This window comes from Scyliorhinus torazame, chromosome 13 (genome assembly GCF_047496885.1).
Source record: "Scyliorhinus torazame isolate Kashiwa2021f chromosome 13, sScyTor2.1, whole genome shotgun sequence".
Taxonomy (NCBI): domain Eukaryota; kingdom Metazoa; phylum Chordata; class Chondrichthyes; order Carcharhiniformes; family Scyliorhinidae; genus Scyliorhinus; species Scyliorhinus torazame.
This window is the reverse complement of record NC_092719.1, coordinates 73,453,006-73,741,363: the sequence shown is the minus strand read 5'-3', so window position 1 is coordinate 73,741,363 and position 288,358 is coordinate 73,453,006. Positions and strand designations below refer to the sequence as shown.

The window sequence follows — 288,358 nt, the reverse complement described above, 5'->3', positions numbered from 1 at the left end:
CCAGGATATTGATATCCCTCTGGACCAGGTGTAGACCATCCCGTTTGTAGAGGTCTCACCAACCCCAGAATGAGCCCCAATTTTCCAGAAATCTGAAACCCTCCCTCCTGCACCATCCCTGTAGTCACGTGTTCAACCCCTCTCTCTCCCTATTCCTCGTCTTGCTATCACGTGGTATGGTTAATAACTCTGTTTGTCCTAGATCTAAGTTTCCACCCTTGCTCCCTGAATTCCTGCCTTACATCCCTTTCCCTTTTCCTACCTATGTCGTTGGTACCTATGTGGACCACGACTTGGGGCTGCTCCCCCTCCCCCTTAAGGGTCCCGAAAACACGATCCGAGACATCGCGCACCCTGGCACCTGGAAGGCAACACACCAACCGCGAGTCTCGCTCGTTCTCACAGAATCTCCTAACTATCCCCCTAACTATGGAGTCTCCAATGACTAATGCTCAACTCCTCTCCCCCCTTCCCTTCTGAGCAACAGGGACAGACTCTATGCCAGAGACCTGTACCCCATGGCTTACCCCTGGTAAGTCCCCCCCCCCCCCAACAGTATTCAAAACGGTATACTTGTTACTAAGGGGAACGACCACAGGGGATCCCCGTACTGACTGCTTCCTCCCAGCCCCTCTCACCGTCACCCATCTAACTTGATTCTTCGGAGTAACTACATCCCTGAAGCTTTTATCTATGACCATCTATCTAAGGCACTATGGAGTACAATCAATGCTTCTTCATTCCCCTCTGGATGTGTGACTCCTTCCTCCTGCGGGAAAGGGCGAAGGAAAGCAACACAAAACTGTCCAGAAAAATAGGGCAATGTGCCCGATGGAGCAAATGGTGGGAATACATACGGATCAAACATTATTTTGCCGCCACTTCTGTGTTTCTTTTCGGTTACATATCAAAATATCTTGCATGGGCGAGCACCCCTTGCTCACAAACTTTACTTCCATGATAATCTTCGGTTGCACTTCACTGATAAATTGCCAGGTCAACTTCTCCCATTCAATTTTGCTATGTCAACTGTCACACCTTATTTACAGGCCTTGGAGTATTTTCTTTGGAAGCTCTGTCCCAATACCTTCACCATCTGGTATATGAGAAAAAGGATGTCAAACTACAAAGGGACAAGGCTTCAATAAAACCAGGAAACATTGGAAATACTCAGCAGATTAGACATTTCAGGTCAATGGCTCTTTCAGTACTGGGAGTGCTTAGGGTGATAGCAGTGTTTAAGTAAGGCGGGGAAAGGCTAGGTAGGGAAGGAAAGAACAAATGGAAATGTCTGTGGTAAGGTGGCAGGAAATAAAAATTAAAACACAAAAGATGCACGCTTAATGCCTCCCATTCCTATCTCTTTTTGCCTTATACTTTCATTCCTTTTTTCATTTAATTTCTCCTGCTCTTCAGATAGAACCATAGAATTCCGACAATGCAGAAGGAGGCCATTCAGCCCATCAAGTGTGCACCGACCCTCTGAAAGAGAACCCACTCCTCCGCACTATGCCCCTAACCCCATAACCTCACCCAACCTGCACATCTTTGGTCACTGAGGTGATATTCAGTATGGCCAATTCACCTAACCTGCACATCTTTGAACTGTGGGAGGAAAGTGCAGCACCCAGAAGAAACCCATGCACCCAAAGTTTCTATTTGTTTTCTACTCCCCTGCTATCCTATGTTTCTTTAAAACTGTTACATCTCAGCATCCATTCAAGGTCACTGATCTGAAATGTTACCTGAGATCTTACAGGTTCCCAGATGGCGGGCTAGGAGGTGGGGTTGCTGGTAAAATGCCAGTCCGCTGTGTCAGACCAGAAACAGAAATAGTACCCGCTGCAATCTCAATGCCGGGTCCTTTTCCCGGTAATGGGAATGCCAGCAGCTCGGCTGCCTGCTAACCAGAAGTGTGCAATTACTGGCGTTCGCATAGACCCCGACCCCATCTCTCCCCTCCCCCGCCCCTCCCTGCAATGTAGGGAGACAACCACGCTTTGTGGATAAGGCCTCCCTTTAACGATACTTGATGATTCACTAACCCTAACCCATCCCAGGCTGTTTCCCCACCTAACCCTGACATTGAAACAATTCTTACCTGCCCTTCAAAGGTGCCTCAACATGGAGCCGTCCTCTCCCCTTCCCTGCGACTTCAGCAGCAGCCAACTCTCTGGGTGGGTTGCCAAGTTTAAAAAATATATATATTTTTATTTTCCTCCTTTTTCACATTTTCTCCCACATTTACACCCATCAACAATAAACAATAATCAGCAAAATATGTCAATCCCAATAATAACAACGATCCCATCCGCCCTCCAACCCCCAAACATCGGCCCGCATGTTTACATAAACAAATGACAAAAAGGAATCAGGGATTACCCAGAGTCACCCTTAATCTACACAGCCCCCCCCCCCCCCCCCCAACTAATGTTCGATGTTATCCAGTTCTTGAAAATGCATAATAAATAGTGCCCATGACTTGTAGAACCCCTCTGAGCTTCCCCTCAGTTCGAACGTAACCTTCTCAAGGGTCAAGTATTCCAACAGGTCCCCCCGCCACGCCAGGGCACTGGGTGGAGAGGCTGCTCTCCATCCCAGCATGATCCGCCTTCGGGCGATCAACGAGGCGAAGGCTATGATATCTGCCTCCACACCTGTTTCCAACCCTGGCTGGTCCGACACCCCGAATATGGCCTCCTGGGGACCCGGGTCCAGTTTCACACGCACCACCTTGGAAATTACCCTAAACACCTCCTTCCAGTATTTCCCTAGCTTTGGACAGGACCAAAACATATGAACGTGATTAGTGCCCCCCCCCCCTTCCCCTGCAACGCTCACACACATCCTCTACTCCTTCAAAAAATCGGCTCATCCTCGCCCTCGTGAGGTGCGCTCTATAATCCACCTTCAGCTGTATCAACCCCAACCTCGCACATGAGGTGGAGCCGTTCACTCTCCGAAGCACCTCACACCAGACCCCCTCTTCTATAACCTCTCCCAGCTCTTCCTCCCACTTTGCTTTGATCCCTTCCAGTGGTGCCTTATCCTCTTCCAAAATAGCTCCGTACACCGCTGACACTGCCCCCTTCTCCAGTCCCCTTGTCGTCAACACCTCCTCCAGCAATGTGGAGGCCGGTTCCTCTGGGGAACTCTGTATCTCCTTCCTGCCAAAATCCCGAACCTGCATGTGCCTAAACACTTCCCCCTGCTCTAGCTCATACTTCGCTTCCAGCTCCCTCAATCCTGCAAACCGACCCCGAAGAAACAAATCCTTTAGCGTCTTAATCCCCTTCTCTTCCCATTTCCGAAAACTTCCATCCCACCTCCCTGGTTCAAATCTGTGGTTCCCCCGAATCGGCATTTCCCTTGACCCTAAACCCAACCTGAAGTGTTGGCGAAACTGCCTCCAAATTTTCAATGAAGCTATTATTACCGGACTCCCTGAATATTTCCCCGGAGCTATCGGGAGCGGCGCTGTTGCTAGTGCCTTCAGCCCCGAACCCCTGCACAAACTCTCCTCCATTCTGACCCACTGAGAATCAACCCCTCTGACCCAGCTCCGCACCTTCTCCACATTCGCCGCCCAGTAGTAGTACAACAGGTTCGGGAGACCCAAACCCCCTGCCTGCTTTCCCCTCTGTAGCAGCACCTTTCTCACTCTGGCCACCTTCCCTCCCCATATGAATGAGGTAATCCTTCCCTCAATCTCCCTGAAAAAAGACTTTGGCAGGAAAATCGGTAGGCATTGAAAAATAAACAGGAATCGCGGCAACACTTTTCATTTTAACTGCCTGTATCCGACCTGCCAGTGACAGAGGAAGGCCGTCCCACCTTGCCAGATCGGCTTTCACTCTCCCCACCAAACTAGTGATGTTGTACCTGCGAAGCCTCCCCACTCCCGGGCAACTTGCACCCCCAGATACCTAAAATGAGTCTCTGCTCTACGGAATGGCAGCCCCCCCTCCCCTGCCCCCACCCCCAGCTGAGACACCACAAAATACTCACTCTTGTCCAGGTTCAGCTTGTACCCCGAGAAAGACCCAAATACCCGCAGTAGCTCCAATATTCCTCCTATCGACACACTCGGTTCCGACACATACAGCAACAAGTCATCGGCATATAAGGACACCCTATGCTCTATTCCCCCCCGCACTATTCTTTTCCATGCTCCCGAACTTCTCAATGCGATGGCCAACGGCTCAATCGCAAGTGCAAACAGCAGAGGGGACATAGGACATCCCTGCCTCGTCCCACGGTGGAGAGAAAAGTATCTCGAACTGATATTGTTTGTGCGGACACTCGCGTTCAGCTCCTTATATAATAGCTTTACCCAGTTCACAAACCTTGGTCCAATGCCAAACCGCTCCAGCACTGCCATCAGGTACCCCCAGTCTACCCGATCAAAGGCCTTCTCGGCTTCCAATGCCACAACTACCTCTGTTTCCTTCCCTTCCGCCGGTGCCATAACAACGTTCAAAACCCTCCTAATGTTCGAAAACAGCTGCCTCCCTTTCACAAACCCTGTCTGATCCTCCCCTATCACCTTCGGGTGGCACTCCTCAAGCCTACACGCCAGTACCTTCGCCAACACTTTTGCGTCCACATTCAGAAGTGATATGGGCCGATACGACCCACACTCCGTCAGATCCTTATCTTTTTTTCGCAACAGTGAAATCGATGCCTGTCCCAAGGTTTGCGGCAACACCCCCTTCCCTAGCGCCTCCTCAATCATCCCCACCATCAGGAGTGCCAACCTATCCTTAAATTTTTTATAATATTCCACCGGAAACCCATCCGGCCCTGCCACCTTCCCCGACTGCATCCTCCCAATCGCATCCTTTATCTCCTGCTCCACTATTGCTCCTTCTAATGTAGCCCTGTCCCCCTCCCCTAGCCTCGGGTACTCCAACCCATCTAGAAATTTCTGCATCTCACGGTCTCCCCCGAGTGGCTCTGACTTGTACAACCTCTCATAAAACTCCTCAAAAACCTTGTTAATCAGCACTGGAGCCACCACCAACTTCCCTGCCCTATCCTTCACCTGAAGAATTTCCCTTGCTGCTGCCTCCCTCCGGAGCTGACCTGCTAACATGCCTTATCTCCATGTTCATAAACTGCATCCCTTGCTCGTCTCAGTTGACTCACCGCCTTCCTGGTGGACAGTCGGTTGACGCTCGCCTGTAGTTCCTTCCTCTTTTCCAGCTTCGCCGGGTCCCCATCCTCTGCATACCTCCTATCTACCTCCAACATCTCACCTATTACCCTCTGCCACTCCAACCTCTCCTCTTTGTCCACCCTGGCCTTAAACAAAATTACCTCACCCCTCACCACCACCTTTAGAGTCTCCCAGACGACTGCCTTCGACACCTCACCCGTACAATTGAAACCTACATATTCCTTAATTACCTTTTCAATTTTCTCACAGAACACGGGGCAGCATGGTAGCATTGTGGATAGCACAATTGCTTCACAGCTCCTGGGTCCCAGGTTCGATTCCGGCTTGGGTCACTGTCTGCGGAGTCTGCACATTCTCCTCGTGTGTGCGTGGGTTTCCTCCGGGTGCTCCGGTTTCCTCCCACAGTCCAAAGATGTGCAGGTTAGGTGGATTGGCCATGCTAAATTGCCCTTAGTGTCCAAAATTGCCCTTACTGTTGGGTGAGGTTACTGAGTTATGGGGATAGGGTGGAAGCGTGGCCCTTGGGTAGGGTGCTCTTTCCAAGAGCCGGTGCAGACTCGATGGGCCAAATGACCTCCTTCTGCACTGTAAATTCTATGATAAATTCTATGATAACACTTGGTTCCCCAAAAGCCCCACATCCAGTTTCCACCCTGGTCTCTGCTCTGCCCCCTTCTCCAGCACCATAGCCACCCAATGTTGAGCGTGATCTGACACTGCAATTGCAGAGTATTCCGACCCCTTGACTCCAGCCAGCAAAGCCTTCCCCACACAAAAACATCGATCCGCGAGTATACCTTATTGACCGCTGAGAAAAACGAGTACTCCCGTTCCCTTGGGTGCAGGAACCACCAAGGGTCCACCCCTCCCATTTCCACCATTAGCCCAGCCAGCGCCTTCGCCCCACCTGATGGGACCAGCGAGCGTGGCCGTGATCTGTCCAACCTGGGCTCCTGCAGCAAGTTCCAGTCCCCCCCCACAATCAGCTCATGCGTGTCCAAGTCGGGAATAGCCCCAAACACCTACCTCGCGAATCCCACATCATTCACAATTGGGACCGTATACACTTAACAGCGCCACTAATCTCCCCTCCAGCGCCCCTGCCACAATCACATATCTACCCCCCTGATCTGCCACCACCTTCTCCACCTGGAAGTGTACCCTTTTGCTGACCAACACCGCTACCCCTCGATCACTTCCATCAAATCCGGAGTGAAACACTTAGCTAACCCAGCCCTTTTTCAGTCTCACCTGGTCCTTCACCCTCAAGTGAGTCTCCTGCAGCATTGCTAGATCGGCTTTCAAATTTTTAAGATGTGCAAGCACCCGTGACCTCTTGACCAGACCTCCTAACCCTCTCACGTTCCACGTGACTATCCTTACTGGGGGTCTCTCACCCCCCCCCCCCCCCTCCCCTCCCACCACCACCTTCCTTATCCACCATCATACCACCGGGCACTGCCCCATAAGCCTGACCCACTCCTGTCCATTGTTAACATCGAACCCCTGCCCCCCCCCTCCCAAGAATCCCCCCCTACAAAACATCCCCCAACATCCATCCCTCCACCCTCTCTTGCTCGCCTCGTAGGCCCATTGAAGCCTGCTATCCAGGCTCCAACGTCCGCAGCCCTCCTCTCACCTCACCCCCGTTCACCAACTGACTTTAGTAGCTAGCGCAGGTCACTCGCCCCGCCAAGACCTCTCGCCCCCTTCCACCCAGTCCCAGAGAAAGAAACTCCCAAACAAACTCAACAATCCAACCCCTACAATTCACTAATATAACATTTAACTGTCGCAATACAGAACACCATTAACTTGAACTCTGTAACAATGCAAAGAGAAGTAAATTTCAATACAAATCAGTAAAAAGAAAGTTGTAACATTTGTACATTTTCCAGCCGCTCAAACACAGTCCACAGTCTCTCTTCCAGTTCCGCTCTTCATGTCTGTCCCAAGCCTTCTGTCCTCACGAACGCCTCAGCCACCTCCGCTGTCTCAAAATAAAAGTCATTGGCGTTATATGTTACTCTCAACTTCGCCGGGTACACCGCACCAAATCGCACCCCCTTCTTGTACAAAGCCGCCTTCACTCGCCCAAATGCCGCTAGTCTTTTTGCCAACTCCACCGTCAGGTCCTGGTAGATCCGAACCGCAGTACCATCTCACAGCACCTCACGCTCCTGCTTCGCCCAGCTTAATGCCTTCTCCTTCATGCAAAACTTATGGAAGCAGATAATTACTGCCCTTGGCAGCTCGTTCACTTTGGGCTTCGGCCTTAATGACCGATGAGCTCGGTCTAGCTCGTACACCAACTTCTTAGCGAAGTATTGCGTTGGCCTTGGGCCCTCTGTCCCTTCGGGCAAGCCCACAATTCTCAAATTGTGCCGTCTTGAGCGGTTTTCCAAGTCTTCCAGTTTTGCTCGGAGCCCTCTGTTAACCTCCACCACCCTCCGCAGCTCGTCCCCCATCAAGGTGACCTGGTCGCTATGTCGTGTCACGACCTCCTCCACTTCCTTCATCTTCTCACCCTGCTCTCTCACCTCGGCCGATGCCTTTGCCACCTCCACCCTCATCAGGCCGATTGCCTCCTCCACCAATGACCTCAACACGACCGTCGTCTCTTTCCTCAAGGCCTCCATGTGCCTCACAAACTGTTTTTCCAGCTCCACCACCATCACCTCGGTCATCTTCTCCACCGTACGTAGTGCGGCCCCGCCTTGCAGTTCGGCTTCCGCCATCCTGTCAACACTTTTGCTTGTCTTCTCCTTCGGCGGCGAACCCGCGTTTCCTCCTTTCTTCGACGCTGCTCTTCGCACCCTTTAGCGGCTTATTGTTTTTTATCATCTTTCTTTTCTCCTCTCTTCCCCTTCACCCTCCTGTCCTTCATCAATCTGACATTCGTTTTTTGAAAAAAAAAAATGGGAGAGAAAAATACCTTTCACCAAACTTCCTTAAACCTTCTTTCTTTCCCCTCTGCATTCACCCAGAGCTTCCCTGGGACCAGGCTTCAACCTTCTTTCTTCTTCCTAGGTAGGAGCCATCCGACGTGGAGCACCCTCCTTACATAGTGCCCTGGCCTCGGGCCTGCCGCCTTGGCCTCCTCGTAGTTCCGCCCCTGCTGCTCTAACCTGCCGCGCCGGGCCCAGCGCCTCAGCCCCCGCCGCCCGACACCTACACGGGGTTCTTCGCAGGTTTTTAAACCGGCCCCGCTGGCTGCTCGTGTCGGGCCCCAAGGCCGACGATAGTCGGGGAGTGCGTGAGGACTCAGGGATTTCCCCGAAATCGCCGCGAATCGCGGCCACCGGCGGGAGCTCTTTCTGGGTTGCCTAGTTGATTGGAGCCTCTGATTGTGCCGGCAGCTTGGTGAGGCATGCTGCCCTCCTTCATTGGCAGCCATTGGCAAAATGCCCTCTGCGCTCCTGCCATTCGCCTAATTGGGCTCTGGACTTGCAATTGGTCGCAGGGGTAGGACCCACCACATGCTGGTGAAATTTTGACCATTAACCCTGTTTCGCTTTCCACAGCTGCTGCCAGATTGCTGAGTATTTCTGGCATTTTCTGTTTCTATTTCAGATTACCAGCATCCACAGCACTTTGCTCCAGTATTGAAGTCATGCTGCAATTGTGCAGATTCTCTTGAAGAGGGCTGCGATCCACTTGGCGCATTGTACCTTAGAAACCACAGACTGACTTTGGATGAGGTGCAACGCAGAATGATATCATCTGCTTCACAGATTTAATTAGGATAGGCTGTGTAGACACAATTTGTATTCTCTAGATTTCATCAGGTTGAGAGGTGAACTAATTGAGGTCTTAAAAACGATAGATACAGATAAATAATATTGGGGGAATGCAGAGTAAGAGGGTTTAATGTTAACAATTAGACCCAGGCCATTTGGAAACGAAATCTGAAACCACTTGTCACACCAAGAGTGAGAGCTCTCTCTCTCTCCCCAAAAGCCACGGATGCTGAGTCAATTGAAAGTTTATAGATTGAGATTGACAGATTTTGTTATGTAGGGGCACCAAAGGGATACGGAGAAAGGCAAATCAATGAAGTTGGGTGACCATGAATGGAAGAACAGGCTGAAGGGACTAATGACCTACTGCTGTTGCAATGGGGATGGATACGGTGCAGAATACTTGAAGTAGTTCAGCGACCAGCTTTGTTAACATCCAAAATAGCATGAAGAGGTTCATTGTTCTCGGTACTCGGGGTTAAGATTAATTAATTCAGTAAAGGGATAGAGGGCTTTGGATGAGTAGGTCTCTGAATTGAAGTGCCATTTACAATACTGTCTCAGCCTCTCTTGCTGTCATAAATGGCTCATTCTTTCCGAAGCAAACTATTTAATCCCTGTATCATCTGTTGAGGATTTGGATGTATTCCAGCTGCATGAAAGATGAGCACCCTTCCTGATGTCAGTGTTCTGTATTTGACTTCAATGTGAAGCCTCCTGCTTCCTCTTATCTTACAGATTTCCCAATCTGAAAGCAATGGAGGCAGCGCGATGAAATCGAATCTTTGAGTCAGTCCATAATTGTCTTGAAGAAGTCATGTCCGCAATTGTTCAATTGGCCAACTAGCATTGAAACAGAGTTTCTAGCAGAGAAACAAAGTTAACCTTTCACCAGAAAGTCTTTGACCTGAAAGGTTAATACGGCTTTCTCTTGCCACAGACTTGCTGAGTATTTCCGTTGTTGTTTCAGATCCCAGCATCCACAGCATCTTCTTGTTTCTGAGCCATCGTGTGAGATCTGACTGAAGTTCAGCTCGCTCACGTAACCGGAATACACATAATCAATTTATGGCAAAGGTGTTATTCAGCAGGAGGAAGATGAACTCAGCATCACAGGTCAAGCCCTTCAGGTTGACACCTGCCATTGATTAAAATGAAAGGATCCATATCTCGAAGTTGGAACAGAGGGTTACATCCAGGGTTCTGTAATAGGCAGGAAAAACTACATAGGGGGTCTAATTGTATAACTCAATCTTAAGTCTGTTTGAAACATGGATGAACTGACTAGCCTTCCAGGATAGTGCATCAATGTATGTCTGTATTCTGCATAACACAAACTAAATTATTCCATTGCTGCCGGAATGTCCTGATGTGATAAAAAAATGTATAGTCATTGATTAGGGCAGCACGGTAGCATTGTGGATAGCACAATTGCTTCACAGCTCCAGGGTCCCAGGTTCGATTCCGGCTTGGGTCACTGTCTGTGCGGAGTCTGCACATCCTCCCCGTGTGTGCGTGGGTTTCCTCCGGGTGCTCCGGTTTCCTCCCACAGTCCAAAGATGTGCAGGTTAGGTGGATTGGCCATTCTAAATTGCCCTCAGTGTTGGGTGGGGTTACTGGGTTATGGGGATAGGGTGGAGGTGTGGATCTTGGGTAGGGCGCTCTTTCCAAGAGCCGGTGCAGACTCGATGGGCTGAATGACCTCCTTCTGCACTGTAAATTCTATGAAATAACCTCACAAGAACTTAAGGGGTTACTAAAAATGTCTTCAGATTAAACTGTGAAATTAAAATTCAGGTATGAGTTCCATCCAGAATGTTTTCTTCACTGTGTACAAATACAAGCAGCCACATTGCCCTCTGAATGAAAGCTCATACTTGAATGGCAGTGAGCACAGTACGAAGTCTTACAACACCAGGTTAAAATCCAACAGGTTTGTTTCGATGTCACTAGCTTTCGGAGCGCTGTTCCTTCCTCAGGTGAATGAAGAGGTCTGTTCCAGAAACACATATATAGACAAATTCAAAGATGCCCAACAATGCTAGGAATGCGAGCATTAGCAGGTGATTAAATCTTTACAGATCCAGAGATGGGGTAACCCCAGTTTAAAGAGGTGTGAATTGTCTCAAGCTAGGACAGTGTGGTAGTGGCATGGTAGCACAGTGGTTAGCACTGTTGCTTCACAGCGCCAGATGTCCGGTTTGGTCACTGTCTGTTTGGAGTCTGCACGTTACCCCCCGTGTATGCATGGGTTTCCTCCGGGTGCTTCGGTTTCCTCCCATAAGTTCTGAAAGATGTGCTTGTTAGGTGAATTGGGCATTCTGAATTCTCCCTCAGTGTACCCGAACAGGCACCAGAATGTGGCGACTAGGGAATTTTCACAGTAACTTCATTGCAGTGTTAATGTAAAATTACTTGTGACACTAATAAAGGTTATTATATTATTTTTATTACAAAAGCTTTATCATAGAAACATAGAATTTATAATGCAGAAGGAGGCCGTTTGGCTCACTGCACTGACCCTTGGGAAGAGCACCCTACCTAAGCCCACACCTCCACCCTATCCCATAACCCAGTAACCCCAGCTAACCTTTTTCTGTGCCTGGCCTAGTTTTTTAGGCTGTTGGCCATTTTGTCACAATGGGATGTTCGAAGTATCTTCCACCATAAAGACTATTGAAAATATCTGTTTCACTCCTATGCCATTTCCTTGTTCCCCATAACTATCTCCCCTTCTGAGTTTTCCCAATATTCTCTGTTTTTGTTTGTGAGCTTTATGCACATGATGTGGAGAGGAGGTGAGTGTTTGGAAAAGGAGAAAATGCAAGGCCAAACAACCAGAAAATATGCAAAGGAAGACCCAAGATAAAATGGATGGATAATATCAGCGCCTGGACTGGCCTCTCTATGGAAGGGGCAATAAGGGCAATGGAGAATAGAAATCAATGGAGAAAGATTGTTCACAGTGCGCTAAACTGCAGAATGAGGATGGATGAAAGACAGACAGATGGACAGACAGACAGATAGACAGCTTTACACAATGGGCTATCAAGTGCTGTGGATATGGAACAAGCAAATTGCTGAGGCCTAGGCCAGTTGGCATTCCATGGATCCTCATCTGAACCTGTTTAGTGAGCTTCTAGCATGGTGCCCTCAATTATTTCATTTTTAACTCAACCTCATTCACTTTTGCCCCTTTCAAATTCTTTTGCTGGACCCGAGTGATGTCATAACAAAAATGAAAAATTATATTGTGAGGAAATATCACCTGGTAATTTTTGATAGATTAAAAAAAATAAATGCAGTTTCATAAACATTCAAATTCTGGCCTACCGACTACGTCATGACTTGCATATCACACGCATTTGATCAAACACTAAAGTTAATTGGCATTTCATGTTTCTTGCAATTTAAACATAATGGTCATCTGGTAAATACCCAAACAGTTAAATATAGAAACCTGAAGAGGAGTAAGACAGAATAATTCCACGCCTTGTGATTGATTGTAATATTAATTATTCTTGTTATATTAAACAGTTGAAAATATAAACACATTATTATCATCACTTTGGTTTGTTAATTGAAGCAATTATTACAAAGTAGTGTACTGCTGCAAATAGTGCATCATATAGACCAATCCTCACGCTCACTGTTCTCCACCCCCTCTCTTTGTGGCTAATTAGGGGGTTTCAGAGTTATATTGGTTATATTAAAATATATTTCTAAATTTAGCATTTGCATTTCTTTTGGCAACTTCTCTTGTGATTTAGTTACAAAAAAAGTTCAGACATCAGCAAGATGGCAAGTCAATAGAGTCAATAGGCCACATTCAGAAAACACCAGCCTTTGCATATTCATCACAATTCTTGTTGCACCTACTTGTGTTGAAAAGAAAATATATAACATGTAGACATACGCATTTCGCGTCACTCACAGTGGGTGCAATGATGTTAACACAATTTGCCTGCCAGATCGGTTGCATGGTAAATTCCTACCAGTTTGCTTCAAGCTTTGATTTAAATAATAATCCCATTTAAAGGCAGGTAGCCCCGTTGAGTGCATTGTAATGAGGTCTGGTGAGCTTTTCTTCTATTTCTTCATGGGATGTGGGCAACACTGTACATGCCAGCATTTATTGCCCTTCCTAATTGTCCTCGAGAAGGTGATGGTGACTTACTTTCGTGAATCATTGTAGTCTCTATTGTGTGGGTACGCTCCCTATCGTACTGTTAAACAGCAAGTCCTAAGATTTCAACCAAGAGGCGATGAAGCAATAGCAATCTAGATTCACAAGTCAGGATGGCGGGTAACTTGGACAGGACCTTGTGGACAGTGATGCTCCCATGCCCCATGCAGTCCTAGTTCTTCCAGGTGGCCGAGGTTGCGAGTTTGGAAGGTGCTGTTGGAGATCTTTGTTCTTGGTATTGCAGCCATGGTCCACCGATGGTGGAGGGATTGAATGTTTGAAATGGTGGATGGGGTGCCAATCAATTGGATGCTTTGTCATGGATAGTACTGAGCTTCCTGAGTGTTGTTTGTGGCCATTTAAAATGGCTGCCCACAAGGAATGATGGGAAATGTGGTCAGGCCTGGGACATAGACAAGCTACAGCTTGCGTATTTGTAAACGACAGCTCAGACTTACGCAAGAATTCACACCTGTTGAAGGCCACTCAAAGGTCTTCCAAGGACAATGGGCTCCAGATAGAAACTAACAATAAGTGGCAGACTCGGGGGCACCTGTTTGCCTTATTTGGGAGGGCCTATGTGCCCTGGACACTAATGGCCGTGGCCGACCTAGCGCCGCCCAACCATCAGGGTGCCCACCCCTAATTGGCCAGGATTGATTAGGGTGATCAAAACCCTATCGATCCATTGGATCCTCACCTGGGACCGCACAAAAGGGCGCAAAAGATCTGAGGAGAAGAAAAACTGCGCAACCAGCATTCACTATCTTGGGCCGGTCCTGCACTTGACCACCGACCGCAGCAAGTTCAAGGACCCGCGACATCTAATGGAAGACAACCATCGAACACAGACAACCCACGCGACCTTCAGCCGACACACGTGAGGAAACAGATAAGGCCATATCTACCCTGCACCAACCCGGTCATTTGGAAGTTAAGTCAAGGTCGTTTAAATTGATAGACATAATCTTACTGTGCATGAACGCGTGATTTCTTAAAGTATATAACTAACCCTGTGTCCAATAAATAAACTGTGATTGAACTGAAATACTTGTGTGATCATTTGTCCAATACATGGGGTACGCTCACACAATGTGGTTATAAAGAAAGAACAACATGTTGGAATTGCGCTCATCCAATCAATTTAGGAGTTTTATGAATGCAAGGTTTTAAAAGATGGTTTCAAACTGTCTCTTTTATTTAAAAATAAGGCAGAATATCCTGGAATGGAGGATGGTAATCATGCTGCAATCAGTCCAGAGATAGGTCCATGTGATTCAATTGCCATGGGGACGGACATCCAAGTTGAAACTCAAAAACTCAAGCGCTAGTTTTCACACCTTGACAGATACGAGTGACAGATTCCACAGCAGGACATGCAAGTTAGAGTGAGGGAGACCCAGGGTGCCTCTCCATTTATGTGGTCACTGCAGCCTCAAAAATCCAAGTGTTGGGGTGTTTTTCTGACACATAGCGTGGAGCCTGGAGATGGAATGACAATGACTTTGACAATGACTTTGGTAAAGACAAATGGCCAGTCATGCTGTGCAGGGGTCGGGGTCCAAACTCAACTATGCCCCTGTGGTAAACCACTATTGCACCTATATTAGGTGATGTAAGGTAAGACCTGTACTACAGGTTCGCCGGTAGTCCCTGCCTGTTGGCTTTGCCCAGTGGGCGGAGTATAAATATGCATGTCCTCCATTCAGCAGCCATTTTGCCAGCTGCTGTGGGAGGCCACACATCTTAGAGCAATAAAACCTCAGTTGTATCCAACTCTTGTCTTTGTTTAATTGATCGTGCCTCAATTTATTGCTCTAAGATTTTCCAAAAGATGGACCTCCGTATCAAGCCAGATCGCCTGCAGCTGGATCCGCAATCAAGCGACGCCAAAAAGGACTTTAATCACTGGCTAGCTTGCTTTGAGGCGTACATCAACTCAGCGACCACCCCTGTTCCGGAGGCTCAGAAGATACAGATCCTGTATTCAAGGTTGAGCTCCAACGTGTTTCCGCTGATCCATGACGCCCCGAACTATGCCAACGCCATGGCGCTTCTCAAAGAAAACTACGCACCGAAGACAAACACGCTCTTCGCTAGGCACGTACTCGGCACTCGCTCTCAACGCCCTGGTGAGTCCATAGAAGACTTCTGATGGGCTCTAATCCCACTCGTCCAGGACTGTGACTGTCAGGCCATTACAGCCACTGAACATTCGAACCTCCTTATGCGGGATGCGTTCGCTACGGGGATTCGGTCAGACCTCATACGCCAAAGTTTGTTAGAAGGGGCCACGCTTGATCTAGCTGAGACAAAGAAGCTAGCGCTCTCTATGACGGTCACCTCGCGCAAGATGTCACCCTTCTTCCTTCCTCGCTGCCTGCAATTAAAAACGCAGCCCCCTACCCCTTACCCCACTCTCTGGGCTCACGGATCCCTCTCCGTCCTAATAAACTGGAACTTATCTGCTTATGGCAGCCACTGTCTTCTGCGTGCTCATTCTTGTAGTCCTGGCAACGGCCACTCCTGAGCTCTGGTGCTGCTGGGAGTGCCAGAGCTGCCAGCCAATCAGATTGAGGGACTTGCTCTCATTGACAACAGGAAGTCCCACTCTTACCATGTTTACTAGTGTGTTATGGTTGAGGGGCAGGCTTCTTCTGGGGTATCAGCTGCTGGCTGACTTTCCTTCCTGGATGTTAAGCTTGAATAGTGTGTTGTTCACCGGTGTTCAAATGCCAGTGAAATTTAATTCTTTCCAAAGGAATAATGACATTAGATCACCTCCATTAAAGTAAACATAAGAACATAAGAACTAGGAACAGGAGTAGGCCATCTGGCCCCTCGAGCCTGCTCCGCCATTCAATGAGATCATGGCTGATCTTTTGTGGACTCAGCTCCACTTTCCGGCCCGAACACCATAACCCTTAATCCCTTTATTCTTCAAAAAACTATCTATCTTTATCTTAAAAACATTTAATGAAGGAGCCTTTACTGCTTCACTGGGCAAGGAATTCCATAGATTCACAACCCTTTGGGTGAAGAAGTTCCTCCTAAACTCAGTCCTAAATCTACTTCCCCTTATTTTGAGGCCATGCCCCCTAGTTCTGCTTTCACCCACCAGTGGAAACAACCTGCCCGCATCTATCCTATCTATTCCCTTCATAATTTTATATGTTTCTATAAGATCCCTCCTCATCCTTCTAAATTCCAATGAGTACAGTCCCAGTCTACTCAACCTCTCCTCGTAATCCAACCCCTTCAGCTCTGGGATTAACTTAGTGAATCTCCTCTGCACACCCTCCAGTGCCAGTACATCCTTTCTCAAGTAAGGGGACCAAAACTGAACACAATACTCCAGATGTGGCCTCACTAACACCTTATACAATTGCAGCATAACCTCCCCAGTCTTAAACTCCATCCCTCTAGCAATGAAGGACAAAATTCCATTTGCCTTCTTAATCACCTGTTGCACCTGTAACCCAACTTTTTGCGACTCATGCACTAGCACACCCAGGTCTCTCTGCACAGCAGCATGTTTTAATATTTTATCATTTAAATAATAATCCCTTTTGCTGTTATTCCTACCAAAATGGATAACTTCACATTTGTCAACATTGTATTCCATCTGCCAGACCCTAGCCCATTCACTTAGCCTATCCATATCCCTCTGCAGACTTCCAGTATCCTCTGCACTTTTTGCTTTACCACTTATCTTAGTGCCGTCTGCAAACTTGGACACGTTGCCCTTGGTCCCCAACTCCAAATCATCTATGTAAATTGTGAACAGTTGTGGGCCCAACACTGATCCCCAAAGGACACCACTAGCTACTGATTGCCAACCAGAGAAACACCCATTAATCCGCACTATTTGCTTTCTATTAATTAACCAATCCTCTATCCATGCTACTACTTTCCCCTTAATACATGCATCTTTATCTTCTGAAGCAACCTTTTGTGTGGCACCTTGTCAAAGTCTTTCTGGAAATCCAGATATACCACATCCATTGGCTCCCCGTTATCTACCGCACTGGTAATGTCCTCAAAAAATTCCACTAAATTAGTTAGGCACGACCTGCCCTTTATGAACCCATGTTGCGTCTGCCCAATGGGACAATTTGCATCCAGATGCCTCGCTATTTCTTCCTTGATGATAGATTCCAGCATCTTCCCTACTACAGAAGTTAAGCTCACTGGCCCATAATTACCCGCTTTCTGCCTACCTCATTTTTTAAACAGTGGTGTCACGTTTGCTAATTTCCAATCTGCCGGGACCACCCCAGCGTCTAGTGAATTTTGGTAAATTATCACTAGTACATTTGCAATTTCCCTAGCCATCTCTTTTAGCACTCTGGGATGCATTCCATCAGGTCCAGGAGACTTGTCTACCATTAGCCCCATTAGCTTGCCCATCACTAACTCCTTGGTGATAACAATCCTCTCAAGGTCCTCACCTATCATAGCCTCATTTCCATCAGTCACTGGCATGTTATTTGTGTCTTCCACTGTGAAGACCGACCCAAAAATCCTGTTCAGTTGCTCAGCCATTTCCTCATCTCCCATTATCAAATCTCCCTTCTCATCCTCTAAAGGACCAATATTTACCTTAGCCACTCTTTTTGTTTTATATACTTGGAGAAACATTTACTATCTGTTTTTATATTCTGAGCAAGTTTACTCTCATAATCTATCTTACTCTTCTTTAAAGCTTATTTAGTAGCTTTCTGTTGCCCCCTAAAGATTTCCCAGTCCTCTAGTCTCCCACTAATCTTTGCCACTTTGTATGCTTTTTCCTTCAATTTGATACTCTCCCTTATTTCCTTAGATATCCACGGTCGATTTTCCCTCTTTCTACCGTCCTTCCTTTTTGTTGGTATAAACCTTTGCTGAGCACTGTGAAAAATCGCTTGGAAGGTTCTCCACTGTACCTCAACTATTTCACCATAAAGTGAAAGGTCCTGCTCCTCCATGCCAATCCACAATATGCCTACGTGTCACATCAGGATGGGCGACACGACACAGTCGACCTTCAGGATTTGGCACCTACAGGTGCCCCAGCGACCATCACCACCACCCCTGACCCTACACCGTCTTCCCCCACTTCTACCCACCACCCTCAAGAACTAACACCTGCAGGCCCATCGGCGACCATTACCACCACCCCTGCCCATACACCGCCCCCCCCCCCCCTTCCCTTCACTGACTCAACAACTGGGCGAAGAAGGGGACAACACTCTCCCGGACGCGCAGGTCTCGACACCGGTGCCCACACCACAGCCGGGGCTGAGGCGATCACGGCGGAAGGTCAAGGCCCCCGACAGACTTGGTCTTTAAGCCCATTTCAACCCCGCTGGACTCTTTTTTAACAGGGGGTGAATGTGGTAAACCACTGTATTGCATTGTATTGTATTGTTACATGCCTGGGCTTGCCCATGTGGTAAACCACTGTATTGCATTGTATTGTATTGTTACATGCCTGGGCTTGTCCCTGCTGGCTCCGCCTGTGGCTCCTCCCCTCGGGCTCATGTATAAAGGTGGCTGGTCTCCGCCTCTGATCCAGTTCGGGATCAGACGCCAGGAGTCTTTCTGTTTAGTGTATTAAAGCCTCAGTTACGTTCACCACTCATCCTGTGTTCATTGATGGCATATCACAAATATTGCCAAGGCCTCGGGGAGGATTCAGAAGAGCCTATCGCTGACATGGGTGGCGGCAGCCATCAGTATCCCTGTTGCCAGGGACATGTGGTGGGGGTAGAGGCTCCCCACATCACAGGCTCGGGGCAACTCACTTCTGGGGACGGGGTGCAATGAGGACAACAACATATCGGGGGTAGTGGTTGGGGGTGGGTTTGGGGGGGGACAAGTGGAGGGTGAAGCTGAAGTACAACTCAGGGTCACCATTTAGGCTGTTGGATTTCAATGGGCATCAAAATACTCAACCTACTAACATTTATTCTCTCTTCCCCGTTACAGAAAATGAATTTAGGATTACAGCCAGCAATGCTTGCTATCTGTCTGGCTGCAGCTGCTGTTGTGGAAGCAAGGAGGCTGGAGGAGCAGGGCCAGTTCAGGGAGCACCCTGCACAAGAAGAGCCTGTCTCAGAAGAGCAGGGGCCAGTTGGTGAGGAACCAATAGGCCAGGGAGGAGTTGCAAAGGAGGCACAGCATGAAGGCTGGCGGAGTTTGTCCTTCGAGAAGCTGCGAGACCGCATGTGCTGCCAAGAGTTCAGCTAACCAGGGAGACTATGCGGTGCCTATGCCAGATGGAGTCGCCCTGAATCTTTATGTCTCTGGGTCTTTCCGGGGGCCGAGCGGGGACCTGTCTATGATCTCACAGACATCTGCAAACAAACACATCCATACTGTGACAAATACTCTATGCGCCTCGACAGTGGACTATGTAAACTTCAATCTGGACCACGCCCACCAGGATGCCCAGGCAGCAGGATTTGCCACCATCGATAGCATGTCCCAGGTCCAGCTGGTGGTCAATGGCACGCATGTCCTCCTACGAGCATCGGCTCATCAGCGAATGCCCTTCATCAATCGGAAAGGGTTCCACTTCCTGAATGTGCAGTTGGTATGTGGCACCCCAGCTGTGCTTCATGCACATCTGTGCCCGAAACCCAGGCAATGTGTACGACATTTGTGTCCTAGTGCACTCTGAGGTTCCCGGCACCTTCGAGGCACTACCTCGGGCGAAGAGTTGGCTCTTGGGCGACAAGGGCTACCCGCTGAGTTCTTGGCCTGTATTGAGGCCCCAGACTGATTTGGAGACCCATTATAACGCCTTCCATGTAGCATCCAGGAGCATCATTGAGCGGTGCATCATTACCCTCAAGGTACGTTTCTGATGCCTGAGCCGCTCCGGTGAGGCTCTCCAATATAGCCCCAGGAGGGTGTCTAACATCGTGCTGGCCTGCTGCGCCCTGCACAACAAAATGCAGCATAGGGGAGACAAACAGGAGGAGGAAGGAGAACGCTTAGCCTCATCTGCTGATGAGGATGTCCAGGAAGAACCAGACGTGGAGCCCGGGCTGCAGGGCAGGCCGTACAATGTGTACCCCAGAGCTGCCACACAAGGGACAACTTCATCACATCCCAATTTGCCTATTAAGAGGCCTGGCCATTGTCAGCTCTGCCACCTTGTCCCACCCCTTGTTACCGCCCTCCCCAACTAATGGTGCCCCCATTCCCATAGCTGCTCACAACCTTCCCAGTCCTTACTCCCTTCATTCCATCTTCCCTGTCCCTCCTCCCTTCACTCCACCTTCCCTGTCCCTCCTCCCTTTACTCCACCCCTGTCCCGCCTCCCTTCACTCCACCTTCCCTGCCCCTCCTCCCTTCACTCCATCTTCCCTGTCCCTCCTCCCTTCACCCCACCTTCCCTGTCCCTCCTCCCTTCACTCCATCTTCCCTGCCCCTCCTCCCTTCACTCCAGCTTCCCTGTCCCTCCTCCCTTCACTCCACCTTCCCTGCCCCTCCTCCCTTCACTCCATCTTCCCTGTCCCTCCTCCCTTCACCCCACCTTCCCTGTCCCTCCTCCCTTCACTCCATCTTCCCTGCCCCTCCTCCCTTCACTCCAGCTTCCCTGTCCCTCCTCCCTTCACTCCACATTCCCTGTTCCTCCTCCTTTCAATCCACCTTCCCTGTCCCTCCTCCCTTTACTCCGCCATCCCTGCCCCTCCTCCCTTCACTCCACCTTCCCTGCCCCTCCTCCCTTCACTCCACCCCTGTCCCTCCTCCCTTCACTCCACCTTTCCTGTCCCTCCTCCCTTCACTCCACCTTCCCTGTCCCTCCTCCCTTTACTCCACCTTCCCTGCCCATCCTCCCTTCACTCCATCTTCCCTGTCCCTCCTGCCTTCACTCCACCCCTGTCCCTCCTCCCTTCACTCCGCCTTCCCTGTCCCTCCTCCCTTCACTCCATCTTCCCTGCCCCTCCTCCCTTCACTCCAGCCCTGTCCCTCCTCCTTTAGTCCTCCTTCCCTGTCCCTCCTCCCTTCACACCACATTCCCTGTCCCACCTCCCTTCACTCCGTCTCAGTGTATCTCCTCCCTTCACTCCACCTTCTCTTCCCTCCTCCCTTCACTTCACTGCTGTTCTTTGTGTTTCTGGCCCTTGGGCCTGGCCAGGCAGACCCTCGCAAAATGCCCCTTCTCCCTGCAGTCGCTGCAAATGGTGGAGCGGGCTGGGCAGCGTGGACGTGGGTGCTGGCCATGCCCACAGAAATAGCATGGTGTGCCCCCGGTCTGGGCGGGTCGCCGCGCGGCGCAGGCCCATAACATGGCCGAGTCTGGGGAAGTCTGAGGGGGCCTCGCAGGGTCCGCGGGGTACATGCCTAAATTATGTCGGGCCACTTCCAGCAAGGTGGCGAGCGTTAGCGTGTCCTGGAGGTCTTTTGCCCCGTTTTCGAGTAGTCGCTGCCGGATGTAGGTCGAGCGGATGCCGGACACGAAAGCGTCACTGATGTGCAGGTTCATATGGATTTCGCCCGTCACATCCTGATGATTACAGTTCCTGGCGAGCGCGCTGAGTTTTTCTATGAATTCGTCCAGCGTTTCCCCCGAGCGCTGTGGGCAGGTAGAGAGAAGATGCCGGGCATGTACTCGTTGATGGGTTTGACAAACCGCTCGCGTAGTATCCCGACCGTCTCTTCGTAGGTAGTCGCCTTTTCAGGAATAAAAGAATGACTAGGGTAAGAGTAGAGCCAGTCAAGGACAGTAGTGGGAAGTTGTGCGTGGAGTCCGAGGAGAGAGGAGAGGTGCTAAATAAATATTTTTCATCAGTATTCACACAGGAAAAAGACAATGTTGTCGAGGAGAATACTGAGATTCAGGCTACTAGACTAGAAGGGCTTGAGGTTCATAAGGAGGAGGTGTTAGCAATTCTGGAAAGTGTGAAAATAGGTAAGTACCCTGGGCCGGATGGGATTTATCCTAGGATTCTCTGGGAAGCTAGGGAGGAGATTGCTGAACCTTTGGCTTTGATCTTTAAGTCATCTTTGTCTACAGGAATAGTGCCAGAAGACTGGAGGATAGCAAATGTTGTCCCCTTGTTCAAGAAGGGGAGTAGAGACAACCCCGGTAACTATAGACCAGTGAGCCTTACTTCTATTGTGGGCAAAATCTTGGAAAGGTTTATAAGAGATGGGATGTATAATCATCTGCAAAGGAATCATTTGATTAGAGATAGTCAACACAGTTTTGTGAAGGGTAGGTCGTGCCTCACAAACCTTATTGAGTTCTTTGAGAAGGTGACCAAACAGTTGGATGAGGGTAAAGCAGTTGATGCGGTGTCTATGGATTTCAGTAAAGCATTTGATAAGGTTCCCCATGGTAGGCTACTGCAGAAAATACAGAGGCATGGGATTCAGGGTGGGATTTAGCAGTTTGGTTCAGAAATTGGTCAGCTGGAAGAAGACAAAGGGTGGTGGTTGATGGGAAATTTTCAGCCTGGAGTCCAGTTACTAATGGTGTACCACAAGGATCTGTTTTGGGGCCACTGCTGTTTGTCATTTTTATAAATGACCTGGAGGAGGGCGTAGAAGGATGGGTGAGTAAATTTGCAGATGACACTAACGTCGGTGGAGTTGTGGACAGTGGGAAAGGATGTTACAAGTTACAGAGGGACATAGATAAGCTGCAGCGTTGGGCTGAGAGGTGGCAAATGGAGTTTAATGCAGAAAAGTGTGAGGTGATTCATTTTGGAAGGAATAACAGGAAGACTGAGTACTGGGCTAATGGTACGATTCTTGGCAGTGTGGATGAGCAGAGAGTATATCCACCTTCACCTCTGCGCACCCCTGCTGCTCGGACTGGATTTCCAGTGCAGCCACTGAAGCCTGACACTGAAGTTCTGCGGACCCTTGCCCCCCTCACTGTATGCAGCCTTGCGACACTGAAAGTCGCACCCCCCCCTCTCTATTCGCAAACCTCACTCCCGACTGTAAGCCCGTCGCCACCAGGAGCCGGCGGTACAGTGTCCAAGACTTGACTTTTATCAAGTCAGAGGTCCAGCGTTTACTGGGAGAGGGGGTCATCGAGGCTAGCAACAGCCCCTGGAGAGCACAAGTGGTGGTAGTACGGTCCGGAGGAAAGAAACGGATGGTCGTGGATTATAGCCAGACCATAAACCGCTTCACGCAGCTTGATGCGTACCCCCTTCCTCGCATAGCAGAAATGGTAAATCGGATCGCCCAATGCCGGGTATTTTCCACGGTCGATCTCAAATCTGCCTACCACCAGCTCCCTATCTGACCGAAAGACCACCCCTATACTGCCTTCGAAGCAGCCGGCTGGCTCTTCCACTTCCTCAGGGTCCCCTTCGGCATAGCAAATGGGGTCTTCGTCTTCCAGAGGGCGATGGACCAAATGGTGGACCAGTACGGTTTGCGGGCTACATACCCAACGTCACCATCTGCGGCCATGATCAGCAGGACCATGACGCGTACCTCGAAAAGTTCCTCCAGACCGCCCGAGCCCTCAACCTGACCTATAACAAGGAAAAATGCGTTTTCCACACAACCCGGCTAGCCATCCTCGGCTATGTCGTGGAAAACGGGGTCCTAGGACTCGACCCTGACCGCATGCACCCCCTTAAGGACCTGCCCCTCCCCCGTAGCCTCAAGGCCCTCAAACAATGCTTGGGGCTTTTCTCCTATTACGCCCAGTGGGTCCCCAAATATGCAGACAAAGCCTGCCCATTCATAAAGACCACAATATTTCCCCTGTCGGCTGAGGTCCGATCGGCCTTCAACTGCATCAAGGCCAACATCATCAAGGCCGCTATGCACGCGGTGGACGAAACCATGCCTTGCCAGGTAGAGAGCGATGCGTCAGACATCACCCTGGCTGCTACCCTCAACCAGGCAGGCAGCAGTGGCGGACCTACATTTTTGGGGCCCTGAAGCTTGAACTGTTATGGGGGCCTCTTCGCAACCAGCAATGAGGTCTGGGTAACCACTGTTATCTTCTTCAATGGGGTTGTTCCACGACAGATCACCACAAATTTAAAAAATATTTTACCACTACATCTCAGATTTTGATCAAAATTGCTGTACTGGATTATCTCACATGTCAAAGTCACTGGTGTGAATAGAAATTTCCTTTGCCTTATAGTTTTTGAGTTATGGGGGGATGAAGATTAGGGAAATGTTATATACATGCATGATGCATCATAGAATGATGAAATAAAACATAGAAAAGACCACAGTCAATATAATATTTTATTTTAGACACCTATGAGAATACATACTACATGAAGCACATTTTACAAAATACTCTTTTTCTGTTTTTTCGAACAACATATTCATGTATTTTGTCATATGAGAGCTTCCTTGCAACGTCATTTTCTAGAGACAATATGCATAAAGAATTTAAGCGCTCTTCGGTCATGGTAGACCGAAATTTGTTCTTTTTAAAGGACAGCTTTGAAAAATTCCTTTCTGCTTCACAGCTCGTGATAGGCATTGTCAAGTACAGCTTAAGCGCAGTAGTAATATTGGGGAACACTTCAATTAGCTGTTGCTCACAAATGAACTGAAGAACTTCTGTGCATTGCATTTTAGATGGCGTGTTTTCTTCTGTGTTCTGAGATTTCCTAAGGTGCAAATATTCTTTGAACTGATAATACTCGTTTACTAATTTGTGGTCAATATCATCTTTGTAATACGATATTATAAGTTTAATACTATCCTCATCAATTTCAGAATTGTTCACCAATTCTGAGAGGAACTTGAACCTTTTCGCAATCTGATCATATGGGTCAATCCTCTTGCGTAACTGGATTATCAAGCTGTCATCGAGTTGATATAGAACTTCTATCCTAAATTTGTCAGCTCCTCTCAAAGAACATAGAACATAGAACATAGAAAATACAGCACAGAACAGGCCCTTCGGCCCACGATGTTGTGCCGAACCTTTGTCCTAGATTAATCATAGATTATCATTGAATTTACAGTGCAGAAGGAGGCCATTCGGCCCTTTGAGTCTGCACCGGCTCTTGGAAAGAGCACCCTACCCAAACTCAACACCTTCACCCAACACCAAGGGCAATTTGGACATTAAGGGCAATTTATCATTGGCCAATTCACCTAACCTGCACATCTTTGGATTGTGGGAGGAAACCGGAGCACCCGGAGGAAACCCACGCAGACACGGGGAGGACGTGCAGACTCCGCACAGTCAGTGACCCAAGCCGGAATCGAACCTGGGACCCTGGAGCTGTGAAGCAATTGTGCTATCCACAATGCTACCGTGCTGCCCTTGAGAACAAATAAATCTACACTATATCATTTAACCGTAATCCATGTACCTATCCAATAGCTGCTTGAAGGTCCCTAATGTTTCCGACTCAACTACTTCCACAGGCAGTGCATTCCATGCCCCCACTACTCTCTGGGTAAAGAACCTACCTCTGATATCCCTCCTATATCTTCCACCTTTCACCTTAAATTTATGTCCCCTTGTAATGGTTTGTTCCACCCGGGGAAAAAGTCTCTGACTGTCTACTCTATCTATTCCCCTGATCATCTTATAAACCTCTATCAAGTCGCCCCTCATCCTTCTCCGTTCTAATGAGAAAAGGCCTAGCACCCTCAACCTTTCCTCGTAAGACCTACTCTCCATTCCAGGCAACATCCTGGTAAATCTTCTTTGCACCTTTTCCAAAGCTTCCACATCCTTCCTAAAAGAAGCAATACCACTTGTTCCATCTGAAAATTTCCTTGTAACAATGTGTTTGGAAGCATCAGAATAACTTGAGGTGATATCTTCACACAAACCTTTTGCTTCTGATTCACACAATTTTATCATTTGAACACTTTTCATAATAAACACCTGCAATTTAACACAATTTCACCCTTTTATTACTTTTTCATAAATACTTGCAATATAGTATTAGCCTAGGCTCTGCGGTCGTAGCCTACCTTCCGTTCACCTCTTCATAAAAACAATAGGCTTAGGCTAATCTTTTCTTAAAAAAATATTTTATTGAAAATTTTTGGTCAACCAACACAGTACATTGTGCATCCTTTACACAATATTATAACAACACAAATAACAATGACCTATTTTATAAACAGAAAATGAATAAATAATAAATAACAAAAATGAAAACTAACCCTAATTGGCAACTGCCTTATCACAAGTAACACTCTCCAAAAATATAATTTAACAGTCCAATATATAATTATCTGTAGCAACGACCGATACATATTATACAGTATATATTAACAACCCTGAGAGTCCTTCTGGTTCCTCCTCTCCCCCCCCCCCCCCCCCCGCCCTCCCGCGCCCCCCCCCCCCCCCCGCCCGATCCTGGGCTGCTGCTGCTGCCTTCTTTTTTCCATTCCATCTATCTTTCTGCGAGGTATTCGACGAACGGTTGCCACCGCCTGGTGAACCCTTGAGCCGACCCCCTTTAGAACGAACTTAATCCGCTCTAGCTTTATAAACCCTGCCATGTCATTTATCCAGGTCTCCACCCCCGGGGGCTTGGCTTCTTTCCACATTAGCAATATCCTGCGCCGGGCTACTAGGGACGCAAAGGCCAAAACATCGGCCTCTCTCGCCTCCTGCACTCCCGGCTCTTGTGCAACCCCAAATATAGCCAACCCCCAGCTTGGTTCGACCCGGACCCCCACTACTTTTGAAAGCACCTTTGTCACCCCCATCCAAAACCCCTGTAGTGCCGGGCATGACCAAAACATATGGGTATGATTCGCTGGGCTTCTCGAGCACCTCGCACACCTATCCTCCACCCCAAAAAATTTACTGAGCCGTGCTCCAGTCATATGCGCCCTGTGTAATACCTTAAACTGAATCAGGCTTAGCCTGGCACACGAGGACGACGAGTTTACCCTGCTTAGGGCATCTGCCCACAGCCCCTCCTCGATCTCCTCCCCCTGCTCTTCTTCCCATTTCCCTTTTAGTTCATCTACCATAGTCTCCCCTTCCTCCCACATTTCCCTATATATATCTGACACCTTACCATCCCCCACCCATGTCTTTGAGATCACTCTGTCCTGCACCTCTTGTGTCGGGAGCTGCGGGAATTCCCTCACCTGTTGCCTCGCAAAAGCCCTCAGTTGCATATACCTGAATGCATTCCCTTGGGGCAACCCATATTTCTCGGTCAGCGCTCCCAGACTCGCGAACTTCCCATCCACAAACAGATCTTTCAGTTGCGTTATTCCTGCTCTTTGCCACATTCCATATCCCCCATCCATTCCCCCCGGGGCAAACCTATGGTTGTTTCTTATCGGGGACCCCCCCAAGGCTCCAGTCTTTCCCCTATGCCGTCTCCACTGTCCCCAAATCTTCAGTGTAGCCACCACCACCGGGCTTGTGGTGTAGTTCCTCGGTGAGAACGGCAATGGGGCTGTCACCATAGCCTGTAGGCTAGTCCCCCTACAGGACGCCCTCTCTAATCTCTTCCACGCCGCTCCCTCCTCCTCTCCCATCCACTTACTCACCATTGAAATATTAGTGGCCCAATAATACTCACTTAGGCTCGGTAGTGCCAGCCCCCCCCTATCCCTGCTACGCTGTAAGAATCCCTTCCTCACTCTCGGGGTCTTCCCAGCCCACACAAAACCCATGATGCTCTTTTCAATCCTTTTAAAAAACCTTCGTGATCACCACCGGGAGGCACTGAAACACAAAGAGGAATCTCGGGAGGACCACCATCTTAACCGCCTGCACCCTCCCTGCCAGTTACAGGGATACCATATCCCATCTCTTGAAATCCTCCTCCATTTGTTCCACCAACCGCGTTAAATTTAACCTATGCAATGTGCCCCAATTCTTGGCTATCTGGATCCCCAGGTAACGAAAGTCCCTTGTTACCTTCCTCAACGGTAGGTCCTCTATTTCTCTACTCTGCTCCCCTGGATGCACCACAAACAACTCACTCTTCCCCATGTTCAATTTATATCCTGAAAAATCCCCAAACTCCCCAAGTATCCGCATTATTTCTGGCATCCCCTCCGCCGGGTCTGCCACATATAGTAACAAATCGTCTGCATACAAAGATACCCGGTGTTCTTCTCCTCCTCTAAGTACTCCCCTCCACTTCTTGGAACCCCTCAACGCTATCGCCAGGGGCTCAATCGCCAGTGCAAACAATAATGGGGACAGAGGGCATCCCTGCCTTGTCCCTCTATGGAGCCGAAAATATGCAGATCCCCGTCCATTCGTGACCACGCTCGCCATCGGGGCCCTATACAACAGCTGCACCCATCTAACATACCCCTCTCCAAAACCAAATCTCCTCAACACCTCCCACAAATAATCCCACTCCACTCTATCAAATGCTTTCTCGGCATCCATCGCCACTACTATCTCCGTTTCCCCCTCTGGTGGGGGCATCATCATTACCCCTAACAGCCTCCGTATATTCGTGTTCAGCTGTCTCCCCTTCACAAACCCAGTTTGGTCCTCGTGGACCACCCCCTGGACACATTCCTCTATTCTCATTGCCATTACCTTGGCCAGGATCTTGGCATCTACATTTAGGAGGGAAATAGGTCTATAGGACCCGCATTGTAGCGGGTCCTTTTCCTTCTTTAAGAGATGCAATATCGTTGCTTCAGACATAGTCGGGGGCAGTTGTCCCCTTTCCTTTGCCTCATTAAAGGTCCTCGTCAATATCGGGGCGAGCAAGTCCACATATTTTCTATAGAATTCAACTGGGAATCCATCCGGTCCCGGGGCCTTTCCCGCCTGCATGCTCCTAATTCCTTTCACCACTTCTTCTACCTCGATCTGTGCTCCCAGTCCCACCCTTTCCTGCTCTTCCACCTTGGGAAATTCCAGCCGATCCAAAAAGCCCATCATTCTCTCCCTCCCATCCGGGGGTTGAGCTTCATATAATTTTTTATAAAATGTCTTGAACACTCCATTCACTCTCTCCGCTCCCCGCTCCATCTCTCCTTCCTCATCCCTCACTCCCCCTATTTCCCTCGCTGCTCCCCTTTTCCTCAATTGGTGTGCCAGCAACCTGCTCGCCTTCTCCCCATATTCGTACTGTACACCCTGTGCCTTCCTCCATTGTGCCTCTGCAGTGCCCGTAGTCAGCAAGTCAAATTCTACATGTAGCCTTTGCCTTTCCCTGTACAGTCCCCTCCTCCGGTGCTTCCGCATATTGTCTGTCCACCCTCAAAAGTTCTTGCAGCAACCGCTCCCGTTCCTTACTCTCCTGCTTCCCTTTATGTGCCCTTATTGATATCAGCTCCCCTCTAACCACCGCCTTCAGCGCCTCCCAGACCACTCCCACCTGGACCTCCCCATTATCATTGAGTTCCAAGTACTTTTCAATGCACCCCCTCACCCTTAGACACCCCCCCTCATCTGCCATTAGTCCCATGTCCATTCTCCAGGGTGGGCGCCCTCCTGTTTCCTCCCCTATCGCCAAGTCTACCCAGTGTGGAGCGTGATCCGAAATGGCTATAGCCGTATACTCCGTTCCCCTCACCTTCGGGATCAACGCCCTTCCCAGCACAAAAAAGTCTATTCGCGAGTAGACTTTATGGACATAGGAGAAAAACGAGAACTCCTTACTCCTAGGTCTGCTAAATCTCCACGGGTCTACACCTCCCATCTGCTCCATAAAATCTTTAAGTACCTTGGCTGCTGCCGGCCTCCTTCCAGTCCTGGACTTCGACCTATCCAGCCCTGGTTCCAACACCGTATTAAAATCTCCCCCCATTATCAGCTTTCCCATCTCTAGGTCCGGAATGCGTCCTAGCATCCGCCTCATAAAATTGGCATCATCCCAGTTCGGGGCATATACGTTTACCAAAACCACCGTCTCCCCCTGTAGTTTGCCACTCACCATCACGTATCTGCCCCCGTTATCCGCCACTATAGTCTTTGCCTCGAACATTACCCGCTTCCCCACTAATATAGCCACCCCCCTGTTTTTCGCATCTAGCCCCGAATGGAACACCTGCCCCACCCATCCTTTGCGTAGCCTAACCTGGTCTATCAGTTTCAGGTGCGTTTCCTGTAACATAACCACATCTGCCTTAAGTTTCTTAAGGTGTGCGAGTACCCGTGCCCTCTTTATTGGCCCGTTCAGCCCTCTCACGTTCCACGTGATCAGCCGGGTTGGGGGGCTTCCTACCCCCCCCTTGTCGATTAGCCATCCCCTTTTTCCAGCTCCTCACCCGGTTCCCACGCAGCTGTATCTCCCCCAGGCGGTGCCCCCCCGCCCATCCCCTCCCATACCAGCTCCCCCCTCTCCCCAGCAGCAGCAACCCAGTAATTCCCCCCTCCCACCCCCCCCCCCCCCCGCTAGATCCCCCGCTAGCGTAATTACTCCCCCCATGTTGCTCCCAGAAGTCAGCAAACTCTGGCCGACCTCGGCTTCCCCCCGTGACCTCGGCTCGCACCGTGCGACGCCCCCTCCTTCCTGCTTCTCTATTCCCGCCATGATTATCATAGCGCGGGAACCAAGCCCGCGCTTCTCCCTTGGCCCCGCCCCCAATGGCCAACGCCTCATCTCCTCCACCTTCCCTCCTCCCCCCATCACCACCTGTGGAAGAGAGAAAAGTTACCACATCGCAGGATTAGTACATAAAACTCCTCTTTCCCCCCTTTTTAACCCCCCTCTTCGCCCCCCACATTCGCCCCACCACTTTGTTCAAACGTTCTTTTTTAATAACCCGCTCATTCCAGTTTTTCTTCCACAATAAAAGTCCACGCTTCATCCGCCATCTCAAAGTAGTGGTGCCTCCCTCGATATGTGACCCACAGTCTTGCCGGTTGCAGCATTCCTAATTTTATCTTCTTTTTATGAAGCACCGCCTTGGCCCGATTAAAGCTCGCCCTCCTTCTCGCCACCTCCGCACTCCAGTCTTGATAAACGCGGATCACCGCGTTCTCCCATTTACTGCTCCGAGTTTTCTTTGCCCATCTAAGGACCATTTCTCTATCCTTAAAACGGAGGAATCTCACCACTATGGCTCTGGGAATTTCTCCTGCTCGGTCCTCGCGCCATCACTCGGTATGCTCCCTCCACCTCCAACGGACCCGCCGGGGCATCCGCTCCCATTAACGAGTGCAGCATCGTGCTCACATATGCCCCGACGTCCGCTCCCTCCGCACCTTCAGGAAGACCAAGAATCCTCAGGTTGTTCCTCCTTGCGTTGTTCTCCAGTGCCTCCAACCTTTCCACACATCGTTTCTGATGTGCATCATGCATCTCCGTCTTCACCACCAGGCCCTGTATGTCGTCCTCATTCTCGGCTGACTTTGCCTTCACGACCCGAAGCTCCCGCTCCTGGGTCTTTTGTTCCTCCTTTAGCCCTTCGATCGCCTGTAGTATCGGGGCCAACAGCTCTTTCTTCATTTCCTTTTTGAGCTCTTCCACACAGCATTTCAAGAACTCTTGTTGTTCAGGGCCCCATGTTAAACTGCCACCTTCCGACGCCATCTTGGTTTTTGCTTGCCTTCCTTGCCGCTGTTCTAAAGGATCCACTGCAATCCGGCCACTTTCTCCTCCTTTTTTCATCCGTATCCAGGGGGGATTCCCTTCTGGTTTACCGCACAGTGTTTTTAGCCGTCAAAATTGCCGTTGGGGCTCCTATCAAGAGCCCAAAAGTCCGTTTCACCGGGAGCTGCCGAAACGTGCGACTCAGCTGGTCATCGCCGCACCCGGAAGTCGGTTTAGGCTAATCTAACACTATTTCACCTTTATTACTTACCTTACTTTTCTAAATATAACATTTATTTTTGAGTAGGGGTAATTAAAATATTGTATCCTTATGAACACTTTATTGAAATAAATTCTTGTCCAGATCGCTATCACGAGTGCTATCACGTTGAAAATTCACGTTAGCATTGTGATTGCCTTTTCAACGGCTTCCCTTTTTTGTTACGACACGTCATCTACTGTTTGTATTTCTGTCAGAAATGTTAATAGTGTTTTAAATTATTTATAATTATTTTCTATTAAATATATTTAGAATGAAACATCCTTAATTTGAACGTCTTTTCGTTTACGGCTAGCCTACATGATACTTGTATTATTTATTTTGTATTGAATTACACTATATTATTAATATTATTATTTTTTAAAAAACCCTTCTCATAGAGTAGACCCAAAATGTTTAAGCAATGTGGACTAAAGTCGCTTCTGGGGCCCCTCCGGGATTAGGGGCCCTGAAGCTTAAGCTTCATTAGTTTCATAGTAGATTCACCCCTGGCAGGTGTTCTTCTCCTGGACCCTCAACATCGCCGAGATTCGGCACTCTGCAGTCGAGAAGGAGGCACAAGCCATTGTGGAGGCTGTGTGGCACTGGAGGCACTACCTAGCCGGTAGGAGGTTCACCCTCGTCACCGACCAATGGTTGGTAGCCTTCGTGTTTGATAACGCACAACGGGGCGAAATAAAAAACGATAAAATTTTGAGGTGGAGGATCGAACTCTCCAACTACACGTACGATATCAAGTATCGTCCAGGGGAGCTCAACGAGCCCCCAGATGCACGTGCGCCAACGCGCAGGAGGACCGCCTGCAAGACATCCACAGTGACCTCTGTCACCCGTGGGTTAACCAGCTCATCCACTTTATCAAGTCCCGCAACCTACCTTACTCAACCGAGGAGGTCAAGGCGATGACCAGGGCTTGCCAGATCTGCGCGAAGTGCAAACCGCACTTCTATCGGCCAGACAAGGCTTGTCTCGTGAAGGCCTCGGGGCCCTTTGAACGATGAAGTGTGGACTTCAAGGGCCCCTTCCCGTCCACCAACCGCAATGCCTACTTCCTCACCGTCATCGACGAGTTCTTCCGCTTCCAAATTCGCCGCCCCCTGTACCGACATGACCTCAGCTGCCATGATAAAGGCACTGCACAGCATCTTCACCCTGTTTGGTTTCCCCGCTTACATCCACAGCGACCGGGGTACATCATTCATGAGCGATGAACTGCGTCAGTATCTGCTCAGCGAAAGCATCGTCTCGAGCAGAACGACCAGTTATAATCCGCGGGGAAACGGGCAGGTGGAGAGGGAGAACGCAACAGTTTGGAAGGCTGTCCTTCTGGCCCTACGGTCGAGAAGTCTCCCAACCACCCGCTGGCAGGAGGTCCTACCCGATGCCCTACACTCCATTAGGTCGCTCCTCTGCATGGCCACGAATGAGACCCTTCACAACCGTTTGTTTGTCTTCTTAGGAAGTCCACCTCCGGGGACTCGCTTCCACCTTGGCTGACGGCTCCGGGACCTGTTCATCTCCGGAGCCATAAAACGGACCCTCTGGTCGAGAGGGTCCGATTACTACATGTGAACCCCCGATACGAGTACCCCGACGGCAGGCAAGATACAGTTTCCCTCCGGGATCTGGCACCCGCTGGTTCCCCCACTACAGAGGCCCTCTCCCTCACGGCTCCCCTGCGGGAACCGGCACCCACTACTCCCCCCCCCCCCCCAGTCCAACTCGCCGTCGGTGGACACCGACTGTGCACGCCCCCTAGCGCCCCTCCCCCTCTACACCCCCACCGCCGGCGCCGGCACCGCTACCCCCAGCCCCAGCTATTTCCCCTGCGCCCCGATCCCCTACCCCGACCTGGACCAAGGCTCCGACCACCGTGCTCCCGGACGTACCCTCAACTAAGACGCCCGTGTCCGCCGCACCACCGCCCGAGCTGAGGATGTCGATGAGGATGATCAGGCCGCTGAAACTAATGGACTTGTGATCCCACTTCACCCCCCGCCAGACTTTGTTTTTTTAAACAGGGGGTGAATGTGATGAACGGTTATTGTATTACGGTACCCTTATCATCATGTAAGATGATGTCACCTTTAAGACCGGGCATGGAACCCTGGGGGACTCCGCCTCCGGCTCCACCCACCTGGGAGTCGTATATAAGGGCCGCCTTGCAGGCGGCACCCAGTAAGCACCCGTCTCGGCACCACGCTAGTTTTTAGCTTATTAAAACCTTCTTTACCTTTTTACTCTCTAGCGTCGTTTATGAGGGTACAACATGAGATTACGTACATAGCGAGTTGTGGTGATCCAGAATACACTGTCTGAAAGCTGAGACAAGTAGAATCAATTCGTAACACTAAAAAAAAATTAGATAATGTTTGAAGAGGAAAGAGCAGGATGGGGAGATTGATTGAATAACACTACCGATGAGATAGCACAGGCACAAAGGCCAAATGTCCCACTGCTATGTAGCATCATTCCATTATTCTATTCAATAAAACAACAAAGCCAGTCGCTGACTGGCCAGCTACGAATTTTCAACCTTTTATATTTTTATTTCAGACTTTTTGTGCTTGAGGATTTAAAACAAATTATTTTTCTCTCCCAAATGCTCACAGAACGGTGCACATGTAATATTTTAAAATTTTATTTCTGACAGGCATTCAGCTCAGTACGAGATGATGTATAAATGTCTTGAAGTTATCCCACCTTTTCATTTTGACCTTTTCTCTGAAGGTAATGTGCTTTTGTTTCTGTTTTACAGTAGTGTCGGTGAGCTATTGTAAGTTAAGTACTCCTCGTTGCATCTCATCAGTTGTTAGTCACTATTTCTTTTCCATTTCCAAAGATAATTATTTTACAAGATCTGTAGGAAGAAGTAATCCAGGAAACACAGTGCCTGTCAAAAAACCAACAACTGGATTTTGGTTGTATGGATTTGATAATTCTCAAGCTGTGCTAGTCAAGGAGAGCCCGCCCGGAAAGCAGAATCAAAAATGGTTTAGTTTCAACCCTTGGTTGAGGAAAGGTAGATACAAGCAACAGTCCAAGTCCCAGCCTGGACTATTTTGGAACTCCGACTCCTACCTAGGCCAGGTTTTATCCTGTGGAATTAAGGAGCCCACTGACAGGCCTTCGCCCCTCAGCGGGGGAGCTCGTACTCCACGAGGCTCATGGGGAGAATAACCGAGAATAACCCATCTCCGTGGGCCTTATGGAGGTTATAACACAAGCCAACATTATTTTTAATGAGCTGTGATCGGGTGGCATGCCTCAGTAAATTTTGGCCTTGTATTAGGTTCTGCAGACCAATACAGTGTAGTCAAGAAGCGGCAATTCAGTACCCTGTGCAATTTTATTATTCGATTCACCAAACAAAATACATTTAGTCAAAATTTGTCAGTTAGTGCCATATCTCCAAACTGGAACTCTGCCGCAATCCGAAACATTTGGTTCATAAACCGCAACCCCCTTTACCTGCTTCCTTAGTTAGTCATATCTGTGTCCACTGATTTTGAAGTAAGGATGACTGCCACTACTCTCTGCATGGTCCTGAGCCCCATGACATCAGGCATGGAGGTCCACCTTGGGCGGGATTCTCTGATCCTGAGGCTAATTGTTGACACCGTCGTAAATGCCGTTGCGTTTCATGACAGAATCAACATGCCCTCAGGAGCAGCGATGCTGACCCCTACAGGGGGCCAGCACAGCACTGGAGCGACCCACGCCGCTCCAGCTGCCGATGCTGGCATCAGATGGGCACCGCTGGTCTGCGCATGCACAGTGGCTCCCTTCTCCGCGCCGGCCCCGACGCAACATGGCGTAGGGCTACAGGGGCCGGCGCGGAATAAAAGAGGCCCTCAGCCCGAGATGCCGGCCTGCCGATCAGTAGGCCCCGATCGCAGGCCAGGCCACAGCAGAGCCCCCCCGTGGTCAGACCCGCCGATTCTCCGGCCCGGCCTGGGCTGAGAGAATCCTGCTCCTCATCACAAAGGATGGCATGTTTAATGACCAGGAAGCCAGCGGTTGGGAGAACCTAAATTTTAATAAAGGTAACATAAAGTCTGCCCAGCGAACTATTTACAATTCACAGTCTCATTGGGATAATCAACACGCCAGTCCCTGTCCAGGCCAGCTTTTATACTCATTCTTATGAGCACCAGTTGGGTGGGCCTCCGCCCACTAGCTGGACAGTTCATATTCCATGAGCCCCATAAGGAGATCAATTACTTGTTTTCCCACAGGCTTAGTGGGGGTTATCACAGCGTGAAAGTACTGACAATATTTCAGAAGTAAATGAATCCAATTCTCTGAGGTAACAGCACGGTAGCATTGTGGATAGCACAATTGCTTCACAGCTCCAGGGTCCCAGGTTTGATTCCGGCTTGGGTCACTATTTGTGCAGAGTCTGCACATCCTCCCCATGTGTGCGGGGGTTTCCTCCCACAGTCCAAAGATGTGCAGGTTAGGTAGATTGGCCATGCTAAAATTGCCCTTAGTGTCCAAAATTGCCCTTAAGTTTTGGGTGGGGTTACTGGGTTGTGTGGATAGGGTGGAGGTGTGGACCTTGGGTGGGGTGCTCTTTCCAAGAGCGGGTGCAGACTCGATGGGCCGAATGGCCTCCTTCTGCACTGTAAATTCTATGAAATAAAGTTAGTGACATATAAAGAAAGTTAGTGACTTATAATCTTAGTGACATATAAAAGTTAGTGACATATAAAGAAAGTTAGTGACATATAAAGTTAGTGACATATAAAGAAAGAAAATGCTGGAAAAGCTCAGCTGGTCTGGCAGTATCTGTGGAGATAGAAACTGGAGTTGACTCTTTTTCATAAAGTTACTCGCGACCTGGCTTTGTGAAGGACTATAATAGCTGGGCAAAAAGAATAAGATGCAGGAAAGGGTGACCAAATGTCAGGCACGATGATTCCCAATTGAGACGCCCATTAGTGGTAGGTTAAAGCCTCTACTGTTTTGTGCATGTTCCATGTTGTTTTATTTGAGGCTGAAATGTATAGATTATTCCTTGGTGATGGAAGCAGTGATATAAAACTCGTTGTGCTCTGACATGACCAACAAATGGGTCTGGAACACATTTCTGGTTTTCACATTTTCCATCATTAAAGTGAAGAATCCATCAATCGCACAGTCACTCAATATTCTGTCCTTGCTAACCTTTAAGATAACTCACTATGTTACAACCAACATATCAAAGTAAAGCCCTTGAATTAAGCATGTGCATAAATTTACCACATTGCTTGTTTTTTTCAAGCTGCAGTTCATATATACTAACTTAGTGATATATTTAGGCACATTTAAAGCACTTAGAATGATTTTCTTCCAGTTGGTAATAACCATGTGCTGCTTTGAAATTGGTTGGAGGACAGCAGGACTGTGACTAATCGAGGTTTTTTAAAAGTACAAATACCACGTACAATTATCACTAAATGTGTCACAAACATCAGATGGATGTGAGAAATTCGATTATATCATTCAATAAAGAGCAGAATTTTTACCTGATGCTTTGATTAAATATCAAACCATACAAAGAAAAAATTATGAATCAATCAAACATTGCTGTTTGTGGAATTTTTCTGATGATGCAAATATAAATAACAAGTTGGTACATTTGGAATTAATTCATTGCGGCTGAAGTGTTTTTGCAGAAGATGACAGCAACATTTTCATCAGGAGAAGGCCTTTAGGGGTAGTATCCCCATTTACCCTTTATGCTCCATCCCCTTACATAGAAAGCTACATATCTCACTCCTGAAAGTTCCAGTTGTACCCCGTGTGGGTTTTGAAAAGTAACCCGTTGATTGACCCATCTAGCTTTCTGTAGACATGTGACTATGCCATGAGGCTGCCTCTAGAGGCAGCCATCATAAGCTCAGTCCAATGAAGACCTTTCACTGAATACACTCTGAAGAAGACGGCTGTTCTTATGCATGAAGTAACCTTCACATCCACAGCCTTTTGCCACCAACCTATGTGTGAAATAATGATTCCAATTTCACTCTGGAACAGCCTCGCACTAATTTCAGGCTCAAATCTCTGATCAGAGTTTGACCCCTGTGTTCGGCACTCTGATAGATAACTACCCACTTACCTGCGTACATTGAGAAAGTTTCAACTTTTGATCCATGATGCAGAACCCTCCCAGCAAAGGAATCTTTGCAGAGAACAGCTAAGACAATCAGTGGTCTAATATTTCCTGGGGAACTCTGCGAGTAAGGAAGATGGAACTGTCCAAAGTCTCCAACTCCAACTCAGAGTTGGAGACTGTTCCAGAGGGTCCCAGGGAGCAGGGGAATTGCACAAGGGGACTTACGTGGGATCCAGAAGCGCATCCTGGGCCATAAATCTGTTCACTGCTGAACCGGAGACTGGGGGATATGGGCCTTCGAGTTATGCCCTGCTGTTCATGATTGCCCTATATTTTGAGCTAGGTTCTTACTTACGTAATCAAATTATTTTCACAAAGTACATACACCTAATAGTTCTATCATTGGGCTGGTAATCCATTTAGGGCTGGAGACACAAGTTTAAATACCATCATGACACCTGGAGACTTTCTAAGAATTATAGAATTAGGGTGACACAGTGGCACAGTGGTTAGCACTGCTCCCTCTTGGTGTCCAAAGATGTGCAGGTTAGGTGGGGTTACGGGGTTATGCAAATAGGGTGGGGGAGTGGGCCTAGGCCGGGTGCTCTTTCTGAGGGTCTGTGTAGACACAATGGTCTGAATGGCCTCCTTCTGCACAGTAGGGATTCTATGGGTTCTTCTACGGATTGCAGCTGAGAAAGAGTCCATTTGACCCACCGTGTGCAGGCCAACATTTTGCGAGCACAACTCAGCTAGTCTACTTCCCCACTTTTTCCCTGTCACTCTGCAAGTAGATAATGATCCAATTCCCCTTTGAAAGCCACAACCTGCCTCCTCCACACTCTCAGACTCTCAGATCATGCATTGTGTGTGTGTGTGTGTGTGAGACCCAGAGTCATGTTCTGGGGACCCGGGTTCGAATCTCACCATTGCAGATGGTGAAACTTGAATTCGATAAAAATCTGGAATCAAAAGTCGAAATGGTGACCGTGAAACCATTGCCGATTGTCGTAAACACCCATCTGGTTCACTGATGTCCTTTAGGGAAGAAAATCTCCTTACCTGGCCTGGCCTATATGTGACCCCAGACCCAGAGCAATGTGGTTGATTCTAAAATGCCTCCTCAGGGTTGCATAATAAATGCTGGCCCAGCCTGCGACGTCCACAGCCCATGAACGAATAAAAAAAAAGCTGGTAACTATTCACTGCGTAAACAATGTTCCCCCCAATCGCTGCTCATTCACCGTAAACCGGTGTCCTTTGGTTCTCTACCCTTTTGCAAATGGGAACAGTTTCACTTTATCTACTCTGTCAAGGTCCCTTATTATTTTGAACATCTCTATTGAATCTCCCCTGAAACTTACCTTCTCCAAGGAAAAAAGCCCTGGCTTCTCCGATCTGGCTATGCAAGGGGACCAGGGTTATGGGAAGAAGGCAGAAGAATGGGGATGAAAAACATATCAGCCATGCTCGAATGATGGGGCAGACCCAATGGGCCGAATGGCCTAATTCTGCTCCTATGTCTCATGCTCTTAAAACTGAAGTCCCTCATCCAATCTTTTCTGCACCCTCTCTATGCCTTCACATCGTTCCTAAAGTGGGGTGCCCAGAACTGGGCACAATACTCCTGCACGTCGTTTACAATTGCACCTTTTATTTTGTGTTGCCTCACTTCATTCTTCTGATGAAAATGTATCACTTCCCACTTCATTAAGTTTCATCTGCTCCATGTCTGTCCATTCCACCAACCTGCCTATGTCCTTTTGAACTTTAACGCCATCCTCATCACAGTGCAGAACATTTGCGAGTTTTGTGTCATCCGCAAATTTTGAAATGATGTCCTGTACACCAAAGTCTAGGCCATTGTTGTAGATCGAGAAAAGCTGTGTTCCTGGGAAACCCTATGGTATACTTCAGTCTAATAAACAACTGTTCACCACTGCTATCTGTTTCTTGACATTCAGCCAACTTGGTATCCATGCAGCCACTTTCCCTTTCACTCCACGAGATTTAATTTTATTGACCAACCTGTTAAATGACAAATTATCATAAGCCTTTCATAAGTCCGTGTAAATCGCATTCACTGCATTAACCCTCTGTTACCTTGTGAAAAAACACAAGCAAGTTAGTTAAATAAAACGTGCTCTTTCCTTAATCAAGCCACATTTTTCAAAGTGACTGTTAATTTTGTCCCAGATTATCATCACTAAAAGATTTCCGACCACCAGGGTAAAACTGACAGGCCTGTAGTTGCTTTATTGAACGAGGATTCACAGTTCTCCAGTTCTCTGGCAGCACCCCGGTATCTAAGGAGGGTTGGAAGAACATGACCAGTGCCCTTCAATTTTCACCCTCAGATGAATCTCATTTGGTCCTGGTGACATATCAATTTTAAGTACAGTCCCCTCATTAAATGCCTCACCGTTATCAATTTCTAGCCCATTTAGTGTCTCAACTACTTCCTCCTCCTCTATGACTTTGGCAGCAGGGAGGCACTGTGGCACAGTGGTTAGCACTGCTACTTCACAGCACCAGGGACCCGGGTTCAATTCCGGCCTTGGGTGACTGTGTGAAGTTTGTACATCCTCCCCGTGTGTGCGTGGGTTTCCTCCGGGTGCTCTGGTTTCCTCCCACAGTCCAAAGATGTGCAGGTTAGGTGGATAGGCCATTCTAAATTGCTCCTCAGTGGAGTTAAAGGGATAGAGTTGAGATGGGGTGCTTTTTCAGAGGTTGTCTGCAGACTCGATGGGCCAAATGGCCTCCTTCTGCACTGTAGGGATTGTATGATCATCTTCCTGGCTAAAGACAGTTGAAAGTATTTATTTAGCAGGTGGGCAACACGGTAGCACAAGTAACTGTCACTGTGGCTTCACAGCGCCAGGGTCCCAGGTTCGATTCCCCGCTGGGGTCACTGTCTGTGAGGAGTCTGCACATTCTCCCCGTGTCTGCGTGGGTTTCCTCCGGGTGCTCTGGTTTCCTCCCACAGTCCAAAGGCGTGCAGGTTAGGTGGATTGGCCATGCTAAATTGCCCTTAGTGTCCAAAAAGGTTAGGAGGGGTTATTGGGTTACGGGGATAGGGTGGAAGTGAAGACTTCAGTGGGTCGGTGCAGACTCGATGGGCAGAATGGCCTCCTTCTGCACTGTATGTTCTATGTTCTATGTTCTAGCACCTCAGCAATGCCCCCTGCTTTCATATGTAAATTCCTTTATGATCTTTAATTGCCCCCACTCCCTCTTTTACCAGCATTTTACAATTTATATGCATTCGGAAGACTTTTAGTTTCCCTTTTATGTTGTAACGGAGCTCAGACTTCACACGCTATATTTTTATATTGAGACTTATACACATATATATCTCCTCATAATTAATGGCTAAAATTTGAAAACTGTGCAATGACCTTTTAAAAATGGTTGAAGCTATGTCTGTGACCCAAAAGGGGCTACTTGGCAGGATTGAAAAAATTGGCACTTTGTTATTTCTGATGAGATCCTAACCACGTGGGCTGCAGAGACCAAGTTCAAAGGGAACTATAAAACTACACTCTGCTTTTGATAACCCATGCTGGCCTTCCAGAGCCTGCTGGACTGCCAGGACAACGAGCCCTGCAATCTTCCTTTCATAGAACATAGAACATAGAACAATACAGCGCAGTACAGGCCCTTTGGCCCACGATGTTGCACCGAAACAAAAGCCATCTAACCTACACTATGCCATTATCATCCATATGATTATCCAATAAACTTTTAAATGCCCTCAATGTTGGCGAGTTCACTACTGTAGCAGGTAGGGCATTCCACGGCCTCACTACTCTTTGCGTAAAGAACCTACCTCTGACCTCTGTCCTATATCTATTACCCCTCAGTTTAAAGTTATGTCCCCTCGTGCCAGCCATATCCATCCGCGGGAGAAGGCTCTCACTGTCCACCCTATCCAACCCCCTGATCATTTTGTATGCCTCTATTAAGTCTCCTCTTAACCTTCTTCTCTCCAACAAAAACAACCTCAAGTCCATCAGCCTTTCCTCATAAGATTTTCCCTCCATACCAGGCAACATCCTGGTAAATCTCCTCTGCACCCGCTCCAAAGCCTCCACGTCCTTCCTATAATGCGGTGACCAGAACTGTACGCAATACTCCAAATGCGGCCGTACCAGGGTTCTGTACAGCTGCAACATGACCTCCCGACTCCGGAACTCAATCCCTCTACCAATAAAGGCCAACACTCCATAGGCCTTCTTCACAACCCTATCAACCTGGGTGGCAACTTTCAGGGATCTATGTACATGGACACCTAGATCCCTCTGCTCATCCACACTTTCAAGAACTTTACCATTAGCCAAATATTCCGCATTCCTGTTATTCCTTCCAAAGTGAATTACCTCACACTTCTCTACATTAAACTCCATGGTTAGAACATTAACAACCCAAGGAGTCTAGGTGAAGGAATATACGCCCATTGTCAAAGTCAAAGTGGAGAGGAGTGTGACATGTGACATGACCCCCCCCCCCCCCCCCCCAGCTTGTAGAACCCACTTTATTTCCTTGTGAAACTACAAAGTTCAGTCTGCCATCTTTCCCATCTACCAAGCAACAGAGCAGAAAAGGGACTGTGTCCAGGTTTGAATTGTTGACCCCGATCCACACTGTTTTTGTTGGAATTTCTGAACATCTGTGTCATCGCCTACAAGGCTAATTCATCTTTTAATGTCTATCTCATTGTGGAAGTCATCTCTACTGGAAAAGTGAATCCTCTGGCATCAGTTTTCAACTTGCCAACCTCTGTGAAGGAATACACTATTGGACCCTGGACGCACGTGAAAAGGTGATCCTTTTTCTCTGTGGCCTTTGCCCTGCAAACCTTTCTTTCTCTCGCCCCCTCCTTCATTGTATGAGTGAAGAGGAGGCCATGTTGTAACCCTCCTCTTGCATTTGAATGTGCGCAAATAAACTAACCCTCTAAGTTTATGCTATTTAGAGTTTGATGTGGGGTTATTAATAAAGACTGGATCACACCAAAACTGAGGGTTTGTAAAATACCAATAAAAGGGGAGATAAAAATCAAAACATCTTTCTGTTTACTGTTTGGTGAGAGGAGAAATCAGAGCTGTTTACATTAAGCACCTCCTTTCCGTAACAATGTTCACTCACGGACTTCCGGTTGCGGCAATGCGGAGCTAAGTCGCACGTTCAGCAACTCCCAACAGAAACGGACTTTTGGGCTCTTTTTAGGGCCCCCAGCGGCATTTGTTCGACGGTTCCCAGTGTAGGAAGGTGATAGTAACATTTTCCCGGCACTGTATGGATTGAACCAGGAGTGGAGCGGTGAAAAAAGTAGTTTTGGAGGAGCGAAAAGTGCGAGGGAGGAAAACCAAGATGGCGGCAGGTGGAGACCAGGCAGCGTGGGCGCAGTGGTCGCAGGAACAGCAGGAGTTTCTCCAGCGCTGCTTCATGGAATTGAAGGCAGAGCTGTTGGAGCCGATGAAGGTTTCGATAGACAAGCTGCTCGAGACCCAGAAGGCCCAAGGGGCGGCGATCCGGGAGGTGCGGCAAAAGACCTCGGAGAACGACAACAAGATCTTGGGCCTGGCGGTGAAGGTAGAGGCGCATGAGGCGATGCATAAGAAATGGCAGGAAAAGTTCGAGGGCATGGAGAACCGGTCGAGGAGGAAGAACCTGCGGATTCTGGGTCTCCCCGAGGGAATGGAGGGGTCGGATGTTGGGGCATACGTGGTCACGATGTTGAACACGTTGATGGGCGCGGGGATCTTCCCGGGGCCCCTGGAGCTGGAGGGGGCCCAACGAGTCCTGGCGAGGAGGCCCAAGCCCAACGAGCCGCCGCGGGCGGACAGGTAGTGTGTCTTTAGGTGGGCAAAGGAGGAGCGGGGCAGCAGGTGGGAGAATGCAGAGGTCCGTATATACCAGGACTGGAGCGCGGAGGTGGCCAAGAGGAGGACCGGGTACAATCAGGCTAAGGCGGCTCTGCATCGGAAAGGGGTGAAATTTGGAATGTTGCAGCTGGCGCGACTGTGGGTCACTTTCAAGGACCGCCACCACTACTTCGAGACACCGGAGGGGGCGTGGACCTTTATCCAGGCCGAAAAGTTGGACTCGGATTGAGGGTCGGTTGCGAGGGGATGTCGAGAGGGGATTGATGTGATTGTTGTGTTTTGGGGGGGGGGATGTTCTGTTCTGTTTGTTACTGTTTTCTTTTTGGGTGCTGGATGGGGTAGGGTGAAATGGTTCGTAGTGGCGGTTTGGTGAGAGTGTGGGCGTCGGTGGTTGGAGGAGGGGGCCCCATTGGGGGGGAGGGGAGAGGGGAGGCCCGAGGTGGGGGAGCTGGGATCAGGCTGCGAAAGGGAGCTGCGCCTGAGGGGGTGGGGCCGGCTTGGTGGAAAGCGTGGGTTTTTCTCCCGCGCTCGGGAAGGAAGGGGGCGGGGTCAGGGGGAGGGGTGGTGCTGGAGAGGAGTGCCCGCTGATGGACAGGAGGGGAGGAGAGATTCTCACACTAGGGGGGTCGATGGAGTGGCGGGAGCGGCCGGGGTCAGCAGGAGTCAGCTGACTTACGGGAGTGCTATGGGGGGAGCAACGCAGCTAGGGGGGGACCTAGCTTGGGGTGGGGGGGGGAACTGGGTTGCTGCTGCATTGGCCAAAGGGGAGCTGGAGCCTGAAGAGAGAGTTGGGGCGGGGGTCTGCCGCTGGGCGGAACGGGGAGTGCGGGAGGCGCGGGCACGCGGCTGGCCTAGAAAAGGAGATGGCTAATCGGCAGTGGGGGGGGGGTGGGTGGCGCGGGCAGCCCCCTAATCTGGGTGATAACTTGGAATGTGAGAGGCCTTAACGGGCCGGTCAAGAGGGTCCGTGTGTTCGTGCACCTGAAGGGACTGAAGGCAGATGTGGTCATGCTCCAGGAGACGCATTTGAGGGTAGCAGACCAGGTTAGGCTGAGAAAGGGTGGGTAGGGCAGGTTTTCCACATGGGGTTGGATGCAAAGAATCGAGGGGTGACGATTTTGGTGGGGAAGCGGGTGTCGTTTGAGACGCTGAGCATCATGGCAGACAATGGAGGTAGGTTCGTGATGGTGAGCGGTCAGCTGCAGGGGGTGCGGGTGGCTTTGGTGAATGTGTATGCCCCGAATTGGGACGATGCCGGATTTATGCGGCGCATGTTGGGCCGGATTCTGGACCAGGAGGCAGGGAGCTTGATAATGGGGGGGGGGGGGGGGGCCCTGCCCCCGACGATGTCCAGGGCGCTGATCTCGCTGACCTTGAAGCGGGTCAAGGACCCATTACAGTGTGGGTCGTATAGGCCAATCTCGCTCTTCAACGTGGATGCGAAGCTGTTAGCGAAGATGTTGGCTACCAGAATTGAGGACTGTGTCCCGTGGGTGATCCACGAGGACCAGGCAGGTTTCGTGATGGGAAGGCAGCTAAACACCAATGTGCGGAGGCTCCTAAATGTAATCATGATGCCTGCAGTGGAGGGGGAAGTGGAGATAGTGGAGGCTATGGATGCGGAGAAGGCCTTCGATAGGGTGGAGTGGGGGTACCTGTGGGAATTGTTGAGGAGGTTCGGGGAGGGGTTTGTTAGTTGGGTTAGGTTACTGTACGAAGCCCCGGTGGCGAGTATGGCCACAAATCGGAGGAGGTCGGAATACGTTCGGCTGTACCGGGGGACGAGGCACGGGTGCCCCCTATTCCCACTGCTATTTGCGTTGGCAATTGAACCTTTGGCGATGGCTTTGAGGGAGTCCAGGAACTGGAGGTGGCTGGTGCGATGGGGGGAGGAACACCGGGTATCGCTGTATGCAGACGACCTGTTATGTGGCGGACCCGGTGGGGGGGATGCCAGAGGTGATGCAGATCCTCAGGGAGTTTGGAGACTTTTCCGGGTATAAGCTCAACATGGGGAAGAGTGAGCTATTCGTGATACACCCAGGGGACCAGGGAAGGGGGACAGACGGGCTTCCACTGAAGAGGGCGGAAGGGAGTTTTCGGTACCTAGGGTTCCAGGTGGCCAGGAGCTGGGGGGCCCTACACGAGCTCAACTTGACGAGGCTGGTGGAGCAGATGGAGGAGGAGTTTAAAAGGTGGGATATGCTGCCGCTCTCCCTAGCGGTAGGGTACAGTCGGTGAAGATGACAGTGCTCCCGAGGTTCCTTTTTATATTCCAGTGCCTCCCCATCCTGATCCCTATGGCCTTTTTTAAGCGGGTCAGCAGGAGCATCATGGGGTTTGTATGGGCGAAAAAGACCCCGAGGGTGAGAAGGGTGTTTCTGGAACGGAGCAGGGACAGAGGAGGGCTAGCCTTGCCTAATCTGTGTGGGTACTACTGGGCTGCCAATGTGGCGATAATACGCAAGTGGGTAATGGAGGGGGAGGGGGCTGTGTGTGAAGAGGCTGGAGATGGTGTCCTGTGTGGGCACAAGCCTGAAAGCGCTGGTGACGGCATCGCTGCCGCTCCCGCCGACAAGGTACACCACAAGTCCAGTGGTGGCGGCGACCCTCAAAATTTGGGGGCAGTGGAGACGTCACAGGGGGGGAGGCAGAGGGTTCGGTGTGGTCCCCGATCCGAGAGAACCATCGGTTTGTCCCGGGGAGAATGGATGGGGGATTCCTGAGCTGGCACAGGGCAGGTATTAGAAGGATGGGGGACCTGTTTATAGATGGGACGTTTGCGAGCCTTGGGGCGTTGGAGGAAAAATTTGGGCTCTCCCCTGGAAATGCCTTCAGGTGCATGCAGGTAAGGGCATTTGTAAGACGGCAGGTGAGGGAATTTCAGCTGCTTCCAGCACGTAGGATCCAGGATAGGGTGCTCTCGGGGGTGTGGGTTGGAGAAGGCAAGGTCTCGCCGATCTACCAGGAGATGCAGGAGGAGGAGGAGGCCTTGGTGGAGGAGCTGAAAGGTAAATGGGAGGAGGAGCTGGGGGAGGAGATAGACGAGGGTACGTGGGCGGACGCCCTGGGTAGGGTAAATTCTTCCTCCTCTTGCGCCAGGCTTAGCCTGATACAATTTAAGGTTCTGCACAGGGCGCACATGACCATCAAGGCTGAGTCCATTTTTTGGAGTGGAGGACAGGTGTGTGAGGTGTTCGGGGAGCCCTGCAAATCACGCCCACATGTTCTGGGCATGCCCAGCGCTGGATGGGTTCTGGAGAGGCGTTGCGAGAACGGTGTCTAAGGTGGTAAACACCCGGGTTAAGCCGAGTTGGGGGCTCGCCTTATTTGGGGTATCGAACGAGCTGGGAGTGCAGGAGGCGAAAGAGGCCGGTATTCTGGCCTTTGCGTCCCTGGTAGTCTGGCGGAGGATTCTGCTACAGTGGAAGGATGCGAGGCCCCCGAGCGTGGAAGCCAGTATCAGCGACATGGCAGGGTTCATTAAACTGGAGAGGGTAAAATTTGTGTAAAGAGGATCTGTGTAAGGGTTCTTCAGGCGGTGGCAACCGTTCCTAGACTTTCTAGCGGAGCGTTAGAAGGTGGTCAGCAGCAGCAGCAACCCGGGGGGGGGGGGAGGGGGGGTACTTTGTCTTTACTACTGTGTTTATTATCGTTTAACGGGGGGCTTGTATATTGGGGGAATAGGTGACATAGCTTTAAGATGTTTATTTATGTGTTCTTTGCTTTTTCTTATTTCTGTTATATTTAATAAACAATGTTCACTCACATTTTCTTCTCCTCCCCGCTTTTCATTTCTCCAATTTATTTTGTCACTTTCCCTGGAAGGGAGTGTGTTGGTAATGTTATTGGCCTACTGAAACAAAGGTCCAGACTAATATTCTGGAGGCATTAGTTCAAGTCCCATTAGAGCAGCTGAGGATGTTTAAATTCAACCAATTAATAAATCTGGAGTAAAATGCTATTCTCATTAATAATGCTTATGTACCTGTTAGATTGTTGTAAAAATCTGGTTCACTAAAGCCCCACAGGGCAAGAAATCTGCCATCCTGATGTTGTCTGGCCTTCCAGATTGGCCATTAACTGCGCTCTGAAATGGCCTAGCATGCCACTCAGTTGCTTCAAACCACTGCAGAAAATTTGATGAAGAATAAAACCGGGCGTGCGACCCAGCATCAACCTAGGCACTGGAAACAACAAAGGCGTACCTGCGCAGTCGACCCTGAAAACTCCTCCTCACTAACATCTGGTAGCTTGTGCTGAAATTGGGCGAGCTGTCCCACAGACTAACGAAGCAACATCCTCTCATGGGCATTAAAGGTTTCTTCAACAGTACCCTCCAAATCCGTGACCTCTACCACCTACTCAAGGGCAGCAGGATACCACCATCTGCACTATTCTCATTTGCGACTGTATCACCGCTCCCACACCGCCATCTTATCAGATCACCCCTCAATCTTCTATGTTCAAAAGAACACAAGCCAAGTTTTATGCAATTGGTCTTCACAATTTAATGCATTTTGTAACTTGAGGAAGCCAATGGTTGTGGAACAAGGAGTTATTGAACCATGTACAATACTCTGCCCATGACAGTAACTCTCTCCCAATCTAGCGCTTGTTGGGACAACCAAAATCTCTGCTTGGGCCGACTTTCATGTGTAATGAGCTCCAGCTGGGTGGCCTCCATCACCTACCTGAGAAGCTCATACTCCCTCCACAAGTCCCACAGGGAGATTGACTCTGGTTTCCCCATGGGTCAACGTGGGGGTTATGACAATGCGCAAATCAGGCTATCATGTTTCTGAGAGATACAATGAATCACAACATAATTGCATGTTTTTTTAAAATTTTGTGATAAATGAAACTATTCCTGATAAAAAATAAAAGTTCTCACATGGATGTTGTGATCAGGAAACACAATCAGCAACTGAACAACCATTGGTACAAATGGTTTAACACGTTTCTATGCTATCCTTGAAAAGTTTGCATTTGTAGAACATGATCCGACACTGAAATGAATCACTCATAGATCTTCCCCTGACCGTTCAGCCTGGATCTGAAGGCAAGTTTCTGTTCTAATGATACTTTAACACTAGATGCTTTGATTTCCTGCCAGATTCAATGAGCAGCGGTCATTGTGTTGACTATTGGTCTTTGTTGTTGTCCGTGATATTTTCTCGTAATGATTCTACAGAACTGCTGGTGACTTAGCCAGAACTAGGATTTATTAATGTACACATGGTAAGGTAACGATCAGATACAGACCAAGTTATCATAGAGTTACATTAGACTCTCCTTGAACTACCCTTTTACGTGACTGTCCTCATGTACACCTTCCAACCTTCTGGCGATAGCGGGATGTCACCTGACTTATATCTGACACCATCTGCTGGTGGGCGGTCACATTGTTGAGTACATGGCCACCTGCTGGTGGGAGGTCACACTGCTGAGTACATGTAATATTATCTACAGGCATATCACCACAGTCTTGAGATACAAACTTTGTTGCCCTAAATGTGGATAGAGTTGCGTATTACTGCTCCTCTGGCAAGTGTGTCTTTGGAATTATTGATGCCCCTGGTGTTGCTAAACCACCCTTCTCCTGGACTGTTTTAGAGCTATAGGTTCCAAAGTTTCTAATCAATGGAACAAGAGTGAGCACCAGTTCCATTCCTGAACTGAAAGGTTATTTCTTGCCTCTTCAGGTGGAAAATTGATAGCCATGAAGCAAACACAGAAATCGAGGGAAATGGAACAAAGGCAGCTAAATGTAGTTGAGGTATCATAGAATCACAGAATCACAGAAAATACAGTCCATAACAGGCCCTTCGGCCCATCGAGTCTGCACCGACATATGAAAAACGCCTGTCCTGCCTACTGAATCCCATTTTCCAGCACTTGGCCCATAGTCTTGAATGTTATGACGTGCCAAGTGCTCATCCAAGTACTTTTTAAAGGATATGAGGCAATCCGCCTCCACCACCCTCCACGGAGTGCATTCCAGACCATCACCACCAGCTGTGTAAAAACATTTTTCCTCACATCCCCCCTAAACTGCCACCCCCCCCCAAATTAATGTGGGTTCCCTCGTGACTGACCCTTCAACTAAGGGGAACTGCTGGTCCATTCTGACCATACCCCTCATAATCTTGTACACCTCAATCATGTCACCCCTCAGCTTCTCTGCTCCAGTGAAAACAATCCAAGCCTATCGGACCTCTCTTCATAACTTAAGTTTTCCATCCCAGGCAACATCCTGGTGAATCTCCTCTGCACCCCCTACAGTGCAATCACATCTTTCCTCACCAAACTTCTATACACATCCAACATGGCCGACCTGCTTTTGTAATCTATGCCTCACTTGAAAAAGGCAAGTGTCCCATATGCCTTTTTCACTACCCTATTAACCTGCCCTCCCGCCTTCAGAGATCGATGGACAAATACGCCAAGGTCCCTTTGTTCTTTGCAACTTTCCAGTGTCATGCCATTCATTGAATACTTCTTTGTCAAATGTCTCATTCCAAAGTTTATCACCATACACATTTCAGGGTTAAATTCCATCTGCCACTTGTCTGCCCATTAGACCATCCCGCCTATATCTCCCTGTAACCCAAGACACTCAACCTCACTGTTAACCACCCGGCCAATCTTTGTGCCATCCAGAAACTTACTGATCTTACCACCCACATAGTCATTTATGTTGTTTATATAAATGATGAATAATAGGGGAACAAGCACATATCCCTTGGTATGCCACTGGATAATAGCTTCCAGTCACTAAAGCAGCCGTCTGTCAACACCCTCTGTCACCTCCAGCTAAGCCAATTTTGAATCCACCTTATCAAATTACCCTATATCCCATATGCATTTGACTTCTTTATAAGTCTTCCATGTGGGACCTTGCCAAGGCTTTGCTGAAATCCATATAAATCACATCAACTACATTATCCTCATCTGCACACCTGGTTACCTCAAAAAATTTAATCAAGTTTGTACGACATGCCCTCCCTCTGACAAAGCCATGCTGATTATTTTTGATCAAACTTTGTCTCTCCAAGTGGAGGTAGATTCTCTCTTTCAGAATTTTCTCCAATAGTTTCCCTACCGCTAACATGAGACTCACTATTCTGTAGTTCCCCGGCTTATCTCGACAACCCTTTTTAAATAGTGGAACCACATTAGGTGTTTTGCAGTTCTGGCACCTTCCCCATGGCCAAAGAGGAATTAAAAGTTTGGGTCAGAGCCCCTGCAATCTCCTCCCTCACCTCCCACAGCAGTCTAGAGTTGTCCACCACTGGGGTTGTCCACTTCTGAGCTTGCCAACACCTCCAATATCTTGTCACTCCTTATGCCAATTTGCTCAAGAACCTCACAGTCTCTCTCCCTGAGTTTCATAGCTACATCCTCATTCTCTTGGGTGAAGACAGATGTGAAGTATTTGTTCAACACCCTACCAATGTCCTTTGGTTCCACCCATAGATTGTCCTGTCGATCCCTAATGGGCCCTACTCTTTCCCTGGTTATCGTCTTCCCATTGATATATTTATAGAATATCTTGGGATTTTCCATACTTTTTCCAGCTGGAGCTTTCTCATATTCCCTCTTTGCTCTCCTATTGCTTTCTTAAGCTCCATCCTGCACTTTCTGTACTCCACTAATGCCTCCATTGATTTTCTCCCCTTGTACTTGCTAAAAGCCTCTCTTTAGTGTCCAAAATTGCCCTTAGTGTTGGGTGGGGTTACTGGGTTATGGGGATAGGGTGGAGGTGTGGGCTTGGGTAGGGTGCTCTTTCAAAGAGCCGGTGCAGCCTTGATGGGCCGAATGGCCTCCTTCTGCACTGTAAATTCTATGAATGCTGGAAATTTACGCCATCAGGACTGTCGTGACCAGAGAGGGAGAGTGAGAATAAGTGATAATGGTCAGGATTTCCACCCATCCCCAGAGATGTGTTTTCTGGTGGAGACATTGCCTTCCAATGGGATGTTCTGGTCCCGTTGATGTCTGAGGCATTTTGCGTGGCTCGCCCGTGGCGCTGCTGGGTACCTGCAGCGGGGGACTGGCTTTGACGGGACCTGAGGATCCCACAGATGGGGAGGGCCATAAAATCTCTCCCAAAGAGTATGGACAAGTGTACCTTGCTGATGATAATCATCCCTCTGAAACTCGAAGGTGAGAGCTGTTGGGACTCCTGATCTACCCTGTGTAATGTTCTTTGATTGTGCTGATGTTGAATCTTGATGTGGTAGTGTTAACAAAGAACATTAGACTTTGTTTTACAACAAAACTATTTATTACTAACACTACTCTAAAGGAATACTATGATGTCTAAGATTAATACAGTTGGAAATACTGGTCTAACACTAACTTACACTAAGATACCACAGAGCTACTCTAATATGTGACTGTTACAAACTCCTTATTAACAACTTCTGTCGGAACACATGGTGCGTTTGGGCCACATGCCTGCATACTCACACCACCTGCTGGTCGGATGCTAGAACTACAACAATAAAACATATAACTTATATTCACACACAGATTTTTTTTTTCTTTTCTTTTTAAATTCCGAGTACCCAATTCATTTTTTTCCAATTAAGGGGCAATTTAGCATGGCCAATCCACCTATCCTGCACATCTTTGGGTTGTGGGGGCGAAACTCACGCAAGCATAGGGAGAATGTGCAAACTCCACACGGACAGTGACCCAGAGCCGGGATCGAACCTGGGACCTCAGCACCGTGAGGCATCACTGCGCATATTCACACACAGATGATGATAATCTACTCATATTATATACAGATGTAGTCTACTTATCATCACACCCTGCATGAATAAAGAACAGCGTGTTGTGGAACTGTGCAGCTACATGGTGTGCACATTTGTGAAGAGAATGATACAGCTGTTTGTGAATGCATCAAACGTATATTTGCTGTATCAACTATTTAAAGTGAAATTTACCTTTTCATTTGAAGTATAATTTGTCTGTTAATTCATGTTTAAGTTGTCTTGGTTCGGATTCATATTAAAGTAAAATCTTGTTGGTACTTTCTTAATTTGAAGATCCTTCAGTAATCTTAGTTATTTTTTGGTTCATGGTTCCCCCACAGGAATCAGGACAGCTTTGAGTTTGCACATAGTTCATCTTCCACAAAATAGTTCTTCTGTTAAAAACCTTCTTTTCCCAACCTGCAAACCATCCTTCATGAGTCTATTATTTTCAAATTATCTGAAGTTCTGACACAGTAATTATGTCTACTTCTGTGCATTTTACCAGGAAATGCATACTCATGCACCGAAAAGAGCAGTTTCACAGAAATTCTTGGCTTTTTGATAAAATTCTGCTTTGCTAAGCCTTGGTGCTCGAGGTGCTCAGGCATTTAATCGGACAATTGTTGGCCAGCTGCAAGTTCCATCTTGTCTCACCCTGTGACTTTGCTCCATGCTCAGTGGAGTGTCCTCTATTGTAGTAGTGGGAACTCACCCACTTCTGATTGCAAATGGTTGCTTTTCAGAACATGGCAGGCATATCAGTGTCAAACACACAGACATTGTATCACAAGGGCCCATACACCAGGAACAGGATGTCCTTGAGTACAAAAATTCAAGTAGGTTTCAGAGGCGGAAATGGGTTCTGCACGATTTTATTAAACTAAGCAATTTCCACACAAGCAAGTACTATATCGAATGAAACATCCAACAAGAAATTCCTGAATACCAAGGATCACCTTTCTTTCAAGCTCCTCACCACTGGGTTTCCAGCCGCCTTTTGCACACTTTGCATTCTTATGGTGAAAACTAGTCTTTTCATTAAATTAAATGTCATTACATATTCCTGTTTCTCGCAAATATTAGCATTCCATCTTTGCTGAACCCTTTCGAAATTAATTCTAAGGACCTGCGTTAGGATTGCCAACCCCTGCCTGCCCGCTATCCAACCCTGACCCCAAGATTGCCCTGCAATTGAAGATTAACCTTCAGTGCACTATGGGCGGCATGGTGGCACAGTGGTTAGCACTGCTGCCTCATGGCGTCAAGAACCCGGGTTCAATCCTGGCCCTCAGTCACTGACCATGTGGAGTTTGCACATTCTCCCCGTGTTTGCGTGAGTCTCACCTCCACACCCCAAAGATGTGCAGGGTAGGTGGATTGGCCATGCTAAATTGCCCTTAATTGGAAAAAGCTCTAAAAAATTTTTTTTAAACCTTCAGTACACTGGCCGCAAGTAACCAAGGCTAAAGATCATAGGAGCATTAAATAAAATTGTGTTAATTTCTAATCAAATTTCTTTGAACACGACAGCTTGCATTTTTCTAGTAACTGTTAATACAGTGGAATGTCGCAAGGTGCTTCACAAAGCATTTTCAAACAAACACTGTCACTGAGCCACATAAGGAGTCATTGGTAATTTACTTTAAGGGGCAGAAAGGTAGAGAGGGTGGAGATACAACTGTAGCGCACAAGGACTCCGTGAGACGAAGAGAGTGAAGTCGATGAGGCTTTATTAAGCGTGTCTGTTCCCCCGCAGCTCGATAGTAGAATGGCCTGCGGGGGAGGACTCTGGCTTCTTATACTCCGCCTTCAGGGCGGAGCTAGAGGTCAATGGCCAACCAGGACCCGGGATCTGTCAGCCAATGACATTAGGGCTTCCAGTCCCACATGACCCCTAATACATACTACCACATTCACCCCTTGTCAAAAATGAAGCCGGCGGGGTGATGCTTCGTATGGTGGTAAGGGTTTACAGGGCTGGTCCTGGGAGGAAAAAACATTCACATGGCAATACAGTATTGTACAATTTTGTCCTGTTTCAACAATTTACAGAAGGTATCGGGAGAAAAGCAAAATGTTCTTGTGAAAAGTCCATATATTGATTTAGATCGACGCCACGAGTCGGTCGGGCGGTCTGGTCATCCGTGTCGATCGCCTCGGCCCCGGTGGTGGTGGTGCTTGTACCGGTGTTGTCGTCTCCGGGAGCCTTACGGTTTCCGCTTGGGCTTTATTCTTGGTCGGGCCTGAGGGGAGGGGAACCGATCCTCCTGGGAAGGGGGCGGTCGCGGGGTGCGGCGGTGGCAGGAAGGGGAGGGTTGGGTGAATGGTGTCGGGGGGTGTGTGTGTTGCCGGCGGGCGCCAGATCCCGCAGGGAGACCGTGTCCTGTCGGCCGTCGGGGTACTCCACGTAAGCGTACTGCGGGTTCGCGTGGAGGAGGTGAACCCTTTCGACCAACGGGTCCGCCTTATGTGCCCGCACATGCTTTCGGAGCAAGATGGGTCCTGGGGCCGCCAGCCAGGTCGGCAGCGACGTTCCAGAGGAGGACCTCCTAGGGAAGACAAGGAGACGCTCATGAGGCGTTTGATTAGTGCTCGTACATAATAGCGACCGGATGGAGTGGAGAGCGTCCGGGAGGACCTCCTGCCACATTGAAACTGGGAGGTCCCTGGACCGTAGGGCCAGTAGGACGGTCTTCCAGACCGTGCCGTTCTCCCTCTCTACTTGCCCGTTCCCCCGGGGGTTGTAGCTGGTCGTCCTGCTCGAGGCTATGCCCTTGCTGAGCAGGAACTGGCGCAGCTCGTCACTCATGAAAGAGGACCCCCTGTCGCTGTGGACGTATGCGGGGCAACCGAACAGTGTGAAGATGGTGTTCAGGGCTTTAATGACTGTGACCGCGGTCATGTCAGAGCAGGGAATGGCGAATGGGAAGCGGGAGTATTCGTCCACCACATTAAGAAAGTATGTGTTGCGGTCGGTGGAGGGGAGGGGCCCTTTGAAATCGAGACTAAGGCGTTCAAAGGGACGGGAAGCCTTAATCAGGTGCGCACCATCCGGCCTGAAAAAATGCGGTTTGCATTCTGCGCAGATGTGGCAGTCCCTTATGACTGTACGGACCTCTTCTAAAGAGTATGGGAGGTTGTGGGACTTGATAAAGTGGAAAAACCGAGTGACCCCCGGGTGGCAGAGGTCCTCGTGGAGGGTTTGGAGGCGGTTAATTTGTGCGTTGGCACATGTGCCGCGGGATAGGGCATCGGACGGCTCGTTCAGCTTTCCGGGACGATACAAAATCTCGTAGTTGAAGGTGGAGAGCTCGATCCTCCACCTTAAGATCTTGTCGTTTTTGATTTTGCCCTGCAGTGCATTATCGAACATGAAGGCTACCGACCGTTGGTCAGTGAGGAGGGTGAATCTCCTGCCGGCCAGGTAATGCCTCCAATGTCGCACAGCTTCCACTATGGCTTGGGCTTTCTTTTCCACTGAGGAGTGGCGGATTTCTGAGGCGTGGAGGGTCCGGGAGAAAAAGGCCACGGGTCTGCCCGCTTGGTTAAGGGTGGCCGCTAGAGCGACGTCTGAGGCGTCGCTCTCGACCTGGAAGGGGAGGGACTCGTCGGTGGCGCGCATCGTGGCCTTTGCGATATCCGCATTGATGCGGCTGAAGGCCTGGCACGCCTCTGTCGACAGAGGGAAGGTCGTGGTTTGTATTAGGGGGCGGGCCTTGTCTGCGTACTGGGGGACCCACTGGGCGTAGTATGAAAAAAACCCCAGGCAGCGTTTCAGGGCTTTGGAGCAGTGAGGGAGCGGAAATTCCATGAGGGCGCGCATACGTTCGGGGTCGGGGCCTATTATCCCATTGCGCACTACGTAGCCCAGAATGGCTAGCCGATTGGTGCTAAAAACGCACTTGTCCTCGTTGTACGTGAGGTTCAAGGCTTTGGCGGTCTGGAGGAATTTTTGGAGGTTGGCGTCGTGGTCCTGCTGGTCGTGGCCGCAGATGGTTACATTGTCGGGATACGGGACCGTGGCCCGCAACCCATGTTGATCAACCATTCGGTCCATCTCCCGTTGGAAGACCGAGACCCCGTTTGTGACGCCAAATGGGACCCTTAGGAAATGGTATAATCGCCCGTCTGCCTCGAAGGCTGTGTACTTGCGGTCACTTGGGCGGATGGGGAGCTGATGGTAGGCGGACTTGAGGTCCACGGTGGAGAAGACTTTATGTTGGGCAATCCGATTGACCATGTCGGATATGCAGGGGAGAGGGTACGCGTCTAGTTGTGTGTACCTGTTGATGGTCTGGCTATAGTCTATGACCATCCTTTGTTTCTCCCCTGTCTTCACTACTACCACCTGCGCTCTCCAGGGACTATTGCTGGCCTGGATTATGCCTTCCTTTCGTAGCCGCTGGACTTCGGACTGAATGAAGGTCCGGTCCTGGGCGCTGTACCGTCTGCTCCTAGTGGCGACGGGTTTGCAATCCAGGGTGAGGTTCACAAACAAGGACGGGGGTTGCACCTTGAGGGTTGCGAGGCCGCAGATAGTGAGTGGGGGTATTGGGCCGCCGAATTTAAACGTAAGGCTCTGTAGATTGCATTGGAAATCTAATCCCAGTAAGGTGGGGGCGCAGAGTTGGGGAAGGACGTTTAGTTTGTAGTTTTTGAACTCCCTCCCCTGCACCGTTAGGGTAACTATGCAGAATCCTTGTATCTGTACGGAGTGGGATCCTGCAGCTAGGGAAATCTTTTGTGCGCTGGGATAGGTGGTCAAGGAACAGCGTCTTACCGTGTCGGGGTGGATAAAGCTCTCCGTGCTCCCGGAGTCGACTAGGCATGGTGTCTCGTGGCCGTTTATTAGCACCGTTGTCGTCGTCGTCTGGAGTGTCCGGGGCCGAGCTTGACTGAACGTAATTGAAGCGAGACGTGGTTGTAGTAGCGGAGTGGGGTCCGTTGTTGCCGTCCAAGATGGTGTCGGGGATGAACAAAATGGCCGCCCCATACATCGCACATGGCTGGGGGGTCACAAGATAGCGGCGGGGGTGGACAAAATGGCCGCCCCCACGCGTCGTAGAGGTTTGGGGTGGTCCAAGATGGCGGCGCCCTTCCTCCCCTCGTGGTGGCCGGGACCCAAAATGGCGGCGTCTGCAGGTCGCACATGGGGCGCTGGGGGGGTTGGGGAGCATTAGGACCGCGTGGGGCTCCCTTATCTCCGGGGACAGCGGTGGTCGGGACCCAAGTTGGTAGCGCCGGCGGGTCAGACGTGGGGCGCGGGGGGGGGTTAGGGGGGCGTTAGAAACGCCCAGAACTCCCTCTTCTCCGTGGGGAGTGGTGGTCGGGACCCAAAATGGTAGCGCCGGCGGGTCATACATGGGGTGCTGGGGGGGGGGGTTGGGGAGCGTAAGCGGCGTGCAGGGCTCCCTGCTCTCCCGGGACCGCGGTGGTCGGGATCCAGAGCGGCTGCGCCTGCGGGTCGTACATGATGCGCTGGGGGGGTTGGGGAGCGTAAACGGCTTGCAGGGCTCCCTGTTCTCCCGGGACAGCGGCGACCTCGCGGGACCGGCACACAACCGCGTAATGGCCCTTTTTTCCGCAGCTCTTGCAGATCGCTGCGCGGGCCGGGCAGCGCTGTCGGGGGTGTTTCGCCTGGCCGCAGAAATAGCAGCGGGCGCCCCCGGTGCGACTTGGCATTTGGACCGCGCAAGCCTGTGGGGTGTCCGGGGGGGGGGGGTGGGTTTGTCGCGACGGGTACGTACGGAGCCCAATGGGCTGCCGCGCGGTCGGGGCCGTAGGTGCGGGTATTACGCGTGGCCACGTCTAGGGAGGCTGCTAGGGCCCGGGCCTCTGAGAGTCCTAGCGACTCTCTTTCTAGAAGTCTTTGGCGGATTTGGGAGGAATTCATACCTGCCACAAAAGCATCGCGCATTAACATGTCCGTGTGTTCATTTGCGTTCACCGAAGGGCAGCTGCAGGCTCGTCCCAAAATCAGCAGCGCGGCGTAGAATTCGTCCATCGATTCTCCGGGACTTTGCCGTCGCGAGCTGGTAGCGGGCGTAGATTTGGTTAACTGGGCGGACATAGAGACTTTTCAGTGCTGCGAACGCCGTCTGGAAATTCTCCGAGTCTTCGATGAGGGAGAAGATCTCCGTGCTTACCCTCGAGTGCAGGACCTGTAGTTTTTGGTCTTCTGTGACCCGGCCGGTGGCCGTTCTGAGGTAGGCCTCGAAACAAGTCTGCCAGTGCTTGAAGGCTGCTGCCACGTTCACTGCGTGGGGGCTGATCCTCAGGCATTCCGGAATGATCCTGAGCTCCAGAGTCCTTTTTAGGCACGCTTAATAAATTGTAGCGCACAAAGACTCCGTGAGACGAATAGAGTGAAGTCGATGAGGCTTTATTAAGCGTGTCTGTTCCCCTGCAGCTCGATAGTAGAATGGCCTGCGGGGGAGGACTCCGGCTTCTTATACTCCGCCTTCAGGGCAGAGCTAGAGGTCAACGGCCAACCAGGACCCGGGATCTGTCAGCCAATGACATTAGGGCTTCCAGTCCCACATGACCCCGAATACATACTACCACACAAACATACAAATTAATTAGGAGCAGGGATAGGCCATTCAGCCCCTCGAACACATGTTGCCATTCAATAGGTTCATGGTTGATTTGGTTGTGACCACAACTCCACTTTCTGTGCACCCCCGGCAACCTTTGACTCACTTGTTAGTCAAGAATATATACACCACTGCCTTAAAATTATTAATTGACCTGGCCTCCACTGCTCCCTGGTGAAGAGAGTTTTACAGATTCAGGGCCCTCTGAGAGAAAAAAGTTTCTTCCCATCTCGAGCTTAAATGTGGGACCATTTATTTTTAAACTGTGTCCCCTAGTTCTAATCTCTCCCACGGGATACATCCTGTCAACATTCACTCTGTCAAATTCCCTCGGCATCTGACATGTTTCAATAAGATCACCTCTCATCCTTCTGAACTCCAATAGATGCAGACCTAGCCTATCCAAAATGTCCTTGCAAGATAACCAGTGAATTCTAAAGCTTAGGGCTAAGCAGCTGAAGGCAGGACAACCAAGGGTGAGGAAACTTAGACTGAGGATGTGCAATAGATGGATTTGAAAGCAAGGATGAGAATTCCAAAATTGAGACATTTCTGGGGTTTTTTTAGAAACAATGGGCGGGATTCTCCGACCCCCCGCCGGGCCGGAGAATCGACGGGGGCTGGCGTGAATCCCGCCCCCACTGTGTCCCGAAGTGTCCGCCACCACAGATTTGGCGGGGGCGGGAATCGCGCTGCGCAGGTCGGCGGGCCCAACCCCGCCGATTCTCCAGCCCGCGATGGGCCGAAGTCCCGCTGCTGGAATGCCTGTCCCGCCAGCATGGATTAAACCACCTTTTGAACGGCAGGACAAGGCAGTGCGGGCAGGCTCCGTGGTCCTGGGGTGGGGGGGGGGGGGGGGGGGGGGCGCGGGGTGATCTGGCCCCGGGGGGTGCCTCCACAGTGGCCTGGCCCGCGATCGGGGCCCACCGATCCGTGGCCGGGCCTGTGCCGTGGGGGCACTCTTTTTCTTCCGCCTTCGCCATGGTCTCCACTATGGCAGAGGCAGAAGAGACCCCCTCCCCTGCGCCTGCGCGGGGATGACGTCAGCAGCCGCTGACGCTCCCGCGCATGCGCCGACCCGTGACCACTCCACCGTGGCCTAGCCCCTCAAGGTGAGGGCTTGGCCCTTAAAGGTGCGGAGACTGTCGCACCTTTGGGGCGGCCCGACGCCGGAGTGGTTCCCGCCACTCCATTACGCCGTAACCCCCGCCCCGCCGGGTAGAGGAGAGTCCTGCCCAATATCTGTCAGCGAGCAGGTGGGGAGGTGATGGAGGAGTGGGACTTGGAGCAAATTAGGATACAGGAAGAAGAGTTTTGGATGTGCTTTGTTTAATGATGAAAATGTTGGAGACGGGAATAAAATTGTTTTACTAACAATTGGAAAAAATGAATTGGGTATTCTAAAATGTATTTTAAAAAAAGGATTGCCTCAAAATGGAGGTGCAGGCAAAGGTCTCCCTTTTCGGAAAGGTGAGAAAGTAAAATGTCAGGCCTCAGGGTGGAAAGATGGCCACTGCAGAAAAATACCTGCTGTTGTCTCTGGACCTATCTGTGCATTACAGCCCCCTAGTGCTGCCAATTAATTCAGCCACCCACAGCACACAGAACCCCTAGGAAGAGACCACATCTGTAGTGTTGCTAGGCCCCCAACACGGTGCAGGGGGGAGGGGGATGCGGTGCAATGTTTGGGGGCCAGTGTGGGGAGAGCTGTTCCAATGATGTTTCCTGTTGCTTTTCCAGCCCCTCCACCTCCAAACTCACCTCCACGGGACCAGCACATTTCACCCAACATATCTGCTCCCTTCCAAACTGGCGTGGCAAGGTTGTGTGCCCAGATGACAGATCAATAGTGGGGGCTTCGGGGCGGGTGGCTTGGGGCAGATAGCATTAACCCTCCAGGAATTAATCCAGTCAGATTTCTGAATATTAATAACATCAAAGGACATGGGAATACTGGGGAAAAAACAGTTTGCCTGGCAAGGTTCAGGCTCAATCCTGTCTATTGTATTCTTAAGTTTTGTCTGTTGGCATTAGCATCCAGTTGTCCCTCGTCTAAGATTAATCTCACTGTCATAGGAAACATAGGAACATAGGATAAGGAGTAGGCCATTCAACCCATCGATCCTGCTCTGCCACTCAAACAGATCATGGCTGATCATCTACCCCTGCACCATTTTCCCCATATCCTTTGATGTTATTAATATTCAGAAATCTATTGATTTCTGTTTTGAACATGTTGAATGACTGAGTTTCCACAGCCATTTGGGATAGAAAAATCCAAAGACTAAGGGTGGTATTTTCCACACTGAGACTGGAAACTCCCACCCAAGGTCAATGGACCTTTAAATGGTCCATCAAATTGTCCGTCCCGCTTGTAACGATTCCCATGGCCGGCGGGAATGGAAAATTTACCCCAAGGATCATAGAGTCCCTACAGTGCATAAGGAGGCCATTCGGCCCTTTGAGTCTGCACTGACCCTCTGAAAGACCACCCTACCCAGGCCTGTAACCCCTCCTAACCTTTTGGACACTAAGGGGCAATTTTATCATGGCCAATCCACCTAACCTGCAAATCTTTGGATCTTGGGAGGAATCTGGAGTACCCGGAGGTAACCCACACAGACACAGGGAGAACGTGCAAACTCCACACAGACAGTCAGCCAAGGCTGCAATCGAACCTGGGTCCCTGGAGCTGTGAGGCTGCAGCGCTAACCACTGTGCCACCCTGCCGCCTAAGTATGATAATAGTCATTATAGATAGGAAGTAACTAACCCACTGTGCCTTTAGTATTAGTGCTCTTTGCGCTGTTTAATTAGGGATTCAAACCAGCTCATTCCAGTTCTGTAGCCCCTCACATGACCTGCTTAGGGTTGACTTTCTGCTGACCTGAGGAAAGCTTCTTCGACTTCCTAGATTCCGTACCCATGGCAGTAATTGGTCCTTTAAAACGCTGTGGTTGTATGATTCAAATTCCATTGAAGCTAAGCCTCCTCCTTAAACATAATTAACTTTGGTTAGTACTCATAGCTACATTCATGCCAATTAATTTAATTCTGTTTTGCATTTAGTGTGCTCAGGCAGTCTGTTCTATGTCTACAGCAATTTAGTTGGTGTTGCTCTTGCTTTATCTTTCCATTCACTGTTGTCTCCGATATATGATGCCCATACATTAAGATGTTAACCTGTTATGTTACACACCATCATACAAGATTGAGACTTATGGAATTATTGCACAATCTGCCCTCTTGCATATCGGGCCTATTTATTAACAAACATTTTGTACTGTTTATTTTAAACGAAGACATAAAACAAAAATCTGAAGAACATGTCAATTGCACAGCACAAATTCGACCCTTGTTATCCTATTGGTCTGGGCTGAGTTGAGGAGTAAAGACAGCCAATCAGAAAGTGCCTTAATTAACTAATTCTGTCAGTTAAGTGTGTCGGCCAACCAGAGGGTGCGTTAGTCCAGTATGCCAGCCTATCAAAAGGCTTGTTAAACCAGTTTGCCACAGCCAATCAGAGGGTGTGTTAATCCAGTATGCCAGCCAGTCAGAGGATGTGCAACTTCCCTGTGCCAACCAAACAGGGGGCACATTCATCAAGTGTGCCAGCTGGTCAGGGCATGGGCTAATCCAGTGTGCCAGCCAGTCAGAGTGTGCGTGTTCACTCACTGTACCAGTCAGGCAGACGGTTTGCCAATGCACTATGGCGGCAAGTTACCAAATATAGCTTTATAGATACTAATTTCAAGTCAGAACTTTGCAGAACAGCTGAAACATTTCCTCATAAACGACTCTTCAGAATAATTGTATCGAGTAAATGTTACACATTAACACACTCAATGCAGAGCCTGGCGCAGCAGGACTGTTTAACTAAAGACCACACTGGCTATCATTAATAGGGATCACTTATTGGGAGTGCTATGTTGTAAATATGACCCTTTAAGTAAAAGAGATATGCATTTCTCAAGCCTTTTCTGTCTCTGTATGCTCCCTTTGTTTCATGAGTAACATCACTGATCATGACCTACGGTATTCATCGAAAGGTCACAAACAGTACGAGTATTATCTTGATTCATAATTGCCATTTCTGTATATTCATTGTCCAATGATTTTTTATCTTTTAACAGAAAACGTTTCTTCACTTGCAGGTAAAAAGGAATAAACAGAGCAAAACAGATTACTCCAATTCCTGCAGCCACTCCGAAGTAGATATACCTGCAAATATATGGAAGGACGTGAGAGAGAATTAAAAAATAATACGCCATTCGATTGTTCATCTACTTATTTGCGGCTTTAAATAAATCAATTTGACTTTTTAAATTGAGGCATGGTAGCACTATCCTATACAAATAACAAACTGAGGTTGATTAGTACTCCCACATGGGATTATGGCTTCACGAGAAGCAGGCTCCTTTGGGAGTAACAGCGGAGATCCTTGTACCTGTCCACTTACGGACCAGAGTTTATCTGAATTTGGTGGGAAAGAGGTTAAAAGAGATGGCTAACTGCCTTCTTGAACGTTTGCAGTCCCTGTGGTCTGGGTACACCCACAGTGTTGTTAAGGGCGGCACGGTAGCACAGTGGTGAACACTGTTGCTTCACAGTGCCAGGGACCGGGGTTCGATTCCCTGCTTCGGTCACTGTCTGTGCAGAGTCTGCACGTTCTCCCCGTGTCTGAGTGGGTTTCCTCCGGGTAATCCGGTTTCCTCCCGCCAGTCCCAAAAGACTTGTTTGTTAGGTGGATTGGACATTCTGAATTCTCCCTCAGTGTACCCGAACAGGCGCCGGAGTGTGTCGACTGGGGGATTTTCACAGTAACTTCATTGCAGTGTTAATTTAAGCCTACTTGTGACACTAATAAAGATTGTTGGGAGAGAATTCCAAAATTTTGAATCCGTGACAGTGAAGGAATGGTGACATATTTCCAAGTCAAATGTTGGTGTTCCCAGATATCTGCTGCCCCTGTACTTCCAGGTGCTGTATGTTGCAGGTTTGGAAGGTTGTGTCGAAGGAACTTTGTCAAGTTACTGTAGTGTATCCTGTAGATGATCCACACGGTGTGGCGGTGGTGAAGGGAGTGAACAGTTAAGGAGGTGGATGGGATCTCAAACAAGTGGGCTGCTTTGACCTCTGTGGTGTTGAGCTTCTTGTGTGCAGTTGGTGTTGCACTCATCCAGGCAAGTGGATTGTATTCCGTAACTTCTGATTTGTGCCTTGTAGATGGTACACAGGCTTGTGGAAGTCAGGAGATGAGTTACTTGCTGCAGAATTCCCAGCCATTTGTAGCTATGTCATTTATATGGCTGTTTTAATAGTTTCTGCTCAATGGTAGCAGCCAGGAGATCGATGTTGAGGGATTTAGTGATGGTAAGGCCATTGAATGTCAAGGGAAGTTGGTAAGATTCTCTCTTATTGGAGATGCTCATTGCCTGGCAGCTGTGTGACGCGAATGTTAAAATTATACAGTTCAAAGGCCACCATTTAGGTCCAGAAGGGATTGTCTCCACAAGGTAAAAGCATCAGAAAGCTCAGAGACAGGGATCACAGTCAAGTTACATCAGTAACCTGGGATATAAGCAAGCTAATGGGAAAATGCATGTAAATTTTATGAGCTCTATGTGCCATGGAGACACCATGAAGACAAAAGCTTTGACACCCCACACTAGCATATGTTTTAAACATCCGACTGTCATTATGGAAACTTTAGCAACCGTACCCATAAAATCCACCTCACAATGGAACTCTAGTGCCAGACGTGGAGTGGGTATTTCATTCCTCTCCCCCCTACCTTCCCCCATTATCCCCCCCACTCCCACTGCACCCCCCTCCCGCCCCCCTTACCACTGCAACATTCTGCTCATTTTATGAGACTGAAAACTTATTTTAAGAGAAAAGTACCTCAGCTTCAGGGAGGGTTTTGATGTGGAAACACTCACACCTGTCAGGCCCGCTTATACTGTTCCGGAATCAGGTTCACTCACCTGGCTGGCAATCTCTGATTTTATACCAGGTTCCACTGAGACTGAGGAAGTGGTTATTCCCAGTTTAGCGAATCCCAAGCCACCCAGGTTTGTGCCACTGGACATGCAAGGAGTGGATGGAAACTCTGTCCCTACCAAGCCGATGTCTTTAGCTCCACCTAATTCTATCTGGATATAGGGATGGAGCCTTTTCATCTCTGCACAGAGCATTGGCTGAGGCATGCAGCTCACCAGCTCCACAATCAGCATTTCTGTAAAATGAAATGGAGGTATTGCCCATGCCAACAAGCTGGCGAGGCAGAGCGGGGCGTTTCGGGAAAAAGTGGGCAACATCGAAAATCCCGAAACAGAGGAGCCCTTTAAAAAGGGTGCCTCGATCTTGAATTTAAAAAAGGACCTCCCACCCCAATCACACAGAGATCGCCCTACAAGCACATGGGCAACCCCCCCACAGACACAGAGTACCCCCTCTACCTCCATGGATAAGGTGAACCCATGAAGAAGCTCCACAGGAGGTGTTTCCTGGCACTGCCCCCTTGGCACTTCAACTTGGCAGTGTCCCCTGGCACTGCCAGGCAGGGCATGGTATGGGGCAGCATCAGAGTGTGATGAAACCTTCAGGAATCCATTTAATCACATTAGCAACCGTAACCGCCGTGAATGTGACTATTGTAGAAGTTTGACAATATCGTGGCATGGCTAATAGGTTCAGTTCAAATGGACTTAAGGCAATGGCTCACCACCAGCTTCCCGCGGGCAATTAGGGATGGGTAATAAATGCTGGCCTTGCCAGCGATGTCTACATCTAGTGAAAGAAAGAATTTAAAAAAGGACCAGCACAATGATTGGCTGCTGTGTCACACTAGGCCTCACAGTCTTTTGGAAATAACAACAAACCTGAACGCATCTGTGTCATACATCCTGCAGGCTCCTCGCCCCCCACATCTGTTGGTTCCCCATTTCAGACAGGTTGTGTCTATCAAAGCTCCAAAGTAAATAGGAGCCGGAATTCCAGCTGGAACAGAAGGAATAGGAGTGTTTTAGAAATATCATTTGGAACAATAGTAACAACAGGCTGATTCCTGGGATGGCGGGATTGCCATATGAGGAGACTAAGTCGGATAGGATTATATTCATTGGAGTTTAGAAGAGTGAGAGGGGATCTCATAGAAACGTACTGTAGCCATCTCAGATGGCCACCTGCAAAGGACCATGGGAATTATGGCCAACCCAGGACTCAGACACACTCAGAGCTTGTGTGTGTATTTGCAACCCAGATAGCTAGACGTGATCAAAATCCCCGCTCGTTTGCATTCTAATGGCCCATTTCCCCAGAACAAAAGGACTGTACTCAGGTAACCGGCGCCACTTCCTTTGCTAAGAAAGCCCAAACAGCCAAGGTCAATGACCGCTCAGGACACGCCCAGCCATCAAGGCACCCGCCCCTTTATTGGCCAAAATCGAAGGCAGTGATCGAAGCCTGTCGAATTATTGGGTCCAAAGCTAAAGATCGCCCCAAAGAGCGCGAAATCCCAGATGGATAAAAAGAGACACAGCCATGTGTTCGGTCTCTCTTGGCCCCGGCCTACGCCTAAAACCAAGTGTAGCATTACGACCAGAAGACAAGTACAAGACCAATGATCGCTACCAGACAGATGAGCCCAGAAGAAACAAAGCCACTTTGTCTGGCAGCCGAACTAGAAGACCTGGCCGATCCTGAAAAAACAGAGCTTCTCCTCACCATCGCCGGTACCAGAGCAGAAGAAATCTTTAAAAAATTTAAGTTCTCCAAGGGGCAAAACAGGAGCGACTTCCAGGCAGTCCTGGACAAATTCGGCAAATACTGTGAGGAAAGCACACTCCAACCAGCAAGGAAAGGTAAGAGAAGCGCCAGTACTCACCTCGAGGCCGAAATCCCAGAGCAGAGAACGATTTTGCGCGACGCCGCGCATGCGCAATCACGAAAATGGCCATCAGTAAAGGAACCACGATCTGCGCATGTGCAAATGCCTCCTACGTGCTACGCCACACGCGTCATGACCTCAGAGGCCCCGGACCACGCCCATTTAAAGGGAAAACGTCCCAAATCAAAGAAAAAATATTTTAAAGCTGTAAAACAACCTTCCTTCACCTGGAATGACAGCACAATGCCTCAAATTGAACCAGGAAATGAAATAAACCTCCGAAGAACCCTGCATCAAGCAGTTACCTATGCCCAAACCGAGTCCGATTCCGACTTCCCGCAGACCAGTGACACCGAGGACCCGAGGGAGCCTTTTCGAATCGCTGTTATAACAAAGAACAGGCTGTCCCCGAATCAAAACCACCAGCCGCTGTCGGTGCACAGCATTGATCCAGACGACGAGTGGTCTGCCACCCTGACGGTCAACCAGAATTCGTCGCCCACCTCAGAAACTTGACTCATGAGTTTTACTCATGAGGTTGGGCTCTTTGATCTGTTCTGTTATCCTGTTTCATCGTTCCAGTAGTTTGTATATAATGTTCATTTCGTTGTTGGTGTGACACCCTATTTCTCTGCACCAGGCACCTTCCCGTGTAAATAGATTAGCCTCATGTACACAGTCATGTAAATAACACGACACACATAGCCAGGCACATTCACTACACAATATTTATTGTCACGCAGGCACATGTTCTTTATATAAAAGGGGGTTGTCATAATATACGCCAGTATATTATGGTGCAGACACACACACACACACACTGATGGACATGCAGTGGGACCAATCAGCACACACAACACCGCAGCCAATCACCAGTGAGAGCACACGCACTATAAAGACAGGGGACAGGAGAGTTCCTGCTCATTCTAGTAGCAGCCAGCTCGGAGCACAGAGCTCACAGCCTGCAACACAGACATTCACCATGTGCTGAGTGCATCACCTGGTTAGGGCTAGGCAAGGGTCAACAGTTACAGCTGGTATTGCATTTACCCACAGTTCAAGTATGTTAACATAGTTAACCTTATAATAAAATAAGTTGCACCACTTCAAGTGTTGGTGACCAATTTGTGATCCAGAACACCCAACACATCAATAGGAATCTGCGTTTATTAAACCAACTTAATCTAATGTTTTCCCTTGTTCACTATGCCCCCTTTCCAACCATGGACTTCAATAGTTTATAATTCATCACAGGGACAACTTAATTTTGTGTACAGAATAGCTAGTGCCCTAGGTTTGGGAATATTATGCACACCCGTATCTAAAGCATTATTTTCTGAGGCTTATAGAGGGCCGGATTCTCCGGTCGGCGACGCCAAAATTGCGTTTGGCAATCAGCCGGAGAATCACAGTTCCCGACCAAATTGGGGGCGGCGACGCCTTTGTGATGCTCCGCCCCCTCCAAAGCCGAGTACGCTGCGTGACGTATCGACGGCCTCAGGACATTGCCTGAGGCTCGCCCCCCGATGCTCTGCCCCCGACCGTCGGAGTTCTCGACGGCGTGGGTCTCTCATGGTCCTATCCGTCTGGAACTCAGCGGGGCGGCTGCGGACTCAATCCAGTGGTGCCACAGTCGGGGGAGGGCCGATCCGCGGGGAGGGGGAATTTTATCGGGGCATTGTTTGGAGGGTGGTCCGGAGCGCATGGGCCAGCCAAAGGGGGGGGGCACTGTATTGCGAGACGGGACAACACGCGGCACGACGCAGCTGCTGCAGGCCTCCGCCGTGCACATGCGTGGCCACGGATCTGGCAATTCCCTGGGCTGTATCGGCAGCTAGAGCTGGGTGCTCTAAGTTGCCGACATGTTAGCCCCCAGCAAAACGGAGGATCGGTGGCCATTTAACGCCAATTTTCCCGGCGTAAAACGCCACCGTTCCCATGCCGGCGTGGGGACATAGCCTCAAAATCAGAGAATCCAGCTCTAAGTCTTTCATAATAATCAGTAAACGCCTTAAATACATGAGTACTTCTTCTGTTCATTATTTCTAGTGGAAATGGAGAAAGAAAATCAAAACAATTATCTCCAAAAGTAACAGTGGAAATCTTCATAAATGTATTTACGTACAATCACTACAGTGCAGAAGGAGGCCATTAAGCTCACTGAGTCTGCACTGACCCTCAGAAAGGATACCCTACCTAGGGTCAGACCCCCACCTCTCCCCTTAACTCAGTAACTCCACCTAACCTAACATCTAGGACACTAAGGGACAATTAATTATGGCCAATCCACCGAACCTGCACACCTTAGGACTGTGGGAGAAAACCAGAGCACCCGGAGGAAACGCATGCATATATGGGGAGAAAGTGCAAACGCCACACCGACCGTCACCCAAGGCCGGAATTGAACCTGGGTCCCTGAAACTGTGAGGCAGCAGTGCTAACCATTGCGCCACCGTGCCCCCCCCCCCATGTTACTTTCCTTTTTAGCTGTACTTATAGCTGCACATGGTGTGAAATTGTTCAGGCCTGATTTTAACCTCGGGAACCAGATGTGAAAGAGTTGGGCTCTGGTTGGTTGTCTGATTTACATAACAGCACCAACTTATATTTATATATAATAAAATGTTCTGAGGCAGTTCACAAAATAAAAACAAAATATGACGCTGAGCCACGTAACGAACTAATAGGTCAGATGACCATAAGCTTGGTCAAAGATGTAGGTTTTATGGAACGTCTTCAAAGAGGAAAGTGAGGTGAAGATACGGAGAGGTTTAAGAAACATATTTCAGAGGTTAGAGCTGAGGCAACTGAAGACACGGCAACAAGCAATTGGAATTGGTGATGTGGAAGAGGCCAGTATTGAAGGGGTGCTGGGACCTCACAGGGCAATGGATCTGGAGAAGAGTACAGAGATGCTGGGCAGGATGAGGGACCTGAAAACAAGGATGATAATTAATAAAAAAACAACAGGAGCCATGTAGGCCTGTGAGCTCAAGGGTGAGTTTTGGATGACCTCAAGTCGAGAGAGAGTAGAACGTGAGAGACCACACAGGAGTGCATTGGAATAGTCAAGTTCAGGGATATTGCAGGCACGAATGAGGGTGTCAGCAGCAGGTGAGCTGAGACGGAGACAAAGTTGGGTGATGTGACAGAGATTAAGCACATGACTGACTTCAAACAGAGTGGAAAATCAGCCAGGGTATAAACCGAGCGACCCAGCCCAAAGCACCCCGTTCTTGCTGGCTGGATTAGATCACAATTGGGAGCAGTTGCTGAAAGAAACATATTTTCAAAATACAGTTCACCAGACAAAACTCACCAAACATTCTTATAATCAAACTGTATATGCCGATAGCCAGTGGTTTCAGTTCTGGATCAACAGACCTGATGGAAGCAACAGAACAATTCAATCAGTGTAAAGACAATGAATTACTGCCCAAACATTCCAGCAATGCTGCTTAGTTTAATATTTTGATTGGGTAGGTGAGATAACATGGGGAGGAGGCTTGTGTGCAGTGTAAGCACTGTCATAGATCTGTTGGGCTGAATGGCCTGTATCTGTGCAATTGTATGTCTTTCTGGCTGTCTCCCACTCACAAGCGTTACTATTACATTTAGAGCTATTATGGTTATCGTATGACTTCAGCACAAAAGCAACTCCCCAAACCAAAGGATTTGGTAACAACTTAACAAGGGTTTTGGCCTATAACTCTCTCCTTTATCCTCAGGATTGCTCTTTTGACACCTGTTTTAGTTCTCTTGCCTGCAGGGGATCATACCATTAGCATAAACGTTTTCTAATTATTTTGGAAACTTGTATTAATTTGTAATTAGCAATAACTGGCATTAGGCATAACCCAGTAGCAGGGTTCTTGTCTCGGAGTCTGAAGGTTGCAAGCATAAAATCCAGACTGGACCTTCAGTGCAGAATTGAGTGAGCACTGCACTGTAAGGTGTGCTAGATTTTGAATTGCATATCAAATTATTGTCTCTCCTGCCCTCTCCGATGGGTATAAATGGTCAAATGGTCTTGACACTCTTCGAAGGAGAGTAGGTGGGGTGTGTGTGGGGTGGGGGGGTTTCTCCCGGGTGTCCTGACAATATATACCCCTTAAACAGCACCTAAAAAGCAGATGACCTGGTTGCTTATCGCACACAGACTGCTGTGTGTACTACATTACAGCAGTGACCACACTCCAAGTGTGCTTCACAGTTGTAAAGCACAATGGGAGGCCTCGAGACTATAGAATATAGAAATGCAAGCCCTTTTTCATCATTACGCAGTAGTAATTTTCAGTGCTTAGAGTTTGGGGAATTCAGACCAAACAGCTTTCCTTATTAGGTGCTCCATGAAGATACAATTTATTTTCTAAAGGTGTTCTGGAAAACAGGCAGAATGAAAGTTAAGTTTCTGTACCATTATTTTTTAGAACTACATACCTACTGGTCCGTTTTTCTGCAACACACACACACGAACATACATACACACATGGACATACATGCACACACACAGCACACATAACCAGGCAGACACACATGGACATGCACACATATGCACATGTTTACACATGCATGCACATGCACCCACACATGAACATGTGCACATACATGCATGCAAACACACATACACACATCCACACACACATGCACAAACACACACACACATGCGGGGAGACATGGCACAGTGGTATTGTTATACCTGCGTGGGTTTCCTCCGGGTGCTCTGGTTTCCTCCCACAGTCCAAAGACATGCAGGTTAGGTGGATTGGCCATGATAAATTGCCCTTCGTGACCAAAAAAGTTAGGAAGGGTTATTGGGTTACGGGGATAGGGTGGAAGTGAGGGCTTAAGTGAGTCGGTGCAGACTCGCTGGGCCGAATGGCATCCTTCTGCACTGTATGTTCTATGTTCCATTGTCACTGGACTAATAATCCAGAAACCCAAGGTAATGCTCTGGACCCGGGTTCGAATCCCACCATGGCAGATGGTGAAATTTGAATTCAATAAAAATCTGGAATTAAAAGTCTAATGATGGCCATGAAACCATTGTCGATTGTCGTAAAAATCCAGCTGGTTCGCTAATGTCCTTTAGGGAAGGAGATCGGTCATATTGACCTGGTCTGGCCTATATGTGACTCCAGACCCACAGCAATGTGGTCGATTCTTAAATGCCCTCAGGGATGGGCACTAAATGCTGACCCAGCCAGCGACGCCCACATCCCATGAGCAAATAAAGAAAAACAAACACGCACACATGCACACATACATACACATTTTCAATTACCGATGCTGAGTGAGCATGGTTAATATGTTAATATACGCAATCTGTGAATTCTTCCCTGTAATTACTCATAACACCCGGAGTCAGGTTCCTGTAAATACCATACTTCAAGGTTCTTAAATCATGCCACACCGGCCAATTATCATAATTACAAAGCAGCATTTTTCTAAATTAGTTTTGGTGCTGTGCAATACTTAATCATTTCGAGTGTTTAACTCAGGTAAATGGCAAAACATTAGTCATTCAATTAATATAATTACAATTATATCATAAATGAACCCACATGCAATTAAATCAACTTTACGTAAACATTGTTGGCTGAACAGTTTTTAACTCTATAAATTATATAATTACAACAATAACAATTTATATGACCAAAACATAATTCCTTTATTTGGCTAAGGATCCATATCCCAACTGATGGATTTATTTGCAAGTAATTACGAATGCAATGTCACTCAAAATACTAAATGGGCATATTGGCACTTTGATTAATTAGAGACATCAGAATATAGATGGGTGATAATGGATGTTATTTAGCAGAAGGAGCTGACGCAATGTCCCAGTAGACTTCAGAATAAAACACAATATTACCCCAGCAATTCTCAATCAATGCAAAAAACCCCAAGAGGTAGAGGCAATAGGCAGTTAACCATTGTTTACCTTATAAACTCATGTAAACGGCGAATGTTTGAGACTATTTTGAAGGCAATAAGGGATCAACTTTTACATGGGTCTGGATTCTCCGTTTCAGCGACTAAGTGAGGAGCATGTGTAGTCTTTTACGCCCCAAAAATCGGCATGAAACCATCACGGACTCCGGGACCGGTGAGGGGTTAGTACCGGCACCGAGAGAAACTCCCGCCTCTCGTGCCATAAACAGCCGGAGAATGGCGAGGTCACGGGCCGCGTATGCGCACGGCTGACGACCTGCAGCGGTCGTGCCGTACAACGTGGTGTGGACTGTGCACGGACCCAACCCGCCATTCGCGCCCCCACAGCCCACCCACTGGCTACCCCCTGGCCACCCCCCACCAGTCCACTCAGCCCTCGCTGAAGCCCCCCAGCCAGCAGCACAGATCCCTCCAATTCCCAGCTTGTCTGTGCGGAGTCTGCACGTTCTCCCTGTGTCTGCGTGGGCTTCCTGCAGGTGCTCCGGTTTCGTCCTACAAGTCCTGAAAGACGTGCTGCTAGGTGAATTGGACATTCTGAATTCTCCCTCTGTGTACTCAGGCGCCGGAATGTGTGACTAGGGGCTTTTCTCAGTAACTTCATTGCAGTGTTAATGTAAGCCTACTTGTCACAATTAAGATTATTTTAAAAAAGCATAAAAATGGTATAATTTGGGTTTATCTTTAAGACATGAATTCAACAAGTAATAGTGAAATTTTAAGGGCACGATTCAGCCAAATAATTTCAAAGTTTCATTTTGGACGGGTTTGGTGTGGTGTTTAAATCGGCCGCAGTGGTGAGATCGTGGAACTTAGTTCCCAAAATGAGTCCCCATGTGAATCTCACCATACCTGGCTCCCCCGCCGTCTGATACATGGACTGGCTTCTCGGCGCCGGGGTTGAGAGGCAGGGCACCCTGCTCCCCAGAAGGAGTCGGAGAACCAGCAGCAGGGTCAGCAATGCCACCAGGGAGGCAGTGGCAGCTGCAGTGACTCCGGGCAGCATGACCAGGAGAACCATCGTCCAATGTCGCAAGAAGACAAATGACCTCCAACAAACTGCAAGGGTAAGTTGCTACCTCTCTGGAGTCCAATCCAGCTGCCCCTCCATCACAAGGTGAGCCCCAGCGCCCTATGGGCACCAGTTGGGAGGAGGGAGTGCTGTAGGCTGACCCAGAGCCCCCCTACAGGGAGACAACGCCAGGGGCGAGGATGACCGCCTCTCTGGTACTCCGGGTATGCCAGGCCCTCTCCACCCCCACTTGTCCTCCATCCTCCAGCTGGTCCCAAGGGTCCTCCCCAGGCTCATCCTCCAGCTCTTCCTGGTCCGGCTGTTCCTCTTCCTCCTTAGGTGGCTGCATGTTCCACCACCTCCAGCAGGTCGTACTGCTGCTATGCCAGGTTGTGGAGGGCACAGCAGACCACCAAAAGTGGGCAATCCTCCAGGGGTATGCTGCAGTGCATCACCAGAGTGGTCAAGGCATCGGAACCGCATTTTGAGCAGTCCGATGCACCACTGAACGATAGCCTGTGTGACCACATGGGTCTCATTGGATCATTGTATCGGGTCTCCGCATCGGTCACTGGCCTCCGTACTGGCGTCATCAGCCAGGACCTAAGTGGGTACCATTTATCCCCGCTTTAACCCCCAAGAACCAACCGTTGTCCCTCAGGAATCTCTGACTGCCCCAGGATGTAGCTGTCGTGCACATTTCCTTTGAAACGTGCACACACATGCATTATTTTTATGTGGTGGTCACACACAAGCTGGATGGTCAGGGAGTGGACCCCTTCCTGCCAATGAAGGATGGTCCCGGACCGCATGATGCATGCAAGGCGACATGCATGCCATATATTACCCCTGGATCTGGCACATCTCGCCGATGTCGGAGAATCCTGCTGCCCGGGCATCCTGTGCTTAGCCCAGGTCAAGGTTTATGCAGTCGGCTGCCCAGCTAAACAGGGCACTTCATGGATGCACTTGTGGGCTGTAGGTTGGGAAATGCCAAACAAATCCCCGCTCAAGCCCTGGAATGATCCCGAGACGTAGAGGTTCAGGGCTGCAGTGACCATGACGGCGACAGGAGCAGGTATCCTCCTCCTCCACGTGGTGCCAAGTCCACAAGGACAGGGCACAGGTGCTGCACTGCCCCTTTGTTGAGGCAAAGCCTCCTGCGTGACATGCTGTCTGTCATCTGTTCGAAAGGCCAGTGACGCCTGTACATCCTGCCCGATTTCCAAGATAGCTACTCATCTCCTCAGATCCCCATAGCAGCTACTGAGCCAGCTTCACATTTTTAAATAGGTGTATTAAACAATGCCTGTGTGACCACTTGCTGGGGAGGTGGTTAGATCATGGGATGCCATTCGTTAGGGGGTCCTTCCCATTAATCTGCTGGAGATTGGTCTTAATTGGTGATTATTGGTTTCTCACCAAGCTGCGATGGGATCCTGATCTCGGCAACTGGAGCAGGCCGGTTAGATCGGAAACCGATTGGCACCCAGCGTCGTTCACAATTTTGGCCACCCATGCTATCTAACTGGACCTCTCGTTCTCTCGTCCGACACGACGAGGCCATTAGATTGTGCCTCCCATGACATTATTTTAGAGAAAAACAAGGGGCTGGATTCTCCGTGGCCCGACACGTGATCGGCGATCGGATGGAGAATGCATTCCGATGCCGGAATCGGGGTTGGCGCCGGTTGGACACCGGTCCACCATGCTCTGCCCCCTCCAAAACAGCGCAACATGACACGCGCCGCGCAAAGTTTCAACACCGTTGGCGCATCGTCAGCTGGCCCACCTGCGATGCTCTGCCTCCTATGGGCCGAGTTCCCGACTGCGCAGGCCATATGTGGTCCTGAGTGTGCGGGAACCTGGCATGCCGGCTGCGGACAGTGTCCAGCGCTGCCACACTCAGCTGGAATCCGTGCCACTGGCTGGGGGGGGGGGGGGGTTCTGTTCGGGCTGGGGGGACTGGTGGGGGGTGGCCAGGGGTTGGGCTGTGGGGTTGTGGTTGGCAGGTTGGTTTTGCGCACGGCCACGCGCCATGTTTTGCGACATGACCGGCGCAGGTCATCAGCCGCGCGCATGAGCTCTCCGGCCGTTTTGGCACAATCCACTCAACGCCGGTGCTAACCCCTCACCGGTACCAGAAGCAGTGAGGGTTTTGTGATGATATTTTTGGTCGTGAAAGTCCACTCATGCCCCACTGGTTTCAACCATCTCCCAAACGGAGACTCCAACCCAAGGTTTCCCGTCGATGTCCTGGCCGATATTAATTGTTCAACCAATATCACTGAAAATCAGTTTATTTGAACATTGGATCATTGCTATTTTTGGGATCTTGCTGTATGTAAAATGTTTGTCGTGTTTCTTACATTAATTCAGTGATTTCAAAAGTACTTAAGTGGCTATAAAGCCCTTGGGGACACCCTGCGTTCATGGAAGGAGGTACATAAATACATAAATTCTTTATGGCTCTATTTATTCCAATTCCAGCCATTGATTCAATAAAACAATTTTACCTCATGAGTAGCTCAAACTCAGCCATGGCTCCAAAAGAAAAGGCGAAAGATTCGAACACTGTTACTACCAAGTAATATGGAAAGACTTTGTTGCAGTCCTCCGTTCTTGAGCATTGTCCCAGAATCGCAGAAGAATTGACAGCCATTGAATGGGAAATACAGCTGCAGTTGTGGAATTCCTGTGTAAAAAAGGCTCAAAGTCATAATTTTACTGGGAGAAAACATGGTCGGGAAATGTAAGGGTGATGGGTGAATGTGATTTTTAGCAGTTAAGTTATGGCGAGCAAAGTTTTAGATGATCACAGATTGTTGTAGGATGCAAGGTCAGAGGCAGCCCAAGATAGCACTAGATCAGTGGGCGGTGGCATGGTGGCATAATGGTTAGCACTGCTGCCTCACAGCTCCAGGCACCCGGGTTCAATTCCGGCCTCGGGTGACTGTCTGTGTGGAGTTTGCACTTTGTCCCCGTGTCTGCGTGGGTTTCCTCCGGGTACTCCGGTTTCCTCCCACGGTCCAAAGATGTGCAGGTTAGGTGGATCGGCCATGCTAAATTGCCCCTTTGCTTCCAAAAGGTTTAGGTGGGGTTACTGGGTTATGAGGATAGGGTGGAGGCGTAGGCATAGGGTGCTCGTTCCAGGGCAGATTCGATGGGCCAAATGGCTTTCTTCTGCACTGTAGGCATTCTACGAATTCTATAAATAGAACATTATTGATCAATGGATAGGATCAGGGAGAAATCTTTCCACTTTCTAGAGCTTGCTTGGCACAGAGGAATACAGTTGTGCCTGTTGGAAGCCAAATATGTCTGCCTCAGGATATTTTATTTTCATTTATGGCAACATCCAGCCTAGGCCAGCACTGCCCTTGAACTGAGTAGCTTTCTATTTCAGGAGGCAGTTAAGAGTCAATAGTGAACAGAGACATTAGTGAACCAGATGGATTTCTACGACAATCGACCTCAATAGACTTTTAATTCCAGATTTTTATTGAACTCGATTTTCACCAAATGCCAGGGTGGAATTTGAACCCGTATACCCAAAGCATTACCCTGGGTTAAGGATTACAAGTCCAGTGACAATACCACTATGCCATTGCTTCCCCTCATGACAGGAGTTCCTCAGGGCAGCTTCATGGGCCCAATTATCTTCAGCTGCTTCAATGACTTCCCCTCCATCGTAAGGCCAGTAATAAGGCTGCACAGTGTTCAGTTGCATTTGCAATTCCTCAGATAATCATGCAATCCATGCCCATATGCAGCAAGACTTGGGCAACATCCAGGCTTGGATTAAAAAGTCGCAAGTAACATATCCACCATCAAGTGAGGAGAAATACCCTGAACAAAAAAGAGAGGCTAGCCATCTTCTCTCCACATTCCATAATATTCCATTGAGCCCCTCTGGAGATTAACTTCCTGGGCATCAGCATTGACCAGGAATACAACTGGACTAGCCACATCAATGCTGTGCATACTAAAGTAGGTCAGACACTGGGTATTCCATGGATGGTGGCTTCCCTTATGACAAGTCAAAGGCTCTACACCACCACAAGGCCTAACTGTGATGAAATGCTTGCTAGTGCTTCAAAGATATTTTAATTACATATTTTTGGTGTTCTATTGTCATCATATTCCTGCATAAATTCAGATACAGAATGATTTTAAGAAACAATTCAGGAAACCGTGCATGTACCTTCTTGGGGCAGCACGGTAGCATTGTGGATAGCACAATTGCTTCACAGCTCCAGGGTCCCAGGTTCGATTCCGGCTTGGGTCACCGTTTGTGCGGAGTCTGCACATCCTCCCCGTGTGTGCGTGGGTTTCCTCCGGGTGCTCTGGTTTCCTCCCACAGTCCAAAGATGTGCAGGTTAGGTGGATTGGCCATGATAAATTGTCCTTAGTGTGCAAAATTGCCCTTAGTGTTGGGTGGGGTTACTGGGTTATGGGGATAGGGTGGAGGTGTTGACCTTGGGTAGGGTGCTCTTTCCAAGAGCTGGTGCAGACTCGATGGGCCGAATGGCCTCCTTCTGCACTGTAAATTCTATGATAATCTATGGATAGCCAACTCCCTCCTTGGATATCCATATATATCAGTATAGGACCATTAACAACAACCTCATTGTTTACTGTGGCACTTTTCTTCATTTAGGGAGGCTCCTGCATCCATCTTTCCGTAATAGGGGCAGCACGGTAGCCTTGTGGATAGCACAATTGCTTCACAGCTCCAGGGTCCCAGGTTCGATTCCGGCTTGGGTCACTGTCTGTGCGGAGTCTGCACATCCTCCCCGTGTGTGCGTGGGTTTCCTCCGGGTGCTCAGGTTTCCTCCCACAGTCCAAAGATGTGCAGGTTAGGTGGATTGGCCATGATAAATTGCCCTTAGTGTGCAAAATTGCCCTTAGTGTTGGGTGGGGTTACTGGGTTATGGGGCTAGGGTGGTGGTGTTGACCTTGGGTAGGGTTCTCTTTCCAAGAGCCGGTGCAGACTCGATGGGCCGAATGGCCTCCTTCTGCACTGTAAATTCTATGTAAAAATCTATGTAAAATAAGTGGATGGTCAACACCATGTTTGCTGTTTGTCGAATCATCGCTCCATTTCTGTCAGATGTGTTTTGGTAATTGGTTGCTGTTCATTCCTGAGGAAAGGGTTACATCACTGCTCCATAGAGTCCACTATAATCCACCAGGCCTATCGGTGAGTCAGGTTTCATGAGACTTGTTTACATTGTTTTACTAAATATTATATGGACAATACTTGCTGCAGAACCTTCCGGGCACAGCTTGGACTGAGCAGTTCAATCATAGAATCCCTACAGTGCAGAAGGAGGCCATTTGGGCCATCGAGTCTGCACCAACCCTTCAAAAGTGCACTCTAACTAGGCCCCACTCACCCGCCCTATCCCACAACCCCACCTAACCTGCACATCTTTGGACACTAAGGGGGAATTTTACATAGTCAATCCTCCTAACCTGCGTATCTTTGGACTGTGGGAGGAAACCGGAGCTCCCGGAGGAAACTCACGCAGACACAGGGAGAAAGTGCAAACTCCACATAGACAAAGCCAGAATTGAACCCTAGTCCCTGCAGTTGTGAGGCAGCAGTGCTAACCACTGTGCCACTCAGTTATCTACAAACCCTTCAAAACCCTACCTAAACGCTTCAGATAATGAACACAGTCATCTTGACCTCAAAGGATGAATTTATACAGGTTATATACCCATTTGGATTATCTGGCCAATTGTTCAATTGAAGCAGATACAATCTGAATACAGAACCTCACTGAATGAATTGCTTGCACATTCTTGCAAGTGTGAAAAAAATATTTCATTTAATCCATGCCCTCACATTAAATGGAACATCATTCCTCAGTGCTTATTTCAACTCTTATCTCAGTAAAGCCAAGAATGAACTTTTCTTTGATCAGCAACATGACATTTGCTTTTATGTTCTTCCAGATGTTGAGGTTGAGGTTGAGGCCTTGTAGGTTTGTGCCATGGTGGACAACCCTGTGTAAATCATCGCCTGGTGCAGTTCAGGAGCCCCACTCTGTTGCGGCATCACTACAAAGGAAGAGAGTGGGCTGAGAAGGCGCATAATTCATTGTTCTTCACTGAACCTTCTTCCCGGCCAGCTGAGCTTTTTATTTTTGTTCACCTATTCCAATGCCCGTCCAAACAGTCAGCCTCCAGAGGTCACGGCCATCGGTGATTTGTCAGTATAAATGTCCAGCATCTCCATATCCCACTTTCAGGTATCCTTGTAGCAAAGGTATTAGTGCCCAGAAGGCTGTGATCCAGCAGCCAGTTCTATGTGCAGAAGGTCTCTGGATATGGGGGCGTCATCAACTACTACCTTTTTTAGAATACATCAAAAATAAATGGAAGACCTGAAGTGATTACACTTCACTTCATTCTTGAAAACCTAAATATTTTCACATCGACCTTCACAAGGAATTTCCATTATGTCGCAATTCAGTTCTGGGAATGAACACAAAGTTATCCGGGCGGATGGGATAAAGTGTTTTCTTACCATCTTTACCCCTGTTCCACTCGACGATTTGCAACCAGCAAGACAAGGAGAAACATAAGTCATCCCATTTCCAGCACAGATAGGTTCCCACTCTGTCCTCGAGCACAGGCAGTCAACGTTACATTGGGAGAATAAATTGTGCTCCTCGTATGTGGTCTCTGTTACTCTGAAATACAGCAGCAGAAGAAGTATGCTAAATGTGCGAGTGTGTTTAACAGTTGATCTAAATTTGATGAGGAGAAAAATACATCAACTGGATGTGTGAGAACTGACGACAAATAGCCGAGTTCCAAATCTTAGATCGGGGCAGAAGGAGACTATTCACATCCTTGAGCCAGTAGAGCCATTTGACTGGATCATAGCCGATCTGCGTCTTAACTCCATTTCCCAACCTTGGTTTTGTCCACCTTAATAACCTCACCTAATGAAACCTCATCAATCTCAGTTTTGAAATTTCCAACTCACCCAGCCGCAACAGCAGCTGGGGGTGAGAGAGTCTCAGATTTCCACATCAATTATGTGAATAACAAACAATGACAAGAATCTGCATTTATATAGCACCTTTGATGTAACAAATCACTCCATCATGAAAAGCCAGTGCAGAAACCATCGCCCTAATGGCCTCTTTCTGTGCCATAACAATTCTGTGATTCTGTGGCAATGATTCACAATAGCATTGTCAAAACTTGACACTGAGCCAAATAATGTGATATTAGGGTAGATGATCAAAAGCTTGGTAAAAGAATTAGGTGTTTAAGGAGTGTCTTAAGGTACGAAGAAGAGGTGAAGAGGGAGAAAAGTTTAGAGAGGGAATTCAAGAGTTTAGGGCCTCAGTAACAGAAGTTGTGGTGCAGTGGGTAGCCCCCCTGCCCAGAGCCAGAGGCTTTGTGTACCATTCCAGCAGTGGGATTTTCCAGCTCTTCCCACTGGTGGGGTTTTCCAGTCCTACCCAAGGCGAACTCCCACAATGGGTTCCCCAGTGGCGGGGCAGGCAAGCCATACAAACGCCATAGATCTCAGCGGGACTAGAAGATCCCTCTGGTGGCGAATGGCGAGCTGCTTCCGCCTTCGGAAAACACGTCACAGCGGGGGCCAGAAAATCCCGACCCAGGACTTGATGGCCAAGGAAGGCCCATTCATAAGGTGACCAAACCTGTAAGCCAACCTGTAGACCCTTCAAATACACCTATGGCAAATGGCAAGAGCAGGAGAGACTCCTGGTCAGCTATGCTTGATGCGGAGTCGCACCCCACAAGCTATAGCCTCTGGCTTCAGGCTAGCGGCTGGTTGCATGAAATCTAATGTACGGAAAATAGACGTAAACATCTGCTTTTTCAGCACATGCATCTCTCAATGCGCAAAGTGTTCTCATCTATTGCAACAGAGAAACAATGGGTAACTGGGACATGGCACGAGTAAGGATATAGGCAGTAATTATTGGATAACCCCAAAGATTTGAATGGTGGAAGATTGGCTGCCTAACAGGAATGTGGGGCCTAGGCGAGGCAGCCAGAGCTGCAGTGTGGGGCCTAATCGAGGCAGCCTGAGCTGCAGTGTGGGACCTAGGCGAGACAGCTGGAGCTGCAGTGTGGGGCCTAGGTGAGGCAGCTGCAGCTGCAGTGCGGGGCCTAATCGAGGCAGCTGGAGCTGCAGGGCGGGGCCTAATCGAGGCACCCGGAGCTGTGGTGCAGGGCCTAGGCAAGGCAGCTGCAGCTGCTGTGCGGGGCCTAATCGAGGCAGCCAGAGCTGGGGTATGGTGCCCAATCGAGGCAGCCAGAGCTGCAGTGGGGGCCAATCTAGAGCTGCGGTGTGGGGTGAAATCAAGGCAGCTGGAGCTGAGGTGCGGTGCCCAATCGAGGCAGCCGGAGCTGCTGTGCAGGGCCTAATCGAGGCAGCCGGAGCTGCGATGCAGGGCCTAATCGAGGTAGCCGGAGCTGCGGTGCAGGGCCTAATCGAGGCAGCTGCAGCTGCTGTGTGGGGCCTAATCGAGGCAGCCGGAGCTGTGGTGCAGGGCCTAATCGAGGCAGCTGCAGCTGCTGTGTGGGGCCTAATCGAGGCAGCCAGAGCTGCGGTGTGAGGCCTAGGTGAGGCAGCTGGAGCTGGGGTGGGGGGCCTAATCGAGGCAGCTGCAGCTGCTGTGTGGGGCCTAATCGAGGCAGCCAGAGCTGCGGTGTGAGGCCTAGGTGAGGCAGCCGGAGCTGGGGTGGGGGGCCTATGTGAGGCCGCTGCAGCTGCAGTGTGGGGCCTAATCGAGGCAGCTGGAGCTGCAGTGTGGGGCCTAGGCGAGGCAGCCGGAACTGCGGTGTGGGGCCTAGGCGAGGCAGCCGGAGCTGCAGTGTGGGTCCTAGGCGAGGCACCTGGAGCTGCAGTGTGGGGCCTAGGCGAGGCAGCCGGAGCTGCGGTGTGGGGCCTAGGCGAGGCAGCCGGAGCTGCGGTGTGGGGCCTAGTTCAGGCACGTGGAGCTGTGGTATGGGGCCTAATCGAGGCAGCTGGAGCTGCAGTGTGAGGGCCTAGGCGAGGCAGCTGGAGCTGTGGTGCAGGGCCTAATCGAGGCAGCCGGAGCTGCAGTGTGGGCCTAGATGAGGCAGTCGGAGCTGCAGTGTGGGCCTGGGTGAGGCACCTGGAGCTGTGGTGCGGGGTCTAGGCGAGGCACCTGGAGCTGTGGTGCGGGGCCTAGGCGAGGCAGTCGGAGCTGTGGTGCGGGGCCTAGGCGAGGCAGTCGGAGCTGTGGTGCGGGGCCGAGGTGAGGCAGCCGGAGCTGTGGTGCGGGGCCTAGGCGAGGCAGCCGGAGCTGTGGTGCGGGGCCTAGGCGAGGCAGCCGGAGCTGAGGTGCGGGGCCTAGGCGAGGCAGTCGGAGCTGTGGTGCAGGGCCGAGGTGAGGCAGCTGGAGCTGTGGTGCGGGACCGAGGTGAGGCAGCCGGAGCTGTGGTGCGGGGCCGAGGCGAGGCAGCCGGAGCTGTGGTGTGGGGCCTAGGCGAGGCAGCCGGAGCTGCGGTGTGGGGCCTAGTTCAGGCACGTGGAGCTGTGGTATGGGGCCTAGGCGAGGCAGCCGGAGCTGTGGTGCGGGGCCGAGGTGAGGCAGCCGGAGGTGTGGTGCGGGGCCTAGGCGAGGCAGCCGGAGCTGTGGTGCGGGGCCTAGGCGAGGCAGCCGGAGCTGTGGTGCGGGGCCGAGGTGAGGCAGCCGGAGCTGTGGTGCGGGGTTTAGGTGAGGCAGCTGGAGTGGCAGAGCGGGGGCCCGGGTAAGGAAATCGTACCAGTGGTGCGGAGTCTGGGTGAGCCTGCCAGAGCGGTGATGCAGGGTCCAGCTGATTAATACATAGGGAAGCAATCTAATTGTAGGTTCATAAATAATGGCTAGTACATGTTCTTAATGCTCCTGCACCTCCAGGTTTCCCACTACACCACTGGATGGGATTTTAAACAGAGTTTTATATGCCTGTAGCATAACTTTCACCTCAGTAAGTGCCAATCCCCAAAGGTCAACTTTCCTTTAGCCTTTTAACTTATTATTTATGTCTGTCCACCAGCTTTTCATGATTTAGTGAGTTGGATCCTTGTATTAGCCTGCACCTTCACAATTCCAACTTGCCACCAATTAGAAAACACTCTGACCTTCTTTCTTTGTTCCAAAAGAATCAAACACTTCCCATCTTGAATCTCCAATTGCCACAATCTTTGACGCTCACACAATTATTCAACTCCCCTTTCTAACTTTCTGCTCCCTTCTCCAAAGTTTACTGCGCTGCTTCACTCGGTTCCATCAGCAAACTTAGCCATACATTTCTCTATGCCTTCATCTATGTTATTTAGAAATGTAGTGGAATGCTTCACCATAATTATTCAATCTGATATTGAAGAATGTAATTGTAGCACATGTTTAAATGTCACAGTGGGTGGACCATCAACCTATTGACGAACTGAAGGTGATGCAGATCATAAAGCTTATGTTGCCCTGCTGCTTGCAAAGAAATTGAATAACATTAGTCATGACATGAAATATGATTGTAAGATAGAAATCAAATTAGGCATCTGCATATATACTGTTCTGACAATACCTTGCACCACATATCAATACCTGCAATTTTCACTAATTTGTTCTTTCCACAGCTCTGGCTATTCCAATGCTTTCCGAGCCAGTCTCCCATCTCCCACCCTCCATAGATTTAATCTCACCTGAAATTCTGCAGCCCAGACCCCAACTCACACCAAGACCCTTTCTCCCACTTCCATCCCTCCATCCCTGCCACCCGTGGTTGTTGACCGACACTGGCTACCATAAGGTCAATTGCTTGTCGTTAAAATTCTTACTCTTGTGTTCAGATTGCTCTGTGCCACCCAACAACGCACCAACGCCCCCCCCCCCCCCCCCCCCCCGCCCCACCCCGTGCCGGCCACAACCATTGCTCCTCCCTGTTGCTGCAACCTCTTTCAAACCAACAAATCTCAGTGAAGTCTGCAGTCCTTCCACTCCGAACTCTTTCCCATCCCGACTGCCTTCTCGCTGGGTGGCTTTGTCTCCAGCCACGCAGGCCTTAAGTTCTGGACATCCCTTCTTAAGTCTCTTTGGGCGTGATTCTCTGTTTCAGAAACAAAGTAAGTGTTGACGCCGGGACTGAATCAGTGGAACTTCTACGACAACTAAATTGGCGCCGGTCCTGGAGCAATTCCTGATGCGTTAATGGACCAGCACCGGCACCACGTGGAATCCGGTCAATTCAAATGAAAAACGGTGTCCGATTCGCTGAGGTCGGGGTTGCCACTCGCGAGGCTGACAAGCTGCAGCCACATATTAGCACTCCACTCCCCACACACACTCATCCCAGCCAACAAGGTGGCAGCACGGAGAGCGTCACCCCGGTTTGCGGACGCAGGGCTTGAGCTCCTGTTGGACGCTGAGGAGGAGAGGCGGGCTATCCTATTCCCCGGGGTGGGAAGGAGGCTGCCAACCGCCGCCATACACAGGGTGTGGGCTCAGATAGCAGAGGCTCTGAGGCCGTGGGCCCCACTGCCACAACCGGACGTCAGTGCAGGAAGAAGCTGCACAGCCTCCTCAGGGCAGCCAGGGTGAGTAACGAGCACTGTCTCCCTGACAGCAACCAAAGCCCCACACATCCTGTAACCCCCACGGAGGCCGACCAAACTCCACCCGTCGGCAGTGTGCCCGCTCCCTACCCTGCACCACATATCAGTACCCATACCGTCCGCCATGGACGGGTTCCTTGTTCACAAAGGCCATCAGCTGCCCAACCCCCCTGCTGCCTACCACTGAGCACCCCCCCCCCCCCCCCCCCCCCGACCATCCCCGGGAGAAGGCAGCGATTAACGGTAGAGGGAGAGAGAGAGAAGGCAGGAGGGGGACTGCCGGAACTGTGGCTCCTCACCGCCGGGGACCAGCAGGCACTGGACCTGATTGGTGGGCCCAAAGAGGGAGAACAGTCACCGAGGCAGAGCCCCCGATGCGTTGGGGTGTTCCTGTGGCACACGTGGCACGTTCCCCACGCCACCCCACCCCCTGACCACCCCCACACACCTGCACTACCCACACACCACATCTCCACCTCACCACCCCCTCACCACCCCCTCACCATACCACCTGCCCTCTCCCTCCACCCCTTCACCACTTCACCTCCCCCCTCACCACCCCCTGACCACCCCCACACCATGCCCACACACCTGCACTACCCACACACCAAACCTCCCCCTCACCACCCCCTCACCACCTCCTCACCACCCCCTCACCACCTCCTCATCATCCCCTCACCACCTCCTCACCACCCCCTCACCACCTCCTCATCATCCCCTCACCCCCTCCTCACCACCTCCTCACCACCCCCTCACCACCCCCTCACCATCCCCTCACCACCTCCTCACCATCCCACCTGCCCTCTCCCTCCACCCCTTCACCACTTCACCTCCCCCTCACCACCCCCGCAGCACCCCACACCTGTTACCATACCCGGCACCACATAACTGTCGCTGCCAGCAGGGGTATAGGTGCCTGGCCCAACGGCGTCCTGTTGCCATGTGTCTATCTGTGCCCGTAGTTCATCTGCCGTGTTTGTAATACTCCTTGCATTGAAGTATAAACAGTTCAACACTGTCAATTTCTTTTGCTGGACATATTTTAACCTTTGTTTCTTTTCTTTTTCCACTTTGCTGATTACATCGCTAACTAGCGTTCTACCTCCTGTTCCATGACCTGAATCTGACCCATCTAAACCTACCCTTGAATTCCCATCCCCCTGCCATACTACTTTAAAACCTCCCCAACAGAACTAGAAAAAGCCCTGGTAAGGATATTGGTCTCAGCACTGCCTGGGAGGAACCCATCCAGCTTGGACAGGTCCCATCTTCCCCAGGACAGGTCTCAATGCCTCAAGAATCTAAATCTCTCCCTGGTACATAAATTCTCCAGCTACGCATTCATCTGATCTATCCTCTTATTCCTGCTCCCACTGGAAGTAATCCTGAGATTATTACATTTGATGACCTGCATTTTAATTTATCTCCTAATTTCTTATAGTTAGCTTGTAGATCCACATCCCACGACCGCTGGTTCTTCACCCTCCCTCTCCAGAATTCCCTGCAGCTGCTCAGTGACATCCCTGACCCTGGCATGAGGGAGACAACATACCATCAACGATTCAAGTCTGCAGCCACAGAAGTGCCTGTATGTACCTGTTATAACCTGCCTACTTACCATTGGCTGGGGACTAATGACTATCCCACAATCCTGTGGGAGTATGAGCTTCCCCAATGAGGGGGGCAGAGAAACCACTAGTAAACTCCGAGTATAAATAAGCTGGCCAGTTCAGGAACCAGGAGGAAGGAGTATGTAGCAAGGGAAGTTACTGCTACTGTTATGTATATATGTTATAGTAAATAAATGTTATGACTTTGTATCCTTAAAACTCGTGCTGGATTCTTCGTGGCCCTTACAAAAGTACCCTTTATTATTGAATCCCTGGGCAGCACGGTGGCGCAGTGGGTTAGCCCTGTTGCCTCATGGCCCCGAGGTCCCAGGTTCGATCCCGGCTCTGGGTCACTGTCCGTGTGGAGTTTGCACATTCTCCCTGTGTTTGCGTGGGTTTCACCCCCACAACCCAAAGATGTGCAGGCTAGGTGGATTGGCCACACTAAATTGCCCCTTAATTGGAAAAAATTGATTGGGTACTCTAAATTTTTAATTTTTTTGAAGTGATTGAATCCCCTATCACCATAGCCCTGCCGCTCACTTTCCTTCCCTTCTGTGCAGCAGAGCCACATACGGTGCCATGAACTTGGCTCCTGCTCCTTTCCCCTGAGACACCATCCCCCGTAACATTATCAAAAGCGGTACATCTGTTTGAGAGGGGGTTGATCACAGGGGACTCCTAAATGTCCTTCCTGAGCCTTTTACTTTGTCTGGTGGTCACCCATTCCCTTTCTTCTGTGTAGGCCTCACCTGTGGTGTGACCACCTTGCTAAACTAGCTATTCACGATGTCCTCAGCATCACCTGCAGCTCCAGCTCTGAAATGGGGTTAGCCATTGGCCACAGCTGGGTACACCTCCTACTCCATATCCTAAGACTGTGATACCTTGCTCTATGCCCTGCCCCCACCCCCCAGCCAGAGGACACAACATACCAGCAGCTAATCTGACCAGCCCTCACAGAATTTTATATGTTTCAATTAGATCCCCTCTCATTCTTCCAAACTCCAGTGAATACTGGCCTAGTCAACCAAATCTCTCCTCATACGACAATCCTGCCATCCCAGGAATCAGTCTGGTGAACCTTCGTTGCACTCTCTCTATGGCAAGTCCCTCTTTTCTTCGGTGAGGAGACCAAAGCTGCTCCGGGTATGGTCTCATCTAGGCCCTGTACAGCTGCACTATGACTCAAGTCATGTTGCAATGTCGGCCAACATATCATTTGCCTTCTGAACTGCTTGCCAATATATTACCCCCAACCCCATGTGCTTTAAGTTTGCACACTAACTTCTTATGCGGGACTTATCAAAGCTTTCTGAATCTACAAAAGTACCACCACATCCATTGGATCACCCTCATCTATTTCACATTATATCCTCAAAAAACTGCAGTAGGTTTGTCAAACATTATTTTCCTTTCATAATCCATGTTAAATTTGTCTAGTGCCATTGATTTTTAAGTGTCCTATTATCACATGCTTTATAATAGACTCGAGTATTTTCCCGACTACTGATGTTGCACTAAATGGTCTGTAATTCCCTGTTTTCTCCCTCCCCCCTCTTTTAAATAACCAAATTACATTTGCCACCCTTCAATCTGCTGGGAATGTTTCAGAACATTCAGAATTTTGGAAGATGACAACAAACGCATCCATTATTTCCATGGCCATATCCCTGGGATGTAAATTATCAGGTGCTGGGGATTTATCAGCACTCAGTTCATTAATTTATCTAGCTTTTTTTTTAGTAATATTAATTTCCTTCTACATCTCCTTCTCACTAGACCTTTGGTTCCTTAGCATTCCTCTGTAAAGACAGCACTAAAGTAGTTGTTTAATTGCTCTGCCATTTCCTTGTTCTCTATTATATATTCTCCCATTTAAGTCTGTAAGGGACCTACATTTATCTTCACTAATCTTTTTCTTTTAACATACTTGCAGAAGGTTTTTCAGTCTGCTTTTGTGTTACTTGCAAGTTTACTCTCATATCTCTATTTTTCCCCTCTTAATCAATCTCTCGATCCTCCTTTGCTGAATTCTGAACTGCTTCCAATCCTCAGGCTTACTGAATATTATGTGACTCTGTTTTGGATCTAAAACTATCCTTTATTTATTTTGCTAGCCATAGTTGGGCGGCTTTTCTTGTGTTTTTGCAGCAGAATGGGATGGATAACTGTTGCATTGCCTACAATTGTTACATAAATATTAACCATTGCCTATCCACTGACCAGTTCCTTAGCATGGTTGCAATTGTCACATCTCACAGCTTGCACACAGGAAAATGACTTAAGCACACTGCACCACATTCACTGACATTCTCTCTTGCAGGAAAGGTGATGCACAACTGGAGGCAGCATAGATGTGCGATAGAGAGCATTCTATCCAGCTGCATCACAGCCTGGTATGGCAACTGCTTGGTCCAAGATCCATAGGATGGGAATAGAGGGATACGGACCCTGGAAGTGTAGAAGATTTTAGTTTTGACGGGCAGCATGGTCGGTGCAGGCCTGGAGGGCTGAAGGGCTTGTTCCTGTGCTGTACTTGTCTTTGTTCTTTTCTTTGTAAGAAACTACAGAGTGTGGTGAACTCAGCTCAACGCACCACACAAGCTTGCCACCCCCACATTGATTCTGTATGCACCTCCCGCTGCCTCAGGAAGGCAGACAGCATTATCAGTGACCCCCCTCCCACAGGCATTGCCTTCCTCCAGACCCTTCCATCAGGCAGAAGGTACAGAAGTCTGAAGACCCGCACATCCAGACATAGGAACAGCTTCTTCCCCACAGCTGCAAGACTCCTCAACGACTCCCTCGGACTGATCTGTTCCCTGTAAGGACACTATTCACGCTGCCCTATGCTGCTCTTGCTCATGTATTTGCTTTGTTTGGCCCCTTGTTCCGCACTGTAACCAATCACTGTTTGTCGATGTACCATTTGTCAATATTCTCTGTTGATTATTCTTTTTGTCTACTATGTACATACTGTGTACGTTTCCTTGGCCGCAGAAAATGCTTTTCACTGTATTTCGGTACATGTGACAATAAATCAAGTCAAAAATCAGCAGGCACTAAGCGAAGAGGGAGAGGCACGGCTTCATATCCCAACTCCCATAGCGGAGATTGATGCTAGCTGGCACCGGACATCCACTGCTGAGACCAAGACCAGTGGTGGGTCAAAAACCATTGAAGATGATGGTACGTTCAAACCTAATCCTCTTTCTCACTTCCCAATCAGCACTTATCCCACACATTGTTCTGATTTACAAGCTGCAGATAATGTAAGCATGCACCTCTTACTTACGCCCTACACAGTCTTACCCAGTTCTGAAGAAGAGTTATATTGGACTTTTTTTTCATTCATGGGATGTGTGTGTCACTGTTTAGTCCAGCATTTATTGCCAATCCCTAATTACACTTTGTTTTTGTTTTTTTTAATTTTTAAAAAATAAATTTAGAGTACCCAATTCATTTTTTTCCAATTAAGGGGCAATTTAGTGTGGCCAATCCACCTACCCTGCCCATGCAAACAGGGGAGAATGTGCAAACTCCATGTGGAGGGTGACCTCGGGCCGGGATCAAATCTGGCGCCGTGAGAACATAGAACGATACAGCGCAGTACAGGCCCTTCGGCCCACGATGTTGCACCGAAACAAAAGCCATCTAACCTACACTATGCCATTATCATCCATATGCTTATCCAATAAACTTTTAAATGCCCTCAATGTTGGTATAGAACAACAAGAGACAGCGGTGCTAACCACTGTGCCACCGTGCCGCCCCTAATTACTCTTTAGAAGGTAGTGGTGAGCTGCCTTTGTGAACCTCTGCAGGCCATGTGGTGTAGGTACACCCACTGTGCTGTCAGGAAGGGAGTCTCAGGATTTTGACCCAGTGACAGTGAAGGAACAGTGATATAGTTCCACGTCAGGCTGGTAGGTGGCTCAGAGAGGAACCTCCAGGTGGTGGTGTTCCCATGCATCTGTTGCCTTTGTCATTCTAGATGGTAGTGATCTTGGGTTTGGAAGGCATTGTCTAGGGAGTCTTGGTGATTTCTGCAGCGCATCTTGTGTGTGGTACACACGGCTGCTATTGCGCACCTGTGGTCGAGGGAGCAAATGTTTGTGCAAGGGGTGCCAATCAAGTGGGCTGTTTTGTCCTGGATGGTGGCGACCTTCTTTTGTATTGTTGGAGCCACACTCCTCCAGGCAAGTGGAGAGTATTTCTTCGCACTCCTGACTTGTGCCTTGCCGATTTTGGGACAGGCTTTTGGGAAACAAGAGGTGAGTTACTAGCCGAAGGATTCCTAGTGTCTGACCTGCTCTTGTTGGCACATTATATATGGCTCTTCCAGTTCAGTTTCAGGTCAATGATAAGCTCCAGGATGTTGATAGTGGGGATTTCAGTGATGGTAATGCCAATGAATGGCAAGGGGTGATAGTCAGATTCTCTCTTGTTGGAGATTATCATTGCCTGACACTTGTGTGGTACAAATGTTACTTGCCACTTGTTAGCCTAAGCCTGGATATTGTCCAGACCATGTTGCATTAGGATATGGTCTGCTTCAGTCTCTGATGAGTTGTGAATGGTGCTGAACATTGTGCAGTCATCTGCGAAAATCCCCACTTCTGACCTTATGATGAAAGGGAGTCGTTAATGAAGCAGCTGAAGATAGTTGGGTTGGGACACTACCCTGAGGAACTCGAAACGTTCTCTCTCCTGCAGATGCTGCCAAACCTGTTGAGGTTTTCCAGCATTTTCTGCTTTTCTTTTCAAATCTCCAGCACCCGCAGTATTTTGATTTAAATCTAACCCTTTGAGCCTTTCTCCTTTCAGATGGTGAGGCAGAGGAGGAATAGCAGGATGACAGCGAGGAAGCAGAGGCATTGGTACTGAATGTCACACTCACAGCCTCCAGATCAGACCCTAACACTACAGAATAGTACAGAGGTAGCATCAGCACATGGAGTGATGCTGGGCATGAATGGTCCACGAGATAATGCAAGTGCCACCTTGAACAGGTCAAGGCATATAGTAATTCTGCTGCAGTAGGCATCATTGGTTGTAAATCACTTTGGAATACCCTACATTCAGGTAAGGCATTATGTAAATACAAGACTTTATTTTCTTAAAACAAGCAACTATGAACTCTTTCTGTTTCATTCAGCCTCGCTGGTGGCCTGCAATGTCGGCCTTCGCCCATCACCATGGTTAGAGGTTAATTTAAATAAATAATGCTGCAGGTGAGCGCTGAACAGGAGGTGCACACGTGTGTGCACATATACACATGGCGACTGTCTTGCCACTATGTTCCGGGAACTATACCTACCCCGTGTAGGAGGCAGTTAAACCTGCCACTGGGGTCCTTTGGCAGCCCATTGCGAGATACGAGATGAGGAACATCCATGAAACAACAGCGGTACCGATGCAGAACTTTGCAGCTCCAATCAATTTTATCTTGAACTTCTTCATCACAAATCCTCCACAGAAAATCCCAATTGCCACAGGAGGAACGTTGACAACTCCTGGAAAAAGATGCCCGTGTTAACACCATATTACGCTGGTCATCATACCTTTTCACGTAGCTATGCATCCTTATACTCGTCCTTGAAAATTTGGTTTCTCACAGCCCAATCCAGTGCCTAACATCAGTAACTGAGATGTTCAGAAGGAATGGAAGAAAATGACTGAGGACAGGGGGTGGGGGAGGTGGGGGGTGGGGGGTGGAGGGAGGGGGGGGTTGCTTGTGGTGAGGGTAGGGTGGTCCTTATTTAATGCACTGGCTTGCCCATCATTTTCCACCAATAAAGTGTATAGGTGTAAAATTGGGGGTGAACGAGTGCAGAAGTTGATGCTCAAAATTGCCGTTGATTTTATCAAATGACAACAGAACATTCAATAAAGGGTAGCTCCTTTATATATTGTATTGGCATTAATTTAATTCTGGCTGTCCTTGTGTTTAGGTTGCTTACTTTCTATGTTCTGAACATTAACACTCGAAAAGTGATCAGATCCAACATTATTCCACTCACACTTCAACAACAAGTGGGTTTCCCGACCACGTGGTGCTGCCCCACAACCCCATTGACCAGCCACCATAACGGAGAATCGCGCCAGCGGGTTGAGGCAGAAAAGTGGCGCGGCGGGATGTAGAATCCAGCCCAATATGTCTGTTTACTGTCTATTCACCCAGTAATTGTGTTCTGATTGGAGTGTAATGCACAGTTCTGGTTCCCATATTACTGAAAGAACAGAGGCACTGCAGAGGGTGCAAAGCTGATTTGCAAGGATGACATTAAAACTGAGAGATTATACATCTCAAGAAGTTTATTCACGGCAGCACAATAGTGCAGTGAGTGGTTAGCACTGTTGCCACACAGTGCAAGGGATCCGGGTTCGATTCTGACCTCGGTGACTGCCTGTGTGGAGTTTGCACATTCTCCCATGTCTGCCTGGGTTTCCTCCAAGGGCTCTGGTTTCCACCCACACTCCAAAGATGTGCATGCTAGGTGGATTGGCCATGCTAAATTGCTCCTTGGTGCGCAAAAGTTAGAAGGGTTCACAGAGATAGGGCAGGGGATTGGGCCTAGGTCAGGTCTTGAGTTTCGGAGCCATGAGGTCATGTTGCAGCTGTACAAAACTCTGGTGCGGCCGCATTTGGAGTATTGCGTGCCAATTCTGGTCGCCGCATTATAGGAAGGATGTGGAAGCATTACATAGGGTGCAGAGGAGATTTACCAGAATGTTGCCTGGTATGGAGAAAAGATCTTATGAGGAAAGGCTGAGGGACTTGAGGCTGTTTTCGTTGGAGAGAAGAAGGTTAAGAGGTGACTTAATTGAGGCATACAAGATGATCAGAGGATTGGATAGGGTGGACAGTGAGAGCCTTTTTCCTCGGATGGTGATGTCTAGCACGAGGGGACATAGCTTTAAATCGAGGGGTGATAGATATAAGACAGATGTCAGAGGTAGGTTCTTTACTCAGAGTAGTAAGGGCGTTGAATGCCCTGCCTGCAACAGTAATGGACTCGGCAACACTAAGGGCATTCAAATGGACATTGGATAGACATATGGACGATAAGGGAATAGTGTAGATGGACTTTAGAGTGGTTTCACAGGTCGGCGCAACATCAAAGGCCGTAGGGCCTGTACTGCGCTGTAATGTTCTATGTTCTTTCAAAGGAATAGTGCAGACTCAATGGGCCAAATGGCCTCCCTCTACACTGTAGGATTCGAAAGGGTGAACTAGGAGCCCCTTACTCGAGGAGAAATAGGTCTAAGTGTGACCTAATAGAGGCCTTTAATATTTTAAAAGCAGGCTAGGCATAGAGAAGATGTTTTTACCTGTGGAGGAAAACAAACCATGCAGCCATAAATTACAGATAATCACCTGTAGATCCAACAGGAAATACAGGATAAATGTATTTACCAGAAAAATGGGTAAAATTTGGAGCTCACTCCTAGAAGGAGTAGTTGAGCAAACAAGCTAAGCAAACATTTGAGGGAGAAAGCTGTAGAAGGAGTTGTTAATGGGGCTAGATGTAGAGGGGGCTCATGTGGGGCCTTTCTCACCTCTCCTTTGAGAGTCATCAGGAATACACTTATGATTATCCCAAAACAGGTCTCCCAAGGGAATATATCTCATCTGGTGCATAGAAGGACCCCTGCTTTGATGTATTTGAGAAATTCAGGGTGGTTTAAAAAAAAAATTCAGAGTGCCCAATTCATTTTTTCCAATTAAAGGGCAATTCAACATGGTCAATCCACCTACCATGCACAAGTTTGGGTTGTGGGGGCGAACCCCACGCAAACACGGGGAGAATGTGCAAACTCCACACGAACAGGGACCCAGAGCCGGGATCGAACCTGGGACCTCGGCGCCGTGAGACTGCAGTGCTAACCACTGTGCCACCGTGCTGCACATTCAGGATGGGGTTCGTTGAGATTGCTCCGATTGTACATTTATCTTCCAATGGTTACATGAGTTGTGGCCTTGTGCTTGAGTACATGCATTGGAAGCACGACAGTGAACAGGTTGTGATTCAAGTGGATGATAGAAATCCTACTGGCCCTGAGCATAAGGTTGGGCATCAAATTTCCCTGTCAACCCAACCCTACTACAGTCTATGTCACATAGGTAAAGAATAGGCTCTGCAACAGAGATGGTGTGGTATTCATCATTTAGATACCCCACTTCTCAGTGATCATTCAGAGCATTGTGCTGCAATTAACAATTTCTCCTATACCGGCAAACACTACAATTTGGGAGGACAAAAACGGCAGATGTATGGGAACACCACCACCTCCAGGTTCCACCCCAAGTCACACACCATCCTGACTTGGAACTATATCAACGTACCTTCACCGTTGCTCATTCAGTGGAGCCTTTGGACAACCTCACCTGTTTACATGCTCCCCAACTTCGTGATGCTAAGATGAAGCAAGATTGCCTCCACAAGCCTTAATCCACAACTGCAGCATTTGTAGCATTTGGAACCTTGTACGTTCCCAACACGGATCAGGCATATGCTTGCAGCACACTTCAATGCTAATGAGGTGGGTCATGGAGGTCTGAATGTGGCCTGCCTTGAAGCAAATCATCAAGGTCTAAAACCTGAAATGCCCACTTCCTCCACAGTACATATTGGGATCATTGACGTTCTTTGTTGTCTTATCAATAAACTAGCAGCTCTGTAAGACATGGAGTATTAGGAAGTAGATTGAAAGAACTGTGGAGAAGCAAAGAGCGATGGCCCTAAAATTTCATATCCATTTGCCATCTCTGGTCGGAATTTGGCAGAACACTGAGAATTTTGGAGGAACTACATAAATTTGTTAATTTGAGACTCCCCAGTCTTTGTCAAAGGATGTGCTGGGGCCACAGTTGGAGATGAGGGGGAAATCTGCATGAAATTTCAGGTGTCAATTTCCCATGTTTCTGTCGTAAACCCCCAAAAAATTATAGAACTCCAATCATTGTGTCAATAAGTTCAAAACTCTGAAGGTATTTTAGTGCCAGTACATATTGCAAAGAATGTACAGAAACATCAAACCCACCTTGTCCATGCCAGTGTTCATGCTCCAAGTTTAGTTTCAAAAGGAATGTGTCTTCTGAACAGGGATAAAGCAAATAAAAATACAAGGGCCAGGAAATTCAGCTCTGCGTGACAACTTGCCCCTAAATGGCATAATGGCTTCTGCAGCATGAATTCTCTCCATCATTCTCTGCACCATCTCTGGGCAGCACGGTAGCATTGTGGATAGCACAATTGCTTCACAGTTCCAGGGTCCCAGGTTCGATTCTGGCTTGGGTCACTGTCTGTGCGGAGTCTGCACATCCTCCCCGTGTGTGCGTGGGTTTCCTCCGGGTGCTCCGGCATCCTCCCACAGTCCAAAGATGTGCAGGTTAGGTGGATTGGCCATGATAAATTGCCCTTAATGTCCAAAATTGCCTTTAGTGTTGGGTGGGGTTACTGGGTTATGGGGATAGGGTGGAGGTATTGACCTTGGGTAGGGTGCTCTTTCCAAGAGCCGGTGCAGACTCAATGGGCCGAATGGCCTCCTTCTGCACTGTAAATTCTATGAAATTCACACTTCTCAAGCTAGCCACACCACATGCCATTTTAATGAGAGCATTAACGCACATGCAGGAAGTGCGCACTCAAAGTATATAGGGAATACAGATCATGACTTCAATCGGCTTCCATAACTCTGGACCAGAAGCTCTTGTTTTAAGTCTAATTTCAGGATGTGCTGAAGAAATTGGTCCTGGCATCAAGGGTTCTACACCAATTGCTTGCTTCTAGACATGAGTGCAATAGTTTACATTCCCTCGGCCTTCTGGATGATCAAGAAAATAATGAATAGTGACACAAAGTAGGCTAGGCTGCTGGAAGAGGGAGGAGGAGGAGGGGGCAGGTGGTAAAAGGTTGTCAGCAGGAGGCCATTGTGGTGAACCACTGTAATAGGAGATGTAAGGTAGGGCCTGCACTACAGGTTCGCCGGTAGCTCCTGCCGGCTGGCTCTGCCCACGGAGGACTGTATAAATATGCATGACCTCCAGTGCCCTGGCATTTCACCAGCTGCAGCAGGAGGCCACGCATCTAACTGTAATAAAGCCACAGTTGTACCCAACTTTCGACTTTGTGCAATTGATCGTGCATCAATTTATTACAGACAGATTTTCCACAGAATGGATATCCGAATTAAGCCCGATCGCCTGCAGCTGGATCCGCACTCGCCCGATGCCAGGAAAGACTGGCTAGCATGTTTTGAGGCCTACATCAACGCGGCGGACCCCGTGCCAACGAAGGCTCAGAAGATAAACGTCCTGTACTCCAGACTGAGCTCCAGCGTGTTCCCGTTGATCCAAGACGCCACGAATTACACAAAAGCAATGGAACTCCTTAAGGAACACTACGCGCAGAAGGCGAACACGCTCTTCGCCAGGCATGTACTCGCCACCCGCTCGCAACTACCTGGTGAGTCCATCAAAGACTTCTGGCGGGCCCTAGTTCCACTCGTCCGGGACTGGGACTGTCAGGCCGTTACGGCCGCCGAACACACGAATCTCATGCGCGATGCCTTCGTGATGGGGATTGCGTCGGACCGCATCCAAGAACGATTGCTGGAAAGGGCTACGCTCGAACTGGCGGAGACGTAAATCTTGGTGCTCTCCATGATGGTCGCATCCTGCAACGTACAATCGTACCCATCCCGCCACGCTGCCCACCTTTCTACTCCTTCCTACCCCTCCTGGACCCCGCCGACGACCTCCTCAGCCGGGGCCCTGCCTTCCCAATACGCCCGCGCCGCACGCCGATCCATGCACCCCGGGGGTCCCCACTGCTACTTCTGCGGTCAGCAGAAGCATCCCCGCCAACACTGCCTGGCCCGCACTGCAGTTTGTAAAGCCTGCAGTAAAAAGGGTCACTTCGTGGCTGTGTGCCAGGCCCACACAGCCGCTGCGATCGCGCCCGCTATCGCCCCCTCCCCCACACCAGATGCACAATGGGAACCGCGATCTTCTCCTCCCAGGTCCATGTGCGACCAATGGGCGCCGCCATCTTGTCCCCCTTCGGCCACGTGTGTCCCATGGGCGCCGCCATCTTGTCCCGACTCCGCAATGTGCGCACCATGGGCGCCGCCATCTTGTCCCCCACAGGGTCTCCGGACATCCCGACATCGGAACCGCACACGCTCGCCACCCAAAGCATCTGATGGCTACCCGCAGCTCACTTTGATGACGCTGGACCAATCTCGTCCGCACAACCTGGCCACCGTGTCGACGACGGTTAAAATCAACGGCCACGCGACCTCGTGCCTGCTGGACTCCGGGAGCACCGAAAGCTTTGTTCACCCAAATACAGTAAGGCGCTGCTCCCTCGCGATCCACCCTGCCAATCAAAGGGTCTCCCCAGCCTCTGTATCCCACTCCGTCCCGATCCGAGGCTTTTCTACGGTCCAGGGCATAGAATTTAGTAACTTCCGCCTCTATGTCCTTCCTAATCTCTGCGCTGGACTCCTGTTGGGCCTGGACTTCCAGTGCAACCTCCAGAGCCTCACCCTCAAACTCGGCGGGCCCTTACCCTCCTTACCGTTTGCGGCCTCGCGACCTTCAAGGTCGATCCCCCCTCCTTTTTTGCCAATCCAACTGCGGATTGCAAGCCCGTTGCCACTAGAAGCAGACGGTACTGCACCCAGGACAAGACCTTCATCAGGTCCGAAGTCCAGCGGCTGCTTAAGGAGGGTATTATCGAGGCCAGCAACAGCCCCTGGAGAGCCCAAGTGGTAGTGGTTAAAACTGGGGAGAAACACAGGATGGTCGTGGACTACAGCCAGACCATCAATCGGTACACGCAGCTCGACGCGTAACCCTCCCACGCATATCTGATATGGTCAATCAGATTGCGCAGTACCGGGTCTTCTCAACAATTGACCTGAAATCCGCCTACCACCAGCTCCCCATCCGGAAGTCGGACCGGCCATTCACTGCCTTCGAGGCGGACGGTCGCCTCTACCACTTCCTTAGGGTCCCTTTCGGTGTCACAAATGGGGTCTCGGTCTTCCAAAGGGAAATGGACCGAATGGTCGACCAGTACGGTTTGCGGGCCACCTTTCCGTACTTAGATAATGTCACCATCTGTGGCCATGACCAGCAGGGTCACGATGCCAACCTCGATAAATTCCTCCGCACTGCCACTCTTCTCAACCTGACCTACAACAAAGAGAAGTGTGAGTTCAGCACGACCCGGTTAGCCATCTCGGCTGTACAGTCCAAAACGGCCTTCTCGGGCCCGACCCGACCCGACCGACCGACCTCATAGAACTCCCCCTCCCCCACTGCCCCAAAGCCCTCAAACGCTGCCTGCGGTTCTTTTCCTACTACACTCAGTGGGTCCCAAACTATGTGGACAAGGCCCGCCCACTCATTCAATCCACCCAATTCCCCCTTGCGGCCGAGGCACAACATGCTTTTGCCCCCATCAGAGCAGACATCGCCAAGGCCGGGATGCGCGCAGTGGACGAGTCACTGCCTTTCCAAGTAGAAAGCGACGCTTCAGACGTCGCCCTTGTCGCCACTCTAAACCAGGCAGGCAGACCCGTGGCATTCTTTTCCCACACCCTTCATGCCTCTGAAATTCGACACTCATCTATCGAAAAAGCTATTGTTGAAGCTGTGCGGCATTGGAGGCATTACCTGGCCGGTAAGAGATTCACTCTCCTTACGGACCAACGGTCGGTAGCCTTCATGTTCAATAACACACAGCGGGGCAAGATCAAAAATGATAAAATCTTGCGGTGGAGATCTGGAATTATAGGTATTACGGTACCTGGCAGGCTAAAGCACCATTGGTGGAAACTGTATACTTTCTATTGGTAGAATGTATGATAGTTCCACCCTGATAGGCGTGGTATAAGAACCCGTGCCGCCCCAGCAGCCTTCATTCTGTACCTGAGCTGTTGGGGGAAACATCTAGCTTATTAAAGCCTTCAGTTGGACTACAATCTCGCTTTAGTGGTCATTGATCGTGCATCAATTTAATAAGCTAGTTTTTTTAAGATGAAAGGATGGAGCTCCGAATCAAGCCAGAGTTGTCTGCAACTTAGCCCCCACGCGTCGAACTCAGTGGCAATCTTTAAGCACTGGCTGGCGTGCTTGAAAGGGTATCTCGAGACGGCTGAAAACGCACCCACGGGAGAGCAGAAACTCAAGGGTGAGCCCGGAGATTTACACCCTTATCGAGGAAGCGGAAGACTTCGATGCAGCAATAGAGCTGCTAAAAGGACACTATATTTGCCCGGTAAACCAGGTCTACGCCCGGCACCTGCTTGCAACAAGGCGACAAACCCCTCAGGAATCGCAGGAGGAATTCTATCGTGCACTCGTGGTGTTGGGCAGAAACTGCGGCTGCCCGCAAGTTTCGGCGAGCGAGCACACGGAACTCGCAGTCCAGGATGCTTTTGTGGCAGGTATGCTATCTTCACAAATCCGCCAGCGTCTATTAGAAAAGGTCACCCTGGGTCTCAGGGAGGCACGGGCCCTTGCAGGCTCCTTGGACGTGGCCTCTAGGAACGCCCACGCCTACGTTCCCGACCGCGCGGCAGCCCCCTGGGCAGCGTGGAACCCCTCTGCGGCCAACCCCGAGACTTCCCCCATTCCCCCACAGGCCTGCGCTGCAAGGCAGCCTGGCAACCCCCAGGGGCCCCGCTGCTACTTTTGCGGGCAGGCCAAGCACCCCCGCCAGCGCTGCCCAGCCCACGCATCCACCTGCAAGGGATACGGCAAAAAGGGCCATTTCATGTAGGTATGCCAGGCCCGGGCGGTTGCCGCGGTCTCCGGTGGCGAATGCGGACCGCAACCACTAACTTCTCCACGGGCCTCGTGCGGCCAGCGGTCGCCGCCATCTTCATATCCCAGGGCCACGTGTGGACCCCGGGCGCCGCCATCGTGTTCCGCGGACGCCACGTTGGAGGGATGGGCGCTGCCATTTTGACCACCCCCAGCCATGTGCGACCAATGGGAGACGCCATCTTGGATGAACCCCAAGGACACCAGCTTGGCTGACCACGCACTTCCCGAAGAGAACTCTCAACTGCTGCGACTAGCCTCGGTGACTCTGGATCAGTCTCGGCCTCAAACACTCTCAACTGCTACGACGACCGTATTCATCAACGGGCACGAGATGTCCTGCCTAATCGCCTCTGGGAGCATGGAGAGCTTCATGAATCCTGAGACGGTAAGGCGATGTTCTCTCCTCATCCACCCCATTAATCAAAAAATATCCCTGGCTTCTGGTTCACACTCAGTGGAGATAAAGGGGTTTTGTGTAGCAAACCTCACAGTCCAGGGAAGGGAGTTCAAAAATTTCCGTCTCGACGTCCTTCCCCACCTCTGCGTGGCTTCACTCCTGCGTTTAGACTTCCAGTGTAACTTCAAAGCCTGACCTTCCAATTCGGCGGCCCTATAACCCCCTTACTGTCTGCAGCCTTGCGACCCTTAAGGTTCAAAGGCTACTGAGGGAAGGGGTCATTGAAGCCAGTAACAGCCCCTTGCGAGCTCAAGTAATGGTGGTAAAGACCGGGGAGAAGCATAGGATGGTCATTGACTACAGTCAGACCATCAATAGGTTTACGCAGCTGGACGCGTACCCTCTCCCCCGCATATCCGACCTGGTAAACAGGATCGCGCATTATAAGGTCTTCTCCACGGTGGACCTCAAGTCCGCCTACCACCAGCTCCCCATCCGTACTAGTGACCGCAAATACACTGCCTTCGAGGCAGGTGGGCGGCTCTATCACTTCTTAAGGGTTCCCTTCGGTGTCACTAACAGGGTCTCGACTTCCAGCGTGAGATGGACCGCATGGTTGACCGGTACGGTTTACGGGCAACATTCCCGTATCTCGATAATGTCACCATCTGCGGCCATGACCAGCAGGACCACGACACCAACCTCTGAAAATTTCTCCAGACCACTAAAATCCTTAACCTTACATACGACAAGGATAAATGCGTGGTTAGCACCAACCGTCTAGCTATCCTCGGCTACGTAGTACGAAATGGAGTTATAGGCCCCGACCCTGAATGCATGCGCCCCCTTACGGAGTTCCCCCTCCCTCACTGCTCCAAGGCCCTGAAACGTTGCCTCGGGTTTTTTAGCTACTACACCCAGTGGGTCCCCAACTACGCGGGCAAGGCCCGTCCCCTGATCCAATCCACAGCTTTTCCCCTGTCGATAGAGGCCCGCCAGGCCTTCAGCCACAGCAAAGCAGACATTGCAAAGGCCACGAGGCACGCCATCGACGTATCCCTCCCCTTCCAAGTCGAGAGCGATGCGTCCGATGTAGCTCTGGCGGCCACCCTCAATCAAACGGGCAGACACGTGGCCTTCTTCTCTTGCACCCTCCATGCTTCCGAAATCCGCCACTCCTCAGTCGAAAAGGAGGCCCAGGCCATAGTAGAAGCTGTGCGACATGGGAGGCATTACCTGGCCGGCAGGAGATTCGCTCTCCTCACTGACCAACGGTCGGTTGCTTTCATGTTTGATAATGCACAGCGGGGCAAGATAAAAAACGACAAGATCTTGCGGTGGAGGGTCGAACTCCCCACATACAACTACGAGGTCTTGTATCGTCCCAGGAAGATAAATGAGCCTTCTGACGCCCTGTCCCGCGGCACATGTGCCACCGCACAAGTGGACCACCTCCGAGCCCGCCACAAGGACCTCTGCCACCCGGGGGTCACTCGCTTTTTCCATTTTGTCAAGACCCGCAACCTGCCCTACTCCATCGAGGAGGTCAGGACAGCCACCAGGGACTGCCAAATATGCGCGGAGTGCAAACCGCACTTCTACCGACCAGAGAAAGCGCACCTGATAAAGGCTTCCCGTACCTTTGAACGCCTCAGCAAGGACTTCAAAGGCCCCCTCCCCTCCACTGATCGCAACACGTACTACCTGAATGTGATTGATGAGTACTCCCGGTTCCCATTCGCTATCCCCAGCCCCGACATGACCGCAACAACCGTCATCAAGGCCCTCCATAGCATCGTTGCACTGTTTGGGTTCCCTGCTTACATACACAGAGATAGGGGGTCCTCCTTTATGAGCAACGAACTGCGTCAATTCCTGCTCAGCTAGGGCATCGCCTCGAGCAGGACGACTAGTTACATCCCCCGGGGTAACGGACTGGTAGAGAGGGAGAACGGAACGGTCTGGAAGACCATCCCACTGGCCCTACAGTCCAGGAACCTCCCATTCTCCCGCTGGCAAGAATTCCTCCCGGATGCCCTCCACTCCATCCGGTCACTGCTTTGTACGACCACCAATCAGACACCTCATAAATGTCTCCTTGTCTTCCCCAGGAAGTCCTCCTCTGGGACCTCGCTCCCGACCTGGCTGGCAGCTCCCGGACCCATCCTGCTCCGAAAACATGTGCGGGCGCACAAGTCGGACCCGTTGGTCGAGAGGGTCTATCTGCTCCATGCTAACCCCCAGTACGCCTACGTGGCGTACCCCGACGGCCGACAAGATACGGTCTCCCTACGGGACCTGGCGCTCGCCGGAGCCCCACGCACATTCCAGCCACCAGTCCCACCCCCCCCTCCACTACAGCACCTTACAGGAGGATTGGTCCTTCCACCGGCCCCGTCTAGGCCCCCCCACACACCGACACCCCCCCGCAGGTGCTCCTTCCCCAGGTCAACCGTTTTCCCCACCAGCGCCGTCTAGGGGTGCCGAAGCTGCCATGGAGATCAAAGACACGCTCCCGGAGTCACAGACGCCCGAGCCTCCACCGGAGTCATCACCGAAGCTCCGACGATCACAGAGGACGACCAGGGCCCCCGATCGACTGATTGCTTCATTTTAATTGTAATCGGTAAATATAAACCATCAAATGTACATAGCTTTCAGAATTGTAATTAGTTACTAAACACTGTACGGAGGTATTACGGTACCTCCATAACTAATTATACCACGTTGCTATGCTTTGTAGTTTCAGGCCACCACCCCCGCCGGACACTTTTTTAACAGGGGGTGAATGTGGTATTATAGGTATTACGGTACCTGACAGGCCAAAGCACCATTGGTGGAAACTGTATGTTTCTATTGGTAGAATGTATGATAGCTCCGCCCTGGGAGGCGGGGTATAAGAACCCGTGCCGTCCCAGCAACCTTCATTCTGTACCTGAGCTGCTGTGGGAAACATCGAGCTTATTAAAGCCTTCAGATGGACTACAACCTCGCTTTAGTGGTCATTGATCGTGCATCAGGAGAATCGAGCTCTCCACCTATAATTACGAGATCTTGTATCGCCCCGATAAACTCAACGAGCCCCCAGACGCCCTCTCCCGACGTACATGTGCCAGCGCACAAGTAGACCAACTCCGGACCCTACACGACAGCCTTCGTCACCCGGGAGTCACTCGATTGTACCATCTGGTCAAAGCTCGCAATCTGCCCTACTCCGTCGAGGAAGTAAGGACAGTCACCAGGGACTGCCAGATCTGTGCAGAGTGCAAGCCGCACTTCTACCGGCCAGACCGTGCACACCTGGTGAAGGCTTCCCGCCCCTTTGGACGCCTCAGCGTGGATTTCAAAGGGCCCCTCCCCTCCACCGACCGTAACACGTACATTCTCAGTGTGGTCGATGAGTACTCCAGATTCCCCTTCGCCATCCCATACCCCGATATGACATCTGCCACCGTCATCAAGGCCCTCAGCACCATCTTCGCTCTGTTCGGTTTCCCCGCCTACATCCACAGTGACAGGGGATCCTCATTCATGAGCGATGAGTTGCGTCAGTTCCTGCTCAGCAGGGGTATAGGCTTCAGCACGACGACCAGCTACAACCCCCGGGGAAACGGGCAAGTAGAACGGGAGAATGGGACGGTTTGGAGGGCTGTCCAGCTGGCCCTACGGTCCAGGAACCTCCCATCCTCTCGCTGGCAGGAGGTCCTCCCTTACACTCTACACTCCATCCAGTCACTATTGTGCACCGCCACTAATAACACACCCCATGAACGTGTTTTTACCTTCCCCAGGAAGTCCACATCCGGGGTGTCGCTCCTGACTTGGCTCGCTGCTCCAGGACCGGTCCTTCTCCGTAGGCGCGTCCGACTCCACAAGGTGGATCCCTTGGTGGACAGGGTTCACCTGCTCCACGCCAACCCTCAATATGCCTACGTTGAGTTCCCCGACGGCCGCCAAGATACTGTCTCACTCAGGGACCTGGCACCGTCAGGTTCCACCCTAACTCATCCCCCCCACCAATGCGCCCTCCCCCCCACCTCCCACCGCGCCGCCAATATTGACCCCACCAGACCACCCCCCCTCCCCTTTTCCGCACAAGAGGACGAAGAGGAATTCTGCACACTCCCGGAGTTCCCCGATGACTGGCCAGCATCAGCACCGCCACCACCGCCATCACCGCCATCGGTGCCACCTCCACCACCGCCCGCACCGACTTCGCCGCCACCGTTACGCCGCTCCCAACGAAGCACCAAAGCACCGGACCGGCTGAACCTTTGACGGACTCCGGACCATCAACATGGACTTTTCTTTCCCTACCACTGTACATAATTGCACTAATTGTTTCACGTCACCCCCTCCGGACTCATTTTTAATAGTGGGTGAATGTAACGAACCACTGTAATAGGAGATGTAAGGTAGGACCTGCACTACAGGTTCGCCGGTAGCTCCTGCCAGCTGGCTCTGCCCACGGAAAACTGTATAAATATGCATGACCTCCAGTGCCCTGCCATTTCGCCAGCTGCAGCAGGAGGCCACGCATCTGACTGTAATAAAGCCACAGTTGTACCCAACTTTAGTCTTTGTGCAATTGATCGTGCATCAATCATATCGACCCAGGGTGTTCAGGGAAAAATTCTCCTGCTTGACCTCAGTAAAGGGCAGTCCGGCCTTGCTAAGAAGGTCCTCACTGAAACCTGCTGCAAGCTTAACTGCTGCCTCAAAGCAGGGCGAGGTTAGCATTACTAGTGGCTCTGAAGGAAACCATGGGCACGACTTGTTACATGTCCATTTCCTTCCAGGCTCCAACAGGCTATATTTGCAACATCTCCCAATTTGCTATCTGTTGTCATGTAAGGGAGGCTTCTGTATCCTAAAAGAATTAATTGCCATAGGAAAGTAGGCAAAGTGCACATGCAGTTTTGTGAGGGAACCAAATTTCCCCATGTTGCTGGGTGCCATTGACTGCATGTATGCTGAATGCTTGGGATGCATTCCTGAGCTGTACCTCAACCAAAAAGGATTCTATTCCCTCATCATGGTGTGCGTAGGTCAATATCCTCGCATCAATAATGATGCCTTCATTATATGCCAGTTCTCTGCGCCCTCTGCATTTGAGCCACTGTAGCGGCTGGATACAGGATGAAAAGGACTATCAGTTGATGAGTTGAATCATGACTCAGGCATGCAACTCTGTGAGCAGAAGTCATATTATAAGAGGCAAGCTCACATAAGGATTGTGATTGAGCAGACCATCGGAGTTCCGGAACATTGCTTCTGTGGCCTGGATCACTTTGGAGGAACCCTGCAGTACTCTGTATAGAGCATGTTAAGATTTCTGCACTTCTGCTCAATACATTGGAACTCCACTCTCATGAGGCACAGCCCTTGCCACCAGCTACATGGTGCCCTGCTGAGGAGGAGGAAGAATAGGAGCAAGAGCTTAAGGAAAAGGAAGTGGAGAACGAGGAGGAAAAAGAGAGCAGGCAACCTGGCCACCCTGTCTATGGTTTATTAATCCAACTGTGGTCCCAGTGTATGTGGCCCCGATTCATCAATAGCCCCACATTGTACCTTCCTTCTCTTACTGACCATCACTGTGCCCTCTTGGCCACATTGCAAAAATAAAACTACCACAAAATAAGCTTTCCCAACCAAATTGATGAATCGAAGAGTGCCGTAATGCATACAAATGTCAACAATAATCCTTATGCATTCCCTTCGTACCTGTCATTCTTGTGACTCTGCCTGCTCTCGTGCTCCTATGAAATGCCACCCCACTGATTGAAGCATTACTGGTAGAAGGCTGCTGATGTTTGGCGGAGAAGGCTGCAGATGGCCTTGCAAGACAATCTTGAACAGCTCTGGTCTTAGAAGGGCCGGCAGCTTTGGACTACACCATCTTGGTATGGGCAGCAGATGTCTGGGCTGGCTGGCAGACAACAGCAAGGGCACTGGTGGAGGGGCAGTGGGAGGAAGGTGAATGTTGTTATCCTGAAAGAGGATCAAGAGGTTTATGCTCGATGGAGCCACTACCCTAGAGTGGTGCCTCAGCTATCATGGTAATCTGCAGGAGGGCAGATTAATGCACTGCTCGGCCATCCTGTGAGCACTGTCGACCATTGTATCTGAGGCTACAATGGCAGTTTACTGAGCTTACGTGACTTCTTTTTGAACTTCCATTGCAGCACCAAGACATTGAGTGGCTGTTGCTTTTTTGCTGTGGAAACTGAGAGATCAACGATCAGTCTGTGCATTACTGTTGAGTACACAAGTGTGCTAATATAATTGGCCTCTAGGATGGACACCAAGATTTGCATTAAACCATGTATAAGGTTAGCGCCAGACTCCTCTGTGTTACTTGACAGTGACACTGCCACCAACTCAACTCGCATCAGTGCAGCAGCAGAGAAGGATGGAGCTCATTCGCTGCACTGTTGTGCCATCATTCAGTGTTTTTCTTGCTCATACTCTCTTCCACAATCTGTTCCAGTACAAGGCAGGATGATTCACCCTTTTAAGAAGTACAGGCTGGCCCTAAATAGTGGAGGCCAACTTGAAATGGTGTTGGCGTTGCACTACTATGGACAACGCCTTGCTGAGACAAGCAGCTATACAGCAGTGTGTTTAGCACAGCTATCTTGCAAAATAGAACACAACATTGGAACCGATAGTGTGCAGGCTAATTTGGCATTGCTATACACGAGTCCTTTTTTGGACCCTGTCTAATTTTGCAGCTAAAGATATTTTCCCCTACCTCCTTGATGATTCTACACTTGTTTTTTTTACCAGACATCAGACACAGACCCAGGAAAGGATGCACAGTCACTGCAGAGACAAAATCCAACTCATTCAAACATGTTATAGGCATCATCGCGCATCAACATTCCATTTCACTCCCCACACATCATGGAACAACTTAAACAGAAGTTGGCCTGGGGAGATTAAATAGCTAAGATATACCCACAGAATACTACATAGTAGATAATATGTGGAGGGAGGATGGCAGCCAGTTTACACAGAGCAAAGTCACACAAATAGCAATGGGATACACAACCAGATAAAAGGTAAATGTTGGACAGAGGCTCTGTCCTTTGCTCACGTGACTGAAAGCTTTCAAACTCCAAAGATCAAAGTTTAGACGGATGCAAACTCACCAACCATTCCATTAAAAAAAATATATATATTTTTATTGCAGTATTTGCAAAATTTTATAACGAAAACAGAAAAAGAACAATCAGTGTTAAACATTAATAGTGCAAAAATAGATAATTCCCCGAACGGCTCTGTCTTCGCAGACCATCGAGAATAACAAAAAACAAACAAATATAACACCTACCCCCCGCCCCTCGGAAAGCTGCTACTGCGGACATTTTAAATGAAATTTCCCCAAGAAAGTCGACGAACGGCTGCCACCTCCGAGAGAACCCCAATATTGACCTTCTTAAGGCAAACTTTATTTTCTCAAGACTGAGAAACCCAACCATGTCACTAACCCAGGCCTCTACACTCGGGGCCTTCGAGTCCCTCCACATTAACAAGAGCTCCGGGCTACCAGGGAGGCAAAGGCCAAGACGTCGGCCTCTTTCACTCCCTGAACTCCCGGGTCCTTTGACACCCCAAACATCGCCACCTCTGGACTCGGCACCACCCGCGTACCTAGCACCTTGGACATTGCCCTGGCAAACCCTGCCAGAACCCTTCAAGCTTCGGGCATGCCCAAAACATATGGGCATGGTTTGGTGGGCTCTCCGCGCACCTCGCATATCTGTCTTCCACCCCAAAAAACTTGCTCATCCTCGCCGCCGTCATGTGTGCCCGGTGCACCACTTTAAACTGTATTAGACTGAGCCTGGCACATGATGAGGAGGAATTGATCCTACTTAGGGTTTCCACCCACAGTCCCGTCTCTAACACCCCTCCTAACTCCTCCCCCTACTTGCCTTTAAGCTCCTCCACCGGGGTTTCCTCCGCCTCCAACAGCTCCTGGTAGATATCCGACACCTTCCCCTCCCCCACCCAGGTACCGGACACTACTCTATCTTGTATCCCCCGTGGCAGCAGCAGTGGGAAGGCCACCGCCTGCTTCCTCAGGAAGGCCCGCACTTGTAAATACCTAAAGCTGTTCCCTGGCGGCAATTTAAATTTGTCCCCCAGCGCCTGCAGGCTGGGAAAGCTCCCATCTATAAACAGGTCACCCATCCTTCTAATACCCGCCTCTGCCAGCTCTGGAACCCGCCATCCATCCTATCCGGCAGGAACCTGTGGTTATTACATAACGGGGTCCAGACCGACGCGCCTTCCACCCTCTTATGTCTCCTCCACTGCCCCCAGATCTTCAGTGTTGCCACCACCACCGGACTTGTGGAGTAACAGGCCGGCGAGAATGGCAGAGGTGCCGTTACCAGCGCTCCCAAACTGGCGCCTTTGCATGACGCCGCCTCCAACCGCTCCCATGCCTCCCCCTCCCCCAATACCCACTTCCTGATCATGGCAATGTTGGCCGCCCAGTAGTAGTTGCAAAAGTTCGGCAGCGCCAACCCACCCTTCCCCCGACTGCGTGCCAGCAGCGCTCTCTTCACTCGCGGGGTCTTGTTTGCCCACACAAATCCCGAGGTGATCTTATTAAACCGCTTAAAAAAGGCCTTAGGATGAAGATGGGAAGGCACTGGAATACAAATAAGCACCTCGGGAGGACCGTCATTTTCAAGGTCTGTACCCTCCCCGCCAGTGACAGCGGGAGCATGTCCCATCTTTTAAAGTCCCCCTTTATTTGTTCCACCAGCCGGGTCAGATTAAACTTATGCAACAAATCCCACTTCGGGCCACCTGTATACCCAGGTAACAAAAGTTCTTCTCTACCCTCCTCAGCGGCAGCTCCCTCAGTCTCTTCACCTGTCCTTTAGCCTGCATCACAAACAGCTCGCTCTTCCCTACATTCAATTTATACCCCGAGAAACTACCAAATTCCCTTAAGATCCGCATGACCTCCCCCATCCCCACTAGTGGGTCTGAGATATACAGGAGGCGATCATCCGCGTAGAGCGAGACCCGATGTTCCACCCACCCGGACCAGTTCCTTGAGACTCTCAACGCTATGGCCAGTGGCTCAATGGCTAGAGCAAATAATAACGGGGAAAGAGGACACCCTTGCCTTGTCCCCCGGTGCAATTTAAAATACTCCGACCTAAGCCAGTTCGTGCGCACGCTTGCCACAGGCGCACGCTTGCCACAGCAATTGTACCCACCGGATAAAGCCCTCACCAAACCCAAACCTATCCAGCACTTCCCACAGGTACTCCCACTCCACCCGATCGAAAGCTTTCTCTGCATCCATCACTGCCACAACCTCTGTTTCCTCCCCTTCCGAGGGCATCATAACAATATTTAAAAGCCTCCGCACATTAGCATTAGCATTAAGTTGCCTGCCCTTAACAAATCCAGTCTGGTCTTCCCCTATCACCCCCGGGACCTAATTCTCTATCCTAATGGCCAAGATCTTTGCCAATAACTTGGCATCCACATTTAGCAACGAGATTGGCCTGTAAGACCCACACTGTCCAGGCTCCTTCCCTTGTTTAAGAATGAGTGAGATCGAGACCTGCGACATTGTAGGGGGGAGGATTCCCTTCTCTCTCGCTTCATTAAAGGTCCTCAACAGCAGTGGGCTCAACGCCTCTGAAAATTCTTTAAAAAATTCCACGGGAAAGCCATCCGGCCCCGGAGCTTTGCCCAACTGCATGCCCTCCAGCCCCTTAATAATTTCTTCTATCTCGATCGGTGCCCCCAGCCACTCCACAAGACCCTCCTCCACCCTCGGGAACCTCAACTGGTCTAGAAATTGCCTCATCCCTTCCGTACCCGCCGGGGGTTCCGACCCATATAGTTTGCTGTAGAATTCCTTAAAAACTTCATTCACCCTCTCCGGGTCTGAGACCAAGTTGCCCCCCTTATTCTTTACTCCCCCAATCTCCCTGGCCGCCTGCCTCTTCCTAAGCTGGTGCGCCAGCATCCTGCTCGCCTTCTCCCCATATTGATACACCGCACCACTAGCCTTCCTCAACTGTTCTACCGCTTTCCCTGTGGTCAACAATTCAAACTTAGCCTGAAGCTTGTGCTGCTCCCTCAGGAGGAGCAGCACAAGCCTCCCGCATCAGGGGCCTCTGCATATTTCCTATCCACCCAGAGTATCTTCTCCACCAATCTCTCCCTCTCCACCCTTTCCCTCTTTTCTCTATGAGACCGGATCGATATAAGTTCCCCTCTAATAACCGCCTTCAGGGCTTCCCAGATCGTCGCTGCCGATACCTCTCCCATGTCTTTTGTCTGCAAATAGTTCTGGATACTTATATTCACCAGCCCGCAAACCACCTCGTCCGCTAACAACCCCACGTCCAGTCTCCACAACGGGCGCTGTCCTCTGTCCTCCCCAAGCCGTAAATCTACCCAGTGCGGGGCATGGTCCGAAACTGTAATCGCCGAATATTCCGTCCCCGTCACCTTTGGGATCAATGCCCTGCCCAGAACACAAAAATAAATACGGGAAAAGACTTTGTGGATGTGGGAGAAGAAGGAAAACTCCTTTACTCTCGGCCGTCTAAACCCCTTGGGGTCTATGCCCCCCATCTGTTCCATAAAGCCCTTCAGCTCCTTTGCCGCCACCGGCCTCTTCCCTAAGCCTGGATTTTGAGCGCTCCAATTCAGGTTCAATGACCGTATTAAAGTCCCCTCCCATGATCAAGTTGTGTGACTCAAGGTCGGGGATTTTGCCTACCACACGCCTCATAAAATCCACATCGCCCCAGTTTGGTGCGTAGACATTCACGAGTACCACTTGGACCCCCTCCAGCTTCCCACCCACCATGATATACCTACCCCCTTTATCAGCCACTATTCTCCCAGCCTCAAATGCCACTCGCTTGCTGATCAGAATAACTACCCCCCTGGTCTTCGAGTCCAGCCCTGAGTGGAACACCTGACCTACCCAACCCTTCCTTAATCTCATCTGGTCTGTGACCTTCAGATGTGTCTCCTGGAGCATTGCCACATCTGCCTTTAGTCCCTACAAATGCGCGAACACGCATGCTCTCTTCACTGGCCCATTCAGACCTCTCACGTTCCAAGTGATCAGCCTGGACGGGGGGCTACCACCCCCTTCCCCTGCCGACTAGCCATTACCCTTTCTTAGCCAGCCCCGAGCCCGCACCCCCGCATCCCCGGGTACCCCCTCAAGCAGCCGCCGCCCACGACCTTCCTTTTATTCCCTGAAGAAAATTTCTCCCTTGCCCGCAAAGCAGCCAACCCCCCCCCCCCCACCCCCTCGCCCCCAAAGACCAGAAACCTAATCCCCCAAATCAAACACCAACTCAACACTAAGTCACCCCCCACCACGCTTCCGAGAGTCAGCTGATCCATGCTGACCCCGATAGCCCCCGCTCCTGGCGCCAGTCAGACTCTCACCAACCATTCGAAACATACAGACCTCATCCCTTTTTATGCCGAAGAGTTTACCACGGAATATATTTCACCTCCAGAAAGAAAATTCTTCACTAATTAAAGTTTCTGCTGAAGGATCACTCAACAGTACAGGTGCAAGGTAGCAGCACCCTGCTGCAGGTGTGCATGGCTGATCATTTGACATCAGAGGGCAATCTTTTATCGATTGCCTAACAGCTTCTGTAGAACTGACGTATTCCAGCCCTCTTGAGATGATAACAACGCCAGCATTTTGTTTTAACTCTCTGATTGCACTGTTGTGAGTCATACTCAATAGTTTGACTTGATAGTTTTGTAAAGAATGTGAATAAGGTCTTACTCATCAATGGGCAAGTACCACAATATCATGACTCTCGACTCCTGGCATGGAGTCCTGTGCAACAGGAGACAGATCAGAGAGTAGATGGGGGGTTCATTATTAGCTGCAGTTCAGTTTAGTCTCTGAATCGACAGGATCTGAGTTCAATGCCCACTCCAGCGTATGATTTAGGCTGCCATTTCAGCGAGGTACAGAAGGCAGTATTGCAATATTGGAGGTGCCAGATTTTTGACTGATATCTTAAGCTGAGGCCCCTTCTGCTGTATTGAGAAAATGTAGAAGTTCCATGGTAAAGTAACCATAGTCCTGCTAAAATCCAGGACCATAGGCTGCTTTCCTCTTTGAGGGGGAGAGCTGACTGCTGGTGATTTAACCAGAGGATCACCACACCTCAGGCGAGGAGCAAGGTTGAGAAGACAGGGCCTTCATGAATAACCTCAGTCGGTACGGGAATTGAACCCGCGCTGTTGGCCTTGTTCTGCATCACAAACGAGCTGTCCGGCCAACTGAGCTAAACCAGCCCCCGGTTCCATGGTACTATTTCGAAGCAGAGATTGGTTTCTCTCTGGTGCCATGGCCAATATTTATCCTCAATCAAAGCAGGTTATTGAGTCACGTTCATATTACTGTTCATGGGACCCCGCTATGCACACATTGCTACATGTTACAACAGTACAATCTTCCATCCAGGTTTACCGCCAGGATTTCCCGGTGCTGCTGAGAGTGAATGGAGTTTTGGCTGGAATGTCAAATTCTTTGTTCTCGATCGCAATGGGGATGAGACCAGAGATGTGACAAGAGTACGTCAATTACACCCTTTGAGGCATTAGGAGGAAAGATATGAGATAATTCCTTCCATCCTTCCTCCCCTCCCTTTCTCATCTTCTGCCTGTTGAAGATCTCAAGCAATAGTGTCACAAATCAGAGTCTCTGACACCCTTTAACCACAAGGCCTCCATAGATCCTCATGAATTTAAAGTAATTACATTTTTCTCCCAAATGAATTTCTTTCTTTTGATTCGTTCATGGGATGTAGGCGTCGCTGGCTAGGCCAACATTGATTGACCTGCCCTCAGCCACATTGTTGTGGATCTGGAGGCCAGATCAGGTAAGGATTGCAGATTTCCTTCCCTGAAGGACATCCGTGAACAAGATGGCCTCTTACGACAATCGTTTCATGGTAATTTTTTAAAAATTGAATTCTTATTTCACCATCTGCCTTGGCAGGATTCGAACGTACATCCGCAGAGCATGATTCTGGGTCTGAGGATTACTAGTCAAGCACAATATCATTATGCCACTGCCTCCCATGTGCTAATTGGTATTATCAAATGCCAAACTTCCGAGCAGATGACGCTCAAAAGAACCAAATAAATAAATCAATAAATATAAAGTACAAACCTACTAAAAGATTGGCTCTTGATGCTGTCTGGCCATACTGCTGCTCAATAAATTTGGGTTTGAATGTTAGTAATCCGATCATACTGTTTACTTGTAAGGTACTCTGCACTAGAAGCAGAAAATAGATTGGGTTGCAAATCAGGTTTTTCACAGACGGCAAGAAATCTGAAAAATAAAAAAAAAGTTCAACACTTTCAGATAAAAATTGTAATTTTAAAAATGTTTTGCAGCTGCCATGGAAACATAGGAACATAGGAGCAGCAGTAGGCCACTCAGCCCATCGAGCTTGTTTGGCCAGTCAATAGGGCTGCATGGTAGCATAATGGTTAGCACAGTTTCTTCACAGCTCCTGGGTCCCAGGTTCGATTCCTGGCTTGGGTCACTGTCTATGCGGAATCTGCACTTTCTCCCTGTGTCTGCGTGGGTTTCCTCTGGGGGCTCTGGTTTCCTCCCACAGTCCAAAGATGTGCAGATTAGATGGATTGGCCATGCTAGGTTGCCCTTTGTGTCCAAAAAGGTTGGGTGGGGTTACTGGGTTACGGGGATAGAGTGATGGTGTGGGCTTGGATAGGGTGCTCTTTCCAAGGACTGGTGCAGACGTGATGGGCTGGCTGGTCTCCTTCTGCACTGTAAATTCTATGAAATATGATCATAGCTGATCATCCGCTTCAATGTCATTTCCCACACTATCCCAATATCCTTTTGTGTCATTGGTATTTTGAAATCTACCTTCTTTTGAATATTAGAAGTTGGGTGATAAAACAAATCAAGGACTTTAAACAGCATCTAGATAAGGTATAGATTATTGCCAATTTAACTGTTATTGCTTTTCATTACTACCTAAGCAAACCTATGTTGACATCTAAGAAAAAACAAAGGTTTTTTTGTCTTTTGAAGTAAGTGGCTGATGGACTGCTGCAAGTTTGAACAATAATGCAAGTGTTGCCCTCTATTTTATCCATAATTTAATATAATTTAAAATAGGAGCAAGGCTATTGAGTTGGATGATGAGCCATAATCATAATGAATGGTGGAGCAGGCTCAAAGGGCTGAATGGCCTCCTCATGCTCCCATTTTCTATGTTTCTATAGATAGGAAACACCATTTATACAGAAGATCTAAGGAAGACAACTGCGACGGGTTAAAGAATAGAAACAGCTAGAATAACTTTCCCTAGCTCTGCACGCAGATACATGTCCAGCAAGAAGTCGAGGAAGAACGAGAAAGGGTCATACAGACAATGTCAACAGTGGCTTTTCATGGACTTCTGGTGGCAGCCATGGTGTGAGTAGTTGCACACAGGGCAGCTCCTGCTTGAAGGCATAGGAAAGAGCTCTTTTCCCCCCAAATTGGGTGTAACTTTGACGAAAAAGTATAACCAAAGGTCGGAGAACAGGTTCCCCCGGAAGTGGCATGTCCGCTGGTTACCAAACCCGGCAGAAGAAGGTGAAGGCCCCAGATGGAATAGTTGATGGCTTTCCTCAAGGAAGAGTTCCGCCGGCAGAGGAAGGAGATGCAGGAGGATCGATCGAAGGCCATCGAAGGGGCTGTGGCACCCCTGAAAGGTTCGATGGAAAGGGTGGAAAATGTCTGGAGGCTAAAGGGTCGCAGATCTGAGAGATTGGGAGGGTGATCTCTGAACACAGAGATAGCGTGGTGGTACTGGAGGCGGAGGTGGGGTTCTTAGAAGACCTTTGCAAGATGTTGAGAGTGAAGGTGGAGGAGCAGAGGTCGAAAAGGCAGATAGTGGGTCTGCCTGAAGGAGTGGAAGGTGTTAGTGTCACGAGGTATGTTTTGAGAATGTTGGTGGGGCTGGTGGTGGATGGGGTGCTGGTACAAGGCCCCTGAGGTGGACAGAGCGCACAGGTCTCTGAGGCAAAAGCCAAGGGCTGGGGAGCCGCCACAGTGATAGTGAGACTCCACAGGTTTGTGGAGAAAGAGAAGATCTAGCAGTGCGTCATGGAGAAGCGCAACTGCAAATGGAAGGGGAACAGGTCCGAGTATACCAGGACATTGGAGTTGAACTGGCAAAATGGCGTGCAGAGTTCAATAGGGCTAAGGGGGTGTTATATCGACGGCAGATCAGGTTTGGGGCGCTTTACCTGGCAAAACTATGGGTGACTTAAAAAGGCTGGGAATATTATTTTGAGACCCCAGAAGCAGCCAATGACTTTATTAAGGACAAACTGGGGGGGAACTGAATAATTTTGGGAGACAGAAGTGCTGGCATTCTGGAGTAATGGAGAATACGGGTAGAGTGGAGGTTGGAGGGAGAGTTTTTTTTTTCTTTTCCTCTGATGTGGAGGGTTTTTTTTCTTATCTCTGATTGGGTGACAAAGGATACCGGGGGTAGCGGCCTGGCTGGGGGACTTATATGACTTTCCTCGGCTGGAAAAGATCAAGTACAAGTTAAAGGGTTCAGCGGAGGGCTTTGAGACAAGGTGGGGGATATTTGTGGCCGTGTTTGAGGAGCTGTTTGTCGCAGGGAGGGGTTGGGGGGAATAGGGGAGGGGGAAGGGGGGTGGAAAAGGGAGAAATTTGTCCAAACTGTATAGCTGTGTGTTGGGGAGTTTGCTCCACGAATTGTTTATGTTTCGTAACATTTTATACAAGTTTGGAATAAAGTACATTTAAAAAAACCAGTGGCTTTTCAAAGCAACGAATTGAAATGACTGAGGTGACCAGACCAGTCCTGAAAGAACAACAATGGAACAAATTCATTCAGTCTGTCATCACAGCTGAGCTGATGAACGAGAATTTATTAGTAACGTTAATGGCGGTGATAATAAGAAAAAGAAACAGAAAGATAATAACGGATTAGTGCTCCTGTGACTCTGTTCCTCCACATTTTCTAAAAAATATAAAAGTTAGGCAGCGGAATTCTCCATCGGTGGGATCCTCTGGTCCTCTGGCTGCGCACACATTGATTTCCTGACGGTGGAGGAGGAGGCCACAATGGGAAATCCCATTGGCCAGCTGCTGGAATGGAGAATCCTGCTGCCAGCGAGGGCGCACCATGCTGGAGAACACAGCTGGCGGACCGGAGAATCCCACCCATGGTCTTTTGAGCCAGGGTTCCATTCTGGGATCATCCCATCTAGTTATAATATCAACTGGGATCGTAACAAACGTGATAGCCTCAGCATTCTGGGATCATCCCATCTAGTTATAATATCAACTGGGATCGTAACAAACGTGATAGCCTCAGCCCTAAAAATAGCATATCATCTATAATATATTTTTAAAAAGCTTGCATGTAACTTGCATTGCTTTTAACATCACATTTTGCACCACATTTAAACAGTCCTGCTTATGAAACCATATCTGAGCCTTTGTTTTTCTTCACAGTGAGCAAAGCCAAGAGCGGTCTGTTAGGTAGTAGAAAGAAAATGTGAAATAGCATTTACAGAGCCCCTTCTTGCATCGTAACCTGGCCACAAAGTTCTTGACAGTCAACGGGCTACTTTTGAAGAGTAGTCACTGTTCATATGTATTGTCGAACAACAGCGATTAGACTTCAATGGTAGGAATTAACATTAATATCTTACAATATTAGCCAGAGACGTTCACCAGCCTATCTGTTCAAAAATACACATCAGAGACATATCACTTGAGCAAGTATGAAATGCTGTAGTTTTCTTTCATTGATAGATTGCGACTTGCCTTTTGCCAGTGCTGAAAACTTGGATGACTGATGTGATGTATGAACTGACCCCCCGTGGTCTCCCTCTCTGGACCTTTTAGTTGTCGTGCTTGATATTCTCTTTCCTCCTCCCTCTACAGGCATACTTTTCGGAAAAAAGAATATTGGTATTGCAGCAAGAATGGATATCACACCGGCTAGTAAAACGCCAAGCCACCAGGCACCGACCCATCGGGTATCCTTTGGAGTAATTGTCAGACTGTCTGGGAGAACAAATACACGTTTATTGTGAAATTCGGCAGAGTCACAGAAAGCGATAATGTTCCTTCCTTGTTCAGGTGCCAGTTTCAATGAAAGAGTAAACTTATTCAACGTGACTTTCCTCCCACAGACATTTCTGCTGCCCACTATACTGCACAGTTTTGAATCGCAAATACGTATTTTTATTTTCCGGACACCAGCAGGTTTTAGCCTGGCTGGCCTTTGGGTTATTTGTCTGGACCCATAAGAATCATGCCAAATTGTCTAAGATTATTGGTGTAGCTTTGCTTCTTTTGAATATTACATCAATATCTGTCATTTTGAATATGCACTAAATGAATGCTAATAGAATCATTTTGCTGTCACTTGTGTTATTTCGCTATGTCTGACAGCAGCACCAAACACTTTCTGTGGCAATGTTAAATACTTCAAACCAGCCACACATTTCCATTGGTAAAAAGAGTTCTATGTTCAGATACAGTCCATAGTTTTTATTTGCGTGGAGGGGAGTAATTTATAACTTCTTTCAATAAATTCTAACAATCATACTGCAAACAAGAATTTCACATAGTTGGCGCGCGCCAACTAAGATGTCTTGTGAGTTCACATCAAGTTATTTTTTTTATCATCTCTGTTATAATTTCCCTGTAATGGATAACCACATGGCATCACTAAAAGGGAAGTGTGTCATGTGATCCAGTCTCATTTTCGCTTTGGCCTGTGAACAGAACACAGCACACACAGCTCTGATGTCTTCAAGCTTTCTATATCCTCTCATGTGCATAGTTTAATTAAATGCACCCACAGTATGGCTACACAATCTCTTTTGAGTGTTTTGTGCCTTTAAATCATGATAAAAACACAACAATCTCCATTTGATTTTTAAAAAAAATTCCTTTGTTCTTGTTCTTCAGCCTCCACTGATGTTTAGACAGGGAGATGCTTGAACTTGGCGCACTGGAGAATGTGCCCCCCACCCCCCCCACCAACCCTCTCCTGGTGACTGAGTTCCTTCATTTTTACCTTGCTCCATGTCAATTTGGCCTCTGCCCAATGTTTCATTGAATGGCACAGTTGAGATGGGAGATTGGTAGGGGAACCAAAGCTGATGACTTCCCCTTAACATCCAGTGGCACAGTGCAATGCAAAATGATGGCCAGTTATTCCAAAAAGTCAGCTCTGAGGATATATTTGGTTGAAGTATGTTATTTCAGAAGAAAATCCAAATAGAACCCTGTCCATACCAGGAATTTGACCCAGGCACCCATAAGAGTAGCTGCTGGAAATCATGCAATCCTATTCAGTTAAATGGTGGAAAGAAAGACCAAGAGAAGCAAAGAGGAGATGAAGAGATGTCTTTTTAAACTCAAGGAGTTGTAATCTGAAGTATGCTGCATGGAAGGATGGTGGAAGGATGGTGGAAGCAGATCCAAGTGGAACTTTCAAAAGACAATCAGATATCTCGGAAAGATTTCTAAGGTGATGGGGAAAGGGAAGGGCTCCTTCAAAAGATGATGAGTAAAATTTATAAAAAGGTGAGCGGCAATTCCGCCCTCCCTCCCTCCCCCCCCAACCCCCCATCCCCCACCCCCCTGACTTGTGTCTTGTAGGTGTTGGATAGGCTTTGGAAAGTCAAGAGGTGAGTGACTCTTTGCAGGATTCCTCGCCTCTGACCTGCTCTTGTCGCCACAGTACTTATACAGCTAGTCCAGTTCAGTTTCTGGTCAATGGTAACCCCTCGGAAGTTGATAGTAGTGGATTCAATGATGGTAATGTCATTGCACGTCAAGGGGCGATCGTTTGATTCTCTCTTATTGGAGATGGTCTTTGCCTGGCACTTGTGTGACGTGAATGTTTGTAGCATAAAATTTTGTGACTGTCCAAACGGTGTGTACCTCCCCTTTAACAGCTAGAAAGAGTGTATGGGAGCAGGTAAGCATATTAAAAAAGTTTGGTCGCCATGGAAAACTCCCAAGATATCATTCATCTGCATTTACCTGTACAGAGAAATGGGCTATGCCTGTCACAGAGTTCCCCTTCAATTTTGACCAGCTCTGCTGAGAATATATGAAAATCGCTTAACATGTCAGCATACATGCCAGCTACAACCAATGTGAGGCAATCTTTCTAGATGCTTTGGAGACCTGGAAACATGGTTAGAGTTCCAGATGTGGTATTGTGTGCACAAAGCTCTGAGAAGTTCAGAGAGCAAAATAAAAGGAAAACCTAGGTACAAAAAAATGTAAACACAGTTGTGTATTTTCATGGCCCTTAATGGGCTCACTTGGTAAACTTTCGCCTCTCAGGCAGGAGGTTGTGTGTTAAAGTCCCACTCCAGGTCTTGAGCACACAACTCCATAGCCAATGCTCCTGTGCTGTGCTACTGGGAGTGCTGACTTTTGGATGAGCTATTAAAATGAAGCCCCATCTTTTCACCCAGGTGGATGCCAAAGATTCTATGGCTCTATTTTGAAGAACAGGCGAGGCTTTCCTAGTTCCCCAGCCAATGTTTCGCCCGCAGTCAACATAAGGCAGGTGAACTGGTAATGCTCACATTACTGCTTATGAGATGTTGCTGTGTACAAATTGGCTGCTGTGCTTCCTACGTTACAGTGGGGCCTTTAATTCAAAGAGTACCTTGTTAGCTCAAAATTAAGTTGGAACTTTCTGAGGTTGTGAAAGTTGCTGAATGAACTTTTCACTCATTTTAAGCTAGATTCAATGCATAATCAATCTGTCAGAACTCTAGCATTGGTGCAAGAACATTGCCGCACAGATGCCTTATCCAGTCATAAAGTTTTGTTTTCCTTGTATTGGTTTGGCAATTGGTTAAGACTTTTTCACCCAGCTGTTTTTGGTGGCTGCAATTTCAAATGATCACACACAATTTAAAACAGAAACGTTTGATCTCACTATATATGAGCATGCTCCCACTTTAATTACTCCTTCCAAACCTATCCTCGTATCTATCTGGCGCCTTATCATTTGCGAATGCATCAAGATTCCATAGAATCGGACATCCGGTGGCGGCTATGAGGGAGTAAGTCGCACATTTGGTGGCTCCCGCTCGGGTCGGACTTTTGGACCATTTCCCCCGATTTTTTACCGGACTTGATTTGAAAAATTGATGACAGAGGCAATTGTGAACTGAATTCCCACATCGGTGCATGGAGAGAAGGATTAGAAGTGCTTGGAAAGGCAGAAAGACAGAGAAGGCTTGGGCTGAAGCTGCAGGGGCAGAAAGCATGGCGGAGGACCGGACCTCTGACTTGTCGACCCAGCGGTCAATGGAGCAGTTGATGCAAGTTATCCAGGAGGGCTTTGCCAAACAGAAGCAGGACTGCTAGGACCCGATTAAAGAGGCAATTTCACGGCTGGAACTTAGATTGGATGCCCAAGATAGGGCAATCCAGAAAGTAGAGAAGGCGCTGGCTGACCAGGAGGGACATCAAACAGCGGTGAAGTTGGAGGTGGGGATGTTAAGAGACCAGCAGAAAAGGCTCCTGGAGAAGGTGGAGGACCAAGAGAACAGGTCCCACCAGCAGAGCCTGAGGATCGTTGGGCTCCCGGAGGGATCCGAAGGAGCGGATGCCGGGGCACATATAGCGGCCATGTTTGAGAAGCTGCTGGGGGATGGGGCACGCCCCCGACCCTTGGAGGTGGACAGGGCTCACAGAGCGCTTGCGAGGAAGCTCCAAGGGCAATGGTGGTGAGATTCCACAGATATCTGGATAAGGAGCGTGTTTTACAGTGGGCCAAGCAGACACGGAGCTGCAACTGGGACAATGGTATCCTACGGATCTATCAAGACCTGAGTGCGGAGGTGGCCAGGAGAAGAGCGGGATTCAATCAGATCAGGTCGACCCTTTTCAAGAAAAAGGTGAAGTTCGGGCTGTTGTACCCGGCCCGCCTCTGGGTCACATACGAGGAACAACATTTCTATTTCGAGTCGCCAGAGGAAGCGCTGGGCTTCGTGAAAAGGACTAGTGTTGGACTGAGAACTTTGAACTTTGAATTTGGCTGAATTTGCAAAGAAAAAGTTTCTTGTTTCTTGGTTTTTTTTCAGACATTATTTGTAATGCCTGCTGTATGGATCTGGGACCAGCTGCAGAGCTGAGTGAGGTAAAAGTTTGTATTTGCACTGTTGGGGGATGGAGGTGTGTTTGTTCAGATGCAGGATCTTTTACTTGACCTTTTCCTTTGTTTGAGTTCAGCTAGGGTTTTTGTTTTCATCTCTGCCGGGCAATTGGGTTGGGATTGTTTTTCATTTGAATATGTATGAATGAGCGGGGTGGGGGAGGGGGGGAAGGGACAATAGGTGGGAGATTGTCTGGCACCAGGGGCGAGGGCCACCAAGTCAGCTGGGCGGGCTAGCTTACGGAAGCATAGTGGGGGGTGTACAGATGTTAGGCTTATCAAAGGGGTTGATTTATTTCGTGCTGTTACTAGGGGGGGAGGGGGGGGAAAATGTTCTGCTGACGAGGGAGGGACTAATGCTGAGGGACAGAGAGGAGGTCAGGGGCGGAGGCTGCCTGGGGGCCGGCCGGTGGAGGCGCGGGCCGCAGACTAGTGACTGGCCCAAGAGAGGGGATGGCTGATCGGCAAAGCGCCCCCCCCCCCCCCCCCCCCCGTTGAGCTCCCCAACTAGACTGATCACCTGGAATGTAAGAGGGCTCAATGGGTCGGTCAAGAGGGCATGCGTGTTAGCGCATCTGAGGTGACTGAAGGCGGACGTGGTAATGCTGCAGGAGACGCACCTTAGAGTAGCTGATCAAATTAGGTTAAGGAAAGGTTGGGTCAGACAGGCTTTCCACTCGGGACTAGACTCAAAGACCAGAGGGGTCGCGATCCTGATTAACAAGCGAGTGGTGTTTGAGGCGGGTAGAATAGTTTCAAATGGGGGAGGCCGGTACATTATGGCCAGTGGGAAATTGGAGGGGGTGCAGGTGGTATTAGTAAATGTATACGTGCCAAACTGGGACGATGTGGAGTTTATAAAGAGGATGATAGATACTATTAGCTTGGAGATGGATACTATTAGCTTGCAGGGAATCAAAGCCCCGAAGTCGGAGACCTGGCTATCGGATATGGCTAGCTTCCTCTGTCTGGAGAAAAACAAGTTCGTCTTGAAAGGGTCACTGTTAGGGTTCGCCTGGAGGTGGCAACCGTTCGTCGACTTCTTTGCAGAAAATTAATCATCAGCAGAAGGGGGGGGGGGGGTTAGTTTAGTTTAGAGTAGGGGGTTAATAAAGGTGGGACCTACAAGAGAGGTAGCAGGCTTTTTTTTGCACTATGTTTATAGACTTATGTATATTGTTTGTTTTGTCGTTCTTGTAAAACCAAAAAATACCTCAGTAAAATGGTTTATTAAAAAAACATTCCATAGAATCCCAAAAGTGCAGAAGGAGGCCATTTGGCCCATCGAGTCTGCGTCGACACTCTGAAAGAGCACCCTACCTAGCCCACTCCTCTGCTCTATCCCCATAACCAAGTAACGTCATCTATTTTTGTACACTGAGGAACAATTTTACCATGGCCAATCCTCCTAACCTGCACATCTTTGGATTTGTGGGAGGAAACCGGAGCACCCAGATGAAACCCACGCTGTTACGGGGAGAAAGTGTAAACTCCACACAGACAGTCACCGAAGGCTGGAATTGAATGGGGGACCCTGGCGTTGTGAGGTAGCAGTGCTAACCACTGTGCCGCCATGCCGCCAATGCTTCTCCTTAAATGTAGAAAGTTGTCTTTCTTTTAGACTTGGAAGCCGAGGCGTTTCGCTTTGGATGGCCATTCAGCTGACAAAAGTAAGAAAAATTTCACAGTCCTTACCTGAGCTAACAGATCCAATATCCACAAACAGCCTGGCACAAAATGATCCCAGTACAAAGCCAAATATTGGTCCCAACAGCCCAAATGTGTACATACATCCTAAAATGCAATGGGATTTTTCAGTCAGCAGCAATCAATGAACTACAACTCCTTATTCTTAAATGTACGGTTTGCGTCAACTCATTTGGAAAATCCATAATTACCCAGATAGAAGGCAAAGTTTTCTTGCTTGGCGTGATCGTCGAGATAAGAGACACCCAAAGGTACGACTGGTGTCTCCCCAATTCCACGCAAGACATTTCCAAGGAATATAAATATCCACAGAGAAGATTCGCCTGTATTTTCACAGCCTGAGCAACAAACAAGTCAAATGTAAAAAATCCGCAATGTAGAATAACACCAAAAACTATTAAAAACCTAGCAGAATTTTACTTGCCCAGCTTAGGTATTGGTGTTGACATGTCCATGGATCCTGACATTTGCTTATCATAAGCTTCTATTGAGCACAAGGACACATTTGACGTAGAGTTGTACAAAGGTTTAATTGCTGATTCATATTCATAGCTGCGAAAATATTGACAGTTTTCTTAATGGTGATATATCACAGAGTAACATCCTTAATATTTCCTTCATGGAATCTAGAGTAATTATGAAAGCTTGGTTTTAGAAACTCACTGTCCCATGATGAAATGGGGCAAAGCTATTATGAACGTTCCAGTGGCCATGAGTATCATACCAGTTGCAATTATTTTTGGTCTATGAAACTTTGCTCCAAAGTAACTCACAAAGGCAATCACCAACAGGTTCCCTTTAGCCAAAAAACAACAAATGCAAACGTTAATCACAACTGATTATGACGCTGAAGTAAGACTGTTATGTTTCTGGATTTAACACTTACCAATTTCAAAGCTCCCATCAATGATGCCAATTAATGAACTTGGTATATCAAAGCGTCTCTCGATCTGTGTGATTGCACTCTTCAAATAGCTCCCAGATAATGCTTCCGCAAAGAAAGCAAAGGACAAGGCTGCTAGAAATAACTTTGAAAATAAAACACATTTATAAATGGATGTCGGCGGGAGGGGGGGGGGGGGGGGGGGCGCGCGCTGGGGGGGGGGGTGCTGGGGGGGGGGGGGGCAACACCAGGAAGTGGTCATTGATTCACACACATAAATACATTACCATTATCATATTGTCCAAAACAATTAATTTCTTTCATGCATATATGACATGCATGATTTGAGGATATTCCATTGCTCATAGAATCATAGAAGTTTACAGCATGGAAACAGGCCCTTCGGCCCAACCAGTCCATGCCGCCCAGTTTTTACCATTAAGCTAGTCCCAGTTGCCCACACTTGCCCGCTCTGTCTGGTTCAGCTAAAATAAATGACATGCTGAATCACTCAACACTTAAGCTAGAGAATTTGCTAAAGTATGCCCGCAAACACACCAAGAATTGCCAGCACATGCTCATATCGGTGAGTGACTCTTTTAATGTAGGACATCGGTCAACAGGCAGACAGGGGGATCATTGGTGCAGTGACTAATGCCCCAATACGAGGAGAGAAGGTAACAATCAGTAACAGAAAACGTTTGCATTTATTTAATATCTTCAAGAAACTGCCGCCAGACAGTGGAGGAAGTGAATGGACAAGGAGCTTTAGGAGGGTTGACCTAAGATAAGCTCACTGTAGAGGACATTGAGATCAATGATGCGGAGAGAGCAAGAAGTGCTGAAGAAACCAAGCAGTTTTTTACGGCTGTTCTCATGCTCTGTCGGAAAACTATTTGGACACCTTTTGTTAAGGAAGTGAATCAAAGGATATGGAGGCAGGTTGAGGGACGGACCGTTCATGATCGAATTGCTGGCTCAAGGGGCTGATGGCATTAATCCTGTTCCTATGGTCCCTCTCGTCCTCCACTTGAACCAGCTTTATTAGTTGCAATGCCAGTTATCATGCAACACAGCAGCATTTCTTTTCAACCATCTCGTACGGTAATGAACCTTCGTCAGGATGGCCCAAGTGCATGAAGTACCTGCCCACCACTTGGAAGGAATCAGTATAATTGACTGGCACAAGATTCATGAAATATGGCCTCATTGGATGTGTGAATTTTAAATATCTTAAATCAGTCCAGGTATCATCTTCATGTAGCACTGCAGCACTGCTGTATGGTATCTAGCAATACAATAGGTGATCCCAAGGCAACCACACATGTTGGTGGGAACGCCACAGCCTTTGAGATTCACTGTTGATACTGGTAGGTTTATCCTCTGGTCATAGAATTTATAGTGCAGAAGGAGGCCATTTGGCCCATCGAGTCTGCACCAGCCCTTGGAAAGAGCACCCTACCTAAGCCCACACCCCCACCCTATCCCCATAACTCAGCAATCCCACCCAACCTTTTTTGGACACTAAGGGTAATTTAGCAGTACCAATCCACCTAATCTGCACATCTTTGGACTGTGGAAGGAAACCGGAGTACCCGGAGGAAACCCACGCAGACATGGGGAGAACGTGCAGACTCTGCACAGACAGTGACCCAAGCCGGAATCGAACCTGGGACCCTGGAGCTGTGAAGCAACTGCCATAAGGCTTTGTGAAGCGAAAAGCATCTGTGATGATATGTAGACTATCAACTGTATACAATATGAGTAGTTCATCACCATCTGCATGTGAATTATAAGTTACATGTTTTACTGTTGTAGTTCTAGCATCCGACCAGCAGGTGGTGTGAGTATGCAGGCACGGGACCCGGATGCACCGTGTGTTCCGTTAGAAGGTGTTTGCAAGGAGTTGATAGCAGTCGCATATTAGAGTAGCTCTGCAGTATCTCAGTGTAAATTAGCGTTGGACATTTATTTCGAACTGTATTCACCTTAGACATTTTAGTTATTTGTTACTGTAGTGTTAGTAATAAATAACTTTGTTTATAAAACAAAGTCTAATGTTCTTCGTTCACACGGCAATATTGAGATTCCACATCAGCCCATTCAAAGAACATTGCAGTATCCATCTCTCTAATGGCCTGCCAGTTAGAATAGAAACCGGAGTGTAATCATTACCTGATCTCTCACAGGAAACACACGTCTGACTGAAGACTAGAGCTCATCATTCAGGGGATGGCACAAGTTGCCTCAGATAGCCAGGACTACCAATGTTGTTTTCTTCTCTGCCATCTCTTTGTCCCATCCCTTCTCCCATCCCACCAACCGTGGGCAGTACAAGAAGAAATCGTTGCTGGTGTAATTAATAGGGATATCACTTGCAATCGATAAATGTTGCGCCGCGTTTGGGACAGATTTCTATGGCAACGACTTTGAGCCTGAAAGCATCTGAATTTAATGTTCTTGCTGCTGCAGGTTCTGCAGGAAGGTTGCCTACTGCTCTGAAGTGTTATATGTGTTCACCCTGGATACTTCTGCTCCCTTTCCTGTAAGGTGCTGCCGTAAGCCCTTTTCTGTCCTTCCCAATTGCCCCTCCGCCCCCCAGTCGGCCAGCTGCCTTCTAAGTACCACCTTTTGCACAGGCAACTTATGGGCCACATTGTAACGATGATCTGATCCAAATTAAATCCATTCCACAGCCATACAAACAACGCTCCAAATGAAAAGCCCGTCCCATTGACTCCAATTCAGGTCAGGAGCACCAGCGTCATCTAAGAATGTGTTTGTAAACTCCAACCAAACAACCAACGGGCAGGTTGTTTCCACTGGTGGGTAAAAGCAGAACTAGGGGGCATAGCCTCAAAATAAGGGGAAATAGATTTAGGACTGAGTTTAGGAAGAACTTCTTCACCCAAAGGGTTGTGAATCTATGGAATTCCTTGCCCAGTGAAGCAGTAGAGGCTCCTTCATTCAATGTTTTTAAGATAAAGATAGATAGTTTTTTGAAGAATAAAGGGATTAAGGGTTATGGTGTTCGGGCCGGAAAGTGGAGCTGAGTCCACAAAAGATCAGCCATGATCTCATTGAATGGTGGAGCAGGCTCGAGGGGCCAGATGGCCTACTCCTGCTCCTAGTTCTTATGTTCGGATGTTCTTATGTTTTTGCTCTAAATGCCTTTATGTACTTGTGCGTACAATACATATTTCACTTCAATTCAATGTAGCAAGAAGTTATTTTAACCCAGTTAGAGGTACATGTGTAAAGTTGGTTGAGCAGAGAATGTCCATTTAACTTATTGAGGCCTACGCAGTTGGTGGGAAAGTGTCACAGTATTTGGTGATCGCAGATCAAGATCTTCCTTCAGCTGTACTTTCAGCTTCAGGAACATTCAAGGTGAAGAACAACTGAAATTCAAAACAGATTTACAGATCCTATGGATTTGATATTCCATTCACTGCACAGCAGCAACCAACTCAAGAGGATGTTTAAGTAGATAGGTCAAACTGTACATAACAAAGCAAAGAAAGTTATGTTTAAATCGTGTGATCCTCCAGCCAAGCCAAAATTAATTATGGTATCCATCTTAGGCTAATGAGATGCAAGGGGCATTTTCAAATACTGGGGACAATTCAGAAAAGAGTCAGAAGGCTGATCCCTACCTTCAAAAAAATTTGGGGTTTTGATAGACTTAACATCCAACAAGTGCAACTACCATTCTTTAAGTATGAGGAAAGCCTGAATAAACTTGAGCCTCATGTCTTAAAGACATGAGACTTTTTAAAAAATCCATTCATGCGATGTTGGTCTTGCTGGCTGGTCCAGCATTTATTATCCACCCCTAATTGCCCTTGAACTGAGTGACTTGCTAGGCCATTTCAGAGGGCATTTAAGAGTCAACCACATTGCTGTGGGTCTGGAGCCACATGTAGGCCAGACCAGGTAAGGATGGCAGATTTCATTCCCGAAAGGACATTAGTGAACCAGATGGGTCTTTTACGACATGTTCATTGTTAGACTTTTGATTACAGATTTATATCTGCCCTGGTGGGGATCAAACCCAGGTCCCCAAAACATTATCCTGGGTCTCTGGATTACTGGTCCAGTGACAATATCACTATCTACCGCCTTCCCTTATAAAGTCATCTTATAGGGTAGCACGGTGGTGCAAGTGGTCAGCACGGTTGCCTCACGGCGCCAAGGTCCGTGACCTCCTGGCTCTGGGTCACTGTCCGTGTGGAGTTTGCACATTCTCCCCATGTTTGCATGGGTCTTGCCCCCACAACCCGAAAGATGTGCAGGACAGGTGGATTTGCCATGCTAAATTGCCCCTTAATTGGAAAAAATTAATTGGATACTCTAAATTTATTTTAATAAAGAAAGTCATCTTATAAAAGACAGAAAGTGCTATGCAAAAGATAATTCCAGAATATTACTTCAGCTAAAAAGTTAATTTAGAACAATGGTGGCACAGTGGTTAGCACTGGTGCCGAACAGCGCCAGGGATCCGGGTTTGATTCCGGCCTTGGATGACTGTGTGAAGTTTGAACACTCTCCCCATGTCTGTATGGGTTTGCTCTGGGTGCTCCGCTTTCCTCCCACAGTCCAAAGATGTGCAGGTTAGGTGGATTGGCCATGATCAATGTGTGGGGCAATGGGGATAGGGCAGGGGAGTGGGCTTCGGTACAGTGCACTTTTGGAGGGTCCGTGCAGTCTCGATGGGCCAAATGGCCTCCTTCTGCACTGTAGGAATTCTATGAATGGGACTCAGATTCAAATGAGTAGAAGACAAATTTAGGACTGATTGCTCTCCACACAGAGAGTGATCAACACCTGTATTTGAGGGACAACCAGTGGAATGTCATAATGGAAAGACGTCAGGCCGTTCCTGGATGGCTGAATAAAGGGAGGTCTCATTCCCATTTACCCTGTGATCTTTTGAAGCTGAAACACAAAGCAAAATATATCTTGCCTATTGGACAGCACTGGTGACATGGTTATTACTAGATTAACGTCTGATTACCTTTAAGTTATTAAAACAAGATTGTCTTCCCTCCATCGCCGGAGTTTCAGGCTGATGGGGCTCACTCTGCATCAGTGATGGCTCATTATGACATGATTCATTCTCTATCGCTGAAGTTTCAGGATGATGTGGCTTGTCCTTCAATGGTGAAGTCTCGGATTGAGGCAATGTATTCTCCATGAACGAAGGTTCTGGGTGGAGTGGCACGCTCTCCTCCATCAGCGGATTCTGTGTTCTCCACCTGAGAACGTTTGGACGATGTGTAGGCTTCTACGATGTCCACAAAGTTTCAGTTTGATCTGAAGTGACCAGAGATTCTGTCTGCACGTTTTCTAATCTCTGCAATGAAAAACTCTCGGCAACGCAACTAAAATGATAGAAAACACTGCATCATGGCCGGGGTGGATACGGCGTGGGGGGTGTACAGTAGGATATTTTCAAAGAGGAGATAAATTGGGCCTCCTACCTCAGGTCAATACGTGTGGTCCTTCGCGAGAGAATGGTGATATCTGACTACAAAGCAGAAAGCTGATGAACCTCTGTGGAGACTTTGCTTTTTTTTTCATCATTACTGATTAACGAACAACAAACAATGAGTCCAGTATTTGCTTCCTTAGGATTACATTCATTCTTGGATTGAATCCCAAAAATACAGAGTCGCAACATGAAATCAGAAAAAGAGAAATATAACTGTAAATGCTGGAAGTCTGAAACACGCCAGAACACATTTGAAATGCAAAGCATCTGGGGAGAATAAATAAGGCTAGTTATTGTTTCAACACATAACTTTTAGCAGAGTCGATACGCAGAAAGCCTCTCCTCTTTCTTCTCCTTATGGGCATTGATGGACCCCACTGTATATTTCTAGCATATTTTGTTTCTCTTCTGGAAGAAAATGCTGATTGCCTATTCGCGCCTGAAGCTATCGCCTTTGTTTAGACACAGAAGTGTTGCATTTTATGAATGTATGCTATTGTCCTTGGCTTCTGAGAACGTCTCTCAGCAAACAAAGGGTTGAGTTGCTGCTTTGGTTTGCAATGGTGGAATTGTACCCAAAATACGCTTGAAATTGCACTGGTTGGGTTAGGCTTCAAGCTTCCAACTAAAATTAATTTTCCATAAACTCAAACGTTGATCTTTCTATGAACTACTGAAATCAGGCAGTAGGATATTAGGTAATCATTCTTTTCCCCAGGTTAAATCCTCAGATTAAATCACCACTAGTCAGCTTTCCTGCTGAAAGGGGAAAGCAGTCTATGGTCATCTGGGGCTATGGTGACCTTTACTTTACTCCCAGCATAAAGGGTCACCTTGCTTGGAGCGTATTTTGAGAAGTCACGCTAAACTTACTGAAATTGACTCTATGCAAAGCAATCACTCAGTCTGTGGTTACTCACGCCAATGTACAGAGACTGTTAATATGCCTTGGGCAAGTGCGCAGTCAATTCCGGCCTCACTGGTCCCGGAGTCACAACACAAGTGAATTAACCAACAATTCTTACAACAAAACCAAAGTCTTTGTCCCTTGGTTGCTCAATAATTATAGTCACCAGGTTTGTAAGTTTAAACACAATTACTGTTTATTTATAACAAAAACTATAATGAACTATGCAGAAAATACAACCATTAACTCATTTCTAACTGCTCGGTAACCTGCACCTCCCCCCCCCACCCCACGCTCTACACGCTCTAAAATTCATCAATTAAAGGAAAAATATTTATGTTTTTTATCACACCTTCCTTTGCTGCAAGCTTGCAGGTTAAAGTTTTTGTTTGCCCGCTGGAATGAATTTCACTAGGTTCTCTGTAGTTTAGCAATATAGCACTCAGCATTTCTGGAGAGAGAAGGCACTCACAGGCTTTCTGGAGAAATACAGCACTCACAGCAGGATTTCTGGAGAGAGAGAGAGAGAGAGCATTCACAGGATTTCTGAAGAGGGATTGCACTCACAGACTTTCTGGAGAGAGTTAGCTGGAGCTTTCCTCTGTGCTGCCCGAATCAAAACTGAAACTTTGGACTCTGAAAAGCATATCAGTGAGGTAAGACCCAATCACCATCTATTACACCCAATGGACAGCCTTTTGGGCCACTTCAATCAATTGTCCCCAGTCAATCAATCAAATCGAGTCCCAACCCATCTCTTGCACTGGTGCCTAAAAGGCTGCAGCTCCAGTTTATACCAGCAAGTGATCTCTCCTTAAACTTCTGGATTCTTCTGCTTGAATTAAAGACGCAGGCTGGTTAAAAGACATATCCATTAATCGTCCATGGATCAAAATAAGAATGGCAAAATAAAAGAAAGGGGAAGTAAGGGGAATCAATAGGAAGGAGCCTTGCAAGACTATATTATGAAAGCGAACACAGTACACCAATTGCAAGAAGTGCAAATAAACTGATGTTTCACCTGGAAGGAGAGGCCCTGGGTGGTGAGAAAGGATGTGGTGCAAGGGCAAGGGAGATGCTGCATTTCCTGCACTTGTATGGAAAGGTGCCATGGAAAAGTAGAGAGGGGGTTTGCGGGAACTGGTGTGGTGTTGGGGCAGATTAAGAAGTTGACAAGGGTACCAGGGAGGGAATGGTGCCTTGGGAATTCTGAAAGGGGAGAGGATGGGAAGATGTGTTTGATGATGACATCAGGGCAGAAGCCTTGGAAATGGCAAGGGATGGCCCATTGATTACAGACGTTGGTGTCCTGGAAGGTGACGATGCGAGGAGCCCTGTCATCGTTCTGAGGGGAAGGGAAAGAGTTGGAAGAGAAGAGTGCAAAGTGGGACATGGTTGGAGCCCTGTCATCCACGGTGGTGGAGAGCCCTTGACTAAAGGAAAGGAAAGTGTATTGGGAGCCCTGATATTGAGACAACATTAACAGATATGATGAAGATGGAGAAACTGTAAGAATGGAAGAGTGCTTACAGGAAGCGGGGTGGAGTAAGTGTTGTCATGTGGATGTCAGTGGGCTTACAGTGGATGTTGCTGTTCTGCAATGATTTCAGAAAGCACCTCTTCACACAAAGCATAGTGGAACTCCACCAAGAAGCAGTTGAGGTTGGCTTAATTGAAGACATTAAAACCTAGATTGTTAGAGTTTTGTTAAACAAGGCCACCGAAGGTTAAGGAACCCAGGCAAATGGATGGAATTGAGATATGTTCAGTCATGAACTAAGCAAATGTTGAAGCAGATTCAAGGGGAGGATTTGCCAGCTCCTGTTCCAATGTCCTAAGTTGTGATGTTCCTACAACCCCTCAGTCTAGATGTCAACAGTTTACCTTTTTTTTTAACCTTGCAGTCTTACTTTCTTTTCCTATCAATGTAGCAACAAAATGTATGTAACCAATTCCTCCCCCACAAGTTGTTACTGTACCGGACCAGATCCCAAATTATATTATGAAAACGGACAAGACCCCAACAATTTATCAATCTGTAAAACTGTGAGGAAAGGATACCTTTCTCCTCTGACAAATATGGAGCGTTTATGTCAAAGCAAACTTTAGTATTAACACAGGATTAAACACATTAACATCACAGAAAAATGTTTTTCAATTGACAGTTAAACAATTCTTAAATTAAAAGGCAACCCTTTTGCTACAGACTTATACCTCTACCTCCTCTACCTCCAATTATGCAAAGCCCATTTGGGGTCAAAGGTCATCACTAAATAACGTTAGCAAACACAGGGATACTTACTGTTCTCTTGTGAAGAGTTTTCTTGGAATGGTAGCTTGGAGAAAGAGAGACCCTTTCAGCAACAGCCTGTAGATCTTTCTGTCTTTGTCAGACTACAAAGTCCTACAGCATTTGGCAAAACTGTCGCTCAACTTAGTAACTCCTAACAGACTGTTAAACCGATACCAACCTGCAAAAATATAGACAGACTTGGCTCCTCCCATTAATTGTATCATCTTTATCCCATTCAGATCCCATGACCTGCTTACCCAAGTCCAAGCACAATGGGCGTGATCTAACCAAATGGGAACAGAGTCCATAGCTCGTAATCCCGAAAAACACAACGGTATCGAACGCGATTCCAGTTAGATATGAGGCCTCTGCAGGGAATGCATGGCTGAGGCCACACTTAGCCCCGCTCGCAGGAACTCCTCAGTGCAGAGATCGATCGGGAAGCCATTTTTAAATGGCGGCCAAATCTCTCAAGCCCCCCAACACGACCCCCAAACCACTCCAATTCCCCAACTCACTTATAAGGGGGTCCTCAGGCTTCCCCGCACCTCGCCTCACATGCACATGGAATTCCTAGGCCCAATCCCCATCAGTAAAAAAAGCCAATGCTACCTGGTCACCTTGGCACTGCCATGCTGGCACCCAGGTGGCACTGCCAGGGTGCCAGGTTATAGACAGTACACACCTCCATTCTGGTGCCCCCATCTTGGAGAGAGTCGATATTTAAGGTGGTACATGGAGGGCTGATCAAGTCACCTACTTTGTCCTGAATGGCGGCCAAGCTTTTTGAGTGCTATTATTGACGCACTCATACAGGCAAAAATATCATCAAACACCTGACTTGTGGCTTGTAGTGGTAAGTGAGGCTTTATGGAGTCAGAAGATAAGCCATTCCCTGACGAATTTCCAATCTCGGGCTTGCTCTTGTAGCCACGGATGTTAAACTCAGCTGGCAAGTTTTCTACAAATTGTCTCCTGTGTATTTCACAAAGAAAGATGACAATGTGGCGAGAGTTCACACTCCTGGTTCCGGCATATGACAGTATTAACAAACTTTATTAACCTCCTCAAATGTCAATAAAAGAAAGAAATAAAGGTGATGGCCCTCAGTATACAACTGACTCTTGGGAATTTGTCCTTTTCTTCTTGCACCACTGTAGCCAATTATGAAATTGCTCACAAACTCTATTGGCTTCAAAATGATGGCTGTCTTCATGGCTGCGTTGTCGGCTTTACCTGCTGTAAAGTCCCACGCAAGCGGCCACTCGGAAGCAATGACTGTAAGAAAACTCCAATTTATTAAACATACTATATTACACCTCCAACTCCCCAAAGGGTCTCCCGTGCCAGGCCCACACTTGGGCCGGGGTATTTATGCCCCAGCAGTCTCTGGTTTAAGGGGTGGCTCCCTTATCGATCTCATCGAGGGAGATCGTACTCAGGTGAGGCCACAGGGACTCTGAGGTTGCAGATCCCTTGGCCTCCGGTCAGCTTATAACACTGGATAATTTTTAACCACTCTGTGGTGGATTTTCCATGCCACCCCCTTCCACGGCAGAAGTGGCCCTCCTTTGGCCGGTGCAGGGATCTTCTGAGCTTGCTGGTGGGAGTGGGCAGAAAATCCTGGCCTCTGAAAAACAAGTCCTGGAGGCGGGTAACATATATCATGCTGAATGAGCCCACACCACTAGCAAACTTGGCTGCTGACAGATCGGACCAGGTTTATAAACAGTGCTCTGATGTAAAAAGAATAAAAATGAAAAAAGGAACACCCTACGTACACAGAACCCCCACCCCAAACCTGGAATCCTCTCCCTCACAGACCACCTGTCACCCCATCGCTCCATGTACACAATACCCCCCGCCTCCCAAGGAACCCCACCCCCATGGTCACAGGTCACCCCTCCAGGGAATGGCTTCCATCCCAACAGAAGATGCCCCCGGCAGTGCCCCCAGCACTGTCCCTTGGCAGTGCCAGGAAACAGTGTTGGGGAAGTGCCAGGGGGCACTGTGGGGTATTGTCCAAGCATGACCCTCTCTCGTCTGGGGGCTGCAGTAACCTGTGGGTTCTGTTTTCCAGGTCTCCATTAATCAAGTAACGTTGTAAACCCTGCTGATGTGACATCACTGCTGGCAGGGGTGGGGAGCGTTATTCCCTATGTGGGGATTAATACAGTGGTGAAGCGCACTAAGTGGATGCTAATATATTGTAATGTAGCTCGTCATAGCAGGAACCTGTTTAAGTCATTAGCGGGAGGCGGGGACAATCTCAATGGGAAACACCGGCAGCGTAAAAGCTGGTTTGAGATTCCTGTTGGTTTCTCCGCTCCATCTGGCCTTGCTGCACACTGCCAATGGGGTGCGGGGGGGGGGGGGGTTCCCGGGGGAGGGGGGGGGGGTCCCCTCCAATATGTCCAGGTTGCAGGTCCTGGAGGGGGGTTTAGGTCCCAATTCTGTTAATTCCATTTTCTGAGAATCGAGGCTCAGACCGGCTATTGGCTAACTGAATGGCACAGTATATCTGGGGGGCTGAATGGTCTACTCATGCTTTTCAAGTTCCCAGGACAAAAATGGCCCACCTTTGTCACAATCACATTTGGCCCATGTTCTAAAGTCCAAAGCGTTGTGTTTTATGCCTCGGAGATACGCAGAGATGACACCAGTTTTGAATAGGAACTTTCTTTACAAAGCTTTTAAAGTGACTGCTAACATACTTGCAGATTCTTGCTTTCAATTTCATTTCACCACAGCCACACCCAGGCTTGACTAACACCCAGGGCAGAGAAGAGTCAATAAATGCACATAATTAAATACAGAACAGTTGAACAATTGAATAGTACAAAAAGTACTGTTCGAGTTCATCTGCCGGATAAATGCAATGTTGAAGAAATTTCCTGGTGTATGTGTTTGTGTGTGTCTGTAACTTTCCCTGAACTTGACTGTACAATAGATTGAAACTGGGGTGCGTTTTACTCTCATTTTCCCACTTCCCTTCCTGTAACTATGGGGCGGGATTCTCCGCCGGTGGGATGCTCCATTTTGCCGGCGCCCAGGGGTTTTCCGATGGCGTGGGGCGACCCCACAATGGGAAACCCCATTAACCGGCTGGCGTAACGGAGAATCCCGCCGGCGGGTCGGCCCAGAAATGTGGCGCAGCGGGGCGGAGAATCCAGCCCATGGTGTTTAGCTGGGGGAAAGGTTCCACAGACACCAGCAAGCCTCACCCAAACATGTACTCCCCCTTCATGACCTGCACCCATAAAGCCTGGTGGCATATCGACCATGGTGTGCATCACCTGCATCATCCAATTCAGCACAAATACATACACACACGTTTCTTAATTTAATTTGTTGTCACAGAGCGAATCTCCAAACCATTCAGCTTCGGTACGAACTGTAATAACCTCAAACAATGAGGAGCTTGGTTGGAAATTTTCTCATCATGCAGTAGCGACAATGTATGCTGAATATTCTTGGAGAACATGATACTTTCCTGGAAAATAAAATCAACATTGTTTAACTTTTATCTGAGGGTGTTGCTTTCATGTTTCATGTTGATCTGTGAACTCACATAGCAGCTGATTGCTCTCTGCCAATAATCTCCTGATGTTTTTGTGAGCTGGCCATGAATGAGCCTCTGAAACAAATGTTTCTGATTATAATCTGAACCAGAAAGAAAAATAACATTACCTCCTGGTAAATTCGCCACAGTAAAAATCCTAGGGGTTACAATTGACAAGAAACTGAGCAGGTCAGGGGCTTGGAATTCTGAGGTGATTAACTCACGTTCTGATTCCCCCAAAGCCTGTCCACCATCTACAAGGCAAAGGTTAGGAGTGAGATGGGATACTCTCCACTTGCCTGGATGAGTGCGGCTCCAACAACACTCAAGAAACTGGACACTATCCAGGACAAAGCAGCTCGCTTTATTGGCACCCTATCCAACGCTTTCAACATTCACTCCCTCCACCACCGACGCACAGTAGCAGCCAGTGTGTATCATCTATAAGACGCACTGCAGCAACTCACTAAGGCTTCTTCTTCCCAACTTGAGACCCCTACCACCTAGAAGGAAAGAGGCACCAGGCACTTGGGAACAGTACAGCCTGCAAGTTCCCCTCCAAGCCACATATCATCCTGAATTGGGAATATATCACTGCTCCTTCAATGTTGCTGGGTTAAAATTCTGAAACTTCCCACCAATCGGCACTGTGGATGTACCTGCACCACGTGGACTGCAGCGGTTGAAGAAAGCAACTCAATACCACCTTCTCTATGGCAATTAGGGATGCGGTCCAGCCAGCAATGCCTATATTCTTGGACGGATAAACAAAAAGTGATAGAAGAGGCAATTATCTTTGGTGAGTCAAAGCTGACAACGTATTTTTAAATCAGACTGCCAGTGCGAGGATCAAGCATCTGCAACATTGGACGTGATTTAATGCCGCATTATGCTTACATGAGAGCATGATGACGCCGTTAAATCACGGGAGAGGCCAAAACTGTGAACCACGCCAAGCGACGATCTGTTTGCAATCTAACCGACCCACTCCCATTGGCGAAATCAGGATCCCATCTTAGCATGGCGATAAACCAATAATCACCACTCAAACCCAATCTCCATACAATTAACGGGTGCAGCCCTCTGTCTAATGGCCTCTCGTGATCTAACAGCCTCCCCAACAAGTGGTCATCCGGGTGCCGATTAGTACACCTTTTTAACAATGTGAAGCTGGTAGAAGGACAGCTATGGGAACCGAGGAGGTGAGTAACCAGCAGGTCGCACTGTGGTTAGCACTATGGCTTCACAGCGGCAGGATTCCAGGTTCAATTCCCGGCTTGGCTCACTGCCTGTCCGGAGTCTGCACGTTCTCCTCTTGTGTGCATGGATTCCCTCCGGGTACTCTGGTTTCCTCTGTCATGGGAATGTCCCTTGAAGAAATGAGTATTTATCAAATAGCAATAATGACATTGTGTGGGTGGAGCTGGGCTGTTGTTCTGTCTTTTACTTTTGTTTTGAGCTGGGAGCTGTTTGTGGCTCTGTGTGTTTTACCATCGGTTTTAGAGAGTTCGGAACTGCATTCAGACAAAGAACGTTTATTTTGGTCTCTCTCTCTATGTTAAAAGGTGTCCAGATCACTTGATAATTTAAAAGTGATATGTGTTTTCCATAAAGAATTCAAACCTACTGGTTTGTGGGAAAAAGGGTCTTCGTGTTTATGGATGTTGTTACTTGAGTAAAAGCAGTAAAAGGAAGTTATTGAGGGGTATATTCTTCTCGAGAACTGTAGCTGTGTGGGGGAATGTATGTTTGTGGTTGATTAAAATGCTTATTGTGTGTGTTTAGAAAATGTTAACTGAGTTTGTAGAATAAACTTCATTTTTGATTTAAAATGCTTAAGGCCTCTGATGCATAACACCTGAAGAATAGTTCCTTGTGCTTCTCATAACCAAAATCTAGAAAAAGTTGTAGGTCACGTGAACTCCATGATATACTTTGGTGTTCTCTAAACACTGGCCCATACCACCTCCCACAAGTCCCAAAAGACGTGCTGTTAGGTAATTTGGACATTCTGAATTCTCCCTCAGTGTACCCGAACAGGTGCCGGAATGTGGCGACTAGGGGCTTTTCTCAGTAACTTCATTGCAGTGTTACTGTAAGCCTACTTTTGACAATAAAGATTATTATTATAACCCTGGAGTGATGTTCCTTTGGTGGGAATTGAGTGGGGAGGTTTGGGGGAGAGAGCAGGATGTCGAATGGGGGCAGGGGGAGGGGGAAGGCAGAGGGATGGGGGAAGGGGCGGGAATGGGTGGGGGTTGGGCGAGGGATTGGATGGAATGGAACCTCTTCCTGTTGACATCAGGCACTCCCTGATAGCCCGGTGCGCGCAAGGTGACATAGCCTTCTCTTACCCTCGGCACCTGGGGGATCCGGTCAATCGCAGACAATGCTGCTGCCGGGCACCTTGTTGGGCCTGTTCCATGTCAAATCTATGTAGTTTTCTGCACGGGCAAACGGGGCATCCGTGACTTCATTTGTGGGCTGTAGCTTGTGAGATGCCACATACGATCCCGCTCGAGCCCTGGAATGATCCTGAGGCGTAGAACTCCAGGGCTGCCGTGACCTTGCCGGCCACCGGGAGCGGGTATCCCCGTTCTCCACTTGGTGCCAAGTGCACAAGGGCATGGCACAGGTGCCGCCCTGTCCCGTTGTTGAGGCGGAGCCTTCTGCAGTGTCCATCATCTATTCGAAAGACCAGCGATGCCTGTACACATTGGGCCATCATGGGCCTCCCCCTCTGGGTCTCTCCCCGCATGGTGGCTGCCAGGTCCTCAGGATGTGGGGCGGGGCAGGGCCCTGAACATGGGCCACCACCTCAAGCCTCTGTCGATGCTGCTGCCTCCTCTGGGGTCTGGCCGCCTGGCCTCCTAGCACCACTAGGGCAAGATATTGCCATCCCGTGAAATATCTGTAAGGAATTGGTGAGGGTGTGAGACTGACAACCAGCAGTGTCTTCCACCCTGGGACCCTCCAGTTCACCTCTTTGTCCTCCCCAAAAACCCCCCTCCCCACATCCCACATGCCCTGCCCACACACCACTGGGCGCAGTGGGGGCCCCTGCTCACCGAACATTGGGGGACTTAGCCCCCCACCTTCATCTGAACCAGACTCCCCCACTTGCCAGTTAAAATTTCTGTCCATCGAATCCAAAAGCAAGGATGTTATACTGAACCTTTATAACGTGCCCGTAAGACCCCAGCCTGGAGTAGTGTTTACTCTGATCACTACATTTCAGCTAAGGCCTCACAAAGGGTGCTGAGGAGATTTATCGCAACTGTATCAAGGATGAGAAACTTTGGCAATGTTGAAAGATTGTAGAGGTTGGGGTTGTTATTCTCCGAGTAGAGAATGTTTAGGTGGGTTTTGATAAAGGTGTTCAAAATCATGAAAGGTTTGGGTAGATAAATGAGAAGAAGCTGTTTTTGTAACACAAGAGTTGGTAACAAGAGTACATAGATTTAAGGTAATTGGTATAAGTGCTGGGGTATTCTCCCTGTGGGTCTCACCCCCACAACCCAAAAAATGTGTAGGTTAGGTGGATTGGCTGCGCTAAATTGTCACTTAATTGGAAAGAAAAATAATTGGGTTTATAAATTTATAAATTTTTTAAAAAGTGGCAGGGTGCCCAGGTGCAGGGTGGCAATGCCAAGAGTCAGAGCCTGGAGGGGGGGGGGGGGTTACATGCCACTGAAAGGAGGGATGAGGCGGGTATGAATGGTGTGGAAGGGGAGATGGTGCAGGTATGAGGGGGGCTCGGGAAGGATGGAAGGGGTTAAGGGTGAGGGTCCTGAAAGGGGGGCAAAGGAACCATGGTAAGGTCTGAAAAGGGGGGTCCTCAGCAACCCCATAGCAGAGTGTCCTGACTTGGGGGGTGGGGGGGGGGGGAGCACTAGTGCCCATGTATGTGGGGGGTGACATTGCCCGTGGGTGGAGGGTGCGGAGGACCCTCAAGCTCACTTAGAGATCACGGCACCTTTTCAAAATGGTGGCCTGATCTCTGAGGAGCAGAGCTGACCAGCGAGTTCAGCTCCCCAGGGATGGAAAAAATTCTAAGTGCGGGCTAGCCCGGAGGGAAACTCCCCAGGACCCGGAAAAAGTGACTAAGTGTGGTTAGATAGTGATGGGGAACTCGCCGGCAGAGCCAGGGAGAAACTCCCAGCCAAACCCACCTGAAATGACATTTAGAAACCTTTCTGTTAGATCATGCCCCTTATTTACATCCTCCCTGTCATGGCCTGAAAGAACTTTGTAAGTTTCATTAATATGAGCGATGAAATCAATCCTGGCCCTGTTGAAAGCAGAGATTAGGGACTGGTTTCTTTGTTCCTGAGATTAAGTGTTAACACCGGGGCAGGTTTTGTGGACTTCCATGACAGCAAAACTGGCACTGGACCCGGACCGATTCAGTGATTGTCAAGAGGCTAGCACCGGAGCTACATGGAACACAATCTGATTCCAATCAGAAACGGTACCAGATTCGCTGGATTCGCTGTGGTATTATCATAATAGTAGGAACTGTAGGGGTTAATGAAATGTCTAGATCAGCCACCAGAGGGAGCTAGAGTTACAAGTATATAAGACATTGATGCTAAACCTTGTGGGGAGAGAAGTGAAGGAGTTAGGTAGAGCACAGACTGAAGGAAAGATAGTATGAGGAAGAGCAGATCATAGTTTATTATAGTGTAGAGATTAGTTGTAGGTGAGTGTAGATTATATGTTAATTATGAGCTGTGTATTATTTAAGAATACGTGTCGTATCCAAATTTATAGCTTTGTTCAAGTTAAAGATATTTTGTGGTCTTTGTGAACACTATGCCAACCATCCAAAATTTAGCAACACAAAGAACACCACATTCACGATTGACACTCAGGAGGCTGACCAGCTGCAGCCGCATAGACACACTTCACTCCCCACACACACACACAGACCATCCAACAAGATGGCAGCAAGTCACGTGGCCCCACATTTTGTGGATGCCAAGCTGGAGAGTCACCTGGACACCGTGGAGGACAGGCAGGCCACCCTGTGCCCCGGCCCGGGAAAGAGGCTGCCAGCTGCCGCCGTTCGCCATGCCTGTGCGCAGGTGGCAAAGGCAGTCGGCGTCACCAGTAACATCGTTTGGACTGGTTGGCAGTGCAGGAAAAAACTGCATGTCCTCTATCGATGGGACGGCCAGGGTGAGTAGGCAGCGCTGTGTCCCTGGAACCAACCCCCGTCCCACACACCCCTAACCCCACCCCTCCTCACCAGAGGGTGGACAAACCCCCACCGTGCACCACATGCCGGCACTGATACTGGTCGCCATGTCCGGGTGTCCTGGGGCCCTGGACGTGGTTGCCAGCTTTGGGGAATGGGAAGTCGCTGGGGTGAGATTGGCCACCGGCGAGCAAGTGATACCCCGCTTTGTTGCGGTTCTCCGTGATACGTGTGTCAACCCTGCCTCAACACCACCCCCACCCTCACCGCACCCTCACCCCACCACCCTCACCCCCACCTTCACATCCACCCTCATCCCCGTACCACCCTCACCACACCATTTCCCCTACACCACCCTCACCCCCACACCACCCTCACCCCTACCCTCACTCCCACACCACCCTCACCCCACCACCCTCACCCCTACCCTCACCCTCACACCACCCTCACCACCATGCTAACCTCATCCGGACCCTCACCCCAACACCACCCTCATCCCTACACGATCCTCACCACACCCCCCCCCCACACTCACCCCGGTTGGGCACCTTAGTGAAGAGGCTCCTGGGACACTCTCTGGTGCGCACAGCACAGCTGCTCTGGTACAGCAGATGGAGGTAAGAACTCCCGAGGAGGGCAGGCCGACCCCAGGGACTAGCTGCCGTCCAGACGTGTTTAGGGTTTCTGGAACTGACAGTCCCATCTGTAGAGGAGATGCAGTCTCAGAGCCAGGGACTACATGAGGGGTTGTCACGAGCATCCAGCATCTGCACCAGATGTGCCATCCAGGTCAACACCACACAGGAGGTGCCTTGGGGTCGACGGTTTCGGCCATGGATCAGCATGACCAAGGCCTGGGGCATTCTGTACAGGCGGGGGCCGAAGCCCAGGACAGGGCTGCCATCTCACAAGCAGCTATGTGCCAGAGCCACGTGGACATGGCAGCAGCGCTCCTCAGCATGGCCCAGTCACAGCAGATCATGGCTGAGAACATCGACGGCATTGCCCAGGCGCTGGCTGACGTAGCACAGACGCAGTGTGAGGTTGCCCAGTCCCAGAGAGAGATGGCGCAGTTACTGGCTGATGTGGCACAGACCCAGAAGGTGGTGGTACAGTCGCAGCATGATGTGGTACAGTCCCAGACAGAAATGGTCTACTCCCTGTGCTCCATGGCCGCGATCATGCAGACTCTGGTCGAGATCAGAGCGGGCATCCAGGACTGGCAACACCAGGAGGTGGAGGTGCCTCAGCGGATTGCTCTGCTCGCACCTCTGTCCCATGGAGTAGCCCTGAGCCATCGGGCATTCCGAAGGAGGAGGAGGTGATGGGGCCCATGCCAGTGACTCCCGCAAGGGAGGTGCTGGAATACCGCACCACCTCAGACTCACCCCCTCCCCCCCTTCTGCTCCTGGCGCCTCTGGTGGGCAGAACAGGGTAGCACCACGCACTCTGGGACACCCAAGCAGCAACTGGGCACATCCAGGCCCGGTCACGCCAGAAGACATCTCCCTCCACTCCTGATGTACCATTTGGGGATCCACCTAGACGGAGTATTAGGCCCCGTAAGGCCAGAAAGTTAGACGGCAGTTAAGTTGGCATGGTGGCTATGGCACATATATGTATATATTTGTTCACATTTAACACCTGTTCAAACTGTTACAACTTGCCTCGGTGCTCTGTCAGATGGGTGTGAGGGGTGGGCAGGTCTGGGCTGACCGGAGAGGGGGTGGTGGGGATGGGGAATGGGTGAACATTGTGGGTAGGCTGGGCTCCTCCCCCCTCCACAACCATCCCCACCTCCGCCACCCAGGGATCCAATGGGACCGTGTGACGGAATGGCCAGCTCACCTGCAGGGATCACCCAGGTGGACGGTGGGAAGTGCTACCGTGGGCAGGGTCAGACATTGTCAAACACAATGCGGAGCACCAGAGCACATTGCAGATTGGGTTGTCGTCATCCTCCATCCCATGGACCAGACCAGCTGCTACACCCCCATAGTGTGGCAGGTATGTATCATGGAGGAGTTGCAACGGGGGGGGGGGGGGGGGCGGTTGCATGGGGTGGTGGTGGTGGCTGGGGGCGGGGGGGGGAGGGGGAAAGGGGGGGGATGCGGTGTCCGTGCCCTTGGCCTGTCCCTCGCCTCCCCCCAGTCGATGAACCTGGAGGTGACCAGAGCGTCCCGTGCACATTGGCACTGGCACACATGTCCTGCAGCTTCCCATGCCTGCTTGGGCCCCATACCCTGCCCATCCTCTCCCTCCCCACATCCTCCTCTTCAGAGGAGATCTGACATCCTCCTCCTCCAGCATTCCGGATCTCTACTGCGTGATGTTGTGGAGGATGCAGCAGGCCACCACGATGCAGACGATGCTCTGAGCCTCGTACTGGCGGGCCCCTCCAGGGCAGTCCAGGCTCCTGAACCACATCTTCAGGATGCCAAAGCACCGCTCGATCACACTCCTGATCGCTGCATGTGCATCGTTGTAGCGGGTCTCCGTGTTGGTCTGTGGCGTTCGGATAGGTGTCATCAGCCACGACCACTGTGGACAACCCTTGTCGCCCAGGAGCAAACCCCCAGCCAGGGGGGACATCTTGAAGAGGCTGGGAATCATTGAGTGTGCCAGGATGAAGGCGTCGTGCACACTACCTGGGTATCGGACACAAACGTGTATGATGCACAGCTGATGGTTGCACAGCTGATGGTTACACACCAGCTGCACATTCATCGAGTGGAACACCTTTCAGTTTGTGTAGAGTGGCCTGTCATCTGCAGGTGTTCTTGGGCATCGTGCAGCCCATCGATCACCCCATGGACCCGAGCCATGTCGGCGATGGCAGTGATCCCCGCTGCCCGAGCATTCTGCTGGGCTCAGTCCACATTGAAATGGATGTATTGAGCCGACTGGGCATATAGGGGCTCCGTGATGGCGCGGATGTATCTGTGCATCGAGCTCAGTGAGATCCCGGACAGGTCCCCACTTGGCGTCTAGAAAGACCCTGTGGCGTAAAAGTTCAGAGCGACCATCACCTTGACAGCCACCAGAAGCGAATGTCCTCTCACATTCCATTGCGATGCCAGGTGTGCCATGATCTGACAGATATGCCGCACTTGTCCCCCTGCTCAGCTGGAGTCTTCGACAGCATGCCCAGTCCGGCAGGTCCTCGAATGACAGGTGCTGCCTGTACACAGGAGGCCTCCTCTTACTCGGCCTGTTGGGCGGCTGGCTCTCCATCCTCAGCAGCTGCTTCCTGTTCCGCTGCTGCAGCTCCCTCCTCCCCGGCAGCTCCAGCTCGTACAGCCGCATGGAATCCCCCAGGGCTGCGGCAACTAGCAGGAAGGCCACCAGAGCTGATTTTATTTCAATAACCATTGTCTGCAGGGGATGAAACGGCGACATGTCAACTTGACATGCATCCCCATGCCCAACAAGGTCCAACTGGCTACATGGTGCCCTTTGTTTGCACTGCCGACCCTGCCACCACATGTCCCCAACAACCTGTCCCCACACCCCTGGTCCCGTCGGTGCCTGGCACGGTGGGGGCCTCTGGCTCTGGTACCATCCCTGCTGCCAGGGGTACCATCAGTTGGCACACCCTGGCCAGCCATACATCCACGGCCCCCATCCGGCGCCTCCCCTGTAGGGCTACAGTGGGCGTTGTCCTTGGGTGGGCTGCCTGATGCCCCACCAGTGGTGGTGGCCAGTTAGGGGGGAGGGGATGGTGGAGGATGGGGTGCCAGGGGTTGGTGATGGAGGCTAGGCTGCCTGGATAATAGGGTGGGGCACCCATACGGCAGGTGTCAAGTTGCAGAACCAAGGCAAAGGTGGGTGGTCAGTGGGGCGCACAGCAAGATGGCTGCCTTGCAGGTCGCAGCAATGGCGGCCCATGCCTGGGCTCTGCCCCAGTCACGTGGGGGGTCACCCTGACCACATGGCCCGTTGCCCTGTCACCCCTCTCTCCCACACACCTGGCATTTCCCCCCCCCCCCCCCCACCCCAGCCAGCCCGGCCAGTGTCTGGCCCAGCAGCCCACATTCGCACCTCTCCGTGTCCTACCTCCTCTCTCTCCTTCATCAGCCGTTTCACGGTATTTAAAAGCACAAGTGAACCTCGCCATCGGGAATTTGCCCTAGTGGACAGAGGAGGCGGAGAATCACGGAGGCTCCGGAGAATACCGGGTCAATCCCGCTAGTGATATGCCAAGGGTGTTTGCTGTATGTGAGTTCTGGAATGCATTGTTGCCGCTGTTGAGGTGGTGAAGAATTGCGATTTGGTGTGAAAACGGCGGCCGGCACAATTTCAGCATCAGAACCGATTCTTTGCCCAATCGCATTTCCCGATTCCGGTATCGGCCGATGGAGAATCCCGCCCACGGGCTTTTGTCAATAGGGAGAAGTAAAGGCAGACATGGGCATGTGGGGAAATAGAAACATATTGCCCAACTCGTCAAGGGAGCGCTGAAATGAGCCAGTATTGTTTTAATTTGTATATATTGACAAACACATCTTGGCAATTTGCTCGTCCAGTTTGGCTTGTGCTAGTAACAGCATGTTGTTCATTTAACCTTTGTGCAGAAAGTGAATGATCAGTTACATAACAAAAGAACAAACTGCAGCAGAGATAACGGAGATAGCAAATTGCACAATGCTCATGATTTGTGTATTCACTTTGATTTGGTGAACTTTTGCATAGTGAACGTTTTCTATCCTGATTGTACAGGTTCCCTGCCACTGCATACCCCTGCTCACCCTCTACCACTATACTGCAAACGTGGAGTAGGATGACTATATAGCCAAGCTCAGAGCTGAAGAAGGTGCAGAAAACCCATTAAGGCCGTGCTGATATGCATCGCTGTAAATACACAAGGGGTTAATGTAAATACACTACGACTAAGTAAATACCAGAGACGTCATGACATGCAGACATACAGCTAATGAACACATAGAATAGGACACGACCAATGGGCAGCCAAGACACCCAGAGGTGACACTACCACAAGGGGGCATTACACGATCCATATTTAAGGACAGGGCACACATGCTCTGTCTCTTTCCACGGGCGACACTTAGAGAGTAGGACAGGGACAGATCCGAACCATCACACCCATCCCGTGGCTTAGAGCAGACTGGTTAGTTAGACTGAGTTACTATAGCAAGATTAGCAGGAGAGTCGAACTCATAGAGAACTGTGCTAATGGTTCAATAAATCACATTGAACTTACCTCAAAGTCTGGAGTATCTTTTGGTCAAAGCTGCATCGAGTTGCAGCCTGTGTTATCCCAGAGTACATAACACAACAAAGGCCACTGCCCACTGCCATTTGCACAGGGCTACATGCTGTTTCAAAGTTGCTCCAAGCTATGCTGACATGGACCATCAGCAAATGAATTGTGAGCAAATTCCGCTTAATGGGATCTCTGAATTATTCCCTGTTCCCTCCTGCAACTCTTCTTCATGAGGTTCTGAACAGGATTCTCCTTTAGCCAATGCTAAAATCGGGCTAGGCGCCAGTTTGACGCCAAATCGGGATGCTCCGACACCCCGAAAATGGCGTAAATATTTTGCTTGCCACGCGGCGTTCAAGTACAGTCGGCATATCATAGGCGGGCCTGAAACGCTATTCTCCTGGGCTTCCGAGATTCACCAAGTCCAATGGGCCGAGTTCCCGATGGTGTGGTTCACTTGTGGTTTCAAAAATTGTTAACCTAGCGGCATAGCTGCTGACCGAGAGAGGTAGGACACGGAGTGGAATGCTTGCGGACTGCCGGCCCGGACACCGGTCGTGTTGTCTGGGATGGGGGGCCCCCTGCCAGGGCCGGGGAAGTGGGGGGGGGGGGGGGACAGGCTGAGGAGTCGAGCTACTCCCCCACAGGACTGGGGCAGTGCCCATGCACCGACTGCCATTACGGCGCCCATCTTTCTGCGCGCCCACTGACCACCCTCCTCGGCCCCTGGTTCTACACAGTGACACCGACTGTTTGGGTGCGCCCACCCCCGCACCCCCTCCCCCTGCCACTGCGTGCCCCCCTCCTCCCCAAACACCTGCCCAACAGGCCGCCACCCACCGGGGGACCACCCAGGGCCACATCCAAGGTTTCTCCTAGTGAGGGCAGTGCCAGCCAACTGAACCCCTGGCAGCAGGGACAGCAGGACTGGGGGCACCGACAATGCCAGATACCGACGGGGCAGGCTTGCGGGGGTGCGGGAGGGACATGCGTAGGTGGAGCCTGTACTGCCAACTGGGGCCACTGTGTAGACCATCAAACCTGGCTGGGCATGGGAGTATGCGTCATGCTAACATGTTGGCCTTTCACCCCATGCAGACAATGGCATTTGCCATTCAACCAATGGTGGCCGCCGTGGTGATGGTCGCCGTGGTGATGGTCGCAGCTCTGTGAGATGCCCTGCGGCCATGTGAGCGAAAGCCGCTCGGAGAGGAAGGGGGAAGCTGCAGCAGAGGAATGGGCTGCAGAGGACCGGACTGCAGAGGGGCAGTTGGCAGCCACACAGGCTAGAGGGCCGGCCGCCCAACAGGTCAAGGAGGTGGAGGTGCCAAGAGGCACCACATGAGGCCTCATGTGTACTGGCGGCGCCAGTCATTCGAGGGCCTGCTGGTCCGGGCATGCTGTCAGAGATTCCGGATGAGCAGAGAGGCAGTGCGACACATCTGCCAGATGATGGCACACCGAGCACTGTGGGGGTATGGGTGAGGACACCCGCTCCCAGTGAACATCAAGGTGACGGTCGCCCTAAACTTCTACGCAACGGGGTCCTTCCAGTTGCCGAGTGGGGCCCTGTCCAGGATCTCGCAGACCTCAACGCACAGGTGCATCCGCGCAGTCACGGAGGCCCGATATGCCCAGGCAGAGCAATACATCCATTTCGATGTGGATTGAGCCCATCAGGATGCCCGAGCTGCGGGGTTCGTCGCCATTGCAGGGATGCCTCGGGTCCAGGGTTTCGATAGACGGGATGCATGTCACCCTACGGGCACCTGCGGTTAACAAGACGCTCGACACACACTGAAAGAGGTTCCACTCAATTAACATCCAGCTGGTCTGTGACCATCAGCTGAACATTGTGCACCTTTACGCCCGATACCCGGGCAGTGTGCACGATTCCTTCATCCTGGCACACTCGGTGATCTTTGACATGTTCATGGGGCACCCCCCACCCCCCGGCTGAGGGATTGGCTCCTGGGCGATAGGGGTTACCCACTGCGGCTGATGACACCGATCCGGAGGCCACAGCCAGACGCGGACACTGTAGCCACCTAAATTGGCCAACTCCCGATTTAAAATGGCAAACGGCAAAGGCTGATGGGAAATTCAGCAAACACAGGCGGAAACCAGTAGGTGCAGGTTTGCTGTGTCTTTAACTCTGCAAAAGCCCAGACAGCATCGATACCAGCGACCATCAGCATAACAATGTAGCAGCCATCTACATACTGATGAGCAATCCCCGGGAACAATGGCAACATTTGGGACACTCAAAACTAAGCCAGAATCCCTGGCGCCAGCAGGAGCCAACACAAAAGTGGGAACCGCTCCAGTATTGGGGAAATCGAACCAAGCGATTGGAACAAAGTCCAATCACCTAGAACCAGGTACAGGGTCCGCCCCGAAAGGCGGGAAGCCCCTGGGGACTTTAAGAGTTAAGCCCCAAGTTCAAATCCCTCTCTTCGTCCTGCCCGGGTCACCCAGCAACGCGAACCAACCTTGACCGTGACCGGTGCAGTGACCACCGAAAGAAGTAAGTCTCAAGTCAACGCTCGCTACGAGATAGGCGCTCCTAGCTACCAATCCGTACCAACTTTGAATCCCTCAGTTTCAGAACCCGAACGAAAGGCCATTTGTTCCTCTGACCTGGTGGGCCAGTCCGAAGTTAAGTATAAGCCTGTTAGTTGTAGAAGTAGCTTAGACGTAGAATTTGTGCATGAGTAGCGATTACTGTGTATAATAAATGTGCTTTGATTTGAATCTTACTAATCGGTGTATTGAGTTGTTGATCATTACTTGGACTGAACCTCGTGGCGGTATCATAAAGATACCTGGCGACTCGAGAGCAAAGGTTATAAAACAGAGCAATTGAACCAACCGGAAAGTTAGCAACAACACCCGCTACAACGACGCCCATACAGCGACTAGGAGTGTGATCAAGCGGTGCTTCGGCGTCCTAAACGTGCGCTTCTGGAGGGTGATGCTGAGAGGTTCGCCCGCATCGTGGCGGCCTGCTGCAAAGTCCACCACATCATGCTGCAGAGGGGCGATGTGCTGGAGGAGGAGGATGAGGAGGAATGGCAGGTGTTAGCCCTTTAGCAGTTGTTGAATCGGTCCAGGTGTGGCACCTGTTTTGCAATCATGGAAGTCCACAAATCCTGCCCCGGCGTCAAAACTTAGGACTTGATTCTCCGATTTTCCTGCTATGTTGGACAATCCGTGGCATTTTACGTCAAAAAAATCGGCGGCACCCCAGCACCGATCCTCCGATCGGTGAAGGGCTAGCAGCCACGCCACATAAAACGCCCAGCCTCCATGACAAAAACGGCCAGAGAAGTGCCGGGTCCGTGGTCTCTGCCGTCCAACATGGTGCTGGCCGTGCGTGGACCATACCTGCCAGACCGTGCCTCCCTGGACACCCCTGGCCACCCCCTGGCCACCCCCACCAGTCCCCCCAGCCCTTGCAGAAGCCCTCCCCCGGACCAGCAGCACGGCTCCTGACTGACTGTAGCGGTGCTGGACACAGTCTTCAACCGCCACCCCGGGTTCCCGACCTCTGAGACCGTGAGTCAGTTGCGCAGTCGGGAACTCAGTCCATCGGGGGTGGAGCATCGTGGCAGGGCCTTCAGGTGACGTCCTGAAGACGTCCCAACAGTGTGCGACGCGCTCCTCGATGATGCTGCTTTGGGGAGGGCGGAGCTTGCAAAATCAGTGGTCTCCTCCGACTCCATCGTAAAAAGGGATTCTCCACCTGAATGCCGATTACGAAATCAGCGTCAGGGAACGGAGAATCACGCCCTCTGTCTCAGAAACAGAGAATCCCACTGATGATGTATTGCTTGATTGCTTGGGTATGTTAGAGACACAGGAGAGCCCACTAGCAAGTCATCCAGATAATGTAGCATTAGAGGCACTTTCTGGTGGAGAAAGCAATCTGGAGAGAATTCAGTTGCAGTTCGAGCATGAGAAGGAACTTTTAAAAATAGAATTAGAGTTCCAACTTAAAGGTGCGGGAAATTAAAGGAGAGCTGCCAAGAGCTAGAGGGCAGGCTAACCCCAGAACAGAACACAGGGTGAATATGCTAAGGTTTATACAGGCCCTTCCAAAATTTGAGGAAAAGGACACAGAGGCATTCTTCATGACATTTGAACAAATAGCAACCCAAATGAAGTAGCCAAAGGAAAAGTGGACATTACCCATGCAAAGTAAATTGACGGAACAGGCATAGAAAGTTTTTGCTTCTTGATCAGAGCGGGTGTCTCAGGATTATGACAAATTAAAAAAGCTTCTTCTAAGTGGAATTAGTTCCAGAGGCATACAGAAAGAGTTTTGGAATTTAAGGAAACAGCTGCGACAGACTTATGTTGAGTTTGAAAGGGTTAAGCAGAACAATTTTAATAGGTGGATACAAGCATTGGGAATTGAAACTACCTACGGGACTCCGAGAGAAATCATTGTCTTGGCAGAATTTAACAATTCACTATGTTCTGTGATAATGGATTCTCCATTCCGCCGCACCCGTTTTCACAGGTGCAGCGCACCTCCACCGGCAGTGGGATCCTCTGTCCTGGCAGCTGGCCTATGGGGTTTCCCATTGTAGGCACCCCCATGCCGCCGGGAAATTCACGGGAGTGAGTGCGCTGCCGCCGAAGTGGAGGATCCCGCCGATGGAGAATCCAGCTGCAAAGGTTTATGACTGGCAGGCAAGCACAATAATGGCTGATGATTATGAGGTGCCCAATAAATGTAATCCTTTGTCCCTCACCACCCCCCTTAATATTTAGAGGGATAGTGTTATGGGCCAGGATTTAGAAACTCCAAATAGTATTATGAAGTTCATCTGACCTATAACGTTTATGTTGAATTTGGCTAGGATGAGTACAAAAGCCTTCTCTGCAGGTGTGATTCATTAGACTTCCTAGACATTTTAGTCCAAACAAGGTTTATTCTAAGAATGTAGTTAACATACATATACAAAAACACAGCAAGAATTGTATCAATTACAAACATAAAGACACCACACAGCTACAGTAATCTATGCATAACACTTAATGAATTCCCCCTTAACTGTTCCAATTCAATAACAACATCCAATTAAACCAAAAAACCCTTTTCAAGGGCGTGGCCAGGACACTGTATTCTCACTTGAATGGGACTGGCCTTTTTCCTGAAATTCTGATCCAGTTCCAAACAGCAGATTCAAACTCCTTCTGGAAAACAACTATATCTTTAAAGTTAAAAGGAAGTTAATCACAACCAATGTGCTTTTAAATGGAACAACTTTTAAGATGAAAACAGAGAAAGACAGTGTGATGAACGGTTACTGCCTTATCATCATGTAAGGTGATGTCCCCTTTAAGACCGGGTTTGGAACCCTGGGGACTCCGCCTCTGGCTCTGCCCATCTGGGAGCCATACATAAAGGGCTGCCTCATGGTCTGTATAGCAGTCAGCTCTCGTCTCTAGCTGTAGCATAGTTATTAGTCTAATAAAGCCTTCTTTACAGTTTAATCTCTAAGCGTCATTATTGAGGGTACCTCAATTTATTAGACTAAACTAGATTCAGGATGGACACAGGCCTAAAACCAGAGAAGCTCAATCTGGAAGCACGAACGCCGGAGGCAAAGGAAATTTTTTAATACTGGCTGCGGTGCTTCGAGGCCTACCTGGACTCCGCAGAGACTCCCATCCTGGGGCCACGCAAGCTGCGTCTACTCCACGCCCGGGTGAGTCACAGAATCTCCGCCACGCTCGAAAAGGCGACGACTTATGATGCGGCGATTGAGTTGCTCCGCAAGCGGTTTGTCAAACCCGTCAATGAGGTGCACGCCCGGCATCTGCTCTCTACCTGCCGGCAGCACCCGGGGGAATCGCTCGACGAGTTTGTTGAAAAACTCACCGCGCTTGCCAGGGACTGTGACCATCAGGATGTGACAGGGGATGTCCAGATGAACCTGCACATCAGGGATGCTTTCGTGTCCGGCATCTGCTCGACCTACATCCGGCAGCGGCTGCTCGAAAACGGGGCAAAAGACCTCCAGGAGACGCTAACGCTCGCCTCCTTGCTGGAGGTGGCCCGATATAACTTGGGTACGTACCCCGTGGACTCTGCCAGCCCCCCCCGGACTTCCTCAGACTCACCCGTATTACAGGCCTGCGCCACGCGGCGACCCGCTCACCATGGGGGCACACCTTGCTACTTCTGCGGGCAGGACCAGCACCCACGCCCACGCTGCCCAGCCCGCTCCGCGATCTGCAGCGACTGCGGGAAGAAAGGGCACTTTGCGAGGGTCTGCCTGGCCAGACCCAGGGGCCAGAAAAACAAAGAACAGCCAGCCCGAAAATCAGGCTCTCAGGCCCGCAGGCCTCGCAATGCTGCTGCGCACCGACCCGACACGCCCTCTTCTGACGCGTCATCAGCCTCGTGCGAATCATGGGAGCGGCCATCTTGTCGGCGGCCATCTTCTCGACCTGACACGCGCAGCCAGCGGCGGCAGCTATTTTAATAGTCCGATTCGGCTGACGCCTCCGACTACCCGTGACTGGGTGCGATCACCCTCGATCAAAACACCTGCAGAACTCCATGATGCAGGTCCAGGTCAACGGGCACGACAATGCATGCCTCTTCGACTCCGGGAGCACGGAGAGCTTTATCCACCCTGAAACGGTAAGGCGCTGCTCCCTACTCACCCATCCCGCATCCCAAACCATAGCCCTCGCATCTGGGTCCCACTCGATACAAATCACGGGGTACTGTATTGCGGATCTCTCGATCCAGGGTGCCAAATACACCCGTTTCAAATTTTATATCCTCCCTCACCTCTGTGCCCCCCTGCTGCTCGGACTGGATTTCCAGTGCAGCCACCGAAGCCTGACACTGAAGTTCGGTGGACCCTTGCCCCCCCTCACGGTGTGCTGCCTTGCGACACTGAAAGTCGCACCCCCCTCGCTATTCGCTAACCTCACTCCTGACTGTAAGCCCGTCGCCACCAGGAGCCGGCGCTACGGTGCCCAAGATATGGCTTTTATCAAGTCAGAGGTCCAGCGTTTACTGGGAGAGGGGGTCATCGAGGCTAGCAACAGCCCTTGGAGAGCGCAAGTGGTGGTAGTCCGGTCTGGGGAGAAGAAACGGATGGTCGTGGATTATAGCCAGACCATAAACCGATTCACGCAGCTTGATGCGTACCCCCTTCCTCGCATCGCGGAAATGGTAAATCAGATCGCCCAATATCGAGTCTTTTCCACGGTCGACCTCAAATCCGCCTACCACCAGCTCCCCATCCGACCAAAAGACCGCCCCTATACTGCCTTTGAAGCAGCCGGCCGGCTCTTCCACTTCCTCAGGGTCCCCTTTGGTGTCACAAATGGGGTCTCCGTCTTTCAAAGGGCGATGGACCAAATGGTGGACCAGTACGGTTTGCGGGCTACATACCCGTACTTGGACAATGTCACCATCTGCGGCCATGATCAGCAGGACCATGACGCTAACCTCAAAAAGTTCCTCCAGACCGCCCGAGCCCTTAACCTGACCTATAACGAGGGCAAATGCGTTTTCCACACCACCCGGCTGGCCATCCTCAGCTATGTCGTGGAAGACGGGGTCCTAGGTCCCGACCCCGACCGCATGTTCCTTAAGGAACTCCCTCTCCCCCGCAGCCTCAAGGCCCTCAAACGGTGCTTGGGGCTTTTCTCCTATTACGCCAGTGGGTCCCCAAGTATGCGGACAAAGCCCGCCCACTCCTAAAGACCACAACTTTTCCCCTCTCGGCTGAGGCTCAATTGGCCTTCAACCGCATCAAGGCCGACATCATCAAGGCCGCCATGCACGCGGTGGACGAAACCATCCCTTTCCAGGTAGAGAGCGATGCATCAGACATCGCCCTGGCTGCTACCCTCAATCAAGGAGGCAGACCAGTAGCGTTCTTCTCCCGAACCCTCACCGCCTCCGAGGTTCGACACTCTGCAGTCGAAAAGGAGGCACAAGCCATTGTGGAGGCTGTGCGGCGCTGGAGACACTACCTCGCCGGTAGGAGGTTTACCCTCGTCACCGACCAACGGTCGGTCGCCTATCTGTTCGATAACACGCAACGGGGCAAAATAAAAAACGATAAAATTTTGAGGTGGAGGATCAAACTTTCCACCTACTCGTACGATATCAAGTATCGTCAAGGGGAGCTCAACGAGCCCCCAGATGCCCTGTCCCGCGGCACATGCGCCAACGCGCAGGAGGACTGCCTGCAAGCCATCCACAATGACCTCTACCACCCGGGGGTTACCCGGCTTGTCCATTTCATCAAGTCCCGCAACCTACCTTACTCAACCAAGGAGGTCAAGGCCATGGTCAGGGCCTGCCAGGTCTGTGCGGAGTGCAAACCGCACTTCTATCGGCCAGACAAGGTTCGGCTCGTGAAGGCCTCGGGCCCCTTTGAGCGACTGAGCGTGGACTTCAAGGGGCCCCTTCCGTCCACCAACCGTTATGCCTATTTCCTCACCGTCGATGAGTTCTCCCGTTTCCCATTCGCCATTCCCTGCACCGACATGACCTCAGCCACGGTGATTAAGGCACTGCACAGCATCTTCACCCTGTTCGGTTTCCCTGCTTATATCCACAGCGACCAGGGTACATCATTCATGAGCGATGAACTGCGTCAGTATCTGCTCAGCAAAGGCATCGCCTCGAGCAGAACAACCAGTTATAACCCACGGGGAAACGGGCAGGTGGAGAGGGAGAATGCGACCGTGTGGAAGGCTGTCCTTCTGGCCCTGCGGTCGAGAAATCTCCCAACCACCCGCTGGCAGGAGGTCCTACCCGATGCCCTACACTCCATTAGGTCACTCCTCTGCACGGCCACGAATGAGACCCCTCACGACCGATTGTTTCTCTTCCCCAGGAAGTCTACCTCTGGGGTCTCGCTTCCACCTTGGCTGATGGCTCCGGGACCTGTTCTTCTCCAGAGGCACGTGAGGAGCCATAAAACGGACCCCCTAGTTGTAAAGGTCCGACTGTTCCACGCCAACCCCAGTTACGCCTACGTGGAGTACTCCGACGGCAGGCAAGATACGGTTTCCCTCCGGGATCTGGCGCCCGCTGGATCCTCCACCACAGACGCCCCTTCCAGCGCCGCTCCCCTGCAGGACCCGTCGCCCCCTACAGCACACCCCCTTCCGGCCCTACCACCCGTTGGTGAGCTCCTACCGTGCGCCCCCCCTTTGCACACCCCGCCGGCGCCGGCTCCGCTACCCCCGGCCCTGCTTAGTTCCTCGGCCACGACCCGGACCGAAGCTCCGACCGCTGTGCTCCCGGATGTGCCCTCAACCGGGACGTCCATGCCCGCCGCACCACCACCCGAATTGAGGAGGTCGAGGAGGACGATCCGGCCACCGAGACGGATGGACCTATGATGGCACTTCACCCCCGCCGGACTTCTTTTTAAACAGGGGTGAATGTGATGAACGGTTACTGCCTTATCATCGTGTAAGGTGATGTTCCCTTTAAGACCGGGCTTGGAACCCTGGGGACTCCGCCTCTGGCTCTGCCCATCTGGGAGCCATACATAAAGGGCTACCTCATGGTCTGTATAGCAGTCAGCTCTCGTCTCTAGCATAGTTATTAGTCTAATAAAGCCTTCTTTACAGTTTAATCTCTAAGCGTCATTATTGAGGGTACCTCAGACAGAGAAAATACTTCTTTCCTCTTTCTGTAGTCCACAGCAATCAAACTGAAACTGAAACCCCCTCTCACCTCACAGCCACACCCAATGTGCTACAAGTCACATGATAAGAGACTAAACCTTTCTGAAAGAGACATTCACATGACAATAGGAAGTGGGAGAGTGAAAGGAAGACAGGTAGCCAAGGTAAGGGATGGATAGCCGGGAATACTCCAAGATCTCCCTTCTCAGACCAGGAAGGAAGGTATTGAGGCTGGAGGTGAGACTCAAAGGCTTAGATGCTACCATATCAATAAAGTGGGACATGCTCTTTCAGCATGTTGAAAGTGTTGAGGAAAGCCCAGGGGACTTGTTGTGGTTCATAAGGAGGATTCTGAAAAGGGAACAAAAGTGGAGAATGCTATAGGGCAGACTAACTAGAACTAGGAGACCTGTGGCAAACACTGCTGCGGGAGCAGGTGTGGTGAATGAGCCAGGTGGGATTATGCAGAGCTCTGTCTAAGGGGAGGATAACCCCATTTTCCACAAATGATGTAGCCAAACCCATAACTATTTTAACGGCCACAGGTGTTACACAAACTCTCTTACTGGAGAGGGATTTGGTTTCCCTCCGGAGAGTTCAATGAAAGCTAATGAGCGGGATTCTCTAATCCCGCGGCAGAATGTCCATGCCGTCGTAAACACCGTCGCGTTTTACAATGGCGTGAACGGGGCAACCTGACGACTAATTCTGGCCCGTTTTCCACTGGAGCAGTTCACGCTGCTCCAGCAGCTGATCCCGGCACGAACGAGACACCGCGGGTTCTGCGCATGAGCAGTGGCTTCCATCGGTGCGCCCCGATCGCGGGCCAGGCCACACCGGAGGCCCCCACTTGGGGTCGGATCCCCCCTCCCCTCCCTCCCCACAGGCCGCTCCCCGACCCTTCCACGCCGAGGTCCCGCCGGCTGAGAGCAGGTGTAGAAGGCGCCGGCGGCACTCGCCATTTTTACGATGGCCGCTTGGCCCATCCCGGGCCGAGACTCGGCGGGCTGGCCGCGTAGAGCGGACCCCGATCGGCCCTGCGCCAACCACGCCAGCACCATTGGCACCGATTCTCCGCTCTGCCAGTGACAGGGCGGCGTGACGTGATTCGCGCCAGTTGCGGGGATTCTCCGGCCCGGCCCCGGGCTGAGAGAATCCCGCCCAAGATGTTAGTGAATGGAATAAGTGGAGATTATATCCCAGTTCCATTGTATAAAGTACAATTGGAGTGTGATTTATTACCAGGTCCAGTAGTTGTCGGAGAGTTTAAGGAGTTACCAGTAGTTGGAATAGATTTACTTTTGGAGAATGATTTGGCAGGAGTGAAGATTGTAGCTTCACCCATGATTACAGAGGGAAGACAAGGAGAAAGAACAGTTAAAGGAACATTTTCCAAATATTTTTCCGTCAATTATGGTGATCAGGGCATTGGCTAAATGAAGTCCACCACTAAAAATGGAATTCACACCACAATTGAAAAGTAGAATAGCCAAAACTATCCTTGAGGATGAGGATCTGAGGAAATGTTTGGTAGAACTTCATTAATTGAGGGCTAGAAGGCAGACCCAGAGTTACATTGATTAGCATAGTCGGCTCTCTCAGAGGTTGAGACTGAAGGGTTCCAGATTGCTATTACATTAAGAACAGAGCCCTGATGAGGAAGTGGAGACGTCCTCATAGACCTGTGACGGTTGTTCATCAGATAGCGGTACCGCCCAAATATTGTACGGAAGTACTGTGGGTGGCACATGAGATTCCAATGGCAGGACACGTAGGAATTCAGAAAACTCAGGCATCAGTCAACAGGCATTTTCCTGGCCAGGACTGCGTAAGGATGCAGTGCAATTCCATAGAACCTGTCATATGCTGTCAGGTAATAGGTAAACCACGACACAGGATTAAACCAGCACCTTTGATACCTACACCACTGTTTGAAGAACCATTTAGTCAGGTATTTGTAGATTGCGTAGGGCCATTGTCTAAAACAAAGGCAGGGTATCGGTACATTCATACAGTCATGGATATGACCACCCAATTTCTAGAAGCTATACTTTAAGAATAATTACAGCTAAGGTAGTGGCGGAAAGGTTGATGCAGTTCTTTACACTCTGTGGCCTACCCTTAGAAGTATAATCTTACCATGGCTCTAAATTTATGTCTAAAATTTACCAGGACAAAATTCGTAGTTTAGATATCAAGCAACTAAAGTCGACCGCCTATCATCCACCAAGTCAGAGAGCTTTAAAGAACGATCAGGCTCTCAGAACCACGATGAGGGCCTATTGCCATGAATATCCAAGAGATTGGAACAACGGATTGAATCTATTACTCTTTGCCACCAGGGATTCTCCAAATGAATTGTTGCAACCGTTGGATGTTAAAATTGTATATATTCCTGGAAAGGACAATATTATTCGGAAGCATTGTCACGGGATTAAATGTTGATAAGTGACAGATATAAGGATTGGGGGAACTTAGGTAGTGGGAAATGGAGGATGAATGGACGTGTTTTATGTCATGTACCTTGGTATGAAATGTCTTTGAAATGACGTATCATCCCTCTAATAGGGGTGGGGGGGGGGGGGGAGTATATTAGAGTCCTTCCTTTTGATTTTCCTTTGTTCTCATTTATTTTGTTCTATTTTATTATTATTAGCCCTTGGACTCATAATCAGAGTGTGCCTCGAAGCAGTGGATTACGCTGAAGCAGCCTGCTGGTCAGGACAGTGTGTTCCAAGTTTTCTATTTTGGAGAGGAGACAACAGATTCGTCGGCTCTGGGTGAATCTCAACAACCAGCTTTGGAGGAAGTCGGCTTGATTGACTGACTAGCAACCTGTAGGTTTGATGTGGAGATGCCGGCCCTGGACTGGGATTCTCAGTCTGGTGTGGTGCGCCCCCAGGATTCTGTCTTGCTAGCCGCCAATGGGGTTTCCCATTGTGGGCAACCCCACGCCGCTGGGCTGCCGGCGCAATGGTGAATCCCGACAGCGAAGAATCAAGCCCAATGTCTCTCCTATATATGCCATGAACGTGAACCTGCCTCCACGTCACCTGATGAAGGAGCAGAGCTCTGATAGCTTGTGATTTCAAATAAACCCTTTGGACTTTATCCTGGTGTTGTGAGACTTCTTACTGAACCTGCAGGTTGGCCAGGGACAATGTTCTGGCTGACAACATTCAGTGATTGGTTCCTGCATGATACTTCTGAGAGAGCTGCTCAGAAACGTTTAGACCTTGTATGGAGTAGGAGCTCTCTCTGCTGAAATAAATAACCATTTTATTGTTCTGAAACCAGCGAGTGCCTGGCACATCTTTACTATATAGTTGAAATGATCTTGAATCTACAAAAAGGTAGACAGCCTTGCCAGAGAAAACCCTCTCAAGCTCAGAAGGAAGAAGCATCGAAGTGAATGCTTGAACTTCTGAGAGACATAAACCGGAACCGATCCGAGTGCACCAAAGATTTTTATCCTTTTTATTTGATCATAATTTTTCTTCCTTGTTCACCACACTCCCCCTCTAAAAATATGTGTGTATAGAGTGGGGCGAGTTGGAAAGGGGGTGGGGGGGTGGGAAAGGGGTATTAGGTAGGCAGTTACATTTTTGGTCAGTCCGATTATTTTACAATTAAATAATAAAAGGTTACTTGTGTTAAAGTTACAAACCCGGGGCGTCATTCTCCGACCCCCGCCGGGTCGGAGAATGGCCGTTGGCCGCCGTGAATCCCGCCCCCGCCGAAGTCTCCGGTACCGGAGATTGGGCGGGGGCGGGAATCGGGCCGCGCCGGTTGGCGGGACCACCCGTTCAATTCTCCGGCCCGGGTGGGCCGAAGTCCCGCCCAGAAATTGCCTATCCCGCCAGCGTAAATCAAACCTGGTATTTACCGGCGGGACCAGGCGGCGTGGGCGGGCTCCGGGGTCCTGGGGGGGGGCGCGGGGCGATCTGACCCCGGGGGTGCCCCCACGGTGGCCTGGCCCGCGATCGGGGCCCACCGATCCGCAGGCGGGCCTGTGCCGTGGGGGCACTCTTTCCCTTCCGCCTCTGCTACGGCCTCCACCATGGCGGAGGCGGAAGAGACTCTCCCCACTGCGCATGCGCGGGAAACTTTCAGCGGCCGCTGACGCTCCCGCGCATGCGCCGCATTTCCGCGCCAGCTGGCGGGGCAACAAACGCCATTTCCGCCAGCTGGCGGGGCGGAAATCCCTCCGGCGTCGGCCTAGCCCCTCAATGTTGGGGCTAGGCCGCCAAAGATGCGGAGACTTCCGCACCTTTGGGCCGGCGCGATGCCCGTCTGATTGGCGCCGTCTTTGGCGCCAGTCGGCGGACATCGCGCCGTTGAGGGAGAATTTCGCCCCTGGTAACTGCAGTTTATTGGGCTCAGCCAAGGACATCAGGTATTTTAAAGTAACATCTAATTTCACTTATATTTCATCCTGGGTCAAGTGGGGCTGGAATTGACCATGCACTAGCCCAGCATGGCGTGACAACATGTTTTAAATGGAAATCCGCTTATTTTGATTACATCATTTTGAAAAAGGTGACAGGAGAAGTGATTTCAGGGAACATACTTTTATTAAGAATTAAGATCAATGCAAAAGATAAATATTTCAAAAATGTATCCAAGTAATTTCACCATTCATCCTTCCTGATCCTTTCTGATGAACGGCGGGATCTGACTGTTCCTGGTCCCTGTCACAGAGGGTTGTTATAAGGATAGAATTAGCCTGCAAAACAGCTGAAGATCGTTTAAACTAGCCAATTCAGTGATTCACTAATTTGGATTTATAAAGGGTATGGATTTATAAAGACTATGTATAGCAATGTGCCATGATCCAATTGATGGAAAACATTTCTAGCTAGGTGAATATAACAACACATGAGCCAATTTTATTCTCACCCAAAATACGCCAAGTTGTTAAGAATGCTTGACTGACATCAGTAGGCCTCTTGAGGCCTGACACAGCAACATTGGTCCAAGGCGTGCAAAAAACATTAAAAAGGAGCATTTACATTTGCCTAATAACCGATGATTTGGAAATACTGGGGGTACATAAAACAAGTTTTGTGGTGAATTTATTGGACAATATACACCAGGCGTCGTTTTCCATGGCAAATTAAGCCGTATGTATGGTGTAATAGGAGCAGGCATTTGGCTGGACACCTGATTGGCACTGTTGGCGAATGGAAGATCCCAAACTTCAGTTCTAATGTGTTCAAGCATCAGGTAAAAGTATAGTTTTCAGTTCACGGTCGTTGTTCCACAGACACAACAATTCATTTAAAAAAATGAAAAATATCTCATCTCACAGACAAATTTATTCTGTCCGAGACATTTATTTAAAAGCACAGCTAGTCGATAATTAATATAAACTTTAAATTTTTTTGAAGATTATGGTACCTAGGATTTGATAATTAACAAAAATAAAACCTTTTGCTTTCTTTTCCTAAAATATTCGACTGTCAATTTGACAACATCTTAACCAAGTGTCAAGTAAAATGTAATAAAGTCCTTTTTCAAACATTCGATTCTTTGTCTGAGTCAGTGATGGGTGCTGTGGCTGAAAGATCTCCATTGTCAGGTTTATGGTCCTTGCCCTGGTCAGGCATCATTTCAGTCCCACACTTGGATTCTGGGCAGTGGTCCTTGGCAGGAAAACGTTTCATCAATTTCGTCAAAATAAAATAAAACACCAGCATGCCAACTCCACGCATTGACACTTGTAAGCCCAGAAAGATATGCCTGCATTGAATGGGAGAACAGGAACAAGGCGTTAAAACTCTGAGGCAGATCATTAACTGCAAGAGGAAGGTGGGTTTGGGTTTGCTTTTCAGGCCACAAAGAGTCCACACCGGGTTTGTTGAAACAAAAACTTACTTTATTTTACAATTACTATTATGTACAGCTCCATTGGCTCCCTACCGGATCTTCTCTAGTTGGTGCCTTAATGGCCGACTCTATTTATATATAGTCAGACCTTGCTAGAGGTCCCCCACCCAGAGAGATCCCCTGCCCTCTTATCGGGAGGGCTCGTATTCTGTAAGGTCCACGGGGTAGTTAATCGTTCCCACCGATTGAGACCTGTTTGGGTTATAACATCCCTCCACCGCAAAGTCCGAAGAACGTTCAACGGACTGTGGTGAAGGAGAGCGCCGGGCTCTCTTGTTGTCCGGCTGGGCGTCGACCCGCGGTGCTGGATCGGGCAGCGTGTATCTAGAAGGCAAACGCTGCTTCTGGCATGAATGTTGTGATGGCTGCAGTGCCTGAGGCTATGGTTCCGAGGGCTCCCCATCGGAGTCCTCAGATGCCTGCATTTCCATCTCAGAGTCCGTGCCGACGACCTGAGTCATGTTGCCATCTTGATCCCCTTGGAGTCCCGCTGTGGTCTGTACAGGCAGCAGATGAAACTTGGGAACAACTATCCGAGGATAAGGAATTTTCTGAAGTGGTTGCCTGGACCCAAAGTGATCAAGGTGCTTTTACATGATACGACCTCGGGCTTGCACCTGGTAAGAAACTGGCCCTGTCAGGTGGAGGATAACGCCCGAGACCCACTGGGCACCATCAACAAAGTTTCGAACAAACACCGAGTCACCTGGTACAAAGAGTCTAGACAGTCGACGTCGAATGAGGCAATGCCCTTTCTGCTCCTAGTTGTGGCGCACTTTCTCACCCACATCAGGTAAAATCATACTAAGGTGGGGATGAAGTCTCTGGCCCATCAGCATTTCAGCGGGGACTACCCCAGTTACTGTGTGCGGAGTGGTCCCGTAGCAAAACAAGAACCGAGCCAGCCTGGTGTGCATTGATCCAGAAGACTGTTTCTTGAGGTACTTGTGACAATAAGCGATTTTCATTTCATTTCATTTCATATGTCGCACCCTATTCGCTTTTAGAAACCTGGAGATCTCCTCACTCGTAAAAGGAGTGCCATTATCTATGACGAGCACTTCAGGATTTTGTGCTTGCAAAACGATGAACCCGGATATCGTCCCTGCCATTCTGTGTGCTTCTAGCCACTTCGAATGGGCGTCAATCAACAAAAGGAACATGGACCCCTGAAACGGACCAGTAAAGTCGGCGTGCATCCATGCACGGCTGTCCTGGCCATTCTCAATGATGTAGGGGAGGGTTGTGGGAGCTTCTGATGCTCCTGACAAATGGAGCATTGTTGGGCCATTTTTTCAATGTCCACATCCAGGCCCAGCCATCATACGTAGCTGCTTGCCAGCATTTTCATCTTGGACATGTCTGGATGTCCATTGTGGAGGTCTTTCAACTCCTGAAAATGCCCTTAACTCGCCTAGAAGCTGTCGATGCTGCCTTCCGTATAACACCACGCACCGAACGTTGAAAAAGATTGGTTCTGTCTGGGCTGATTCTCAGATCCTTGGTGCTGTGACAGACAAGAAATCCATGAAATTCAGAGTCACAACTACCTCGACCATCCTAGGGATCAATGAAGGGCCAATTGATAAAGGCAACGGCTCAGCGCATCGGCATTCGCTATTTGAGTCCCTAGACTATGTTCATAGGCGGCTAGCAAAACGGCCCAGTGCTGGATCCGTGCAGAGGAAATGGGCGGAATCGCCTTATCCTCCTGGAAAAGTCCAAATAAAGGTTTAAGGTCCATCATTTAAAAAAAGAATTTAGAGTACCCAATTTTTTTTTCTAATTAAGGGGCAATTTAGCGTGGCCAATCCACCAGTCTGCACATCTTTGGGTTGTGGGGGCGAAACCCACGCAAACATGCGGGGAATGTGCAAACTCCACATGAACAGTGACCCAGAGCCGGGACAGAGCCTGGGACCTTGGCACCGTGAGGCAGTAGTGCTAACCACCGCGCCAACGTGCTGCCCTATGGTCCGTCATAATAGTGACATGGCAGCCTCTTTCGCATGAAAAATGCACTTCGTTCGTCGTAAGCGGACACCAGCCTCAGGGAACCTCTTCAACAATGCCCCCAGGTTGTCCAAATGGTCTTGCTTAGAAGCTCCCGTGACCAGCACAACACCTTAACATATTGTCACATGCATGGGCCCTTGCAGAAAGTTCTCCATTACGTGCTGAAATAAAGCACAGGTGGAGGACTCTCCGAAAGGCAACCATGTCTACTTGTGCAGCCCCCTGTGCTTATTGACGGTAGCATATTTGCGGGAGATATTGAAGATCCGGACTGGGGCTGGGGATGTGGTGTCAGAGCCAGGGAAGATAAATGAGGCATTTAGAGAGTATTACCAGGGACTTTATGAGGCAGACCCGGGAGGAGAGGAGGGGGACATGGGGTGGTATTCTTGGCTGGGTCAAAGAACGCCAGTACTGGGGCTGTGGTGAGCTTCGCCTTCAGCTCAAGCCACTCCGCTTGATGTGCAGGAAGCCGCTGGAACACTGTCGACTTATTAACGAGATGCCGGAGGTCGGTGTTGTGGGATGCCATGTTGGGAATGAATTTTCCCAGAAGAATTTACCATCCCGAGGAAGCAGAGGACCGCCTTTTTTCCTCTGGTGTCTTCATGGCATTGATTGCCAGCACCTTGTCGGTGTCAGGTTGCACACCTTGCTGTGAAATGTGGTCACCTAAAAACTTGATAGCGGACCGCCCAAACGAGCATTTGGCCCTGTTGAGCTGGAGGCCATTTCATGAATCCTCTGGAAAACCTGTTTGAGGTGAGCAATGTGATCCTCGGGCGTCGTGCGCCAGATGATCACATTGTCCACAGAGACTCGCACCCCCTCGATGCCCTCCATCATTTGCTCCATTATGCGATGAAATACTTTGGAAGCTGATATGTTGTAGCAATACCTGCCGAACGGAGTGTTAAAAGTGCACAGCTTCCGATTGGACTCGTCCAGCTGAATTTGCCAGAAGCCACGGGTGGCGCCCAGCTTGGTAAAGAATTTGGCGTGAGCCATCTTGCAGGTCAATCGGGTAATGCTCTCGCATGATGTTGCGATTCGGGTCTTTGGGATCAATGCAAATGCGGAGATTGGCAGAGGGTTTCTTGACGCAGACCATGGAGCTGACCCAGTCTGTGGCTTCCGCGACCTTTGAAATGATGCCCTGGTCTTGGAGCTCTCGTAGCTGCATTTTCAGATGATCCTTGAGAGGAGCTGGCACTCGGCGTAGTGCCTGGATGACTGGGGTGGCATTCGGCTTGAGCAATATCTTGTAGCGATATGGGAGCATGCCCATCCCATCAAACACACTGTGGTATTGTGTGAGAATGTCGTCTATCTCAGCCTGGAGATTCGCATTGGGCGAGGCCGTCGCTGGTGTCGAGGACATGGCATGAACCCGCTGTACTAGATATAGGAGTTTCCATGCACGAGCACCGAGCAGGGATGCCTTGTTAGGCCGGACAATCTCAAATCTCAACGTCGCCTTGATTGCCTTGAGAGACACCTAGCTGACACAACCCACTGGCAGCAATAGCATTACCATTGTAGTCAAGGAATTGGCAGGCTGGAAGAATGCTAGGTTTGTGTCAGATGCTGTCGAGATCCGACTGTGATATGAGGTTCGCAGACGTGCCAGTGTCCAATTTAAATCGGACGCGAGACTGGTTGACCGTGATGAAGGCACACCACTCGTCGTCAGGATCCACACTGAGGATCGAAAGGCGGTTGGCAGGCACGGTGGAGACCAACTCACGTATGGTGATGATGCCCACCCGATATGGAGACTCGAGGCAGTCAGCATCGGGGTCCGTTGGGGTGTCTGGATCAGAATCCTGCATGCCTTGTGTGCAGCGGACATGTCTGCGCTGCTGTTGTTCGGTGGAGCGGACCTGCAGAAGGCCGCGTAGTGGCCAGGCTTTCCACACTGTAGACATCGCCTGCCTTTGGCTGGACGTTGCCGCTTTAAATGGGCGGAGCCACAATTCGGACATGTCACGACGCTGACATCAGCACGTTCTGTGCGCCATCGCGCATGCGCAGTGCAGTCGGCCGACGTTCGCGCATGGTCCTCAGGGTCTTCGGCCTCATCGTCCACCCGGTCGTGGCGCGCATGCGTGGGGACCTGAGAAAAGCGGGCAAAACGGCCACTCTCCTCGATGCTCAGGCCTTGCATTTCTACAATGGCCTGCACCCTTTCTGCCTCGTGGGAGGCCAGCTTTGCAGTTTCTGCCGCCTGATGCGGGAGTAACGATTTCTGGCGTGCTCATGGACAATGCACGTTTCGATGGCGATGGAGTGTGTCAACTGTTTGATTTTGAGGAGCTGCTCCCGCAGGAAGTCGGACTGGACCCCGAAAATGATCTGATCCCGGATCATGGAATCAGTCGTCGAGCCATAATTACATCACTGCGCTAGGATGCGGAGATGGGTCAAGAAGGACTGAAAAGGTTCATCCTTACCCTGAAGCCTCTGTTGGAAGATGTACCGTTCAAAGCTCTCATTCACCTCGATGTCGCAGTGGCTGTTGAATTTCAGCAGCACTGTCTTGAACTTTGTCATGTCTTCGCCATCGGCAAACGTAAGCGAGTTATAGATGTGGATGGCGTGATCCCCCGCAGTCGACAGGAACAGCATGATCTTTCTGGCGTCCAATGCTGCCTCGAGGTCGGAGGCCTCGCTGTACAGGAGGAACTTTTGTTTGAACACCTTCCAGTTGGCGCCGAGGTAGCCGGAGATCCGGAGTTGCGAAGGAGGCTGGATCTTCTCCATGCCGCTGGATGGCTGTTTGCTGGTCGTTGCAGATGCACTCGAGGTAGGTTCGTGAGGATTAATAGCACTCTGGTACCATGATGTGTTAAGTAGGTTAGTTCAACGTTGACTGCAACTGGATGCAGTGAAACTAGAAACAGGCTTCTGACACAGGAGATGGTCCAACACTGTTTTATTGAACTTCCTGATTGCTGTACATAGTCTGCTGTGAGTTAACACTCTATCAATCTAACTGATAGCCTCCTACTGGCTTGACCAGACTAACTCTCTACCTCATGGTGCTAGCGCTCACTGGCTTGTGCACTCTTACTATCTCAGTAGCTGTGTCCTGTAGAGAGAGGGAGAGTCTTATTGTCCTGTGTGCTTTATAGTGGTGGTGTCCTGTCTGGTGATTGCTTGTTATGTGTTGTGTGTGTTCATTGGTTATCCTGTGTGTCAATCACTGCCTGTCTGCATCTCATTATATACATGAGTGGATATTATGACAGTGTCCGTGGACGCAGAGAAAGCATTTGATCGGGTGGAGTGGCGGTACTTGTTCGAAGTTTTGGGAAGGTTTGGATTTGGGCCGAGATTTGTGGTATGGGTGCGGTTGCTGTATGTGGCGCCAAGACCGAGGGTGAGGGCGAATGATATGAGCTCACGAAGCTTTGACTTACACAGTGGTACGAGGCAGGGGTGCCCGCTGTCGCTGCTGCTGTTTGTGCTGGCCATAGAGCCGTTGGCGATGGCTCTCAGGGGTCGGCTGAGTGGCAGGGGATAATTAGGGGACAGAGGGAGCATCGGGTGTCGCTCTATGCCGATGACTTCCTGCTATTTGTTTTGGATTCGTTGGCGAGTATGGGAAGGATTATGGGCCTGTTGGGGAGGTTTGGAGGGTTCTCGGGATACAAGCTGAATGTAGGGAAAAGCAAGGTATTCCCAGTGAATGAGCTGGCACAGCGGGCTAATTTAGGGGGGGGGGGTGCCATTTACGGTAGCGAGGGATAGGCTTAGGTACTTGGGGATTCAGCTAGTGAGGGAATGGACGGGACGCCAGAAGTGGAACTGAACGAAGCTGGTGGTGGAGGCCAGGGAGGATCTTAAGAGGTGGGGTACACTGCACTTAACATTGGCGGGGAGGGTCCAAGTGGTGAAAATTAATATTCTGCCGAGGTTCTTGTTTATCTTTCAGGCTCTCCGATCTTTATACCAAAGGCCTTTTTTCGGAAAGTGGACAAAATCATCTCTGACTTTGTATGGGCGGGGGAAGGTGCCGAGGGTGGGGAGGACCCTACAACAGAGGCAGAGGCAGTGGGGGGGGGGGGGGGGTTGGCATTGCCAAACTTGCTTCATTATTATTGGGTGGCAAATGTGGACAAGATGAGACGGTGGTGGGAAGGAGAAGGGGTAGAGTGGGTTAGGATGGAGGAGGAATCTTGTAAGGGCTCTAGTTTGAGGGCTATGGTGATGGCAGCATTGCCAATGGCTCAGAGTAGGTATTCAGGGAGCCCAGTGGTGCAGTCCATGATGAAGATATGGAATCAGCTGAGGAGGCATTTTAGGGTGGAAGGGATGTCGGTGCGAACGCCGCTGTGCGAGAGAGGTCTGGAAGGGGTTCCCTAGATTGCCGGGATACACCCTGCTGGGGCGACTGCTGCTTCCAGATGTGGAAGGGGAGGGATAAATTGGGGATATGTATAAGTGGCTGGGGGAGCAGGGAGGCGAGCAGGTGGTGAAGATCAAGGAGAAATGGGAAGCAGAGTTGGGAATGGAGATCAATTGGGGAGTATGGAGTGAGGCACTGCAAAGGGTAAACAGGACCTCCTCTTGTGCAAGGATGAGCCTGATACAGTTTAAGGTGGTGCACAGGGTGCATATGACTCGGGCGAGAATGAGTGGGTTCTTTCAGGGGGTAGCAGATGAGTGTGAGAGGTGTGGGCGGGGGTCAGCGAATCATGCGCACGTGTTTTGGGCTTGTGAAAAATTGGGAAAATTCTGGGCAGAAGTGTTCGCGGTCTTAGCCAGGATAGGTGAGGAGGGAGTGGACCCAGACCCTTTGGTGGCGATATTTGGGGTTTCAGAGAAGCCGGAGCTCATGGAGAGGAGGAAGGCCAATGTCATGGCCTTCACTTCTGATTGCATGGCGACGGACTTTGCTGGAGTGGCGGTCGGCATTGCCACCGGGGGTAGCAGCATGGTTGGGTGACCTGTACGACTTCCTGCGGTTAGAGAAGATAAAGTATGAGTTAAGGGGATCAGCAGGGGAGTTCGACAAAAAGTGAGGGATGTTTGTGACCGTGTTTGAGGAGCTGTTCGTCGCGGGGGGGGGGGGGGGGGTGAGATGGGGTGATGGGGAGGGGGGGGGGGTGAAAAAGAAGGAAAATCTGTACAAACTGTCTAGCTGATTGTTGGGAAGAATGTTTCCCGGGGTGTTTATTTGCAATACCCTACTTTGATACAGGTTTGAATAAAATGCGTTTTTAAAAAAACATATTTGCGGGAGGCCGGATCCAACTTGAGCTGCAAATATGTGTGCCTCATATCAGGCAACATCCTGGTGAAAGCATCCACATCCTCTCCAAAGCATCCACATCCTTTTGGTAACTCCTAGCGCATGGTCTTAATTATTCACTTTAAAACATCTGGATCATTTCACATTGCGCGTCAACCCCATCCATTGCATTGAGCCAACACCTCATTCTTACCTGAAAGTATCGGAGTTGTAAATCCTGCAGGCCCCTCGACCCCCACATCTGTTGGTTCCCCATTTCAGGCACGTTTTGTCTATCAAAGCTCCAAAGTAAATAGGAGCAGGGATTCCAGCTGGAACAGGGAGGAGAGTAGATGTCAACAGTCAGTCCAGCAACATCCTATGACAATTGACACAATTTTGCTAAATTCAAAGTATCATCGTACATCATTGAATTTGTCTATCTTTGTGTTTGTGGAACCCACTGTAGCGCACAAAGACTCCGTGAGACGAATAGAGTGAAGTCGATGAGGCTTTATTAAGCGTGTCTGTTCCCCAGCAGCCCGATAGTAAACTGGCATGCGGGGGAAGACACCGGCTTCTTATACTTCGCCTTCAGGGCGGAGCTTGAGGTCAACGGCCAACCAGGACCCGGGATCTGTCAGCCAATGACATTAGGGCTTCCAGTCCCACATGACCCCCAATACATACTACCACATTCACCCCTTGTCAAAAATGAACCCGGCGGGGTGATGCTTCGTATGGTGGTAAGGGTTTACAGGGCTGGTCCTGGGAGGATAGAACAGTTACATGGTAGTACAGTATTGGACAGTTTCGTCCTGTTACAACTATTTACAGAGGGTATAGGAAAAACAAAATGTTCATTGAACAGTCCATCTTTGTTTTACATCGACGCCACGAGTCGGTCGGGCGGTCTGGTCGTCCGTGTCGATCGCCTCGGCCCCGGCGGTGGTGGTGGTGCTTGTACCAGTGTTGTCGCCTCCGGGAGCCGCACAGTTTCAGCTGTCGGTGCAAAGGGGAGGGGGACTATTCCTCCTGGGAAGGGGGCGGTCGCGGGGTGCGGCGGTGGCAGGAAGGGGGGCGGTTGGGTTGATGGTGTCGGGGGGGTGTGCGTGGTGCCGGCTGGCGCCAGATCCCGCAGGGAGACCGTGTCCTGTCGGCCGTCGGGGTACTCCACGTAGGCGTACTGGGGGTTTGCGTGGAGGAGGTGAACCCTTTTGACCAACAGGTCCGCCTTATGTGCCCGCACGTGCTTTCGGAGCAGGATGGGTCCTGGGGCCGCCAGCCAGGTCGGCAGCGACGTTCCAGAGGAGGACCTCCTAGGGAAGACAAGGAGACGCTCGTGAGGCGTTTGATTAGTGCTTGTACATAATAACGACCGGATGGAATGGAGAGCGTCCGGGAGGACCTCCTGCCACCGTGAAACTGGGAGATCCCTGGACCATAGGGCCAGTAGGACGGCCTTCCAGACCGTGCCATTCTCCCTTTCTACTTGCCCGTTCCCCCAGGGGTTGTAGCTGGTCGTCCTGCTTGAGGCTATGCCCTTGCTGAGCAAGAACTGGCGCAGCTCGTCACTCATGAAAGAGGACCCCCTGTCGCTGTGGACGTATGCGGGGTAACCGAACAGCGTGAAGATGCTGTTCAGGGCTTTAATGACTGTGGCCGCGGTCATGTCGGAGCAGGGAATGGCAAAAGGGAAGCGGGAGTATTCGTCCACTACATTAAGGAAATATGCGTTGCGGTCGGTGGAGGGGAGGGGCCCTTTGAAATCGAGACTGAGGCGTTCAAAGGGGCGGGAAGCCTTAATCAGGTGCGCTCCATCTGGCCTGAAAAAATGCGGCTTGCATTCCGCGCAGATGTGGCAGTCCCTTGTGACTGTACGGACCTCTTCTAAAGAGTATGGGAGATTGCGGGACTTGATGAAGTGGTAAAACCGAGTGACCCCCGGGTGGCAGAGGTCCTCGTGGAGGGTTTGGAGGCGGTCAATTTGTGCGTTGGCACATGTGCCGCGGGATAGGGCATCGGACGGCTCGTTCAGCTTTCCGGGCCGGTACAAGATCTCATAGTTGAAGGTGGAGAGCTCGATCCTCCACCTTAAGATCTTGTCATTTTTAATCTTGCCCCGCTGTGCATTATCGAACATGAAGGCTACCGACCGTTGGTCAGTGAGGAGAGTGAATCTCCTGCCGGCCAGGTAATGCCTCCAATGTCGCACAGCTTCCACTATGGCTTGGGCTTCCTTTTCCACTGAGGAGTGGCGGATTTCTGAGGCGTGGAGGGTTCGGGAGAAGAAGGCCACGGGTCTGCCCGCTTGGTTAAGGGTAGCCGCTAGAGCTACGTCGGAGGAGTCGCTCTCGACCTGGAAGGGGAGGGACTCGTCGATGGCGCGCATCGTGGCCTTTGCGATGTCCGCTTTGATGCGGCTGAAGGCCTGGCAAGCCTCTGTCGACAGAGGGAAGGTCGTGGTCTGTATTAGGGGGCGGGCCTTGTCTGCGTACTGGGGGACCCACTGGGCGTAGCACGAAAAGAACCCCAGGCAGCGTTTCAGGGCTTTTGGGCAGTGCGGGAGGGGAAATTCCATGAGTGCGCGCATACGTTCGGGGTCGGGGCCTATTATCCCATTGCGCACTATGTAGCCCAGAATGGCTAGCCGATCGGTGCTAAAAACTCACTTGTCCTCGTTGTACGTGAGGTTCAAGGCTTTGGCGGTCTGGAGGAATTTTTGGAGGTTGGCGTCGTGGTCCTGCTGATCGTGGCCGCAGATGGTTACATTGTCGAGGTACGGGAACGTGGCCCGTAACCCATTTTGATCAACCATTCGGTCCATCTCCCGTTGGAAGACCGAGACCCCGTTTGTGACGCCAAAAGGGACCCGTAGGAAATGGTATAATCGCCCGTCTGCCTCGAAGGCTGTGTACTTGCGGTCACTTGGGTGGATGGGGAGCTGATGGTAGGCGGACTTGAGGTCCACGGTGGAGAAGACTTTATACTGGGCAATCCGATTGACCATGTATATGCGGATATGCGGGGGAGAGGGTACGCGTCTAGTTGTGTGTACCTGTTGATGGTCTGGCTATAGTCAATGACCATCCTTTGTTTCTCCCCTGTCTTCACTACTACCACCTGCGCTCTCCAGGGACTATTGCTGGCCTGGGTTATGCCCTCCTTTAGTAGCCGCTGGACTTCGGACCGAATGAAGGTCCGGTCCTGTACCGTCCTGCTCCTAGTGGCGACGGGTTTGCAATCCGGGGTGAGGTTCGCAAACAAGGACGGGGGTTGCACCTTGAGGGTAGCGAGGCCGCAGATAGTGAGTGGGGGTATGGGGCCGCCGAATTTAAACGTAAGGCTCTGTAGATTACATTGGAAATCTAATCCCAGCAAGGTGGGGGCACAGAGTTGGAGAAGGACATTAAGTTTGTAGTTTTTGAATTCCCTCCCCTGTACCGTTAGGGTAACTATGCAGAATCCCTGGATCTGTACGGAGTGGGATCCTGCAGATAGGCAAATCTTTTGTGCGCTGGGGTAGGTAGTTAAGGAACAGCGTCTTACCGTGTCGGGGTGTATAAAACTTTCCGTGCTCCCGGAGTCGACTAGGCATGGCGTCTTGTGGCCGTTAATTAGGACCGTTGTCGTCGTCGTCTGGAGAGTCCGGGGCCGAGCCTGATCGAGCGAAACCGAAGCGAGCCGTGGTTGTAGTAGTGGGGTGGGGTCCGTTGTTGCCGTCCAAGATGGCGTCGAGGGTGGACAAAATGGCCGCCCCCATGCGTCGTACAGGTCGGGGGCGGTCCAAGATGGCGGCGCCCCTCCTCCCCTCGTGGTGGTCGGGACCCAAAATGGCGGCGTCTGCGGGTCGCACATGGTGTGCTGGGGGGTCTGGGGAGCGCTAGGACCGCGCGGAGTTCCCTCACTGCGAGCACCAGGGCCGCGGGCGCTAGGACCGCGCGGAGCTCCCTCGCCGGGGACAGCGGTGGTCGGGGCCCAAGTCGGCGGCGCCGGCGGGTCAGACGTGGGGCCGCAAGCGCAAGGAGCGCGAGGAGCTCCCTCACCGGGGACAGCGGTGGTCGGGGTCCAAGTAGGTGGCGCCGGCGGGTCAGGCGTGGGGCACGGGACGGGGGTGAGGGTGGCGTTCGGGACGGGAAAAACCACTTCCTCTCCGTGGAGAGTGTTGGCCGGGACCCAAAGCGGGAGCCCCGGCGGCGGGTCGTACATGGACTGGAGGAGGGGGGTTGAGGAGCGTAGGCGGCGTGCAGGGCTCCCAGTTCTCCCGGGACTGCAGTGGTCGGGACCCAGAGCGGCTGCGCCTGCGGGTCGTACAAGGCGTGCTGGGGGGGTTGGGAGGCATAGACTGCTTGTAGGGCTCCCTGTGGCCCCGGGACGGCGGCGACCTCGCGGGATCGGCACACCACCGCATTATGGCCCTTCTTCCCGCAGCTTTTGCAGATGGCTGCGCGGGCCGGACAGCGTTGCCGGGGGTGCTTCGCCTGGCCGCAGAAATAACAGCGGGCGCCCCCGGTGCGACTCGGCGTTTGGACTGCGCAAGCCTGTGGGGTGTCCGGGGGGGGGGGGGGGGTAGGGGGTTTGTCGCGACGGGTACGTACGGGGCCCAATGGCCTGCCGCGCGGTCGGGGCCGTCGGCGCGGATATTACGCGCGGCCACGTCTAGGGAGGCTGCTAGGGCCCGGGCCTCTGAGAGTCCTAGCGACTCTTTTTCTAGAAGTCTTTGGCGGATTTGGGAGGATTGCATACCTGCCACAAAAGCGTCGCGCATTAACATGTCCGTATGTTCGTTTGTATTCACCGACGGGCAGCTGCAGGCTCGTCCCAAAATCAGCAGTGCGGCGTAGAACCCGTCCATCGATTCTCCGGGAGCTTGTCGTCTTGTCGCGAGCTGGTAGCGAGCGTAGATTTGGTTAACTGGCCGAACGTAGAGACTTCTGAGTGCTGTGAACGCCGTCTGGAAATAGTCGGTGTCTTCAATGAGGGTGAAAATCTCCGTGCTCACCCTCGAGTGCAGGACCTGCAGTTTTTGTTCGTCTGAGATTCGGCCTGTGGTCGATCTGATGTAGGCCTCGAAGCAAGTTTGCCAGTGTTTGAAGGCTGCTGCCGCATTCACTGCGTGGGGGCTGATCCTCAGGCATTCTGGAATGATCCTGAGCTCCATAGTCCTTTTTAGGCACGCTTAATAAATTGTAGCGCACAAAGACTCCATGAGACGAATAGAGTGAAGTCGATGAGGCTTTATTAAACGTGTCTGTTCCCCAGCAGCCCGATAGTAAACTGGCATGCGGGGGAAGACACCAGCTTCTTATACTTCGCCTTCAGGGCGGAGCTTGAGGTCAACGGCCAACCAGGACCCGGGATCTGTCAGCCAATGACATTAGGGCTTCCAGTCCCACATGACCCCCAATACATACTACCACACCCACTCCTTCATTCAGCTGAGGAAAGAGCTGCGCTCCGAAAGCTAGCGATTCAAAACAAACCTGTTGGACTTTAACCAGGATTTGTAAGACTTCTTAATGTGCCCACCCCAACGCCAGTATCTCCACATCATTTTTACAAGCACAGATTCCTATTTTCTCAGCTCAGGCCTCTGTTCAGGTCAGCCATTAGCTATTTTTAGAAGCACATTTAAAATATATTATCCACAGCCTTCAAACCTTTTCTTGCCTGGCTGTTCTTTCTCTACCTAACGGAACAAAGATGATTTGTTTCTCACAGAGGAAAATGGAACATTTAGCCATGTGATCTTCAGTCAATGCCACTTTGTTCTCCCACTCCAACAACCTTGAGAAGTACAGAGCACAAGAAATCCCCTTTGCGATCGCACATTATTTTGTTTATAAGGGATGTTAGAAAGTGTAGGAATTCTTAGTGTCCTGAAAACTCTACATGGGAATGGATGGGCATATGGGATTACCTTGGAATTTGTAAAATGCAGGAAGCCATTCGGTCCATCGAGTCTACACCGGCTCTCTGAGAGAGCGCACTACTTAGGCCCACTCGCCCGCCTTATCCCCAGAACCCGACCTAACCCGCACATCTTTGGACACACTAAGGGGCAATTTTAGTATGGCCAATCCACCTAACTTGCACGTCTTTGGACTGTGGGAGAAAACCGAAGCACCTAGAGGAAACCCACGCAGACACGGGGAGAATGTGCAAACTCCACACAGTCACCCAAGGCCAGAATTCATCCCAGGTCCCTGGTGCTGTGAGGCAGCAAATCTAATCACTGTGTCATCATGCTACCCCTATTACTAGTTACAACTGCTGGTTGTGTCATGTTTATAGCCCAGCATGGTTTGACTGACTATTTCCCACGTTGTACTTTTGAAGTAGTAGCACCAAGCTACACTGCTGGCTGTGTACCATAATGATTAAAAGGAGCAGAGCTCAACTGATGGCTGCAAATACAATATCCAGAGCCCTGCTTTTACCAGCTTTCAATTTTTGAATGTGAGAGTTGGTATGTTGCCAAAGTTACGAAGGACAGGTTATCTGTATAAAAGTTATTTCTAAGGGGTGGAGGGGGGGGGGGGGGGATTGTCGAGCAGTCGCAAGGTTAAATATTGCTGTAAAGGAAGATGCATTGTTGAAGCTTTTCATTCTGCATTATCAGGACAAACACAAGAATGCCAAATTTCAAACAATCACACTAACTTGTGCGGTCGGAGAAAAGGATGTTGGAGGCTTGGGAAGTTTATAGTTCCCTGTTGTTTTCCCCATGACAACTCCCCAGCAAATCACAGGCAACATTTCAACAAATCAGCACCCTTTTCTCCTGTAGTAATAATTGTTGTGATCTCTTTGTCCTGATGAGAGCAAGATGTAACCCTTCGGCAACATCCATCGAACCCATCGAACCCCGACAGTGCAAAGCCTGTGATTCAGCCCATCCAGCCGGCACCGACCCTCCAAAAGAGCACCCTCCCTAGGCTCACTCTCCCGCCCTATCCCCGTAACCCCATACATTGATTATGGCCAATCCACCTAACCTGCACATTTTTGGACGGTGGAAACCCACGCAGATAGGGGGAGAACGGGCAAACTCCACACAGTCATCCAAGGCCGGAATCGAACACAGGTCCCTGGTGCTGTGAGGGAGTGGTGCTAACCACTGTGCTGCCCAACATGTCTCCCTTTTCAGCAATATTCAAGTTCTGTGCTACAAGGCAACAATTTTAAAGACTCTCAAATGGAGTCAGGCTGCATGGTCAAGTTGCCCTGATGATACCTTATGGATTCAGGTTGAACCATTGAAAGTAAAAATTGGCACAATTGCTGATTTATAAACCCCACCAACCTACTCATCTGGCATTGCCAGGTCAAATATACCATACATTGATCTCACTGAGCCATTGGTCAACAGGGGCAGTGAAAGTGGGTGCAAGGGATTTGCTCCAGGCCTCTCCTTAATGCGACTTATAGTTGTCGGTAAGCTGGTGCATGGGACATCCTATGTTCTACAGCTTTGAAACATCAGTGAAATGAGGAGGGACTTAATTCAGATGCTGTCCACTGCATGATGCTGAATATATAGACCACTACATGTTAAACTTCTGCCAGCCAGTTGGTGAAGGAGGTGGCCAGAATTCAATCTTTACTCAGATTTAGATTAATGCACAAAGTGAAACATTAAAAATGTATAGCTCCTAATTCTACAACGCAACACTAATTGTCCTTTGAAATGCTTTTGAAGTACAGAAATCAAATAAACAAATTACCTAATGAACAACTTAAAGTAACTGTGGGTAAAACAAACACTTCAACAGAAACTTATCAAACTAATTTTAAATGTCATGACCACGACTGATGATACCAGTTGCAGAAGGCCTCAGGCTCTCACCAGGGGCACCCAACTGTGTTTAAAGCCACAGAGGAGGGGCAGGAATTCAGACTGAACAACCCCCTCAAAAGTCTGCTGCCTGGACCTGATACAGGACCCCTTGGCAAGGCCCAGCAGTAGGCTAGTGAGGATGCCTTCCCATCTGCCTGCCCCACTCCGTATTGCATGGCCAAGATCAGAAGCACAGGGCTGAAGTGAAAAAACAATGTCTACTTCTGTCAATTAAGTTACCAGTTGGCCCCATTTTGAATGCCTGGCTGAGCTCCAAGAATAACTAACACACTCAGCTCTGCAGGCACTGGTTTTATAACTTTTAAGGGAGTGAGAGCTTTGCTTAATTGAGATCTCGAACACATTTGTAAATAAGTGATGTTTTTCCTTTGATGTGGCTTGTGTGCTTATTTACACAAGATTAAGAGGTCTGCAGTGGATAAAAGCTTTGGAAGTTGATACTATGAATGACTGTCCAGATGTGGTCGCACCAACGTCTTGTACAACTGTAGAAAACCCTTCCCTACTTTTAGATTTAATTCCCCTTGGAATGCTGTCCAATTGCAAAGAGAATGGAATATAAAATGGGCAATTTTGCTGGAGATGTACTAGGTGTTAATGAGACGGCATCTGGAGTACTGTGTTTTCTTCACACTTAAGGAAATAATTGCATTATAGAAGCAGTACAGAAAAGGTTCACTCAACTGATTCCTGGCATCTTTTAGAGAAACAAACAGTTTGGGCCTATGCCATTGGAGTTTAGGAGAATGAGAGGTGATTTTATTGAAAAATACAAGACCCTGTCCCTGAGGGGACTGGACAGGGTGGATGCCGAAAGAATGTTTCCCCTTGTGGGAAATCTTGTGAACTCAGCTGCCTACACATTTCCATGTTCTTAAAACTTTTATCTTTGACCATGGGCACCTATCATAATATCCCTATATGTGGCTCAGTGTCAAATTTAGTCTGGGATTGCTCCTATGAAACAGCTTTATGATTTTGGAGTTTTGACCAAGTTAAGGGTGCTATATAAATCATTGATCTCTATTAAGTTGGTATGTTTAGGTGAATAAACAAGACTAGGCCATCCTTAAGCCATTCTGCAATGAAGATCTCCTTTATTTGTTGGTGTTGCCAAAAACGGCAAGTACTTCCTGAACGCCATTGATGCTGGGGGAAACTGGAACTTGAATACCGGGATCGATACTGTTCTGTAGAGGTATGGGGTCAAAACTGGTAAATGCAGCAGCTGAGGAAAAGATCAGCCATGATCTAATTCAATAATGGATCAGGTTTGAGGAGCTGAATGATGTTGCGTTCGTATGTTCCCATTTCCCCAGTTGCTATTTCTGCCAAAATCCTAAAAGGGTTCATGGATATAATATGAGGGAGGACATTGTCTCATTATATTGAAGATTCCACCAACACAATGGCTTCTCAGCCTTTTGGCTAAGATGAGCGTGAGGTCAGGTGTAATGCCTGGATCTGGTACGTCTCTCTTGTACGGACCATGAATTGGATTCAATTTGAATTGGTTTTTGGAGCAGCCAAGGAGCTGGATTAGGGGTTTGCCCCTGTCCACACTCTGAACTGTGGCTTTGCAACTCTGATAAAGTGAGTAAAAAAAAGATTCCACCAATACAACAATGCCTCCTCATTCTTCCAGGAATTGGGACAAACGTTTTCGATTAATCAAAAAAAGCAAAATGATGAATCTCACCAAGTGTTCTTCCTATCAAGGTGTATACACCTATTGAAAGTGATTTCAGCTCCGGCTCATTGCACCTAATAATAAAGAAGAAAAACATTGCAGTCAATATTGAGGCGAGAAATGTGTGTGTATGTGTGTGTGTGTGTGTAAGGCTGTGTAATATTGGGCAAGAGTGGCGGATGGGTGGGTCAAATGTGGGCGCATTATTCGTACACCATTCCAAGGCAGTTTGATTCTGCTTAACTTAAGGCAACAAATATATTAATATTGGTGAATCACCAGCGATAGATTGATTGCAGAGAAAACTCCAATAATAACTAACTGGAGACAAGGAATACTGTACAAAGTTCAAAACTCTAGTTATTAAAAAGAACATTCTCCAATAAATAAGCTCAACACAACATCCACATAAGACTTTGTTTTGCGTATCCCACAGGCAAAGTATTAGTAGATACACAAGAAGTAATCTACCAAGCAGGGCTCCTATAATGGAGGCTTGGTTGATGGGAGCATGGCTCACAAAATTGACTCTACACTACTTACAGCACCAGGTCTAATGACCTCCATCTGATCGAGCGGCAAAATCTCACAAAATACTTTTCAGAATGTAAATCGTGACCATCAGTCGCTGCTACAAGATGAATTTAAATAGCGTAGGGATCAGAGTTCACAATGGACAGCCTTATCAAATTCACAATGGACAGAACACTTATCAAATTGAAATTCATCAGCTCTTTCAATCTCCCTGCTTTTTTTTTTGCAAAGCAGTGAGTCAGGTGAACATTTAACTCTGTGACTCAATATAAACAGAAACTTAAACTATCTTTTTTCAACTGGTCATCAGGCATATATTCCACAGAAGGTAAGTACAGTACCTCTGGTGTGGGCTGTCTGAATAGATTAGGTTTATAGGCATATTTAGAGTGCCCTCTACAATGAACGTGATTGTTCTGAACAATGCTGAAATATACTGAGTCCCAAATTAACAATTTAATGTAATTTGGCTACTTGCGAAGAGCAAGGCAAGCAGAAGTCAGAAAACAAAATTAAATTTTTATTTGGAGGTGGAAAAGAAATCTCGTGGAGGCAATCGGCTGAGATAATGCAGTTTGGAGGACTCAGGAGTAATAGCACCAAAACAAGGAAAAGGATGTGGTAACTGCCATTATTCAGTGCTCTTGTTGCGTCGGGAAAAGGCTGCATCGGCATCATGAATATCCCTCCAATGATGGCGGAGGGCGACCCCATTGGCCAGCGGCGGCGGGATTATCTGGTCAAGGTTTCCCGTTGAGCATACTCCTCGCTGCCACGAAACCCACAGTGGGTGTGCGCCATCGGCGGGTCCGTAAGATCCTGCCCGTAAGAACGGCCAGAAAATCCAGTCCTCTCTAAGTGATCCACAACCGAAAATGGGGCTACCTTGCAGGTCGCGGCAATGGCGATCCGTGCCTGGACACCCAGTTCCCGGCAGTCTACCCGCACGGAGGCCCATCCCCAGTGACCCCCCCCCCCCCCGCCCCGCTATTCTCTCTGGCCTTGACAGATGCAGCCCCCCCTCCTCACAAATCAGCCATGCCAGTGGCAAAACCAGCAGGACCGGCATGGTCACACCTCTGGGAACATGGCCTATCTCTGCCTTCTCCCTCAGCAGCCAGCGCACCAGTTTCCCAAGTTTGAAAACTACAAGGGAATCTCGCCATTGGTAATTCCTCCTGGTGGTGGCAGAGCATTGCGGGATCCCCGGAGAATACCGGGACGAGCCAGTTAATGATATGCCAATGGAAGAGAAATCAGACAAACTTTGGGTGGGATTATCCTCCCCCTCCATGGTACGTGCAGCATAGAATGCATTCATGCCACTGTCGAGACATCGGAGCATGGCATTCTGTCAGGCGCCTGGTGCCGGCCTTGATTTTCGGCTGATGTGTGATTTTCCGCCCCATCATGTTTCCCAGATTCTGGCATCGACCCACCCAATATGTTTTCAGCGCCAGGAGTTAATTTGTCTTAACTTGGGAGATGATGTCATTGCGGGGTGGAGCTAGGCTATTCAGACATTTTGAGAAAGCTTTTGAGCCGAGTTTCTGATCTGGCTACTGTTTAGACAACAAGTAAAGTCTTTTGCTCTCACAGTAAGATAGTTTAAAAAGTTGACAACATTTAAAGCAGTGCAGACTTGTCTGGGGACAAGTAAGAAGCTGAAACAAAACGGTTGAAACAGTTTTGGAGACATTCAGCCAGGGTTCAAACAGGAGCCAAATCTGTTCTGGAAAGCAAGTATTACTTTGCCATTGAGATGTACAATGGATTGAGCGCTGTATGTTTTTCCTTTCTTGTTTAATTGGGACTGGAGATAGTACTTAAGGGTATTGCATTTACTGTTTTGAGTAGTTTTGTTTAAGGGGTAATTGTAAGCTATTTTTGGATATGATGTTAAAGATTTTAATACTGTGTAATAATAAAGTGTTCTTTAAAAATACCAAATCACTAATTTTCATGCGATCACTCACGGAGCAAATTATTCTTTCTGCACAGTCTTACAAAATAAACTAAAATGTTGGGGTTTTGGTTCAGTATCCTAGTCACTGTTGTGGTCTGGTCTGGGATCGTAATATATTTAGAGTCATATTCCTCATAGGCTGCAAAATTCCCACTAACAATAACTGAGAATCAAATTCAACCAGCAAAGAAGTAGTTGAAGGATACGCTAAAATACGAAAATGCTGCAAAAAATGGACTTCCAGAATATGTTACAAACAATCTCATCCTGAGGCAATGCTTTGAGCAACGAAGATGTCTCCTTAGTCATGGGTGACTTTGTAATTTGTAACAAATGGTTGGTCATACCAAGATTCTTCGAATTCAAGATCGAATGCACCAGGGTCATCTAGGCATTATAAAGTGTTATGCTCGGGGAGAAAGTTCAGTCTGGTTGTCAGGGATCTCACAATCATTTGAGGAAATGATTTCAAACTGCATCACCTGTGCAATCCATCGGCAAGAGCAAAATGAACCACTGATGGTATCCTCATTCCCATCCAGACCATGGGAATGTCTCACAATTGACCTTTGAGCTCAGGGGGAAGACCATTTTTACAGCTGTTGATCATTACTCCAGATCGATTGAGGTGAAACGTCTTACTTGTACAACCTCAGAAATAGTCATTAATTCACTAATTCACGGTCCGCGCATGCGCGGAATCACGTCGGCTGGTCCACGCCGAGATCATGCAAGCTGTTCCGCACTTGTGCAAACTCATGCCGGCCCTTTGGCGGCGGCTAGAGTGGCACCAACCCCTCCAGCGTCTACCTAGCCCCCGAAAATGCGAGAGTTCCGCATTTGCGGGGCTGTTGACGCCGGAGTGGTTGGTACCAGTTTTCCCGCCGGCATGGGGCCTTAGTCCCCAGAAGGGAGAATCCTGGCCCATGGTATTCCTGATCTTGTCATTTCAGACAGTAGTCCACAGTTTTAGAAATTTCCAGAAGACTGTGGATTTGTCCTCAATCTTTTTCCTGAAGGAAAAGATCAATAAACAATCCACCAAGCAGCGGTGCCTGATCCATAAAACTGTCAACCACAGGTTAGTGAAATGTTTGCCTCAGTGAAATTGAATGGGAGTTTTGCATCTCAAAGGCTGCCAAGGGATTTTAAGCCCTTTCAGGTGTTCTGGGCTTTCCAGGCATTCTCCGACACGTGCAACAGCTGTTGCTTTAACAACTTTTTTTCTGAGGCATCAGGTGTTAGGAGAAGGAGAAGTTTTCACTTTACTGCCTGGACATTTTCAGACAGAGGATCACTGATTTGGGGGGGGGGGGGTCCGATTTTTGAGCAGGTGGTGTCTGATCACCCTCATGCTTGCATGCTGCGGAGGGGGGGGATTGACCCGTTATTCCCAATGTGCAGGGGTTGGGGGGAAGGGGGGGGGAGGATGCCGGTCTTGTCAAGGGGGGGGGGGGGGAGTGGAAGAATTAGCATTGTGGGGTGGGGGGGGGGGGGGGAGGAGGAGGGGGGCTTGCCATCGGATCTCAGGATCAAACTGTCCACTCAAAATGGCAGTCCGATATCAGGATTCCATTGTATTCTGGCAAGCTCTCCACCATGGAAATATTGGCATTGTTAAGGAGTGAGACTGGCATCTGTGCCCTGCTCCCAGTGCCAGTGGAGACCAGTTCCAGTACTCTGCTGGTGGGAACACTTAGGCTCCAGAATGGAGAATCCCAGTCATGATATCAACTTAGCACTGTTGAGCTATCATTCCACACCTCTTCAGAATGGTTTCACCTTGTTAGAAATTCTGATGTAAAGAGGACTACAGACACATTTTCCTGTTCTCCCACATAAAGATTGAATAAAGACACAAAGCCAGTCATCCCTCCTTACCCTAGGTTGAAACAACTTTGGGGGTATCCCAGCCGGATGAAGACAAATAGAGAGATATCACCTGGGTCAACCTTTGCCTCACCTGGGACTGAATGCAACAACGAGCGTGACACTTGTGGACATATGGGGTTGACTCAGACTGTCAACAGATTGAGATACTCCAGGATTGGTGATCATTTTTGAGAGGTTAAATCCATTTTTTGGCTTGAAGCACAATACAAAATGAGTTTGCTACTGAACAATTAGGCCTAAAGTAGCATTGAGGTTTCAGGTTCCAATACCCAATGGCAAATTCTGAAATGGGAACCATGAAATATGGTCATGCTTGGGGTGGTGGTGGTCAGCTTCAGAAAATGACTAAGGACTGCCGGGTTGGTGCAAAACCCAAGAGGTAGTCAGGGTAGGATATCTGCCACCTCTAGCCATGGTCACTTAGGTATGGGCAACTATTGCTGCCTCAACATCCCAAGGAGAAACAAAAAACAAAAAAAACAACCCATGGGTTGGATTATAGAGTCACTTCCAAAACAGACTGTGTTGTAATAGGGCACCAGTTATTTATAATACAGCCCTCATCACATATAGTCCCTGCTTTTTAGAGGGAGGAAGCGGTCTTTGTGGACAGTAAAAGTGCAATTTCAATAAAAGACAGCGTCAGCAAACTATACAGCTCCCAGCTCCATGTGTATCCATCCTACAGAGGGGAGACACATGGAACTTTGGCAAATGGAGAAAAACACAGTGACATCCTGCAACCCCAGCAATTTTAACATATAATCACACCATTCAGACATAATCTCACTATGTTCCCCATACAAACAGTGCCAGTGCAATTATTCATCCCCTTCACTGTACAGTTAATGGAACACACCAAAGGATAATGAAACCTTTCAATTTTCCTGCAATTAGTGGAGATTTTAAAATGGTAAAGAGAGAGGGGATTAAGACGTTAAGGTAGAAAAGCAGAGACTACTGTAAACGCTTAGCAGGCCAGGCAACATTTGCAGAGGGAGAGACCGAGTTAACTTTTCCCATCTTTGAGAACCCACCAACTTCCAGTGATTGAATTAATCTCCATTTCTCTCTCCACAGATGTTGCCTGTCCTGCTGAATGTTTTATATTTCCATAATTAAGATGACCACACTCAAAATATGACTTATTGAATTGCTTGAAATAACTGAGGCCCTAAGTACAATGTAAGCAGCGCTTTTCAGTGTAAGCAGCGCTTTTGTAATCAACTCCGAGGGCTCTGGTAAATGATTGGCATCAGTCAACCGGTAGAAGTGGCCATCTGTCTCAATCCTAGCCACAATAATTTGTGAGAGCGTACCTGAAACTGGAGAGGGAAGGATCCGAAGAGAAACTTTACCTCAGTAAGATAATGTAACCGGGAACCGCTCCAAGGGAAAATGTGAAAGCATTGAACACGGTGACCACCATGAAGTAAATGAAAGTGTTTCCACATCCATCTCTTCCTGAACACTGCCCCAGAAGGGCTGAGGAATTTCCAGCTGTAAAGGCAGAAATGCAGCTACAGTTGTGGAACACCTGCGCAGAGAAAAACAAAACAAGAAGAATCAGCCCAAATTCACAAAAAGCATTTCTATCGGTCTTGAGGTGTTTTTGGAATTAGAGGAGAAGTATTTTTCAAATAAAAGCTAGTGTGGGTGGAAAACATGGAAATATTTTCTGTCCCACACCAACATTCATCACGTTCCATGAATCGAGAATTATTTAAACTTGCAAACGTACAAAATAGCTGTAGGCCAATCAGCCCCTCAAGCTTGCTCCGCTAATCATTAAGATCATGGCTGGCCTGTTTGTGTTGATTTCCACATTCCCATCTATCCATAGTAACCTTTGATTCACTTGCCTAACAAGGGGGGAGGATAGGAGGTGGGTGGGGAGGGAGGCTGAAGACTGTTCGACATGGCACCACATTGCCCATCAAGGTGTGAGCCACTTTGAGGCTTAGTGACTTGACAATGAGGCAGAACGGTGGCGGCAGAGGAAGGAGAGGCACTGGTAACAGACTGAAATAGTGTGGTATTCCCAGGAGTTGAGTAGTATATTTAAATATTAAAATGAGGCTGCACGCCTCAAGTATTACTTGCTTTACATGTTTAACCTTGGCTGGCAGGATTCCACCGGTTTGGGAAACCTGGCAACTTAAGGGTCAGTGCCCTTACAGCACAGCTTGTGGGTCAGGAGCAAACATGGAAACTTACAAAATAGGAGGAGGGCAGGATGTGTAGGCCATTCAACCCCTCGAGCCTGCTCCCCCATTCAATATGATCATGGCTGATCCTCTGTATCAACTCCATACTCTCACTCTCTTCCCATAACCTTGGGCGCCTTTAAAATCTAGAAATCTATTTCCTTCTTAAATATATTCAGTGACGTAGCCTTCACAGCCTTCGGAGGTGGGGAATTCCACAGGTTCGCCACCCACCAAGTGAAGAAAGTTCTCTTCACCTCAGTCCTAAATGTCCTACCGTGTATCCTGAGACTGTGCCCCTTTCTTTTAGAAGCAGCATCATCCTTCCATCTTGTCTTTCTAGTTCTGTCAGAATTTTGTATTTCAATGAGATCCTCTCGCATTCTTCTAAACTCCAGCGAGTACTGGCCTAGATGACCCAATCTCTTCTCAGACCAGAGTAAGGACAGTGAGAAATAAATGTGTTGCCCTCAACTTCCGGCCCACTAAACATACCCATTTCCCGCCCACCATCACGTGCATCCCCCACTCCACTTTGCGACTCCCCAGGTTCTGCAACCCCATCCAAATCAGCATTCAGACCTCAACCATCGCAAATTCCATTTTCAAGATCAGAACCCTTCCTCCCCGTGAACAGGAGGGACCGGGGGGGGGAGGGAAGCACCGAGCAGGAGGGAGGAGGTCAAGGGAGGTGACGAGTGAAGCAGCAGTTTGTTTTTTGACAAAAAGAACTCGTGTGTGAAAGATTCGCAGACCGCCCAGGGGCGAGAGGTGGAATTTTCAACAGGAGGCTGCAGGCAAGGGCCCCTGGGAGATTCTAGAAGGTACTAGGGGCTTTTCACAGTAACTTCATTGCAGTGTTAATGTAAGCTGACTTGGGACAATAAAGATTATTATATTATTCTGAGGTGGAGATAGTATGGACAACATTGAAGGAAAGATGGGCGTGGCCAACATTGTGGCGAAGGGGTTGGTCCCCTGTCAGTGGGTGAAGGGTTGCTCAGTGAAAGGGAGGCCCAGAACACTCCTACTCTTGCTCACCAACATAGGGAAAAATAAATGTATATATTTATCTTTTGGGGCCCTTGTGTCCAGAATTGGGCTCTGCCTGACAGTAGTCCTCAAACTGCCACTTCGTCCCTCTCAGGCCTCAGCTTAAAAATTGCAGCTCACTTCCAAACAACATTGTCAAACCCAATCTTGACTTCAATGCCTTCTTGTGGATTTCCTGTTCAAAAGAGCAGGTTAATGTGTGGACACTGTGCACAGGAAGCAGGGTCAGTGGGCGGGTCAGTAACAGCTGTTACTTTAACTTCCCCCTTGGTCAGATTTGGCCAGGCGCAGACAGTTTAAATTGGACTCCGGTCTCTGTAGATTTATATTGAATTCACTGCACTTCAGAAGCAGGCGCTGCCCTCTGGTTTGACTATTTTGGACAAGGTTAAAAAGTTGGGTGTGGCTTCTATTATTCTCATAGGAAAAGCAATCGTATCACCGATCGACTTTTTCTTCCATGGTGATGTGATGTTCAACTGTTTGGTGCTTCATTATGGGTGTCTGTTGACTGCTGATTTAATGGTTAGTAAGACTGGGTGTGGTGATTGAGAAAGAGAAACTAAACTGTCGGAAACGTTAAGCATCAAGCACGAGTTTATTATGGATGGGCAGAATCCTCCAGCCCTTCGCGCAGGTGGGACCTTCCAGTCCCACCAAAGTCAACCCCTGTCGTCGGGGAACAGGCGAGGAATGTAAATCACCACAGAATTTGGATGCACTGTAGACACTGCCAGCAGCCACCAGCGAGCCATCTTCGCCATGGGAAAACCAGAGGGGCGGGGCGGGGGGGTTGGAAAATCCCATCCAGGCATCAAGCACTCGTTTTCAAATTTGGAAGATGGAAATTAACCAAAACTCTCATCCAGTTCTATATTTATTAAGGTTCCTTGTACCATTAACATTCATCCTAATATTACATTGCAGTGCTAATAAGCACATGGTTCCCTGGAACTTGCTGGAAATATTTTGGATTAACTGACACAGATTACAGAATGATATGAGAGAAGCAGATTGTACCCAACTGTTGAGGGGACAAGGGCAAAAGGCCATAGAGAGCAGATTAAATGGAAGAGATTGAGAACAGATTTCTTCACTGAAAGGTCTGGGAGGAATTAAATTGCAGTGTCCAGTGGTTGAGACAGAAACGGTCAACATTCAAGATTAGAGTGGACAAGTGGATGAAGGAGGGAGTGTTGGAGGGGATACGGGAAATGCGACTGGAATTATGTACCATGCTGTTTGGGGTGTAAATGCCAACACGACTGGTCAGTCCATTCCTGTTCTCTAACCACAACTGTTCGAAAACCACAATACAGAAATCAAAATCTCTTACTGTATCTCTCCCTGTTCCAGTAGATGCTTTACAACCAGCGAGACATGGTGAAACATACGTGACCCCAGTACCGGCACAAACCGGCTCCCACTGTGTCCGTGGGCAAAAACAGTGCGCATTACAGTCATGATGTAGAGCACTTCCTTCATAGGAGACCTGTGGAGCACTGGGAAACAAAGACAAGAAATGTTCATAGAGTCATACATTAGAGAAGGTAGTTATTCAGCCCATTGTATTGATGTTGGCCCTTTGAAAGGGTTATCCAATTAGTCTCACCTCCACCCTACCCCAACGCCCCAACAAGCACCCCAGACCCCTTCCCCTTAACATTGCATATTGTTTCCCTCCAGGTACTTGCCTAATTTTCTTTTGGAAGCTCCTATTGCATTCACTTCCTCCAGCCTTTCAGAGATTGCTTCTCAAACAGTAGCAATTCAGTGAAAGGAAATGTCTCCTCATTTCCCCCTGTGATTCCTTTCGAAGATTTATAGTAAGACTCTGTCCCCAGGTTTCTGATCTTCCTGCCATTGGAAATTGCTTCTTCCAATTTACTCTTCAAAATCCCTGAATTTTCAGAGGTTGTTGTGAGAGATGATCTGGATTGCTTTATTTTCTAACCATCTTCAACAAGGGTCAATATTTACAAAACTATTGGTACCACAGGAGAAGGAGGCACAAAGAAAACTCCTCATCAAGTACCTGACCTTTGGGCACACCATTCTGACTAAAAGGAGAAACGCATGCCATTTTCCTGTCCTCTATTATTTGCGTCCCTAATGTGATGAATGTAGGAGATGTTTCAGTTTGGTCCCGCAAGGTTCTCTCTCCAAAGATTCTGCACAGAGAAATGCAAGTAAGACCCTGGTTGTTAACTTTATATATGAGTGATATTTAATATATATTGGTGTGCTTAATTGGAATATAGTGGCAGGTTTAGAAAGTGTGACTTCTTTTACAGAAGGACCATTGTAGCTGTTAACTGCAAAGCAATTTCTTTGTTGCTAATGTGGTTCATTCTGTGATTAAATTAAAGTTTGTTTCAATATAAAAGACGTTTATTGGTCAGTGTTATTACTCCTGCGGCATAGTAAAATTTAATTAGTTTTACAAACTGAAAATAGTTGGGTTCTCGTTCAGGATCCTAATAAAATTGGGGGTTCTTCCGGCATCCTAAAACTGGAAATTGTGTATGTTGCAATCATACGAAGAAGAATACCTTTCAATTTGGAAATTATGCCACTGGTTATCATGGTAACAGTGCCAGAGGGCATCTTGGCAAATGCAAGGATCAGATACCAGTAGACATGAGATCCAAATTATCATTTTAGGACCCCTGCCTCAGCAGGAATTCTAATCAACTGGAGAATTATCAACACACCATACAATGCACAACATTCCCAAAATATTAAATGGATTCTTCCACTAACATCTTGTCTGTCTTTTCTTTTTAAAAGAGTGACACCCAAGGGGATTCTAAATGATTGATACCATCAAGTGAAACAAACTTACCCCTCATAGGAGATGGTTAAACCAGCCACACGCGAGTTCTCACAGCCCATTCCAAAATAGGAAATTGTTAATAACCATCCCAAGACTGCGCATCCAATGGACAACTTCGCTGCTTGAACAATAGTTAACTTGAACCTTTTCATCACATACCCACCCAAGAAAAATCCAAGGCAAACTGCAGGGATATTTATGAGACCTGGAGGAGCAGAAACAGTGGATCATCAAATCACTTCAGATCAAGTGAGGAAAATATAGAATTTGACATGATGGAAGGAGGCCACTCAGCCCATCATGTTGGTGCTGGCCCACTGAAGGAACTATTCAATTCAGCTCAGTTTCCGCCCACTCTTTTCCCACAGCCCTGCACATTTCTTCCTTCAAGTATTTCTCCAATTCCCTTTTGAAAGTGACCAATTAACCTGCATCCATCATCCTTTCACATAGAACATTTCAGATCATAAGAACACCAGGAGAGTCCTCTCCCACCTCCCCCACCCCCACCCTCACACGCCCCCTCCCCCACAGCCACCTTTTAAACAAATATCTCATCTCCTTCTATGGGTATTTTGGCAGTACACCAAGATTATTTATTCATTTGTTCTGACTCCTGGAATAGTGCGCAGTCAATTCCAACCCCACTTGACCCAGAGTTGCAACACAATTGAAATTAATAAACATTCCTTAGAAACATACCTGAAGTCTTGAGCCCAATAACTACAGTTACCAGGTTTGTAAATTCAAACCATTAATTTTATTAATAAGTGACTATAATTAAAAATGCAGCAACTACAACTAGTTAATTATTAACCAATTCCTAATCCCCACCCCCACATTTAAACTCTCTCCAACCTTTACACACATACAAGACAGACAAACGCAGAGGAAAGAGGGGTGTAAAATAATAAGTAAAGTAAAAAATATAAGAGTCTTTGTTTCAGATGGATGTTTGTAGCACACCTTCCTCGAGATTTTCACTGTTGATTCATTCATTCAGGTTCTCTGTAGGTTCAGAAATACAACAGCTCACAGCATTTCTGGAGAGTGAGCGAGAGAGCGCCAGCAAAGAACGTGCGAGCATGAGAGAGAGCGAGTTAGCGAGAGACAGAGCAAGGTACAGAGCAAGAGACAGAGCTAACATAGAGCTTCTTCTTCCTTAGCATCTAGGACCCAACTCTGCTTTCCTTAGATTTCTGGAAGTCATCCCATTCAGGCAGGATCGAATCACCACCTGTTACCAGACAGATTGTGGCCTTGTGGCCACTTCATTGGCGGCAGCCAACCAATCAAACCGAGCCCCCCCCTCATTTCTCAGGTGCCACGACGTCAAAGTTCTATTCTCAAAAACTATCACAACATACTATGTTGCGATTTTTTATTTCCTCATTCTCTGCTGCTGGACACATGTCCATTAAGCATCCATGGATCAAAATTATAATGGCAAAAAAATAAAGGGAACATAAGGGAATCCATAGGAGCACATTTCTCATCACCTGCTTCAGAATTGGCTGCTCTGCAGAACCCCCATATGTCAATCGGAAATCCAATAGCTTCAGGTCATGTGCTTGTGTTATCTAAGCAGAACATGAAGCTAACAAATCATTTATCTTCACCAGAGTGGTACTTTCAATCCAGATTACAGTCCATAAATCCCAGAGCCACTGGGTCATAGATGAGAGTAACAGTTTTTTGAAAACATTTTACACACAGCAATTTTGTCGTGGGATGTGGGTATCGCTGGCTGGGCCATGCCTAATTACCCTTGAACTGAGTAGCTTGTTAGGCTATTTTAAAGGGCATTTAATAGTCAACCACATTGCTGTGGGGGGTCAGGAGTCACATGTAGGCCAGACCAGAGTAGGATGGCAGATTTCCTTCCCTGCAGGTCATTAGTGAACAAGTTTGTATTTTAAAAAAATACAAATTGACTACAAAGTACAAAAAATACAAAAATAAAAACTACAAATAGTTTCATGGGTTTTTAATTCCAGATTTTTATTGAATTGAAATTCCACCAGCTGCTGTAGTGGGATTCGAACTAGTGCATTACTCTGGGTCTTTGGATTACCAGGCCAATGACAAGACCACTATGCCACTGTCTCCCCAATATGGCACGTGTGTCTCACATGCTAGGCTTTCCTCATTCTTCTGCAGTCTCTTAGGTACAACTACTTTGCTATTTGGAGGACACAAGAGGAATACAAAATCTCTGCTCTGCTCCCAGACACATGGGGTAAGGAACGTGTGGATTCAACAATTCGGTCCCAAGTGATGAGTCAATGTTATTGGCTGAAATTCATTTATTTTCTTCACCATCCTCTAGTAATTTCAGCTGGGGAGCAAATTCCAGCAGCTCAGTTAATTTTTGTTTCCCGAGCTAACTCTGTGGTACTTATTACAAAATCCCTCCTTCACAGCTGCAGGTTGTGTTTGTTACTTGCTCCTGCTGGTGGCTGCTAATGCCTGGAGGCTGCTGTTGCTGTTTCCTTCTCTTTCTGTAGCCGTAAAGAAGGACAATTTTTCTAAGATATCTGGGTCTTGGAACACCGGGCTCAGGGGGATCCATGAGTCAAGAAGGTTTGAGAGCAAAAAGACGCTGCAGGACCTCGTTCGTGACCTTGATCCAAATGGGCCACCTGATGAAGATGTTGAAAAAATGCTTTCACAGATCGCTGATGCTTTTGTTGCTGGTGTGGTGAGTGCTGCATGTAATTGGCACGTCACCGTGGGTTAAACACACTGGAAGTCAAAGATGTTCAACTGCACCTTGAGCGCCAGTGGAATATGTGGCTGCCAGGATTTGGTTCTGGTGAGATTGGCCATGTGGGAGGATGTGTACAGCTGCGGGTCCTGGATGGAGAATGACACGGATACGTGGATACATTGATGGACAGATCATTTCGACGACAAAGTTCTAGACAAAGCACTGTCATAATATGCACCCATGCACATCATGAGGTAAAAGCAGGCAGTGACAGACACCCAGGTGAGCCAATCAACATACAGAACAGAGCACAACCAATCACCAGACAGAACACCAGAGGGGGGGCTTCCAACTATAAAACACACGAGGCATCAGCACTCTGCCTCTTTTCACTGGTGAGACTGTAGTGACAGTCAGGGTGTACATATCAGTCAACATCTTCTACACGTGGATCAGAGTTAGCCTGGTCTAGATAGCTAAAGTTTGTCATAATATACACATAAGTATATGATGGTGCAGAGACAGACACTGACTGACACACTGAAAGACCAATCAACACACAGAACACAGCAGCCAATCACCAGACAGGACACGGCCACGATATAGCCAGAGGGCACTAGTTTTCCTGCTCATTCGGGATGCAGCATCTGAGACAGCCAGAGCCCGTGATCAGTAACACGAACATCTCCCATGTGCTAGCAGTATAGTCTGGTCAGGTTAGCCTCAGGTCTCCAGTCAACCTAACGTAGTGTCAACCCACAGTGCAAGTATGTTTAGCAGCTCATTGCTAAATAAAATAGAGTTGTACTTCTACAAGTGTTGGTAGCCTGTCTCTCTCACTGAACTGGTAAACGCAGTCCTCGCAGACCCAGCATACCCAACACATCAGATTTAGTTTACTTAGAGAAGTAGAGAATCAACCCACAGGCAGCTATGTGCTTTGTTACAGAAGTTCAATAAATCTTATTGAACCAATGCCTACGTTTGGTGTACGCTTTATCGTTTATCTGCATCGTGTTGCAGTCCGTGTTACCCCAGGGTGAATAACACGACATGATACCAGGAGTGGCTACTTCATCTTAGTCATTTACCTTCAAGAATTCACTGACGACCAGATCCAGGCAGCTCTGGATCTCCGGAAACCTTGGCACCAACTGGCGGGTATTCAAGCAGAAATTAAGTCTATACATTGAGGCCTTAGGCCTCGAATGTGCGTCCGATGCCAGACAAATCGCGCTGCTACTATCGACTGTGGGGGACCAGGCCACCCAAATCTTCAATTCGCTCACTTTTGCCAACGGCGAGGACAAGACCAAGGTCCAGACCGTGTTAGACAAATTCAACAGTCACTGTGAAGTCGAAACGAACGAGAGCTTCGAGCGCTATGTCTTCCAGTAGTGCCTTCAGGGTAAGGATGAGTCTTTCCAATCTTTTCGCACTCATCTTCGCATTCCAGCGCAATCCTGCAAATATGGTGACACCGCTGATTCCCTCATCAGCAATCAGATCGTGTTTGGCGTCCACTCCGACGCCCTGCGGGAGCAGCTCCTAAAAATAAAAAATATGACCCTGCCAGTAGCCATCGAGACATGCAAAGTCCATGAACAGGCGAAAAGTTGCTACTCCCGCCTTCAGTCGGCAGAGCAGGACCAACTTGACTCCCACGAGGCTGAGAGTGTGCAGGTCATCGCCCGAATGCGGCGCCTGAGCATCGACAAAGGCAGCCATTTTGCGTGCTTTTCCAGGGGTCCCACACATGCGTACCATGGTTGGGAGAACGAAGCGGCCGAAGACCACACTGCGCAGGTGCATGCGGCGCCTGACCGCACTGCGCATGTGCGACGACGCATGGAGCGTTACGACGTCGACGTGATGATGTGCCCGAACTGCGGCACCGCCCATTTAAAGTGGCAATGCCCTGCAAGAGGCAGGCGCTGTCTAAACTGTAAGGAGTCTGGCCATTATGCGGCCTTGTGCAGGTCTGTACCTCCGATAGGGGGCCAGTGATCCCAGTTCCAACGCAGACGAGTTCGAAGTGTGCAGCAAGGGCTGCTGGATTTGGAACCTGATCCCGCCACGGATCCAGAGGACGACTGCCTGGAGTCCCCATATCGAGTGGGCATCATTATCATGCATGACAAGGCCTCCTCACATTCAGCAACACACACACCCATCCTCAATGTGGATTCTGCGGACGGGTGGCGTGCCACAGTACAAGTCAACCATTGCAGCATCCGGTTCAAGCTGGACACCGGTGCTTCGGTCAATCTAATATCCCGAGCAGATCTTGCTCGTATCCAAAGGCAGCCAACAATTCTTCCGCCGGCCTGCCAGTTGCTTGACTATAATGGCAATGCCATCACTGCGTTAGGGTCCTGTCGCCTGCAGGTATCCAACAAGGCCATCAAGGCCACTTTGCGGTTTGAGATTGTCAAGCCCAGCAAGGCTTCTCTGCTTGGTGCCCATGCAAGCTGCTCCATCTCGTTCAGCGTGTACATGCCATGTCCTCTGCCAACTGCACTCTTCAGGCCGACATTGATGAACTACTATTGCAATATCCAGATGCGTTCAGTGGGACGGGCACGCTGCCCTACCGCTACAAAATTTTGCTCAGGCCTGATGCCGCACCTGTGATCCATGCACCACGCCAGGTGCCGGCTCCTCTGAAGGACCGTTTAAAGGCACAGCTGCAGGAGCTCCAAGATCAGGGTATAATATCGAAGGTGACGGAACCAACTGACTGGGTCAGTTCGATGGTCTGTGTAAAAAAGCCCTCTGGAGAACTGCGCATTTGTATCGATCCCAAGGATCTGAACCGTAACATTATGCAGGAACACTACCCGATCCCGAAGCGGGAGGAGCTGACAAGTGAGATGGCACATGCCAAATTCTTTACAAAGCTGGATGCTTCGCGTGGATTCTGGTAGATACAACTGGACGAGTCCAGCTGGAAACTCTGCAAGTTTAATACACCTTTCGGAAGGTATTGTACCGCATGCCGTTTGGTATTGTTTCGGCCTCTGAAATCTTTCACAGAATAATGGAACATATGCTAGAGGGCATTGAGGGTGTGCGGGTTTATGTTGATGATGTCATCATATGGTCCACAACCCCAGAAGAACATATTTCTCATTTGCAACAAGTCTTCAGACGCATACATGCCAACGGCCTGAAGTTCAACAAAGCCAAATGCTCCTTTGGCACGTCATCAATTAGGTTTCTGGGTGGTCAAATATCCCAGCAGGGCGTGCAACCGGACTCGGACAAAGTCAAGGCCATCAACACCATGAAGACCCTAGAAGACAAAAAGGCGGTACTCCGCTTCCTGGGTATCGTAAAAAAATTTTGGGGGGTGGGGGGAGTTCATTCCCAACCTCGCATCACACACCACGGCTCTCAGGCATCTGGTGAAGAAGTCCACTGCCTTTCAGTGGCTACCCGCACATCAAGCAGAGTGGCTGGAGTTAAAAGCAAAGCTAACCACCGTTCCTGTTCTAGCTTTTTTTGACCCAGAGTGGGAGACTAAAATCTCCACAGATGCCAGACTGGACGGCAGTGGGGCGGTGTTCCTCTAGAAGGATGACTCCCCGTCCTGGGCTCCAGTGGCCTATGCGTCAAGGGCCATGACCCCCACTGAGTAAAGATATGCTCAGATAGAGAAAGAATGCTTGGGCCTTCTCACTGGTATTGTGAAATTCCACGATTATGTCTATCGTCTGCCAACCTTCACAGTAGAGACTGACCACAGACCCCTAGTTCATATCATACACAAGGACTTGAATGACATGACGCCCAGGCTCCAGCGCATTCTCCTTCGACTCCGCAGGTATGATTTCGAACTGGTTTACACATCTGGAAAGGAGCTAATCATTGCAGATGCCCTGTCGCGTGACATCACCTCGCCCTGTGAGCAGGTAGACTTCATACGCCAAATTGAGGCACAGGTGCAACTGTGTGCCAGCACCCTCCCGGCATCAGACGAACGACTCGTCATCATTCGAGAAGAGACCGCAAAGGACCCTCTTCTGCAGCGGGTCATACATCACCTCACGAATGGCTGGCAGAAAGGGCAATGCCCCCCATTCTATAATGTAAAGGATGACCTAACAGTTGTCGAGGGGATCCTCCTTAAGTTGGATCGTATTGTCCTTCCTTGCAGCCTCCAGAGCTTAGTGCTCACGCAGATCCACGAGGGACACCTCGGTATTGAGAAGTGCAGGTGCATGGCCCGGCAGGCTATCTATTGGCCCGGCATCAATGAGGACATATCAAACATGGTCCTCAATTGCACAACCTGCCAGCATTTCCAGCCTGCTCAGCCCAGAGAAACGCTCCAGCAGCACGAGATCGTGAACTCTCCGTGGTCTAAGGTGGGAATTGACCTTTTTCACGCCAATGGGCGTGACTATGTCCTTATAATTGACTACTTCTCGAGTTACCCCGAGGTGGTGAAACTGTCCGACTTGACATCCAGGACTGTCATAAAGGCCTGCAAGGAGGCATTTGCCAGGCATGGCATCCCGCTCACGGTTATGAGCGTCAACGGTCCCGGCTTTTGTGGTCAGGAATGGTCCAACTTCGCAAAGCAATACCAGTTCCAGCACATCACCTCGAGCCCGCATTACCCGCAATCTAACAGGAATGTCGAAAAAGGGTCCATATCGTGAAGCAACTGCTCTACAGGGCTGCGGACTCAGCTTCGGACTTTAACCTTGCTCTCCTGGAGTACTGGGCAACCCAATCTGTCCAACTGTTTGTCTCCGGCGCAGCTCCCAATGAATCGTAACCTGCGGACGACTGTTCCCGTCATTCATTTACCTGACCTGGACCACCTTCCAATGCTGCAAATCAGAACCCGGCAAAGGCTGGAATATGATGCGCATGCAACTGATCTGCCCGTGCTCTCTCCAAAGGATGCTGTTCGCATCAAGTTGCCTGGTGGAGGGGGGGATGTCATAATATGCACCCATGCACATCATGAGGTAAAAGCAGGCAGTGACAGACACCCAGGTGAGCCAATCAACATACAGAACAGAACACAACCAATCACCAGACAGAATACCAGAGGGAGGCTTCCAACTATAAAACACACGAGGCATCAGCACTCCACCTCTTTCCACTGGTGACAACTGTAGTGACATTCAGGGTGTACATATCAGTCAACACTTTCTACACGTGGATCAGAGTTAGCCTGGTCTAGATAGTTAGATTTAGTTTACTTAGAGTAGTAGAGAGTCAACCCACAGGCAGCTGTGTGCTTTGTTACAAAAGTTCAAGAAATCTTATTGAACCAACGCCTACGTTTGGTGTATGCTTTATAGTTTATCTGCATCGTGTTGCAGTCCGTGTTACCCCAGGGTGAATAACAGGATAAACACATTCTCGGGTTTATCCCCGTTTCTGTTGAAGAACCTGCATGGGGTGATAATGTGTGTTTGGTTTTATGAAAGTGAGCTGACAAAGCTTTGTATTGGTACCAATATGGAACGGCGACATTTCCTTGTTGTTAATGGTTAATGTGATTTGTGGAATGTTACATCGTTGATTTTCAAATTGTATTACTGTTGACTGTTTAATAAACAAAATATTCTCATTGCTTATATGTGTCTCTAATTAATTTGTGTCTTCCTGAGTTCACTTTCTCTCTCCATGGTTCAGCAACCTTCTTATCGTCTAAACTTCCCCGCGCCTGTTCCATGCATGGCTCTTATTCTTTGTCTTGGCCGTTAGGGACAAAGCTCAGAAACTCTCATGCAGTAGCTGCCTGCTACCTTCAAACCCCAAAATTTATTTTCACTTCTCCTCTGCAACCTTTTACTTCGCTTCATCCCTCACCCATGTCAATGTATCAGCAGGTGCATTGCTCTGACTATTATAATGTTAAGCTAATGGCATTGTTAAAGATAGGTGATGTTCATTGGCTCAATCTTGGAAGAGTATAAATGGACACAGCTGGAACAGTTAGGGCTGGGGGAACTATAAGAAGTTTGCATCGTAATTGAGCTGTATGGAGAATATACTTGCTGAAGGTAAAAGACAAGCTGCAATATTATTCCTCCATCATGTACTAATACTGATCTTAACAACCCACCTCCCCCCCAACTCACTTCCCTGCAGAAACCCCCTATAACCTGCCCTGGCCTCATACTCCCATCATCTCTCCTGAGCCTTGTGAAGGGCTAATAAATTTAAAAAATAAACACTTGAATGATACAGGCACTAGTGTTCTTTACACCCTCAGACTGTTCCCTATATTTTTTATATGCAACATTTTTGCCTGTATTGTCCCTTTTGACATTCTTAAGTTTCATTGAGTATCCATAGGCTCAATTCTGCACATAAGCGTTACTGTACTGTCACCTATTGTCCAACACTGGTACTGATCTACTTGGACATGAATTCCTCTCATGTTATTTCATTGTTTTAATGGATAAATTTATGAAATTAATGAACTAAACACTTGATTGATACAAACGCTAGCGTTCTTTACATTCTCAGACTTTTCCCTATATGCAACATATAAAGATGTAAAAATGGATGCATGGGGGTGAAAATACTAAAATATCTCCATAACCATTAAAGAATGAAACACACATCCCAGAAATGCCATCTAAATGTGCATTTCCTTCAAAATTACCATGTGCAAATGGTAATTTAAGAGGCACTTTAAAATGTGATTTTTGTTCATAAAACATATGGATTACTTTAATATTCTTTCTCCTCACTACACAGTCCCGTGGTGGTTCTCTCTGTTGTGCATATCAATATTGACACTTTAAGAAAAATTATTTTTCACCATAAACGTGCATGCAAGTTTCCGAAGACATTCAGTACTAAAAAAGGGTTAATCTGAGCAGATGATGATGATCGTGTTTTGGAGGGGTTGAAAAGAGGCAAATTCAATCATTCGGCATCAGAAATAGGACAGTAGAGCTCAGCATCAGAGTAAGCAGGGCCCCAGGCGTTTGTGTTCTTCAACTGGTCAGGGGTAAGATGGTAAAGTGAGCTTATCGTGTCTGGCAATGGTGAATCATGTAGGGGAGGCACTTCTCTGTATGGGGAAAGGGTGGCATATTGTTGGGATGGTGTACAGGCAGACCCACTGGGACACGATGTACCAAACAAGAAAACTGTTTCACGCTGACTGCAGTCTAAAACTGTGAAGCTTTCTTCAGATATCTGTGCATTTGCTAAGTGAACATCTTTGCATGTTCCAATTCTGAGCTCCAGAATTGAAAGACTCCAGAAATTGTTCTTTTATCTTTGATACATCTCAGAAGCTAGGATTTTGGCCTAGATTTTCATGGAGTTGTGGAGACTCCTCAGCGTATTCAAAATGGCACAGGAATACGGATTCAGAAGACCCTTCCCATTTTCAGACTATTTCTATTAGTAGGCGGAACATAATTTACAACTGGATGAAACCCAGTGCTGATTTCAAACTGACCCCAATTTAGACAGAGCTAAGTATTTATCCCACAATGTGAGAGTTACACATTTTTAAAGTGAAGGTAAATGCTCAAATAGAGGGATAATGTCGATCCAGTTATTTGAATAGCCTGTCCTTCAAAAATTGTAAAAAAAATAAAAACGCTTGCCTGTGTCAGTTGAAAGAATCCATGTTTGCAGTGTCAATCGTTGTTTGTTGACATAACCAAAAGTGCTATCATTGTAACATTATTATTGTTTGACTGCTTATGGTGGGCTGTAAATTCACAGTTTGACAGCTCCACAAAGTCATTGAAAGATTAGTTGTCTTTAATAAAAGGATTAGGAATACACATTTTGCTTTTATATGGGATTAGGTACCGAGTGGATTTAAATGTATTGAATGGGCGTCCATGAATGGGGAAATATTTTTTATGCATATATACTTTATTTTATTTCCTCTCAGCATAGTTCCCGAGGTCTGATGTATGCTGCGTGAGTTGGCATGGAGGATGTAAGGGCAAAGAGTGTTGGGGAGGGGTATGGGCTAGCATGATTTGGCATGTATGAGCATGGGAGCAAGGTAGTTGAGGGATAAGGCTAGTGGGCCGAATATTTAGCAAAACAATTGAGATAGAGTCTCACAGAACCAAATTGGCCTTTTCACCAGTCTGCCTCAGATATTGGTAGCTGGTGGCTGCCTCCAATCTGCATCCAGGCCAAACTCTACCCAGTATTTGTTTCACACACACCCTCTCCCCACCAGAGTAGGTCAGGCGATCTCCTAACTTTGCACACCCACCTCAGGAGCTAAAATCCAGGCTTCTGTGTTTGAGTAGATCACACTCGATATCTAGAAGTGACTTTGAATTCAAAAGCAAGTAAAATCAGACCAGTTTTTCATTTGAACCCTGTGAACTGAGTTATATTGTTATATTATTCCACAATTATTTAAGAACTATATTAACATGCGTACAGAATGTCAGAATGCCACAACACTCACTACTGCACTACAATCAGCACACAGAGATCTGGGGGAAAAAACTTGATCTAAGCTCTAGTATTTGTAACCTAAAGTGCTTATTTTAAACTTCTGGGAACCACGAAACATAACATGGTGGCAGCAGTGGTATATGAACCCACAAATGGAAGGTAAAGTACCAACAGAAGCAAAAGGAAAGTTTGAAGGAGAACCAAGAAAATAAACTGATTAATATACTCAGAGCCTCCAGTTGGGTAAATTCCATCATGGTGAGCGAGAAGCCAAATGGACAACTACAAATGGTCCTGGGTCTCAAAGATCTTAATCAAAGAGGAACCGCTACCTTATTCCACCATTGGAGGTGATCACACCAGCACTGGCATGGGCAAAGGCTCCCAGCACATTTCACCCACACATGACACTGGGTCAGTGACTAATTACCAGTCACTGACCTAGGCCATGGCCTCTTGGGTGTGCATATTTTAAAAAATAGTTTAGAGTGCCCAATTATTTTTTTCCAATTAAGGGTCAATTTAGCGTGGCCATTCCACCTACCCTGCATATTTTTTGAGTTGTGGGGGTGAGACCACGCAGACACGATAAGAATGTGCAAATTCCACACGGACAGTGACCCGGGGCCAGGATTGAACCTGGGTCCTCGTCACCGTGAAGCAGCAGTGCTAACCACTGCACCACTGTGCCGCCCTCCTCATGGATATGCACAAATGGTTTTCTCCCATTCTCACCAAGAGGCAGAAGTCACATCCGTTGCTGCTAGGTACCTGGAGATAGCCCCTGCTGAGAACAGAAAATGACCAAGTGGAGGCTGTCTTTGTATGGCCAGGGTGGGATTGACAGTCCAATCGATTGACTCGATTTAAGACATTACCTTATCTGCTGAGAGACCAGGGTCAGAAATGGGTAGAAAGCTACAGATCTTAAGGATATTGGTACTGCAGCCAGGAAGTTAGACTTGACCAGTCATTGGAAGTCTGGTGGAAGAATTTGTTCAGCGGAACGACTACCAGGCAATGAGTTGAAACATACTGCTCTTACTGAGCAACTAGTGTTCTAAATATATACTATTGCTTAGTGGGTTAAAAAAAGGTTTTCGACATGAAATGGAAATTGTATCCATTTTTTTGGGTGTTGTTGATACCAAAATACAGAGTGAGAAACTGAAGAGGCATTTGGATCACATTGGATTATTACACAAGAGATTCTAAGGAATTACACAATGCTGGAGCGGCAAGGTAGCATAGTGGTTTGCACGGTTTCTTCACAGCTCCAAGATCCCAGGTTCGATTCCCGGCTTGGGTCACTGTCTTTGCGGAGTCTGCACGTTCTCCCAGTGTCTACATGGGTTTCGTCCGGGTGCTCCGGTTTCCTCCCACAGTCCAAAGATGTGCAGGATAGGTGGATTGGCCACGTTAAATTGCCCTTAGTGTCCAAAAAGGTTAGATGGGGTTACTGGGTTACAGGGAAGGGGTGGAGGGGTGGGCTTAAGTAGGGTGCTCTTTCCAAGGGCCGGTGCAGACTCGATGGGCTGAATGGCCTCCTTCTGCACTGTAAAGTCTATGATTCTATGATCAATGTAATATTCAAGTTACCGTGGCAAGACTGAGCCCTACAATAAATAACTGCGGTAAAAACACATCTTACAATATGGATTCTAACCAGAATGTTTTTAATTGTATTTTAAAATCTGCCAATGGAAGAATTCCAGCAACAGCCGTTTTGTTTTTGTGCCCATTTGGCACTGGGGTTCCCCCCATGGTTCATGCATCCTCCAAGAGCCTATGAACCACATCAATTTACAGAAGGGGCCGACTCTGCTAAAAATCCGAGGGGATGGGAGGGGATTTAAACAGACCACCCACCACAATGAAGCTGGCAAGAGTAGAGTGCTGCACGCGGGAGGGCTACCTGTATCCTTGCTTTGGGCTGACCGAAACTGCTGGAAGCAGGAATGGGATTAGGGGTCTCAAAACAGAACCTGGTTCCTCCCACCATTTTTAAAGGACTTCTGAGTCAACCGGATAAAAATCTGGGACATTCTCTGCGAAAATCAGTATCAAGCTAGAGGCAGCATTAGAGCACTAATAACTGACCCTGTCACTGAAGGGAGGAGACAAGGGGGACTCAGTCACCTCCCCAACGTGAGGAAAAGGAAATCAGCAAGAGACCCGAGCCCCAAAATCCCTCCAACAATGCACAGCAGACCACCATTTGACTCATCATGCCTATGATGGCAAATGTCTTTCGCTATCTGGTTTAGAGCATATTGCTGTTGGCTCAAGAACAAATCATGGACCTTGGCCATGCCAAAACATAAGGAATGCAATGTTTCAACATAGTTCTGCAGAGGTATGTAGACAATGTAAGTACAAACCGATGATGAAGTTGGTTCTGGATGCTGACTGTCCATACTGCTGCTCAATGAACTTGGGTTTAAAGGTCAACATGCCAATTAGAGAATTCATTTGTATGACCAATGACACCAATAACAGTATGTAGAGGCTGTTTGAAAACAGTACTTTCAAAGATGAAAAGAAACCTGGAAAATCAAAAAGAAAAGCAAATGTTATTTCAGACAACCTGATGAGAACTTAGTTTGGACCAATTCTATATATTTCAGCAAACAAAATCTCAAATAATATTGCTCTAGTGGAACGAGGTATCACTGAGGAGGTTTCTTGTATAATGAAGAGGTTTAATGGAACAACAATGAGGTTAACTATATACAGGCACGGAGGTATGTCATACAGGTCTTTACACCTTGATGTCTGGGTCCACACAGCCCGGGCTCCTTTGCCCAGGGCCCTGCGCTTTATCCCCATTGGTCGGGGCTTGCATGCTCCTACGCGATAGGCTCAAAGCGGGTCATGCGCCCTGCGAAAAGCTGCCCCTTAAAGGGGCCACGCTACCATGTCCCTCTCCCAAATTAAGTCCATCGATAAATAAATTAATCATATATTATTAACAGTTAACTATGTTACAAGAGGGCAGAAATACAGAGTGGGGTAGTAGAGTACAGTCCTTCACCAGGTCAGTCTGTAAGGGGATCTCTTAGGTCTGGTGGAACGCCTCAGTTCCCTGACTGGTTCCTCCACCAGTGAGGTAGTGCCTTCGTCAACAGCAAAAGATAGCCACAAGATCTCGACAGGTGCATTGGGAAACACTGCTCTCTATTCCGCTCAGGAGTAGTGGGAGGTTTCCCTTGTTTCCGGCTCCACTTCCGGCTCCACCACAGGGGTATTGGTAGTGCCTACCGCATCCACCTATTCAGACACTGGGGCTGCAGCCTCTCTCCGCTCTTTATTTGGTCTAAGTGCGTCCGCACTAGTTTCCTTTCTAAATCCACCAGGTAGGAGGCAGGACCTATTTTGCCACAATTTTCTTAGGTATTTACGATGGATCCAATGCAAAGTTTCTTACAAAAACTAGGTTACTGGTTTTAAACGATCTGTTGCCTTTCACCGAGTTGTGATACTTCTTTTGGGAGGCTGGCCTCACCTCCACCCACCCCACCAAACGGGGAAACACCAAGTTCTACCCGTGTACGAAAGCACTGACCCATTAATAGCTCCGCTGGTATGCTCCAATAGTAATCTGAGGGGTGGTATTGTTCAAAGGGAGGAAATTAGCCAATTTTAGGGACAACGACCGATGGGGTTTTTTTATTGCAGATTTAAAAGTTTGCACTGTTTTTTCTGCCGGGCCCTTTGAGGCTGGCTGATGAGGGCCATTCAGATGTGGTGGATGCCATCAGTCTGCACAAAACACTGGAATTTCTCCCCCGTAAAAGATGTGCCATTGTCAGAAACCAATACTTCTGGAAGACCATGAATGGCGAAAATGCATCTTAGGGTTCCAATGGTGGCCGTTGAGGTTGTCAACACCATTTTCGACACATCCGGCCACTTGGGGCATCAAGAACATTCTTCCCAGGCAGGGGCCAGGGAAACATGGGCCTGTGGGTGGTCAGGCCACTCCCATGGCAGGGTTTGCTGCTATTGACAGAAGGCACACTGACAAATCCGATTCTCAATATCTTGGTCCATACCCGTACATATCTAGCTCCTGGCCAACATTTACATCTTAGCCTGGCCAGGGTGCACACTGCAACTCCTGCAGCTGTTGCTCTCCTGCTGGGGGTGGTACCACCACCCGGGAACCCCAGAGGAAAACTCCATCTTTGCAATTGAGTTAATCTTTCCTCAGGTGTTAGGGCCCGAGCTGATTGGTGCCATCCACTTGGAACCAATCGTTTGATCTTCGAGGAGATAGTGTCACGTTGGATTCAGTTTCTGATGTGAGCCTAAGCAGCCGGAATTAATGCCAGAATAATCCCTCATGGCACATGTGGTGGTGCTAGACTTTGGGGGAGCAGGAGCCGACTCGGCATTGGAGATCTGCATCCCCGTTCGATGTTGGAAGTCATAGCCAGAGGCCGCCAATAGCAAGGCCCACCTTTGCACTCTGGCTGAAGCAATAGGTGGAATTGGTCTATCCTCACGGAATAGCCCCAGTAACAGCTTGTGGTCGGTTACGATGGTGAAACGGTGGCCATACACATACTGATGGAATCTTTTAATGCCGTATGTAACAGCTAGGCTCTCATTTTCAGTTTGTGCATTCTTTCGTTCTGTATAGGAGAATGTTTGGGAGATGAAGACGATGGGCCTTTCAGTGACATCCTCCATCTTGTGGGACAGAACCGCCCCTATCCCACAAAACGAAGCATCACGGCTCAAAATGATCTGCTTGCCTGGATCGAAATGTACCAAAAGGTCAGATGCCTATAGGGCCTGTTTGACTTGATTGAAACTTTGCTTTTGAGAGTCTTTCCAATGCCAGTGTTGGTGCTTCTTTAAAAGGAGGTGTAGCTAACGTAGTTGCTAAATTAGCGATGAACCAGCCGTAGTAATTTACCACCTCCAGAAACAATTTCAATTCTGCAACATTCTTCAGTGCAGGATTCTCTTTGATGGCTTTCACCGCATCTTCTGAAGGGTGCAAGTCTTTTGAGTCCGTCTTAAATTCCAAATATGGAACCACTCTGGCCTGAAATATGCACTTCTCTTTTTCTCTGGTGCCAGCATCTCTAAACTTTTAGAAGCTGTCCAGACCCTCCTCGTGTAAAGTCCCTGTCACCAAGACACCATCTGAGTAGGCCACAACTTTAGGGATTCCTTGCAGCATGTTCGCATTATCGGTTGAAATATTGTGCAAGTAGACGACATACCAAAAGGCAACTGGTATATTCTAAAAATTCTTGTACATGGTCACATATTTCCTGGAGACCTCATCCAGTTTGAATTGCAAATAAATGTAACGTAAATTAAGCTTTGTATATGTGAGGCCCCCGCCAACCTTGCAGAGAGGTCTTCTATCCAAGGGATCAGATTCTTGTCGAGTTGGGCCATTTGGTTTATGGTAAGTTTGTGACCACCGCAGAATCTGACAGAGTGGTCAGGTTTTAAGACAGGGACAATTCAGAGAATTCAGAGAATTGTACCGGTTTGATGGTCCCTTGTTCTTCCAAGCGTGGCAAATCGGCCTTGACTTTCTGGTGTCGAGCATATAGGACAGGCACAGCTCTGAAGTATTTTGTTGTGGATTCGGGGTTCACGTAAAATTTGGCCTTTGCCCGTTGAATTCAGCCAAGTTCATTTTGGAACACATCTTTGTACTTGCACAGGGCTTCTTGAAAAAATGGTATGTGATATCCTGAAAATTTCTCGCCAGTTTAGCTTTATCTGACGTAGCTAATCGCACCTGTCACAAACCACGCAGATGTTACCTACAAGGTTATCCCAACTCGGAAAATCGATTCTTATCATATTCATAGAATCATAGAATTTACAGTGCAGAAGGAGGCCATTCGGCCCATCGAGTCTGCACCGGCTCTTGGAAAGAGCACCCCACCCAAGGTCAACACCGCCACCCTATCCCCATAACCCAGTAACCTCACCCAACACTAAGGGCAATTTTGGACACTAAGGGATTTATCATGGCCAATCCTCCTAACCTGCACATCTTTGGACTGTGGGAGGAAACCGGAGCACCCGGAGGAAACCCACGCACACACGGGGAGGATGTGCAGACTCCCCACAGACAGTGACCCAAGCTGGAATCGAACCTGGGACCCTGGAGCTGTGAAGCAATTGTGCTATCCACAAGGCTACCGTGCTGCCCCAAAATTCTTGGGGCATAGTTTTTTTTTGAATGATGAAGTGAAAACCCAGTAAGAATAAGCAGCCCCAGTCATGTAACAATTATTAAAGACAAATACACACACACAAAATGACACTGCTCTATGATAATGAAGCATGAATTGCGACACATACACAGTTTATATAGAAGATACCCATTGTTCCAAACTATGGCCGGGGTTCTCTAATCCTGCGGCCAAGTTCTGACGCCGGCCTGAAAAGTGGCGCGAGCCACGCCGGCGTCAACAGGCCTCACCTGGCAGCCCCCTTCCTAGGGGGCTAGTATGGTGCCGGAGTGGTCTCCGCAGCTCCGGCGCCTGAAAGCCGACGCGCCACGGCCGGCCCGAGTTCGCGCATGCACTTGGGTTCCCGTCTCCGCCCCGGCCCCCGGGCAATATGGAGGAGCCCTCCAGGGGCCCGGCGCGGGGGAACATAGGCCCCCACGGAACCAGCCCACCCGCTGATCGGTAGGCCCATGATCGCGGGAAAGGCCACCGTGGAGGGCCCCCGCAGCGTTGGATCCCCCCGCCCCCCCTCCACCAGACGTCCCCCGCAGACAGAACTCCGAGGTCCCGCCGTGTGAGACCGTACGTAACCCACGCCAGTGGGACTCGGCCGAACTCGGCGGGCACTTGCCCGTCGAGGCCCAGAGAATCGCCTGGGGGGCCGCTTTCAACAGCCCCTGACCGGCGCAGCGGCGATCCCGCAGGCACCCGAAAATTGGCACCAGAGAATTGGTGAGCCGGCGTCAGGGTGGCGTGGCGCGATTCTCGCACCCCCCCCCCCCCCAGTGATTCTCTGACCCGGCGCGGGATCGGAGAATCCCGGCCTATATCTATGATCCCTGAACTCCTTAAGACTTCCCCGTTTCCCTAAACAACATCCAAATTAAATAAATCTATTAGTTAAAAAACAGCTTATAGGGACCACACAGTAAGGGATGATAATCAAGTCTGGAAAATGTCTTGACCTGGTTCAGTGAAGATATTCAAACTCCCTGTATGAAGATTTTGGCACTACCTTGGCTCTAAAACTTAGAGGCTGTTAGATTTAAACCTTGGCCCCCAGGCTGTTAGCGGAAAACTGGCTTGTCTGCTTCTGAGGCTGCTAGGTTGGTGAAAGCTGCGCAGTAGAGTCTAGGACAGGTCAGGGCAGTGCTAGTTTTAGCTCTGAAGAGCTCCAGGGGCTCTGGTTAACAGCTGACATAGAAGGAACTTAATTTGGGAAAAAATCAGTATAAAGACAATTTATTGAGTTATGGTGTTGGTCAATTGTGCCAATGCAAATAAGAATGCAAAGTCCATGGGGCGGGATTCTATAAATAGGGGCTATGTCCCCACGCCGGCGGGAGAACCGGCGCCAATGACTCCGGCGTCAATGGCCCCCGAAAGTGAGGAATTCTCACCTTTTTAGGGGGCTAGGTTGCCGCTGGAGTCGTCCCCGAAGCTCCAGCCGGGGCCGAAGGGCCGGCGCAAGTTCGCGCATGCGCGGAACAGCCGGTGTGATCTTGCACATACGTGGACCGGCCGGCGTATTTCCTCGCATCTGCAAAACGGCCGGCTATTTCCGCGCATGCGCTGGGGTTCCCTTCTCTGCGCCGGCCCCCGGGCAATATGGCAGAGCCCTACAGGGGCCCGGCGCGGTGGAAAGAAGGCCCCCACGGAACCGACCCGCACGCAGATCGGTAGTCCCCGACGTGGGCCAGGCACCGTAGGGGACCCGGATCCCCCCCCCCCCCCAGGACGGCCCCCGCACATTTACCTGCCAGATCCCACCGTGCATGAGGTAATTGCGGGACTGGGCAAAACCTGATGGCCACTCGGCCCATCGGGTCCCGGAGAATCGCCGGAGGGGCCACTGTCAACGGCCCCCAAACGGGAATCCCGCCGGCCCCCCAAAAACGGTGGCGGAGAATAGGGAAGCCAGTGTCAGGGCGGGATTCACTCCTCCCCCCCAGGGATTCTCCAACCCGACGCAGGGTCGGACAATCCCAGCCCATGTGTGTTATATGCAGGGAAGTATTGGTAAATGAGAGGAGACGTTTCAATTTTGAAGGAGTGGTGGGTGAAAATTTCCTTTCGAGGTTGAGGCCCCAGTGTCAGTTATTAACTGACTCCAAATTAAAAGGTGACACTGCTGTACCTGGCCTGTGACAACACATTAAAAACACACCAATAGCACATGAGGCTGTCAGCATTCTGGAGTAGCAACTCCCAGGAGCATTCAGTGTTGAGTGAAAGAAGCATATTGTAGCCATTTCCCTTCACGGCAACCTACATGTGGGAGGTTGGATTTTCTGTTCTCACAAAGATGAAGATGGCACGAAGGAACTGGCTGAACTCTGCTCCTGATATGCGCATTGCCCTCTCCTCCTGTGAACCTGATTTGATTGAGATTGCGAGAACCAAGCAGGCTACCCTTTCACATTAAAGGTAAGCGAACATAGCATGCATCGCAAAGGCCGACTGGAGTAGGTCACGAAGGTCGGCCGGTTGGCAAAAGCGGGTCCCGGGAAAAAAAGTTTGAAAAACACTGATTTAGCTGATCTGTTTCTACTAAAGGAAATTCACACTTGGTCCTATCTTCTAATCTTATTACTGGGAAAGACGCATCCCATCCTGCCTTTTGTAGGCAGGCTACTGCTGTTGCTCGGCAGATTTCTACCCATTGCTGGGCATAATGCATCCTTTGACAACTTGTTAAATTTGCTGTTCTTCTGACATAGGAAAATCGATAACATGTCCCATGAGGCTGACCCTTGTCCTTTCACAATGATTATGGGTAATTGAGCTGACTGTTCTTGACACGACATGGGTGTCGTCGTGGTACCTAAAATCTTTAAGGTTTCCCTGTATACTTCATCAATTTAGCAGTCTTGCTGCTCAGACTCAGGGGTTCGACTTTTCCTCAAAAAGGTACTTGTAGCTTTGCTCACCAACCACTGTGGCCGATACCCCTGTGGTGACCTCCATGCTCGATGGTCGCCTATTGGCCATAAGGGCTATTTCTATGGAAACCGCCATGCATACTTTAACCATATTTAACCTGTAGATCACGGATTCCTCTTCAGGACTTTCCGCTACGTTATACAGTGGAGCCATGTGTGTGTGTTTGTCTTTTTTAAAACCAGGTGCGGCCTGCCTGGCATGGCAAAGTACTTGAATATGGCACTCCCTATCACACTTGAAGCAAATGAAACCTCTGCAATGGATCATCTCCTTACGGGTGGTTTCCTTTCACAACTGTAACGCTCATCCAAATTCCTGTGGTTTTCTTCCTTGCTGCTGACCACGAACCTGCTCCTGGGATCTCTGTTCAGCCTCCTCTGTGCCTGTCACTCAGGGTGCTTGCTTAGCAGCCGTTCTACTCCAAAGTTGATTAACCTCGTCTTCCTGCATGCACTGTAGCACAGAAATGCCCTTCTGTGCGCTTTCAGTGGCTTGAGCTATCTCTATAGTTTTATTTTATAATTTTTAAATTCATTTACTCATTCAATGTGGGCCAACATTTATTGCTCGTCCCTAGTTGCCCTTCACAAGGTTGTGGTGAGCTGCCTTCTTGAAGCGCTGCAATCCCTGAGGAGTAGGTAAACCCACTGTGCTGTTTGGGAGAGAGTTCCAGGACATTGCCCCAGTGACAGTGAAGGAACGGCGATATATTTCCAAGTAAGGTTGCTGAGTGACTTGGAGGGGAACCTCCAGGTGATGGGGTTCCCAGGTGTCTTCTGCTCTTGTCCTTCTAGATGGTAGTGGTTGTGGGTTTGGAAGGTGTTGTCTAAGGAACCTTGGTGAGTTACTGCAGTGCATCTTGTAGATGGTACACAGGGCTGCCACTGTTCGTCGATGGTGGAGGATTTGAATGTTTGTGGGAGGGACAGCAATCAAGTGGGCTGTTTTGTCCTGGATGGTGTTGAGTTTCTTGAGTGTTCTTGGAGCTGCATTCATCCAGACAAGTGGAGAGTATTCCATTACACACCTGGCTTGTGCCTAGTAGATGGTGGTCAAGCTTGGGGGGGGTCAAGAGTGGAGTTACTCACCGTAGAATCCCTAGCCTTTGACCTACCTTGGTAGCCACAGTATTAATATGGCTAGCCCAGTTCAGTTTCTGGTCAATGGTGACCCCCAGGATGTTGATTGTGGGGGATTCAGTGATGGTAATGCCATTGAATGTCAAGGGGCGATGGTTTAATCCTCTCTTGTAGGAGATGGTAATTGCCTGGTGTGAATGTAACTTGCCACTTGTCAACCCAAGCTTGCATATTGTCCAGGTCTTGCTGCATTTGGACACAGACTGCTTCATTATCTGGGTAGTCGTGAATGGTGCTGAACATTGTGCAGTCATCCGCAAAAATCCCCACTTCTGACCTTATGATGGAAGGTAGGTCATTGATGAAGCAGCTGAACATGGTTGGGCCTAGGACACTACCATGAGGAACTCCTGCAGTGATGCCCTGGAGCTGAGATGACTGACCTCCAACCACCACAACTATCTTCCTTTGTGCCAAGTGAGACTCCAACCAGCAGAGAGTTTCCCCCCTGATTCCCATTGACTCCAGTTTAGCTGGGGCTCCTTGATGCCACACTCGTTCAAATGCTGCCTTGATGTCAAAGGCAGTCACTCTCACTTCACCTCTAGCATTCAGCTCTTTAGTCCATGTTTGAACCAAGGTTGTAATGAGGTCAGGAGCTCAGGGTAATTAAGCCAGGATAATTTTCATTTAGGTGAACAATTTTCTTTATACATTGATATTCTTAATGCCAGAAACCAGACAGTCGTGCAGCATATCGCTTAATGATGAGCCAAATTTGTGTTGTTCAGCAGAGTTCATTTGGCGAAGCCTTGATCACAAATGCTGAAATTGTCTCTCGCAGGTCCCTGATGACTGAATTGCATTTATAGCGCTGCAGTATAATGGCGGGTCTGGGGTTGAAATGGGAGTGACAAGTGTCACCAATTGGTCAAACGATTTTGTGTCTGGGGCTTCCGGGGATGTTCAATTCCTAATGAGGTTGCAGATCTGGGGCCCACAAACCATTAACAAAATGACCTTTTGCTCAGCTTTCCCCATGGTCTCACTGTTGTAGAAAGGTTCCAGAACCTCTTGATTTATTGGCTCCAGTGTTCAGCCTCTTGGTCGAACGGATCAAGATTCCCGATGAAAGGAACGGTTTCTCACTCACTTCTTCTTTCTGACCTTGGGCGCGATTCTCCGACCCCCCCACCGGGTCGGAGAATCGCCGGGTGCTGGCATGAATCCCGCCCCCGCCGTGTCCTGAATTCTCCGCCACCAGAGATTCGGCGGGGGTGGGAATCGCGCCGCGCCGGTTGGCAGGCCCCCCCCCCCGGCAATTCTCCGGCCTGGATGGGCCAAAGTCCCGCTGCTAGAATGCCTGTCCCGCCAGCGTGGATTAAACCACCTCTCTTACCGGCGGGACAAGGCGGCGCGGGCGGGCCCCGGGGGGTGCCCCCACGGTGGCCTGGCCCGCGATCGGGGCCCACCGATCCGCGGGCGGGTCTGTGCCGTGGGGGCACTCTTTTCCTTCCGCCTTCGCCGCGGTCTCCACCATGGCGGAGGTGGAAGAGACCCCCTCCACTGCGCATGCGCGGGGATGCCGTGAGCGGCCGCTGACGCTCTCGCGCATGCGCTGCCCGGCAATGTCATTTCCGCGCCAGCTGGCGGGGCAACAAAGGCCTTTCCCGCCAGCTGGCGGGGCGGAAATCAGTCCGGCGCGGGCCTAGCCCCTTAAGGTTAGGGCTCGGCCGGTCAAGATGCGGAGGATTCTGCACCTTTGGGGCGGCGCAATGCCAGACTGATTTGCGCCGTTTTTGGCGCTGGTCGGCGGACATCGTGCCAATTACGGAGAATCCCGCCCCTTGTCTTTTCAGTTTACCTTGGAGATTTCCAATGCAACTCCCTTCTCCCATGAATTTCGAGACTTGTGACCATTGTCCGATGTACTCTTGTCGCCAATATAGTAGCACAAAGTGTCACTGAGGAGGTTTCTTGGATAACAAAGTGGTTTCTTGGAAACAACAATGAGTTTTAACTATATATACAGGCACAGAGGTATGTCATACAGGTCTTTACTCCTTGACTCCCAGAACACACTACCTGGGGCCTTACTCACAGGGCCCCACGCTTTTTCACCATTGGTCAAGGTTGGCATGCTCCCACGTGATAGGCCCTGAGCAGGTCATGTGCCTGATGATAAACCATCCCTTAAGTGGCCATGCTGCCACAATTGCCAATTCCCACTTTTGGAATTTGCTGCAAGATCTTGCCGCCAATTTTAGTGGAGCTTTCAGGAAGTTACCCTGTGCTTCCTCTCCTATTTCACAAGCATCCATATGATTCGCAATGCGATATTCCTCATAGATTTATTCTTAATGGGAGGGGCATCAAGCAATAAATTCTGCCCACAGCCCATTTTCCTTTTTTAAAAACAAAAAGCTAAATAATCCTTTAAATGATACCACAAATATAATTTCCTGTTTCAAGTGCAGAAATTCCCACTGTTAACCATCAGAATCATGTCTTGAGTCCACGTTACAAGATTATTTCCAAATCTTTGCATTTTAAGTTGTTAATTTTTTGGTGTGTGGCACGGTGGTACAGTGCTTAGCACTGCTGCCTCACAGCACTGTTATGTTATGCATCTTCATCTAGAATAAGCTGCTTCCTTGATGTATACTCTGACAAAGGAAGGTTCAGACTTGGAGATAGGTTTAACACATTTATTGAACAGTTAACAATTCTCCTACTGGAGTTCAACTCTGCTGCTGATCTTGCTATAGTAACTCAATCTAACTAACCAGTCTGCTCTCATCCATGCGGTGGGTGTGATGCTTCCTGATCTGACCCTGTCTCTCTGAGTGTCGCCTATGGAAAAAGAAAGAGCATGTGTGCCCTGTCCTTTTATATGGGTAGCCCCCTTGTGGTAGTGTCACCTCTGGGTGTGTCTTGACTGCCCATTGGTCGTGTCCTATCTTGTTGACCTATTGGTTGAATGTCATGATGTCTCTGGTGCTCCCTCTAGTGTTTATTTAGTCTTAGTATATTTGCATTAACCCCTTGTGTATTTACAGTGATGCATATCACCACAAGCACCAGGGACCCAGGTTCAATTCCGGCCTTGGGTGACTGTATGGAGTTTGCACATTCTCCCGTGTCTGTGTGGGTTTCCTCCGGGTGCTCCAGTTTACTCCCACAGTCCAAAGATGTGCAAGTTAGGTGGATTAGCCATGCTAAATTGCCCCTTAGTGTCCTGGGTTGTGCAGGTTAGGTGGGGTTATGGGGACACAGCAGGGGAGTGAGCCTAGGTAGGGTACTCTTTCAGAGAGTTGGTGCAGACTCGATGGGCTATATGGCCTCCTTCTATACTGTTTGGATTCTGTGTCTAACCGAATCAAGCATCTCTCAAAGTCCAAATAGACACCATTCATAGCCATTCTGCTAATCAGTGATATCATTCACAAAATCCAACTGGAGTAGTCAGCAATGGCCTTTTCTTTGTTAATCATCCCTTTTTACATTCCCCACAAATTAGCTCCTTTCAACCGAAAATCTTTTTACAGAAAATACTGGACAACCTCCAATATTGCACAACCTCCACTGGAAATCCACTTCTCATATTCTTAAGTCAATTTTCAAACCTGTGCTTACTTATCCTTCTAATCTCTTACTCCTTATTTTGACCATTGATCAGCAAGTTGAACCTTAATAAAAGCTGTCTGACAATACAATTACAAGGTATCATATCAACGTTCTCCGTCAATCTAGTCAATACCATTTGAAAACTTCAGTAAATCAACATGATCTTTTGCTCTCTCCTATTTCATATTCACTGTCCTCACATAAAGCTTTATTTTTTTTCCCCCAAGTAAAACAACAAAGAACATTGTGCAAATGCTAGAAATATGCAGCGGGTCAGTCAGCATCTGAGGAGAGCCAAGGCAGCTCATTGACCAATCGAGGTGCATAACCTTGATCAGTTTGGATGGAGGAGTTGCAGACTGGAAGTGTCATTCACTTGTTTACTGATGCTGACTGATCTGCTATAGATTCCTGCCATTTTGACAATTCCGAGTGTTGAACTATTAAACCTGAAAATAAAAGCATATCTAAAGGCTCTCACTAGAACAAAGGTTAAAAATGAAATAGTCTACAGTTTCAAAGAATCACTCTTCCCCAATTTTAGATTAATTTTTAGAAATAGCAATCAATGACACCTGAAGGAATGCTATCAAATTTAAATAACATGGAATTGCCGCAGGAATTTAATGTTTTGTTGCAGCTTTAGATTGGAGGGAGTTCTGATGAGAAATATGAAGGATTGCGCTGGGAAATTCTGATCTTAACATGCTATTATAGAGAGGAAGGTCACTGGAACCCCCGTGTAACGGGATGATAGGACCCCACTTCCAGGGAGGCAATGTCAGTTAGGCAGGGTTCTTTTGGGTTTACCCTGGTGGGCATTACTTACACAACTGGCGTTGCTGATAAACTTGCAATCAGATTTTAACCAATCTTGGAAGCGGAGGGTGAGAGTAAATATCAAGAGGCATAGTGGCAAGGGAGGCATCATGCCCATTGCTTATCCACCTCCACTCGGAATTTACCAGCAGTGGGACAGATGTTGGGCAACCTGGCTTTCCTTGGCCAGTTGTGCCCCGCAAGTGGCCAATTCATGGTTATTTAAGGGATCCTTCCACTGCTGCTGGTATTTTAGTCTCAGTCTCACCTCAGAGTCAGAAGGTCTTGGATTAAGCCCAGAGTCTTGAGCACACAATCCAGACTGATAGTCCAGTGCACTACCGAGAGAGTGCTGCACAAATAGAGGCACTGTCTCTCGGATGAAGTGCGAAACCGAGGACCTGTTTGACCCCTTGGAAGGCCATTAAAGATCCCAAAACACTATTTCAACATGAGCAGTTGAGTTCTCATGGTACCCTGGTTAACATTCCCCCTCAAGCAGCATCAAAAACAAATGACTTGGTCATTTATCACATTACTGTTTGTGGTACAGAGTCGGGTGAAAATTGGCTTTTTGTTTCACTACATTGCAACATAATAATAATAATTTTTATTGTCACAAGTAGGCTTACATTAACACTGCAATGAAGTTACTGTGAAAAGCCCCTAGTCGCCACACTTTGGCGCCTGTTCGGGTTCACGGAGGGAGAATTCAGATTGTGCAAATTACCTAACAGCACATCTTTCAGGACTTGTGGGAGGAAACCGGAGCACTCGGACGAAACCCACGCAGACACAGGGAGAACGTGGGACTTCCGGTGATGGCGGGCGGGAGGCAGCCGCACACTGGAGGGCTCCCGCTTGGGAATAGGAATTTCAGAGTTTGAACGCCCGGTCCTGGGGGCAACAGAGGCTGGAAAGGCTGTAAGAAGGCACAGGGAGGAGGAATGTCCAAGTTTGGGAGAAAAACAGTCGTGAGAAAGGGGGTTAACGGAAGTCCGCCGGGGAGTGCAAAAGTCAGCGGAGAAACTGTAAGGAAAGCGGAGGCTGGAGCACCAGGGAGGCCGTATTGCTCACAGCAGAAGAAATGACCAAGGTGATGGTTGTGGAACTTGAAAAACAGTTCACAAAACACATGGAAGCGATGAAGAAGGAGATGGGGCGTTATTGAAAGTGCTGGTGGAGGAGGTGATTACCCCGGTAAGGTGGCGGTATCAAGCGCAGCGGCGGAGGTGCGGGAGCAAGGCGAGACACTGAAGGAAGTGGAAGAGGCATTATCGTAGCACAGTTATCAACTCACCTCGATGGGGAAGGAGTTGCGGAGGGTGATAGAGACCAACAAGGGTCTGCAAGCCAAAATAAAAGACCTGGAAAACAGATCCAGGCGACAGAATCTGAGGATTGTGGGTCTGCCCGAAGGGGTGGAAGGTCCAAGGCCAACGGAGTATTTTGCCACAATGTTAGCGAAGCTATTGGGGGAGGGGAACGATCCATCCCGATATGAACTGGATGGAGCTCATTGGTCATGGAGGCCTATACCAAAGGCGAGTGAGCCGTCAAGAGTAGTAACTCTGTGTTTCTGTAGGGGTAGCGTGAAGGAGAAAGTCCTGTGCTGGGCAAAGCAGAAGCGGGTGGTGCAATGGGCTGGAGCTGGTATACGCATATACCAGGACTTTACAGTGGAGCTGGCGAGGAGGCGTGCTGCCTTCAGCCGGGTGAAGAAGGCACTGTACATCAGCAAGGTGCAGTGCGGCATAGTATATCCAGCTAAGTTGAGGGTGACCTACAAATCCAAGGACTTTTACTTTGGGACGGCGGAAGCAGTGGAGGAGTTTGCGAAGGCAGAAGGACTGTGGCAGAATTGAGAAATGGTCATGTACCAATGTAGCCTCATGTAACTTTATTTTTTCACTGAGTGTTGGTGTATGTACTAAATGAGTCGACACTGTATATTTGGACAAGGGAAGAGATGGGGCTTTCATTTGCAATGATGGTTCTTTGGGGCTTGGGTGTGAATGCGGGGGTTGTGTGCTGAAGGGGATTTCATGGTTTTCCTGGGACCGGGCAAGGGGGAAGAAGACCCGGTCGGGGGCCTCCATGCTGGCTGGTTTAAGCCGGCGAGTGAACGGGAGTGAGGTGGGGAGAGGGGCTGCGGCCATCGGAGCCTGGTAGAACAGGTTTTGGTGAGTCTCGCCAGGGTGAAAGGTTGGGGGAAGTAACCGAGGTTGGGGGAGGAGTTTACAAGAAGAAGTGGAGGGGAGGAGTCAGGGGTGGGGGGAGGGGGTGTGTCTACAATTCATGGGTGTCATTCACGGTACTCTTTCGGGGATTGGATGGCATTGAATATTAGGAGGGGGGTTGGGGGGGTGGACTGTATATGTCAATGGTGACCAGAGGCAATTCCTGATTCCTTTTTCTTATTTCCTTTTTTTTCCCACCTTTGGAGGGTTTGTTTTATTTGATGCTTATATTGTCAGGTTGGTCGTTGTTTGGGAGTTGGTGGGAGGGTGGGATCGTTGTTGTTAATAAGGGGATTGACATTGTATTCGTTACTGTTTACTGTGTGTTGGTGGGGTGCAAATACTGAAGAAAATGTGAAAATGGAGAATAAAAATATTTATTTTAAAAAAAAGAGAGGGCGAATGTACAGACTCTGTACAGACAGCAACCCCAGCCGGGAATCGAACCTGGGACCCTGGCGCTATGAAGCAAAGCTAACCACTGTGCTACCATGGCCACCCCCCCCCCCCCCCCCCCCCCCCCCACGCTCTACACTTGAAAAATACTTAATTGGCTGTAAAGTGCCGTGGGGCATTTGAAATTCATGAAAGGCACTGTATAAATATACATTCATTTATTAGGAAGAATAAAGTGTGTCACAATGAAGCAAGGATTACACAGGTAGTTTACTTAATGGCGCAATTGATAGATTTTTCACATATTAGTGCAAAATTGTAGAATGGTTGGTACTTGCCCCTGTCCACTGTTGAAATCTTTGGTACAGGATTATTTCCGACAGGTTCACTTTGATCCTGCATGATAAACTCCATTTTTTCAGAGGTCTTGCCAAGTCCTTCCTTTTGTGTCTCTTTGGTTAGCGACTTGGGAAAGAACCAGAATGGTATGGAAAAAAGAAGGGAAAATACTCCGGCAATTAAAAACCCAAGCCACCAAGCACCAACCCATCTTGCATCCTTCGAAGTAATTGTGACTCTCTCTGGAAAACAAATGTCCAAGAGGAATGTTAATCTGGAGATGGTTACTGTTACATGGTTATCTTGTTCGAGAGCAAGGAACTATATTGTTACACGTATGTATACATTTATAATTAGAATGTCACATCACTCACTACTCCACTGCAGTCAGTTTACCAAAGCAACCTGCTGTTTGCCCTGGCAACAAACGCGAAAATGCTGGAAAACCGATGACTCTTTGTCATTCGGACTCGAAACGTTAGCTCTTTTCTCTCCCTACAGATGCTGCCAGACCTGCTGAGATTTTCCAGCATTTTCTCTTTCGTTTAGATTCCAGCATCCGCAGTAATTTGCTTTTATCCATTTGCCCTGGCAATCAAGCCACTGGTGATCACCCTCAGAGTGGCGAAGGGGTGGAGAGGTATCCAAAGAGGAGACAGAGAGCATAGAGTTTTACTCTAAGCGGATGACATGCTCCTGTACATCTCAAATCACCAGGCCAGCATGAAAGGGATAATGAATTTGGAGCCTTCTCGGGTTACAAGCTTAACCTGATCAAGAGCAGGATCGTCCCTGTGAACCCGTAGTGGGGAGAGACAGACCTGGGTGACTGCCGTTCAAGTAAGCCTAGACCAAATTCCGCTACCTGGGGATCCAACTAGCCCACGACTGGACACGGATCCACAACTGGAACCTAATAAGTCTGGTGGAGGAACTCAAAAGGGTCCTGCAGAGGTGGGGCTCACTCCCAGTCTCCCTTGCAGGGAGGATACAGACGATCAAAATGAATGCACTGCCCAGGTTCCTCGTTCGGTGTAGATTCCTCCCGATCTACACCCCCAAACCTTTTTCAACACATCTACAAACAATGATAGCATTTGTGCATGGGCGTGGGGTGCGAGCGAAGAGCCAGAGGATCCTAAAGATGGTCCTACAAAGGAAAAGATACGTGGGAGGCGTGTACCCCGAATCTACAGTTCTACCACTGGGCGGCTACCGCAGAAATAGTACAGGGGTGGGTGAAGGAACCGAGAGCAGAGTGGGTGAAGAGAGAGGGCAGTTCATGTATAGGGACGTCCCTCCGAGCCCTAGCCACAGATGTTCTCCCATCCCCGCCGCCCCACCTCCCCCCTCCCCTCCCGGCCAAATACTCGAGGAACCCAGTGGTAGTAGCTGCGCTCCAGGCGGGGCACCAAATTAGGAAGCACTTCGTCCCAACCAAAATGTCCATCATGGCCCCCATCTGCAACAACCACAGGTTCACTCCTGCAATAATGGATGCCACGTTCAAAAGATGGAGACAGGACGGGAGAACTCGGAGGTTTAGGGACATGTACACAGACGACAGAGTAGCTGCACTGGGGGAACTCATGGAGAGCTTCCAGTTACCAAGAGGAAACAACCTGAGATACACTCAGGTCAAAAACCTCTTCCGAAGGAAACAACGACATACCCCCGATACCAGTACACTCATTTGTAGGAGAACTGCAGGACTCGGGCGGCCTAGGGAATGGAAACTGTGTGGAAATGTAAGGGCGACTGTTGGAGGACGTATGGATGAGACAAAGAAAAAATGGGAGGAGGAACTAGGCATAGAAATAGGGGGAGGGCTCTGGATCAAAGCACTACACAGGGTGAACTTCACCTCCACATGCACAAGGCAGAGCCTAATGCAGCTAAAGGTGGTGCATAGAGAACACCTAACCAGAACCCGAATGAATGGGTCCTTTCTGGAGGTGGAGAACAAATGTGAATGGTGCCAGGGAGGCTGGGCCAACACACCCACATGTTCTGCACTTGCTCCAGACTTGTTGGGTACTGGACGACCTTCTTTGAGGCCATGCCCAGGATTGTGGGAATGAGGATGGAGCCATGCCCAAAGGTGGCGGTCTTCGGGGTTTCAGGTCAGCCATAACTCTTCATGGGGAGGGGTGCCAACGCCCTAGCCTTTGCTTCCCTGATCCCCCGCCAGAGAATCTTGCTCAGTTGCCGATCGGCGGCACCACCCAAGGCTGCAGACTGACTGGCTGATCTGGCGGAATTTCTCAAGGCTGGGGAGAATAAAATTTGCCATTCGGGAGTCGGAAGAAGGCTTCCACAGGATGTGGAAGCCGTTCACCAACTTGCTCCAAGGTCTGTTCGTAGCCAGCAACCAGTAGGGTAAGGGGGGTGGGGGACGAGAGGGTAAGATAGGGAGGCGGGAGTGGAGAGACACAAATGAGTCATGGGACAAAGAGGAAAAGGAAAGTGAGGGGAAGAGGGAATGGGGAAATGGGGTGAGGGGGGCATGAATTTACGCAAAGAGAACAAGAGGGACAAGGGACAAAGCTGCAGGGGACGGGTCCGAGGACAAGCTGAAGCCCAACCCCAAACTGTAAATAGACATGGGGACTTTTGCTGATGAAAGGGGGATCACGGCCACAGCGGGAGGGAAGATCTCTAATTGCCTCGAATTATATGTGCTGATTTCTGTTTGTCTTTATTATTTTCCTTTTTTTGGCGCTGTTTTGGAATAGGTAACCTATGAATTGTGAAATACAAGATGTGAAAACCAATAAAAACTCTTTAAAAAAAAAAAAGCTTACCAAAGCAACAATGTCTTATTGTGCAGCACAAAGATATAGGGTGCAATTTAACTTAAACAAAACTGTTTTGGGCAGGATTAGCGGAGTCGTTCCTGGCTAATGGCACTTTTCCTTTTTCGATCTCCAGCAGGAAGTGCTCCGCTGAGGCCACACTCAGGAGCATTTCCTGCACTGCGGAGCTCCAGCAAGTGACCCCTGAACCCCACCAAAAGGAGGTCCTCGCTCCCCCCACCCCCCTCCCTGCACCTCACCTCAAACAGGCAAGGCACCCCCAGTCCTGATACCAGGCACGGGCTAACTGCTAGTTTGGACCTTGGCAATGCCAGGGTGGCACCGCCAAGGTGTCCAGGTGACACTGCTAGGGTGCTGGCTAGCCGTTCCAAGGTGCCCGGGTGGCACCAGCAATGCCAGCGGGTCACCCACGGCCAGAGGCCAGCCACCTGGGGGCCTCTGATCACCTGCAAGTGCTGTTCTGCCTGGTTTGTGGGGACCAGTGCTAAACGGCACCCAGCTGGGGTCTCCTAGGGTGAGCTCAGTTGCCGAATGGGTGAAGGGTTTTTCCTTCACCGGGTGGCCGTTCTATCCAGCATCATTAAACTCACTTAACTGTGAGAGACTGGGTTCCTCACATTGTGGGTGGGGTTCAGAGCGCGACGTCTTGCGAGATATGGTCAGATCTCACGAGGTGTAACAACCATTGGGAATCTCAGAAGAAGCCACTCCCAGGATCTAGCGGCTGCGTCCCTTTCCCCATTCTGGCTGGAGGTGGCCCGTAAATCACGCCAATAGAAAAATATACTTAAAAGAAAACTCAAGGACTCAACAGATATTCAGTTTCACACAATGTTACTGGAATTAGTTAAGGTTTGCAATGTCCCATCACCAATCGTCTCTCGCTCTCTCTCAGCCTCTTCATTGACATGCTGGAAAGAAAAGCCTGCTGAATATTGAAATTTATGTTGACAAATAAGACACACAGCATACTGTCCAGACTGCCTGGTAGCTCATTTGCTACCCAACCTGCATACAACTAAATCTACTCCAGTCAAAACGAATATCAGAGACTTCTCCAAACAAGTACTCAGACTCCCAGCTCAATTAAGTCGATGGAACTCTGTGACTGGGTGAGATACAGAAATTGCATTCATAGTCAATGATGAATCTCCATGGTTGTCACTGAAACATAATTCAGAATTGACAGAAGTAGGATGTATTTCATGGGGAATAAAAACACACATCCTATTGCAAGTCTATGAATTGGGAAGGAAACATTTTGCAAGATATTAGTCATGATTATAAACAACAAGCACGGAGGCGCAATGGGTAGCACTGCTGCCTCACGGCGCCAAGGTCCCAGGTTCGATCCCGGCTCTGGGTCATTGTCTGTGTGGAGTTTGCACATTCTCCCCATGTTTGCATGGATTTTGCCCCCACAATCCAAAGATGTGCAGGGTAGGTGGATTGGCCATGGTAAATTGCCCCTTAATTGGAAAAAATTAATTGCGTACCCTGAATGTGTTTTTTAAAAATAATTAGAAACAACTGCTCGTCTTGTAGCACAGTGGGTAGCACCCTGCTTCTGAGATAGAAGCTCTGGGGTCGAGTCCCACCCCCCAGGACTTGGATGGCCAAGGAAGGTGCGTTCATAATGCGGCCAAACAGGTTGAGTGTCAACCTACAATTCCTTCCAACACACCAATGGCTGGCGGTAAGTGCGGGAGAAACTCCTGATCAGCCACCCTTGATGTGGAGTGGCACCCCTCAAACCTCTGGCAACAGACTAGCGACCTGTTCCAGGAATTACCAGCGATGGAAACAGACAAAAGTCTGTCTTAGTGCACCCATTAGGTGCAGGAAGAGAATTGGAAATACAACTGCTGCTGTTTTATGGATGGGGGTTGACAATAGTGAAGAACAGGTTGAAAGTCAGAAGGTTAGAACGTTGGCACAATATCCAGAAAATACAACAACAAAATGTTACATTTATGTCATGCCTTTAATGATATAAAATGACCTAAGGTGCTTTACAGAAATTATAAAACAAGATTTGATGCTCAGCCACAGAAGGAGGTATTAGGGTGAATGGCCAAGAGCTTGTTCAAATAGGTAGGTTTTCAGCACTCTCATAAACAAAAGAGAACTAGAGACTTGGGTAGGGAAATTTAGGGAGGTTATTCCATTGCACTCGGCCGCAACAACTGAGGGTATGTTCACCACTGCAAGTGGAGCAATTCAAATCAGGAGTCCTGAAGTTGCCTAAATTAAGTGCTTACAGATATCTCAGGGGGACAGAGAGCTGGAGTGGTTTGCAGAGATAGAGAGGGAAAGGACCATGGAGGAATTTGAGAATAAAGGCGAAAATGTTAAAATTGAGGCTTTCTTGACCAGGAGCAAATGCCAGTCCGTGGCATAGGGGTGATAGGGGAACAGCACTTTGTGCGAAGAAGATCACGAGCAGTAGTGTTCGGATGGCAGGGCAGAAGGTTTAGAAGATAGGTTGCAGTTAAGTAGTTTGAAGCCAAGACAGTGGCTGTGATGCGCATTAGGTTGCCGCAAAGCAGTTTTGCATAGTTACACCATGCAATATGTGCATTAATACAGAGGCTGAACCTGTGTCAAGGGGCCAGAAAGTTACTTAGAGACAGGGCCTTTCTTCAATACCAGTGGAAATTGGAAGAAGGACAACTTTCAAAACTAAGTTCTTGAGGCTGACATGCAATGCAAAATGAGAGAGTAGAGAATTTGATCGCTCCACTATTAGAAGTTGTAAATTAGAATTAGAGAACGGACTATACTACAGATTACGTTCACAGTGGGACCTCTCAGTAAAATAGACCTCGGTGTAAAATAGGCCTCTTCTGGGCCTTAATCTTTCCAATTTTCACAGCCACAGTTATATGGATATTTCTTATCAGTTATTCAGAATAAACAGCTATAAATAAACTTAACCAATGGGAATAAGCACCCACTTCATTTTCTGGTGAATGGTCAAGTGGAACCAGTTTCTTAATTGCAATATTTAAAGGAGTCCTGCAATACCACTTGGGCAGCCAGGTACAACTTTGTCAGATTTGCACTGGAATAGTTCTGATTCATAAACTAGTCCATAAGAATCCATAATTGGCATGCTATGGGCCAATGCTTCTGTTAACTCTTTTGGTGCCCTCGTTTCTTTGTAGAATGGAAGGTGGAAAGGCTGGCAAAGTGACACAGGAAGGCATCAGGGGTCTTCCCACTGCCATGTTGATTTGTTATGTTGTAGGTGTCACATAAGCGGCTTCCTTGTGGTGCACTTGACAAAGGAAGGTTCAGACGTGGAGATAACTTCAACATGTTTATTAAACTATTTACACTTCTTTACTCGGGTTCGACACTACTGCTAATCCTACTATAGCTACCCAGACTGACTAACCAGCTGCTGCATTCCACGCAGTGGGTGTAATATTGAATCAACCCTGTGTCTGTACTCACTGACTGTTTCCACTGGAAAGAGGCAGATCATGTGTGTGGTGTCCTTTATATATGGGTTGGTGTAATGCCCCCCTGTGGTCGTGTCACCTCCTTGTGTATCGTGAATGTCTATTGGTCGTGTCCTATCTACTTGATCTATTGGTTGAGTGTGTGTGGGTGATGTTTCTTGTGCTCTCTCTAGTGTCTAGCTAGCCTACATGCATTTACATTGATGCACATCACCACACATGTCACTTTGGCAGCATCAAGAAACACATGGCACACTGGCCGTCCACTGGGAGCCAAAAAGAGCTGCTAAAGGCACCAGTTTAGGGCCACTTCCCACATTTTGTCCACACAGGGAGAGGTCGCTGTTGCATGGTGAGACAACTAGAGAAATCCTGTAAGCTTCCCAGGAGACTTGGGGGACTCACATGTCGGGAATATTTTATGCCCACAGAGGATTGTGCCCACCCCCTCCCCCCCTCCACAGTGACAATGGTGCCACCCTGCCCTCAACAACACCTACCAAAGACCTTCCTATCTGGCCTGGGTGACACAGAATCACATACAGTCATCAAGGGTGCAAAGCCATCAATACATCTTCCAAGTGTGCAGCCCAAGTAATACCACTGCTAGTGGTGGCATTGCGGAGATATGGGCTCTCTGATTTGTCTGGCAAATGCTGAGGGTGGCATCTGTTGGGCCGCCATTTAATATGCCCCGGAGTCCTGCCCCATGCCAAAGTAGGCTCGATTCCTGTCCCAGTGGTGGAACCTCTACCATCTCTACTAAATTCTGGCCAACATGTCCACTTTTCCAGGTATAAGGCAATGGAGGAGGTTGCGATTCCATTTGAAATTTTGGCCAGAAACTCTATCCAGCCATAGATTGTGTCATCCAACTTTCCTTAATTCAAACCAATCTTTACAAAGGCTGAATTTTACCCTCAACTTACCATTGAATGGCAACATCACTTTAAATTTCCCCTTGTGTGCAGCTTACAATGAACTTCACAGCCTCTCTGTTGAGCTCTTAAAGCCAGCTTCACTATGGACCGTGAGCTGGCTTGCAGTACATAAGTAAAGCAGACCCGACAAAGTCGTGTGAGGCTTGTAAGCATCAGGAAGGCACTGCAATTACCCGACTAACATCCAACCACATTAATTACAAAAGAAAGTGCTTTAACATTTCCTTACCCAAGTCAACAAATCCAATGTCAACAAAAAGCTTGGCGCAGAGTGATCCCAGTAAATATCCAAACAATGGGCCTATGAGCGCCACTGTATACAAAATTCCTAAAACACAAAAACAGTTTCTCAAGATTTTGACCAAACAATTCATTTATTTTAAAAATATTTTTATTAAAGTTTACACTTTTACACTGTACATAAAACTAGATGATACGGTAACCATTTACATGTTAATTGGCGGTGAAGGCATAGAAAGTGGGAGATATTTATACTGTAGGATGAGGGAATGAAAGATGAGTCATAGCCACAGAAACCAAGGGAAAAGAGTGCTAATGGCAGTCCGCGGAGAGAATAAAATGTGTGAGATGCCAAACAGCAGAGAAACTAAAATCAGAGGGTAAACTGTGAGAGATGTTTCTCTCCTTACAGATGCTGCCTGACCTGCTGAGATTTTCCAGCATTCTCCCTTTTGGTAACCATTTACATGTTGTTCCTTTTCGGCATCCCCAGCTTTCACCCCTAATTGGCCCCCCTTCCGCCACAAGCCACCCAAACCACACGTCCCCCCCTCCACCCAATTTCTCTTTTCTGCTGTTTCTGGGTTCCATCCGAGGCCCTTTCTTTCAATGTATGTGATTGTTTGGTGTTTGTCTTTTTCTTGTGGCTTTATGCAGGGCCCTCTGGTCCCTGTGTCAATCTCTCTCTGCCCTCGCCCTTAGTGTTTCCTCTGGTCTCTCCCACTCGCTCATTCTGGTCTACTTTCTGCGGTCCCATTGGCACCCGTACATCCCCCATCCGCCACTCCCCCCCCCACCCCCAATCAGCCCCCCCCTCCCCCCGTCCTGGGGATGGTTTAGCACAGGGCTAAATCGCTGGCTTTGAAAGCAGACCAAGGCAGGCCAGCAGCACGGTTCAATTCCTGTACCAGCCGCCCCGAACAGGCGCCGGAATGTGGCGACTAGGGGCTTTTCACAGTAACTTCATTGAAGCCTACTTGTGACAATAAGCACTTTTCATTTCATTCATCTTCTCCAGGTGGAGAAATTTCGATAGGCCGGACAGCCAGTCTGGAGCTGTGGGTGGTGCTGCTGATCGCCAGCCAAGCTGGATTCTCCAGCGGGCGATTAGGGAAGCAAAGGCAAGGACATCTGCCCTCCTCCCCATATGATGTTCTGGCTGGTCCAATACCCCGAAGACTGCCACTCTCGGGCACGGCTCCACCCTCACCCCCACAAACTTGGACATTGCCTCAATGAAGGCTGTCCAGAACCCGACAAGTCTGTGGCAGGCCCAGAACATGTGAACGTGGTTAGCCGGGCCTCCCTGGCACCGTTCACATTTGTCCTCCACCTCTGGGAAGAAACTGTTCAATCGGGTGCTTGTCAGATGCGCTCTGTGCCCCACTTTGAGCTGCCTGTGGCTGAGCCTTGTGCAGGAGGAGGTGGAGTTGGGCTCTCAGTGCTTCGCTCCAGAGTCCCCATCCTACCTCCGTCCGTAACTCTTCATCCCATTTATCCCTTGATTCGTCCTGTGTGGAGCGTGTCCTTTCTAAAAGTCATCCATATATGTTCCCACAGGTCCCCTTTCCCAGACTATTCATGCCCAGTAACTCCTCCAATATTGTGTCTCTCGGGGGCCTTGGATACCTTGTCGTCTCCTTGCGGAGAAAGATTTTGATTTGCAGATGTCGGAGTTCCTGTCCATTCAAGAGTTCCAGTTTCTTCGTCAGTTCTTTTAGGTTTGCCAGTCTGTCCTCGGTGTAAAAGTCCCTAACCGTCAGTGTACCCCCGTCCTGTCTCCACCTCTTAAAGGCGGCATCTAGCATGGCTGATGGAAACCTGTGCTTGCTGCAGATGAGGGCCATGGTGGACACTTTGGTGAGACCAAAGTGCTGCCTCATCTGGTTCCAGGTTCTTAGTGGTGCTACTACCACTGGGCTGGTTGAGTGTTTGCTAGCGGAGATGGGAGTCCTGTCGTGGTGAGGGCCCGGTGGGTTGATCCTGAGCAGGAGGACTCCTCTATCCTCACCCATTCCGTATTTGGTTCCTTCACCCATCCCCCTCACTCTCTCTGCCATGGCTGCCCAGTGGTAGTCTTGCAAGTTCGGGAGGGCCAGGACCCCAAATGATTATGATGTGTGTGTGTGTGTGTGTGTGTGTGTGTGTGTGTGTGTGGGGGGGGAAATCCCCAAAACAGCACTGCAAAGAACATAATAATGACATATTTTTATCCTACCTTTTTCACATTGTAAGGGCCCTTCCTGTTGAATCCCTTATTTCCTCTTTATTTTGCTATGTCGTAATCATTTTGATCCAGGGATATTTAACGGGCATATATCGTTAAGTTGAGCAGAGAAAGGGAGGAACTCAAAAGTTGCATAATAGTACACTGTGCAATGAAGATTTAGATTTTGAGCAGAAGATCGCAGACTTTAAGGCACTCGAAACATCGAAGGGATTTGTTTTGATTGGTTGGCTGCTGGTCTATGGATTGATCAAAGATCGTATTCTGCCTGGTATCAGGCAGTGATTTGGTCCTGCCATGTAGGATGTTTTCAGAGGACCAAGGGAAAGAAGTGAACTCTCCTGCATGCGGAGAGAAGAAACCGCGAGTTTCTCTCTCTCTCTCTCTATTAATTGTGTTTACATTTACAAACCTGGTGATTGTAGTTATTGGGCAGCTGGGCAGCCAAAGACCAAAGTCTTCAGGTGTTTTCTAAGAGATAATTGTTAATTTCAATTGTGTTGTGACTCGGGGTTAAGAGGGGCTGGAATTGACCACACACTAGCCCAGGGTGTCGTAACAACATTACCTATATAAAAAGAAGTATTTTCCTCTGTAGAATAATCATCGAGATATGATATTCCCAATGGTCCAGTCGGTGTTTCACCAATTCCTCGCAAAAGATTTCCAAGCAATATATAGATCCACATGGAGGAGCCTGCCTCTTTCTCACAACCTGGCCAAAATATCAGGCACGATCAGAAAAATAAAATCCTGTTTGTGGCATTATTCAAGTCATATCAAACATGTTTAACTCCATTGGTATATTTACCAGGAAGGGGCTGATCTGAGGAGGTCGCCCCTAGTCCTCGGGTTAATGTGCTGTTTGACATGTTTGAACATTGAGAGGTACTTGTGGTCAAATTGCTCAAAAACGTAAGTGCAGATTCATAGTTGTAACTGGAGCAAGAAAACCATTGTTAACAAATTATTATGTATTTTATAAATTAATATAACATACATACAGTGAAAGTAAGACCAGCATTACAGTACATTTTATGCTTCCAGCAAAAGGTTGCATTTGAAGGGAATGGGAAGCATATATAAATATAATTCATATGCACACACGCACAAATAGAGAATACATGCATTATATTATACATACACCATCATCTTTGTTAAAGTAATGCAGATGGTAGTTGATGACGGTGTCATTGTTATGTAAGGGGTGGGATTCTCCCTTGCCTGAAGCCAATATCTTAATTGGCGATCGGCTAGACAATCCACTACGGTGCCCAAATCGGGGCCGGCGCCGGCTTGACACTGGTCAGCCATGCTCCACCCCGTCGGATTCAGTGTAATCTCATTACGCGCAGCACGCCGTTGCAACGCCGCTGGCAAGGCCCTCCCACGATGCTCGTCATCGACAGGCCCTCCCACGATGCTCGTCACTGGCAGGCCCTCCCACGATGCTCCGACCCCGATGGGCCGAGTTCCCGACCGCGCGGGTGACGTGTGGTCTCAGCGATCGGCAACCCAGTGCGGCGGCTGCGGACTGTGTCCAGCACCACTACGCTCGGCTGGGGGAGCTTCCGCTAGGGCTGGCAAGACTGGCGGGTTGGCTGGGGGGGTTGTGGATGGCGGGTCGGGTCCGCGCACAGCCGGCGCCATGTTGTGTGGCGCGACCGCTGCAGGTCGGCGCCGTGCGCATGCGCGGCCAGGGACCCAGCCATTTTCGGTGCGGGACCCGGAATATCACCCGGCATCACTGCTAGCCCCTCACCAGTCCCGGAATCGGTGAGCGTTCGGTGTCCATTGTGGCATCTTAAAACACCGGCAAATTCGCTGTTTGAACCGGTACTTAGCCGCTGAAATGGAGAATCCAGTCAATGGACTTTCAAAAGATGGCGATAGAGTATGAAATAATAGGCTTGTTAGCAAAACTAGTGCTCAAGGGGTTAAAGGGACGGTGGGTACATAGATACAAAATTGGCTAAGGGACAAAGAGCAGAGAGTTTAGTAAACAATTGTTTTTCAGACTCGAGGAAGTATGGACAGGTGACTGCTCTTTTGGAATATCCTAATATCTTTGAAATTGTATATCCAAGATGACAAACTCTGTAACTGGGAGGATGATAATCGTACACCTCACTACCAGGTTGTCGAAAAGGACAGATGTGTGACTGATGAAATTTAACTGTGATGTGGTATATTTTGGGAGAAAGAATGATGGGGGTAGTATAAACTAAATGAAACAAGAAGAGAGAGAACTGAGGGTTTATGTACACTAGTCCTTCGAAGGTGATCAGGCAAGTTGAGAAGGTTGTTGAAAAGACATATGGGATCTTTAGCTTTAGAAACAGAGGCATAGAGTACAGAAATAAATTATGATTATTTATAAAACACTAGTTTAGCCCCAGCTGTTAAAACAACCTCCATTTATATAGCATCCTCAATTTAGTAAAAAAATGTTTTTAGTTTTTCATGTGATGGGAGTGTCATTGGCTGGGCCAGCATTTAATTGTCATTGACCTGAGTGACTTGTTCGGCCACTTAAGAGTCAACAACATTGCTGAGGGTCTGGATTCATATGTCAGCCAGATCAGGGAAGGGTGGAAGATGTCCTTCCCTTAAAGAACATTGGTGAACCAGGAGGGTTTTTATACCATTCAACAATGGTTTCATAGAGACTTTTAATTCCAGATTTTTATTGAATTCAAATTTTACCATCTGCCATAGCGGGATACGAAACAGGGCTCCACAGAGCATTACCCTGGGTCTCTCGATTACTATTCCAGTGACAATACTGTGGTGTTCTTTGTGTTGCTTATTTCAGGATGGTTAGCGTAGTGTCCACAAAGACCACAGAATAGTTTTTAACCTAAACAAAGCTATGATTTTATTTATTCTACCAAACTGGGATTCCAAACTTAGTCCTTAAGAATACACAATTAATCAATAACATCTAACTATACTCATCTACTGCTAATCTCACTACTGGGGCGTCATTCTCCGACCCCCCGCCGGGTCGGAGAATGGCCGTTGGCCGCCGTGAATCCCGCCCCCGCCCCCGCCGAAGTCTCCGAAGGGAGAAAAGTCGGCGGGGCGTTAATGGCGCCGCTGCCGCGGAGAATGTCACGGGCCTGCGCAAGGCAGCCGATTTTCGGCCTGCCGATATTCTCCCTTCCGGATGGGCCGAAGTCCCGTCGACGTGATGACCGTTCACGTCGACGTCAATCAAACCTCCTTTTCATCGGCGTGACCCGGTGCTCCAGGCTCACGCCGACCAGCGAGGAGGTGAGTGACGGCCTGGGGGGTTGGCTCTGGGCAGGAAATGGCGTGGCCGCAGACTGATTGCCTGAGAAGAGGTGTGTCTCGGCTTGTGTGTGTGTGCGGCGGGGGGGGGGGGGGGTGGTTAGAGTAGGCTGGGCTCCGGGGGAGTGCCGGGAGGGGGTCCGTGCCGGGGTGGAGGTTGTGGAGGGGGGGGTCCGTGCTGGGGTGGAGGTTGGGGGTTGTGGAGGGGGTCCGTGCCGGGGTGGAGGTTGTGGAGGGGGTCCGTGCCGGGGTGGAGGTTGGGGGTTGTGGAGGGGGTCCGTGCCGGGGTGGAGGTTGGGGGTTGTGGAGGGGGTCCGTGCCGGGGTGGAGGTTGGGGGGGGGGGGTCCGTGCTGGGGTGGAGGTTGGGGGTTGTGGAGGGGGTCCGTGCCGGGGTGGAGGTTGTGGAGGGGGTCCGTGCCGGGGTGGAGGTTGGGGGTTGTGGAGGGGGTCCGTGCCGGGGTGGAGGTTGGGGGGGGGGGTCCGTGCCGGGGTGGAGGTTGGGGGTTGTGGAGGGGGTCCGTGCCGGGGTGGAGGTTGGGGGGGGGGGTCCGTGCCGGGGTGGAGGTTGGGGGTTGTGGAGGGGGTCCGTGCCGGGGTGGAGGTTGGGGGGGGGGGGTCCGTGCTGGGGTGGAGGTTGGGGGTTGGGGAGGGGGTCCGTGCCGGGGTGGAGGTTGGGGGGGGGTCCGTGCTGGGGTGGAGGTTGGGGCGGGGGGGGGTCCGTGCCGGGGTGGGTGATGGGAGGGCAAATGAGTTGGTCCACCTGGCCAGGTGCCAGCCTCCAACAGTTGGACCCATGCGGTCCATGCCACCTGGCTGGGGGGAGGAGGGGATATGGGCAATGATGACATGTCGTCGTTCCCCTCCCCCCCACCAGGTCGTCATGTTTTCAGATCATCCAGCGATGTTGGCCGCCGTGGTGGCAGCCGCTCATGTCTATGTTGCCCTGGATGAGGAGGAGGAGGAGGAGGAGGAGGAGGAGGAGCGTGCCAGAGAGGCGGCGCAGGCTGCCGCAGAGGGGCAGGCGGCAGCCGCCCAGGCTGGAGGGACACCTGACCGACAGGACGAGGAGGGGGAGGAGGACGTCGCGGCCCCACGGCAACGGAGGCACCCGAGGGCGCCCCGTGTGTACCGGCCCCGGCAGTCATACCAGGACCTCACGGACCGGGAATGCAGGAGGAGACTCCGGATGAGCCGGGAAACCGTGGCACACATCTGCCACCTGCTGGCACACCTGTCACCGCGTGGCACTGGCGGGGGACACCCTCTCCCCGTGTCCGTCAAGGTTACGGTGGCCCTGAACTTTTATGCAACGGGGTCATTCCAGGCACCGAGTGGGGACCTGTCCGGCATATCGCAGACATCGGTGCATCGGTGCATCCGGGCAGTGACAGATGCCCTTTATGCCATGGCGCACCGCTACATCCGCTTCCCCGTGGACCGGGCCAGCCAAGATGCCCGGGCCGTGGGCTTCTCTGCCATTGCCGGGTTCCCCATGGTCCAGGGCGCGATCGATGGGATGCACGTCGCCGTGCGGCCACCTGCAGATAACAGGGCCGTGTTCACTAATAGGAAGGGGACCTATTCGATGAACGTACAGGTGGTCTGCGACCACCGCATGATGATCCTGCACGTCTGCGCCCGTTACCCAGGCAGTGTACACGACTCATTCGTGTTGTCGCGGTCATCCATCCCCGGCATGTACGAGGGACGCCATCCCCGGCTGAGGGGCTGGTTGCTGGGCGACAGGGGCTACCCATTGCGATCGTGGCTGATGACGCCTATACGGAGGCCACGCAATGAGGCGGAGAACCGCTACAATGATGCCCATGTAGCGACAAGGGGAGTGATCGAGAGGTGCTTTGGCGTGCTGAAGATGCGTTTCAGGTGCCTGGACCTCTCTGGGGGCGCCCTCCAGTATCGGTCAGATAGGGTCGGCCGCATCATTGTGGTGTGCTGCGTCCTGCACAACATAGCCCAGCAGAGGGGCGATGTGCCGCAGGCAGAGGAGGGCGGAGTGGAGGAGCAGCAGGAAGAGGCCCAGTCCTCCCCAGATGAGGGGGATGGGGGCAATGGTCAGGGCAGACGGGGTAGACACAGACGGGTGGCTGTCCACCGTTACCGGCTGGCCCAGCGGGCACGGGACAGACTGATAGACGCCCGCTTCACTGACTAGATGGGCGTGGGAATCGGGTAGTATGGCCACAGACCGCACACCATGACAACAGCCGACCACCCACACCCCCCACCCATCCATCCACCCAGCACCATCACCCCCCTCCCCAACCCCACACACCCCACCCGCATGCACACCACCCCCCCACTCCCAATTGCCGATCCACCGGCGGCACAACGGGCCGGGCTCACCCAGTTGCGGGTGGACGCGTGTCTATCGCAGGCCATGGAGAATGATGACAGCCCGCCTCCGATGAGCTCCTGGCTCTACATCGTTGGACTATGTCTGACCCATGGCCACAGTACCACCATCCACCCGGACCATCCCTGCATGCGGCTGTGATACTGCAGCGCACGGTCCCGTCCTCTGCCCGGGGGATGTTGATGGCGGCCCAGGGGGAAGGGGGCAGACTCACCTGGGGCTGAGGTAAGACCACCCCTCACACACACACTTGCGCTCAACGTACATGACACCCCCGCACACTTTGGACAGAGCATAAAGGCAGCTTCGGTAGGTGTAACATTGACTTTAATAACCAAAGGAGTTCATGCACGTGCCCTAGCGCCTAAAACTCATCTGTGCCCTGCACCCGTGCCAACTTACTCAGTGTCTAATTGTTTGGCCTTACGGGCCCTTTGACTACGTCTACGTGGTTCCCCAGACGGTACAGCAGAACTGGAGGTGGACTCCTGTGATTCCTGCCCTCTGACACTGGATCCCTTTGGCGGCCGTTTCCTGGGGCGTCCTGGCCTAGATGGGCCAGGCTGCGGCCCGGGCGACTGGGATGGCGAGCTGCCAGCCTGTCCTGCCCGTTGCCCACCCGATGCACCTGGGACGGAAGGGGGGGAGTCCGAGGTGTCGCGGTGTACCGGGACCTCCCCTACAGAGGGAGCCGGGATGGACCACACCACCTCCTCCTCCCTCGGGGTGCCCGATGGCCCCCAGGCCTCTACATGGGTGGGGGATGCGAACGGACTGGCCATCCGACGCGCCCCCGACATCTGGCGCTGCCAGTCCTGGAGGCCCGTGCTGGTATCGACAGGGGTCTGCAGGTTTGCAGCCATGGAGCCCAGGGGGTTGTCGAACCCTGTCTGCGACAGTGCGACGCCAGCTCGCACATGGCCACTGGCGCCGATGCCCTCAGCGATGGCCTGCTGAGACTGGGCCATGGCCTGCAGAGACTGGGCCATGGCCTGCAGAGACTGGGCTATGGCCTGCTGAGACTGGGCCATGGCCTGCTGAGACTGGGCTATGGCGTTGAGCGCCTCTGCCATCTGGCGCTGGCACTGGCTCATGGCCTCCTGTGAGAGGGCAGCCATTTCCTGGGCCACAGACGCCGCCTGCACGGAAGGCCCCAGGCCTCGCAAACCGTTCCCCATGTCTGACACCGTCGCACCCATTGCCTCCACCGCGGACGCCACCCGTGCGGTGTCAGCCTGGGTGGCACGCATGACCGGGACCACTCCCAGCTCCTGGACGCGGGTGGACTCCTCCACCTGCGACCGCAGCCGCCGCAAGCCACCCGTCACCCTATTCGCTCGTCTCCGTGTCGGTGGTTGCATCGGATCTATGTGTGGGTGTGGTAACTGCAGGAACCCGGGATCCATCTGGGCGGCAGATGTTCGCTTGGCCTGGGCTGCCCTCCGACCGCCCGGTCCCTCTGCTGCTCCTACCTCCACCTGCTGTACCGGGACGGCTGTGTTGTGCGCACCAGTGAGTGTACCAGACGCCTCATCACTAAAGTGCCCAACCGTGGTGAGTGTTTCTGCGATGGTGGAGGGTGTTGGTGACAGCAGTGGCGTTGTGTCGTGCTCTTCGTCCCACTCTGAGTCCATGGCACTTTGGGGTGGGGGTTCGTCTCCACCCATCCACTCTGAGTCACTGTCCGGTATTTCGTCTTCCCGGGTAGGGGTGTCCTGGGTAGTGCTGTCCCGGGTAGTGCTGTCCCGGGTAGGGGTGTCCTGGGTAGTGGTGTCCCGGGTAGGGGTGTCCTGGATAGTGGTGTCCTGGGTAGTGGTGTCCTGGCTCGGATGTGACGGGGGCCTGTGGCTGCCCCCCTCATCGCTGGGTGGTCGCTCCCGCACGTGACGGGGGTGTCGTCTCCCTGTTGCTCCAGGTCTCTCCGTCTCCCGTGGTCTCCGAGGGGCATCCTGCGGGCGTCGCATGCTGGAGGGTTCGGGTCTCTCCGTCTCCCGTGGTCTCCGAGGGGCATCCTGCGGGCGTCGCATGCTGGAGGGTTCGGGTCTCTCCGTCTCCCGTGGTCTCCGAGGGGCATCCTGCGGGCGTCGCATGCTGGAGGGTTCGGGTCTCTCCGTCTCCCGTGGTCTCCGAGGGGCATCCTGCGGGCGGTCTGCATCTGCGGGGATGGGTGCCTGGACGTTTGGTCCTGCGATACACAATGAAGCATGCATGGTTAGACATCAGGCAGTGATCAGGTGATACGGGAGAGGGGGATATAGGGGAGGGGGGATATGGGGACGGGCTGTTGGTGGCTCACTTGCTCGTGGGGCCCCGACCTCTGCATCAGCAACCTCCCGGTCGTCAGGTCCGCCAGCCAGTTCCAGGGCCCTTTCCTCGTGTACGGTCAGTGGCCTCTCATCAGCGGGCCCTCCTCCAGTCCTCACATGCTCCCTATTGTTGTGTGCGCGCTTCTCCTGGGGGGGGGGGGGGGGGGGTGGTGGCAGGGGTAAAAGGCAACAGTGTTAGGCAGGTATATGAATGCACGCCATCGGTTGCGCGTGCATTGCAGAGGTTAAGGTTAGGGCTGGATTCACTTGGGGATATGGGGGATATGGGGGAGGGGGGATATGGGGGAGGGGGGATATGGGGGATATGGGGGAGGGGGGATATGGGGGATATGGGGGAGGGGGGATATGGGGGATATGGGGGAGGGGGGATATGGGGGAGGGGGGAATATGGGGGATATGTGGGAGGGGGGATATGGGGGAGGGGGGATATGGGGGAGGGGGGATATGGGGGATATGGGGGAGGGGGGATATGGGGGATATGTGGGAGGGGGGATATGGGGGAGGGGGGATATGGGGGATATGGGGGAGGGGGGATATGGGGGAGAGGGGATATGGGGGATATGGGGGACGCTCACCCTGCCTGCTCTGACGAGGTCGTTCACCTTCTTGTGGCACTGGGTGCCTGTCCGTGGTGTCAGGGCCACAGCGGTGACGGCCTCTGCCACCTCCCTCCACAGACGCCGGCTGTGGCGTGGGGCAACTCTGCGGCCGTGCCCGGGATACAGGGCGTCCCTCCTCTGCTCCACCGCATCCAGGAGCGCCTCCACATCGCGTGACTCGAACCTCGGGGCTGAGCGACGGCCAGCCATCAAGTCGGGTGTTGCGGTCGGCTGTTCCGGTCGGGTGGGGGGGGAGCTGCGCGGCCTTATGAGCCGTCACGCCGTGCAGCGCGTATGACGCTGCACGGCGTGAACCACTGCGCAAGCGCGGATCCCGTTACGTCGCTGCTAGCCCATTTCGGGCCGCAGACTATCGGCCCATTTTTATGACGTGACGCAAGTGGGATTTGCGCCGTTTTTTGCGCCGATCGGCGGAGTTTCCGCCGATAACGGAGAATTTCGCCCCTGGTATAAACTATAATCTAACCTTTCTCACACTATCTGCTCTTATGACCTTCACTAGCTATCTCCTGCATACACTCCTCCCCTAAGATCTAGCATCACTGCTTTATATAGTTGTATCTGCAGCTCCCTCTAGTGGCTACTCTCGGCACTACATTAATCCTTGTAATGCTGATAGTTATAATAATTATAATATAATAAGTTATGATAATAATATTATAATCTTTATTGTCACAAGTAGGCATACATTAACACTGCAATGAAGTTACTGTGAAAAGCCCCTAGTTGCCACTCTCCGGTGCCTGTTCGGGTACACAGAGGGAGAATTCAGAATATCCAAATTACCTACTAGCACGTCTTTCGGGACTTGTGGGAGGAAACCGGAGCACCCGGAGGAAACCCACCCAGACACGGGGAGAACGTGCAGTCTCCACACAGACAGTGACCCAAATCGGGAATCCAATTTGGGACCTTGGCGCTGTGAAGACATAGTGCTAACCACTATGCTACCGTGCTGCCCATAATATCACAAATACCACCTCCAAACACCCCAAGACATTCCATTGGAGTGTAATTGAAATCTTTGGTATTAGATGGAGGATTGTGGCCAATTCTAGGCACTGCACATTAGAAAGGATATCAAAGGTCTTAGAGTGCAGATGAGAGTGGCTAGAATGATATTCAGGATCAAAAAGAGTTCAGTTAAGTGGAGAAACTAAAGAAACTGAGCTTTTTCACCTCGGAGCAGAGTAGGTAAGGGGAGATTTGGTAATGTTCAAAATCAGTGAACAAGGAGAAGCTACTTCCACTGACAGAGTGGCACGGTGGCACAATGATTAGCACTGCTGCCTCACAGAGCCAGGGACCCAGGTTGGATTCCGGCCTTGGGTGACTGTATGCAGTTTGCGCATTCCCTCTGTGCTCGTGTGGGTTCCCTCCCACAGTCCAAAGATGTGCAGGTTACATTACAGGAAAAGGGTGGGGTGGGTAGGGGAGTAGACCTGGGCAGGGTGCTCTTTCGGAGGGTCACGGCTGAATGGCGTCCTACTGCACTGTAGGAATTTTATGATTGTACGAACCAGAGGACACAAATCTACAACAAGTGGAAAAAGAACCAGAGGCAATGTGCGATTGGGGTGGGGGGGGGGGTGCTGAAACACATGTAGTGAGCTACGATCAGAATGGACTGAAGGGAGGTTTGTAAGCAAATTCAGTATTAATTTTTAAAATAAAGTTAGATAAATACTTGAATTGGAAAAAATTGCAGGACAACGGGAAGAAAGCAGAGGAACAGAACAAATCAAATAGCTGTTCCAAATTGCTGATGCATGCACGATGGGGTCAAATAGCTTTTCTGTACTGCACAGCTCTCTATAATCGTATACAAAGACATACCGTTTTGGTGCTGATTTGCAATTGTGCTTGTATTATATAAGTTTTAAACTTACCGTCCCATGAAGAAATGAGGCGAAGCTATTAAGAAGGTTCCAATAGCCATGATTATGCTTCCGGCTGCTATTAATCTGGGCCTGTGAAATTTTGCTCCAAAGTAGCTCACAAACACAATCACCAACAAATTCCCTTAACCAAAAAAAGAAACAAAATAAGCTAACTGGTTAATCATTGCTTTTTGCTTTGGTTCAGAATTTTCTAGTCAATACTTACCGATTTCAAAGCTTCCATCGAGAACACCAATTAGCGAGCTTGGTATATCAAAACGTCTCTCGAGCTGTGTGATTGTGCTCTTCATATAGCTCCCAGACAATGCTTTCGCAAAGTACAAGCACGACAAGGCTGCCAGAAAGAGCTTTGAAAACGAAAGACGTTTGTTAATGAATGCCAATTGGCGAGTTTAAATTTCTATTAAAACTCAACAAAAAATATTGCTGTGTTAAAGACTTGGTAAAAAACAGAAAAAAAGCGAGGCTCATCTGTGTCATCCGGGTAAACAAGCCATGGCAACCAACATATTTGAACTGGCTTAAAATGGGAAAATGAGCAGATATCCATTTTTATCATATTTTTTCCCGTTTTAGCATCCACCCAAGTTCCTGATGTTTATTCTTCCAGCACCCAGGTCATCTACCCACCCATGTCAACAGCGATTCCCAGGGCATGCTGGCTTAGGGACTTTGTGCCAAAATTTCTGAGATCGCTGTCTGTTTGATACATCTACAATATTGGGCCCCAAGGAATGCCATGCAGCCTTGAAGGGTGAGGAGAACAGCAGGTCGGACTGCACCAGTCAGACTGTGCCTCAGTAGTTGAGCAGTTAATTAGCTAATTGCTTTAATATTGTTTCAGTAGCTGCAATTCAGTATAGTATAAATTCAAGGGTCTTTATTTTGCAGCTTTGCAAACGGTTGCAGCTTGGAATGGAATGTATACCTTGGAGTTTGATGAGTAGGATTAGTTCATGCCCTACTTCGGGGAAAGAAGCTCAAGAAGTTTGGTGAGTGTCTGGTCAATAATTAAGTTCCATTCCATCCCTAAGGTTTAAAACAGCACTGGGGCTGGTGGTAAAGTTAATAAAGTATATGCAAAAAAAGGAAAATAACGAATCGAATAGTAGAATTAAGTGGTTAATTAAAACACATTAAGGATGGCGGGAAAGATAATGTGTCAAGACTGCAGCATGTGGGAACCTCTGGATGATTCAACTCAGAGTCATTGAATGGGATTCTGAACTGCAGACATGGCGACACATCAGGGAAGGGGAAAGAGTTACCTGGATGCTTTGAACCAGGAATAGGAATAACAGGAAGACTGAGTACTGGGCTAATGGTAAGATTCTTGGCAGTGGGAATGAGCAGCGAGATCTCGGTGTCCATGTACATAGATCCCTGAAAGTTGCCACCCAGGTTGAGAGGGTTCTTAAGAAGGCGTATGGTGTGTTAACTTTTATTGGTAGAGGGATTGAGTTTCGGAGCCATGAGGTCATGTTGCAGCTGTACAAAACTCTGGTGCGGCCGCATTTGGAGTATTGTGTGCAATTCTGGTCTCCGCATTATAGGAAGGATGTGGAAGCATTGGAAAGGGTGCAGAGGAGATTTACCAGAATGTTGCCTGGTATGGCGGGAAGATCTTATGAGGAAAGGCTGAGGGACTTGAGGCTGTTTTCGTTAGAGAGAAGGTTAAGAGGTGACTTAATTGAGGCAGACAAGATGATCAGAGGATTGGATAAGGTGGACAGTGAGAGCTTTTTTCCTCGGATGGTGATGTCCAGCACGAGGGGACATAGATTTAAATTGAGGGGAGATAGATATTCGACAGATGTCAGAGGTAGGTTCTTTACTCAGAGAGTAGTAAGGGCGTGGAGTGCCCTGCCTGCAACAGTAGTGGACTTGCCAACACTAAGGGCATTCAAATGGTCATTGGAGAGACATATGGACGATAAGGGAATAGTGTAGATGGGCTTTAGAGTGGTTTCACAGGTTGGCGCAACATCGAGGGCCGAAGGGCCTGTACTGCCCTTTAATGTTCTATGTTCAGGAGGGAGTCACACCAGGATAGTGTCTTCTGACTTGGTCAGTGGTCAGAGACAGGAGAGTGTGACTGCAAGTGGGGCAGATAAGGGGACCCGGAGCCAGAAATGCGGTAGCTTCAGCCTTTGAAGTTATCCAATATGTTGAATTTTTTCTCACCTTGCTGAAATGGGATTGGGAACCCCAGGGTGGATGAGTGAATGGAACACGGGGCTGTGGTACAGGAAGTCATTCAAGTTGTGGGAGCAAAAAGGAATGTAGTGGTAGCACGGGGCAGAATAGTGAGGGGGACTGACACTGTTCTCTGCAAAGATCCAGGGCGGGATTCTCCCGCAATTGGCAGGATGGCCCGACACCGGCGCCAAGAATGGCGCGAACCACTCCGGCATCGGGCCACCCGGAAGTGCGGAGGATTCCACAACTTCCGGGGGCTAGGCCGGCGCCAGAGGGGTTGGCGCCATGACAACTGCCGGCGAAGGGCCGCCATGGTCCCGCACATGCGCAGAACTGTCGGCGACTTCTGGCGCATGTGGAGGGGATTTCTTCTCCGTGCCGGCCATGGCGGAGCCCTACAGAGGCCGGCACGGAAGGAAGGAGTGCCCCCACAGCACAGGCCCACCCGCAGATCGGTGGGCCCCGATCGTGGGCCAGGCCACCCGCGCCCCCCTGAGAACTCCACTAGACGGCCTCCCAGCCAGGTCCCGCCATGTGGGACCATGTCCATTTCACACCGACAGGACTGGCCAGGAACTGACAGCCGCTCGACCCATCGGGGCCCGGAGAATTGCCGGGGGGGCCGCTGCCAACGGCCCCCAACCGGCGCAGCATAAACCCCGCTCCCGGCCAAAAACCGGCGACGGAGGCTATGGCAGCTGGCATCGGAGCGGCGGGGCGCGATTCACGCTGCCCCCCAGGGATTCTCCGACCCGACGGGGGGTCGGAGAATCCCACCCCCAGACTAGAGAGGCATTTGCATTGGAAGGGGGAGGATCCAGTCAATCTGCTCCATCCTGTTTGGAAACGGATTAATAAGAATAATAATCTTTATTATCGTCACAGTAGCAAAGTGGTTAGTGTCGCGCTCGTTACAGGTGTATGTACAGAAAGGGCTGATGGTTAATGGAAAGACCACTAGGGAGCAGCACTGGCATGTATAAAAGGGGATGCAAGCAGCCCTCTGGCCTGTTGGGTGGATTAGACTGTGAGGAGAACAGAGGCAGAGATTTAGCGCAGGGCTGCTAGTGTGGTCAGGCCTAGTTGTAGTGTATGGAAAAGTAGTAGCCTTTCTACTAGTACAGTTCTTACAGTAAGAACTCACGCAGTTATTTAAGTTGTGTTGCTCAATAAACATTCTATAAAACTTCTGGACAACTTCGAGCCTTCTTCCAAAGCCTCTACTGTAACTGAGTTGGGTAGCACAGATTACCTGCCTTACAGGTAGCAAAACATGGTACCAGATTGGCTTTAATCAGACAGTACTAGGTTAGAGACCAGAAAGAACAAAAACAAGCAGCAAAAGTAACGGGCCAGCCGCTCGACTGTGGAAGACTTTGCAGCATTTTGATTCCAAACAACCTACCGAAGCGATGGACCACACGTCATTTCCAGAGTTGCTGAAAGCTACCGGTAATTTAAAGGTAACTGGGAATGTATAAACAGCAGCTTCAAATATATATGGCGGCTACTGCCTCAAATGCAGCCCCCGACGAGAGAAAGATTGGGATATTACTCTCAACGGCAGGCCGGCAAGCTGTAGACATTTATAACTCGTTTACATATGGTGATACTGAAGATAAACCTAGCTTTCAAGTGATAATGGCAAAATTTGATGAACACTGTAAATCACAGTCAAATGAAATCATGGAACGCTTTAACCTGCACAACAGATTCCAAACAAACGGGGAGACTATCTCCAATTTTATCACAGATCTCCGATTGCTAGCACAAGGTTGTAACTATGCTGATGTAACAGACTCCATCATCAGGGATCAATTAATCTCTCAGATGAAAATTTAAGGGAATCATTAATGCAGCAAAATGATTTAACTTTAAAAACTACCATAGCAAAATGCTTACAGCAAGAGCAGAAAAAGCAACAGTACCGGGAGGTTCTTGAGAAAAAAAAACATGGAGAAAGTACTCCACGAGGTGGAAGATGTCAAAATGGTGGCCTCTCCTCACAGGCCTTCTTTTCCAGCCGCTGGCGCCCAGTCAGGAGAAACACGATCACGCAAGATCCCGGTATGTAAAGTGCAGACCCCAGCCAGAAGAGCGAGTCGTGCATGCGCGATCGCTGCTGACGCGTGATGTCACGGACGTCATGACGTGCTACCGCTGTGGCACCGCCCATTTAAAAGGGAAAAGTCCTGCACCAGGGAAAAGATGTTTAAAGTGCTCCAAGATGAATCATTTTGCCTCCCAGTGTCAGTCCACAGCCAAATATTACTCTCCAACGCAAAGACGTGGAAACTTCAAGGTTCGCACAGTAGATGCAATGGACACTCAGACACCCGAAGAAAACTTTTCCGACCACGAAGAGTTCCACTCCTGGGAGAACACATACGGCGATGGAATCATAAATGCCACAGACGAACCGCACGAGCTGACCACACAGCCTCAATACGTGCATACCATTGACTCCACAAGCGAATGAAGTGCCACGGTGCAAGTGAACAACTCCCCAATTACGTTCAAGCTTGACAAGCAAAGATCTCGCATCCATCCCAGGGACACACGAGTTGATACCTGTTGCATGCAAGTTTACAGATGACAATGGCAACCAGATCACCTCGAGGGGATCATGCCACCTACAAATAGTTCATAAGAAAGTCACGAAAGGACTAAGTTTTGAGATCGTGGACGACAAAAGAACATCACTATTAGGTGCTCAAGCCTGCAAGGATTTGCGGCTCATACAGAGGATTTTCATGAACACGGTTGACTCATCACCACTGGCCGATGCCATCTAGTTGCTTCTCAGTGAGTATCCGGACGTCTTTTGTAGCATGGGTACGTTACCCTACAAGTACAAAATCCTGCTCAAAGACGATGCAACACCGGTCATTCATGCACCAAGGAGGGTACCAGCTCCGTTGCGGGACAGGCTAAAAGCAGAACTCCAACGCCTCCAATCTCAAGGCATCATATCAAAAGGTCACACAGCCGACTGACTGGGTCAGCTCGTTGGTATGTGTCAAGACGCCATCCGGTGAACTCAGAATCTGTTTAGATCCCAAAGACTTGAACAAAAACATTCGCAGGGAGCACTACCCTATCCCCAAGCGAGAGGAGATAACGAGCGAAATGGCGAAGGCTCGCATATTCACCAAACTTGATCCCTCACAAAGCTTCTGGCAGATGCAGCTTGATGATTCCAGCCGACTGCTGTGTACCTTCAATACACCGTTTGGACGATACTGCTATAATTGTATGCCTTTCGAGATTATCTCTGCATCCAAAATATTTCACAGAATTATGGAGCAGATGACGGAGGGCACTGAAGGCGTCCGTGTATATGTTGATGACATCATAATATGGTCAACGACAGAGGAAGACCACATTGCTCGGTTAAAACAAGTCTTCCAAAGAATCCACCAATTTGGGTCGAAGTTCAACCAAGCCACGTGCACCTTTTGTAGCCACTTCCCGACTTAAAATGGAGAACCGCAAAGGCTGAAGGGAAATTAAGCCAACACGGGCAAAGACTAGCAAATACAGAATTCACGTGTATTAAGACCTGTAAGGAACCAGACAGCACTGAAACCAGCAGCCATCTGCATAGTAATGTAGCAGCCATCTACATATTAATGAGCGATCCCCGGGAACAATAGAAACATTTTCAGGTAAACAAAGCCAAGCCAGACTCCTCGGTGCCAGCAGGAGCCAACACAAAAGAGGTTAACGGACACTTAAAGACCGCCCAACAATCAGGGAACCGCTCCAGCATTGGAGAAATCGAACCAAGTGATTGGAACAAAGTCCAATTATTTGAAACCAGGTAAGGGGTCCACCCCGAAGGGCGGGAAACCCCTGGGGACTATAAAGCAAAGCTCCCAAGTTCAAATTGTCCTTCTTGACAGGGTCACTCAGCAACGCGAACCAACCCCTGAGAGTGAACTGTCCAGCGGCCTCCAAAAAAGTAAGTCTCAAGTCAACACTCGCTACGAGATAGGCGCTCCTAGCTACCAGTCCTTACCAGCTTTGAATCCCTCAGACTCAGGACCTGAACGAAAGGCCATTTGTTCCCCTGACCTGGTGGGCCAGTCTGAAGCTAAGTATAGGCCTGTTAGTTATAGAAATAGTCTAGAAAGTAGAGTTTATGCATGAGTAGTGATTTACTGTGTATAATAAATGTGCTTTGATTTGAATCTTACTAATTGGTGTGTTGAGTTATTGATCATTACTTGAACTTGAACCTCGTGGTGGTATCATAAAGATACCTGGCGACTCTAGAGCAAAGGTTATAAAACAGAGCCAATTGAATCAACCAAAAGTTAGCAACATTTTGCACATTCGTCTCTGACCTTCCTGGGTGAAACGATATCAGAGCATGGAGTGAAGCCAGACGCTGAGAAGATTGCAGCAATTCAGAACATGCAGAGGCCACGTGACGAGGAAGCGGTGCTCAGGTTTCTTGGATTCATCAACTTCCTAGGCAAGTTCATATCGAACCTAGCAGCACGGACGACGGCATTACGACAAGTGATAAGGAAGGACACGGAGTTTGACTGGACTCCACGCCACCAAAACGAGTGGGTGGATCTGAAGCACCAATTGATGGCAGCTCCAACGCTGGTATTCTTTGACCTGGCAAAATCCACAAAGATCTCCACCGACGCCAGTCAACATGGAATTGGTGCGGTGCTACTTCAACAGAATGACCAGTCGGACTGGGTCCCAGTGGCTTACGCTTCTCGAGCGATGACCACCATGGAGTGCAGGTATGCACAGGTAGAGAAGGAGTGACTGGGATTGATCATGGGTATAACAAAATTCCATCACTATGTGTATGTTCTTCCCACATTTCTAGTGGAGACTGATCATAGGCCACTGGTCAACATTATCAACAAAAATCTCAATGACATGACGTCGTGCCTGCAACGCATGATGATGAAGTTGCGGAGATACGACTTCACACTGGTCTACACTCGTGGGAAGGACCTAATAATAGCTGACACCTTATCCCGAGCCATTGATGCTGACAGTCCGTCTCCAGCTTCCATTAACGCTGTGGAAGCTCATGCAGTGGTGCAGGGAGACACTCCCAGCAACGGACGAGAGGCTGCAGCAAATTAGTCAGGTGACACAAGAAGATGCAACCCTGCTCCAGGTCATGCACAATGTTCAGCATGGCTGGCCAAGAAGGCGGTGCCCACAGTTCCAAAACGTCCAAACTGAACTGTCCATGGTGGATGGCATCATACTGCAAAATGACAGAATCGTCATTCCTCTGGCGCTCCGGGGGAACATGCTCCACAGGATTCATGAAGGGCATCTTGGTGTCGAGAAGTGCAAAAGAAGAGCAAGGCAATCTGTGTACTGGCCTGGGATAAACGAGGACATAACAAACATGGTGCTCACATGTGACACGTGCCAAAAATATCGACCGGCACAATGCAAGGAGCCACTCCAGCAGCATGAGATGGCTAGGTCACCGTGGGACAAAGTTGGCATTGACTTGTTTCATTCCATGGGTTGACACTATGTTCTTCTCATAGATTATTACTCCAACTTTCCAGAGGTAATGAAACTCCCGGATCTCACATTGGCATCAGTTATCAAAGCCTGCAAGGAAACCTCCTCGAGGCATGGCATCCCACAGACGGTCATGTCCGACAATGGTCCTTGCTTTACAAGCTGGGAGTGGTTGGAATTCTCAAAAAAATACAACTTCAAGCACGTGACGTCAAGTCCACACTTTCCTCAATCGAATGGCAGGGTGGAGAAAGGTGTCCACATTATTAAGCAACTGATCAGCAAGGCCACTGACTCGAATTCCGACATACACTTGGCTCTATTGTCATACTGTTCATCGCCTTTGAGCTCTGGGCTGTCACCGGCTCAAATGCTCTTCAATCAAGATGTGACGACAACGCTACCGGCGTTACACTTCGCCAATCCAGATCACGCGCCAGTCCTGGACAAGATGCGTCACCAACGTCACGGACAAAAGCAGCACTATGACCGGCATGCGAAAGTGCTGCATCCGTTAGCGATCAACGACATGGTTAGATTGCGACACCCTGGTGGAGGTTGGTCTAACATGGTAATGGTGCTCCGCCAAGTATCGCCACGATCGTATGTTGTGAAGTCTGATGATGGAATACTGCTTCGACGCAATCGGCGAGACCTGCTGAAGGTTCCACCTCATCAACCTGTATTTCCAACATTAGGTCTGCAGGATGCTATCATGCGACATCCTGGGACTCCAGCAGTGGGTGCCCGAATGGACATGAAAACCTCTGGGTCTCCATGCCCACTCAGGAGGTCTAGCCGAATCAGACGTGCACCCAACCTTCTGAACTTGTGAACATGAACTGATACAATCATTGCTCTCTGTTCTGTATTTGTGCACGAAACTAACAGTGTTTGATTTTTTTAGTTACAGCTCTGCAACTATGAAAAAAAAAAGTGAAAAAGGGGGATGTAGTGATCTTTACTTGGGTATGTACAGAAGGGGCTGATTGGTAATGGAAAGACCACTAGGGGCCAGCACTGGCATGTATAAAAGGGGAAGCAAGCTGCCCTCTGGCCTGTTGGGTGGATTAGACTGTGAGGAGAACAGAGGCAGAGATTTAGCTCAGGGCTGCTAGTGTGGTCAGGCCTCGTTGTAATGTACAGAAAAGTTGTAACCTTTCTACTAGTACAGTTCTTAAAGTAAGAACTCAGGCAGTTATTTAAGTTGTGTTGTTCAATAAACATTCTGTAAAACTTCTGGACGACTTCAAGCCTTCTTCCAAAGCCTCTACTGTAACGGAGTTGAGTAGCACAGATTACCTGCCTTACAGGTAACAAAACAGTTAGCACTATGGCTTCACAGCGCCAGGGTCCCAGGTTCGATTCCCAGCTTGGATCACTGTCTTTGCGGAGTCTGCATGTTCTCCCCGTGTCTGTGTGTGATTCCTCTGGGTGCTCTGGTTTCCTCCCACAAGTCCCGAAAGATGGGGATCTCATTGAAAAGTATAATATTCTGTCAGGGCTGGTTGACTGAAGTGGGAATGTTGTTTCCTCTGGCTGGGTGGTATAGAACCAATGGTTACAGAAACAGGCCATTCAGGACTGAGAGAAACCTATTCACTCAGAGGGTGGTGAATCTGCAGAATTTTCTTCCACGGAAGGCTGTGGAGGCTGAGTTATTGAATATACTTAAGAGGAAAATAGATAGACTTCGAGACTCTAAAGGCATAAAATGGTATGGAGAGAGCTTTGGAGTATGGCTATGAGATAGACATTCAACCATGATCATCTTGAATGACGGAACAGGTTTGAGGGTTCGAATGACCTACTCTTGCACCTTCTCGCTCTATGGCCGGGATTCTCTGACGCGGCGCCAGGTCGGAGAATCTCCGGGGGGGGTGCGAGAACCCGCCGCCCCAACGCCGGCTTCCCCATTCTCCGGCGGCCGTGGGATTCCCGCCGTGCCGGTCAGGGGCCGTTGACAGCGGCCCCCCCTCGGCAATGCTTCAGGCCCCGATGGGCCGAGTGGCCGATGGGTTTGGCCGAGTCCCGCCGGCGTGGGTTACTCACCTCCCACACGGCGGGACCTGGGAGGTGTGTCTGCGGGGGCCGTCCTGGAGGGGGTGGGGGGAGGGGTGGGTGGGGGGGGGCCCCCATGGTGGCCTGGCCCGCAATCGGGGCCTACCGATCAGCGGACGGGCTGGTTCCCATGGGGGCCTATTTTACTCCATGCCGGGCCCCTGTAGGACTCCACCATATTGCCTGGGGGCCGGTGCGGAGAAGAGAATCCCTGCGCATGCGCGGAAATACGCCGGCCGTAGCGTACATGCGCGGAAATACACCGGCCGTTCCATGCATGCTGGAACTCGTGCGGGCCTTTTCACGCCGAAAGGAGCCGAGGGGACCACTAGGAAGTGGAGCATTCCCCATTATCGGCGACCGTTGACGCCGGAGTGGTTGGCGCCGCTTTTCACGCCGGCGTGGGGACATAGCCGGTAGCAGCACGGTAGCATTGTGGATAGCACAATTGCTTCACAGCTCCAGGGTCCCAGGTTCGATTCCGGCTTGGGTCACTGTCTGTGCGGAGTCTGCACGTCCTCCCCGTGAGTGCGTGGGTTTCCTCCGGGTGCTCCGGTTTCCTCCCACAGTCCAAAGATGTGCAGGTTAGGTGGATTGGCCATGATAAATTGCCCTTAGTGTTGGGTGGAGTTACTAGGTTATTGGGATAGGGTGGAGGTGTTGACCTTGGATAGGGTACTCTTTCCAAGAGCCGGTGCAGACTCGATGGGCCGAATGGCCTCCTTTTGCACTGTAAATTGTATAATAATAACTATGATAATAACATTATTGGAGAATCCCACCCCATATCTCTATCTCTGGGGCTGGTTTAGCACACAGGGCTAAATCGCTGGCTTTTAAAGCAGACCAAGGCAGGCCAGCAGCATGGTTCAATTCCCATAACAGCCTCCCCGAACAGGCGCCGGAATGTGGCGACTAAGGGCTTTTCACAGTAACTTCATTGAAGCCTACTTGTGACAATAAGTGATTTTCATTTCATTCATTTCAAGTACCAACAATATAGGTGAAACAAGGAAAGAGTCTCTGCATAGAAGGTATGAGGAGCTCAGCACTAACTTAAAAAAATAGAACCTCAAGGGTAATAATCTCTGGATTATTACTGGAGCCACATGCAAATTGGCATAAGGTACATAAAATTAGAGAGACGACTGTACGGCTCAAACTCTGGTGTAGGAGATGTGGTCCTGTGTTGGGCAAAGCAGAAGCGGGAGGTGCAGTGGGCTGGAGCACGTATATACGAGAACTTTACTGTAGAGTTGGCGAGGAAGCGGGCGGCTTTCGGTCGAGTGAATACGGCACAGTATAACAGCAGGGTGTGGTTCGGCGTATTGTACCCAGCTAAGTTGAGGGTGACCTACAACTCCAAAGACCCTGGAAGCGGCAGAGGTGTTTGTGAAGGCAGAAGGACTAGGGCCGAAGTGAGAAATGGGACTGAGATTGCTCTTGGATTTAGGGTAGGGGGTGTGGAGGAGTGTATGTAGCTCTCTTTTTCACTGCATGTTATATGTGCTAAATGAGTTGACGTTGCCTATTTGGACAAGGTAAGAGTTGAGATTTTCTTTTGCAATGATGGTTCTTTGGGGTTTGTGTGTTTATACTGGGGTTGTGTGTTGAAAGAGATTTATTTGTTTTCCTGGGACCAGGCAGGGGGTTGGGGATTAGAGGGGAGTGGGTCCTGGGCAAGGGCCTCCACACTGGCTAGCTCAAACTGCCCAGTGAATGGGAGTGTGTTGAGGAGAGGGGCTGCGGCCCTCAGAGCCTGATAGAACAGGTTTCAATGAGCCTAGAAGGTGTGAAAAGTTGGGGGAGGGGACCAATACTGGGTGAGGTGTTGAGAGGAAGTGGATGGGAGAATTCTGGGAGGTGGTGGGGGGGCGGCTCGAAGGTAACAATGGGACCAGGCGGGCCAAGCCCAGTGGGCATGGCCTGGAGTTATGAGGATGGTGGATAGGAGTAGGGGGGGGGGGGGGAGCAGCGTTGAGAGACCCCGGTTAGGATAGTTACATGGAATGTGAGGGGTTTGTTGGAGGGAGGCTTTTCATGGTCATCTCGGGGGTAGTGCTCGTGAACTTGGAACCAGGGTCTCTAGAAGCCATTTTCAGGGGGTCGGACCGGCTCGGGCGGCAGGCAGGTGCAGGGGCAAAGGTTGTTAACCTCGCTAATTGGCCGGAGGCGGGTCCTGTTGGGGTGGAGGTTAGCTTCTCCATCCTGTGACATGACTTGGTCGGGGGTGGTAGGGGAAGGAACTACTTGAATTTCTTTGACTCTCGGGAAGGTGAAGTCTCAGAGCTGAAGGGGATGAATAATAATAATAACCTTTTACTGTCACAAGTATGAAGGAAGGGTGTCACAACTCATGGGGGCTGTTTATTATGCACTTCTGAGAATTGGTTGCCATTGAACATTAAGGAGGGGGAGGAGGAAGGGGTTTTGGTGGTGTCCCATGTTCAAGTCCAAATTGTTGATATGTAACACAAACCAACACCCGAGCCCTGTGGAACACCACTTGAACAATGTTCCATTTGCAAGGGCAGGCATCGTCCTTTGCCTGCTACTAAGCCAACTTTTATCTAGTTTGCTACATTTCTCTGTATCCATGGGCTTTTACTTTTTTGATCAATCTGCTGTGTGGTACTTTGTCAAACGCCTTGCTAAAATCCATATACACAACATCCACTGCACTACCTTCATCGACCTTTCTTGTTACTTCTACAAAGGTTTCAAACAAATTTCTGAGGCAAAACCTTCCTTTAACAAATCCTTGCTGTCCATTCCTGACTAGTCCATGCCTTTCTACGTGACAGTTAATCCTATTTCTCCATTTCGCCAGCACTTCGGGTTGGGGGCAGGGTCAAGAGAAATGCCGATTCGGGGAAACCAAAGGTTTGAGCCAGGGCAGTGGAGATTTTCGGAGATGGGAGGAGAAAGGAATTAGCACACTAAAGGATTTGTTTCTTGGGGGTCGGTTTGCAGGATCGAAAGAGCTGGGAGCGAAGTATGGGCTGGAGCAAGGGGAAATATTTAGACACATACAGGTTTGAGACTTTTCCAGAAAGGAGATACAGAGCTTCCCGGTAGAGCAGGCCTCCACATTGCTGGAGGAGGTGCTGACAACAGAGGGACTGGAGAAGGGGCTAGTGTCGGTGGTTTACGGGGCTATTTTGTAAGAGGAGAAGGCACTGCTGGATGGGATCAAGGCAAAGTGTGAGGAGGAGCTGGGAGTGGGTATGGAGGAGGGGTTCTGGTGTGAGCTGCTCCAGAGGGTGAAAGCCTCCACCTCGTGTGTGAGGTTGGGGCTGATACAACTGAAGGTGGCTTACAGCACCTCACAAGGGCGAGGATAAGCCGGCTCTTTGAGGGGGTAGAAGATGTGTGTGAGCGCTGCGGGGTGTGGGGGGGCATGCAACCACGTTCATATGTTTTGGTCCTGTCGAAAGCTGGAGGATTACTGGAAGGAGGTTTTTAGGGTAATCTATAAAGTGGTGCACGTGAAGTTGGACCCGGGCCCTCGGGAGGCCATATTAGAGGTGTCGGACCAGCCGGGGTTGGAAACGGGCACGGAGGCAGATGTTGTAGCCTTCGCCTCATAGAATCAACCTCTCCACCCTGTGCCCTGGCATGGCGGGGGGACCTGCTGGAATTTCTGACTCGCCAGAAGGTCAAATTTGAACTGAGGGGAAGGACGGAGGGGTTCTACAATTCATGGGCATTATTCATTATGCACTTTCGAGAATTGGATTACATCGAACATTAGGGGAGAGGGGTACGGACTGTATGTGTTAATGGTGACTATGGAGGATTCCTGATTCCTTTTTGTTATTTGTTTATGTTAACATGCAGTTTGGTGGGAGAATGGGATTGTTGTTATTGATATGGGGATTGACATTGCATTCGTAGTGATTATTATTGTTTATTGTTAGTGGGTGTAAATTTGGGAGAAAATGTGAAACAGGAGAATAAAAATATATTTAAAAAAAAATCCTATTTCTCAGAATTGATTCCATTAATTTGTCCACCACCGATGTACATTAACTGGCCTATAATTGTTTGGCATTTCCTTTGATCCCTTTTTAAACATGGAACCTCATTTGCATTTTTCCAGTTTTGTGGTACCACCTTGGTGTCCAGTGAGGATTGGAAAATCATCCTCAGAGAATCTGCTATCTCCACCCTGGCCTCCTTTTGTCACCTCAGAAACAATCCATCTGGCCCTAGGGACTTATCAACTTTCAAGGATTCCAACCCTTCGAATATTTCCTCTCTTGTTGAGTGCTCCTGCTAGACTACTATATCTGCATCATCCATTTCCTTTGCAAACATGGAGACAAAATATTCATTTAAAACACTTCCCACAGCCTCTGCATCGATACACAGCTCCCTTCTCCACCTCTGACAGGCCCCACTTTTTCCCGAACTAATCTTATACCATTAATTGGTAAAACATCTTTGTTTTTTAAAAAAACTTTACTTGCTAATTGTAAGAATCTCGGGCAACCCCTGGTCCCCTTGAACTGCGAAACCGGACTTTAATCTCAGAAACTGTAAAATGGACACCTTTCTTGACCAAATTTTCCCAGCAAGCTTGGCTTGCAGGGCTGTCTGTGAGTGTGAAAGGAATGTTTGCAGCAACCCCCCCTGGACTTACAACTCATCAGTAGACAGTCAGCACTAATTGGATCAGCAAAAGGCACAATGGAAATGCTAATAGCCCTGAAACTCCCCCAGCCAAGAAACAATGTGTTGGTAAGAACTCCTTACACATGATAATGACCTTGTCTCCATCAGAGCTGAAAAACTCATCAGCATAATCAGGTCATAATGGCAGCAATCTCGAGCGAATGGCAGACTCGAAAATCCCATCTTCTTAACGAGGTGTGGAAGACTGCGATCTCCCAGGACAATGGAGCAGGCAGGAAGCAGTTTACCCTGGAGGGAAACTGCCCGGAGACTGGAGCTGGCTACCTGGACCTATCAGGAGAAGGGGCGGGACCTGCGTGAACTTGGAAATGCTAACTGACATGCTCACACAAAAGAAGCTGGACTGGAGCAAAAAAAAACTTGGATTTTGGACTATAAAATGGGTGGTCAAACGGCCATTCGATCTCTTAGGATCTTCTGCTCATGCTGAACTCTCTGCTCCTACAACATCAGCCTTGGATTGTAAGTATCCCGCAGCAGCTTGCGTAGCTCCCGGGACTAGTATAGTGGTTGAGGCTTTGGGGAAAAGGGGGTGCATGCTCCTAGTTTGTCTTTTAAAAGATTGCTAAAATTGTGTAAGTTTTACGTTGTGCTGTGATAGTATTCCTTCCATAGTAATAGTCATTAAAGTATAAGATAATTGTGTGTTTTCTGTATTTGGTGGTGGTTGATCTTGGCAATTAATAAATATATATGTGTTTGGATTTTGGAATTGGAGTCTGTCTCAATTCCTTCAATCCCTCACCTTCGAGCTCTAGCCAAGTCACTCTATTAATATACTCCTTACCATAAATCCGGTGTCGAGAACGGAGGGAAATCCCTGGGCGATTCGAACCCGCTCACTCAGGAAAGGCTGCCAGGTACAGGTGGGCAGAGGTTTTCCTTTCCTCTCTCTCTTGGGGGCGCTGCTTAGGTGAAGCAGGCGCAGGTGGTAGCGAATCCACCGGAGAGCGAGAGGATCACCCGGGCAGTGGTGGGGCTTGGACGACGGGGTGCCAAGCCTGGTAAAAGCCCAGGGGGGTGGAGGCAAAAGTGGATCCCGCTACAATGGTTTTTTAAAAAACTTTACTTGCTAATCTTTGTTCATGCTCTCTCTTTGTATTCCTTTTTTGCTTTGTTCATGCACTTCCGATATTCATCAAGGCTATCTGCAGTGCTCGACTAAAAATAGTTAACCGCTGCCAGTGGTTAACTGAAAAAGTTAAAGACAGCATCAAACAGAAAATGAAAAAGCATTTAATTGTGCAAAGATATGGGCAGCACGGTAGCACAGTTGCTTCACAGCTCCAGGGTCCCATGTTTGATTCCCGGTTTGGTTCACTGTCTGTGCAGAGTCTGCATGTTCTCCCGTGTTTGCGTGGGTTTCCTCTGGGTGCTACGGTTTCCTTCCATAGTCCAAAGCTGTGGCAGTTAGGTGCATTGGCCATGCTGAATTTCCCTTCATGTCCAAAAAGGTTAAGTGGGGTTATTGGTTTTTCCTGGATAGGGTGGAGGCGAGGGCTTGAATAGGGTGCTCTTTCCAAGGGCTGGTGCAGACTCGATGGGCCAAATGGCCTCCTTCTGCACTGTAAAGTTTATGACTCTATGACTAAGTCAGTAGATTAGAAACTGCCAAGAATGATTAAAAGATTGATAAGGAAGGAAATATTAGAGTATGAGGAAAAACTAGCTAGAAATATAAAGACAGATATCAAGGGTTTCTTTCGATGTTTGAAAAATAGTTAAGAAAGTGTACATTGATCCTATAGACAGTGAGCCTGTGGGATTAATAATGGAAAATAAAGACATGACAGCTGAATTGATCCGATATTTTGCAATTGTCTTCACTATAGGGGAGAAAAGTTACATCCCAGAAATAGCTATATAGTCAGGAAATGGAAGGAAAGGAGGAATTCAAGGAAATTACAATCACCAGGGAAGTGGTACTGGGCAAATCTTGGAACTGTGGGCTGACATTTTCATTCCTAATGGACTTAAGTCTTTAAAAAAGTGGCCAATGAGATTGTTGATGTGTTGGTTTTAATTTTCCAAAATTCGGGCAGCACAGTGACACAGTGCGACCCAGGTTCCATCCCGGCTCTGGGTGACTGTCTGTGTGGAGTTTGCATATTCTCCCCGTGTTTGCATGAGTTTCGCCCCAAAACCCAAAGATGTGCAGGGTAGGTGGATTGGCCACGTCAAATTGTCCCTTAATTGGAAAAAATTAATTGGGTATTCTAAATTTATAAAGAAAAATTTTCCAAAATTCCCTAGATTTGGGTAAAGTTCCATTAAACTGGAAGATAGCAAATGTAACCCCTTTATTCAAAAGCGGGGGAAGACAGAAAGCTGAAAACTACAGGCCAGTTAGTGTAACATCCGTCATAGGGAAAATGTTAGAAGCTTTTATTAAGCTTGTTGTAGCAGAACACTTGTAAAAATTCAAGACAATCAAGCAGAGATGACATGGCTTTGTGAAAGGGAAATCATGTGTATCTAATTTATTGGAGTTCTTTGAAGAAGTAATGTATGCTGTGGATAAAGGGGAACTGGTGGATGTACTATACTTGGATACCCAGAACGCATGTGCTAAGGTGCCAAATCAAAGGTTATTGCAAAAACTAAAAGCTCATGGTGTAGGGGGTAACATATGGGCATGGTAAGAAACAGAGGGTAGGCATAATTGGGTCATTTTTTGGTTGGCAAGATGTAATGGGTGTATACCACAAGGATCAGTGTTGGGGCCTCAACCGTTACAATTTATTTAATGACTTAGATGAAGGGACTGAAGGTATGCTTGCGGAACTTGCTGATGACATGGCTAAGTAGGAAAGTAAGTTGTGAAGGGGACATTCGGAGCTACAAAAAAATATAGGTAGGTTAGGAGAGTGGGCAAAGTTCTGGCAAATGGAGTATAATGTGAGTAAATGAGAAATAGCCCAGTTTGGCAGGAAGAATAAAAGAACATACCACCTAAACAGTGAAACAGCAGGGCTCAGATTCAGAGGGATCTGGGTGGCCTAGTGTATGAATTGCAAAAGTTAGTATGCAGGTACAGCAGATAATCAGGAAAGCTTATCGAATGTTACTGTTTATTGTGAGGGGCATCAAAAACAAACAAACCTCTAGAGTACGATGTACAATATTGATCTCCTTGTTGAGGGAAGGATATAAATGTGTTAGAAGTAGTTCAGAGAAGGTTTACTAGATTAGTATCTGGAATGGGGGGTTGGCTTATGGAGAAAGATTAGACAGGCTAAGCATGTATTGCTGGAGTAAGAGGCAACTTGATTGAAGCATGTAAAATGCTGAGAGGTTTTGATAAGATGGATGCAGAGAGGACATTTCCTCTTGTGGGAGATTCCAGAACGAGTCATCAGTGCGAAGGTATTTGCCTCGCAAATTGGGCAGGGGTTTTTCATCTGGGTAACCTTGCCTTTATCATAAGGTTGCATGGTTAGAAGTGCAAATGCTGTGATATACAAGATACAAGGGACGGTTGGATGTTATTATACATATGTTCAACACTGATCATGACCCAGGTGGACATAGAGTGATGGGAAATAAACTAAATATTTTGAACAACACAACTTGGATCAGTCATTACAGGCAGTGGGGTTTTAATTTTTGAGCATTTTTTTTTTTTTTTTTTAAATCACAACACTTTTACTATTTTGATATGTTGAAAAGTCCCATCATTTATTAGTCCATGTTTTCTTCATGGTTAAAAAGGTACAAATGCAAATTCTTTATTTATTTATTTAAAAATAAATTTAGAGTACCCAATTATTTTTTTCCCAATTAAAAGGGCGTAGCCAATTCACCTACCCTGCACATCTTTGGGTTGGGGGTGAGACCCACGCAGACATGGGGAGAATGTGCAAACTCTACATGGACAATGACCCGGGCCGCGATCAAATCCGGGTCCTCGGCGCCGTGAGGCAGCAGTGCTAACCACTGCGCCACCGTGCCGCCCTCAAATGCAAATTCTTTAAACTAAAATGTGAATCATCTCTGCGACAGAAGATAGCAATTGGTACAAGTTGATTTCCATAAAGCTAAAGTTGTGTGAACCCAGAGTCAAGGCCCAGAACTCATGCCAGGGAAAGCTAGCTGATGAGCTTCCCTAGTTTAGGAATTCTCATATTGCCTTCCAATAAGACTTTCTGCACTCGGGAAGAATCTCAACACCAGTGTTCCCTAGCAAGAATTTCTGACTGGGACAAGTCAAACGAGGCAGAGGTAGTGTCCAAGAGGTTCCTGAAACTATATATGACTTTTTTCTTTCCAATAATTTGCAATGAATTTAAATATTTTTCCTGGGAAAATTCTACCACAAGAGCTAACAAGATCCAAAGTATAACCACTGGGAAGGGGTGCTCATTCCCAGAACACGCTCCCAGGTGACTCTTTCACAGAGTGGAATATCAACACATCAAGGGAGAGATACCATAGCATGCCTAACTTCTCAAATGAGAAAAAAAGACTGTTCAATCTGCTTTAGAGTCTTTGTATTCAGATTGAAGATCCTGAAACGAGCAACGCAAGATCTCCAATTAACTTGCATCATACTTCATTTACAACCATAGTTGTAATTCTTTTAAATGTTTGTTCAGGGGATGTGGGCATCGCTGGCTGGGAGAGCATTTTTTGCCCATCCCTAATTGCCCTTGAACTGAAGGCATTTAAGAGTCAACCACATTGCTGTGGATCTGGAGTCACATGTTGGCCAGACCGGGTTAGGACGGCAGATTTCCTTCCTAAAGGAAATTAGTGAACCAGATGAGATTTTACAACAATCGACAATGGTTTCATGGTCATCATTAGACTTTCTAATTCCAGATTTTCTGTTACTGAATTCAAATTTCACCATCAACCCTGGTGGGATTCAAATCAGGGTCCCCAGAGCATTACCTCCAGTCTCTAGATTACGAGTCTAGTGACAATATCTCTCCTCCCCAAAATGCACTTGGTGTCACTAAAAAAGATTCCACTTAAACAGTAATTTGAATATATTCATTCCAATTGAAATCCCAAATTAATGCCATCCCAGGGATGGTGCCAGTTCATACTAATGCCAGTGTGGCTCAATATTGAATCCATTGCTGAAATGCCATTGGCAGGATTCTCCGTTGGCTGATGCTGAAATTGGGTAACATGATTGGGTGGAGAATAGGTTCTGATGCCAAAAGCATGGTGGCTGCCGATTTGACACCGAATCGCAATTCTCCGTCACCTCGACAACGGATGCATGTACAATAAACATCATTGGCATATCATTAACGGGCCTGACCCGGTACACTCCGGGGCCTCCGCGATTGTCCGCCTCCGATGGCCCGAGTTCCCGATGGCGCAGCTCTCTTGTACTTTTAAAAACATTGAAACCGGCGTCATGGCTGATGAGGGGGGAGAGAGAGGAGGTGGGACACAGAGAGGCGCGACCATAGGCTGCCAGGACAGACATTGGCCACGCTGACTCGGTTGGGGGAGGGCTCGCCAGGATTGGGGCAGGAGGGGCGGTGACGGGGAACAGGTCGAATGGCCGGGGTGACCCCCCCCACAGGACTGGGGCAGTGCCCCAGCATGGACAGCCATTAACTTGACTGCAAGGCAGCCATCTTGCTGCACACCTCACTGATTACCCACCTTGGCCACTGGTTCTGCAGAGTGACACCGGCCGTATGGGTACCCCACCCCGCCACCCTCACACCCCCCCTCCACCCCCCCCCCCCAACCCGGCCGCCATACGCCGGTGGCCCATCCAGGGCAACGTCCACTGTAGCCCCTATGAGGGCCGCGCGCATATTCACGGTGAGGGCAAGTGCCAACCAACGGTGCCCCTGGTGTCAGGAGTGGGCTCCAGGACCAGAGGCCGCCACGGTGCCGGCCATCAATGGGGCCAGGAGTTTGGGAGCAGATTCTGCAATACCAATCGGGGTCAACATGTAGTCCAGTGGACCTGGTTTCAGAATGGGATACGCACCATGCTAACATGTCGGCCTTTCACCCCCTGTAGACGATGGATGTTGGAATTCAACCAGCAATGGTGGCCTTCCTGCTAGTCTCTGCAGCCGTTAGCTGGAGCTGCTCGAGGAGGAGGAGGCTGCAACAACGGAGCGGGCTGCAGAGGAGTGAGCAGCAGCAGCAGAGGGACAGGAGGTAGCCACCAAGGATGGAGAACTAGCCGCCCAACAGGCCAATGAGGCGGAGGTGCCAAGGAGGCACCGCATGAGGTCTTGCATGTACCGCAGTGCCTGTCTTCCGAGGACCTGCCGGACCGGGCATATCGTCGAAGACTCCGGCTGAGCCGAGAGACAGTGCGACATATCTGCCAGTGCGACATATCTGCCAGATGATAGCACACCTGGCACCGCAAGGGTATGGGGGAGGACACCCGCTTCCGGTAACCGTCAAGGTGACGGTCAGCCTAAACCTTTACGCCACGGGGTCCTTCTAAGTGCCGAGTGGGAACGTACCTGGGACCTCATAGATCTTGGTGCACAGGTGAATCTGTGCTGTCACGGAGGCCCAATATTCCCAAGCGGCTCAATACATCCACTTCAATGTGGGCTGAGCGCACCAGGCTGTTCGGGCGGCAGGGTTTGCCACCATTGCTGACATGCTACAGGTCCAGGATGCATGTCCCCCTGCGAGCACCTGCATATAACAGGTCGCTCTAGACAAACCGAAAGGGGTACCACTCAATGAACGTGCAGCTGATATGTGACCATCAGATGTGCATCATTCATCTCTGCGCCCAAAACCCAGGCAGTGTGCATGACATCTTCATCCTGGCACACTCGATGATTCCTGACATCATAGAATCATAAGTGCAGAAGGAGGCCATTCGGCCCATTGAGTTTGAACCGGCTCTTGGAAAGAACACCCTACTTAAGCCCACACCTCCACCCTATCCCTGTAACTCAGCAACCCCATCTAACCAAGGGCAATTTAGTATGGTCAATTCACCTAACCTGCTCATCTTTGGACTGTGGGAGGAAACCCATGCATACATGGGGAGAATGTACAACTCTGTACAGTGACCCAAGCCAGGAATCGAACCTGGGACCCTGGAGCTCTGAAACAACTGTGCTAACCACTGTGTTACCGTGCCAACATGTTTTTGAGATGAGCCCCCCCCGGCTGGTGGAGGGGTTGGCTCCTGGGCGCTAGGGATTACTCACGGAGGTAGTGGCTCATGACACCCACCCGGGCCACAGGCCGAGGTGGAGATCCGCTACAACAACGCTAATACTGTGACCAAGGGTGTGATTGGGTGATGCTTCATCTTCCTAAGATGTGGTTGAGGTGCTTGGACTGCTCTGGGGGGCCCTCCAGTATGACGCTGAGGGGATCACCTGCTTTGTGGCAGCCTGCTGCATCCTCTACAACATCGCACAGCAAAGGGGCGATGTGCTGGAGGAGGAGGTGGAACACCAGTCCTCGTCCAATGAGGAGGATGCGGGGGAGTAGGGGCTAACACACATGGACGCTCTGATCACCTCTTGGTTCACCGACTGGAGGGGATGGGTGGGGGCTGTCTGGCCAGGGGCATGGACACCACATGCCACCCCAATACCCCTTCACTACCCCCAGCCACTCCTTGCCTGCAACTCCCTCCGTGATACATACCTGCCACACCTGGGCCCTGGATTGGCAGCAACACCGGGTCATCCTGCCACCAGGTTCGATTCCCGGCTTGGGTCACTGTCTGTGTGGAGTCTGCACATTCTCCCCATGTCTGCATGGGTTCCCTCCGGGTGCTATGGTTTCCTCCCTCAAGTCCTGAAAGACGTGCTGTTAGGTGAATTGGAAAGTCGTAATTCTCCCTCTGTGTACCCGAACAGGCACCAGAATGTGGCGACTAGGGGCTTTTCACAGTAACTTCATTGCAGTCTTAATGTAAGCCTACTTGTGACACTAATAAAGATTATCATATAACGATACATGCTTTGTCCTTTGTTGGAGGTCTGCACAAAGATGTATCCAGAATTTTGGAATTCCTTTTGACTCCTCGATCTGGTTTATCTCCCTCCACCTTGACTTTTGCTTGTATCTCATCGGCTTACTGCTCCACTTCATCTCATTGCCAGCTGCAATGATCCTCTGTTGCAGCGCTGTCTGGAATGTACAGCCGCTAAACTAGGTTCAGTGCCTCATACATCTCCGCTCCTATGATGGACTCGCATTCCATGTCCACAATGGAAAATTAGCTACTTTTAATGCGACTGTCCCCAAGTGTGACTTCCTCCCACTGCCAGATCTCTGGAGTCACAAGGTGAATCTCTATCGCCACCTGCTGGTTGGAGGTCATATGGACAACCATGAACATTGCTATGCATATGCATATCACCACAGCGGTGAAGGTGGTGTGGGGCTGCTGTAGGGGGAGGGTGCTGTGGGTGGTGTGGGTGTGAGGGTGGAGTGGGGTGGTGTTAACACACGTGTCATGGGGACCCGCAGCTAAGCAGGGTCTCACTTCCTCGCCCATGGCTGAACTAGACCTCGGCGCCCTCCCTTTTCTCTGGGCTGCCAGCCACGTCCAGTGAGGGGCCGCAGGTCCGGTGGTCCCCCTCCTCCTTCTCCCACTCACGGTGATTGTGCGCAGCCTTCTCCTGGGTGGCGGGGGGGGGGGGGGGGGGGGGGAAACAGACAACGACAGTGTTAGGCAGTCCGACACATGTAGCCCAGGAGGTGGGTAGCTGGTGGCCTCAGCGGTCAGGGCACCCAGCCATGGTAGCTGTTTTGGGTACCGACATATGGTGTATGGTGGGTGTTCGCCCGCCCTCCTCCAGGTGGGGGGAGGGGAGAGAGAGGGTAGGGTTACAGGTGTATGGGACAGAGGTTGGTGCCAGGGGCACAGTGCTGCCTACTCACCCTGGCCGCCCTGAGGAGGTCGTGAAGTTTCTTCCGGCACTGCTGGCCATCCGGATGACATTGCCCACGGACTACCTCTACCACCTGCGCCCAGGCATGGCGAACGGAGATGACTGGCAGCCTCCTTCCTGGGCAAGGGTACAGGATCATCCTCCTCTCCTCTAAGAGGGTCTCGAGCTCTGCGTCCCCAATCCTTGGGGCCGCTCTCCTTGCTGCCACCTTGTTGGCTGGGATGGTGTGTGTGGGGAGTGAAGTGTGTATATGCGGCTGCAGCGTGTCAGCCTCCTGAGTGTCAATTGCAAATCTGGTGAATCCAGCACCATTTCTCATTGGAATCGATTGTGTTCCTCTGGCGCCGGTGCTGGCCTCTTAACAGTAGTAGAATCGGTCCAGGTGCAGCGCCAGTTTTGCTGTCATGAAAGTCCACGAATTCTGTGTTGGCGCCAACACTTAGTCTCAGAAACAGAGAGTCTCGCCCCAATCCTGCAAATTCTTGTTCGTTTTGCCACACGTTCACGAGTAAAAAATCAAGTTGCAATCGACCCAGATGTCCATAGGCTGTTTTCCCCTTTGAAGGGGAGAGCTGACAGGTGGTGATTTAACCTGAGGGTCACCACACCTCAGGCGAGGGGGGCAAGGTTGAGAAGGCTTCATGAATAACCTCAGCCGGTACGGGAATTAAACCCATGCTGCAGGTCTTGCTCTGTATCCCAAACCAGCAGTCCAGCCAAGTGAGCTGCTCACGTACATCATACCTACCAAATTGTCCCCAACATCAGAACTTAGAAATTGTGGTGACAATGCGCTTGCATACAAAGCTTCTCAGGCTGAATTTTACCAGCATCTGGAGTTGAGCTGGGAGGTGGGGAGGGCTGGGAGGTGGGGAGGGCGGTGGGGGCTGTAAACTGGCAAAGGAAGGAGGGGGTAGGGCCCCTGTTGTATTCCAATGCCAGGACACCTGGACAAGAACAAAGAAATGTACAGCACAGGAACATGCCCTTCAGCCCTCCAAGCCCGTGCCGACCATGCTGCCCGACTAAACTACAATCTTCTACACTTCCTGGGTCCGTATCCCTCTATTCCCATCCTATTCATGTATTTGTCAAGATGCCCCTTAAATGTCACTATCGTCCCTGCTTCCACCACCTCCTCCGGTAGTGAGTTCCAGGCACCCACTACCCTCTGCGTAAAAAACTTGCCTCGTACATCTACTCTAAACCTTGCCCCTCGCACCTTAAACCTATGCCCCCTAGTAATTGACCATTCTACCCTAGGGAAAAGCCTCTGACTATCCACTCTGTCTATGCCCCTCATAATTTTCTAGACCTCTATCAGGTTGCCCCTCAATCTCCTTTAGTTCCAGTGAGAACAAACCAAGTTTATTCAACCGCTCCTCATAGCTAATGCCCTCCATACCAGGCAACATTCTGGTAAATCTCTTCTGCACCTAAAGCCGCCACATCCTTCTGGTAGTGTGGCGACCAGAATTGAACACTGTACTCCAAGTGTGGCCTAACTAAGGTTCTATACAGCTGCAACATGACTTGCCAATTCTTATACTCAATGCCCCGGCCAATGAAGGCAAGCATGCTGTATGCCTTCTTGACTACCTTCTCCACCTGTGTTGCCCCTTTCAATGACCTGTGGACCTGTACTCCTAGATCTCTCTGACTTTCAATACTCTTGAGGGTTCTACCATTCACTGTATATTCCCTACCTGCATTAGACCTTCCAAAATGCATTACCTCACATTTGTCCGGATTAAACTCCATCTGCCATCTCTCCGCCCAAGTCTCCAAACAATCTAAATCCTGCTGTATCCTCTGACAGTCCTCATCGCTATCCGCAATTCCACCAACCTTTGTGTCGTCTGCAAACCTACTAATCAGACCAGTTACATTTTCCTCCAAATCATTTATATATACTACAAACAGCAAAGGTCCCAGCACTGACCCCTGTGGAACACCACTGGTCACAGCCCTCCAATTAGAAAAGCATCCTTCCATTGCTACTCTCTGCCTTCTATGACCTAGCCTGTTCTGTATCCACCTTGCCAGCTCACCCCTGATCCCGTGTGACTTCACCTTTTGTACTAGTCTACCATGAGGGACCCTGTCAAAGGCCTTACTGAAGTCCATATAGACAGTTAACGTGGAAGTTGAAGGGTGAAGTTGAAGGGTGACCCTTCAACTCAAAAGCCTGCTGAGCAGCTTAAGTGGCCAGTTAAGAGTCCATTCCTGCAGTTGCTGGCATTTACCAGCTATGGGGATAGGAGGGGGAAAGAGGAAGAAGGGTGGTCCTTCACCATGTTGGGAAACTGCCAGGTAAACCCTAGCTGCCCTCCAGCAGGCGCTCTTCAGACAACTCTTTTCCCTACTGAATGGTTCCTAGGGCAGCAATGGCAAAGGCACCACAGTCCTCCCCATTCACCCCACTTACCAGGACCCCTACCGCGAGAAAGAGAACTCCAGAATTGCTATGTCACACTATCACCGAGGTTGTCCAAAATAATGAATGGCATTTTATTAATCCTTCTGCATGGATTTGCATGGTTGAATTAAGATACCAAAAAGATATCTACAGTACAATCAGGTTTGAAAATGCACAAGCACAGACATGATGGAGCGAATGGCCTCTCCCTGTGCTGTATGATTACCCCGATCGAACTCGGAATAGTTGGAAGGAGTTCAATGGAGTTTGTGTTGCCACATTCAATGATCACTGGATGTCCGATTTATTCTTGCTCAGGAAGAACCCAATGCAAACACATTTTGCTTTGGTTATGCAAGTGCTGAACTTTAACACTGAGCAAACTAGAAAAAGGGAATGTAGTAACTGATTCAGCAAAACACACACCTAACTCAAATGTCAGCTACTGGTTAGAAAAACATACAGATAGATAAATACACACGTGTTTTCTACATATATATATATCTATATATATCTATATATCCCCGCACATATATGTATACACATTCATATACACACACACACATGTATACACATATGTATATGTTTGTAGCATTGTATAAAACGGTAGCTATTATGGCACCTGACCTGTCTCTTGGCTTGTTCTAACAGCTGAAGTCCAAAGACTTTGACAGTGAATTCAATGTTCTCGTACCTTCACGTTATTAAATCGTTTCTGTTTTACGGGCGGGAACTCAATCCTCGGAGCCACATTTTGCTCTTGTGGATTTTCCATTGTGAAGCTGGAAGCGGCGTGTTATCCACACAACCCCTGCGAGAGGTGCAAAGTGTTCGCTGCTGGAGGAGTAATTTCTATAAATGCAATCGAGGCAAATAGCAACAAAAAGTAAACGAGGTGGGTTAGAAAAACAAATAGCGAGAAATGATTCGAGCTAACTTTTGAGCGATCGAGAAGTGGTCTTACTTGAAATCCTGATGAGAGAGAGAGAGGCTGAAGAGTTTTTTTTGTGTGTGATCCTCCACCAGCCTGAATCCCAACCCCAAATTGTCATTAATGATCAACACATCAACCCCCTCTTACCTTAACTCCTGAAGCCCACATTCTGAGGTTAACTCTTCCCAGAACGAGGTGGGAAGTCAGCTATGGCCGGATGTAACTTTGAGAGCCATTCTCAGGGCTGACACTGGTTTGGATCTAAAGACCTATCCATGATCTCTCGCTGGGAGAGGGAAAACCGAGGGGGAAGAATCCAAGCAGAGATCAAAAAACCATAAGGCATCTCCAGAAAGCACAGCAGTGCTTTTCCTCTGATAATATTAAAAAGTGGGCATGTGACAAGGCTTTCTCTTCTTAAACTGATCCCTGAACACAATGGGTCTTTCACTCGATTTGTAAAGAAGTAATTAAAACGCAACGTTACATTGCCAAGTATTCAGCCAGATTATGTGCGCGCGTTGGGGTTAACTGCAACAGTATTTCATGATTTGGGAGTTCCAGGACATTTCCCCGCCAGTCTTAGATCAGAACGGTCTCAAATGTTGCAACGAAATATCGCAGGGAGTTTTAAACATTAATAAGCCAGCGACAAGAACCCCGGCCCATTGCCAAGAAATAAACAAAAAAATAACGATTGGGTACAGGATTTCCGCAATTTTCCCCTCTTTCAGTGCCTCTCCCCTTGTCCTGTGTCTCTGATGGTGCTGCTGTCAGATTGCATTTGTATTCCGAACTGTTTAAATGCCCAGAAAATTACTACCAAATTAACACTTAAAAAAAAAAACTTTCAAGCGAGTGTGGTCAACAGCAAAACAAAACGGAATGACACAATGTGAAATTAACTATTAGGGATCAGAAGGACCCACGATGTAATGTGTGGGAAATGCATTTACATGAAAGTGCAATTTAAATAAACATCGAATTGATGCAACTCACCCCAGTGTCGCTTTTAAGTACATGCGGGATGTCCTGAGGACATTGAAAATGAGTACACACGCCTCTTTAATCTCAATCCATCCACGCACGTCAATCGATTTTTTTAAAAAACAGATCATCCATACTGGGATGTCAACGTTAATTCTGTTTCTCTCTCCACAGATGCTGCCGGTATTTCCAGCACTTTCTGCTGCTATCTTCCAATTCGGACTGTGGATTGTCTTGCACACGCTTCAAAATCCCTCCACGCTGCAAGTGTCCCGTTGCAATTCCTCATGACCCAATTAAAGGTAGGTCTTGCGAATAATGAAGTCAAGTTGTTCAGCTTCCTCTCGGGTGCACATGGAAATTTAAATGCCCATTCTGGCAGAACCATGACAGCACGAAGCTGGATGAGAACCAGGAAGAGATTAATCTAGCCACTGAACAATTACATTACATCTGATTCTGGCGGGATATTTATCCCCCGCAGCCATTAAAACTGTAAATGTTGGTTCTCAATTGGATGCCGGTTGATTTGCTGGTACTTGATTTTTGCAAATTAAGGTATACTTAATGGTAAATGTTGATGAAACACATTGATATGGCTTCTTCCCACAGTCCAAAGATGTGCAAGTTAGGTGGATTGGCCACGCTAAATTGCACCTTTGTATCCAAATAAGCGCAGGTTAGGTGGGGTTACGAGGATAGGACAGGGGAGTGGACCTAGGTAGGTGCTCTTTCAGTGGGCTGATATAGACTTGATGGGCAGAATAGTCTCTTTCTACACGAGGGATTTTATGGGATTTTACATTGCGGAGGTAATAAGTTTGACTGGAGACGTCAAAATTTGCACTTGGTTTGCACTGGAATGCTGACTTTGGGATGCATTAGAGAGCTAAAGTGGGAGTTGTGACTGAGGGGGTTCGGTGAGGAGAGAGTGAGGGGCTCCTTTCATTTCCTACCTGACCTCAAAAAGCGTGCGGGGAGCCGAGAGTTTACAAAGAGAGCCGCTGACTGGTTAGAAAGTCTTGGTGGATATTTTTCAAACTAGAATGAATTGTAAGTTATTGTTTTAGAAAGGGCAGGAACTTAGTTGATTTGTTTTTAATATAATAGTTTTCTAAAAGTTTTAAATTTACAGGGTTCAGTCATGGATCGTACAGGCCGATCTCGCTCCTCAATGTGGATGCAAAGTTGCTAGCAAAAGTGCTGGACACGAGGATCGAGGACTGTGTCCCGGGGGTAATCCACGAGGACCAGACGGGATTTGTAAAGGGCAGGCAACTAAACACCAATGTGCGGTGGCTCTTGAACGTGATAATGATGCCATCGGAGGAGGGAGAGGCGGAGATAGTGGCAGCTATGGACGCGGAGAAGGCCTTTGACCGAGGAGAGTGGGAGTACCTCTGGGAGGTGCTGCATAGGTTTGGGTTCGGGGTAGGGCTTATCAATTGGGTTAAGCTCCTTTACAGAGCCCCGATGGCGAGTGTAGTGACGAACCGGCGGAGGTCGGAGTACTTTCGACTGTACCGAGGGACAAGGCAGGGGTGCCCCCTGTCCCCCCCTGTTGTTCGCATTGGCGATCGAACCATTGGCCATGTCATTGAGGGAGTCTAATAAATGGAGAGGGTTGGTCCGAGGGGGAGAAGAGCATCGGGTGTCGCTATATGCGGATGACCTGTTGCTGTACGTGGCGGATCCAATGGAGGGGATGGTGGAGGTCATGCAGACTCTAAGGGAGTTTGGGGTGTTTTCGGGCTATAAGCTCAATGTAGGGAAGAGTGAGCTCTTTGTATTACAGGCGGGGGACCAAGAAAGAGGGATAGGGGACCTACCGCTGAGGAGGGCGGAGAGGAGCTTTCGGTTTCTGGGGATCCAGATAGCCAGGAGTTGGGGGACCCGACATAAACTGAATCTGACGAGGTTGGTGGAGCAAATGGAGGAGGATTTCAAAAGCTGGGACATGTTACCGCTCTCGCTGGCGGGTAGAGTGCAGTCGGTCAAAATGGTGGTCCTTCCGAGGTTTCTGTTTGTGTTTCAGTGCCTTCCCATCGTGATCACTAAGGCCTTTTTTAAGAGAGTAGGCAGGAGTATTATGGGGTTTGTGTGGGCGAATAAGACCCCGAGAGTAAGGAGAGGGTTCCTGGAACGCAGTAGGGACCGGGGAGGGTTGGCGCTGCCAAACCTGGGGAGCTACTACTGGGCAGCAAATGTGGCGATGATCCGCAAGTGGGTTATGGAGGGAGAGGGGGCGGCATGGAAGAGGATGGAGATGGCGTCCTGTAAATGAACGAGCCTGGGGGCATTGGTGACGGCACCGCTGCCGCTCTCGCCGACAAAGTATACCACGAGCCCGGTGGTGGCGGCAACGCTAAGGATCTGGGGCCAGTGGAGACGGCACCGGGGTGCAATGGGAGCATCGGTGTGGTCCCCGATAAGGGGTAACCACCCCTTATGGACGGATGGAAGATGGACGGGGGGTTCCAGAGCTGGCATCGGGCGGGGATTGGAAGAATGGGGGACCTGTTCATCGATGGGACGTTTGCGAGCCTAGGGGCACTGGAGGAGAAGTTCGAGATACCCCCGGGAAATGCCTTTAGATATATGCAGGTGAGGGCTTTTGTGAGGCGACAGGTGAGGGAATTCCCATTGCTCTCGGCACAAGAAGTTCAAGATAGGGTGATCTCGGGTGTATGGGTCGGGGAGGGCAAGGTGTCGGAAATACACCAGGAGTTGAAAGAAGAGGGGGAAGCGCTGGTAGAAGAGTTGAAGGGTAAATGGGAGGAGGAGCTGGGGGAGGAGATCGAGGAAGGTCTGTGGGCTAATGCCCTAGGTAGGGTTAATTCCTCCTCCTCATGTGCCAGGCTCAGCCTGATACAATTTAAGGTGGTCCACAGAGCGCACTTGACGGGGGCGAGGTTGAGTAGGTTCTTTGGGGTGGAGGACAGATGTGGAAGGTGCTCAGGGAGCCCGACGAACCATGTCCGTATGTTTTGGTCATGCCCGGCACTGGAGGGGTTCTGGAGAGGAGTGGCGGGAGCAATATCTCAGGTGGTGAAAGTCCGGGTCAAGCCAAGCTGGGGGCTAGCAATATTTGGAGTAGTGGACGAACCGGGAGTGCAGGAGGCGAAAGAGGCCGGCATTCTGGCCTTTGCGTCCCTCATAGCTCGGCAAAGGATCTTGCTAATGTGGAAGGAGGCGAAACCCCCCAGCCTGGAGGCCTGGATAAATGATATGGCTGGGTTCATAAAGTTGAAGAGGATTAAGTTCGCCTTGAGAGGGTCTGCGCAGGGGTTCTACAGGCGGTGGCAACCGTTCCTAGACTATCTCGCGTTAGAGGAAGGTCGGTCAGCAGCAGCAGAAACCTTGGGAGGGGGGATGGAGGGGACGTCCTGGGAGGGGGGGGGGGGGGAGGGGGGGGGGAAAGGGGGGACTGCCTGGGAGGGTGGATGAGCAAGAGATAACATGAAGGGTTGGGGAAACTGGCACGTACGGGTGAGGGCCAGTGTACAAATCTGTGTAAATGTATCATTTTGCCATGTATATATCTTGCTCTGCTCGATTTCTCGTTTTTTTTTGTTACGAGGGGGGGGGTTATTGTTTGTAAGGGAGAAAAATTGTGTTAAAAAACTTCAATAAATATATTTTTTTAAAAAGAGGAAATGGGAAGGGGACAGGCCCAACAGGGTAATAGGAAGGAGTAGCAAGCCCAGAGAACCATGGAGAACCAGAGACATTCAGGATACGATGAGAAGGAAAAGAGGAGCTTTTAGCAAGTACAAGGGAAGCAAATCAACAGAGGCATTGGTGGTGTACAGAAAGTGCAAGATGGAGTTTAAGAAAGCAATTAGGAGAGCAAAGAGAGGATATGAGAAAGCTATGGCTGGTAAAAGTAGGGAAAATCCCAAGATAGTCTGTAAGTATGGGAAGAGGATAACCAGAGAAAGAGTAGAGCCTGTTAGGGACCAGGGGACAATCTTTGGGGGGAGTCAGAGGACATTGGTCGGGTGTTGAACGAATACTTCACATCTATCTTCACCCAAGAGAATGGGGAGGTAGCTATGGAACTCAGGAAGAGAGACTGTGAGGTTCATGGGCAACTTGTCATAGGGAGTGACAAGGTATTGGAAGTGCTTGCAGGCTTAAAAGTGGACAAATATCCAGGTCTGGATGAATTGTGCCCCAGGATGTTGTGGGAGGCGAGAAGTAGATTGCAGGGCCTCTGACCCAAATTTTTAATTCCTCTCTGCCAGAGGATTGGAGAACAGCTAATGTAGTCTCACTATTTAAGAAAAGTTGTAGAGATAAACCAGGAAACTACAGACCAGTGAGTCTCACGTCAGTGGTAGGGAAACATATAGAGAAAATTCTGAAGGAGAGAATCTATCTCCCATTGGAGAGACAAGGTTTGGTCAGGAATAGTCAGCATGGCTTTGTCAGAGGGAGGTCATGCCTAACAAATTTGATTGAATTATTTGAGAATGTGAACAGGTGTGTAGATGAGGGTGGTGAAGTTAATGTAGTTTATATGGATTTCAGCAAAGCCTTTGTCAAGGTGCTGCATGGGAGACTTATAAAGAAGGCAAATGTAAATTGGATACACGGTAACTTGATAAGGTGGATTCAAAATTGGCTTAGCTGTAGGAGGCAGAGGGTGATGACAGATGGCTGCCTTAGTGACTGGAAGCCAGTGTCGTACCACAGGAATCTGTGCTGGCTCTCCTATTGTTTGTCTTTTATATAAACATAGATGACTATGTGGGGCTAGGATCAGTAAGTTTGCAGATGACACAAAGATTGGCCGTGTGGTTAACAATGAGGTTGACTGTCTTGGGTTACAAGAAGATGTAAACGGGATGGTCAAATGGGCAGATAGCACCCAGAAAGTGTGAGGTGATGCATTTTGGAAGGAGTAATTTAATAAGGAAGTATTCAATGAATGGCATGACATTGGGAAGTTCCAAGGAACAAAGGGACCTTGGAATGTTTGTCCATAAATCTCTGAAGGCAGAGGGCAGGTTAATTGGGTGGTGAAAAAGGCACATGGGTCACTTGCTTTTATCAATCGAGACATAGATTACAAAAGCAGGGCGGTCATGTTGGAGTTGTATAGAACTTAGCTGAAGCCACAGCTGGAGTACTGTGTGCAATTCTGGTTGCCACATTATAGGAAGGATGTGATTGCACTGGAGGGGGTATAGAGGAGATTCACCAGGATGTTGCTTGGGATGGAATATTTAAGGTATGAAGAGAGGTTCCATAGGCTAGGGTTGTTTTCGCTGGAACAGAGGAGACTGAGGTGTGACCAAGGTGTGCAAGATTATGATCGGCATGGATAGGGTGGATAGGGAGCAGTTGTTCCCCTTAGTTGAAGCATCACTTACGAGGGGACACAAGTTCATGGTGAGGGGCAGGAGGTTTAGTGAGGATTTGAGGAAAAACTTTTTTACCCAGAGGGTGGTGGCAGTCTGGAACACACTGCCTGGGAGGGTGGTAGAGGCAGGTTGCCTCGCATTCTTTAAAAAGTGCCTGGATGAGCACTTGGCATGACATAACATTCAAGGCTATGGTAAAGCGCTGGCAAATGGGATTAAGTAGCAGGTCAGGTGTCTTTCATGCTTCGGTGCAGACTCGCTGAGCTGAAGGGCCTCTTCTGCACTGTATCATTGCATGATTCTGTGAAGAAACCTTGGTGAGCTGCTGCAATGCATTCTGTAGATGGTCAACACTGCATCCATGGTACATTCAGGATAGAGGGTGTAGATGTTTAAGAGAAGTATCTTAGGTACTGATCAAGTGGCTTGCTTTCCTGGATGGCATTGAGCATTTTGGCTGCTGCATCAACTGCTCCCATTCAGGCATTGGACAGTACCCCAGCACATTCTTGGCTTGTACCATGTTAGTGTTGGGCAGGCTTCGGGGAGTGAGGAAGTGATACACTCACTGCAGAATGTCTAGAAGCAGAGAAATGAATGGCAAGCAAGAAAAATTGAATTGGGTGTGAGGAGTGACTGGTGGAGTAACGGGACTGTCAGGAGTGACAGTACTGACTGCTCGTCAGCTGTGTCCTTCCTGGTCTCCATTCATAGTGACAGAGCTGCAGCAGCTCCCATGAAATTCCAGCACCGACGTTTGGCCATCTACCAACTCCCAAGGAAATGTATCAGATCTGCCAAACTTTAGCGCGAACGTGAATGAATTCTGGGTTGCCAGCCAGGTCCTCGAGGCAAAAAGACATTGGCTGGATTCTCCACCCATGACGCCGGCAACGCGGATCGTGATCAAGCGGAGAATCGGGCGTTCGCCGGAATCAAGGTTTGTGCCAGGCGTCAAGGTAACCACTATGCTCTGGCCCCCTTCTAGCACTGGGATCGGGATTCGTGCCCGCTCACCAGTGGGAGGATGCGAATGGATGTAAATGGGTCCTAATGGCCCATTTGTATCCACTTAGCAGGCCCAGCATCAGAGTCTCCGGACCCTGGAGATTCTCCAGTCCTCTGGTTCGGGAATCATTTGGGCAGGTGGACCTTGTCATGGGCCAAGAGAGTAACCCCTTAAGGAAGTTGCCCCAAAGTCCACCTAAGGGCCCCCCCCCCACATACACACAATGCAGTCTCTGCCCACCCCTCCCATACCAGACCCCCACCAACCCCCAGAGACGTCCTAAAACAGGAGACATCAAACAGAGACTCCCTAAATAGGGAGACCCTCCACGGAGATTCCCAAATTGGGAGACCCCCCACAATGACTCCCTGAATAGGTGAACCCCCCAGAGACCCCCTAACTAAAGGGATCCCTTAGAGACTTCCCAACTATTGGGACCCCTACAGAGACCTCCTTAACTAAAGGACCCCCCCCCCCCCCCCCCCCCCACATATCCCCCAGAAAGGAGCTCCCTGAATGGAAGCTGGACAGCAGTCCAGTCAGGGGGAGAGAAAAATATGCTATTGCAACACTCACTTGGGTATACACCTGCTGGCTCACACAGAGGAAGCACCACAGGGCCATTCCAGGACAGAGAAAAGCAGTGACCTGTGTTAAACCCCTCAGATCCTGGGCAGCACGGTGCTGCACTGTTGCCTACGGTAGATATAAAAAATATATACAAAATATAGGAGAGCACCATCATATCCCATTGTGAGTCTTCCATCAGCAAGAAAGTTCAATGGAATTGTAGCAATGGACTTGAAAGTATGAGATAAGGACAAAAACATTATTCTCTTCGACTTCATTGACATGGCAACTAGATTCAGTCCGCTAACAGGAATTTATAGACAAGACAAAAGGTAATGGTGGACAATATGATGGGAAAATGGATAGGAACTGGACTGGGAGGACAAGTTTGTGAAATAAATCACACAGGAATTGATGAGATGCTTCACAAAATCTTAGCTGACCAACTGAGCTGTAAACTGACATCGAGCCTGGTATGGGAAGTCCTTGCAAAGATTTCACTTCAAATTGGGGCAGCACGGTAGCACAAGTGGATAGCACTGTGGCTTCTCAGCACCAGGATCCCAGGTTCTATTCCCCGCTGGGACACTGTCTGTGCGGAGTCTGCACATTCTCCCCGTGTCTGTGTGGGTTTCCTCCGGGTGCTCCACAGTCCAAAGACGTGCAGGTTAGGTGGATTGGTCATGATAAATTGCCCTTCGTGACCAAAAAAGGTGAGGAGGGGTTATTGGGTTACGGGGATAGGGTGGAAGTGAGGGCTTCAGTGGGTCGGTGCAGGCTCGATGGGCCGAATGACCTCCTACTGCACTGTATGTTCTATGTTCAAATGGTTGGGGGCTACAATTCCTATCAATTGGTTTATGGGAGAAAGCTAAAAATATCTTCAGTAATGTGGGATCATTTCCCGACCTTAGCAGAGACTACAATTTTTTTCAGAACAAATGAGAAGGGCATTTATCAAGGCTGATGTTTTGGAGAAAATTTGGCAAACCATTCAACACCACATAGGGCCATCAGAAATTTATTTTGAGGACTTTCGGTGGCGAAGATATGCTGAGCGGTCGCAGGAAAGCTGGCTATCCTCCTGGAAGTTTGGAATTGGCATTTATAGACCGAAATTGGTCACTAAGCCTGCAAACCCCCCCCCACCACCACCCCCTTCCAAAATCACCACAGATACAGAAAGATGCCACAGCCAATTCAAAAAGCTGAATAGATGGTAGAATTAACAAGGGTCTGGAAAGAATGAAGCGATGAACACACGGAATGAGATAGAGTTGGTTGGAACCGAGCGGGCCGAGTCACCCATGCACACGCCAGACTACCCGCCAATAAGTCAGTGGATGGAGCTCCTGCGTTAGGAGCTCCTAAGGCACAGAGATGGCAACAGTGAACACAGTCGGCGTGGAAGCCCTGGCCCTCTTCAAGGAAGCGCTGGAAAAGACAGAGCAACGGTTGGAGGCACAGGAAGCTACGATAAGGGTACTGGAAAAAGCAGCAACCAATCAAAGCAAACGAATCGCCTCATTGAAGACGGAGGTGGCAAGATTGGTGGCGATCCAAGGAACACTCAAGGTAGAGCATCAGGAGAACCGATCGCGCTGCTAAAACCTCCGCATTGTGGACTTACCGGAGGGTATTGAGGGCAGGAACCCCATGTGGCCCAGGTGCTGGGTAAACTGGTCGATTGGGGGGGGGGGGTGGAGAACTTCCCCAAACCCCCAGAAATAGACAGAGCCCACAGGTCACTCCGGCCGAGGCAGAAAATGGGTGAGCAACCAAGGGCCTTCATTGCAAAGCTGCAATGGTACCAGGATAGAGAGAAGATCCTGAACTGGGTGAGACACACATGGTCCTGTAAATGGGAGGGACACTGAATCTGCGTATACCAGGATATTGGGGTGTTTCATAATATACACCAGTATATCATGGTGCAGACATACACTGATGGACACACAGTGGGACCAATCAACCCACACAACACCGCAGCCAATCACCAGTGAGAGCACACGCACTATAAAGACAGGGGGAATCAGAGTTCCCGCTCATTCGAGTTGCAGCTAGCTAGGAGGACAGAGCTCACAGCCTGCAACACAGACATTCACCATGTGCTGAGTGCATCGACTGGTTAGGACAAGGCAAAGGTCTTTAGTTAAAGCTAGTATCGTATTAACTCAGTCCAAGTAAGTTTAAACAGTTAATGATTCAATAAAATAGTGTTGCACTATTTCAAGTGTTGGTGACCTGTATCTGATCCAGAACAGCCAACACATCGTGATACCAGGTGTGGTGGGATACTAGCACTTCTTAGATCTACCTGCAAGTGATCTGCTTTCCGCCAGCATTCCGTCATCCTGCAACATGGACAACTTCAGCCCGCCGCCGCCACTCCGCATCGCCGGCAACCTCGGGGCCAACTGGAAGATTTTCAAACAGCGCTTCCAGCTCTTCCTCGAAGCCACAGACAGGGAGGGCGCCTCGGATACCAGAAAGATTGCTCTTCTCCTCTCCACGGCCGGGGACGATGCTATCCACATTTTCAACTCTCTCACCTTTGCAGATGATGAAGACAGGACGAAGTTCAAGACGGTCCTCCTCAAGTTTGACACTCACTGCAGCGTAGAGGTGAATGAAAGTTTCGAACGCTACGTGTTCCAGCAGCGTTTTCAGAGTAAGGATGAACCTTTCCAATCCTTTCTTACGCACCTCCGCATCCTTGCGCAATCTTGCAGCTACGGGCCCACCTCCGACTCCATGATACGCGACCAGATCGTTTTTGGTGTTCAGTTGGACCCCCTACGTCAGCAGCTCCTCAAAGTAAAGCAACTCACCCTAGCAACCGCCATCGAGACCTGTGTCTTACATGAAAACGCCACGGGTCGGTATTCCCATATACAAGCTACTGAAACGGCGCGGCAAGGTCCCCACGAGGCGGAACTGGTCCAAGTAATTTGAGCACCTCCAGGGCCTCAGCCTGGATGAGGGCGGCCATTTCGCGTGCTTTTCGAGGACTCCCGTGCTTGTACGCACCAAACGAGGGGACGGCGACATTGAGGAACGTAATGCGCAGGCGCGCACACCACACGACTGCACCGCGCATGCGCGGTGGTGCAGCGAACGTGCTGACGTCACGACTTACGGCAATTGTGGCTCCGCTCATTTAAAGCGTCAATGCCCTGCAAAATCTCGACAATGCCTACGATGCGGAAGACTTGGCCATTATGCTGCCTTCTGCCGAGCAGCTCAGCCTGCTAACTCATATCGCTTAAGCCAGCCTCGCCGGAATGTTCGGGAAATTCAACCCACGGTCACCGAGTCCGATGCGGACCTCCCACACAGCAGTGACACCGAGGACCCGAAGGCGCCTTTTCGAGCCAGTGTCATAACGTAAAACAGGCTGTCCCCGAAGCAAAGACACCAGCCGCTGTCGGTATACAGCATCGATCCAGACGATGAGTGGTGGCCACCCTGACGGTCAACCGGCCCCAAATACGATTCCGCCTGGACATTGGTGCCTCCGCCAATCTCATTGTGCGGTCTGACTTCCAAAGCCTTCGTGTCAAACCAGCCAGCCTTCCATCGGCCTGCCAGCTATTGGACTACAATGGCAACATCATTCCTGCTACCAGCTCGTGCAACTTGAAGTGGCGCACAAGTCACGGAAAGCCACCCTTCCTTTCGAGATCGTGGGCTCCTCGAAGGGCTCCCTGCTTGGCACACAGGCGTGCAAGCTGTTGAACCTTGTTCAAAGATTTCACTCTCTCTCTCTCTCTCCTGATGACACTCCCGCCTTCCAGGATGCTGACTGCAGGGCGCAACCCGACACCAGCATCGACCAGCACCGTGACGTCTTCGAAGGCATGGGCACGCTCCCATGTACTTACAAGATCCTACTCAAACAGAACGCCACGCCTGTGGTGCATGCACCTCGCAGGGTACCAGCATCCCTTAAGGACCACCTCAAGCAGCAGCTGCAGGACCTCCAAGACCAAGGAGTGATCTCCAGAGTTACGGAACCAACCGACTGGGTCAGTTCCATGGTGTGCGTAAAAAAGCCTTCCGGCGAGCTGAGAATTTGCATTGATCCCAAGGATCTGGATTGCAATATCATGAGGGAGCATTATCCAATTCCCAAGCGCGAAGATGGCTCGCGCCAAGCTCTTCACCGAACTTGACGCATCAAAAGGATTCTGGCAAATCCAGCTCGACAAATCCAGCAGGAAACTGTGTACATTTAACACCCCCTTTGGCAGATATTGTTACAACAGGATGCCATTTGGGATCATATCGGCTTCAGAAGTGTTCCACAGGATCATGGAACAAATGATGGAAGGCATTGAAGGTGTTCGCGTTTATGTCGACGACATAATCATTTGGTCCACCACCCCACAGGAGCATGTCAGTTGCCTTCAGCGCGTGTTCAAACGCATACGGGAGCAGGGCCTACGCCTCAACAAAGCCAAATGCTCCTTTGTTCAGACGGAACTCAAGTTCCTAGAGGACCACATCTCTCAGTTGGGTGTGCGGCCGGATGCGGACAAGGTGGCTGCTATCACAGCCATGAAAACCCCAGAGGACAACAAGGCGGTCCTCCGATTTCTGGGCATGGTCAACTTCCGAGGGAAGTTCATCCCTAACCTCGCCTCTCATACCACTCAGGAACCTGGTCAGGAAGACGACAGACTTCCAATGGCTTCCTGCCCACGAGCGCGAATGGAGAGAACTCAAAACCAAACTCACCACTGCCCCGGTCTTAGCTTTTTTTGATCCAGTGAAAGAGACAAAAATTTCGACCGGTGTCAGCCAATCTGGCATTGGGGCAGTGCTCCTGCAACGCGATGAGGCCTCATCATGGGCCCCCGTTGCATATGCGTCACGCGCCATGACCCCCATGGAACAGCGCTACGCGCAGATAGAAAAGGAGTGCCTGGGCCTGTTGACCGGTGTCGTCAAATTTCATGATTATGTGTACGGTCTTCCCCAATTCATCGTTGAGACCGACCATCGCCTGCTGGTCAATGTAATACAAAAAGACTTGAACAACATGACGCCTCGCCTCCAGCGCATTCTGCTCAAACTCCGGCGATACGACTTTCAGCTCGTATACACCCCGGGCAAAGACCTGATCATAGCCAATGCTCTGTCCAGGGCAGTCAACACCCCGTGTGACCCAACGGGATTCGTCTGCCAGGTTGACGCCCATGTGGCCTTCGTGGCCTCCAATCTACCGGCCACGGATGAACGCCTTGTCCAAATTCGCCGCGAGACTGCGGCTGACCCTTTGCTACAATGTGTCATGCGCCACCTAACAGACGGGTGGCTCAAGGGCCAATGCCCGCAGTTCTACAACATCAGAGATGATCTGGCGGTAGTCGATGGTGTTCTCCTGAAGCTGGACCGCATTGTTATCCCGCACAGCATGCGCCAGCTCATCTTGGAACAGCTACACGAGGGCCATCTTGGCGTGGAGAAGTGCCGCCGACGGGCCCGAGAGGCAGTGTACTGGCCCAGCATCAATGACGACATCGCCAACACAGTGCTCAACTGCCCCACCTGTCAGCGGTTCCAGCCGGCCCAACTACGTGGGACCCTACAGCCCCATGAGTTGGTCACGTCCCCTTGGTCCAAGGTCGGCATCGACCTGTTCCACGCGCTGTGCAGGGACTATGTCCTGATTGTAGACTACTTTTCAAACTACTCGGAGGTGGTACGTTTACACGATATCACATCGCCTGCAGTCATCCGTGCCTGTAAGGACGCCTTTGCTCGACACGGTATCCCACTCACTGTGATGTCAGACAATGGCCCCTGCTTCGCAAGCCAGGAATGTTCCAACTTTGCCGGGAGGTACAACTTTGTGCATGTGACATCCAGTCCCCTGTACCCCCAACCCAATGGCAAAGCGGAGAAGGGCTTCCACATATTCAAACGGCTCCTCTGCAACGCTGCCGATGCAGGATCCGACTTCTACCTCGCCCTGCTGGCCTTTCGTTCGGCCCCACTGTCCACTGGCCTGTCGCCAGCCCAGCTGCTCATGGGTCGCACCCTGAGGACGACGGTGCCGTCCATTCACGTCCCAGACCTCGACCACGTTCCGGTCCTTCAACGAATGCAACTGTCTCGTGCACAGCACAAGGCAGCTCATGACTCCCGTGCAGCTGATCTCCCTGCTCTGGCTCCAGATGACAACGTCCGCATCCATCATCCAGATGGTGGCTGGTCTGCAACCGCTGTGGTTCTTCGGCAGGTGGCTCCTCGCTCGTTCCTGGCTCGTCTACCGGATGGCTCCATTCTGCGCCGCAATCGACGTGCCCTTCGTCTCGTTCCGCGCTCGCTATGTGATCCTCCACCATTGCCACGCCCTCCTGTTGACCCTGACCTGGACTATGCAGAGATTCCGGTCACTCTGCATCCTCCTCACTCTGACGCAGTCCAGCCCGCTCCTCAGCCGGCTGCTCCCGACCCACCCATGAGGCGGTCAACCAGAATTCGTTGCCCAGCTCAGAGGCTTAATTTGTGAACTTTGTGGACTTATGGACTTTCTGATTTGTTCCGTTCTTCCATTTAATCGTTCAAGTGGTTTGTATATAGTGTTCATCTCGTTATTCTTGTGACCCACTGGGCGCAATTCTCCCATCAGGAGTCTAAGTCCCGACGCCGGAGTGAAAACTGGAATGTTTCACTCCGGCGTCAGAGGCCGTTCCAGCCTCCTATTTTCCCGCCCCCGGGGGGCTAGGAGCGGCGCCGCGTCATTTACGCGCGCCGGACCTTGGCGCCGAGTAAAAGTGGAGCCGCGTAAATGACGCGACCAGCGCCGTGTAAATGACGTCACCCACGCATGCGTGGTTGGCGTCCTCCCCTCGGCCGCCCCGCAAGAAGATGGCGGATCGATCTTGCAGGGCAGAGGAGGAAAGGAGAATCGCCGCTATCCCATTACCAACAGCAAGCGGCGATTCTCCCAGCGGCCAGCTGTGATTCGCGCCGCGCCGGTTTGGGGGGGGGGTGGTGGGAGAATCGCGTGCGGGCGCGGGACGGCGTGGCGGGACACACGCGGCACCCGGGTGATTCTCCCACCCGCGTGGGGTGGGGGGAGAATTCCGCCCATAGCTTTTCTGCACCAGGCACCTTCCCATGTAAATAGCTTAGTTTTTATGTACATAGTCCTGTATATATTTTGCACACACGTAGTCAGGGACATTCTCACCATACACTATTTATTGCCATGCAGGTACATTTTTTATAAAAGGGGGTATGTCATAATATACACCAGTATATCATGGTGCAGACACACACTGATGGACACACAGTGGGACCAATCAACCCACACAACACCGCAGTCAATCACCAGTGAGAGAACACGCACTATAAAGACAGGGGGCATCAGAGTTCCCGCTCATTCGAGTTGCAGCTAGCTAGGAGGACAGAGCTCACCGCCTGCAACACAGACATTCACCATGTGCTGAGTGCATCGACTGGTTAGGACAAGGCAAAGGTCTTTAGTTAAACTAGTAGCGTATTAACTCACAGTAAGTTTAAACAGTTAATGATTCAATAAAATAGTGTTGCACTATTTCAAGTGTTGGTGAACTGTATGTGATCCAGAACACCCAACACATCAGGATGGACCTGGCCAAACGGCGCGCCGAATTCAATGCGGCCTTGCGTAAGAACAAGGTACCGCTCAGGATGCTGTACCTGGCCAAGCTCTAGGTAAAAGAACATTATTTCACCGCACCAGCCAAAGCAGATGGATTTGTGCACAGACATGGACTGGGAAGCCAGCAGCAGCAGTGAAAGAACAATGGCACGGTATAAAGCTGCACAGGGAAGTATGGTTATGAACAGGTCTTGGAACAAGTTGGTGAAGAGCTTCCACGTCACAGCTCCTGATGGGGAGGAACTGTCTGGCAGAAGGTGGCGGAGGGGGAGGTGGGGGTGGGAGTGGGGTGCAAGGGGGGGGGGGGCTAACACTCTAGGCAGGGGGAAGAAGTGGGGCGAACAGAAGGGGAGCGTATGAGGGGTGGGGTGCAAGGGGGGGGGGCTAACACTCTAGGCAGGGGGAAGAAGTGGGGCGAACAGAAGGGGAGCGTATGAGGGGTGGGCCCATAAGACTGTGGGGAGGGGGGAACAAGAGGGGTAGACAGGTGCAGGGGAGGAATCAGGGGCAGAGGGGAGGGGGGGAGGTAGATGCTGGTTATGACAGGTGATGACAGCAGCAACAGGAACACCAAGAGTGGCCATCTTGGATGGCCCCCATACAAAAGGAAACCTGGAGTGCAGGGGTACAGCCACGAGGTAAGTATGAGAGGGGGTACAGAAACTCCACAATCAGATTGGTCAGCTGGAATGTCAGGGGACTTACTGACCATTGAAATGATCCAGAGTCTTCACCAATTTGAAAAAGGCTATGTAATCTTCCTCCAAGAGACACACCTGAGGGAGAAGGACCAACTGTGGGTAAGGAACAGCTGGGTAGGACAGACATACCACTCATGTTACGGGACGAAAGCTTGGGTGGAGGGGGGAATGGGATGGCTATACTGCTCAAAAGAGGACAGCATTCACGGTGACAAAGACGGTTACAGACCCATGGGGACGGTATGTCATGGTCAGCAGTGGTCTGGAAGGGATGCCAGTGCTCCGGTGTACGCTCCCAACTGGGCAACGCGGAATTCATGAACAGGACCATGACAAAAATCCCCGACACACTCCCACAGATTCTTTATTGGTGGGGGACGGGGACAGGGGGCGGGGGGCGGGGGGGGGGGGGGGGGGGGGGGGGGGACACTTCAACTGTGTTCTCAGGCTGTCGAAAATAAAGTTCACCATCTGAGGATCAGAGGAAGGCTTTCACAAGACGTGGAAGCTCTTCACCAACTTGTTCCAAGACCTGTTCATAACCTGCAACCAATAAAGTAGAGGGGAGGGACCCAGGAAAAGTCACTAAATAGGGAAGAGAAAGGAAGGGGAGAAGAACACAGGGCAGCGGACGGAGGGTGGGGGCACAAAACCCCCTAAGGTAGAGGAGAAAAAGCTGCAAGGGACAATTTGCGTGTAAATTACCGCCTGCACCACAGTGGCTGTAAATTTTTGTAAATGCGTCTGTTGGTCCTGTCTTGTTCTGTAAACAGGTTAAAGTCCAACAGGTTTGTTTGGATTCACTAGCTGAGTGACTCACCCGATGAAGGAGCTGCGCTCCGAAAGCTCGTGATTCCAAACAAACTTATGGGACTTTAGCCTGGTGTTGTAAGACTTATTACTATGCCCACCCCTGTCCAACGCCGGCATCTCCACATCATTGTTATTGATGCGCAATCAATTACTCTCAAGACAAGGTGAGTCATAACTAATAGGCTTTAATCTGCGAGAACTGTACCCAGCAGCTTCGATACAGAAAGTGAAGGCTGCTGGGACAGCATTGGTTCTTAGCTCCGCCCTGAGAGGCGAAGTATATGTACATCAGCCAATGGTAGACTCCAGGGTCTAGCCAATGGTCATCCACCTCTCAGATACCGCAATACCTGGTATTACCACATTCACCCCCCTGTTAAAAAGAACCCGGCGGGGTGATGGCCAGGGCTAATGTTGCCTTTCGCATGGTAGGACCAGGTATGGAGGTGCTGTGATGTCGAGGTTAATAGAAAAGCGTTCATGGTGCAGCAATCAGGCGATCGGGTGGCCTGGTTGTCCTTCTGGAGCGTCTGGGCTTCGGTGGTGATCCTGATGGGGGCCCCGGTGGTTGCGACTCCGGGAACGTGGTTTCGTCCTCCCAGGCAGCTTCGTCACCCCTAGGCGGTGCTGTTGGGGTGAAAAGTGGGCAGGGGGAGGGGTGCCTGTAAGGGGCATCAGTGCTTGTTCGGGCCTAGGTAGGGGTGGCGGGAGTACTGACCCTCCGGTCAGGTGCTGCGGGGAGGGTGGGGGTGGGGGCACTGTGCGGGTGCGCGTGGGGGCTCCGGCGGGCGCCAGGTCCTGAAGGGAGACCGTGTCTTGGCGGCCGTCAGGAAATGCTACATAGACATCCTGGGGGTTGGCGTGCAGCAGGTGGACCCTCTCGACCAACGGGTCCGACTTGTGCGCCCTCACATGTCTCCGAAGCAGGATGGGTCCGGGTGTCGCTAGCCAGGTTGGGAGCAAGGTCCCGGAGGAGGACTTCCTGGGGAAGACAAGGAGACGTTCATGAGGTGTCTGATTTGTGGTAGTACAGAGCAGCGACCGGATGGAGTGAAGGGCCACCGGGAGGACGTCCGACCAGCGGGAGACTGGGAGATTCCTAGACCGTAGGGCCAGCAGGACCGTCTTCCAGACCGTGCCATTCTCCCTCTCAACCTGCCCGTTACCCCGGGGGTTGTAGCTGGTCGTCCTGCTGGAGGCGATGCCTTTGCTGAGCAGGAATTGACGCAGTTCGTCACTCATAAAGGAGGACCCACTATCACTGTGAATGTATGCGGGGAAACCGAACCATGTAAAGATACCCTGGAGGGCCTTGATGACGGTGGTTGTGGTCATGTCTGGGCAGGGGATGGCGAATGGGAATCGGGAGTACTCGTCAATCACGTTCAGGAAGTACGTGTTGCGGTCGGTGGAGGGGAGGGTGCCTTTGAAATCCATGCCGAGGCGTTCAAAGGGACGGGAAGCTTTTATCAGGTGCGCCCTCTCTGGGCAGTAGAAGTGCGGTTTGCACTCCGCGCAGATTTGGTAGTCCCTGGTGACTGTCCTGACCTTCCCGTACCAGCCTCTCCGAACAGGCGCCGGAATGTGGTGACTAGGGGCTTTTCACAGTAACTTCATTTGAAGGCTACTTGTGACAATAAGCCATTTTCATTTCATTTCTTCGATGGAGTAGGGCAGGTTGCGGGTCTTGATAAAATGAAAGAAACGAGTGACCCCCGGGTGGCAGAGGTCCTCGTGGAGGGATCGGAGGCGGTCCACTTGCGCAGTGGCACAAGTGCCGCGGGACAGGGCATCAGGAGGCTCGTTCAGCTTCCCGGGACGATACAAGATCTCGTAATTGTAGGTGGAGAGTTCTATCCTCCACCGCAAGATCTTGTCGTTCTTAATCTTGCCCCGCTGTGCATTATCGAACATGAAAGCAACCGACCGTTGGTCCGTGAGGAGAGTGAATCTCCTGCCGGCCAGGTAATGCCTCCAGTGTCGCACAGCTTCTACTATGGCCTGGGCCTCCCTTTCGACCGAGGAGTGGCGAATTTCGGAGGGATGGAGAGTGCGGGAGAAGAAAGCCACGGGCCTGCCCGCTTGGTTGAGGCTGGCCGCCAGAGCTATGTCGGACGCATCGCTCTCGACCTGGAAGGGGAGGGCCTAGTCGATGGCGCGCATCGTGGCTTTTGCAATGTCTGCTTTGATGCGGCAGAAGGCCTGGCGGGCCTCCGTCGACAGGGGGAAGGTTGTGGACTGGATATGGGGTCGAGCCTTGTCTGCGTAATTGGGGACCCACTGTGCATAATAGCTGAAAAAGCCGAGGCAGCACTTTAGGGCGTTGGGGCAGTGAGGGAGGGAGAACTCCATGAGGGGGCGCATGCGTTCAGGGTCGGGGCCTATGACTCCACTTCGCACTACGTAGCCTAGAATGGCTAGCCGGTCGGTGCTAAAGACGCATTTATCCTTATTGTAAGTCAGATTAAGGATATTTGCGGTCTGGAGAAATTTTCGGAGTTTGGTGTTGTGGTCCTGCTTGTCATGGCCGCAGATGGTGACGTTATCAAGATACAGGAACGTTGCGCGTAAGCCGTACCGGTCAACCATTCGGTCCATCTCACGTTGGAAGACCGATACCCCATTCGTGACCCCGAAGGGGACCCTTAAAAAGTGATAGAGCAGCCCATCTGCTTCGAAGGCAGTGTACTGGCGGTCACCATTATGGAGGGGTAGCTGGTGGTAGACAGACTTGAGATCTTATGGGACTTTGACCTGGTATTGTAAGACTTCTTACTATGCCCACCCCTGTCCAACGCCGGCATCTCCACATCATTGTTATTGATGCGCAATCAATTACTCTCAAGACAAGGTGAGTCATAACTAATAGGCTTTAATCTGCTAGAACTGTACCCAGCAGCTTCGATACAGAAAGTGAAGGCTGCTGGGACAGCATTGGTTCTTATACTTCGCCTCTCAGGGCAGAGCTATGTACATCAGCCAATGGTAGACTCCAGGGTCTAGCCAATGGTCATCCACCTCTCAGGTACAGCAATACCTGGTTTTACCACAGTTATATAAAGTTTGCAATGTAATGTCAAAACCTAATAAAAATATTTCAAAAGAAAATAAATATATTTTAATCTGGGGACATGGCATATTAGAAAAGAAACGGGAAGTAAGAGTGGGAAGGCCCAGTTAAGGTTTGAAGCTGTGATGGAAAAATAGTGGGCGGGACTTCCGGTCATCCGACACAGGAATCGTGAAATGCGATTGGGCGGAGAATCAGTGACGCCGAAATCGTGGCGGCCGCCAGGCGCTGGGTTCATGCCAATGGCAATTCTCCGGTGCCTCGGCAGTGGTGTCAATGCATTCCACTCCTCAGTTCAGTAACCGCCGTTGGCATATCATTAGCGGCCCAGACCCAGTATTCGCCAGGGCCTCTGCAATTCTCCACCTCCACCGGGGGGAATTCCCAACGGCGAAGTTCGCATGTGCGTTTCAAAATCGTGTCAGATGAGTGAGAGATAAGGGGTACATAAAGTATCCAACATCACCATAGTGTACTGACAGTAGTGCTGCTGGTCAGGGGGGGGGCCTCCGCCTGTGCCGGGGGGAGCAGCGGGGGGTGGCCAGGGGGTGGGCTGTGGGGTCGGGGTGGACGGGCAAGGAACACCATTGCTGCAGCCTGCAAGGCAGCCATGCAGCTGCGCATGCTGCTGACTGTCCACTGTGAATTTAATGCCACGAGTCATATGGGTGTCCCCCCATGCTATCCCCTAGGTACACCCTGGCCCCAGCCGACCCATCAACAGGATGAGTGCACTCCAGCACAACCAGTACCAGCTTGTTGGCTGGGATGAGTGTGTGTGGGGAGTGGAGTGCTAATATGCAGCTTGTCAGCCTCTTGAGTGCCAATCCCGACCACGGAGCATCTTTTTTTCATTGGAGTCGCTCGTGTTCCACGTGGCACCAGCCCCTTAACGGTCGAAGGATTGGTCCAGGTGCGGCGCCAGTTTTGCTGTCTTAGAATTCCACAAATCCTGCCCGGCATCAACACTTAGTCAGAGGAACAGAGAATCTGCTGAGTAACTTTCCAACATGGCAATCAAATCATGAGGGTACATTATTCAAGGCTAATTGGCACTGAGTATACACTTACAGAATCGGAACAGGAAACAGAAAGTGAAGAAGCTCCATGTACTTTACATATACTTGTGTTGGACACTTACAAGGAGCAGGTTATGGCGGATACAGAGCTGACTGAATATGAACAAAGTGATACTGAAGTGCAAAATACGACGATCCCGAAGGACAACTGCCTGAAGTTGATTCGAGAGCAACAAGGGGCCAGTGAATGGAAGGATGCCACTGATATGGAAAGAGGAAGAAAAGCCACTGGCAAATACAAACATTGGCTGAATGTGCAAGATGAGGGACAGAAGGTAAGACCCATGGATTAGCAAAATGAAGTAAAGATGTGAAAGGCCAGATAACGCAATGTGAGTTCGGAAAGTGGACCGGGAAGTGGTCCCAGCCCGAGGATAAGATTGCGGACTTGCGAAAGGAACTTTGATCATAGGAGGGAGAGATTGTGTAGCAGTAGTCCAGAAAGAGATAGGGCGAGTCGAGGTTATAGTCAATAAACTCTCTTGCACTCTCTCTCGCTATAAAGGAAAGCTCTTTG

The 288,358-nt window shown here is 49.6% G+C and overlaps 2 protein-coding genes across 4 annotated transcripts; both read right to left on the bottom strand.

The window, feature by feature from the left end:
• Positions 1–62,408: 62,408 nt before the first annotated feature.
• On the bottom strand, positions 62,409–130,924 carry LOC140388107 (solute carrier organic anion transporter family member 1C1-like). Its single transcript, XM_072471762.1, has 14 exons — positions 130,364–130,924; positions 125,350–125,491; positions 125,127–125,259; positions 124,888–125,015; positions 124,655–124,801; positions 124,452–124,550; positions 118,379–118,621; positions 114,716–114,880; positions 92,580–92,775; positions 80,565–80,730; positions 76,543–76,721; positions 70,382–70,446; positions 66,056–66,173; positions 62,409–63,392 (listed from the first exon to the last, which is right to left on the bottom strand). Exons 1-14 carry the CDS (start codon positions 130,580–130,582, stop codon positions 63,188–63,190), a joined length of 2,205 nt encoding a protein of 734 aa, XP_072327863.1. The 5' UTR covers positions 130,583–130,924; the 3' UTR covers positions 62,409–63,187.
• A 31,344-nt stretch (positions 130,925–162,268) lies between these two features.
• On the bottom strand, positions 162,269–267,868 carry LOC140388106 (solute carrier organic anion transporter family member 1C1-like). Of its 3 annotated transcripts, none has more exons than XM_072471759.1 (15): positions 267,586–267,868; positions 266,347–266,504; positions 240,094–240,235; positions 239,877–240,009; positions 230,183–230,310; positions 229,940–230,086; positions 227,134–227,232; positions 219,680–219,922; positions 204,407–204,571; positions 190,904–191,099; positions 189,395–189,560; positions 186,157–186,335; positions 180,415–180,479; positions 171,069–171,186; positions 162,269–163,455 (listed from the first exon to the last, which is right to left on the bottom strand). In XM_072471759.1, exons 2-15 carry the CDS (start codon positions 266,425–266,427, stop codon positions 163,230–163,232), a joined length of 2,088 nt encoding a protein of 695 aa, XP_072327860.1. In that variant the 5' UTR covers positions 266,428–266,504; positions 267,586–267,868; the 3' UTR covers positions 162,269–163,229. The 3 variants fall into 3 exon arrangements, with proteins under 3 accessions (XP_072327860.1, XP_072327862.1, XP_072327861.1); XM_072471761.1 differs by lacking the exon at positions 267,586–267,868 and adding an exon at positions 266,734–267,154; XM_072471760.1 differs by lacking the exon at positions 267,586–267,868 and adding an exon at positions 266,617–266,752.
• Positions 267,869–288,358: the final 20,490 nt, after the last annotated feature.

What these genes read in the sequence shown, in the direction of transcription:
- LOC140388107 (XM_072471762.1), bottom strand. Translation starts at nt 130,582, where the DNA reads ATGGAGGAGAGCGTGCCACTCCACCCAGAACCTTCGTTCATGGAGAAT. An exon ending in CTTGTTTTAATAACTTAAAG is followed by an intron (nt 125,492 to 130,363) that starts GTAATCAGACGT and finishes TTATTTTCAAAG; the next exon opens with TTATTTCTAGCAGCCTTGTC. An exon ending in TGATGGGAGCTTTGAAATTG is followed by an intron (nt 125,260 to 125,349) that starts GTAAGTGTTAAA and finishes TTTTGGCTAAAG; the next exon opens with GGAACCTGTTGGTGATTGCC.
- LOC140388106 (XM_072471759.1), bottom strand. Translation starts at nt 266,427, where the DNA reads ATGGAAAATCCACAAGAGCAAAATGTGGCTCCGAGGATTGAGTTCCCG. An exon ending in CTGGAACAGGGAGAGATACA is followed by an intron (nt 186,336 to 189,394) that starts GTAAGAGATTTT and finishes TTCTCTGCGCAG; the next exon opens with GTGTTCCACAACTGTAGCTG. An exon ending in GGTTACATTATCTTACTGAG is followed by an intron (nt 180,480 to 186,156) that starts GTAAAGTTTCTC and finishes CTTTATTATTAG; the next exon opens with GTGCAATGAGCCGGAGCTGA.